The sequence below is a fragment of the Rhinolophus hipposideros genome, assembly GCF_964194185.1.
Source record: "Rhinolophus hipposideros genome assembly, chromosome: 3".
NCBI lineage: Eukaryota > Metazoa > Chordata > Mammalia > Chiroptera > Rhinolophidae > Rhinolophus > Rhinolophus hipposideros.
The window spans coordinates 507,438-795,795 of record NC_138049.1 but is presented as its reverse complement, the minus strand read 5'-3'; the positions used below and the strand labels follow the sequence as shown (position 1 = coordinate 795,795).

The window sequence follows — 288,358 nt, the reverse complement described above, 5'->3', positions numbered from 1 at the left end:
TTTTGGGCAGTCCCTTCACTTCTCAGTCCAGTTCTCGGCTTCTGTGAACGGGGACAATAGCACCCCTCACAGTGCCACGAAGAGAGCTCACTGAGACAGGATGTGAGAGGTGACAAGCATTTCTGCAGCAGCCTTGCAAATGCTTCGCAACTGGAGACTCCTTTGCGTCCCCCACCACACAACGGACAAGCCCTACTGGTAATTTTACAGATGAGGAAATTGAGGCGGACAGGTGAACTGAAAGCCAAGGCCCTGCAGCAAGTAAGGCTGACGCTGGCATTTGATGCCAGGCGTTAGGCTCCAGATTCTGTGCTGCTTCTTGGGGACCCGAGACCCAAGAAATTCCACGATGAGCTTCTTTTTCCAATTTAACGCGTGTCCCTGTTCTACATAATCACATACACATTCAAATGCTCTCAGAACCAGCTGCCTTACCCAAAGGTGAAGCTTGCCTCGCCTTCCCTCAGCAAGGACAGAGGAGCGCTGGGGGCCCAGCCCGGCCGCGGAGCCTGCGCGCTGCACCACATGGAATCTGAACCACGTGCCGGAAGTGGAGGCCACCCACGCCCCAGGGCCGGAAGTGGAGGCCGCCCACGCTCCAGGGCCGGAAGTGGAGGCCGCCCACGCTCCAGGGCCGGAAGTGGAGGCCGCCCACGCTCCAGGGCCGGAAGTGGATGGCCGCCCACGCCCCGGGGCCGGAAGTGGATGGCCGCCCTCGCCCCAGATGGTCAGAAGCACAGCCATAGAAGGTTGTAAAAAATAGGAATAGACTGTTCGTTGGGTGCCCCATAAAACATTCCAACTGACCAGAAAGCCAACAAAGCTCCTGTTTTATTATTGTTGAGTCTTAATGAGGCAAAGTGGGGACAACAAAACACCCTTGCCCACAGGTGAAAATTGACTCTCTTCCCTTAGAAATAAAGATCAGTTCTTCTGGTCTCAACGGGGCATCATAACAAGGGAGGCCTTGCCAGGAAGCTGTTTCTCATTGGAAATTTCCACAGCGTCAAGCTACGTTCAGAGTACTGTGTCGTGCCAGGGATGGAAACAGGCGGAGTCACTGGCTTCTCACCAAGCATATGTGAATAGCACTGGTATCAAACAGAAGTCGTTTCTGCACACCGCCTCTTGGGCTGATCCAACAACCGCAGATGAGTAAAGTCCACCGCTCACAGCAGGAGACACTAGTATGACCACTTCTGACGGAGAAACTGAAGTTTTCAGCTCACAATCTCACAGAAACACAGTTGTGGACAGTACTGGGCCGGCCACATCTTTCAACAAGGCAAATAGCAACAACAAAATACACCTCTACTTCTTTGAGACCCTAAAACTTCAACTTTTCAAAATGATGGGTCCACATAGAGATGGAGACAGACTTTCAGAGAAAATGTTGGGAAATTGCCACAAACCTTTTCTCAATATTCCTTAACCATTTATTAAACAGAGGTTTAAATGTCACCCTGTATTGAACTGGCATTGTGTGGGGACGCTGAGATGAGTCTGAAGGAGGCACAGTGAGTGCCCTGCAAGTAAGTACCCAGGACCCGTGCATGCAGACCCAGGCTGAAGTGAAGCCCAAGGCTGGGACTGGGTGAACAGCCAGAGCAAAGTGACTTGAAGAGCCATGTAAGTGGAACCAGGTCACAACACAGTAGCCCTCTGACCACGACATAGAGAAGAGAAATGGAGGTCAGCAGAGAACCTATGAAAGCCCTTCATCCATTTAGTCTGTCATTCAACCAAAGCTTACAGAGCTCTTCCTCTGGGTTCAGAGTAGGCCAGATGTTGGAAGAGGGCAGTGGACAGCACATGCACAGCCCCCTCTCGGGAGAGAGGTTAAACAAATGATTACCAAAAAGAAAGTAATAAAAACAGCAGTGGTGATAAATGCTAGGAAGACAACTACCAGTGGTTCTGACCCATGAAGCAGAAAATCCAGGAAGCTTCCAGAAGCAAGTAACATTTAAGTGAATGCAGCAAAGACAAGCAGAAGTCACCAGAAGTCAGAAGGACCATGTGTGCATGCCTGTCTGTTTGCGAATTTGGGGCCGGGAGGATATGTCCTTCCAGGTGGGGCAGGGTCTGAAAGTGCTCAGGGACGAGGAGTGTCTTAGAGCACCTGGAAGAAGGCCGGTGTGGTTAGCACACAGCAGCGTTTGGAGCATGGGCAGAGATGACGTTTAAGGGCACGGGCAGAGGGGAGATCGTGCCAACGGTTTGGAATTGACTGGAACAGAAATAGAGAGACACTGGACAGCTTAGTGGGACAGCATCCTGAGGGCTGTATTTTAGGACGTTCCCTCTGGTTACTTTATGTTCATTAAAATGGAATAGGATGATAACACACAAGGAAATAACTAGAATGTTGATAACATGGTAAAATCCTGATAACAAGTATCTTACAACTAATCACCATTTACCATTTTCAAAAGTTCCCTTCCAAGAGTTTGAGAGATGATCAAAGTCCAGCATCTCGTTCAGAGAAACAGTTTCTCACGGTTGGCTTCTGGAAGTTCAGTGCCTCTCTGGGATGCTGACACCTGTGTTGGAGACAGAGTGGGTGACATGGCCTAGGTCACTTCCTTGAGCCTGTTCCCTGTGGTTCTCTTTCACATGCGCACGTGCACACACACCACTGTGCTTACGCCACTGATAAACCCAAGTCCTCTAGGCTTGTCTGTGCAGGAGCAGGAGTGAGCTTCTTCACCTCCTCAAGGCCATGCCACAAAGTATTCCTGTCCCTGTCACAGCAATCACCAGACTCTCCTCTCCTCCTTTGAGACTCATAATTATTGAGTAATTACAGAGTATTGAATACTTCTATTGCAACTGAAATTCTCGTGAACAGGAAAATGTATTTTGAACCTTAACCACATATGAGAGAATCCAGTAAAGTGATTGTGGCTGGTGGGGAAGGGGCCCAGAGGCAGATTCCCCCTGAGTTAAGGGATCCAGGTGCTGGCTCCTGCCCTCACCTGCTCCTGCAAAACCTCTAGTCTGGGCATAGCCTAGATGTTTCTGGATGCCCAGGGAGCCGTCCCCAAGTGCTCCTAAACAAGTTTTGTTATCAGCTACCAAATTGGTTTCTCCTTTTCCTCTGTCCTCTGGTGCAGACGCTAGCTTTGCTGATGAGGTGACTCCCCTCCCTGGCAGGTGCATCTTCCTCAGCGCACCATGAGGTCTCGTCAGTGTTCTGAGTGAGAAGTGAGTTCTGTGCACACATGGACAAATGCTTGCAGTGTCCAAGTTGTACTTGGTATTTGTGCCACCCTAGCTTCATTTCTGAGGAAGCAGCCCTCCCTTGCTTACTTTCAGAGTCCCCACAGGAGTACATGAGGTAGAGAAGAAGCACGCCTTTCCTTCCACAACAAAGCTGTTGTGTGTTTAGATAAATCCCCTTAGGAATAGTTCCTCCATTCTCCTACCTGGTCCACACCTGCCCCACAAGAGAAGGCGGCCCCCGAACCTGGTGAGCAGGGGGCTACCTGCTCAGAATATGGAAAGGCCAGCTTTTCGCTTGCTATCCATGCCTCTGTGAGCTTTCAGGGAAATGCACCATCGAGTAACACATTTTACAGGTGCCAAGTAGCTCACTGCTACCATAAAGCCTTCCAGCTAAACGTGGACTCTGAGAAAGCTTAAAAAATGCATAGCACTTACAGGTATCCTCAACGTTTAGGATCAGTGACTGTGAAATTCCAAGGTTTGCTCATCAACACTATCAATTTGCATGCTCGCCATTTTTCTTCTTTAGTCTTAACAGTTTTCTGAAGCAAAAGTGTAAAACTTTATTTGCAAACAGTAGCAGCAGTGTTCCTCACACTAAAGTATGTCTTCTGCCTCTGATTATGCTCTTATACACTCATGTTTTCATAAGCCTTCAGGCAGAAAAGTGCCTATCACAGCCCTCTTTGGAGAACAGCATCAACTATTAAACTAATGCAAAACAATGACATAACAATGTTACATCATCTATCATTGATACCAGGTCCAAACATAATCTGTTGTGGAATAAAACCATGAAGAATTCTACCCACTACTTCTTCCTATCAACTGCAAAATGAGCCCACTTACCGTGTTTCCCCAAAAATAAGACCTAGCAGGACAATTAGCTCTAATGCATCTTTTGGAGCAAAAATTAATATAAGACCCAGCCTTATTTTACTATAAGACGGTTATAATATAATATAATATGATGCCAGGTATTACATTAATTTTTGCACCAAAAGACACATTAGAGCTGATGGTCTGGCTAGGTCTTATTTTCAGGAAAACAGGGTAGTGGTGAATCCCTCCAGCCCAGTCTCTGGAGCAGCAGCAACTTGGGGGGCAAGACCAAAGTCAGGGCCACAGTCGCTGGTGCAGATACCATGAGCCAGGTACCCAATAGACAATGCAACCCCCATTCCTTCTGTAACTATACAGTTCCCTTAAATGGAAGGGAGACATGTTTCTGCTTCATTTCTTTTCTACTGACTTCTTTACAGACACACTGTGATTTTTCAGACTTGCATCCAGCACAATACATACTTCCTGACCCTTATCTGTACCAGAGCCAGACAGCTGGCTTCTCCTGTGCATCTAACTGGCCGTGCTGTCCCCGGACTCGCTCTTACAGCCACTGCCTAATTGTGATTCTGTAACATCCAGTCCAATGGCAGACACGGATTTGCCATAAAGTTCAAGAAGTTCAAGTTTTAGGATCAGTCATCGGGTGTGTACGTGTGTGTATGTGCGCGCGCACACATTCCAGTTGCAATAGTTAGAAGTTTTCACAGCATGTGGTTAATACCACAGTGTCCCCCTCTGTGCCCGGTGAGTACTCTCAGGCATCAGTTAAATGGTTTGGAATAGGGAGCGTCCCCTTCTGCCCGAGTGCAGTGTGTTGTGTGGTCCCAGGAATTGTTGTGTGGGGGTGACCTAGTGTGAACTGTCCTCATGTAGGAGCAGCCTCCAGGAACACACCTATGTCCAGCAGCACTCACGCCAAGTAAACACGCACCCTCCTGCCTACTTTGTACTCCCAGTTGTAACCCTTCATTTCACCTAAAGAGGGCCCTTTCATCTACACAAGCTTCAGTGGCAGGGCCGCCCCTCGCTGGCCTCTCAGACAGGCCATGTCTTCCACCCTCTGCACGTGCAGAGTCACCGTTCTGAAGTGCACACCTGATCTTGCCACTTTCTGTACCCTCCCCAAATCCGTGATTTCTTCCCTGGACACACTCCTTTACCTGGTCTACAAATTCCTTCAGGGACATGTTTATACTGTGTCACCTCCTCCTCCATGTCTGCTCCGCATGCAAGTGCCCTGCAGTGAACAGCCTCGCTGCTCTTAACCCCACCGCTTGCAGCCAGCCTTGGAAATGGAAGGACAATGTGCTCTGGAAGGTCCTCACCAGACTGGAGGTCTCCCGAGTCTACAGAGCTCCTCAGGCCCTTGTTAGGTGCCAGTTCAGCATCTGTTTGCTCTGTGACCCTTTCTCCCCACTTCAGCGCCCCTGTGGATGTATTCCTGGGCACAGCCCTCCAGCACAGGACTGAATAGATGGTGAGGGAATCCCTATGGTGTTTAAGGAAGAAAACAAAAGGTAAATCCTGTGTTTCTATTTGGGTTCATTCATAGCATGACCAGCACACCTCTGTTTCCAGGACCTGTCCCAGTTCCGCGTGTGCTGCAGTGAGAACAGCAGCCTCAGTCACTCTCAGGATCCCAGTCCGATGACAAATTGTACGGTCACCCTACTTTTACATCACAACCATGGACACGCTGCTAATTCATAATGAAAGTAGAGATGCACTGATTACTTAACCGTTACAATTAGAATCATTATTGGTATTCCAAGTGTGGACACCATTTAAATAATTCTACATGTAAACAGTTCAATAAGCCACAGCACTACAAGCATGTCTAAGAACTAAGATGTGGGGGAATTAAGAATCGTGGCCATTCTGGTTCCCTAGGAGGAAGCAGTAAAGGTCATGAGCATAGACAAGTTCGGATCATCCCGTGTGAGACCAGAATTAGGACCCCTTTAAGGTCTAAGACAAAGAGCCAAAGCTTTCACTCGGACGCTGAACAAACCTATGTCTTTTTTTTTTCTTCTGCCCTCAAACTAAGAGGTAAAACCTTTCTCTGAGCTTTTTGGGAAATCGGAGACAGTCACATGAAACCATAACCACAGGACACCTGCCAGGGAGTGGAGGCTGCAACCCAGTGAGTCTTCCTGTTACAGAACATGGAGTGTTCTACCGACAGAAGCTACGGTTCATGTGGCCACGTCAGTCCTCCTGTTTGTCTTATACTTGCCACCCAGCCTGGACGCTGTCTGCATGAGCTCACCTGATGGCAGCTCATTCTCTCTCCTCCTCATGACCCCAAGGCATTCCCTGTACTCACTTCTCCAAAGATAAATAGCAAATTACCACCACACACAAAAATCAGACTCTTGTCAGATGCTTGAAAATCTTTAACCAAAGTAAAAGCATTTTTTCTTCTAAGTTTTCCAATTCTGCCATTAAATTGGGTGAGCACTGAGAAAGCATAAAGACTGAGCCCGGGGAAGGTCCCCATGCAGACAGCAGACAGGCAGTCTCCCCAGCCGGGCTATAATGACACTGTGATGGTGGAAGGCCTGCATCTCTCTTACATGCGGACGAGGCACCTGCAGCGTGAGAACCCACCTTGTGTGGTGTTTCCTGGAACATGTACGGAGTAAGCAAGACTTACTTGTTCAAGACATAATGACGAGCCTGTGCCAGGTGCTATGGGGAATAAAGAAAGTGTGCTATTCCTACTCTCCAAGGTTTGATGTCTAACTGGGTACGTTTAAACCAGCACACATGTTATTATTCTGCAAATCACAACATAAGAACCTAAAAGAAAACTAAAACACACATTTTCACACAAATTTACATTCCTCCAGGTGTCAGGGAAGACAAAGCACCCAGATATGCTTCTTGCCAACAAATCAGAGATGCAAATGGGAGTGAGTAACAAGGGGGCAGCCAGAATGACCCGGGTAGTGCGGGTCAGAGTCATGGCCATTAGGTGAGCTCGTACCAAGCTTACTTTAGAGACTGAAAGACATGCAACAAACAATGAGAGATGTGTTGTGTCTATACGATTTCTACAGCACACGAGTTAGTATTCACATACAGTTACCTCACACAAACATCTCCTTGCTCTGTCCACTCAGAGACCTAGAAGCGGCGACACCCCAGGAGCAATGAGCACACCCAGTGCCCAGATCTTGGCTGCTAAGTTTCACTCTTCACGAAAAGCAACCAGAGCTCCTTGGAGAAGTGACTGGTTTGAAGACTGGTGGGCAGGGATACGCAAGATAAGCCTGGGGCTTCTCGTAACGTCAGAGCTAACGTCAGGGCTATCAAAGGGACACAAGAGCAACTGAGCACGTTCCCAGAGCCTCAGCTGGCACAGTTTGAGCAACAGAATACAGTCTTATTGCGTTATAATCCATGAGTCTATACTGATGTAAACACACGCTCGAACAGAGAAGTGAACAGACAAGAGAGCAGACAAGTCTCCTATACACAGAATGCCAAGTAATATACGGAGACGTTCCACCATCCAGGGGCCACCACTCCACACCCCTGGGTGGATGCTGAGCTGCGTGACCCTCCAAGGAGGACAGTGGAAAGAGGACAAGAGCAGCCTTACACAGTGACACATGTTCAGTCTGAGGGTCCGCCCCCAAGCACTGTTTTCTCGTTATCTTCTCAGTGGCTCCAGAATGAAATCCACGTGATGCATTCCAGTTCCAGGGACAGGAGTAGTTAGTCACTGGTTCAGGAAATCATGTGGTGGACAGTAAAAGGCCTTGGATTTATGAAAAGATAGAAGGTGCTTACAAACACACCTTTTATTATTGACATAGGTGTTAAATTTCCTTACTACATCTCGGGCATCTACTTACATCAGCTTCTATTAAAGCTCGGCTGTGGATCATGTTCTGATTTAAATAATTATGAGGATGGGGTCCTGGATGATATTCCAGCCTGTTCCCCAGGAGAAGCAATGAGGACTGAAGAGATGCCTAGACATGAGGCCCCTGGGGCCTGCAGCTCATTACCAGTTGGCTCTGTTTGGACAACGAAGGACCAGAGACTCCAAGGGCTGTGGAATAACTGTGGTTTCTCGCTGGCACATAGTGGCATTGAGGGTTGGGTGGCGGGTGGGTGCTGCTGCCCCACGGGCCTTGCATACCAGGCCCTGTAGGAACCGCATGCCTCCCAGGGCCTCCTGGGGGGCTGGGGCATCTCCTACATGTGACCTGGGACCCCAGAATGTTGCAAACACTGCCCAACAAGGAGGCCCCCGAGAGGGAGCCCCCATGAGTCACAATAAATCGTCTGCTACAGAATGAAAAACAAGAGAACAATTTGGATTTTATCCTACGATTAATGGCAAATTATTCAGAGATTTAGAATGAGGATGTGATCAAAGCAGAGATTAACGACAGTTTATTCTAGAAGCTGTTTGCAAGAGGAAGAGTAAAACTACACCTGAGAAAATACACTAAAATCAACTACAGGTGTTTCTCAAGTATTCTGAGACAATACCTGGAAATCTACAAACCGAAACCTTCGACAACTTGAAACACTTTGAATTCACAGGACTGTGCTTTCACAGAGACTCAAAATGTCCTCAGTCAATGGCATGGCCAACAAGACACAGGGCATCCCGAGGGTAAGGGGACAGCAGGCGGTGGCTGTGAGGCCCTGGGGCCCGGCCTCCCTCTTCCCACCCTCAGAAGCAGAAGGAGGAGTGCTGTCCGGAGGGGGCTTCCATCCTCTTGTAAAAGTACCTTGTTAACAATATATTTACTTAGGACGCTAAATAAGGGTCTTCGTCATCTCATTAAAACGTGGAAATTACAGGCATTAGGTTCTTTTCAGAGGAGGTGATTCTTATTCAAGATCTCAGGGTCACCCACAATGCATAATTCCACCAGTCGCATTCACATTTTACTCTTGGATTAGGCGGAAACCTGATTCTAGATGTTACAGGAAAAAAACAAAAAAACAAAACAAAACAAAACAAAACAAAATATATATATATATATATATATATATATATATATATATATATATATATAGTTTAGGTAACTGTTCCAAAGAGCAAACACAGATTAAATTTTTTTACATAAGGAACTCAACAAATTAAAATTTTTGAAGTACATTATAAAATGTTCTCTTGCAATCAATCCTATTATTCTCTCTCTCTCCCTTCTCTCTCATTAAAGGAATGGGTAGGTAGTACTTTTGTGCATATATTTTGTAAGATAAAGTCATACCTGTGTAGGGAACCTAAGCACAAAATCGTCGGTCAGGAGTTGGCTTCTGTTCTGCCTCCTGGAGCCCTGGGTGGAGAGCAGGAGGCAGGAGGTGCTAATGGAGAGGCTGGCACACCTTCCGCCTGCGCCCAGATGGCCGCAGAGGCCAAGTTCAACATCCGCCTGCCAAGTCACACTTCATCCAAGTTGGGTCACTTATTAAAATGCTTACCTGGGGGTGAAGGTTAGTTTGGGTTGGTGTTCATTTTTATTTCCTTTGTTGTTATTTTTGGGGTGGAATTTCTTCCTGAGTTAAGGGGTGTTGGCAGTTTGGGGGAATATTGGCTAAGCTGCTTTGTTTTCCACTCACATTCGTATTAAGAAATATATTGGCTTTAGAATATTAAACTTTGACTGACTTTATTCTTCTGCTCCTTTGAGACGAGACCAGTGCACACTGTCCTCTCGACCTCACTGTTGGAATTCCTTTGTCCCCTCAGACTTACTTTCACAGACTAGTGGAGGCATGACACGGGTCACCTCCAGGTGCCAGAGCAAAGCACCCATGGGCGCAGCCTGCCCTGAGCCCATGTCCCACCCCTGGCAGCAGGATTTGCAGTGCGGGCTGTTGCTGTGGAGGCAAGATCTCAGCAAGGGCAGGCTGCTTTGTTTTCCGAGTCTGGACTCGGTTCTTCACTCAGCTGGTTGCTATTAGTGCCTTTGCAGTAGCAGCAAGAGGCTGACCACGGCCAAGTCTGAATTTTGACACAGACTCGGACAAACTCCAGTGTGCCACGTCCAAAGGCAGTGAGAAGGATGGAAGGAGATGTTTGTTACACATTCGTCATAATTCTGTAACTTCACCATTTTTGAGATAGACACAGATTCTCAAAAATCCCCAGGGTAATGTGTATTTAAGTAATGTCAGTGAATCTTAGAGCTGGTATTTCCTTTTCCAATTCATTTTCATGATGCAAAAGAGAGGAAAGAAGTCGGTTCATGGTAAATTAATGAAGGCCAGAGAGGAGAGCCCAGGGTGGAGTCTGGAGGTTCCAGCTGTGCAAAGTCCTTCTCGGGCCCAGTGTAGGAGTCAAAGCTGGGTCACTTCACGCATCGGGCTTAAAATGTATGAAGCAGTGAAATGAAAGGCTGCGCTTTTGTATCCACCGCATGTCAGGAATGCTGCTTGGCAGCTCTTCTAAAGGAACACGGTTGGCTGGTGGCGTCTGGGAACCGGGGTGCCTCCTACACACGGCAGACACTTAAAGGATTTGCTGGAAACATGTAGGGTGGGGCAGAGCCCTTCTCGGAAGCCCGGTCACACCAACTGCTGTTAATCGCCTCCCCCCTCACTCACGTGTATCTGTGGCCATATTCAATAATGCAAATGCATCACATTCTTTTAACTGTCCCACTTTGTCAGCCATTGTCATTAGGCCACTTTCTGTGGTTGGAAATGTCACAGTGGTCAGTAGTGTACAGATATCTGCCAACTTTACCATACATTTATAAAGGCAGCTTTAATTTCTGCCCTGTGACAAACTGTTTCCTGAACTTCCCTCGTGCTGAAAACAATGAATATGCTCAGTGCAAGTTTAAACTCATCTTTTTAACTGCATTGCTGAGACTTAAGTAAGTACCCAGCCCTCAGTGGCCATAAAATAAAGCCTAGGATGGACCCTGAAGAAGAGAGGCTGGCCGTGGCCTCGGGATACCTCACAGCCCTAATGAGCATGCACAGCTCCCATGCTGGCTCTCGGGCAGCTCTGAGCACCGCAGACCTTGAAGGAGGCAGCTGAGGGCAGCAGTGTCCTGCTGGTGGGGAGACAGAGGCTCTGGGCAGGGGAGCCACACCGCCGCCCAGGAGCAAGGGTCCCACACTCCAGTCCTCACTGCATTGTGTCTGCAGCTGGACCGCCCTGGGCAGGGACGCCTTTCGAGAGATGCATGGTGTTGCTCACACTTGGTCTTTACTGATTATTTATTTATACTTTCTCTAGATGTCCTATCAAGTGCCAAGAGAGGAGTTTAAATTTTTACTCGAATTATGGAATCATCTATTTCTACTTTTAATTCAATCAATTGTGCTTCACGTATTGGAGGATCTTTCCATAGGCACATGCAGCTGTGTGAGTATTCTGACTCCCTGATGAACAGAAAAGCACTTTACTATCACTATCTAATATCACAGAAAGGAAGTTAATTCAGCAATCAAAGCCTTACTGAAAGCTCACTTCAATAGACACAAAAGACAGTGAAGACATCTAAGTGGGACCCCGCAAAAATTCGGGAGAATCTTAAGAGAGCAGTAGAGGCATGAGCCTGGAGGAAGCATGTGGGATTTCAGTTCCGCCAACCTGTAAAACTTGGCACCAAAACCTGCCTTCCAGTGGTGCTAACTTTTAGATGAGCTAGTAAATCACACTGTTAGTCAATATTTTAGATAGTCTTATTAAAGTATGAATGTAGAGAGGTCCAAGATGGCACAGTAGATAAACACTATGCCTGCATTCTTCTGTGAACATATTAAAATTACAACTAAATTATAGAAAAATCAACCTGGAGAACTATCTGAAGTCTACCCAAACAGAAGCCCTATAACTACAAATATCCCCACATCCCCACACCTGTGTGTGGCGGATGAGAATAAGGTGGGTTATCTCAGCTACAGAGGTTCCCCTCCTCCAAAGGAGCAAGAGACCCCAGCCCCCAACACCAGGCTCCCCAGCCCAGAGCACTGGTGCTGGGAAGAGGAGTCCCCACAACATCTGACTGAAAAACAGTGGAAATTTTGACCATTCAGGTGGGACAGAGATGGGAGAAAACCCAGGCGTCCTCTTAAATGACCCGCGCACAGACTCTCTCACTCTCAGGCACTAACCTTGGGCTCCAGCAGAGGGATGGTGACTCAGGAGGTGTTGAAGGCATACCGGGGACAGACTGAGGTGTGTGTCCTCAGGGGGAGGCCTGGAAAACAGCCTGCATTTTTCCTGTGAGACCTCCTCCCATGCAGCCAGCAGGTGGGAGTCATCTTTCCTGTGTTGAACCTGCCCCTCCGGCCAAATCTAAATCTGATTGGCCTGGTGAGCTCTATAGCTCCACCCTGCTGACTCAGCTAGGATCCTGCCCCACCCAACTTCATATGCAGGAGGCTTTATTGGTGGCTGAACCTTACCTGGCAACCAGCAGCAGGCAGCAGCCAACCTGAGTGTGTCTGGCTTTTTTTGGAGCTACCCTAGGCCTGGTACTGGTGGCAGCCATACTCAGTTCACAGCGTGGCCTTTCTCACATGCCTTCAGGTCCAGCATAGGCATCACACAGCATAGGCAGATTGCTTTGTAGCTTCTACCAGGTAGTCCCTGACCTGTCACAGGCAGTGGATGACCTGGGCCTGTACTGCAGCCCCTCCCAAGAGGTCCCAGAACCAACATACTTAGAGGTTGACTTCAGAGCACAGTAGAACACCACCCAATTAGCCCCACAAGTGGCACACACAAAGGGTGGTCTCAACAGGTGCCAGAGCCCATTGGGGCAAATCCCCCTCCATGTGGTAAGTCCCCTGCACAGCAGCCCATAAGCTATGGATGTGATCAAACCCCACAGCCAATCAGCCTGAGGGTCATTCCCTCCCACTGATGTGCCCATAGTAATCAGGCCACTCCTGGAGCACCCAGAGCAGGTGACCAGGGAGACTGTGCCAGGGCCCCACAGGGCACTTATTACATAAGGCCACCTGGCCCAGACTGGAGGATATAGCAGATCTACCTGACACATAGAAATAAACACAGAGAGGCAGCCAAAGTGAGGAAACAAAGAAATGTGTCCCAAATGAAATGATAGAAGAAAACTCCAGAAAAAAAAATAAACAAAATGGAGGCAAGCAACCTATAAGAGACAGTTCTAAACAATGGTTATAAGGATGCTCAAGGAACTTGTCAACAAAGAGACAGCAAGCATAACAAGGGACATAGAAACCATAAAAAGAACCAGTCAGAAGTGAAGAAAACAATAACTGAAACGAATACATTAGAAGAAATCACCAGCAGACTAGATGAAGCAGAGAATTAAATCAGTGATTTGGAAAACAAGGTAGCAGAAAACACCCAATCAGAACAGTGAAAAGAAAAAAGAATTTTTAAAAATGAGTTTAAGAGGCTCTGGGACAACATCAAGTGCAACAACACTCGCATCATAGGGGCACCAGATGGAGAAAAGAGAAAGCAAGAGGTTGAGAACCTATGTGAAGAAATAATGACTGAAACTTTCCTAACCTGGCAAAGGAAATAGACATACAAGTCCAGGAAGCACAGAGAGTCTCAAACAAGATGAACCCAAAGAGGCCCACACCCAGACACATATAATTAGAATGACAAAGGTTAAAGACAAAGAGAGAATCCTAAAAGCAGCAAGAGAAAAGCAGTTAGTTACCTACAAAGGAACTCCCATAAGACTGTCAGGATTTCTCAACAGAAACTTAGCAGGCCAGGAGGGATTGGCAGGAAATATTCAACATGATGAAAAGTAAAGACTTACAACTAAGATTACTCGACCCAGCAAGGCTGTAATTTAAAATCAAAGGACAGATAAAGAGCTTCCTGGATGAGAAAAAGCTAGAGTTCATCACCACCAAACCAGTATTACAAGGAATGTTAGAGGGACTTCTTTAAGATGGAAAACAAAATCAAGATTATGAATAATAAAATGGCAAAAGCTACATATCTATCAACAGTTACTTTCAATGTGAATGGATAAAATGCTATAATCAAAAGACATAGGAGGGATGAATAAATAAGAAAACAAAACCCTTACACGTGCTACCTACACGAGACTCACTTCAGATTGAAAGACACACACAAACAGAAAATACAGGGATGAAAAAAGATATTTCATGAAAATGGAAATAAAATAAAAAATCTGGGGTAGCAATATTTATACCAGACAAAATAGACTTTCAAACAAAGGCTATAACAAGAACCAAAGAAGGACCCAGTAATCCCACTTCAGGGTATTTATCCAAAGAAACCTAAAATGCTACTTCAAGGGGACATGGGCATCCATATGTTCATTGCAGTATTATTTACAATGGAGGCAGCTGGTTGTCTGTTGATGGAAGAATGAAAAAAGAGGAGGTGGTACATATATACAATGGAATATTGCTTGGCCATGGAAGGGAATGGGTTCTTGCCATCTGTGGTGACATGGATGTACTTGGAAGGTATTGTGCTAAGTGTAGTGTCAGACAGAGGAAGACAGATGCAATGTGATTTTGCTTATATGTGGAATCTAAAGAACAAAATAAACAACAAAACAGAAACAAACTCACATATCTAGGAACCATTTTGATGGTTGTCAGATGGGAGGGAGGTTGGGGATGAGTGAAAGAAGGGGAAAGGATTAAGAAGTATAAATTGGTTGTTAAGAAGTAGTTATGGGCGGGCCAGCCCGGTGGCTCAGGCAGTTGGAACCATTTTGATGGTTGTCGGATGGGAGGGAGGTTGGGGATGAGTGAAAGAAGGGGAAAGGATTAAGAAGTATAAATTGGTTGTTAAGAAGTAGTTATGTGCGGGCCAGCCCGGTGGCTCAGGCGGTTGGAGCTCCGTGCTCCTAACTCCGAAGGCTGCCGGTTCGATTCCCACATGGGCCAGTGGGCTCTCAACCACAAGGTTGCCAGTACGATTCCTCGAGTCCCGCAAGGGATGGTGGGCTCTGCCCCCCTGCAACTAAGATTGAACACGGCACCTTGAGCTGAGCTGCCTTCCGGATGGCTCAGTTGGTTGAGCACATCCTCTCAACCACAAGGTTGTCGGTTCGACTTCTGTAAGAGATGGTGGGCTGCGCCCCCTGCAACTAGAAATGGCAACTGGACCTGGAGCTGAGCTATTCCCTCCACAACTCCTGTACACCTGAAATTAATATAAAATAATATTGAATGTGAACTGTAATTGAAAAATTAAAAATGGGGTGGGGATGTGAAGGGGAATAAGAGGTCCAAATTTACAGATACATAACAAATAAATCACGGGGATGTAACGTACAGCATGGGGAATATAGTCAATAATACTGTGATAGCACGGTACAGTGTCAGATGGTTGCTGGACTTACCATGGTGATCACTTCTTTAGGTATAAAATGTTAAATAACTATGGTGTCCCCCTGAAACTGAGATAATGTTGTATGTTAGTTATACTTTTGATAAAAATCTTTTTTAAAAAAGAAAAGAAGCCATAGGCATAAGCCATAAGCTATAGGAGCTGAGCAGGGCTGTTGAAGACAGGACGCTGTGGACGTCACTCACAGGGTTGCCAGGATGTGGAGCCAAGTCAACAGCATGTAACACACAACAAAGAGATCCTCACTTCTAGATGATGATGATGATGATGGAGAAATATGAATCTAAAATTTGCTGAAAAGGCTAATGTTCGGTTCCTAAGAGATACACCTCAACAAAGCAATTTACAAAGGCTGAAAATTTTAAGAAACACCAAATGACGCAGGCAAAAGGAAAGAGGGTGCTCCATGTTAATACTTCATGACATGTAATTCAAAGCACAATAATTACATATGCCACGTACATCGTTTCTGACACAAATAAGACAAGCTCGGGCAAACTCAAGTCTACCAACAGAGTGTACTGATGTCTGCTGCTCTCTCTTCAAACTGGTACCGAGAAACTTCCTCTCCCACCAACAACCAGAGGCATTTCCCAGCCCCTCGGTCTGGGGGGTTCAGTTTCTCCCAGCGAGACTGAGGCAGGGCCATGACCATGGTCTGTGGCCAATTCCCAAACTTGAAGCAGAACAAAAATCACTTCAAGTATCAGAGGCCATGGATAATTACAGCTTTAACAGGCATGCGTACAGCCGCTTCCGGGCCTTTGGGGCTCACTTGTCTCTTCCCCCCCAAAAAAGAAACACACACACATGTGCTCAGATGTGCTCACAAGTGCTGTGTCCACAGGGCTTTGGCCTTCTAATGGGCAGAAAGAGGGTGGCTCCTGGTGGGGTGGCATCGTGGGACAGGGTCAGGGGCGTCCTGGTCTTCTGAGAGGAGTCCGAGCTGCGGGCGGGCATCACCGGTGGGCGGGTAGGGACCAGGCCGGCTCACCCCTCCAATCAGCAGCTGCCCTTTGTTAGAAAAGAGGAAAACGCTAAGATTTTTTAAAATTTGAATCCAAACTCATCTGCCCCATTATTATGGGGAGTTGATGCCAGGATCTTGTAAAATTTTGATGGCTACTTTGTTTTACAGCAGATTTTTGAGCTTTTGGTGTTTTCTGTTTTCCTGGCTGTTTTAAAGGAATTTGGAAGTGGACCTATAAAGAAACACAGCCAGATGCAATCTTAAACCAAAAGTATAATTAGTATTTTAAGAGCACTTAAGGGTTTTACTCACTAAAATAATTTCATGACAAATTGTTTAGTAAAGCAAAGTAACCTTTGTAAAGCAAATAACCAACCCTTCATCCATCAATTCCATAAGTGTTCCTTTTCCATTTGTGAGAGCCACATTACAACTGGGATTCCAGATTCAGATTTCATGTGATTTTTAAATAACTGAGGTTTACTTTGTCCACCCACGCTGCCCCTAAGCTATGAGCTCATGTGTGATGGGTTCCATTTGAAAAACGTGGGTAGCACTGGACGACGTGGGTTGAGTTGTTATCACTGCTGAGCAGACAGCTCTGAGGAGGGTAAGACCATTACAGCTCAGGCCTAAAATGTCTCCGTGATGGTGTATTTCACCGTAAAATACTTCCTTTTAGGTAATGACTGCGTTTGTGAAATACCCTCATGAGGAATGCAGGCCAGCCGAGTTATGCCTGGAAGTGAGAGTACAGCACATGAGCTGATTACCCTACCCCTACCCCTACCCCTGCCCCTACCCCTGTCCCTACCCCTGTCCCTACCCTTACTCCTGCTCCTACCCCTACCCCTAACCCTGTCCCTACCCCTGGCCCTACCCCTACCCCTACCCCTGCCCCTACCCCTACTCCTGCTCCTACCCCTGCCCCTACCCAGGCCCTACCCTTACCCCAATGCCTTACCCGAACCCCTGCCCCTACCCCTGCCCCTACCAGTACCCCCATGTGCAGGCATCAGACCTGGCACTGCAGACTCTCACAGCCCAAGGGAAAGGACAGGGGACAAGCGAGTCCTGCACGGGAAGAGCCCTGCAGGTGTGGGCCGGAAGGAGTGGGGAAACACAGAGGTGCTGACTGATGGGACACCCAGACAGCCTGTGGCCCCTGATCCAGTAGCCAGCCATCTTCCTGTCAGACGTCATGGCCATGGTTACAGTCTTGCTTGGGTGGTGGGTCGCGGCTGGACCAGAGCCCGGCCGGTCACAATAGCAAAGCTGTTCCCTACAGGAGCCCCAAAGTGGGAGGGTGCTGAGAGCAGAGACTTCACTCCTGGGCAGCGTGAGTCCGGGTCACCTGCAGGCCATGGACTGGCTGGGCTTATGTGACCAGCAGCAATGTCATGTGCACAGAAGGTCTTGTACATTCTTATCACTCTCACCGCTTGTGTGTGATAAACTAAACACACGACCACTCAGAAGAGACCAGTGTGTCACTGCAGTTCCTGGGTCATCAGGGTCACTGCAACCAGTGGGGTCCTGACGGTGCCAGCGCCTGCACCCGAGTCTCTGCACTTCTGTCTGCACTTCAGGCTTCGGCTTGAATGCACACTTCCTCCAAGAGACCTGTTCCAGCCCCTAAGAGCGGGGTGGGGTCCCTCGTGTGCTTCCAGGAACGCGTGCTGGTGGCCGCCTCTTATCGGAGTTCGCTTCTCCTGGTTTCCCTGCTTAAAGCCATGAGCCCATGAGTTCCCTGATGGAAGGACAGTCACACCCCCTTTGGACTCCGGAAGTTGTTCAAGACCCCAGTAGGTCTGCAGGTACCTGCGGAAGGGAGGGAGGGAGGAAACCCAGCGAATTGCCGGGGAGATGCCCGTGCCGGCTCCAGGAGAGGGGACCGCCGAGCTGCACACTGAGCAGGCGCCCTCCGAGGGCACAGACGCGAGGGACACGCAGGACGGTCGCAGGGAGGGGACAGGCGTCCCCCAGGGGGAGCGGGGCTGTGCGGGCCGGGCCGCAGAGGCTGCCAGAGGACGGAGGGGGCTGTGAGCCGGAAAAAGACTGTACCTCGCTGGACAGGGGACACTTGGTGTCGTGACAGCCACAGCGCGTACGGAGGGCCGGGGAGGTGCCCGCTGCACAGCTTCTGGAGGCAGAAGCCGGTTCTCCGGGCTCCTGCAGGAGCGGGGCCCTCGGTCCGCACTGGGCCCGGCAGCAGCGAGACGCCGGGAAACACAGGCGGCCTGGGAGGACAGGCACGTGCCTCCCCCCGGGGACGCGGGGCTTGGGCACTGCGGGCGCAAAAGCTCCCGGAAGGTCCCCGAGGGGGCCTGGGGAGGCCGAGGCCGCTGCCACCCACAGGGTGTCCTTGCTCCCTCCGCGACGTCCCTGAGCGCGAGCCTCGCGCAGCTCGGGCCCCGCCTCCCCACTCACGTGTGCTCTCGGGTCTTCTACCCACTCCATCCTTTTATACACTTTTTGTTTTTGCCTTTTGGTCCCCCTCCCCCACCTACCCCGCTCTGGTGACCACCCCTCTGTTCTCTGTATCTCTGAGTCTGAGTGTGTGTGGTATTTCTTAGATCGCACATAGAAGAGATGATACAGTATTTGTCTTTCTCTGCCTGACTTATTCACTGATCATAATGTCATTGAGGTCCATCCATGTTGTCACAAATTTTATTTTATAGCCACATTGCATTAATAGATCAAAATTCACAGAAAAAACTAACCCAGAATCTAAATTCTAAAAATAACTACAAATTGTCAACATGGTTATATATTTATTTCTTCCACATTTTCCTGTGAAAGAGACGCAAACCTTTTCTATTCTGTTCACTGCTGTGCCCCAGCCTCCCCAGCGATGCCTAACACAAGCAAGTCACTCCTCAAAAGGATGACGGAATTCACGAGTGGTGCACGTGGCACACGTACACACCTAAGGTGGGTCACACATCACATTTCATCCTGCAGCCTGCCAGTCGCCGGACACAATAGAGTGAATGTCTTTTCATGTCCTAACTGGTTTCTCTGAATTTGTGACACACCGCAGCCCTCTGCCTCCTCACCCTACTGCCCACTGCCCTCATGGAGGCCTGAGAGCATCCACACCCTGTGCCACAGTGCCCTTCAGTGGGAATGGAGATGGCCACCACCCAGTTCACCTGTCCTATTCTCCCGTCACCCACTCACCTTCCTCCCAGACCACTGCAGTGGCCACGTCTTTCTGTCTTTCAGACAAGTCAATGTCTCCAACTCTGACACTTCATTCAACAAAGGCTGTCTCAAGTCCCACCTGTGCTGTTTGATTTAGACTCGAGAGACACAAGGGTCACTTACTGTTTCCCCGAAAATAAGACCTAGCCAGACCATCAGCTCTAATACATCCTTTGGAGCAAAAATTAATATAAGACCCGGTATTATATTACTATATTACTATATTACATTACATTACATTATATTATTATATTATATTATTATACCGGGTCTTATAGTAAAATAAGACCGAGTCTTATATGCTCCATAATATGCTCCAAAAATAAGACCTAAGACCGGGTATAATGCTCCAAAAGACACATTAGAGCTGATTGTCCAGCTAGGTCTTATTTTCGGGGAGACATGGTAGGTGTTATTAAGCAGGGATGCCTGCTTAATAAGAGCATAATAATAACACCTGTCATTTCAAATACAAAAATAATACGTTCAGAAATGGAAACACTAGGAAAAATACAGGGTAGAAACTGAAAGTCCTTTTTCAATTATGTGTATTTTCCTTACTCCCCACAGATGACCACATCTTAGTTTCAGATAACAAGTGTTCCTGAACACTGTTGAACTTCCCTGCACCCAACAGGCCCTCTACTTACAATAAGGCCCAGACCTTTCCTGTTGGTTATCACCGCTCTTTGCCCCATACCAGGGGTCAGGTGGGCATGACCTCACTGCTTTAGCACCGGAATGGACTGGATCCCTGTTTGGCCCCACAGAATATCCTAACCCCACACCAACTCCAACATGGACATGTGAGGTAAGTCAGAACAAGAATACTGTCTTGGGACCTTCTTTTAACCCATCAGGGAAGTGGGAACCAGGCTGCTACAGGCACTGGTGGACAGTTTTGCCCCCAATGGGAAAGAACCAGCCTGAGATTAAAATGCTGCGGAGGAGCTCAGAGCTAGAAGATGAGGACAGACAGGCCCCAGGGCCAGGATCTGAACCTGGGTCCAGCCAGACCGTTGGCGACTGTCCCTGATGTTCTTCCATATGTGAGCCAGTTTAGTCACTGTTTTGCTTAAGGCACTTTGCAATGCATTTTTGAAATGTGACAAAAAAAATAAATTACACTAATAATTGTTTTTTTTCTTTAAATATATTTTCTCTTATATCATGTAGAAAACAAAAACTATAGTTACAAACCACAGTTACAATACTGCTAGCTTTTAAAATTGCCCATGTATTTACATTTACTGAGATCTGCATGTCTCCAGCCAGTTTTGAGTGACTGTCTCGGCATCTCTCATTTCACAGAACTCCCTTGCGCTTTTCTTACAGAGCAGACCCAGTGGTCACAAACTCCCAATTTTGGTTTATCTGGAAATGTCTTAATTTCTGCCTCACTTTTGAAGGATACCTTTGCCAGGTATAGAATTCTTAGTTGACAGTTTTTTCTCTTTTGGCACTTTACAGATATCAGCCAAGTCTTCTGACCTCTAAAATTTCTTATAAGAAATCTTCCAATTACCTTATTGAGGCTCATTTGTATATGATGATTAATTTCTCTCTTGCTGCTTTCAAGATTCATTCTTTGTCATTGTCTTTTGAGTTTGATTATAATGTGTCTTGGTGTGGATCTCTGTCTCTTTGATTTGTCTTACTTGGAACTCATTGAGCTTCTTGGATACTTATATTCATATAGTTTATCAAATTTGGGGAGTTTTCAGTCATACTCAAATCTACCTTTGAATCCCTCTAACAGATTTTTTTTTAATTTCTGTTATTGTACTTTTCAGCTCCAGAATTTCATTTTTGCTTCCTATTTACGTTTTTATCTCTCCATTGATATTTCTATTTTATTCATGCATAGTTTACTGGACTTTTTCCACATTTTTATTTAGTTCTTTGAGCATCTTCCAGACAGTTGCTTTAAAGTCTTTGTCTAGTGTATCTGCCATCAGGTCCTGTACAGAGAGTTTCTGTTGAATTATTTTTTTTTTCCCTTGAATGGGCCATACTCTCCTGTTTCTTTCTATGCTTTGTGACTTTGCTGAAATTTTACATTTGAATCTAGTAATGTGGTAGTTCTGGAAATCAGATTTTCCCCCTTCTCCAGGGTTTGCTATCTTTTGTTATTTGGTTTTTATTTTTTTTAATTTTTATTGTTGTAGGCTGTCTTTGTGCCAAGGATCAGCCTGAGGTATAAACTTAAGGTCTCCTCAGATCTTTTCTGAGCCTTTTCCTGGGCATACATGGGCACTTTCTATTTTCCCCCATATATGCAGTTGTTTTTTAATGTTCTATTCTTTAATGTCTGGGTCACAAAAAGGAAAAAGAAAAATGAAGAGTTGGGGGGTAGGGGGGATAATGGGAACTGAGCCTTTAAATGTCCTGAAAGTCACGGGGGGGGGGGGCTTGCAACAATGTGCGTGGGTATTGCAACAAAAATGTCTGGCTCTTCTTTGCACCTCTGTGGTCAGAAGCAGCACTCAGTAATCAAAGCACAATCCCTGATATTTGGAGAACAGGGTGGGTTTTGCCAATGTGGAATACCACCGTCTGTGTGCAAACTGCTTCAGGAACATGCACAGCTGTGTGCCATGCAGCTGGAGCGGGGGATGGGTAGCTGCTACTCTGCTAAGGGCTGACGTTGATCAAAATTGACCACAATTTACCATAAAGTATTCCCCTGGACGTTGCTTGCCTTCAGCAGAATCCAGAGTTTCAAAATGGTTGCTTCCCACAGATTCTACCAGTGCACTTGCTGACCAGGTGGTGTTTTGGGAGAGCCAATATTCTATATTGTCAGGCCTGCCTGCAATTGGCAAATGTTGCTTCCACTCATATGCCATTGGACAAATGTGTCTCATAGCCCCTGTTTAACTGCAAGGGAGTCTGAGAAATGTGGTTTTCCTGTGTGCTCTGGAAATGGAAATGGGCTGGTAAGTACCTAGCCAGCTTCCACCAAAGTAGTTCTGCATGGTGTCAAAACTTGCCTTGCTCTCTTCTTCAACTATTTTGAGATGCTCACATATTGTGATTTAGTTAATAGTCTCCTTGATTATTACTTTATTGTTTCAATCATCGATTTCCCAAGAGTCTTCATATGACACTATGCTCAATCGGATTTACCATTGTAATGACTCCTGCTGATTTATTATGAATTCTATTAAAAGTATCAAAAATAACAGCAGCATTACCATGTTCTCATTTCACTGTGCTAAGTAATACACATGAATATTTTTTAAGCTTCATACAACCTTAGGAGTAACGTATCATTACTATTACTTCTATTTTCTAGATGAGGAAATTGAGCCTATGTGAGAGGTTATATGAGTTTGTAAGACCACTAAATTGGTTATAGACAAGCTAGAGACTTATAATTACACTTGTGGGATCCAGACTCCAATGTCTCCATTACTATTTCCAGTCAGACTCTCCAAAGTCCCTAAGTTGGGCTCATGCATTCCACTATAAAACCCTCCAAGTGAGGGGACCCTGTCAGTGAGAGGACCGCACACCAGACACCGTCTGGTGCCTGGTGTGGGGCGTGGCGCACCACTGTCTGTACCACAACGACTGAAGCCAATGGGCGCACTCAGCTCTTCACGATGGCGATGGCTTCAGCATTCAGGACCAGACTCTTTCCTCTTCTCTCTCAGCATTATGGGTGTTGTGTTTGCGTAGAAAGCCCATTATGTAAGAATGTTGTTAGAATTTGACATCTGGGTTATAGGCATGGAGTTTGGAGTATTTAACTCACAACAAGGACAGGACCTCGTGTGGCCTTTGAGGGGCTAGAAGTGTTGCTTGGTCATGCTAAGCCACAAGGAAACCAGGGGACTAGACTTACCTTGGACCTGTGACCTTCTCTACAGAGACTCCCTGGAGACCAGAGGGAGTGTCTACACTATTGCTCTATTCACTGTGTATATGATTTAATGTGCAGCATTATAAAAACAATACCATCTTTGGGGACCTAAAGAATAAATTATTACTGCTTCTGATACTAGTTGTTGAACGATTATTTCATGTTTATTAAATATAGCTCATATGTATCCACAGTTTGATTCTGACTAGAGTTAGGAGAGGCAATGAATGAATAGATTAAGGCCTTTCTTTGGCAAAGTATTTGCATTTTAAACAATATTTTCAACCAATACAACCAGGCAAATAATTAGAGCCAAAAAAAGAAAAGAAAGAATTCTGAGAAGTTATTAGACTGATATATGTGATGATCATTAAAAAAATATTGCTGATCAGAGACATCACTTGAAAATTTAGGATGCCATGGCCACCTGACATGATACCTTATAAAATAGTAAATCTCAAAAATTAGTTATAAAGTAATAATAAGATGGCCATAGTCTTATTTCATTATTGCCATAGCAAAAACACAAAGCTCAGTGCACCACACCCCTGTAACGTATTGGACCCGTAGGCACCCCTCAGTGGAGGAATAAATGAGTCCCTAAGCTTGACACGGTACTTATATTCCCAGTAATGTAACAAACACGGCTGCAGCTGGGGGAGCAAGCGTTGACTCTTGAGTCACTGTGGTCTATACAAAATAAAATTCTGAACAAGTATGCAATTTCTGCACCCACTGGAAGGAAATAAGGGTAATTAAGGTAGGAACAGAAAAACTGAGACAGTCTCAAGGACTGGCGAACAAAGGCCGAGTTTGATGATGAGTGATGTAAGCAACACGGTGATTCACAAACATACATATAATCAGAGTACTTGTTATCGGCAATTAATAATACATTCGACGGCACCGAGGATGGAATCCATTAAGCCCACTGTGGAAAGCTGCCAGGGCATCTTTCAGCCAAGTCAGTCCACATTCAGTCACATGCAGATATTTCCCTCCAGGAGGCCTCCAGCTGCTTAAATCAGCACCACTGTGGCCGAGTGCCCCACAGGTCTCGCGAGCTGCCAACCAAACTGCCAGCAAATGCCAGCTCGAGTGTAAGCGGATCTCTTTAAAATGAAAATCCATTTGCTGTAGGAAAATTGTCTTTCCAAATTATTACACTTTCTGTGGGGTTTGGACACAGTTCTGAGCTGGAAATCAAGCAGAGGGAAATACAAAAGGCCACCTCGTACCACTGGTGTCTTGCCCCCTCCCTTCTGGGCTGAGTTCCTTATAGGGTTCTGAAAATGTGAAATTCACTTGGCTATTTTTATCTACTAGGACAGGAGGAAGGGGGCTGAGAAGGAATCGGGGGTGGAGGTGGGAGTGCTGGCACGAGCTCAGTCAGAATGGATTTTCCACAGAGCAAATGTCTTTTCTGTGTGGAGGCCATAAATTCTGTACCTAACACACCATTAAGAGGACTCCAGTGTGTCCTTCCAGAGATGGCTCTGGATGCCCATAGGCCAGGCACACAAATGAATGCTGACCCAATTGTCTGCAATGGCAGGGGCTCTAATGTCATGCCACGTCACAGCACGCCACACCACATCATGTCGTGCCACATCATGTCATGTGTCACCACGTCATGTCATGGCAGGACAACGGCGTCATCCTCATTCCAGTTTGTCTGTTTGCAACGGCCTTCAGTAGTTAGAAAGATGGAGTTTCTCCACGGACATCATTTGTTGCTTTGTCTCAAGGAAACATAACTCAAGGGGAGATCTCTTGAAAAAGCCACATAATTGCCTGGAATCATTACAACCAGCACCCTTCTGGGTACAGCACAAGGGGAAACCGGTACTCTGGTTGCCTAGTAAAGGTAAACATAGAAAAAAATGCAAATGTAATCAAATCACACGGTATTTGTCACACGCTCCTTTCTGGCCTATGCCACTCGTTGCAAAGACTCGAGATGGGATCTAGAACCTGGAGGAACTGCACGTTCCAGGACCCCACTCACCATGTAACCCCACGAACTGAACCCCAGGAGAATGTGACGTCCCAAGTAAAAAAAGGTAGGGCGGTTCCTTGGGTGATTCTCCTGGGGCGTCTGGGGAATCTTCTACGCCAGCAGGCCGTCCCTCTTAGCCACTGGTTCCACTGGTGCCAAGCACTGAGTCAACCAGAGGTCATTGACACGATGCTGGCGCACAGGCCCCACTCAGACCACTGACACCAGTCGGGCGGAGGCAGCAGCAGTGGTGATGTTTGTTACCTCCCATGTCTGCCTTAACACCCGCTGTGCCTATTGTGGCCCCGCCCAGACGGTGTAGACCCTGTCCCCAGCTTCAGGCAACGGAGCAGGAACACTGCTCCAGGTCCCCAGCCCCAGCCAATGGGCCTAGGTGACAGGCACCTGCCCCCTCTGTGAAACAGGCTCCATTTCTGGCCCCAAGGGCCTCTGGTGGCCAGCAGGCCAGACTTCACTGTTGGGGTCAGAGGGGTGGACCCCTGCGGTCCAGGTCCCCAGACTCAGACTTCGTAACACATGCTCCTCTTCCCTCCATGCTGACCCCAAGGCGCAGAGCTGCCTGGTGGATGACCCAGGGTCTGTCCCGGGCAGGTGACTTTCAAGGCAGAAGGGACCATGAAGTACGTGGCTCCCAACTTGTGGGCTCAGCTCAGGCCCCGTCACGAAGAGGGGAGCTCTGAGGAGGAGGCGACGGGAGGACTCACCCCTCCTGTGTACTTAAAGACGTGTCTGCCTAAGAAGAAGAAGACGCTGAATTGAATGAAACAGGCTGAGATATGCTTCTGCAGAGGCGGTGTCCAGGCCCTCCACTTCTCATCTGGTCCCTTCCTGCCCAGGACCTCCACCTGGGGGGCTAGGTCAGCACCACTTCTCGCCCCCACTTTGCATCCTCCTTAAACCCAGCCCGTGGCCTCGCCTTCCACACCCCACCAGGCAGCTTCCTGAACACAGCCAGTCTCTTCCCCCAGGGGCAGCAGTGCCAGCTTGCCGCCAGCCCACCACACACGTTCCGCCCTCGTCAACCCAGACTTGACCTTACAAATGCTGGGAAGTTGCTTCAAAGTTTAAGCATAGCACTAGCCTAAGTGGGTTTCTGCTTTAGGAAAAGTATTCCCGGGAAAGTGAGTTGAGTTGGGAGGGCAGTGAGAGGATCAGGTTGGCCCATGTGAGCCACGGGCGTACAGGGCGGGAGGGGGGCACGGGAGGTTCCAAGCACCTGAAACCTTCAAACTGTGCTGATCAGACGAGGGGCCGTGAGGCTAGGGCTCGTCTGAGACAACTCACAGGTGCCGCCTGCATGCAGCACCTGCCCTCACTGAGGCAGAGGGCACAGAAGGGTGTCACGGGAAAAGGCTCCTCTTCAGGTCGTGGACTCAGCCATGTCTGTGGGACAGCCAAGCGAGCAGTCCAGTGGGCCTGCGAGGACCTGGGACGAGCTCTTGTGTTGAAGAGAGAAAGACGTGAAATGTTGACAAATGGGTGCTGTCAGAGCCTGGGCACAGCGGCCTCCAGCAGCCCCTGTCGTGTGAGGAGACTCACAGGTGAATGTGAAGGTGGGGCGACAGGGCCCTGCTCCGCCCACAGGAGTACAGACACTGAGAGACACTGGAGATGCTCAGAGGACCCTCTCGGCCTCAGCTCCCCAGAAGCCAGGTCTCTCCACACGTGCATGCGTGTTAGGTGGGCGGGCCTCTGGGAGCTGGGCTAGGACAGGACGAGATGGTATTTGTGTCCTGGGCAATCCATCAGGGGCGGGTCCTGCCCAGATGGAGGGACTGCATGCCCCCTCTCTGGGAGGATGTAACAGAAGAGGCAACTGGGGAGTTCTAAATTGGGACCCGAACACAGCACAGCCAGAGGCCGATGGCAAGACCTTGGGTCATGTGTCTTGGAGACCCCAAACTATAGACTTAAGTGACCAATTGTGTCCACAGGCAATGAGAGGTGCCTAGTCCTTGAGCTCCCCTGCTAAATCACGAGCTGAAAGACCCCATTCCAGGATTCCTGCCACAGGATACACTCTGGACGGGTCACTGGAATGTCCTCCAGGCACTGGGGTGGTCAGGACTCTGACCAGAGGATGTCCCACCACGACCTCCTCGGAAGTCAAGGACTGTGACAGCCAGAGCTTCACCCTGGGTTCTGGCATTGGGACAACAGGACATGGGCCAGAACTGGCACCGATTCTCTCTCCTGCCGCTGGTCCTCCCTGATGGCGTTCCTCCCACCTCTCGGATGTCTGGGCCACCACACCTGTGGTCATCACCTGCCTTCCGTAACGCCCTTGAAACTTAGAATGTTGTTCTTGGGAAATTTGATACATTTAGAAAAAATGGTCCATTTGAAGCACTCCGTGACATTGGGGCTTTTGAGTAAAAGGAGTCTATAACAGAGACTGAGAAATAAGTACAAGAAAGGCAGCAGCTGGAGGGCGCTGTTATAAGACAATGCAGAGAAATATCCAAAGGCCATGGAGAAGTAACAGGACCAGCGTTGCAGGGAGGAAGCTAAGGTCTGGAAGGATCCACCAGCACCCTCACATGCAAAGAGCACTTACAAATCACGAAAAGCAAACTCCCCAATAGAAAAATGGAGGGAAAATTAAAAAAAAAAAGGAAATCAGAATATGCACAAAGGACCACTCCATTGGCACGGTGGGTAGATACTATTATAACCAACCCCCCTTTAACCAAAGAGGAAACTGAGGCACAAAGTGGTTTAATAACTAATCCATGGTTTTTGTAGGATTAAATTCTCACGTAAACGCTGAGGATTCCGTCACCTGACCTTTCGGTGCGCACCAGAGCCACTTGTTTTCAGTCAGGAGTTCCCGCTGCACGTGCACGACGTCTGCTGTGTGTATTAACTCTGTCGCACACATTGCCGTGCTCCCTTTTGTCCCTCTGCAGATGACCACGGTTCTGCCCCCTGTCATCCTGGTCTGATGTCATAGAAAGGGCCCCTGCAGTGTGGACTCCCGCGCCTCTCCTCTCCCCCGCGTGCTGTCTGCAGGGCTCCCATGCTGTGCACACCAGTTCCCTCTGTCACAGCCAGCTTTGCAGCGCTTGGCTCCACCGCACTTCCTTCCTTCATCTGAGCTCTTGGGCTCTTCCCGGCCGGGTCCTCATGGGTCCTTATGAGTGAAGTCGCTGCACATGCTCGTGGCTGTGCCCTTCTGTGGCCCTGCCCACCCAGTTGTCACAGCCATGCCTGAGGATGCACTTGTTGGATCCGAGGGGAGGCGTACACCTGAATTTAGTAAATACGGCTGAACAGTCTTCCTAAAGGAGTTGAACTGCTTCACATGCCTCACCTTCACCAAAAATTGGTATTTTCATTCTCTTCCCTTTTAGATATTGTGCTGAGCTTCTCTTATGTTTTCTCCAGATCCCAGTATCCTGATCACCTCCTCCTCGGCTGAGTAGCTGCGGGACAGCCCGTTTATATGGCTCCTGCGCACTGACTTCCTCAGCTTTTAAATGGGGTTGGTTCTGTTTTCCTGACTGACTTGGAAGGATTCTATTTTTTTTTTCAATTTATTAGTTTCAGGTGTACAAGACAAGGTAATACTTAGACGTTCATCATTTATATCCCTCACACTGTGAACCCCCCTCCCCCATCCATTATCCCTCCGACCTCACACGGAGCCATCACATTATATATATAAAATTATAGTTGGCATTCATTAATGTTTAGCTTCTGGTGTACAATGCCATGATCAGGCATCCACAGTATCCCTGAGGTGGTCTCCCAAATAGGACGCATGTCCATCGGATACCCAACAAAATCTTTACATTATTGAATAAGTTCCCCAAATTAATTTTCAAAAAACCCTGAGGCCATCTTGTGGTTACCAGCTGCTTCCAAATCCCTTCACCTTTCCCCTTATGCCCAACCCCCTCCCACACACCCATCTAACAACTCTCGGTTTTTTCTTTGTGTCCCCAAAACTGTTTCTGATTAGTTCATTCACATATTCTTTTCTTTAGATTCCACATATAAGTGAGATCATATGGTACTTGTCTTTTTCTTTCTGACTTATTTCACTTAACATAACGTTCTCTAGGTCCATCCATGTTGTTGCAAATGATAAGATTTCTTTCTTCTTTATGGCTGCGTAATACTCCATTGTGTAAATGTACCACAGTTTCTTAATCCAGTCATCTACCGATGGGCATTTCTTTATTGTGGATACAAATCGAGTGTCCTACTTTTTCACGTTCTTAATGTTGATCGATGAATACACGTTCTTAATTTTCATGAAGTCCAGTTTAACCTTTTTTTATTATTATTTTAGTGCTTTCTGTGTCCTCTGAAGAAATATTTGCTTCCTGAAGACCATGAAGGTATTGACAAGAAGAATGTCTAGAATAAGGTGGTTAAATTTGACTCAACAAAGATGTGAGGAACCTGTGGGAGGCAAATTGAGTAAAACATATTCATTTCATTTTATTTCATTTCTCATTCTTCCAATTGATTAACCACAGGGGAAAATATTAATCTAAAAGATTACCATAAGTTGAGTTTAAAAACCACAGTGTTTAAGAAGACAGAGGGTTAGGAGCAGAGGGAATTTGTCATCTAAGAAAGAGAAGTGCCTGAGTATATAAATATTCCATGAAAAGCAGACTCTCTCCATTCCCAGTGTGACATTTTTAAAGAAATGATTTATGCAGAGCTTATTAAAAAATGTTCAATCAAAGGACATGAGTTCGAGTGACTTCGTCAGCCTGGCATAAACAGTCACGTCTCGCGCCAAGAGAGCGTGACCAGGCGAGGCCTGTGACATTCCAATGCTGATGAGTAATTATCACCCAGCTTCAGAACTTATACCAAATTTTGCCTCTGAACTTTATTTCTCTGTTCTCTCCAGAATCACGGAGAATGCACTCTACTATGATTATTTCATTGCGAAAGGAATGATTTGGATTTCTGAGGAGGAAAATTTGAACAGACAGTTAATTTTACTAAAAAGTTTCTGCTCTAATCACAGCCCACAGCCCAGTGCAGACCAAGCAAGTGATTGTTCCTTCCATTAAATCAAAATTAAATCATTCTAGTCAGATCCTTCTGCAAAAAAAAACAAAAACAAAAACAAAACAAAAAACTAAAGATAAATGTTTGATGAAATCTTGGGAATGTTTTAATATCATCTTTTTGGGAATTATTAAGCCATTTTAAATCAAAATTGCTTATTTTCACTTTTCTTATTCTGCACTAGTAGTAGCATTTATCCAAAAACACTTCAGAAAAAGAATTCCCACAATAATATTAAAATATCTCCTTAAATATTAAAAACATACTTGATCAATTCTTCCCCACATTTTAAAATTCCAAGTAGATTATTTTTTCACATTATATTAAAATTACAATAAAGACACAGTTAAAGATACAGTTTTTAATCTGTCTGTCTCCTGCAGTACTTCTAGCTGATGCCACCACTTCTGAGGAGAATTGTCCTTTCTCCCACTGAACAAGCCTGGCTTTAATGCTGACAGCCCTGCTGCCATCGCTGCTCCGTCTCAAAGTTCTGGCCCATGCAGCATTGATTTAAGATCCACAATGTCACACGTTCCACGTGGTTTCTCCTCGAGCTTCTATTTGCAGACAATTCATACTCTCCTTGTCCTTCACAAGTCACTCACATGTCACTGACCTTTAAATCCTTGTGTTATTCTCCAAAATATTCTCCTTTTCTACCAAAATGCCTCATATCCTTCCGCCTCCCTGGACGCCAATGAAAACAGGGATCCCCTGGAGCCTCAGCCTGCTGCCTTCCCTCGACCTCCAGGTGAGGTTTTCCTCACCTGCTCCTCAGGTGCTCTGCCATTGGGCTCGCTGTCTCCCTCTCAACTGTGACTTCTACCACCACAAGACACACACCCATGCCCTGTTCTTAGCTCATGCGGGCCTGCCAATCCCAGCAGCCCTCACTTTTCCCTCTTCCAGACACACCCTGGTCCTTCAGATCACCTCAGAGCTTCACCTACATGGTTGTGAGCTGAAGAACTGGCTACCTGGTCACAGCTTCCCTCCTTCCTACCTACCTGTCTGCCAACTTGGGTTCCAACGGCTCTCAGAACACTCACCATCAACCAGGTGTAAAGTCAGAGAAACACATCCAACAGGAGACCTATCTATCTATCTATCTATCTATCTATCTATCTATCTATCTATCTATCTATCTTTCTTTCTATCTATCTATCTATCTATCTATCTATCTATCTATCTATCTATCTATCTATCTTTCTATCTATTCATCCATCCATTAATCCATCCATCACCTATCTATACAGCTATCTATCATCTATCTCTCCATCTGTCCGTCCATCCATCCATCAATCCATCCATCCTTCCTTCCATTCATCTATCCATCTGTCCATCATCTAGCACCAAGTTTTACCGACCAAGCATGACAACAGGTGTGGGGCCCTTGCAGGGAGGCAGGAGGGCTACAGGGGAGCTCCAACTGAGGGATGGAAACTCTGTTCCATCTCCCCTTATATCCCATCAAGTGGCAACTTCCCACAACCCAGTTACGTGCCCAGTGAGGGACACCAGTCACATGGGACTCACTGTGTGGACCGGGGATGGAGTCAGCCAGGCTGCAGCCACATTCATGGCTTTCAAAAGCCAAAGGAGAGCAAAGTGGGGGGTGTCCGGATCCATCAGGAAAGTGTACGGATGGGACAGTGTGATTCTTGCTTCAGGAAGTGAACCCTCTTGAACAGTAAATATTTTGTAAAATACTCGCCTCATGCAACAAATATAAGTCGTGCAAACATATGGATCAAATTCTCCTTAAAATTACCATGCTTCAAAAACTAAGCAGAAAAATGTCTGGCAATGCTACTGAAATGACTTTCCCAAATGGTTTGCATTACATTAGAAATGTTTGGTGGATCCAAAAAAATCTCTGGGCATATGACCTCAACTAAAGCCTAACTGCGTGACTCACGCTGAGACCTCAGCAGTCAGCTTCCATGGCATAGTTATCAGTACCCCATGGAGTCTAAGAATTTCAAATAACTTTGTCAGAGTTTTGCCTTTTCTCTCACATTTTCATTTGCAACAACTCCAGAGATAACAACCCAATAGTCAATATTGATTTTCTACTTTTTCCCCACCTCGTTTATTACATACTTATGATCAGAAAGATAACTGAGGCTCAATTCTAGATGCAACTATGAAAACAATGACACCATTATTAAATTTTAATTGTAATATAGGATTTCTACTACAGTACGAGTGTCCTCGTGAGCAGTCACTGCCACTGCGTTCACTTCAGGTGGCTATTGCTGTCCAAGAAAGAAACTCATGCTGCATTTTGAGGATAGTTTACAACAAACAAATCAGTGTTTTATTTCACAGTCATATTTCCTTCTGGGTCAAAAACAATAATGCTAATATATATAGATATACAGCATCCATCCTCTACCTTTCATCTATCTATCTATCATCTATCTATCTATCTATCTATCTATCTATCTATCTATCTATCTATCATCATCTATCATTTATCTATGCTTTTGAAATGAATGAACCGAAGAAACACTCCGGATTTAGGAGGAGGGATCAGGGAAGGAATCTGTTATTAGGACTTATTTGTAAATTAAATTGTTAGGTTCCTTTTCAGTTCAAATTTGTACATACAACTCAACATATCTGGAGACAATCTTGGTGTATGGTAGGAATAATACTCTAACTCCATACAAACAAACTTGACTTTTTCAAACACCGTTGTTTGACACATTCACCATTTCCTACACTAGAGCAGGATGCTGGTATTACTGGGAATTAAGATTGTCTTCCCACTCACTGGTCTAAAGGTCAATCTCACCCCAGTACTCCCCCAACTCACACATTCTCACACATGCACACACGGGCACACACATTCACATGTGTGTACACATACACACACTGACACACACACGCTCACACACAGGCACGCACACTCCCCGACGTGGTCTTTCCTGGAGGAGCTGTCTCGGTGACGCTGAGGGAAGGTGGCAGGAAGAGCCCCAGCCACCTCGGAAGCTCCTGCCCTGTGCGGGTGATGCCCACTGTCGGCCAGTTATTCTCGTTTCTCAGACAGCAGACATCTGTCAAGTCCATAAACTGCTGTGTTCTAAGAAGCACAGCGCAAATAGCCAGGCTGAGCTGGACAGCCAGTCTGAAAACTGTGCGTTTCTGTCCCCAGGAGTGTCTTGGGTCCTCAGCTGTCCTACAGCCGGAGTCGGCGATGCACCCAGGTAAAAGTCATGATTCAGAGCGAGCTGGAAACGGCGTCAGGGGAGGCTGGCGAGTAGGATTAAAAAGTAATTTCAACCAGAAAAGACCATCACCAGTGTTTAGACTGAAGGTCAGGAAAATGGAGTGTTAGTCCCAGATGTGCTTTTAGTCTGTTCCGTCACTCAGGGGACTCGCTGAACCTCCTAAAGCCTCAGCTTCCTCGCCTGAAATGCAAAAGCCAAGACTTGCAGCTCCATGGGCCTCCTGCAGCTCTAAAATCTCCCTGTTAAGAGTTTTCACCAGGACAGCATTTCTCAAATGGGCAACTGCAAACAAGAGAGGTCCCGGGGGTTGACATCACAGCAGTGGGAAATGTGGGGCACTGGTCACCTCCAAAGCCTTTACGAACAATCTCTCCTTCAAACGTCCAAGAGCTTCTGACATAAAATGAGAGGAGTGATCCAGTTCATTGTTTTTCAGTTTTTGAGAGCAAGAAAGACAGGGAGACATGCCCCGAGGACCACCGTCCACCACCCCCAAATGCAGGTTAAAGACAGTCGAGGGGTCCCGTGTCACTACAGGAGGCCAGGTGACGCGCTGTGTGTACCCCTCAGGGTCCTCCCCAAAGCAGGGAGAAGACACTCAGACTGCTCATGAGACGCTGGCGGGGGTTCCAGATTTTGTCAACTGTAAACTGAGTGTGGTCCATGGGAAGTGGTCTACAAATTTCTGAGGTCCAGTATTACTGACCAGAGTAATAGGTATGCCAGGTACGACCATTTGCTCAGTCCACAGAGTAACCCACTGGACCGGTATAAAAACGGGATATTTATTATGGCAGAAGGTTGGTGACACCCGAGAGGAGTGCAGGGGCCTCTTTGCCCTCAGGGCAAGCTTTGCTGCCTGCTTCTCCCATCCAAATGGTGGACAGGTGACAGCTGCCAAATTGACTGTCAGCTCAGAGTCTCAGTCCCCAATTTCCAGGACCAATGAGCTGATAGGCTTCCTTAGGTCAGGGGCTCACAGCTCACCCAGTCGGCTGTGCCCGGGAGGGAGGCAGGTTGGGTTTCATCAGCCAGGCAACACCCCATGACTAAGGGGGGACGTTCCCAGGGCATCTTAGCTCCAGACGGCCCAGAGATGCTCCTTTAAATGGTCACCACGTGGAGCGGAGGACAGACAGCGTTTCACTCTGGAGGGGAAAAGCTGACATGTTCTTTTAAAAATATATATATATTGTCTTTTCTAAAACAGTTTTCTTTCCACCAGGAAATCAGGATGATAAGCAGGAGAAACAATTCATCTAAAAATTGTCCTGTATATGAAGCATTTTCCAGGGTGTGAAGCAACCATTCCAAAAATGTCACCTGTTGGTGACACGTATCTTGCCCTTTTGCTCTTACACCCAGAGTGTAATGATTAGATACCAAACTGCTGTGAGAAGGGACGCAGGGGTGACAGGTGGCCAGGAGGCACATGGAACCCAGTTTTCCAGAGGCCTCGGGCTGAGTGTTCAGCTGTAGCAGCCTGGATTCTAGAACACACGGGTCAGAAATCCGAAAGCGAGCAGGGAGGGAAGGAGAGCAAGCATTCTCTCCTGTGAGGGGCTCACCTGGGCTCACAGGCCATTGTGTGCTCTGGCTGCACACAGCCTGGTCCAGCCCGGTCCAGCGTCCAGGAGCTGGAGGCGATTTAGCAGGGCGCCAGGGCCCACGGACAGGAGGGGTCCTGACGGGACATCATGGCCACCGAGAAAGTCCAGTGTCGGGACAGTGGGAAAGGGCCACGTCGGAGAAGCCCTTATAGAGTCAGAAGACAGTCTGCTCTCAGGAGCCACGTCCCGGTGAGCAGAGAGAAGCATGCACCTGCAGCGTCCAGGCGCAAGACCACAAACTGGGGATACAGCTGCCTGTTTCTATTGCGCCCGGCTAGAGGACTGACCTTCGGGCCTGGCCTCTCCCTACTCTGCTGCCCTGCCCCCCAGAACGGGCTCCGAGACGCCCTCGCCAAGGTTGCTTCCTGTGGTGCCGCCAGGGACGTCCTTTGCACTCATGTGCGTCTCCAGAGCCTGTGCCTGGTTTCCCGGGCAGCCCACCAACTCCCTGGTGGCAGGACCAGGGTGCTCTCCTAATACGTCCATGTGCTTCTCCACACGAAGTGTTCATTTCATGTGTCTGCACGAAGGCGAGAGAACACACAGAATGACTCGCCCGTGGTCCCTTGTCGAGGCAGAGCAGTGCTGCCTCCGTCTGCACAGCCCTGGACCGTCTGCTGCCTTTCCTAGGTGGAGGCACCGAGCTCACTAATGAGCGAATGTTAAAACCTGACATTTCACTGACATCAAGCACTCTAAGGAGTTAACGATTTCACCAGCAAAGAGGACACCGTGCTGCCCTGGGGCCCCTCTGTCCAGTCAGCCCAGCAGGGGTACAAGGCAAGGAAGGGCGTGCTGAAGCCACTGCGTGCCAACGGCAAACCGACGCAGCACTTGACAACAGCTGTTACGTAAAACTTGAAAGCTAATGAAAAATTAAAACCATGAACGTACTAGAAAAGTAGGCTAATAGTTTTGCACAATTTTGGTGAGGAAGACTCTCCTAAACAAGCCAAGAGAAAGAGAAGATGGAAGGACTCAGTGACAGGTGACACGCATAGACCTGCCCCAGGGGGGCCTTGGTCGCAGAGCATTTGTCCTGCACCTCCCACCCCGGAGCGCCTGAGACTGCCTCCAAAACATACTCTAGCACACATTTTTAAAGATAAGAACAATTTTTTCAACATTCTGATAGAAAATAAACTAATTAAAAACAGATTACAAAAATCCAGCTGGCCTCTCTGCATCAATAAATTCTAGGAGGTAAAAGAATAACGATCAGGTCCGGCCCGGTGGCTCAGGCGGTTAGAGCTCCAAGCTCCTAACTCCGAAGGCTGCTGGTTCGATTCCCACATGGGCCAGTGGGTTCTCAACAACAAGGCTGCCAGTTCAATTCCTCGAGTCCCGCAAGGGATGGTGGGCTCCGCCTCCTGCAACTAAGATTGAACACGGCACCTTGAGCTGAGCTGCCGCTGAGCTCCCGGATGGCTCAGTTGGTTGGAGCGCATCCTCTCAACGACAAGGTTGGCGGTTTGACTCCCACAAGGGATAGTGGGTTGAACCCCCCTGCAACTAACAACAGTAACTGGACCTGGAGCTGAGCCGCGCCCTCCACAACTAAGACTGAAAGGACAACAACTTGAAGCTGAACAGCACCCTCCACACCTAAGATTAAAAGGACAACAACTTGATTTGGAAAAAAGTCCTAGAAGTACACACTGTTCCCCAATAAAGGCCTGTTCCCCTTCCCCAATAAAATCTTTTTTTTAAAAAAGAGAATAATGATCAGATATAACGAGGGGAAAGCATCTGACTGGTTGGCGGACCCCGCCGAGCTTCTCACGTATAAAGACAGCAAGTGACACTGACTCAGAAAACAAATTGCCAAAATATTCCTGAGCAAAAAATTCCTTGGCGAAATCATTTTATGTTGTCAACGATACAACTGAGAGTGAAGGCATCTGAACTGGTAAATAATTTTGACAGAGATTGTTTGACAGAATCTCCTGAGGCAACACAAGTACCTACCCAACAGCAATCTATCACTGTTTGCCTAAAAGTATGTGTGAGAGATTTTAATCATTTTCCATGGTAGGATAACCACCAGTTTTGCCCTCCTATTTTAAACAACTACAAAATACCCAAATGTTTGAATTATTAACATTGACTATCAAAAACCCTCTAAAAATAAGCCAATAACCTTGAAGAACTTGAAAGAGTTGACAAAAATAAAATAACAACAAGCAACACATTTACAGTAATAACACATCCCACGGAAATGGCATCGGACTCAGATGGCCCGGGGTTCGTGCTATCACACTATTAGAAAGTAGTCTGTATTCAGACTATTTGAGCACCCCTAGTGCTCCTAGTATGTGGAAAATGTCGAGAAATACAGCAATCTATTTTGTGAAGTGTCACCAGTTACCAAAACCCGACAACAGCGATCGCATGTAAGACTATACAGAAAAAACCTGAATGGGGTATGAATAAATAAATCCAACTTATTTTAAAACACTAATATGTAAGACAAGGCCAACTTTATGCCAGGAATAAAAGGTATTCAGTATCGGAAAATGTATTCATACAATTCACAGCCTACGGTCATCTTGACAACAACCAGAGGTACACTTACTAAAATTCAACCATAATTCATTAAAATGAAAAAGACGTTTTTCACCTTGATGGGGGTAACAATCACATTCCAGGACGTGCACTTGGGAGGACAGCAAAACTGCACTCTCGCTCTGGCCTCCATCTTATACTTCCATTTAGACCGTTGTTTTGTAATAAGCTCCAAATAAGAAACACTGCTTTCTTTCCCTCTTTATCCCATCATTAGCAAGAACACATGAGCTTCTCCTGGTCTCTCTGTCCGTTGATATTACAAAATATTTTTCCAAAATAAAAGGAAAGAAAGTAAGGTACACAGCTACCAGTCTTTGTGATTCTTTAGGATTCTCAGCTTATCTGAACACTGCAAGCAGCATCACCCAGGACACACCCAGACATTGTCCCACAATCCACTCCAGTAACTTCACCTCTCAGAATACAATGGGTCGCCACTGGATTTCCTGTAATTTCTATCAGCTTATTTCCTAATATTTTAGTAGTGTGTCCTTTTAAGAAAATCACAGAAGAAAGAGACACGGGAAGGTTGTGTGCACTTGAGAATTCTCCCTCAAAGCAGTTTCAAGGAGGGATGAGTGTGTATTACTATCTGGTATGTAACAAATTACCCTAAAACCAAGAGGCTTCAAACAAGCGACATCTATCCTCTCCCAAGTCTGTGTCAGGACTCTGTGCAGAGTTTACCTGGGGGTGTCCTTCCAAGGTATCTCGTGAGGCTGCCGTCACACTGGTAGCAGGGCTGTGGGCCGCAGAAGGCTTGCGCGGGTGGGACTCCCTGTCCAGCTCCAGCTTGTCCCCGGTGGTCAGGACGAGGGCCTGTTCCTTGCTGTGCCACGTGGGCCTCTCCCTGAGGCTGGGTCCAACATGGACACTGCCTCCCCGCACAGTGGAGAGGGAGAGGGAGGTGGGGAGAGAGAGGGAAAGATAGAGGGAGAGGAAGAGAGAGAAGGAGAGGGAAAAAGAGAGAGAGCCCCCCCGAGGGCGGAAGTCACAGTCTTTTTAACACCACTTCTTCTACCATATCCCCCCACCCCCATTACGATGAATCCCTAACACCAACCACACCAGGGAGAAGGCTGCCAGGAGGCAGGGGCCCCTGGGGTCCATCTCAGAGGCCGCCCGGCACACACAACACCCCACCTGTCCTGGTTGGTGACAGGACGAGAACTTTCTACTATTTTCCAGATACAAAAGCCAAGAAATGAAACTGAGGTTTTCCAAGAAGAAGACAAAGCCTCGGTTCCTCTCCATTTCTCCTCGCATCTATCACTGGAGGGTCTGGGTATTATGCTGTCCAGTGACCGGCATTTTTAATGCCGTGATCTCTGTATTCATTCATATTCGTGGTGAGCTTGGATACAAAGGTTGCACTGGACTGAACAGACTTTAATAGAAACAGAGGTATTTCTATTCTGAGTGCACTTTTGAACTAAATATGCTTTCTAAGAAATAAATAGAATTAGAATTACATACATAAATCATAAATGTGTTGATTCTAGGAAGAAGTCAAAGCAACGGTACAAAGTACCTACAGAATTTTAGGGGTGAGTTTTACTTCATTTATTTACATATGATCACATACTCGTACGTACAAAACTCCCAAATGTAATAAGGGCCTGTGTGACTTAGGTCAGACGACAAATGCAGCAAGTTAAGTGCCTCAGACATCCTGCTGAATAAAAGCAGAGGACGTATGTTTAAAGTTTTTATTTAGCTAAAATCTATACTGTCGTTGATATGAACATGATAAAATTATAATAATAGCATGGAACAGAGAAAACAAGTTGTTTGGAATAGTGGTAACTCCACTGCACATTCCTTAACAAAACCACATGTTTTAGCTACAAGAGGAGCTGGTGGTGACAGACCCACTGTCCCTGTTTTCTGCTTAGGCAACACCAAGTCCGTGGCATGCCAACCATTACTGTTCTTACCCTACGATGAGGGCATGGTGCTTACAGGAAGTGAAGCTCTTCTCAGGGTGGCCCGGCTGGTCAGTGGGAGAACCAGGGCTGGAGCCCCACACCTGACCCCCGAGTGTCGCTCCTGACTGTGCCGATGTGCTGTCTCCATCAGGAGCGTGTGACCTGGCCCCTGACCAGTGTCTGTCAGCCTAATGAACAAACTCATGAACATTTGAATGAACAGATGGGAAGAGATAGTTTTTATCTGAATCAAACTATGGGGTGCTACCTTTTTTCATTGGGTGGCTTTTATCCCAATAAGTGTCGCCTACAGAGAAAAGCTGCTTTACGTTATGTTTCTTAGTCAACACAAAATCATGTAAGTGCCACCAACAGGGGAAGCATGCTCACTGCTGTAAACAGCAGTCCTCGTCTGTGCAGAGGCCACCCTCAATGGCCTCGTCCTCATCCAACTTCCAATTGGCCGTGAGTGGAGTCGCTGCTCACCTCCTAAGACTTCTGGTGCTGGAAGCAAGACCCAGCTTGCTGAATCAGGGCCTGGAAAATCCTGCTCTCCTGATGCTTTTTCCATGTGATTAGCTGAGGCTCTCGGCTCCAATCCTGGCATGGCCAGCACGTCTCCCCTGGCGGTTTTAAAATTTTTATAAAGTGGAAAGTATTTTGCTTCCTTGGACTGTCAAACCAGAGAGAATGAAAGACACTGCTATTGTGTTTGGGCGCTGCGTGTACTTTTCTGCAGTTGGTAATCTTTTAAATCATTGTGAATTTAGGGGGGTTAAGGTTTGCAATTTGCCCATGTGTGTACATTTCTTTGTTAATATTTTGAGTAAAATATCTCATCGTTATTATGGTGATAACTATTTCTCTGCATTTCATTATCTTCCCCAAAATGTCACATGTTTTTTAGTAGAAGTAAAAAGTAGCAAGTAAAGTTTCTCCCTACAAACACGCGAGAACTAGGAGGAACGGCCAGCGGCTTCTGCGTCGCTATCTCAGCACGCAAAACCCACAACGCTTACAGCCAAAACTCTGTGAACACCGATCTTTGTCACTTTTATCTCAAGTAGTTCAATAGCACCTAAGAATTGTTAATAAAACAGTGGGTTAGATGATCCTGGCTAACGAGTTATGAAAACTCAGGATTGAAATACAATTTTCATCATTTTCAACTGCATTCCAATCAAAATAAAACTTGGCAGGATTACTAAAACTGTTCTTAAAGTCTTCATTTCAGCAAAGTGCTTAGTTTTGTTTAACTTACCTTTGGCCATTAAAGTATACTTTTATTTCTCTGGCGGTCACTCACTCCCATGGCTGGTTAGCCCACTTGCCTTGAGAGTTTGCAATGGTGAAACCAGAAATGAAAGATAATAAAGAGGATGCCATGTGAATGCAGCGTTTTATTCTGTTTTTACGATTACATTTTGCTTTGAGGGGTTCACGCTATTTCTAAACGTTTGATTTGAGAAACGGTTCACTGACATTGTTTGCCAGGCACCAGTCAGCAGATGGGGAACCGTGATGGCTCAGGTGGATGGGAAGCAAAATTCCACTGCATACATTTTTGCAAAAGACACGCTTCAAAACTGGAATTTATTTTCTAGGAAACTTTTGAGCTATGTTAAATAATGAGTAGTAAAGAACTTTAAAGTGTATATTTCCATCCACCTAATCTTACGACATTTTGTTCAAGTAATGTTTATTTTTATGTCCCAAATATTTTCTGGTAAGAGGAATTTTGGTCCAGGTCCATATACCTAATGTAAGTGAACACACAAGCAATTTTCTAGAAAGATGAGCACACAACACTAAAGAAACCTGGGCCCACAACATTAACTGGGGTGCACACACCAACCAGTCACTTAAGCTCCAGGGGATGCCAGCTTTTACAAGGAGCCGACATTTTGTTCAGGGACCAGGGACAGGCTTGCCATTCTCCCAGAGGAGGAAATTGGCTTTTAATAATTCACTTCTAAGTACAAAATGTGGTGTAGATTTTTAAAAAGACATTCTTTAGGAAGTTTCCTGTGTTCTTCCTTTGCTAAGTATCTTTATTGTGGCGGAGGTAGTTGGTCGTACATCAGTTAATCTAAATATAGTTGGTGAAACATCACCCAACTCGTTGGTTACAGCTGAAAGTAGTAAGAGAAATTTGTATCTGTCATACATGTACTAGGGGACAGTTGAACATGACTGTCTATGCCTCCATGTCAAGAAGCTAGGAAAGGAACAACTAATTGAACTAAAGAAAGGCAAGGAAGACAGCACAGGAAGCACAGAAGCCCGTGCACTATCAAAAGGCACTCAGTGCCCACATGTGCTGCTGGCTCTTGTCCCAGGGGCTCTCTCTGCTGCACGTGGCAGCCTGCCCGAATGCCCTTCTCATGCCCAGGCGTAGGCTGGCTGTGCCTTCTCCTTCAGATTGCAGCTGCGTAAGTGACCCAACGGCAGACTTTATGGCTCATTCCAGGACGTTTAAGCTGAAGTGTAATTTTTAAAAATGGAGGATTCTAGATACTGGGAAAGCTTGTAATTAAATGCATGTTTTAGTGACATGATAAATTATGGTACAGCAAAGCTAGTAAACAAAAGTGTTAACTCGAGGATAAAGGAGAGGCAAAATTACATTAGTAACCTTGTCATTGGAACAAGGCAAAAGTACCTCAGTAAACAGAGAAAATTGGAAATGTTGACAAAAAAGAATGACTTCTTTTTCAAAAGGGAGGTTTTCTGCTTCAGTCTAAGTGGAGCCATTAGCGTCTCTCTCGCTGTTTACACCGTTACATACCATGTGAGACAGAATTCACTCTCTCATTTTATCCTTCAATTATCCAAAAGGGCCTCTGGAAGAGTGGCTAGTTCCAAATTGTGTGCAGGAGAATGAAAGATGATGAAAAAATCAAAGAGTCATGCGCAGTTGTGGGAAAATACTATAAATAACCATCGTAACTAGATACGTGACCCCCACCAAGTCTCCAGAGGTGAATTTGTTATTTCCTTCTTTGGACCAAAGAGGAATGCCCAGGTGGAGGAGTCGTGCCTCTGTCAGGGCGGATGTAAGGGAACAGGCTTTCTGAACTGCTTGCAGCCTGAACACAGATGCGCCACTCAGTTGCCCAAAGCACTGACTCTGGGTCCTTCCTCCAGGTGAAGGTCTAGCTCTGCTAGTGCTGATGGGTTCAAGATCTAGGGGGACATCATGCTGGCAAATACCCCCATAGGCTGAAGGTCATGGTGAGGTCATTCGGATGGTGGGAGGTCAGCCATGAGTGTAAACGTACGACTTGTTGTTTGACAACCCTAGACATTTCCAGCAGTGATGCCACAGCTGGGGACTGAGGTACCCACGAAGACACACGGCCTTACATGGTGAACCCACTCTCAGAGCATTTCTCAATTCTCAGGTAAAATCAATTTGGAATTAACCCCGTTTTAGAGAGGCCACTGTGGTGCGTTCTGTTCTCATAGATCAGCAGCCCCCCTCTGTGTAAGCCTCACGCACGTCCACCTTCCACACACTCTTATACAGGGATTGACGTAAGTTAGACTAAGGCTTTCCAGGACCTAAAAGACACAGGGAGACACACTAAAGATTACCTGAGATGAAACCTCATCCAGATGAGAGGGAAATAGAGCACTTTTGTATCAGCGAATCTGAAATACAACCAGCCTCCAAGATGAGCCGGAGCCAACTACATGTCCAAGCTCAGCACGTGGGTCAGAGCAGGTAACCAGGGCAGGGCATGACGGTGCTCGATGGACTGGTCCTGATGATAGTAATAAGTTACCTGAAATAACTGGTCCCACGGCCAAAGGTGTATGGGTCATTCTGATAAACAACAAAAATGCATGAATTTATTTGTGGAAACAATTTTCAGAACTGAACCATGACAATCTCCACTAGAAGGCTCTAAAAGGATGTGTGCAGAGCATGGACGGCTTTTGCTCTTGGTGCATCTCAAGAGAATGACAGAAGCCCAGTTCCCTGCGTAGCTGGTGACTGTTCTTGAGCCCAACTAGTTTGTGGGCCTTCTCGTGATGGACCCAAAGTCTGTTTCATTAGTAGTTACTTACTCCTCGTCACATGTGGAGGAAAGGAACCAGCTAGGAGAGGCTTGATTCTGAGCAGTGGTCGTGAGGGATGATAATTTAAAATGGGTTCCCTGAGCTGCAATCCCAGGTTCCATCTACTTCTCACAAACTGTCAGATCTGGATTGCCAAAAACTAGATAATAATTGAATGCTAGTTTCGTGAGGATTCCAGCCAAGAAGGTCATGGCCCTACGTTTACCTAACTTTAAAACATGAAGTATGCAATCCTTACTGTTGAACGGTTGAGCGAGGGGCAGCTGCTATGGGCTCACATCCAAGGTAAAGGCAGGACAAGACCCAGGACTGACGGGTGTATAACCAGAAGAGCCAGGCAGAGAACCTGGCAAATGCCAGATGATGTTCTGGAAGAAGATCAAAGTCAGAACAGGGCAAATGGCACAGTACTGTGCCTTCCGTGGGGGGGTGGGGGGTGACTGATGGAGAGCAGAAGCCACAGCAATGGAGCCAAATGGGGCCAGGACCAGATGCACGAATCAGGCGGGCTGGGGTGAGGAGCGTGTCCTTGACATGGAATGCAGGCACCTGTGACGGATTTTTGCACGGTCACTCGCCAGCTTGCATGGCCGTGCCGTGCGCCTTAGAATTCCTGACACTGAGCAGAACACTGGCCATACATCCAGGAAGCCCTGGTGCAAGTATGTTTCCAGAGAAGAAGGAAATAAACAGTGCTCCACAGTCACCAATTTGAAAGAAGCTCCCTTTTCTTTTAGGAATTTTGATTTCTCCAGGTATGTGCTAGGCTGGTGCAAAGTAATTTTTAGTGGTTTTTAAAAATATGAATGGTACTGGACAAGGTTAAGTCATTAAGTCAAAAACAGACCAAATAGCATTACCCACATGAATTCCTTGTTTTAAAGCGGCTCTGGCTTTCGATTATCTACAGTGCTTTGCAAACCTGGTTGGTTTGTCTGGATATATAGTATGTAAACATTTGCAAAGCACTGTCATACGTGATTTATTTACATGCATACGGCCACCATGCAAAGAGAGAAAATAAAACATTCTGGTGTCGTGAGGTTATCACCAAGCCCAAAGAATCTAGTATGCAACAGAGTCAATATTAAAACCTAGGGCCACCCACGGCCTCTTTGTCTATCCCATAGTTGGCCTCAGGGGTTCAAAAAAAGAAATCTCCAAAACTTCTTAAAGTGGATTTTAGTATTCCTTAATTAAATGCATATGACTCAGAACTTTTAGATGTTGTTGTTGACCAGGGGTGTTGAGGAAGGGCTGTTGTTGAGGAAGACTCACATTTAAGTAAACAATGCATAAAATTTAATTAGTAACAAAGATAAAAATACATTCCTGGTGTTTATTCATTCTCTTAGCTTTACATCTTTCACTTAACATAACCTTTCTGTTATAGAAAACTGAGATAGTCTTCTCTCTTAACTGTATCTTATGGACTATATCTGGAAAATAAAATAAAATTTTGGAATTGGGACATTAATAGTTGAATCAGTTTTCTGCATGAAGCATTTTAGATCATTTTCTTCATGACAAGAAGTACTCTGAGAAGTCATGATTTTCTAAAAGAAATTCTTCCATTGCATGCCTGAGCTTAATGCAGTATGCATTGAAGCAGCCAGAAAGTTGTACTTCATAAGTTTATTCCCAGTGAAATAGCAGAACAAACAAGAGTACAGATCATGTTAAACTAATAGAGATACACAGAACATTCTACCCAACAGCAGCAGAATGCACGTTCCTCTCAAGTACACAGAGAACATTCTCCATGACAGATCACATGCCAGTCACAAAATAAGTCTTAACAGATCTAAGAAGATTAAATCATTCCAAGTATCTTTTTCAACCTAAAGAAATACCACTAACGGAAAATGGGAAAACTCAAGAATAGATGAAAATTAAACAACACAGTCCTGGACAACCATTTAATCAAAGAAGGGATCAAAGGGGAAATCAGAAAATGCCTTGGAACAAACAAAAATGGACACAAAACACACCAAAACTCATGAGATTCAGCAAAAGAAGTATTGAAAGAGAATTTTATGAAAAACACCTATGTTGAAAATAGGAAAGATCTCAAATAAATAACTTTATACCTCAAATAGCTAGAAGAACACACTAAGACCAAACTTAGCAGAGAGAAAGGAAGTATAAAGATTAGAGCAGAAATAAATAAAATAGAAAACAGAAAAACTATAGAAAGAACAATACAATTAGGAGGGTATTTTTTGAAAAGATAAATAAAATTGGCAAACCTTTAGCTAAGCTAACCAAGAAAAAAGAGGGAAGACTCAAATAAATAAATTCATAAGTGGGAGGGAGACATTACAAGTGATGCCACTGAAATAAAAATATATCACAAGGGAAATTAGGAACAATTGTAAGTCAAGATTGGAGAACTTAGAAGAAATGTATAAATTCCTGTAAACATACAACCCACCATGACTGAATCAAAAAGAAATGGAAAGCCTGGAATAAGGATACTGAATCAGTAATCAAACACCCCCAACAAGAAAAGCCCAGAACTAGATGGCTTCACAGTCATACAAATATTTAAAGAACAACGAACAGCAATTCTTCTTAAACCTTTCCAAAAAACAGATTAAGAGGAAACACTTCCAAACTCATTTTACAAGCCTAGCATTACCCTGATACAGGCTGATCCCACAAGAAAAGAAAACTACAGGTCAATATCTCTAATAAACACAAATGCAAAAATTCTCAACAGAATATTAGCAAACTAGATTCAACCGCATATTAAAAGGATCATGTACCATGACCAAGTGGGACTGATTTCTAGGCTGCAAGGAGACTTCAACATTCACAAATCCATAAATGTGATACATCATATCAACAAAATGGAAATCACATTATCATCTCAATAGATGTAGAAAATTATTTGACAAAATTCAATACTCTCTCATGATTAAAAACTATAAACAAATTAGATATAGAAAAAACTCACCTCAACAAAGTAAAGCTCATATATGAAAATCCCACAGCTAACATCAAACTCAGTGATAGACAACTAAAAGTTGTCTTTTAAGATCTGGAACAAGGCAAGAATGCCCACTCTCATCACTTCTATTTAACATAGTCTTAGAAGCCCTAGTTAGAGCAATTAGGAAGAAAGGAAGGAAGGAAGGGAGAAAGGAAGGAAAGAAAGAGCATCCAAATCAATCTGTGTTAGAAGATGACGTGATCTTATATGTACAAAATTCTAAAACACCACACACACAAAAAAAACCCTGTTATAACTAATAAATAAATTCAGGAAAGTTCAGGATACAAAATCAACATACAAAAATCAGTTACGTTTTTCCATACCAATAATGAACTATCTGAAAAGGAAATTAAGAAAATAATCCCATTAATAATAGCTTCAAAAAGAATAAAATATTTAGAATTCAACTTAACCAAGGAGATAAAAAGACTTATAGACTGAAAACTGTAAAACCCTGAAGAAAGAAATGAAAGCAGACACAAATAAATGGAAATACAGCCCATGATTATGCTTTGGAAGAATTAATATTGTAAAAATATCCAAACAACCCAAAGTGATCCACAGATTTAATATAACGTCTATCAAAATACTAATATATATTTTACAGAAATTGAAGAAGTAACCTTAAATTCATAGAGAACCACAAAAGATCTTGAATAGCTAAAGCAATATTGAGCATTAAACAAAACTGCAGGTATTAAACTTCCAGGTTTTAAAAGACATCACAAAGCTAAAGTAATCTTAACAGTATAATGCTCACATAACAATGGTCATACATACAAGAGTAACAGAATAGAGAGCCCAGAACTCAACCCATCCACATGTGGTCAACGGATGTACAATACGGTGCCAAGAATACACAACGAGGAAACACTGCCCGCAAATGATGTTCTGAAAACTGGATATCCACATGCAGAAGAATGAAATTAGACCCGTATTTCACACCATAAAAAAATTAAAGTGGATTAAAGCCCTAAATGCAAGATCTGAAACAGTAAAACTCCTAGGAGAAAACAAGGAAAAAGGAGCCAAAAACATACAATGGAGCCTCTTCAATAAATGGTGCTGGGAGAATTGGATAGCCACGTGCGAAAGAATGAAACTGGACTGTTACCAGTCACCATATATCAAAATTAACTCAAAATGGATCCAAGACCTAAACCTAAGAGCTGAAACAATAAACTAACTGCATAGAAGAAAGGATAGGTATTAAATGTATGGACCTTGGTCTTAAAGAGGATTTTATGAATCTGATCTCAAAGGCAAGGGAAGTAAAAGCTAAAATGAACGAATCAGACTGAATCCGGCCCTGCGTGCACTTCAGGCAGAGGCCCCCAGAGCTCCGCAATGAGGGCCGGGCTGGCAGGCAGGTGCTGGGGGTGGGTGGCCCCTGCACAATTCATCTGACGGGAAGGTGACTGAGTTGTTAGTTTCCTCTGGAAGAGGAACGGGCTGCTGTCGCTGTCACGTCCTCCCCAACAGTGTCACAGTGCTGTCCCCATCAGCAACCCCACTTTCCCGCAGAGACTGGCCTCAGAAAGGGCTGGAGTGGATGGGGAATGAAGCCTCAGGCTCCAGGCCCAGGCCGAGTCACTGCAGCGCAGGAGACCCAGGAAAGTCTCCAACAGGCGTTTCTCGGGCTTTCTGACAGCAGACAGGAGCCGACTACGCTTCAGTCACACGTGACAGCTCAGCAGTGAGGGGCCTGTGAAGGAGCCCGAGCCGTGTGACCAGCAGGGCCAGGGGCTCCTGCATACAGCCCGTGGCACACAGGCCCACGGAAGCTTCTGGAAAAGGAGGCTTTGGGACGCTGTGTGGGAGACGCTGCACGTTCCCTCTCCTTAGAGCTTCATGGATCCGCATGTCAGAGGAGCAGAAACTCCACAGCTTGGCAGGTTGTTTTACCGTGTAGCATGTAGTTTCCTTAATATTTTAGGCCACTCATTAGGTTTCTTCCCTGAAACGTCTGGCCCCGCCATCATGGGAAGGAGTGCGCCCACTCGGGGAAACATGGCTGTTAGGCAGGCGGCACGTGGCCACTCTTCAGACCAGTGGGCAGGTCCTGCCTTCCAAACACTTGGCTACACCTCGGAATGGCTGGGTAGCCGTGGTGGGCTCCTCGGCCTTGACCCACCAGCCCTGGGGCTGCTGCAGGGAAGTGCAGATGACAGCAGACAAGACGCAAAGTGCGGCACAAGGCAGGCCCCCACAGCCAGCAGCCCACCCGAGAGAAACATGTGGAAGCCTCGAGCTTCCCCCTCTAAATACTTAGTGAAAAGAGAACTAAGTTTGCTCAGCTCAGAAAGCTTGCTTTCTTCCCTCAGACTTTACTGAGGTGACTCACTGTCGGTCTTGTCACTGCAGAGGTTTAAGGGAGGATCAGTCACTCTCCCAGGAAAACACCTGCAGGCTGCCCAGGGGCCCACGCTTATCAGAGGCGGGGTCCTCCCCGCAGCTCAGCCCAGAGGCCCCGGGCAGGAGGTGGGATTCGGGTGGAACCAGCTCAGCTCCCAGGGAGCTCCACAGACCGGGTCGGACGGCTGCTGGTGCTGCCCACAGACAGACACAGGTGTGGACACAGCCTCCACTCTGCTGGGCTGGGGGCTGCGGCTAAAACACAGCCCTTCCGGGGAGCAGGTGGGTGCGGCCTCCCTTCTCGGACACAGCTGTCGGCCTGGTCTTGGAAACGCGCATCTTCTGCCTAAAGTGAGACCCTTAGGTTTTCCCCAGCGCAGACACGTAACAGAGGGAATTCTCCGTCCATCCTCCTCAGACGTCCAGCCCATCAAGACTGCCACACTGGAACCAGGACGGTGGTGTCACCATTGTCCCCTGGAGGCCGAGAGGGAGTGTGTGTGACAGCACAGGGTGTGGGGGAGCTTGGACGCAGTGGCCCGTCCGGAAGTCACTCAAGAGCAGCATGCACAGCGCTCGTGTCCCGCTGTTCCTGGCCGCTGAGTGTCCCTCACAGGTCCCCACACCCCTGTGCCACTGGGTGTACGCACTGCTGTTTCCCCCACTGTCCTCAGAGGTGATGGGGGCTCAGAACAGATGTGAAGAGAGGGGGCTCCGGGGAGGGGCACGGGCACCTGGGGGTACAGCTGCTCTGCCAGGCTTCAGGGGGACCCAGACACAGTCTCAGCGTTCAGACAGGGGTCCTTGGGACCGCAGCATCACCCGCATGCTGCGCTGGCCTCAGTGACTGCCTAGGTGGTGGTGGAGAGAGAGTCACTCACCCCATCTGCGTGTCCTTCACGGGCTCACTGACCCCGAGGCTGCCAAGTGATTCACTTTGGAAGATGAGCCCACCTGGCATCAGCAGAGGCCACAGTGGCCTGCCGGTCTGCCTGGCAGCTGCCGTGGGAAGCGCTGGCCCAGGAAGCTGCTGGCCTGACAATCAGGGGACGCCACCTGACTGATGCCAGTCAGCAAGACGCCAACAGGTGTGACACTGAGTGGTCTGCAGCTTTCTCTCAGCAAAGTCTCATGCGAGCACTCACTCCCTTTCCAAAGTCCTTCTTACCTTTTTCATTTCCTTATGATTCACAGCAAAAATTATGGCTCACTTCGGGTGATAAAATTAACTAGGAGCCCACGCTCTGAGCCAGCTTTGCCTACAGCTTGGGTTGCCTCCACGGGGGCATCGTTTCCCCCAGTCGCGAGGTCAGCGGTGTGTGCTGCGCACCTGAGTGGACGCTGTCGAGTGCCACGTGTGACGTCGCATAGACGGCCATCTTCGGCGTCACTGACGCCCCATGGAGTGAGAGCCGTCGTTCATATCCCGCCTTTATGGTCTCTCCTTCAAATAGCCGATTTCAAAGGATTTTCTCCAATATGAAGGGAAACAGATATAAAGATTGGGTACAAACTCCAGAAAATTCCTGAGACACCTCAGACCATTTGAATCTGCTGAAGCAGAAGGAAAACGTGCTGGTTGTCTGTGACACAGCACATGACATCACACGTGGGGGAAGCTAACGTTTACACAGTTTGGAAACACAGGGCCTCCTGTCCTATCGCAGACTGGGGGTGGGGGGCACCTAGGAGCTCAGCCTCACCTCCTGCCTGATGCCATGGGGCCAGCCCCCGGGGTCAAGGGCTGAAGAGATGAGAAAGCAGGACAGGAGATGGATGGACGCAGTTTTTCATATACAGACAGGAGAAAATGTGGACAAGATGGCAAGCGGCCCACTGAGAAGGGCACTCCAGGATGGAGGAGAAAGGAGATGGGCAAACGTGTGTATCCAGAACGGTTTTGTAAACAAACTGCAGGGCAAGACACGTAGAGGGGGAGCTGTGTGCACCAAGCAGTGACACTGGAGCAGGGGGCTGCAGGGGACAGTGCCAGGCCCAGTGTGTGCACCTGTGGCCTGCACGACGACCCAGGGGCTTCCACGTCCTGTGTGATTGTTACACTCACTTCCCTCACTCCGTCCCAGAACGCTCGCTCCTCTGCTTTACGCTTACGCCAGATGGGATTAGAGCTGTGGCCTCTGACCCTTGCTGGTCCCTGCGTGATGGGCTTCAGGGACATTCCGACATCGTTGTAAAGACCTCATGGGGCACAGTCCTAGTCACTGCTCTGCACAAATAAGCCCAGCAGTTGCTGGCTTGGAGCTCTGACACCGCCCAACCGACCCTTAGAGGTGGAGGCCACGGCCCAGGAGCCCTGGGAGAAAGCCAGCCCTCGATTTCACTCCTTTAGTCCACTGCTGTCCCCCAATAGCCGGAATGGGGTCTGGAACACAGCGGTGCCAGATAAAACACACTGAAGCAGTGAGGGAAGTGCAGTGCAGAAAGCACAGCTTTGTAATGGCCATTGCTGGTCTCCTACGTCCCATTACCTGGAAAGACGCATAGCGTTTGTTGGTCTGCTGAGAAACATTTCCTCAAGATGTTGTTTACACAGAGTGGCCTGTTGGTTCTGACAAATGCTCTACTCAGGGTACCCACAAGGATGTCAGAAGATGCGCATCACGCCAGAAGATGCCCTCGGCCCCATCCAGACAGGCCCCTGACACAGCTGGCTTCTGTGGTCACAGGTCTGCTGGAACTGGTCTAGAACTCCATGTAAGTCGAGTCACGGACGGTGTGCCCTGTTCACTCAGCACAGCAGTTTGAGAGCCAGCCACGTGGCTTCCTGGATCAGCAGTCTGTGCCTTTATGGGTGACAAGCATCGGCCGCGTCCACACGCACGGTCTGTCCCCCTTCCTGCTGGTCCCAGCCCGTGAACAGAGCTTCCGTGAGCCTCCCACAGAGGCTTTTGTGGGCCTGGATCTCCTTCCTCTTGGGTGGATGTGTACAAGGGGGTCACTGAGGTTTGTTGGACTTTTTGAGAAGCTGCCACACTTATTTCCAAACGGTGACCATTTTACAAGTGATCAGCAGGATGAAAACATCCTGCCAACACGTGCACTGTCATTCTTTCCACATCACTGACACTCCGGCGAGCGTGTAGAAATATCTCACTGGGGGTTTAATTTCCATTTCCTTAAATGATTAACGATATTGAGCAATTTTTCCTTCCATATTGTCATTCTTTCTTGAGTGCCTATTCATGGATTTTGCCCAGTTTTGGTAGTTTGTCTTTTGTATTATACAGCAATTCTTTGTACTACCTAGACAGTCTTTTTACATGTGTTGCAAATATTGTCCCCCATTCTGTGACTTGCTCATTGATTTTCCTAATGTTGTCTCTGGAGAGCAACATATTTTTTCTCCACTAAGACAGAAAAAAAGATTAACTTACTAATTCCAAAAAATTTTTAAAGTAGTGTCCTTTAAAACAACCACAGGGGCGGCTGCTTAGCTCAGTGGTTGGAGCGCGGTGCTCTCAACAAGGCCGCCAGTTCGATCCCCACACGGGCCACTGTGAGCTGCGCCCTCCACAATCATATTGAAACAACTACTGAACTTGGAGCCGATGGGGCCTGGAAAACACACGTAAATGAATCAAAGTTTAAAAGAAAAAAACAGTAGCACACTTTGTGGATTTATTCCATATCTTTGAAAAAAGACTTTCTTTGATGTATTTCACAGTAGAAGATACACCAGTATGGTTTCACTTAAGACGGTTTTTACTTTCATGTTTCCTCGTCCATCTGTAACGTATTTAAATAGCCCAGGCTCACTCAGTGCAGACGGGCTGGGTTAGACCTGCCTGGGCACTTCTGTCACTGCGTCGTGCGTGTGGGTCTCCAGGCTGGAGACTCAAGCCTCAGTGTTTACGGGGAAGATTAATGCTTTCTTGGTGGTGGGTGAATACTTGTAAAGGACAGAAAAAGGTCCTTTTTTGGACAACAGGAGACCGTTCGATGTTCTGTGAAGATCCTTATGTAAGAAAAGGCTGCAGCTAGCTTTGTTCACGGTGGCCAAGACATGGAAACAACCAAAATGTCCTTTGATAGATGAATGGATAGAGAAGTTGTGGTACATATACACAATGGAATACTATTCGGCGTTAAGGAAAGATGATATAGGAGCATTTGTGACAACATGGATGGATCTCGAGAGAATAATGCTAAGTGAAATAAGTCAGACAGAAAAAGCAGAGAACCCTATGATTTCACTGATATCTGGTATATAAACCAAAAAGAACAAGACAAACAAATGAGAAACAAAAACTCATAGACACAGACAATAGTTTAGTGGTTACCAGAGGGTAAGGGGGTGGGGGGAGGGAGATGAGGGTAAGGGGGATCAAATATATGGTGATGGAAGGAGAACTGACTCTGGGTGGTGAACGCACAATGGGATTTATAGACGATGTAATACAGAATTGTACACCTGAAATCTATGTAATTTCATTAACAATTGTCACCCCAATAAATAAATTTAAATAAATAAATAAATAGAAGAAAAGGCTGCAGCTGAGAACAGCATGACACAAGACAAATGTCAGCAGCACCTTCAGTGTCCGAGTCGAGAGGACACGTGCTCAGGAAGACGCTGGCCTACGAGATGGTGACAACTGGACAGGGTCCCACAAGAGAACAAAAGGTGAAAACTCAAAGCCTAAAGAGTGGAGTGCCACCAGCAAGTGCCGTGTCAGATGAGGGCACCATGGACGGCCAGGCAGGGCCGAGGTCCAAATGTGGAAATGATCGTTACTGCATCTTACATTTCAGAGAGAACGGCAACATGCACCCTGTCCTGTTAAATGTTTGTGATTTTCCTTTGCTTCCTGCCAATAGCTTGTTGTGTTATCCAGATAGGGAATACAATGTGAGTACAGAGTGATTCAACTTGGAGTTTCTCTCTATCTGCAGCTGCTATTGCAATTCAAGTGACAAAGGACAAGAGCCCACATGGCCCCGGGGAGGAAGGGCCATGCGGTCCCACCACAGTGCGGCCAACAGCACTGTGCCAGAGCGGCACAAGGAAGGCTCATGGATTCCATGGATTCCATGCTGGTCAGCCTGGGCTCCAGCCAACACATGGACTCAAAGTGGAAGGAAGGAGCGGACGGGCTGTAGCCCTCACAAAGATGCCGACCATTTCGGCATCGACAGGAACCACAGACCTTCCTTCAGAATGCTGCCATCAGATGGACGCAGGGCGGGACAGGGAAGTCCTGCGGGCTGTGTCCCTGGACCCATGTTCTGCAGGGCCCGCTGAGGGAATTAGGTTGACCCCAGTTTCTAGGACTCAGTGGGAATGAGAGTGTTTGTACAAAGAATAGAAATTCCTTCTGATTCAACTTCAGGAAACCAACGCCCAAATCCTCTGTTGGCCAAAAAAGAAATCTAGTTGTGTTCTCTGACCTTCTGGGCCATGTCTGCCCCCACTGCTCCACAGAAGAGACGTGCGCTCCAGGTGGACAGCCAAGCACCTCACCCTCCCCGGGACACACGTCTCTGCTGCCACCACCAGCAGTCCCCCACCCCCTGGCCTGTCCTGCTGCCCTTGTGAAGCCTTCCTTACGTAGTCATCTTTCCCACACAATCTCAATCTCCTTGCCTTTCACTTCAAAATCACAGACAGCCCCCCTGTTTCCAGTCAAAGCCTCATTCTCGTCATCAATACCAATTGCTTATTTCCATTCAGTTCTCCTTCTTCTGGAATCTTTGTCTTATGTGCCTCACATGCCAGGAAATGATAAGCACTAAATTGCATTAATTCATTTTTTAATCCTCTGTTGAAAAATTCTACCACACATAAAACACGCAGATTTATCAGACTTTGAGATCAGTAAATGTGAAATACTTTCACAGCTCGAAGTATGTCACCCCAAGTGACTCCTAACTTCATAAAAGACAGCCCCATTAATTGTCAGTCACTCCCTTGAGAAGCACCAAACAAAACTAGAATTTGGATCAGCTCTCCACAACACCCTGTACTTTTATGAACCATCACTTCTGTGTTAGCAGCTCCGAGAGCACAGCAGCCTCCTTACCCATGGGGAGACGTTCCAAGACCCCCACTGGATGCCTGAAACCACAGATAGTACCGAACCCTACATATACTGTGGTTTTTTTCTATATATACATATTTATGATAACATTAATTTATAAATGAGGCCCAGTAAGAGATTAACAATGTCTAATAATAAAATAGAAAATATAACAATATGCTATAACAAAGGTTAAGTGAATGTGACCTCCCTCTCTCTCGCTCTCTTTCCTCTCTCCAGTAATTTTTACATTTTTCAGTCCCAAACTATTCCTGAATCTGGGTAGCCATTCCTGACTCGCAGTAAAGGACTTGCTGTCACTTGTTTCAGGGGGCCCTTTGCTAAAGCCTTCCATGCTTCCTGGCACAACACATTGCTGTCAATCTGAGCACATTCCCAGTTGTCTTCCACCCACAAATTAATCCTTTCCACCCCAACTCAGCACTTACACACTGCGGCCGTAACTTTTGTAGTAGAGGTATGACAGCAAACTAGCACGAATTTCTTTCTCCTTCACAATTCCACGAACGGTAAATTCGTTCTTACTGTAGATCTCAGCAACCTCAGCATACAATTTCCTCTTTCGTTCCTTATTAAGTCGAGAACTGTCACCTTTTCATTTAAAGGAAGCACTTTCCCGCTTCTCACTGGCATCTCCAAATTGCCAGCATCACTACACTTGTGCTTGGGGGCCATGATTAAGTAAAATAAGGGTGACTTGAACACAAGCTCTGTGACACAACAGTCAATCTGATAACCCAGATGGCCCCTAAGTGACTAACGGGTGGGAGGATCAACAGAGAGGAGACACTGGACAAAGGGAAGACTCACGTCCTGGGTGGGATGGCACGGAGGACACCAGATTTCATCACACTACTCAGAATGGTGGGCAATTGAAAACTTATGAATTGTTTGCTTCTGGAATTTTCCATTTAATATTTTTGGAATGTGGTTGGCCATGGATGGGTAAGTGCAATTGCAGAAAGCAAAACAACAGATAAAAGGAGAACAACGTTACCATGCTATTAATTAGAAGCAAAATTAAGTTAAGAACATACCAAGAAACAAATGGAAAAGTTATTTCTAATCAGAGCCTGAAACAAAGTTGACACTAAATAAATTTTGTGAGGAAGAAGTAAAAGAGGAAAGGAGAGAGACAGAATTTTATATACTGTGCTTCCCCGAAAATAAGACCTAGCTAGACAATCAGCTCTAATGTGTCTTTTGGAGCAAAAATTAATATAAGACCCACTCTTATTTCACTATAAGACCGGGTCTTTTATAATGTAATATGTAATATTACATTATATAATATATATGTAATATATATAATATAATGTAATATGTATATATACAATATAATGTAATATAAGATCCGGTCTTATATTAATTTTTGCTCCAAGAGACACATTAGAGCTGATTGTCTGGCTAGGTCTTATGTTCAGGGAAACACAGTATATCTTTATATATTTTTTTAAAATCCCTCTTTTGCAAAACATATTTGGTTGAACCATATGATGTTGCATTTTTGTAGGTCAAAAACAGTTGAACGTTGGTAATTTTATATGGTTCAATCTAAAATCAACACTAGATATCCTGTCAAACGTAGAATTGTCTGCTCCCTACTTAAACCTATTCATCCAGGTTGAAGGATCTGTAGGTTTTTGCATGTTGCACAATTTTATGTTTTCTGCATGTGATAATCAATCATTTGCAAAACACTGATAATAGCACCTTTTCTACGAAAATACCCAAGCACCTTCCCCCCAAAGTCTGAAATATGAAGTCAGTTCTACTTACACTAATGAAAAGGAATGAGCTCCACATCTGAAAAGAATGCCTTTAAACAGAATGTCAAAAATGAACATCAATTATTTATTCCAGAATTTGTTTAGACCACCCCCTCGGCAGCAAGGCTTGGGCGGACCATGGTCACATTCCTTCTTTGTTGTCTGCAAAAACATGGGTGGGCCAAAAGTTCTGCAAATCCCATGACATATGCCACATGATGTGAATCATTTTATCATTCAAATACCAAAAAGGAATCTTCACAGCCATCTCAGAGCCTCGAGCAGGTTAGACAGATCCCTGTCTCATCCTCCTTTTCCATTGGACACCGGGATGCTCCTGGAGGACAGCACCCCTTCCCCACCGAGCACTCACCGCCGGTCTCCTCACCCTCTTGTCTCCACTCGTCCAACAGCTGCAGGTTGCCAACCTGAGACAGGTCCAACCCAGGAACCACACCGAGCCTCAGTCTCCCAACTTGTATGATGGAGAATACCTACCTTGTAAAATCCTTGTGAGGAACCAGGAAGATGAGCAGGTTAACCTACTTCCACAAATTATAAGATGGACTTGAAATCAGAGGTTGTCATCTACAAAAGGTCTTCCAACAGCCCTGAGCCCCACCTGGGACACTCTGTCCATATCCCTCCCCACCCCACCCCAGGCTCTCTCCCTGGCCAGGTGTCCTCAGAACCATCCTGCGGGCTCTTCTTTCTCTCGGCAAGGATGCCCTCCATCATGCTGGTGCTACATTTGGACCAGGGTATACAACATTTCTTTGTCATAGCTGGGCTCTCACCACTGCCTGCCCTCCCCAGTTCTATCTCCACCGGGAGGATACCACCAGCCTGAGGCAGCCAAGCTCACTCACCATCTCAGTGCCTCAATCCTGGCTGAAGAATCGTTAGAAAGCCTGGTGCAGCAATTTCCTCCCCATATACCCTGAAAAAAGCCAGGTCCTCTTAGCCTGATTAAGTCTGTGAATTTTGTAGGTGAAAATAATGCCTTTAAATGGGTTTTCCAAGGTGAAATTTCATCACTACACTTCCAGTACATAGGTTTTTCCAAGTAGTTGGAAAATAAATAATAATAACAATACCTGTAAATTCATAGTTACTATAAAAAATGTGATAATGACATGAAATGAAGTTAAAATTGAAAAGTACTATATACACTATTTTCATTACTGCTCTCTGACGGAGGTAGAAGAACCAATGGCTTTTACATGATAGTACACTTGCTCATTGCTTGAAAATGTGTACTGGCCTCATAATGCTAATAAAATGTGCACATTACACATCACACCTTCAGCAGACAGATTGCTGCCAACCAGTGACACCAACATTCACAGGTGTGTGCAGAACCGTCACATGGCGGGCCATCAAAACAAAGCAGGGGAGCCTGAGTCTGGGACCATCCAAACCTTAGCCCGTTAGCGGCCCCAGAGCACTGACACCTGCTAAACATGGATGAACCTCGAAGGCATTACACTCAGTGACAAAAGCCAGACACAGGACAAGTATTGTGTGATTCCACTTATATGAGGTCCCCAGAGGAGGCCAATTCATAGAGACAGAGAGTAGAACCGTGGTCGCCACGGACTGGGGGAGGGGGAGGGGAGTTAGCGTTTACTGAGCGCAGCATTTTAGTTTGGGAAGAAGAAACGGTTCTGGAGATGAATGGTGATGGCTGTACAGCAGCGTGAACGTTGCTAATATCACTCAACTGTACACTGAAAATGGTTAAGGCGATTTCTATGTTACGTGTACTCTACCACAATTCAGAATAAAATTTTAAAATAAAAAAATTAAATGATGTAACTGAAATGAAGAATATTAAATAAGATTCTATGGGCTTGCTTGTCTAAAACTGCTTTATTTACCTAGTTTTAACTCGTTTTAAATAAATTTCATTTTAACAAAGGGAAATAATTACGATAAATGGATAAAAGTATTTGGATAACTCTAAATAGAAGTAAAACAAAAATGAGTTATTATAAATTCTGCTCCTCAAAAACTTTGTAGAAAAAGTATATAGATTTATGGTCAATGTGTGAGGATTCCAATAAGAAAGCTAGGAATTCAAGCCTGTGCCACTTCCTAGGAGGAAGATGCACGCTGCATCTCTCAGGAGAAAAGGGGCGATGGGAACAGTGAGTGCCTGGGGGGGTGGACCCCCCTTCTCCTGGTTCCCCAGCTGGGGTGCGTACACTCGACCTCCCCAGGGTTTCAGGCCGGCCCTAAGAGGCCCTAAGGTGGGTGGCTTCCAGGTTGTTGGTCCTATGGGATCTGGAATGGTTCTAGAAACATCCAGACTCTTCTGGGAGCCTAGAAAGACTTGGTTCTGGGACCTTCAGAGGCAGTGACGTGCAGAGTGGATTCCCAGGACGGCTATCTGTCCCTGAGGAGGCGGCTGGACCCTACCTCGTTGTTTTGGCCATCACCGTGGGAGGAAGGGCCCAGAAGCAAACTGCACGAAGTCGGTGGCCCGGGCAGAGGCCGGCTCACCAGGTGAAGCTGGGGTGCCAGTCAGGGCTGCCCCCTCCCCCATGTGTCCACCGCCCAAAGTGAAGTCCCTTCCCCCTCAGCAAAGGCTGAGGAACAAGCACTGTGCTACTTTTTATTCAAGAACATTCTGTCTCACTTCACTGCACTCCATGCAGAGGGCTGGGTTCCATGGGGCTTTCTGAGGAGCAGGGCGGTCATGGACATGAGTGGACACGATGCAGCCGAGCGGCTTGGGGAACCAGGGGCCACAGGCAGCGGCTGAGCCACTAAACCCCGTCTGTCCTCACATCACTGGCCCTGGCAGCCTGGGCCCACCACACGTCTGCGGTCACTCGGTCACAAACAGGTGAAGCTTGCCGTCCAAGGTGGCTGTCGCGAGCTGTGAGGGAGAATAAAACACCACGTGGTTTCAATCACCTTCTGCTGGCTGAGAACCCTACAGGGGGAGGGAGCTCACGGTCCACGATTTCCTCCTATGCGAGCTTCTGGACCAGAGAACAAAGTGCATTAGAAACAGTCACTCCACATGTGCGACAGCCATTCGACCCACTGATCCAAACGACTTTCCCCAGCCATTCTTGTACTTTGAGTGCCTGGGTCAGAGCCTGTCTACACTGCAAGTGCCCATACGCACTCCTGGGGGCTAAGGGACAAACCACAGCACTGTGGTTTCCTACGTCATTTCCCATGGGGCCTCAAGTGGCAGGAGGCCCAGAACTTGCAACTTCATGGCCCCTCCCCCACTCGTGCCCCGGGTGGGGGCAGGTCTGCCAGGTGCAGTGTCAGGACCCCGCGTGAGGCACGTGGCTCCCGCCTGCCATTCTCTCTGAGGGGGCAGCTTGGCTGTTCCCGCACTGCCAGCCTCCAGGAGCTGGTGACGTGGGAAGAGTGAGTTCGGGAGCCAGCAAGCTCTGGCCACGTTTTAGTGAGCTCAGGCCACCGTAACACTGGGGTTAGGGCTTTAACGTGAGACTGGGCAGAAGCCACAGCATCCCACGGAGCAGCAGTGGTGCCCACGGCCCCCCACCTGCTGACCCCACACCAGGCTTATCAGCCTCTGCCTCGCCTGCTCTGCCCTCACCCGGAGCCCCAGAGTGCATGGACTGGCCACGGGCCCGCAGAGCAACTGTGCCCGCACGACCAGCGCCAGCACGCTCGGCGTCAGAGGGCAGCTCCCACGGGACTGCCACCCGCTGCTCATGGCAGTTCCCAGTGTTTGCCCTGACTGCATTTCTCAGCACCATCTGCACTGGGGCTAAGCAGGTGAGGCCCAGTTCACTGCAGTCTGAGCGGCGTCCCCGCTGCGTCCCTCCACTGGTGCTGATGCAGGCGGACAGCATCAGGTGTAGGCATCAGGTGAGGACGTGGGCACAGACACACGTGTCCTACACTAAAAGAGACCTGGAGAGCCATTAGAAGCAGCACAGAGCAGAACCTACAACTTTTATTATTTGGCTGAAATTTTAATTACCTCCCAGAGTTTTAAGTGTGGTGATTATGAAACAGGTATGGAGTGGAACCCTGGTTCTACCACATTTGCTGTGTGATCCAAGCAAGTCACTTGAGTTCTCTCCACCTCAGTTTTGGTAAATACCAGGTGATAATGTTGGGGAAAGTCACCGGCAGAGGAGTTGTGAGGACGGAAGCGGCTAATGCAGGTCAAGCACCTGTCAGAACCAGAGACCGAGGCGTCTGCAAGCGTCAGCAGCACTAGGGAGCCATTGCGACAGGAACGTACAGATAAGGCAGGTTGGTAACTTCACACCGAGCTACAACTTCCATAACCCTCAGAGTAACCAACTGAGGCTCACACTGCAGATTCTCCAATGTGTATTTTTGGGGGGTGTGGGGTGGGTTTTAGTTCTTATTTCAAAGAAAAGGCTAAAGCGATGCCAGATTTCATGGGGGAGCACAGCTGTGCTTATTTGTAAGTCCCCAGATAATTTTACACTTGAGGACATGTCACATTTATTGTAAACTGTTCTCCAACTGGACCATTTCAGAGACAATGATGATAAACCACATACATCCAGTCTTTTGAAAGTGAGGTTTATCTGCTCTAAACATTAGGTTGCTGCAAAAGTAATTTTAACTCGAAATTACTTTTGCACCAACCTAATAACTCAGTCTGCAAAACGGCTGCAAATCTCCCAGTAATGACATCTTAGAAAACTAATAACCCCTTTTCAAAACAGATCTTGAAACAACATAAAAATAATATTCAGACAGCTGACAGTGCTACTTCCAAGGGAAAAGCAACAATAATGAACACATCAGCTCTCATTCACCGGAATTTAGCCTGAATTTGGCCAGGAATCTGACCTTTACCATCAGACCTCCATCAACAAAAACGGAACATACGCTCTATGTTCCCAGGTGTCTGTGGAGCAGGTACCACTCGGTGGCTGAAGAGAGAAAAAGGCAGCAGGGGATAGGCTGCCTGGAGTGTCATGGAAAACAGAGCCACAGGAAGACAGTGAAAGTCAGCTTTAAGAGAGACTTTTTTTTAGGACACAGGGACATGGAACAAGTCCCTTTGGAGCCAGGTGACAAAATGCAATGCAGAACGAGGAAAGAGGAAATTCTCCCAAAGGGTCTAGAAGAGGACTGAAGAGTTGCTGTGAGAATGCAGAGGACGTGGCACTCCTGGCTGCGAAGGATAAAAGCCCAACTGAGACTCGTTTAGAGAAAGGCGTCTCACTGTGGTCATTGGAATGTCTGAGGGGCTGAAGAGCAAAAACGGGTTTTGGAGCCAGAAAAACCAAAGCCATTGACTTAACTGTCACCAGGACACTGCTGTCATTCCCTGGGCCTGCTCTGTGTTACACATTTTCCTCCTTCTTCTTTTTCTTTAGAAACCATGTATTTCTAAGTCTCTGGTCCACATGGCCAGAAAAACAAAACAAAATCAACAGCAACAAAAACCTGAGATCGCTTAAGCCACCAGGTTTTGGCATCAGTCACTGCTCCTTCTCAGTTTCATTTTCAAACTGTGGCCCAAGTGGGATCAAGTGCTCAGTTTCCTGATGCCCTTGTGATGACCGTGTGGATGAGAGTTTCCCAGGAATCAGTGAGACTGAAGGACAAAGTGTGAGGAACAGAAATGACGCCCTTCCTAAAAGGAAATTAGGATATCCCATCGGAGTGGATGTTTGATTTCAGCTAAAGCAGGATATTTAGTTTGCTGTTGCAGATTGCAAACTCCAGGGTAGTTATTATTGAAAAGACAGACAACGCTGAGGCTTTCACAGAATTCATTAATGTACATAGTTGAGCTGGTAAGAAAATAGGGCAAAAATGACAAAAAGGCTGAAAGCCAGAGAATAAGTTTATGAGGTCACACTGTCTGCCTTGAGCAAATCACTGGTTTCCAATTTGATTTGTTTGTCTTGTTTAGAAAGGTCGGAGAGGGGGCGTGGGACGTGGGCTTCAGTGGCCACAAGGACACAGAAGATGAGGACTTGGGGGTCTCATGAGGAAAGGAGTTGAGCCCGAGGAACCTGGACAAAGCCAGAAGATTCATGGGTTTGAACTTGAGGGAAGCATGGACCAGAAAGACCACCCAGGAGCCCAGGGGAGAAAAGGCCGTCCCAGCCTAAGGTAAGGAAACCCTCCAAAATCCCTTACAAGAGTCTCACTGTAACTCATGTTGTGTGATACATAAAACCAAGTCAAGGAATTAACAAAAACAAAAGATGCAGTCTCCACTGCTAATGTTCCCAGAGCACCTAGTAGAGAAAGACTATGATACCCTGGGCCACCCCTTCAACTAAAGCCACACAGGATCCTTGGGACAAACCCTGCTGAAGGGTATCCTGCGGCATTTCCCAAAGAATTGTTGTTAGTGGACAGAAGAAACAGTACTAAAAACTTTAGACAATAGAACCATCACATACTGTCTGCAAATCAGTATGTTGAAAATGACAAGAAAGATAAGAGAAAAAGGTGCTCTAATAAAGAACTGGAAAATTAAAAAGAACCAAAGTGAAACTAGAGATAAGAGTCATTAAATATAAACATTCAATTGATTGGTTAAGAGCTGATTAGAAATAGCTGAAGAGAGAGTTAGTGAACTAGAAAACAGATATGAAGAAATCACCCAGAACTCACAGAGCTGAAAGTATGGAAAATGTGAGAGTTTAGATGACAGACTAAGTCCAGTAATCATTTAATCGGAGTTCTAGAAGGGAACAACAGTGAGAATGGAAAATAGGGAGTATTTGAAGGGAAAAACACTAGAATTAAGAGTATGCAGAATTGGGGGAAAATCAAATTGTCACTGAGGGAGCAAAATTAGATCCAGGAAAGACATATAATAACAAAACTACACCTAAATTTATGGTAAGTTTCCAGAACAGCACACATAATAATCTTTCTCAATTGGTGGGCTTCATCCTGAATCTCTACCACAATGGAGTGGGTTCCCGTGCCCAGCCCCACTCACAGAGATTTGGTTTCAGTTAGGGTGGGGTGAGGCATAAACGGTGACACTGTGACACCAGCCCAAGTAACTCTGAGGTGCACAAGAATCAAGGTCTACTTTTTTATACATGACTCAATTTTCAGTTTTAAATATTACTATCAATTATTGGCCATAAACTTTGTCATGGAGTCCTTCATTGAACATAAATCTTTAACTTTGATAAAAAATAAATTCATCAAATTTTTTGTCTAATGTTTTATACTTTTCAAGTTTTGTTTAAGAAATCTTTCCCAAGCATATGTCACAAGCTATTCTCCTACAATTCAGTCTACTTACTTATAGGTTTACCTTTCACATTTACATACTTAATCATCAGAAATGTGCGTGTTTAAATTGAAATACAGGGGTTTTTTTTTTCTTTCTCAATATAGAAAGCCATGTTTTCCTAAACATTGTAGCAAATAGCCCATCTTTTCCCTATTGTTTTGTGGTGCCATATTTAATATATATTAAGTCCCCAAATATACATTGGTCATCTCTGAATTCTCTACTATGTTCCTCTAGCTTTATTTAAGTTCTTGAACCAACATCACATTGTTTTTAATTCTGTGATTCTGAAGTACTTCTTAATATCTAATAGAGAAAACATGAAGTCAACTTAGCTTTTCACAAATCTTTTACTCCAATATGTTTTTTGGAATAAGTTTATTGAACCCTACTAGAATTTTGATTGAGATTGCAATAAATTTATAAATCAGCAAAGAATCAGCATCCTTATAATAAGGTGTAACTGGAATTATGGGAGGACATGGAATACTATTCAGATCCTCTTCTACGCAGCCAATCAGAGTTTTAAAGTTTTCTCCATAGCCATTTGTTTTCCTTAGTTACTTTCAAGTGTCATTTGCTACTATGTAGGAAAATTTATTTCAAGTTTAGGTAGTTATTATTGGTGCACTGATTATTGTAGCTAGATATTACATTCCAGTTAAATGAGTCAAATCATCTTCAAATTATGAAGGTTTTGTCTCTTCTTTTTCAAGCCTTTCACTGTAATTTATTTTTCTTTCCTTTCTTTATTTTTATCAATTTGGATCTCCAGTATTATATTAGCAGGACTTGTAAGAGTAGGTCCCCTGTCACATTCCTGATCTCAAAGAGAGTACACGTAATATCCCTCCATTAAGTATTTGCGATATATTTTAGCATGTACTCTTTACCAGACAGGACCTTCTTTCTATTCCTACTTTGCTAGATTTCCTCTTTAAAAATCCTAAACAGTAATGGACTTAAATGCTTTTTCTGCTTCTACTAACAATACACAAACTATTTTTTTTTAATCAAAGTAGTACATTAAGTTATTGGATTTTTCTGATGGTGAACCAATTTGGCCTTTGGGGATAATCAACCTGTATTTTTAACTGCACAGTTGAATTCACTTGGCTCGTGTTTCATTAGAATTCACACAGGTTTCACACAAGTTCATGACTGAAATTGCCCTATAATTACTTTTTTGAACTATAGTTAGCTGGCATTAAAATAAAAAATAAAAAATATACCCTACCCTCAATGTGAAACAAGCATAATGCTCACACATTGCTGGTGGGAAGTCAAATTACATGATCATTTGGAAAATAGTTTCAGTTTCTTATAAAGTAAAACATACACTTCACATATGACCCAGAAATCCCACATGTAAGTACCGATACAAAAAAAATAAAAACATATGTTCTTACAAAGTGCTGTACGTGAATGCTTGTAGTAGCTTTGTTCATAATAGACAAAACCTGGAGACAACCAAAATGCCCAAGACTGGTGTGTGAACACACAAAAGTGTGATGTCCCTACAAGGGGACAACCTTGTGACACACGCAACAATGTGGAAAAGTCTCAAAAAGCATTATGATGAGTGAAAGAATCCATACATTAAACACATACTGTATTATTCAATGTACATGACTTCTTGAAAAGACCGCAGAGGGACAGAAATGAAACTTCCGGTGGCTGGTGGGGGGAGAGGGAGTGGACTATGAAGGGGCCCATGGGACTGGGGAGAGGGACGGCGTCCATCTTGGCTGGGGTGGCAGCTGGGTGGGGGCCAGTGTCCGTCCTGCCTGCGGGGGTGTCGTATGAGTGCATACATGTGCAAACGCTCATTAAACGTTCACCACAGGGAAGAGCTCTTCTGCATGCAAGTATCAATGAACCTTACTTATAAAAATAATAACTTCTACCACGTTGGACAAAGGGGTGCAGATACTAGGAGATGGCAAAAGATTATTCAAAATTAATCATGTCCAAAATTCCTGCTGAACAAAGAAGTGAGCCTTTGCATTCTAAGCCATTTAACTTCACTATTTAGCTGCAAGTATGATATGTGTACACCAGGTTAAGTAAGGTGTCATTGTACAGAAATGCTTCATTTGAATAATTAAGAGCCTATGTCATAAACAAGATAATATAAAATTCCAGGTGTCTGAATGCCCAAAGCATGAAAAAACCTACTTTTCAATTTCACATGCCTTATATGCACACAACGGAGCACTTCTAAAAAAACTTAACAACCAGATGTGAAAAAAAAAAATGGGTTTCCATCTCTAACAGTAATAAGGATCACAGGAAAAATGGGCCAAGTTCTAGGTCGTCCGTGCCAGGAACGCTCATACTTGTGACGCAGCTGACTTGTGAATCCAACTGTAATGACACCAGCTGCTAAACTGCTAAATGTTTCTGTCCTTTCTTCCCTCGGGGTCAGCAAACATCACACTTGTCCTGACTTCCTCCATCAGGAGACAACTTTTAACGTCTCCTTCCTGTCAGTGTCTCCACGAGCAGAGCCCGTTTCATTCCTCACCGGCAGTCATCCTCCGCCTCTCAGGGAAGGGACAGCTCTGCCCGCATCTTTTACTGTCTAAACAGTTCTGAAGTCACGCGCTTTTTGAAAACTGAAGACTCTTCAGAACCTTCCCAGTTTCCTCGCTCGGGATGCAAAACGCAGGTGGCCCACCAGACGGCCGCGGGGGTGGCGGTCCCCACACCGCTTGGGCCGGAGTCACAGCCGTGTCATCCCTGAGCTCATGCAACCTCCCACGCCTCAGTGTTTCATCTATAAAGTGGGGTACAGTCACGTAGCCGCTGCTGCCTTCTTTCCCATAAAATGGGTGAATGCAATTGAGCCCTTAGAACGGTAGCTGCAAGAGACCACTGTCACCTGTGATGTGAACATCACCGCCCTCGTGACCACGAGCACACCTATCTGCTTTGATGAGAAGGGGAGGAGACGCCCCCAGGAGCCCCAGGCCCGTCTGTGGACTCTGCACGCCGAGGGGCCAGCACAGGCCCCATGTCAAGGGAAGTCCCCTTATTAAACCCCCTCATCCAATGACGCTTCTGAATTTGGTTTGTTTGTAGATGGCACATAACCAGAAGGAGAACTCTCCAAGGCTCTCTCCCTTTTTCGCCTTGTAAAATAAATTTTGAGGCAGTAGGGTAAAAGCGAGAAGACAACCATGGATTCTGCAGCAAGGGACGCAGAAATGGCCGGACTGCCAGGCGAGTGTCCCCACTACTAGTGATGGGACCACAGGTAAGCTGCCTGGTCTGCCTGTGCCTCAGTGTCCCCGCCTGTCAAACAGGGACACAGGCATGCTTCAGCGTGGATGCTGTGTTCACGTATTTGGCACATGTATTAATAAGCGTGTGAAGGACCACGTGTAACACGCAGGACACAACAACTATGGTCGGTCACCAACGCCAGCTGTCGATGTCCACCCTGAATTCTCTCACACCCCGTCTCGCAGGAGCTCACCCCACAGGTGACCTAGTTCTGAAGCTTAAGGAAAACTACCGGCATGACACTTTAAGCTCCTGAATATAAAACATTTTACGCCCATATTCTTTTTCCTTGATCAAATCCTTCATGAATTCTCAACACATGCTTCTGCTGACATGTGACCACTGACTCAGGCTGCACGATTTCAGAGGTCAAGGCAGCCTCAGAAATCCAGCTGAGTTTCATGTCCCGGTGCTCACACTGACGCACAGACATCAAGCTGGTTTGTGAAAAGTCACAGAGCTGGACGGGCACCTGCTGGCCCGGCCTCCAGGGGACACTGCCAGCCCCTGCGTGGGCATCCGTGTTGCTTCCTTCTCATTAACACGCTGTGTGGTGTCCCCCCTGCTGTGGGAACCTCGGATGTCACCTCACATGGGGTGGCCTGGACGGAGGCAGGAAGCGCAGTTTTACAACAGGTTCATGTTTGGAAATGCCAGCTGCATGGGCCGTGGGGACAGGAAGGGAGAACGCACCAGTGTCCCTGTGTCAGCCCAGGCGGCCAGCCGTTTTGTTCACAGCTTTCAGGAGAGAAAACGCCATGACGTACGGTATCCGGCCCCAGTATTCAGGCAGCCTGTCTGCAAAGGCACGTGAAGAGCTGAGCTGAGCAGCACGCGTCAGCTTCCACCACGGTCACTCTGGCTTCACAAAGGGCAGCCAGCGACTGACCAGGGTCCTCTCCCCATCAGTCAGCCCAGGGCTTCAGTTTCTGAAATCCAGGCAGATGGCTGCACTGTGCAGCCAAGGCTGAGTGCTCCAAAGATTTAAGTTATTTTACAAATTGCAGCAAAATGTAAGAAGGTAGATATGTTAAAGAACATATTGGAAATAAAAAATGCACACTGAGTAACAAAGGCAGAACACTGCCTGCCTACACAAAAAACATTTGAAGGAAGAATGAGTTCCCTGGGATATAATATTAAAGCATCATCCCAACTTTAGATTTATTCAGAACTGTCATAGAATTCAGAACTCAGTAACAAAGGCAATTTTGAAGAAACAACATTTGAGTAGGTAAAGGATGGAAAATTCCTTATCAACAACGTTAGATACCAGAAGGCAACAAAATAATATTTTCAAACTGTTAATAATAATATATTACAATTAATATCAACACGTGTTAATATGTCAGTTTAAAAATTTATACCAAGCAAAAATATCACTTAAGTGCGAAGGTAAAACGAAGACATTTTCAAAGACCAAGAGATAGTATTACTTACTTTCAAGACCTTACTGAAAAAAGACATGAAAAGATATATTTCAGCAACAGAGGAAAACCTAGAACAAATAAGATAGAAAAAATGACACAGAAATGGGTCAAAATGCTAAAAAATCACAAAAGCTGGATGACAGTAACAGCAATGCCCATTGCACCACAGAAGCCTGGGAAGACCTGACTCTGGTCCAGGAGGAAACACATCCAGAATAACTTCAGTTTTTCCATGAAAAGTTACAGCTAAGTATGTAAGTTACAATATTGAGGGTAGTAGCTAAAACAGAACTCCAATCTTTCACTTCAAGTAGTAACACTGCATAGAACCGAGTGCACACGCACACACACACACACGCGTGTGAGCACACATGTACAAGTCAAATGGAACCGCAAACACAGCCACAGATCATATTGGTGGCTGTGTCCTGCCAGCTGTCTCCCATGAGAGGACCCCCGACGCAGGGAAACGTCCCTGTTGCTGAGTGGAAATGGAGGTCCCGTGCACAGCTCGCCCCTTTTGTTGAATGAGGGCGGTACATGGGTGGGGACTCACAGTTGGGCAGAAGCCCGGCTACGTCTCACTGCCAGGGCACGTGGGCACCTTCCCCGGGAAGTGCTGAGTGACACGCATGAGAGCTCCGTTCCGGAGAGCGCCCTTCTCCTCAGGCACTGCTCCCAGCGTGTCCCTTTACCGTCACCAGCACGTACCAGGTCAGGAGAAGGAGGTCTGCTCACACAGGGCCAGACAAGTGTGTGTGACGTGGGGAACACATGTGGCACCTGGGCCTCAGTCGGAACTGGACAGCGAGCCCAGCAGTCCCCGTGGTTCTGGGTGAGGGGTTGGGTCAAAGCTGCGGCCCGAGTGGCCTGTGCTGCATGGGTTGATGTGCCAGACACGTTCAGTCTCATCCACAAAGAACCCCCAGATGCTGCCGGTTGTGGACATACCCACATGACTGTCCCACCTAGGAAGGCCCAGACATTTTCCTTCACCGCATTCTGAGAAAGCCCGTGACAGGAGGGCACTGAGGGGCACCATGTGGGGAACCGTATGGAGCCTCTACAGCCAGCACACAGGCTCCTTGCTCCACCAACGATGTGGACGCCAAGTTCCAGGAGGCCCCGTGGCCACCTGGAGCCCAGAGACGCGAGGGTTCGGCTGCATCACAGGCAGCAGAGCAGCGGCCACCCCGGGGTCCCACCCACAGTGAGCCCCTGACCATGGAGGGTCCTGCCCCAGCCTTCACGCAGGACACACTCAGAATCTGCGCTCTGTCCCAGGGCTGGTCAGGAGGGTCAGTGATGCATGGGGACCTGCTCACTGGCTCTGGGACAGCACGCTGCTCCTAGCTCCTGGGTGCACCTGGACGCATGCTCAGCGGCAGGCAGCTTCCCGCAGTGGCCCCCGCCTGCCTGCTGCGCTCAGGGCAGAATCCAAATTCAAAAGTGAACTCACCCAGGGGACAGCAGAGAGCAGCCTCTGCAGAGACTGGGAAAAGCAAGAGGGCTTGGGTCGCTGCTGTGATCCCCGTGGCTGCATGGGACACACGCCTCCTGGAACCGATGGTGTTTTCCAGGCTCAGCAAGACGCGGATGGACACTGAACCTGCTGCTCCCCCTGAACGGCCAGGCCAGCCTGTGGCCGCCGGCTGTCAGCTATCGCGTTAGCAGAGGCTTTGTGTGCGCGCGTCCTTATCGGAGTGGCTTGTGCTCATGTGTCAGGGACAGAAGTGTGCCCTGGGGCCACACCCGCTTTCCAGCTGGCCCATCTTTCACTCTGGCACCGTCTGGAAAAGCCCCCGCTGCTCTAGACTTAAGGGCATAAAACAGTGTGGACACAGAGCAGAGGCTGTGAGCTGCATGGCCAGGGGCCACACGACGGCCAGAAGCCGGCATTCACGGCTGGTGCTCTGCGTCCAGGGCTGCGGTCAAGGAAGGTGCAGCCTCCAAAATGGAAACCTGGACAGGGCGGCGAGTATCCCCGTGGAGATGTCACTGTCACCCTCAAGCTCCCACAGGCCCCCAGTGGGACGCAGGGAGGGCGCTGCCAGAGCAGGGCATTCCCACCCAGCCCACCTGCGCTCACAGGGTGAGGTGGCTGCCACTCTGTCCTGCTTTCTGCGCCCCTGCAGCACAGGGCCTGGCTGTGTGGGGTTCGCCCTTTGCTAGACGTCCTCACGAGCAAGAAGCACCACGTGGGTTGGGCCGGCAGGGGACAGAGAAGCCGCCACGGTCTCCTGCTCCTTGGCGAGCTGGTGTGTGGCATGCAGTGACTGTGCTGTCACTCACCCTGCAGTGAAATCCCGCTTGCCCCCACTGTCCTGCAGGTCCGCTTCCCCTCCCGCCCTGCGCCCGCCCGGCAAGGCGGAGTGCCAGGCACTGCACGCCCGCGACAACACATGGCGTGTGTAACCCACGGAGTCTGGGCTGCTTTGGTCCTGCTGCTTCGTCAGCACATGCTGACTGACACCTGCTCCCGACACACCAGAGCGTCATCAGGCTCCCTCCTGTGCCAGAACTGTGCCGACAGGGATAACACACTTGTACCACAGAGCCAGCCGCCAGGCAAAATACTGGGAAACAGAGTTACTGCTTAAAGATACTTAGTAAAGATGAATTTCTCCGATGCAAGGAAACGCGGTGAACTCTGACAAGGGGCGGCCACAGCTCCTCCAGGAAGAACCAGACAAGTAGGCTCACGGGTGGGCTCTGCACCCAGAGGGTCCTTCCTGGCCAGACCCCATTCCACGATCACTGAGGCTGCACGTGAGAAGTCAGGATTATTACTGAGGCCATCTGAGGGGTCCCCACAGGAAACCTCGCTGCTGCCCTGCCTGCAGGAAACAGGCTGCAGCCGACACCGACAGCCGCCCCTGCATGCTGGCCCAGGAGCGGGTAAAGGGCTGTGCCTTCAGAGTGACACCTCCCATGGGCTTGGTGTGGGGTCCAGTTCTTCCCGATGGCTCTACTTAACTAGGCAGAGCTCAACGCCATGGACAGGACCAAACCAGCAATGCCAGGGCCAGCCGACCGGACGCTCACTCGCGTGTCACACGCCGTTTATCCCTTTGGAAGTCCTGCCACTAAACTGAAGCTCAGCACAGCACGCTGGAAGACGGCAGCGCACAACACGCCCCGGGGAAGTGCACGCACTCTGCTCAGCTTCCTGCTGCCCCACCACAAAGCCCACAACCCAGCGGCTGAGGACAACACCGATTTACCACCTTGCAGCCCTGCGCGTCCGAGTCCAAACTGCCTGTCACTGTGCTGAGACCCAGGTGTCAGCGGGGCCTCCTTCCCACCCTGGGCTGACGTCAGCCTTGGCCCACGGCCTCTTTCTCCGTCTGCACAGCCAGCCAGTGGGATCACATCTGCTTCTCTGACTTGTCTCCTACGTCTTGAGGACCTTGCGAGTGCACCGGGCCACCGACATGACAGCAGTGTCCCCCAACAAGACAAGCCCGGCGAGTCATGAACAGGGACCCACAAGTGTTGGCATTGGGTCCAACGTACTGGGCTGTCCAGTGGGTCCAACTTTTCCAGCCGTGAGATGAGAGCACGAGTTCAAAGAGTGAGGAAGCGAGGCCCCCTGGGGTTGACCAATGAACGGCTGGGGACCCCACCCGCAGGGCTGCACGCACAGCAACTCCAAGGAAAGCTCTGCGGACTGTCAGCCAGTCACCACAGTGTCACTTCACGCAAAAATACAAATTCAGATCAAGCGTCTGTACCAACGGGACGGACACTGCTGTCGGTCGGACGATCCCTGTGGATGTGACAACAGACGACCCACCCCTCGCCTCACAGGGTGTGAACGTTTCTGGGAAGAAAGACAAGTGAAGGAGCTCAGGGAACAGCATTCTCTTCCAAGGCTTCCAGACATCACAGCTTTGTTACATGCTTCTTTCTGGGAAGGAAGATGAGGGTTAGGGGAAATGCAGACTTAGACGTGTTAGCTGCATGTCTGGGGGACTTTTCAGAGCGTGTGGCTTGCTGACATTCCTCATCTCTGCTGTAAGGTCCTGGGCCTGCCCAGCATTCCCGCAGCCACGGGGGGAAGAACCAATTCTCAGTTACACTCCAGTCACTGACACATCCGTTTCCCGTTACTTTAAACCTACGGCAATGCAGCTCACCACTTATACACAATTTCAGCCAAAAGCCATAAAATTAAAAGACAGTCTTTTCTTAGTTACATCCTGGTGTACCACACTGAGCTCCTACACCATGAAAAGCAAGGTTTGAAAAGAGACAAATTTTGCTTTAAAATGTTAATGAGAGGTTCAGCTTATGGTAGACACTGCCGGACTCCTGTGTGAGATTTCACTTTAAAATGCATCAAACATTGGATGGATCATTGAGTGGACAGAGCGGGAGACAGACGGGGAATTCTGGGATGTCAGGTGGTCGAGTATTAATGGGAGGATCTCATAACGGGAATTCAACTGTTTACTGCACAACTCTTTCGACGTTGCTATATATTAGAGTATCTCCTAATACTGCGGGTGTGTTAGATGTGGCACCGTGTTACCCACTCTTTACAAGCTTTCAAAGCATTTATGAAAATCAGTCACTTTAGGCTATTTTTTCTTCTATCTTTCGTGTAAGTTGCCTCAGTCCTCATATGAGATCATCGAGAAAGCCGTAGGATTTGCCTGTCATTCTACCTGTGGGTCAGTAGGTGGCCGCAGGGCTCTGCTCCCTGTGACAACAGCCACCCTGCAGCTAAGCAGGGCTTCCTTCGGCCAAGAACACAGATCGTCTGAGACATCGTCAGCCTTCACCTGCTCATGAAGCTACTGCAGAGTTTTCATGAGACCTGGAAAGTCTGACCTTCTGTGTCACTCGCTAACGGCAAGGTCCGTTCGTAAGGTCTCTCTGGAGTGATTTCCCCGATAGGCTCACTGCCACCTGTATGAAGCCACTGGTCTAAGCCCGCTGGGCAGTGACAGAAAGCTCGTGTACACCGATGGGCACACCGATGGGCACCACAGGTCACAGAAAAGTGTCCCCGCTTCTATACGTGGGGACATAAGGTTCAGATGACCTGAGTGACGTGTCCTAAGTTAGCCTGTAGCGAGCAGAGCTGGGAATGAAACCCAACTGGACTGACAACAGCCGCCCACTCCAGAGGTCACCCGACCACTGCTAGAAATGCAGGGTCCCCGACCCACCCACACCTGTCGGGTCAGTCTTCAGAGGCTCCGGGTGCCGGGAAAGCGCTGACGGACCCCACCCCGCGCCGCTCCACCAGTGGCTCCCAGACTCCGTGTGGTCAGTCACCTGGGCGACTGATCAAAACACAGACTGCCGGGCCCCACCCAGTTCTGGACTCAGGAGTGCTGGGTGGAGGGCTGGAGAACCCGCACGCCTACCCAGCCCCAGGCGTGCACCGCTGCTGGCCCGGGACCCGCTTCCAGAGCCATATTTATCAGAGCAAGACGCTAGCTAAACCCCCAAGCTGCCAAAGCTTCCAGAAGCCAACTCCACATGTGCAGCGCGTGTGTGCAGTTTCCCATCTTCCTGCTTCCGGTAGAGTGTGATGGCTCCGCAAATATGCAGTATTTCATCTGCACAAAAACTGAAATCTGCAACTTTATAAGTTGTACTTGGAGGATATCCAAGCACCAGTTCTTCCGTGTTTTCCATCTGGACCATGTTCTCCCTTTGATGGGGGAAACTGTCACAATCACAGGCATTTGAAATGTCCAGGGAGACAATAACCAGGTTACATGTAATAACCAGGATACATGTAATAGTCAGAAAAGACTCTGCTTTACAGAACAAACATTAGCACCTGTAAATTCTAATCCATTCACATGCTCATCAAAAAGAAAAAACCCGGGGTCTTACTGGGGCCTATCTCAACAGAGTAACTTTTGCCAATGTCTGGGTTTATAATGTCTAAATCCTGCCTCCCTGTAACCACTGTCCAAAGTCCAAAGAAACCAAACATCAGAGAAAGTCTGATCAAACGAGGACAGAGACGTAGGATTCCAGCATTGAAGAAAGCGAGGAGAGAACGACAAATCCACAGAAGCAGGTTAATAGGGTAAAAATATAGCCATTAGAGGTGGAAAATGGGTAAAATAGGTAAAAATGTAGTTACTACAGGTTAGCTGGACAAGCGTCACCTTCACAAAGGGTGTGCCTCTCAGCACCCCCAGTACCGGCGTTAACAGATTGTACTTACATCCACCTGGACCCGGTGGGTTCTCTACAACATGGCAACTCAGACGGAACCAGACAACACCCATGAGGTGTCGGGCCATTTCTGTTTGTTCACCTGCCTTGGTCAGAAGTCCACTCACTAACTGGGTTACGGGAAATGTGCATCGTTTTCACGGAGGCACATACCTTACAGAAACTGATTTTTGTTGCTTCTATACAAGGATTAGAGTTGACTTCAAACAACACTGTTGACATTCTAATGCTATAAAATAACATCTGGTAGAGTATTACTTTAAATCATTTAGGATTTTTAAAATTAAAATATTGAGTTCAGAAAATACGATTCTTTCCATTTCAGATATGATTTTCCAAATTCTACTCTATGTCTCTGACTTGTTTCCTTCGCAGACTTGGTGGAATAAGATGAGCACAGTGCAGACACACGCAGACGTGTGGCTTCCAGAAGCAGCCTCTTCCCCAGCCTTCTGTCCTTTTGGACCTGACCCACCAGAAGGAGACGGGGGCAGACGCAGGGGCAGAGGGAGTGCAGGCAAGGCTCAGGGGGAGGAAGGAGTGCCAACGCCTAGTGGGCTCACAGCTGCTCTGGGCGGGCGGCAAGCAAGGCCCTCCCCAAGGTCGTCCGGGCCAGCTGCCCACACGTCCACTTCAGGAGAGCGAGGGTATGGGCGTGTGGATGACAAGCAGGTGACAGGTGGGCTCCTAGACCCTGCACCCAGGACGGGAATTGCACCCAGGATGGGAATGCCACTCTTCTCATTTGCTGACCGCTCAGGCCATCCAACATGTCCATGACATTGCTCCGGGAGCTGGCTCACCACGACCAGGAACTGCTCACTGCCGCTCTGCACAGCCAGGGAGCTGCGAGCAGCTTTCACGGTTCTCAACGGTTGAAAAAACATTCAACATGGTCTGAAGTTCAAATCCAATGTTTGTAAATGAAGTCGTAGGGTCCTTCATGACCCTGTCCATGGGTCAGTGTCCTGTCCACGTGCTTACCAGCCGGGGCTGCCTGCTGCCACAAGGCACAGCGGGGTGGCTGTGGCACGGCCCTGCGGTGGCTCCTCCCAGCTGCACACCTGTGCTAGCTGTGCTCGGACGTGCGTGTCCGTGGGCAGCGTGTGCAAGCCCTGTGCACTGCTGTGCAGGACACCTACTCCCACGGCCTTCTCACCAGGTCAGAACACGCCCAGCCCTGGGGAGCATTGGTGCCTGGGTGACTCTACAATGTCACAACACACATTTCTTGTGCTGTGACACTAGAGCTGTGCTCAAAGGAACACGAGGCTGCCACAGCCATCCACACACCAGCCTGAGCACTCAGCTCAACGCCCGGAGCAGAAATGTAACCAAATCTAAAACAGGTTGTCTCGATAGAGCAGAATTTCTTCAAAACATGAAAAATTGGGCTGCAATCGAAGTAACTTTATGAGTGGCATGTCTATTAGCCCTACAAGGAAAACCATTAACAAATGGTGGGTTGCCTGGTAAGTCACAGCTGGCTCCTGAGAAAACAAGCTCGTCCGGGCTGACACCCTGACAAATACCGTGGGGGCAGGTGGGGCCATCAGGCAACGGCCACAGCTCATGGAGAACAAGGCCGCGGTGGACAGTCTGTCGGAAAGAGAAGCTGCACGTCTGGGCCTCCAGCACATGGCAGCAGGGACGTGTCGCAGCCACTGCTGAGCTCCAGGTGGAGACCAAAGCAGGTCCAGACAAGAATGCCTTCCGCCATTTTTATCAAATACTGAATGACTACAGAAGTAGGCTGACACAGGGTCCTAATTCAACCTAAAATCACAAGGCAAAACCACACTTAATGCAAAACACTCACGGCAGTGAAGTCTCTTTGAAGACAACTCATGTTTGGATCACAAGCACTTCAGCAGCTTGATCCCCCTCCCCAGCCACGTAGGTCAAACAGGAAGCAAGTTCTCCCTCCCCACAGGGCCTGGGCGCAGAAGGGCCCCCACCCCATGCTCCACCTACAGTCGCAGGCCTCCACGCCAGGGCAAAGCAAAGCCCCACTATCTCACTATTCACTGCATTTTGGGAGCCGCCACCTGACCATCAGCTAAAAGTGATTAAGCTGAAGTGCGATGGAACCCTGACAAGCACCGAGGGGAATCCCATCGAATTCTGTCGGCGCCGGCCGTGCAACTGGCGGGCTCGATGGGAATCAAATGTGTGTGCATGGCTCTCAGCATTGGACGGGGCTTCTCTGCGTGAAAAGACATCTTCAAAGATGAAACGGGAAGAACTTCATCACAGACCAGCATTAACAGATGAACATTTGCAATCAATTTTGATGACAGAGAATACTAATTCTGAACTCCAACTAAACCAAATGTCACCCTTTCCCCAAAATATCATGTCATTCTTCTCATCCATGTTCCCCCCAAAAAGCACTAGATTTTTATTATTATATTTTGAAAGTCGCCAATGAAAAGAGTGCATACATTTGTTTCCTTTCTAATTATATAAGTATATAATATCCTCAATTTTTCCTCTTGGCCCACAAAGCTTGGAATATTTACTATCTGGCCTTTTAGCAAAGAAAGTTTTGCAACCCTTGCTCTAGATACCACTTTAGTCCCCAAGTGACACTCATCATTGTGAGCTGTTGCCTGCACTGTCTGTCATTATCTCACATGGTTTTAAGTTACAATTCACAGAAAAACGTGTGAATGGATGGATGGATGAACAGATGCATTCCTATTCTGTAACGTAAACACACCACAATCCACAGTCATCGTTCACTGCTTTTCTGAGGGAAGCGGACTCATTATAAAACACAACTGGGAAAAGCAGGGTCTCAGGCAAGATTGTCATCAACAGAGGCCACCACACTGTTGTCTGCAGGTGGCAGTTTACATTGTTTCTCTTCAAAAACAGGATTTCAATCCAAATCATATCAAAAATCGCTTTGCCTAGTTTACACAAAATATGATACATTATTTCCTTCTGAACAGAAGAGAGGTACAGAACTGACAGAATGCATATTTTTAAATTGCCCTTTGAATAGCTCGAGTTTGCCAAACTAGGGTATCTTTGTATCCAGTGTGAAATTTTTATGCCGAGGTCTTGAAAATGTAACTATTGTTAATTTGCTCCCACAAAACTGAGTCTTTTTCATTTTTTTAGTAATCTGATACTTTGATTTTTTAAAAAATAAAATGATATTTCAATTTTAAAACAAAATTCCTAAATAAATTTAACTGCTATAATTTTCCAAAAGAGTCTGTCACCTTAGGACCATCACCAGCTCAGCCGGTGTCTGTCATCCCAACACACCTCACTCAGTCAACCTCCAAGGGGCCCAGGGGACCCGCTCTTCTCACACACACTAAGCTGACAGCACAAAGGAAACCTCACAGATTCTCCACCCGTCAGTCAAGGTGCCAACAGTAAGTTTTGAGACAAGGTTCAGCAAGTCATTTCTTGTTTTACAATTTAACAATATTATTGTTAAATTAACAAAGCAAGTCATTCTGATGCTTTTGTCTTTTAAAATTATGAAATTACCCAACACTACATCTTCATTCCTCCTGGCTCATTTCCCATGAGGGAACAAAAATACCACACATCAAGTTTTAGTCCTTAGCAGTTCACACCCAATTTTAACTCTGGCTTAAAAAAGCAAGCCACTCAAACAAACAACAACAACGAAAAACTACCGGGACACTTTCTTTATAAACAAATCACAGTCTTCCTGAAACCTCCACGGGGGTCACACAGACACAGGGGGGCCTAGGACCAGTCTCACCTGAGGCTTCCTGTCCTCCAACAATTAATGTGGGAAGGGCAGAAAGTCAGAAGGTAAAGATTTCAAAGCCTACTCATAATTTGATATCCCAGATGACAAAAAATTACATTTTAGAATCTCATAAGTCAAAAAAATAGAAGTATAATCATACAACCAAAAAGGAATTTCAAATTGTTATTCCATTTTATTCTAGAGAAGATAAAATTAGTAAACCAAAGAAATGTGTAATAACAGCTAGTAAGAGACCATCATGCGGTAGTACATTGTCTCTCCAGCCTACACACAGCCAGAGTCTAACTGTGTGATTGGAAGCAAGTTTAAAAGGCTGCAAACATGGGCATTTCAACACTGGAATGCGACAAAAACACCTGTCTATTTTTTGCCTCTTTAGATATTAAAGATAATGACTTGAATCACCTCTGCTTTTATCTCAATAGAAGGTCATGTTGAATGTGTTGAAAAAGAACGTGGAAAAATATTCCCTTGCTGGTAGGCCTGATATAGTTTCTTCATCTGAAAACAAAATCTAGGAAGAGACAGGAAAGCGACAATGTAGAAAACTAAGAAAGAGTGATGCCAAAATATGGATGAAATCACCAACAATTCTACAGGAAATGGAACTAGATTAAGAAAATGTACCTTCAGGAAATAACAAATACATGAAAAACAGAAAAAGGTGTCCTGAGCATTTTTCTGTGGCATTACAAGCTACCCCAACACTTAGTAGTTTACAGTAATTTTCTTGAATTTACAATTTGTGGGTCAGAAATCAGGCAAGTCCAGCTGGGTGACTCTTCTGCTCCCTGCTGCAGTGACGGAAGTCATGTGTTGGCTCAGCTGGGCCTGGTGACGGGGACACCTGCCTGGACTCTCTGGCCTGGTGGCCTCGGCATGGCAGGGCTGTGTCCACGAGCGAATGTTTTAGCAGACAAAAAAGAAGCTGCGTGCACTTCTGTGGCTAAACCATACAGTGTCCTTTCTGTCATACTTAATTGGTCCAAATGGCCACAAGAACACCCCAAGAGGAGGGGACACAGACACTCACCTCCTGATGAAAACAGCATCAAAAAATTGGTAGCCGTGTTTGAAGATTCTAGTTTCAGAACCCAATGTCTGTCCCCACGTTCAGAATGTATCCACTTCAACATATTGCATTTATTCCGAGCTAACAGCTTCCAGAACACAACCAGGCCTCAAGAGAAGAGTCTCGGAATATAATACGGCATCCTAAGCAGTACATTACTTATTAGTAAGGTCCTGAAGGGATGTGTTTCATAGCAAATGTACTGGAAATTGTAGCCACTAATTCATTTGTGGAGCTACTTTCTAGGCACCAGGTGCCCACTGTCTGCGGGTCCTGTTCTCAGCACTCCGAGAATCAGAGTGGCCGCGAGCACAGGTAGGAACAGGTAACACTTCTGTCCAGCAGCATGCCGTGAGACACTGCACTGCACGCGGCTTCCAGCTGTTATCTCAGAGCTACATGACACACAATACACGGAAAGGGAAGGTCAACAGGCAATCCACATAATTTGACTGCTGACAAATTCCAGGTCTAGAGCAAACTCACTTTATTTCAGGATGAATAAAGAGAGAAAACAATAAAATCGACACCTTCATAATACAAACCTAGCAAGACTATTACAAAACTATATATACACATATATGTATATATGTACGTGTGTGTCTGTGTACATCCCCACTCAATCATGAACACACATTTTTAAAATGCAAAATAAAATATTATCAAACTAAAGTCCTCAAAATATTAAAAGGATATTAAGACCAAGTCGGATTTATCCTAAGAATTAAGATAGGTTAACATTTTTAAAAACATCACTAACGGGGGAAAACAAGATGATCATTCCAATAGCCACAGAAATGGCACGTGTTAACATCCACTCTTCACAAACAAGAAATAAAAGGGGACTTTTTTAGTAATTTTAGTAACAGTAATTTTAAAAACGAATGATAATTTTAAAAACTCTACAACAAACATCAAACTTGATGATGAGATGCTGAAAGCCGTCACTAGAGACTGGGAACAGGTCTCCCACTTGCCTCCAATGTCCTCCTGGAGGATTCAGCCAGTGCAGGAAAGAAACAAGCAAATGAAAAAGGTGACCGCATTGTAAAGGAAGAAATAACACTTCCCTCATTCACAGATTGTGTGTAAAAAGAAATAAAACTCTCATTACTTACAGATTATATGTTTATATAGAATAGAGTTTACTAATCTATTCTTATAATAAAAGAGTTCAGCCAGATTACTGAATATGAAATCAATATAGAAAATAGAGAAGATATTTGCAACACATATAATTGACAAGATTTATAAAAAATTATTCCCTCAAATCAACATTAACAAGAAAAGTAAACAGCTGAAATAAAATGGATGATACTGAATAGACACTTCATACTCACACGAAACATAGAGTCTAACTGGGAGCCCAGAAATACAGCCGCAGCCGATGGTGAGCTGACTTTTAACAAGGGTTCCAAGACCACTCAATGGAGGGAAAGAATCATCTTTTCAACAAATGGTATGGGATAACTGCATATCCACAGGGAAAAAAAGGCTTTGGACCCCTACCTCACATCACATGATTAATAAGATTAATGCAAAATGAATCAAAGACCTAAATGTGTGAGCTAATGCTACAAAATTCTTGAAAAGAAAACACAGGAGTAAATCTTCATAACTTTGGCTTTGGGAAATGATTCTTTGATATGACACCTAAACCACAAGCATCCAAAAGAAAAAAACAGATAAATTAAACTTCATCAAAATTAAAACTTTGTGTGTGTTAAAGAATACTATGAAGAAAGTAAAGACAGCCCATAAGATGGAGGAAATGGTTGCTAGTTATATATCTGGTAAGTGTCTGTCGCTCAGTATATATAGAGATATATTAAAACTAAACAATAAATATCAAATAACCCAATTAAAAGTGGGCAAAGGATTTGAATACAATTTCTCAAACAAAAAAAAAAGGATTTCTCCAAAGAAGACACACAGAGGCACAGTTGGCCAACAAACATAAAATAGGTTCAACATCAATGATCACCAGGGAAATGCAAATCAAAACTACAAAATACCACTTCACATCTACTAGAATAGCTATAATTTAAAAAATAGAAAATAACAAGTTTGGCAAACGTGGAGAAATCGAGACCCTCACACATTGCTACTAGGAATTTAAAATAATGCAGCCACATATAAAAGTGGCAGTTCCTCAAAGAGTTAAAAATAGAATTACCATATGACTCAGAAAGCCAGTCCTAGGTAGAAACAGAAGAGAAGAGAAAAGATGTTTAGACAAAAACTTGTAAATGAATCTTCAGAGCATCCCTACTCGGTGTAGCCAAAATGTGGGAACCAAATCCATCGGCAGCTGATGAACAGGACGCGGCCGGTCCACGCCAGGGAGCCTTCCTCGGCCATGAGGCATGACGCCTGCACTGCAACATGAATACATCGATGACAGCTGCCAGGCACAACAGGACTCGTACTGTAGGATCCCACCTACATGAAGTATTCAGAAAAGGCAAAGCCCAAAGGACAGAAGGTAGATGAGCAGTTGCCAGGAGGTTAGGAGGGAGGACCTGGACTGACGGCTCGTAGGGACGGGGTTTCTTTTGGGGGTGATGGAAATGCTTTGGAACAACAGTGGTGATGGTTGCACAATATGTAAATATGCTTAAACCAACTGCACTGCACAGTTAAAAATGGTGTATTTTAAGTCATGTATGTTGTAGCTCAATAAATATCTAATAAAAATACACCCTGAAATATTTGCAGATGAGCTGCTCTCTGTGACAGTCCTGAGGTGAGCCCATCCTGGGACAGGATGTCCGATGACCATGTAAGCTGGTGACAAACCTCCGGCTCATGAGGTGCCCTCCTTACCTTTAGATACATCTGACATTTTGTATAATAAAATTATTTTTAAAAACAACTAAGTAAAACTTTTAAAGGGCTATTGAGGAGTAATTATTATAAAGCTAGTACGTAATCACAATTGGTGGGCTGTGCTGGGATAGAAAATAAGGTTAAGACGCAGACCCAAGAATATCACACGAAGGACCTGGCAAACTAGTGAGGTAAAATGACTTCAGGACTGGGGTACCAGCTAACCCTTTGGGGGGAAAGTAAATGGGTCACAGCCTTGCCTAGTACCATACATAAAAATATAACCCTCAAGGATTACATTTTAAGTAAAATTAAAAGTACATCAGGATAAATTATGTAAATATGAAACAAAATTGGGAACACATCAGTAAATATGTGATCTTAGGTGAAAGTTCTCCTAAGTCTAATAATAAAAATAAATCTTAGATATATTTTTAAAAATCACTGCTAACATGTGAAAAGGGAATGATAACTAAATTTTAAAAAAGTATCCCAATTAAAAAAATTTAAAGGGTGGATAAATAATTCACAAAAAATGAAACGCATCTGCCCCAGACACTCAGCACAGTCCTTGTCTTGCTGTCCAGGGACTAACACTCTGCCTGCTCGGCAGATGTCCCCCCGTGAACCCCAGATGAGGGGCTTCTCCGTAAGAACTGAAACGTGAGTTACTTCTCTCCTCGCCCTTCCAGTCTGGGGAAAGGCCTGTGATTTGTGTGACAATTTAAAAATAGTAATTTGTATTGTTTCATGTAGACACACAGCTTCCTCACACTCTATTAGAAGATATATAATAGAATTGATTCAAACTTTTAGAGAAAATTTGGCAACATTTATCAAAAAACTGTTAAAAAATAAGGACGTTAACTCGCAGTTACACTCCTGAAAATTCTTACAGGGAAGCAATCGCAGACGTACAAAGAATGGATTTTCTACAATGCTCAGCACACGGACCAGCCAAACAAATGAGAAGCTGTCTGAACACCACAGGGAGCCACTGGCCCGATAAACTACGGTGCGTCGTACGACAGAGCTCGATGCGGATATCCAATCCAATCCCGCGAACATGAGGCGGAACCCAGTACGTGCAGTAGGCTCTCGTGTTCCTAGGCGGCATGTATGTGTCTGTGTGTGCACACACAGAAGCAGCCACGCACGCTCAGGAGGAAACCTGAGGGTTCGTGCAGGAATGTGTTCACAGCGGTTACATGTCGGGGTGAGACCGCTAGGAGCTGCTGTGTTCACATGTATTTCTACACATTTTCCAAATCAGTATATATTGATTGATTCTTTACAAAATGGGAAAGTATCTAGAAATATCATTTCTGAAGTTAACAAAGTAATTCCACCAACATATTATTTCTGTGCATCTGAATCTTAAATCTTAACATTTTCATAAAACGACTGCATATTTTGCAAATTGTGCTAAGAATATTTTTTCTATCAAGGCCAAACCATACTCATTAGATTAGAGGCTCTGATCCACTTCTTAATTCAACCCTAGCTTGTCCTTTATGAATAAATGAAGGAAGTAACTTTTGGACCAGGCTCATTTAAATGAGTCACCATTTTAAAAATCCCATTAGATTACCACAGGCACAAATATAGCAAAATCTGTGTGGCTTCATATGTGGGCAGTTTTGTTACTGTGTCTCCCTCCGTGGAATCATGTAGCTGTTCTCTTGAATGCTGCTTATCCTTGAATACAAAGAACAACGGTTGCCATGTTTTTATAATTCACAATCCTCATCAGCATTGTGCAATAACTATAATAATAGAATTATGTGTAAGAGGAATCCTATGTGTTGACGATAACTAAAATGCTGCAACTTATTTAAAGATGAATTTTTCAAGTTGAGCTTATAAATCATTTACAAGGAAATTGAGCAGAACTAAAATTACAGTCCAACTGTCACATTCCTGCGATGTGACCACAGCGTGCTTGGGGCTGGAGGCCACGGCAACGAGGGTTCGCAGAAACGCAAGCTCTGCCAGACCCTCAGAAACAAATAGCCTCCACCAGCCAGATGTTAGATCAACAACCATTAGCTATAATGTGAACCATCTTCCGTGGCCGAAACTCAAAAGCTACAACACAAGCAGTTACAAATGTGTCACTGGAAATGCAGGCCTCCTGTCACAGCGAGGGGTCCGCGTGCTACACGAGGCCCTCAGCTCCCACTGTGGGAACCCCGGGGGCCCCTCCACCAGCACAGCCACAGCCTGAGGGGCAGAGTTCGGACACTGCCTGCCTCTCCCTGCTGCTTTCCGAGCGCCATGTTCCCTGTCCCCAGAATTACAAACGCTTCATCTCCGTGAATGGCGCACGTCAGTCCTATGTCCGCGGCACAGCACATGCCAGTATGGGTCTGAGCAGGAGCGCACGGCCTCAGCAGTGCGGGACGGACGCAGCCAGGTTTGGGCTCGGAGTCTGTGTCTTCGGCCCGGCACATCACATCACTGGCTCCGGTATGCAAGGCGGGCGTGACACAGCGCTGTCCTGACAGCAGGTCAGCGCCAGGGCCACGCCTCCCCTCGCCCTCACTGACAAGGCACTCGACCTCTCTACGCCGTGAACGGAAGTAAAACAACACACCAATTACCAAAAGCCTGAATTATAAGGTGATCCTCAGCCAGAGGCCTAAATTCTACATTAGAGAATTGCTCTTCTGAAAAATGTCGCAAAGCCCGTCACACACACCTGATTTCTAGAGAACACAGTCCTTCTGCATTTCCAGGAGGTCGTGTTTGCTTTGACTGCACAGCCTTCCACTCGGGAACCCCCACACCAAGTGCTGTGCCGTCAGAATGCCTAACACTGCCTGTCCTGATTTTGTTTATTTTTAGCATTTACTGTCCGTGCTCTTCACTAGACAATTCCATGAGAAGGATCCTGCCAGCCTGCTCACTACTGCTTCTCATGTTCACTAAACATTTGTTGAATGAATAATGGATGGATTGCATTTTGTACATACACATATTCTTTGAACTGTAATATTTTAATAAAATGGAGTGCTATAGCTTTCTGGGGTCGGATTTTACATTCCCAAGTGCAGCTACACATTTCTGTAAAAACGAACACACTAACACTTTCTGGAACTGAAACCAACATGGACCTTTCTGTGGATCTTCCCACAGGCACTGGTCCTCACTGGATCTGTCCAGGAGCCAACGGAGAACGCTGCCCCAGCACTAACTCTCAGCATTGAACCAGGTACATACCGACATACAGCTCCACGGAAGACAGACATACCACGGTCTTACAGGAACTACCTTCCAAGCTCTCTTTTGTAGCCCAGATCTCAGAAGAAAATATCATACTCAGATACTATCATGCTGCAAGCGAGCACAAAGTTAACTCCACGAAGCTTTTACGTAGCGTTCCTCTACGGTAACCCTACTGTGTGCACTATATTTATAACCAACATGGAGCCAGTATTCTTGCCTGGCTTCGGGGAATATATGTCATGTTTTCTCCCTACCGAGCCGCTTTTACCTTTTGAAAACCCACATGTTTAGGAAGTACCCACCTTGCGAGTCGTGCCTCGCCCTACCTGTGGGGTGCAGCTGACCCAGGCTCCTCGGTTGGAAGCAAACACCTGGAGGAGACCTGTCGCGAAGTGACAATGGGAAGAAGCACCCTCCCTCACCGAGCCTGCCCTGTTTCACTGTTTTTCGTTAAATGATGGTTTAACTCTATTGTCACCAAACTGGCACAATGAGAACCGTAATGAACTATCTTTAAATCTTGTTCACCTCAGTCATACAACACTCATAGCTTTACGTGATTTTTCAGTCTCGGTGCGATAGCGGTGTGTGTGTCAGGCAGGTGGGAAAACATGTTCTTTGCACAGTTAGGTAAGAATTTTAAGCTCTGGCTTCTGACACCGCCTCACCCGAGACCCCCAGGACCGGTGAACCTGAGAAAAACGAGATGCTGAGGGTGTGTCACACCTTGAAGGGAGTCGTCCCTGGTCCTGCGTCACCCTCAGGCCATCTACCAATGCCAACTCAACATGTATTTGGAGCACCGTTAATGTTAATGTGTGCCAAAGAATGTGCTGGGCCATGGGGGCTGTAGGGTTCATAGGAAGTCAAAGTAAATTATAGAGGAGCTGGGGCAACGCCCAAGACTCACCCCAAAGAAGGGGGGTGGGGGGCGCTCCCAGAGGAGAACACACCTGGGAAGGTCAGGCCTTGACGGACAAGCAAGAACTCGCTAGAGAGACAGGAGAGGATTTTCGCAGAAGGAAAGAAAACAGCACGTGAAGGACACAGAGCCCACGTGGTTTGGAGGAAGATGGATGAGGTGAGAGGAACAGCAGCAGGTGGAACCAGTGACGCCCCAGCTCAGGACTAACTGGGAGCTTCTGACATTGTCACAGGGAATGCCTGGTGTGAGTGTGGAGGGTCCTGGAGAATCTCTGCCTCCTGAGAAAGATCCCGGACAGCCGGTGCTTGACTGGAATCTAAGCCTCTCCTTGATGGCAGGCCTGAGCTGAGGACTGTCTGAACAGGTCACATAGTCTCTGTGTCCCCAAGACAGACAAGCCAGAGGCAGAGCAGCACATCCGGGCACCACAAACTTCGGAGCCACAAGCATACAGAACGGCCCCCACACGACAGCAGACACAGCCGTGTAAGCAACCGCGGGCCCCCCGCTGGTCACGGTCCTCGAGAGGTGAGTGTGTGTGTTTCCTGCCTGACCGCCCTGACTGGAGCCTCCAGCACCATCGCGAGTGGGAGCGTGAGAGCACATGTCCTCTCTTCCTCCTCGTCCTTGGGGGAAAGTATCCAGACTCCACACTGAGAAGGCCGGCGGTGAGATTTTCAAAGACAGTTTTCACGGAGAACTTCAGTGGCTACTGTTGTTTGGATCTTTCATACATGGGTGCAAACTGCATCAAACAACTTTTCTCTGTCTATTGAGAGATCATGTTTTATTTTTATTTACTGGTATAATGCATTACATTAATTTTTGTTAAACCAATCTGCATTCCTGGGATAAATCTCACTTGGCAATGACCTATAGTCCTTTTTATATATAGCTGTATTTGATTTGCTAGTAATTTGTTCAGGGTTTTTGCATTTTTTTATAAAAGATATTGGCCTTAATTTTCTGTTCTGATTTTTTTTTTTTTATCAGAGTAAGGCTGACCTCAGTGAATGAGTTGTGATGTGTTCCCTCTAATTTCTTGGAAGAGCATGTGAAGAAGTAGCATTAATTCTTCTTTAAAGGCCTGGCAGGACTCATCTGTTACGTCATCTTGCCCTGAGATTTTCTTTGTGGAAATTTATTATTATTATCATTATTATTACTATTACAATTTAACCTCCTTACTTTTATAAAACTATTAAAATTTTCTCTTTATTCTTGAGTCAACTGCAATCACTTATGTCTTCCTAGGAATTTTTCCATCTCATTCACGCCACCTAATTTACTGGTAAGGTTGGTAGTGAGGCCCACTTCCATTTCTGATTTTAGTAATTTGAGTCTTCTCTTGTTTTCCTTGATCAGCTCAAGCTCTTATCCTTCACTCCTCTACTTGGAAATTTCATATATTCTAACATCTGGATATACAAATTTCTCACTCAGGTAAAACTTAAATTATTTGTATTTCCTACTCACCTATAAGAACACTTTAGTATGATGGATATCTATGAATGACTATCTTTCCAATTCTTCTTTGAACTACTTAAGGTATAATTTTATAAGATGACTTACCTAGAAAATAAAATAGCTAACCATTCATAACTTAGTTAAAATACTAAATTGTACTGAAAGGCTACGATGGTACAGTGGGAAAACAGCTCCAGTCCAGGACTCCGGAGACTTCTGTGATATTTGCTCTGCTATAAACTCTCTCTATAATTGTTGATAGGTCACTTATTTTCTTTAGGCTACACACGGAAGCAGATGATTTAAGTCCCAGCTAGTGCTGATATTCTGTCATTGTTCAGTATCACCAGGCAGCACAGTGAGCTCAGTCACGTCAGTGGCAGAGAACATAAGGAGCGGCACATGAAATGACTTGCAACAAAGAACGAGGACAGGTCTCGTGGCACGCCAGCGATGAGGAGTCTGCTTAGTGCCCATATTCTTGTTCCAGAATTTTCTATAAAACTCAAAGATATATTGTTAGATCTCCTTTGGTCCAACAGTTAAAAGGTATCAGAGCCATACAGGAATACCATGAAGTATTTCAATCTTAAATTCAGCAACAGGGCAAAAAAATAAACTCATCTATTAGAAATTCTTTTTTCTTTCTTTTATAACCTGACATAAATCATGGAAAGCAATAGGCAAAATTAAAAGGCAATAAAATATTTTCCAGTAGTTCACCTTCCCCTGGGAAATGAGGCTCATTAACTTGGCCCAGACGTACTTAATGTAGCTTAAATCATCTGCGCCCTGGTTTAAAATGCAGTGTAACAACTTCACAGTGTGCTATCTGCCTGCACTGAGACCACCCAAACTTGGGAACTTTCCATCTTTCTGGAAGTTGATGCAAGATAAAACTTGGTGAGGGACAAGAGGGTAAGACCGAAATTCAAGGTGAAGGTCGGAGAACGCAGTCATCTACACAGATTTGTATCAATTGTTCATGGTAAACGAGAGTGATTACTGCTTAGCTTTTGTACCCAATACACACGTGTTAGAGTGGTGCTTCCAGCAGAAGACCACAAGGCCACCCACAGTTCCGGATTTTGTCCGCATGGAACCCACCGCCTTTCCCACACACACACTTGCACTAAAGGAAGAGGACAGTAACCACACTGAAGACCCAGGGGTCACTTCACAGAAGCTGCCAGCACGCCTGTACGGCTTCATCTCTGGAAAATACTGACTATTCTTCTGTGCCAGTAACAAAAACAGGCTCAAACAGAGTAGAAATGAAGTGCTGGCTCCAGGGGGGTGAAGTCTTCTGTGGCTTCTAGCTTGAGGACCTTTCCCTTCTAAGATGGCCGTCAGGAGAAGGCAGTAAGAACGTAGTGGTACGCCTTGTGTCAGGACCACGGCCACGGTGGGTCTGGCACCCTCCACCCCTCGGCCCCGCACCAGCTCTGCATGGCCATCGGGTCTACACCTCTCTCCAACGCTTTCAGAGTCATTAAGTATTTGCAAGGAAGCATTTTCCAAACTATGTCAATTACTTTTAGGAGCTTTGATTCTAGCTACTGGCACCAGAAATCGAGGGATAGTTCTAGATATCTGAGCATGGCATTTGAGGTGTGGAACTGATAAAGCTGGCTTATTCTCACACCGATTGCTTAAAATGAAGACAAACGCTACGACAACATGGGTGTTCACTGCAGTTACCCTCTGTGTCATGTGTGTTCTATGCGGCCTGAGCCGAGCAGTGCTGCGGGCCGAGACTAGGCCAAAGGGCTCACAGCTTCGTCAAACAGGACACACACGAATCAGCGTCGAGTTTCACCACAATGTCAAGGGCACAGCGGTGGCAAGGCACAGAGGAGCAGGAAGAAGTCAGGGAGGGCCTGTGTAGCTCCCGGGCCTTCTTCCCCTCTCAGGCCTCAGAGGAGGCCGGGTGTCCGGCCCACATGGGGCGGGGGGCCTTCAGGGGAGAACATGTCCTCTTTGGGCCTCTGAGAGCTGTGTGGCTTGCACAGCGTTCTCTAGGGAGTCACAGTGCACACTTAGGTCACAGGTTTATTTTCCATGCAGGCGTAATCCGGGGACACCTGCTGAAAGCATCATCTAGAAAGGACTCACTTGCCAGCAAACAGTTGTGTCCATTTACCTGGCCAGTTATCCCCGCGTTAATGGGCAGGGTCCCTTCTTTTTCCCCCAGTGTGGCCCTCGAGGGGAACATGTCCTATAGTGGCTGAGAGAGAACAGACCACAGGCCAGCTGCCTGAAGACTCGCGTCCCGGCTTAAACAAGACAGGTGCCGTCCCTCTTGTCATGGAGCTTACGTTCTGCAGCAGGAGCAGCTGTGAGCAAGTGGACACACAGTCGACCAGATGCTGTGAGAGGATACTGTGCTGTGGAGAATATAAAACAGGAAGACGTACAGAGACTGAGGGGGGGGGGGATTGCTCCAAATTGGGTGGTCAGAAGAGGCCTCTCAAGATATGATTTGTGAACTGAGATCCAAAAGATAAGAAGCCACTCAGGAGAAAACTTCTGGAAAAACCATTCTGGTCAGGAGGAGTGGCAAGTACAAAAGTCCTAAAGTGGAAAACGTTGGTGAGAAATAGACACAGCATGGAGAGTTCTCAAGTAATTAAGAATAGAATTACCATATTACCCAGCAATCCATCTCCTGGGTATCTACCCAAAATCTGAAAACATTTATCCAAAAAGATATATGTACCCTGATGTTCATTGCAACATTATTTGTGGTGGCCAAGACATGGAAACAACCAAAGTGTCCTTCAATAGATGAATGGATAAAGAAGTTGTGGTGTATATACACCATGGAATACTATTCTACAATAAGAAAAGATGAAATAGTGCCATTTGTGACAATGTGGATGGATCTTGAGATTGTCATGCTAAAGAAATAAGTCAGAAAAAGTCGAGAACCATATGACTTCACTCATATGTGGGATATAAAACTGAAGGCAACAAACAAACAAGACAAACAAATGAAGAAACAAAAACTCACAGACACAGACACTAGTTTAGGGTTACCAGAGGGTAAGGGGGGAGGGGGTAATAGAAGACAGCAAAGGAGTCCAAATGTATGGTGATGGAAGGAGAACTGACTCTGGGTGGTGAACGCACAATGTGAGATATAGATAATGTATTACAGAATTGAACACCTGAAACCTTTACAATTGTATTAACCAGTGTCACACCAATAAATTTAATGTAAAAAAAGAAATAAAAAATATGCCTGTAAGGACAGAGCTTATTGGACAGGGAGAAGTGTGCTGGAGGCTACGGAAGTGCAGGACCAGTTGGTGTGAGGTCTCAGACCACGTAAGGAGCTTTGAACCTACTGCAGACAGTGTGAAGTAGGAGAAGAGTGACATGGCCTGATTGGTTTTGGAAACCTCATTCGGCTGCTGGGTGGAGAACCGGCAGTAGGGAAGGCAGTCCAGGTGAGAGAGAGTGGGAGCTGGACTGGGTGGCAGAAGGGACACGTGGCAAGAAATGGAAGGACTTGTCATGTATTAAACTGCAAGCCAGGAGTATCATATCTCAATAAGTTGTTTCCAAATGTAGCACCGAGGGTCCTTATCTTTGGAGGGTAACTGTGTGCAAAATATTTACAGCCACAAGATAGCGAATGTGCCAGGAGTTTTCTTCAAAATAAATAGCATATGTGTTGGGGGTCAAGTAAAACAAAATGACATGAGTTGATACCTGCTGAAACCAGGGGACAGGTTCATGCCGATCCATGATATATTGAATATATGCTGACACTTCGCCATAGTATTTGAAATTGGAAAGTATGGTGAAAGGACTCTAGGGTATCGGGCTGGGAAGCAGCCATAGGTCTCCCCCACGACATCTCCAAGTGGTTCCGTCTCAGCCTGCAGGCGGAGGACACTTCCCTGGAACAGAACCTGATCTTTTTAAGACACTTTAATTGGAGCTCCTTGTTACATGGACTAAAATCAATCTTTCTGAAGCTTCCACCCACAGACCCAGTTCAGTCACACAGAAGCCAAGGGTGACTTTGCTTTGTTTTTTAAAACTACCTAATTCTCTTTAATGCTTATTAATAAAAAAGTCATCCTATGTTGATTTTCTGTTTTCTCAGTATCGCCCTTTATTCTGGGAGCTCTCCCAGAAGCCTCCATCCACCTGTGGGAACCTGGCACACAGCGGAGGTCTGGCATTCCCTCCACGACTGCCCGGAGAGGATCAGTACGTTCTGTATCTCCTGCCTCCCACTCTGTACCAGCCTTCAGCTTAGTGGGCTGTGTGCTCAGGTCATTTCCTAGGAAAGAGAGTATCACAGTGTACTACCCATCCATGCGCTACTGAAAGCACCCCATCTAGGCTTTAGTTTCACTGTTTGCTGTCTACAATGTCTCTCTCTCTCAGAATTTAGGATAAATTACAAAGTGAGTAAAGAAGAACAGACTCAAATAAAAATGTAACTAAGAGCACTGAAGAAAGGCAAGAAAGCCACCAAAAACATGAAAATGGGATAAAAAAGTGAAAGGATTAAGAAAAGTGAAATGGAAGACAGGCAGAATAACATACATAAAGCTAGAGTCTCTGCAGAAGGAAAAGTGAACAATGGAACAGAATAAATATTTGAAACTATAATCTAAGGACACTTGTCAGATATGTAAGCAAGGACCGGAATCCTGACGCTGAGAGGGCCGCCTGACCAGGGAGAACTGCCCGACAGAGGACTCTAAAACAGCATCACAGACGATGGGAAAATTGTCAAGGCCTCCAGGCGACGTCAGGCAAGTTACACAGGAGTTAGACTGACATCAGCTTTCTAAAAACAACAGTGTACAAGACAACACAGCAGCATTTGCAACCTTCAGTCAGAATGTGCACCAAGCATTTTGTGTCCAGACAACCTGTTCTTCCAGTACCCAAGGTACAGAAAACCAGGCTAAACATGCAAGAACCGGGGCCCTGCAACTACGGGCCCTTTTTGAGGAATATAATCAAAGACAAGCTTTGTCTCACCAAGATAGGACGGGTAATTTTTCAACAGAAGGACCGATGTCCACAGTACCGCCTATGAATTGCAACCATGAGCCAATCCAGCAGAAGGAAAAGAAACGGGGACCTATGGCCTTGCTCTGTCTGGCAAGTGTGTCCTGAAGACACAAGTCAAACAAAGTATTCTGAGACTCAAAAAAATTCTAATGTAACAAATAATGATAAACCTTTAATGTCACTTAATAAAGATTATTTTTAATGAAAGACCATTTCTAGGCTTCCTCCTCTTCCAAATAAATAGGAAACAACATGATATATTAAAGAAACACTTTTATAATTCGTGAAGGTCAGCAAACTGCAACGAGGCCGAAAGGGTGAACAGGAAACCCAGTCCGGCAAACAAGACCCAGGACCGATCCTGGCCGAGCAGGTCCCCCAAAGAAGAGGCATCCCAGCTGGGGACAGGCCTCTGTGCAGGAGGAAGGCTGGCTGAGCAGGACAGACCTGGCCGGACAAGCTGCGGTGGGAGTGTCCTAGGCCAGTGGGGGCGTGGCCAGCAGTCATCACATGTTTTTCACTAAACACCTCGGGGAGATAGAACATTGTAAAGTGACAGCAAATCTGTGATGGAACTATGCAGGAGGCTGATTACAACACAGCTCAGTGACTATACTGAGGGATTCTCCAGAAAAACATGAATGAGTCTTCAATTTATAATGGAATCCTAAGACTGTCAAATATTGTAGAGATTCTATCAGGAGAGAGAAGAACCATCTTCACTAGACAATTGCAGTGACAACCATAGTGCTGTAACAAGAAACCAAATTAATAACCTTAAAATCTTTCAAAATTATGCAAAGATTAAACATTGAATGAGATTTCACCTACACTTAAGAGTTCATTGATTTTCAACAAGACACCCATGAAAGTCAATGGAAAAAGGGAAGTATTTTCTAACGAGTATTACTGGGGCAAACAGATATTCAACGGAAAATAATGGATGTGGACCTATTCCTCCCCCCACACCCCACAGTTTACTCATGACGGATATGACGGCAAGACACAGCCTGTTGGTGCCGGTGCAGCGTGACGCCTCCCGGACCCGGCGTGGGGGGCTGGGCCTGGCTCCCACCCTGCAGGATACAGCAAATGATGGGCTGTGCAAAACTACGTGGCCCTGCTTCACACCTGAGACCGTCCGACTGGCGTGTCTCCCCTTTGCTGACTCTCAGGAAGCAGGCAGCCTTGTTGAGACCCACAGTGGGGAGGAAGAGCAGTGGCTTCTCAGAGCGCAGGGCGGCCTCCGGCCCGTGGCCAGTAAGAGGCTGAAGCCCCCAGTCCTCCACCCACCAGATCTGCTCCCACCAACAGCCTGAGTGGGCCTGGAAGTGGGCTGTCCCCAGGAGAGCGCCCGGTGAGGACGCAGCAGACAAGTGGCCGTCTCGTCACAGCCCGAGACCCTGTGTGAGAACCCCGCGGGGCCATCCAGGCTCTGCACCCACAGAAGGTGGCAGATAATGAGAGTGTGCTGTTTTGAACCCTGAGTTTCTGCTGACACTGTTTCGGAGCAGCAGACAGCGACATGATGGGACACAGACACACACATCATGAAAGCGAGACACCTCCGAGAGAAGGAAACGGGCAGCAGAGCTGCGCAGCCTTTGGGTCGGCAAAGCCTTCTCCGACCACAGAGAGCAGAAAGTAAAAGTTGGATTTCAGAAAATTTAAAACTTACGCTCATTAAAGACATTAGTACAATAAAAATGGACAAGCCACAGATTAGGGGAAATATCTGAAATACATGTACCCTGTGGGGAGCAGGCTGTGAGCTGACAAGGGCCTCGCAGCTGCAAGGTCATTCCCCTGGGAAGCCTCGCCTCAGCATCTTCCCAGAAAGTACAAGGTGACACTAACGCAGCCACAGACATGCGAACTCGCCAACACACAAAACAAAATGTTCTGATAATACCTGCTTGTTCTGCTAACACTTGTTTGTACGGACAACTGTTCTAAGACTGTATATAAGCTGTGTGTGAAATAAAGACTGCGCCACTGCTCCGCCATCCGTGGACGGTGGACCTTCGGATCCCAGCTTTCCTGTCTCGATGTCTTTTCTCAATCTCCTCGTCCTTCCCCTCAGGCCGAGCCCTCCTGGCCGCAGGGGCCTCGGCAGCACCCAACACACGATAGTATCCACAATACGTTCATTTCAAGTTCTGCAACTCAGTAATAAGAAAACAATTAAAATAGACCTATAAACACGATAAAGTGTTCCATATCACTTACTGTTATAGAAATACAAATGAAAACCACAACAAAAATACCAAAGTAGCGGAAATTAACAAGACTAACAAAACCCACTGAGGCTGACCCATGCCACACTGGGCTGTCCCACAGGGACCTGCCAGCGGGGTGTGGGTGGCCCCCCCGCCTGACCTTGGGGAGCTCGTGGTCACACTGTGCTGCCCGTACAAGGCAACGCTTCACCGCTAAAGGAAGAGCTCCATACTGGCCACAGCACAGGACATTTAAAATCACTACGCTGGGCCAGTTTCCATTACAGCGACAATCTAGAAAAGCCAGGAGCCTTCCCTGTGACAGATGTCAGGACGCTTTCGTCTGTGGTGTGGACATGAGGACCGACTAGGGAGGCATGTGGGGCTCCCGGCGTGAAGAAGCCGGTCTGCATGAGGGGCGAGGCTCACAGTTGTGCCCGGGACACACTCGCCCGCCAGGCCTGAGCCTGGGGCCTGTGTGGCAGTTACCTGCACAAAAGGGGAGGGAGGCAGTCTCCTACGTATCATTTTACAACTACTGCAGGTAAACTGTCCACACTCTGACTTCTACCTTCAATCTTTCCTTTTCTATTTTTATTCAAAAATTGATTTTATGTTGATTAAAAATATCAAAGTACAGGAAAATATCTTGTTTTTCCCTTCAAGTACTTAGAAAATGGTCACGAAGGTGCGTTAAAAGAAATGAGACTGTTCTTTGTCAATTTCTACATTAGACACATTAGACAAAAAGTATGACAATAGTATAAGCACAGGTAGGTGTCTTCCCAGTGTTCACAGAAACCCTGTTGTCTAGAAACCCTTAACTCCATGCTGTGTTGATAATTGCTAAAAACTGACATTATGAAATAAAACACGCCATCATATTTCCCCCATGAGTTACAATGCTCTGGGTCAAGCGAGCATGTGTGACCCACATCCCGTCAGAAATTGGTCCAGTGCTGCCCTTGCCTCCATTCTCCCACAAGCCGTGACATGACACCCTCCTCGAGGGTGTCACTGAGTGACTTTGGAGCATCTCTGACTACGAACCTCCGCACTGTTGTCCACCGGGCCAGTCCCATGTGTGACCCAGGGGCCTCAGGCAGCTTCGATTTACTACAGCTGGGGAGGTGCCATCACGGAGGTGCAGGCAGACTTGGGGTGCCTGCCAGGCAGTGGGGACAAGAGCAGCACCGGGCTGAGGCCAGAGAAGTTCCTGCTTGGGAATGACGGGTGCAGGACACAAGTCAGCGGTGGAAACACAGTATGGATGGCCATCGCTCTCCTGGGACTGTCACCTGGGATGGCCGGCGCTCACTGGGGACTGTCCCCTGGGATGGCCAGCGCTCACCTGGGACAGACAGCACACCATTTTCCAGGGGACAACAAAGCTCCTCTAAGCATGACCTGAGACGACTGCCACAAAGTCCCGACGCTGTGGTAACCCGCTGTGCGGCCTCTCCACGGGTCCATGGACAAAGTGTCTGGGGAGGGGGCCCACATGTCTTCACCCCCCAGAAACACTCTAGCACATGTTTGCACAGGTGTATTTTTACACGAGGATGTTCCAATCCAAGTGTCTGTCATGCAGCTAAGGTAAGTCCAACACCTGTCTGTGGTCCGTGCAAAACAGACTTCATTTTGATACTGCTGACAAGAGGGAAGGCATTGCCACCTGAGTCCTGCAATGAGCTGTGCCCCCCACGGGTCAGTGGGGACCTTCCGTCCTGTGCTGGGGGACCTAACGCTCTCTGTGGGGAAGCGCCAGCCCCAACTGCCTTAGATGGTCTGCAGCTCAAAAAGACCTACCCCACTGGTCTCACAGTCCAGTCCCGTTCCCTTTCTGTTCAAGGAATTCCACCGGCAACCCCAAATCTGAAGTCAATGCCTTATTTATGTCTCATCTTCTAAATGTCTCACTTGGACAACTTGTGCCACTACAGCGAAGACAGATTTGTGGTGCCGCTTTTGGCTATGATAGAAAATTACTTGAATATTAAAATAAGTCATGTGACGTAGGCCTCCTAGTTCTCTGTCTGTATTGCATTTAAATTTATGATTTGTACGTTAACTGTACTCGAATCTGCAGAATATTTTCCAAAAGGAAAGGTACTGTCATTTTCAGGGATGAAATTAACTTTTATGGTGTGGGCACGATGAGACAGTCAGGAAATACCTGGAAATCACACACTCCTCAGAGCTAGAATGTCATATGTGAAAACACATATTTGAAAGCACTCAATGGCTAGAATAATACAAGTAGCAATGCCATATTAATAAAAATATAATTACATTCCCTTGCCTAGAACTGAAACAAGCAACTTTTTAGAAACCTTGATTTGGAATTTAGTTCTAGTCAATAAATCTAAGATGGAAAACATTCCAGTCCTAGGTCCCCACAGTGAGTAAGATATGACCTCTACTCGTGTAGCTGCCTCGGAAGGTCCCACGTGTCTCAAGTCCTCGTCTCCCAGGAGCCTCCCTGGTCCCCAGGGTGGCACTGTAACCAGTCTGCTGTTCTCACTCAGCTCCCTGGGGGTGCAGTGCTGGGGACAGTAACACCGAGTGTGGGATCCAAAATCTGTCCAGAGAGTGCTGGTCTTAGCATATCCACTTACCACTGTGCGGACTTACTCAAATATTTTCTTCTCCTCGTGCCTCAGTTTCCCTATCTGTAACTCAAAGATAATAGTGCCCATTTCTAAGGATATGATAATTCAATAAAGCACCTAGAATAGTGGCTGTTATGCAGCAAATACCTACTGAGTACAACAAAATATTTAAATCGAATTCAAACCATTCTGTCCTTGGCTACAAATAAGAAATCTGTCTTGGGCAAGCAGCAAAAAGAGAAACTCTAAGTTAGACCCGCTGTAGCCAGTGTGCGGGGAGGCTGGCACGTAGCCTGCCAGGAAGGTGAACACGGCATCAGAGGCAAAAGTCAAAGCAGAGAGTCGATGGGTGTCAATCCAAATAAAGATGGGCTCCATACTGCTCTGTCGCTTACTGGCTCTCAGACCTTGGTCAGTTTCCCCCTAGAGCCCTCAGTTACCAACCACCACGACACAAATCATTAAGATCACTTTTCTGTATATTGTATTATATATATTCACATGTGTATATTTCATAAATGCAAAATAACGTATATATAGATTTAAAAAACCCACCACACACACACGTGCACACACATACACAGTTCCACACTATAACTATCCTCTCAGTGGAGAAGAATGCTATTTGGAGAATCACAAGGATCATATAATTCAACAACCCAATTTTTGACATAAGCAAAGGGTTAGATATAAGACCAAGGCTCAAAGATTTGGTGAAGAATTACATGGCAAATACACAGGATTTTAGCATTACTATTTAAATCTCTTTAAGCGATAACTGTTTAAACAAAATTAACAATGGTTTGGAATTATAACAAATGGAAAGTAGAATACATGACAAGAGCAGCACTAAGTCCTATAGGAAAGGAGAGGTGGCAGCTGTGAGGTTCTAGACTGTAGATAAAGGGGGAACTGCCGTAAGTTAAAGACTCCACTATAAACCTTAAAACAGCCTCAAATCAACAAAACAAGGAATTACACATAAAAGCCAGGGAAGTGATAAAACACGAGTAAAAAAACATCCAATTGAGCCAAAGAAGGCAAAAGTTAAAGGAAACAACTATCAGATGGGCAAACAGAAAACAAATAAGAAAGATGCGAGTTTAGACATAACCATATCAACAATTGCAATAAATGTAAATGGTATAAACAAATCAATTCAAAGCAGAGATAGTCAAATTGGATAAAAGAGCAAGACAAACTAAATACCACCTATAAAAAATGCACTTCAGACATAAAGACCCAAACAAGTTAAGAGAAAAAGAATAAAAAAAGTCCTAACACCATTCAGAAGGAAGCAGAGTGACTGTATTACTATCAAAGTACTGTATTTCAAAACAAAGAAAGAAAGAAAGAATCAAACTTCATAAAACAAAAGGGGTCTATTCACCAACAGGACATAACAATCAGAAACCCAACAGAGTAGCTTAAAAATACAGGAAGCAATAAACTGATAGAATTACAAGGAAAAAGGGAAAGCCCACATTATGGTCAGAGATTTCAAACCCCTTCTCAATAGCTGACAGAATAAATAGACAATCGGTAAGTACTCAGATGATTTGAGAGACACAGCTAGCCTACTTGACTTAATTGCTATTTCTAGAATACTCCAGCACCACCAGCAAAATACACATTCAAGTGAACACAGAACATAGGACAAAGTTCAATAAATTTAAATCATGCCAAGTATGTCCTCTGATCACATGGAGTCGAATTAAAAAGCAATAAAAGAGCTCAGAAAAAACCCCAAGTATTGGAAGCAAAACAGCACACTTTTGGAGAACCCATGAACCAGTGAAGAAATGTAAAGGGCAATCAGAGAGAACTCGATGAACTAAATGAACACGGAAAGAGAACATATCAGAATTGGGGCAATGACGCGAAAGCAGACCCTCCGGGGCACTGACAGCACCCAACGCCTGAAAACAAAGGGGACCGGCTCCGGGCGTGGGCACACACCACACTCAGCAGCACAAACAGAAGGCATGGCACCTCACTTCCGTGCCCTGCCACGCTTAGTCTCACCGTCTGTGGGTGAGTGGCACCCACTCAAAAGCGAGTGGTGAGGGACCAGAACAGGCAGCAGATGGGAGACTGGCCGTAGGGAAGTTGGGAGATGCAGAAACCAGCATGAAATGTCTGCGCAACTGCTGGAAGTGGGATGAGGATCAGAGAGCAGAGAAGGAGGAGGAGCGATTGGGTAGTCTGCTGGCAATGAACGTGGGGGGACAGCGAGCAAGAACACAGGCTCACTGCAAGGCCCCAGGTTCGGCAGTTCGGGGACGGGGGTCAGCGACCAGCTGAGAAGGGAGCCAGCGGCAGGCCCTGGGACGAGGTCCTCTGTCCGGGTGACTGGGTGTGTGCCCTCTTTGGGGAAATGTCCACTCAGGTCCTCTGCCCATTTTCGAATTGGATTGTTCCTTAGGATGGAGTGTAGAACACAGGGCGTACAGTCTAGCTCTGCAGGTGACCACACCATAAGGTACATAAGTGCCAGACACTAGTGTACACCTGAGACTGATACAATGGTGTATGACAACTACACTTCAACAGGAGGAAAAGCCATTCTCATAGGTGCTGCATTCACTAAAGAAAAAAATCCATGGCAGTTGCTATATTTAGAGAAAATAAAGCCAGTTTGACTCAGCCCCACTGGGCTGAGGCATCATCCAACATTTTAGAAGAGTGTGTGTCTGGGAGACAGATTGTTATCCGGCTTACACAGCACCATATTGCTCCAGACGAATTTTGCCAGTCAGCAGCTAGGGGTTGGCAGAGAAACACAAATGTTTCCTTTCCAAAGAACAGAATACGAATGGTGTTTTACGTGTTTTTGCCTGGACTTTCAGGCCAATTTCTAAATGCAAAGACTATTTTTTGGTAAAATGTTATACCAGGACGAAACTTTATCCTCAATCAATCATCAGAAGACTGAGTTTTAACATTAAATTCTTCATAATATTCCAAATTGGAAACACCTAAGTAAATTGGGGCGCTATTCCAAACAAGACAAGGCACTGCCCACCCTGCTCTATTACATGTTTAGTATTTCAGGGGACCAGTAAGTCTCATTTACCATAAACACCTCTTCCAGATGTTAAAAATCTATACTATGTGTTCACCTACTTTAAACCGTGAGGACACTACTGGACTTACTGTGTGCTACGGCGTCCTTTCCTGCGGGGGGCATGGCTCCACGACAAGTACAAACCACACAACTGTGGGGCGGGAAGTGACTAAAATGGAGCAGAGTCTCTGAGAGCGTGGGGGCCTGCTTCGTGCACAACAGAAGGCTTTCTTCTTCGTGGTCATGTTGCGCAGAGACCTTGCACCCCCCTGACCATCAGGCGCGCAGCTCAGCATCAGCGCGGGGGGGACCAGCGATGCAAAGGCCCACTGAGGACACAGGGGGTGCTACCGGTGCACCAAGACGGTTTCCTGCAGAGGGAGGGATGGTGGTCCATTCGGAGGTTTTAAACCTTATCATTCAATTTACTCAAGTTCAATTTTTAAAACCTTAGTTCCTTAAGCTTTTAATTAACTTAATCTTATTTATTGTATATTTAGAAATCTAGAAAATCTTAACAATCACATGCAAAGTGGCCTTTGATTTATGTAAAATCTACTCATGGTGATTAAAATTCATCAGGTTATGAGTTAAATTTACAACTTAAATTATTTTAAAATTGTCAAGATTAATTTCAAATTTAATATATTACATTTCCTTGCGCAGTTTAAAGACAAAAAAAGCAAAGTGCTCCCAAGTTTTTAACTCTCAAAAATTTAATAAACTTATAAACATGGTGAATCTCAAGTTCTTTTAAAAATTCAAATGCTGCTAACAAACTTAGTGAAACTTTCTTATTTTTCTCAACTAAAATGTGACAAGAATTTATATGGAACCACGAAAGACCCCAAATAAGCCAAAGCGATCTTGAGAAAGAAGAACAAAACTGGAGGTATCACACTTGCTGACATCAAACTACACTACAAGGCTATAGTAATCCAAACAGCACGGTACTGGCATAAAAACAGACACATAGATCAATGGAACAGAACAGAGAACCCGGAATTAAACCCATGCCTATATGGTCATTTAATCTATGACAAAAAAAGGGCCAGAATATACATTGGGGTAAAAACAGTCTATTTAATAAATGGTGTTTAGAAAACTGGGAAGATACATTCAAAAAAATGAAACTGGATCACCTTTTTACACCATATACAAGAATAAACTCAAAATGGATTAAAGGCTTACATGTAACACCCAAAACCATAAAACTCCTAGAAGAAAACACAGGTAGTAAACTCTCTGACATTGCTCTTAATAATATTTTTTCTGATATATCCACTCAGGCAAGGGAAACAAAATAACAAATAAACAAATGGGACTACATCAAACTAAAAAGTTTTTTCACAGCAAAGGAAACCATCAACAAAATGAAAAGGCTGCCTACTGACTGGGAGAAGATATTCACCAATGGTACATCTTATAAGGGATTAATATCCAAAATTTATAAGGGACTCAAACAACTCAACACCAAACAAACAACCCAATTAAAAAATGGGCAGAGGACCTAAATATACATTTCTCCAAAGAGGACATACAGATGGCCAATAGACATATGAAAAGATAATGAAAGATAATGAAAGTGTTAATAACCTAACCTGGTAAGGAAACAACGGAAAACACTTTGAGAAGTATTTCTCTGCATCTATCAGAACCCTTTCAAAGTTTTTGCTATTTTACTCAGTAGTAGTACTTTTAATGACCTATTTTGAGAAAATAAATCTAGGTATATAGAAAACACTGTACGCTCCAAGCTGTAACCAAAACATTACTTATAATACCATGTTTCCTCCAAAATAAGACCTAATCAGCTCTAATGCATCTTTTGGAGCAAAAATTAATATAAGACCCGGTCTTACATTATATTATACCCAGGATTACATTATATTATATCATATTTATTATGTTATATTATTATATAATATTATATAGTATTATATAATATTAGATTATATTATTAGATTATATTATAAACAGTTTTACATTATATTATGTAAAACCCAGTCTTATATCATATTAAGACCAGGTCTTATATTAATTTTTGCTCCAAAAGACACACTAGAGCTGATGATCTGGCTAGGTCTTACTTTTGTGGAAACATGGTACCAAAATATCAAAAACAATCTAAATGTCCACTATAAACATCTTAAACGAAAATAAGAGGTTTTCAGATTCCTGTTTCCTTTCTCCCTATCTTTCCCCATGTCCAGGCACCCGCCAGCCTGAGGAGGGCGGGCTGCCACCCCGGGGCCCTCACACTTCCCGGACTTCCCCGTGCTTTCTCCCCTTGCCAGGACAGTGTTGCAGCCTGAGCACGGCCATGCACACTGGGCTCTGAATGCACAGATGGGCCTCCATCTGCACCTCGTCTCTTTCCATACACTGTCTGAGCTCTCCCATGTGTGCACTTTGTGTTCCAGGTAACATGGTCTAAATGCAGCCCAGGATAGCTCAGAAGGCCAGAGCACAAAGTTCCATTACAATACAGAAATGGACAATGAAAAAGAAAGCCTCAAGACTCACTATCAATAAGAAAGAGCTTTTACGTTAACTTACATTAATGCTCTTATTTCATTGATTATTTTATATGTGACACAAGATAAAACTGATGATTGTCATGTTAATGTAAGATAAATGTGACAACAGCAGATACAGCTATATTTGTGACTGTTCTATACTTGCAAAATTTTTGTCTATTTTGACCTTCCCGTGGAGCAGCTCTCCGCCAGGGCTGACCGACAATTTTCCTGAACTTGTCTCGTGACTAGTTAGACAGCCCGCCTCTCTAGACCACACTTTCAAACCCTGGGACCCCTGGTTTTGCAGCGCAGCCCACTCCCTTCTTCCACACGGCAGGTCTGAGACGTTTTGCATCTCTCTTGTTAGAAATCAGAGTTTAGCTTGGCTACCGTGTCAGCCAGGAAAATTAACTATGAGTTTCTTGACGTCATGTCCCTGTCCTACACAGTTAAGCATCTGAGCAGGTATGTCTATGGCCAGCATCCCAGTGTCCTCTGCACGCCCTGTGAGCCCTAGCTGACAACACACCCTCCCAAGCCACACTTGGCCACTCTGTGCTGCACAGCTGTGTCTCCTGGCAGCACATAGGAGTACTGGTCCAGCCTCCTGGAGCCGGGCCATTCCATGGAGCCCGTGCTCCCTCGTGAGCTTTGGGGTCCTCTGGTCATTTCCAGAGCTGTGGTGTAGTGGTCTCATATGATGTGTGAGCCCATGTTTTGTGACTGAGATGAAACTGTGTCCCCTGGGAGAGGTGCTGGATCGGAGCAGAGCTGCGTGACGGTTGGTCACAGACCCCAGGCTGTTGATGAGCGCTCAGCAGCGTGGTGCGGGTGGCCACCACTGGGGGCATCCCCACAGGCCCTGGGGAGAGGCGGCTACGGCCAGGGGACAGAGACCAAGACAATGAGACACTGTGGGCCATCCAAGAGTATGGCCTGCACGGGGCAGCCAACGCCACTGGCTCTGGACCTCGGGCCCGGGCTCCTGCCGGGAGGGCGCCTCTTTATCCATGGGCAATGGTGAAGACCGGCCAGCCCACAACAGCGACCCCTGGCCCATCCACACCGGCACTGTGCTGCAGCCACAGGGCGCTTCTTGGGTGCTGGTGGCTGGACACCACCTCAGACGAGCCAACTCTCCCAAGTTCGGCGACAACAGTGCGCCTCAGACTAAGCATGGACCTAACCCTCCACCCCTCGTGTCGGAAACAACTGTAAATGTCTTCAAACGACACCCAAAGTGGCTTCCTGGCTTCTTAAGAGACACTGACTTGTGAACTTGTAATTCCCGCGGGGAACCTGGTGACATCAGTTATTGGCACAGATGACCTCAGGCTGGGTATCCTTGGCCCGAGATAAACAGCCGCCCTCTGGCACAGGTGTTGCTGGAATAGTTTCATCAGCACGAGCACAATCTTTTCCAGAAGACTCATGAGTCTCACATCAATCACTGAGCGAGAACGGTGAGGAAAACGCTACTTTTTGATCCCACCCAGGAACATTCTGATGGCTCAAAACTTGAATTTCTGGAGGGGTATCTCTCACAACTGAAACTTATCTTACAAATAACTAGTCATGGAATTTGCCCCCTGCCTTTCTGCAAGTCGCACCAGGTCCCCGGGATAAAGGCAGCGATCGCCTCGTGTGCTCCACGCCAGCCATCGGCTCGGAGTCCTGAAGCAGGTTGTGGGAGCCCCGTGTCAGCCTCCCAGCTGTGAAACAGAGACAAATGCCCACTTTGTCGGATTTCATGAGCCCGCCGTAGATGAGGTCACAGATGAGACAGCATGGCACATGTGGGTTTCCTCATGGCCCTGGGCAGCGACCCCGCACAGCCAGCCACACACAGGGGCCAGGGTTGACACACAACCAGGAAAAGGGGGCTCCAATGATAGTAGCTCATCTTTGCAAGCACATATCAAACCCATGGAAGTCACCTAAAATTTATGAGATCAAGGAAAATAATAATGAATTGGGGGGAGGGTGGAGGCAGGGAGGCAGCCATTTTAACTGAAGAATTAAATCTGCTAGATTTGGCAAAATGAGACCCACCGCACCTATCCCACCTCTCATAAGGGTAACACTCATCCTTGGCAATACACCTAGGGTATCACCTGTTTTGTCCCCTCTGTGGAGAAAACAGCATTTCCAAGGTACCTACGACACCCCCAGCCCTCTGCACACCTTTCATCCTGCTGCCCACTGGGAGGAAAGTGTCTCCATTCCAGATCACAGAGCCCCATGGAACGGGGCCATCAGCACCCCTGTCTGTCGAGGGACGGCCCCACGCCTATGGCTCTAATCGCCCGTTCTGCCAGTGAACACAAAGCCATCCCCGCCCGACACCCCAACACACATTTTAATGTTAACATGTCTAAACTGGAAATCAGAGGGTCTTTTTCTACAAGTAAAAAGTTCAAATTATTGTTTCAATGTATCATTCCACAGAATTTTTTAACACAGAAGCTGGAGTTGGGTATTTTGTGCTATGGACACAATTTTAAACAACATTAGGTATAAGGTGTAACATGAGCTAATAAAACAGAAGAAAACACACTATTTGAAACAGGAAGCATGAGGATTCTAAGGTTTACTCCAATATCAGAAATGTTAGTGAAGGGATAACATGTATCTTAAAATCAAATAAATATGGTACCAAAAAACAAAGATGTTTAAACATATCAGGGATCCATTACTGAGGAGGTATGCTATTTCACAGAGATCTTTTGATAACCATGACCAGACAAAATGCAAAACTTTTGGACAATTAGCACTGGATTATTTTAGCATCATTCCTAGAATTCAGTAACGATCTTACACACATGAAGTGCAGCAGACTGTACTAATGTTTGAAAATATCCACTCATGTTCTGTGTGGCTTCTTGGTTTTCGGAGACGATCAACCACAAAACTGACTTCTCAAACTGTCCATTTTTTAATGGCATCCCATCAACAGTCAATGTCCATGAGACACACAACTGCTCTTTTTCCTCCCTTTCTTTCTCATAACTACATTTAGCCCACGTTTGTTTCTTTTAGTCATTAAAATAATCTCCGTGGCAATAGAGACCTACACAACATTTTCTAATTGAAAATTTTCAAGTATTCAAAATAGTTCTCAGTTCAATTATGCTAAGACATTTTGACACCAGTATTGAATTTTCAAAAACTTACATCAATATTTCATTTAAAAAGTCACTACCTTAAAGAACGACTGGGTCAAAGAAGAAATTAGAGGAGAGCTCAAAAGATACATAGAAACAAATGACAATGAAAATACATCCTACCAAAATTTTTGGGATGCCAGCGAAAGCAGTTATAGGAGGGAAATTTATATCATTACAGGCCTATCTCAAGAAACAAGAAAAATCCCAAATAAATAACCTCATGTTACACCTTAAAAAACTAGAAAAAGAAGAACAAGCGAAACCCAAGATCAGCAGAAGAAAGGAAATAACAAAAATCAGAGCAGAACTAAATGAAATAGAGAACAAAAAGACAATAGAAAAAATTAATGTGACAAAAAGCTGGTTCTTTGAAAAGATTAACAAAATCGACAAACCCTTGGCTAGACTCACTAAGATAAAAAGAGAGAAGACACTAATTAACAAAATCAGAAATGAAAAAGGGGAAGTTATCACGGACACCACAGAAATACAAAGGATTATCCAAGAATACTATGAAGGACTATATGCCACCAAATTTAATAACTTAGAAGAAATGGACAAGTTCTTAGAAACATATAGCCTTCCAAGGCTGAATCATGAAGAACTGGAAAATCTTAACAGGCCGATCACCAGTAAGGAAATTGAATCAGTCATCAAAAACCTTCCCAAAATCAAAAGTCCTGGACCAGATGGCTTCACCAGTGAATTCTACCAAACCTTCAAAGAGGATCTAATACCAATCCTGCTCAAACTCTTCCAAAAAATTGAAGAAGAGTCAGTACTCCCTAACTCATTTTATGAGGCCAACATTACCCTGATACCAAAATCTGGTAAGGACAACACAAAAAAAGAAAACTACAGACCTATATCTCTGATGAATACAGATGCTAAAATCCTAAACAAAATTCTAGCAAATCGAATACAACAATGCATTAAAAAGATTATTCATCACGACCAAGTGGGGTTCATCCCCGGGGCACAAGGATGGTTCAACATTCGCAAATCCATCAATGTGATACATCACATAAACAAAATAAAGGACAAAAATCATATGATTCTATCAATTGATGCAGAAAAAGCATTTGATAAGATACAACATCCATTTATGATTAAAACACTTACTAAAATTGGTATAGAAGGAAAATACCTCAACATAATAAAGGCCATATACGACAAGCCCTCAGCTAATCTCATAATTAATGGTGAAAAGCTGAAGCCCTTTGCTCTACGTTCAGGAACACGACAAGGTTGTCCCCTATCACCTCTGCTTTTCAACATAGTGTTGGAAGTCCTCGCCAGAGCTATCAGGCAAGAGAAAGGAATAAAAGGCATCCAAATTGGGAATGAAGAAGTTAAATTGTCACTCTTTGCAGATGACATGATGCTATATATAGAAAACCCTAAAGACTCCACCAAAAAGCTATTAGAAACAATCAATGAATACAGTAAAGTTGCTGGCTACAAAATCAACGTACAAAAGTCCATTGCTTTCTTATATACCAACAATGAAATCTCAGAAAAAGAGATAGAAAAAACAATTCCTTTTGCAATTGCAGCAAAAAGAATAAAATACCTAGGAATAAACTTAACCAAGGATGTGAAGGATTTATATGCTGAAAACTATAAGACATTTTTGAAAGAAATTGAAGAAGACACAAAGAAATGGAAAGACATTCCGTGCTCATGGATTGGAAGAATCAACATAGTTAAAATGGCCATATTACCCAAAGCCATATACAGATTTAATGCAATCCCCATTAAAATCCCAATGGCATTTTTTAAAGAAATAGAACAAAAAATCATCAGATTTGTTTGGAACCACAAAAGACCCCGAATAGCCAAAGCAATATTAAAAAAAAAGAACAATACTGGAGGTATCACACTCCCTGATTTTTCCTTGTACTACAGGGCTACAATAATCAAAACAGCTTGGTATTGGCGGAAAAACAGACACATAGACCAATGGAATAGAATTGAGAACCCAGAAATAAAACCACATAAATATGGACAGATAATTTTTGACAAAGAAGCTAAAAACATACAATGGAGAAAAGACAGCCTCTTCAATAAGTGGTGCTGGCAGAATTGGATAGCTACGTGCAAAAGAATGAAACTGGACTGCTATCTGTCACCATGTACCAAAATTAATTCAAAATGGATCAAAGACTTAAGCATAAGACCTGACACAATAAACTGCATAGAAGAAAACATAGGTACTAAACTTATGGACCTTGGGTTCAAAGAGCATTTTATGAATTTGACTCCAAAGGCAACGGAAGTAAAAACTAAAATAAACAAATGGGATTATATGAAACTGAAAAGCTTCTGCACAGCAAAAGAAACTATCGACAAAATAATGAGGCAACCAACTGAATGGGAGAAGATTTTCGCAAACAGTTCCTCTGATAAGGGGCTAATATCCAAAATATACAAGGAACTCATGAAACTCAACAACAAGAAAACAAACAACCCAATTGAAAAATGGACAGAGGACCTGAAGAGACATTTCTCCAAGGAGGACATACAAATGGCAAATAGACATATGAAAAAATGCTCAACATCGCTAATCATCAGAGAAATGCAAATGAAAACCACAATGAGATATCACCTCACCCCAGTCAGAATGGCTATCATCAACGAGACAAATAGTAACAAATGTTGGAGAGGCTGTGGAGAAAAAGGAACCCTCATCCACTGTTGGTGGGAATGCAGACTGGTGCAGCCGCTATGGAAGGCAGTGTGGAGGTTTCTCTAGAAATTACGAATAGAGTTACCATATGACCCAGCAATCGCTCTCCTGGGTATCTACCCCAAAAATATAAAAGCATTTCTCTATAGAGACACGTGTACTCCAATGTTCATTGCAGCTTTGTTTACGGTGGCCAAGACATGGAAACAACCAAAATGTCCTTCGATAGATGAATGGATAAAGAAGTTGTGGTACATATACACAATGGAATACTATTCGGCGTTAAGGAAAGATGATATAGGAGCATTTGTGACAACATGGATGGATCTCGAGAGAATAATGCTAAGTGAAATAAGTCAGACAGAAAAAGCAGAGAACCCTATGATTTCACTGATATGTGGTATATAAACCAAAAAGAACAAGACAAACAAATGAGAAACAAAAACTCATAGACACAGACAATAATTTAGTGGTTACCAGAGGGTAAGGGGGTGGGGGGTGGGTGATGAGGGTAAAGGGGATCAAATATATGGTGATGGAAGGAGAACTGACTCTGGGTGGTGAACACGCAATGGGATTTATAGACGATGTAATACAGAATTGTACACCTGAAATCTATGTAAATTTACTAACAATTGTCACCCCAATAAAATTAATTTAAAAAAAAAAAAGAAGTCACTACCTAGTTCACCACCATACACCTCACTGGCCGCTTAGCTTTGCTCTCCTCTTCTGACCCTCATTGCTGACCACCCCTCAGCCTCACTGGCAGAGTGTTATTCAAAGGATTAAACAAGGAGTCACCTAAATCAGTAGTGGACTGACAAGCTAAATTAGGGTCAATGATGGAATGGGGTGTGATGCCCTCAAGTGACACCGATGGGGGCTCCACAGTCAATGACGTGACATGCGTCATCCAGTTTTCAACATTCAATACAAACGGAAGGCAAACTGTGTCCCACGCCCTGTCACATGCCCTGGATTGCAACAATCCATCTTAGAGAAATAGAGGCAGTTAACAAAATAGCATCTACAGATGGTCCCACTTCGTTTACACACATGCGTTGGGCAGCTGCACATAACAACACAGTAATGTAATTCTCCAATCACAGCTTCAAACGTAAAGGGACAAAAATGAAATCTATATTCCCAAATACTTGAATTATTTAATACTTAATATTTTTACATCTTCTATAAAAAAACTTCCTCTGCATTTTAATACAGGTACGTTCACATTTCTATATGATTGATTTGCAACTGGTACTATTTTCTCTTAAATTTTTCTCTGAAAAAAGTAACTTTCTTTAAATTTGTGGTCTTTTCTCTCCATCCAAATTCTTTTCATGAGAATTTTCCAAATGCTTTCCTTACTTTCTCTGTACTTGTTGACTTGCTTCCTTCAATTTTAACTATGTTCATATTAGTGCTCCATGTCACCATATTGGTCCCTGGAAAGTTCCAGGATTTTCTGTATTTCACTTAGAGCAAATACACATCAGCCCTGAATGACAAATACTTTCACTGTAAAAGAAAATGCTCGATAATATGCTTTTCCCCAAAAATGGACTGCTTCCTAGGTTTGTCTCCCTGTAATCAATGAAAACTGCCACGTAATCTTAAATATTATGAAACTTCCCCAAAATAAAGTCTGACAGATACAAAAGCTCAGAGGTGAGACTTGCGAGGAGCAGTGGTACCCCCACTCACACAGGAGGACTGTACCTGGGAGGCTGAGGGGCTGAAGGCCACTCCAGTGACCGTGTCCGTGTGTCCTGACAGCCTGTGACAAAAAGTGCTCGAGCCCATTTCATACACATATGCCTAAAAGACAAAGCAAACAGGTATTCTCTGTTGAAAAAGACAATAATCAAAGATATATTATGCAAAGCTGGAGTATATTCAATGGCTAATCAAGTGTCATGGCAGCAATTCCCATAATGGACAAAATGTCACGTAAGTCACAGAACTAAATTTATGAAATACGCATATCTTCTCTTTTCCCTTTTAGAATTTTTAAATTAATGAATTGATATCATCTTGTCTAGCCCATCATCAGACTCCACTATACCGTGAACAGTTTTAAATATATGCTCCTATTTGATGAGTAATTTCAAGGAGGGAGTACAGAGTTTGTATTCCAACCTGTCAACCGATGGTCGTTGTCACCAATTCAATGCCAACCCCAATTTGGGGTGTGGTGAAGAAGGAAACCATTCAATGCAAAGAGCTCAGTTGCAACGCATGGCTGTGTGTAACATGGCTGTGAGCAGCCCTGAGCACGAGACCAGGTGGCCCAGTGTTACAGCCCAGCCCTTCCCTGGCTAGACAGCTCCGCTCTGGCACCCTACATTCTGCGCCGACGGCTCTGCTCCCCTCAGCTTTGGTGTTTCAGCTCCAACAGGGGTTACGCAGTCTTCAATGGAAAGTTCACTCCTAATCTCACGGGGATTTCAAAACGACCTTTGCCATCACTATTTTATCTTCAAGACGGACTTACTGAGGGATCTTCTAACTAATTCTGGAGATTTCTCAGGATTGAAGGCTCTCCTGTTGTCTGCTATTTAGATTGAGCAGATGAGGGAAACTCTAACGACCACAGCTCTTTTGCACCCATTGTTTCTGATTATAAAATACGAAGGTTACTATAAACAGCAAACATTTATCGAACACTAACTTCTATCTGAATCACCTCATCTAATCCTCTGCAGATACATGAAGATATTATAACTGTCCCAATTCTACCTCAAGGAAACAGGGTTTGGGGTCGCCAGTCTTCTCAGGCCACACAGCTGTGGGAGTTGGAAACTGGCTCGAACCCACAGCGGCCGTATTTCAGAGTCTGAGGCCCTCACCTACTGGTTGGAGCCTAGGCCCACTCAGTGTCTCCTAGCACGGGTCAGCCTTGTCACCCACTCATCACTCTAACTAGAGTTCCATGGGTCACATTTCCACACGTGCACGCCGGTGCTCAGTGGTCCCACTGGAACAGACGCTTTGGAAACCGGTTTGGAAGTTTCCGATAATGTGAAACATACAGCAACCCTTCAGAGCCAGCATCTCAGTCCCCTGCCTAGCCCAGGGAAATGAAAACAGACGTCAACGAAGACCTGCACAAAACTACTCATAGCACCAGAGCACAGACAAGTGAAACCCACAACTCCTGTATGGCCTGTAAATAAATTCTATGTTGGGATTGTATTACAAGTTATCACACACACACACACACACACACACACACACGCACACACGCATCTTCCCTCTAGTTCCCAGCTACGGAAACAAACAAGATTTTGAATCAGGGTGACATCTCCACAACACATTTAGATGCACTGAAAACCAGCAGGTCCTACTGGAAAGTGCCGCTGTGCTCTGAGAAGCAGATGCCGTGGGGACATCATTCATTTGGTTCTGCACACTCTGAGTCTAGGTGACAGCCAGGTCTGCACATGGCCCGCAGCTGTGACATGTTCAGGAAGCAGAAAACCAGGTCAGATTACTGGATATCTGTGTGAGTCGTGAAGTCGAGGAGAGCTCAGACCGTGGGTGTGGGTTGAGCTCACAGCGGAAGATGTGAGAAGAGGAGGAAGCGTCACAGAAGTCACATGCATCCAGAGAACCAGGAGTAAGAAAAGAGATGAGAGCAAAAGCTGTAAAGACACAAGGAGTGGAATGTGGGGACACCGTCCAGGAGGTTAGGCAATTGGGTAGGCACCATAACCGCCCACATCAAATGCGACAGAAATCCAACCACTAAGGAAGGTGAATGCCAGGGGACAGTTTAAGCTAGTATTTCTAGGCTCCGGGGAACTTGCTTAGAAGCTGCTGGAAAATGGACTGAGAATGAAGGAGCAGAGAGAGTGTGTTCTTCTGTGGCGGGATCCTGGGCCAGTGGAGACAGGGTGAGCAGAGGTGCAGGTGAAGACAGAGCTGCTCCTTTGTCCCCTGAAAGAGGAGGAACACGGTGGGTGAGTGCAGACAGTTACCTAATGCGGCTGCAAAAATCAGAAGGCGGTGTTGGAAGTTTCCTTCTCAAATCAGCTTCTGCTACCTAACTATCTCTTGTTGAAAGCCCTCCCTGAGACTCGCTATGTTTTTACCTAATTCTAAATCGGAATTAGCACTGGCTTTTATTTGCATGAAACCTCAAAATGCACATAAGATGGCCCATAATAGTCCAAGAAGAAGAAGAAGTCCAAGAGTTATTTAAGAAACAGGCTTTTATTTTCTATATGAAAATATTAGGTTGGTGCAAAAGTAATTGCAGCTTAAAAGGAAAAAATAAATGCAAAAACCGCAATAACTTTTGCACCAACCTAACTATTAAATGGAACACATCTTTTCGCACAGAAGTTTCTTGAGTCAAATGACCCTTTCTGCTCATGACAAACTTGAAACTTGAAAACAGCAGTTGGAGGCCCCAAATGTCAGAAATTTCTTTTTAGATATATGCTTGTCATGGGCCACACTTCCACACAGTGGCAACGCCTGTCCAAAAAAAACAAGATTTACCATGCAGAATATGGTGGAAAACTGAGGAATAGCTTTCAAATGATCCAATGCCATTGCAGTCCACGTGGAGAACAAATGTTTCAACTACAAAAAGTTACTTGATTCAAGAAGCACCTTTCCCCATCAAAGAGGAATAAGCTGTAGCTAAAATGTACTAAGAAACAAATGAGACTGGAAATAGAACTGTACGCAGTAAATCTTACTCCAGAACTGACTTAATAGGCCCTGAGAAAAGGGGCAGGGAAAAAGGAAGCATATTTTTTTAGGCAAAAGATGAGAATATGGCACAAAGCGCTCGGGCTGGAATAACACTTTGCTGTTCGAAAATATTTTCACAGAAATTGTAAGGGACTGAACGTACTACCGAGAGAGACGAATGTTTCTTTCGTCTCAGAGTTCACGTGCCATTCATCTCCCTGGACCCAAATTATTCCCATAGAGGAAATGGGAAAAAGAATTGCAAACAGAAGTTAGTTCTACATTTCTGAAACTTCATAATCGCAGTGCTGTCGCCCACAGGGAGTCGACTGTCGCATTTACTTTGCATTTTAAAAATATTTCCAGAAATGACGTTTGTCAGAGCTGTGCACGTTTCTTCAGGTCACTGGATTTTAAGTCCATGAGAAAAATAACAAATTTTGCTCAGAAGACCAAAGTGTTCAAGATGTAATTCAGAGCCCTATTTAAAACCCCACTAACACAGAAGTGTTGCCAGCTTCCAGCAGGAAGCAAAGAATGGGTTAGAAAACCATGATTTGGGCACACGACATTTGGTGCCCACCAAGTGGGCCACTGGTGCTTGATGACACTGCTCTGGGTTCTCCCATCAGGCTTTGAGGCAGACATACAATACTCTCTCCTGGGCCTCCATCAAGGTCTGGTAACAGGAAATGTGACAACCGCAATGGGAAGCTCCACCCCTCTCCCTGCCCATCCCTACCCCCCAGCCCCCACCTTCGCCACTGACTCTTGAAACACACAGCAGTGGTCACTGGTGTGGCGCTGACACTAGTCACACACCTGGGTGTCACACACCTGGGATAGCAGCAGCTTTAATGGCCCTGAAATAAATCTTCATCAACTTTCTTCCTAATAACAATCTAGTCATTTTCAGCATCTTGGGACCTGCCATCAATTATATAACTAGTATCTTTAAGGATCCATTAGTTCATTCCTGTTGATTTCTTTCAAAATGTGGTCCTATAGTGAAACACCAGGGCAGAGGGATCTGGCAGAGGAGCAGCTCACATCGGCTCACAAGCTGTCACATCACAGTATGGCAGCTTTCTAAGTGCTAATTTCTAAGCAGTATTTACTAAGTGCAACCCCACACACACTTCACGTAACCCCACTGCAGACGTCACTGCTCGTTGCTGCAAATGAAACCCTCACAGGTTGGAGAGAAGTGAGTCCCAGACCCCTGGCCAAACGCAGCTTCTCCAGCCACTGTCCCTTGTCACAGAGCGGCTGTGTTCAAGGGGACACGCCGGCCCACGCTGGGCTTGCACAAAGGTAACTCAAACCACGTGTGTCCAGTTCTGTTCCCAACACCTGTGCTTGGCCTCTAATCTGGAAATTTGTCAAACAGACACAAAAGTGGAGCATTACACAGTGAGCCCCGTGTACACGTAGCCCAAGTAGAACACGACCAAGAATGTGCTCCATTTGCTTCAACTGCCATACTCTTTTCCCGGTATGTAGTTTTTTGTGGTCGAAGTATTAATCGTGTGAAGTATTTTGAAGCAAACTACAAAGGTGACGCCACATGTGTTTTGTAAGCACCTCTAAAAGTAGGGACATTTTACACACAACCGTGCTGCCATTTTAACACCTAACTAAAATAAAAATAATTCCTTGCTATTTAACACCCAGTCACAATAATTTCCCAGTGTTCTCAAGTGTCCTTTTACAGTTATTTGGGGAAAATCAGGAATCAGGACCCATACATTGTTTCTATGTCCCTCTCACTTTTGGTTTGGAGCAATCCTTTCTCTCCCTGCCTGTTTGTTTGGTTGGTTGTTTTGGGGGGGGTTTCATGCCATAAACCTGAAGGCACTGTCTCCTGAAGAATGTTCCATATTCATGATTTGTCTGTTTGCCTCCTTGTGACGTCTTTAAACTTATTCCATTGTCCTGGGTACTTGCTGTAAGCCAGAAATTACCCATAAAGACTCGGTTGGGCTCAGGTCCAACTCTTTTTTACCGGAATACCCCTGGTGAACGCCCCGCGGGGTGGGCCTCAAAATGGCCTCAGGAACGTGGACCCAGTCTAAGCTCAGAGACGCTGTCACTGGCCGAGGCCTAGGAGGTGGCAGCAAGTGTTTACCAAGAGGTCGCCCCTCCGAACAAGGGTCTGCTGTCACCTACCAGCGTGGTGCCGCGGGGCAGGCGCTAGCCTGGGTCCCTGCGACACTGACCCGTGACCTTTAACCAATGTCCCCACCCCCTGCCGGACAACCCGTCCTACTCTGAGTTTGAGCCGAAACACTTCATTTACATGGACTCATGCAGTGTCTGTCCTGGGACCGCCTCCTTTCACGTAGCACGTCCTCAAGGCCCATCTCTGCTGTCCCACATTGTAGGGTTTTCTTCTGTTTTATGACCGCATAGCACTCCATTGTGTGTATATACCAGATCCACCAATGAACATTTGAGTAGTTTGCACATGTTGGCTCTTGTTGCAGTGACATGGAAGTGCAGATGTCTCTTTACAACCCCGATCTCATTGCCTTTGGATAAATAACTAGAAGTGGAATTACTGGGTCAAAGGTTGTTCTATTTTTAATTTTTTGAAGAACCTCCACACTGCCTTCCATAGCGGCTGCACCAATCTGCAATCCCACCAACAGTGCACGAGGGTTCCCTTTTCTCCACATCCGCGCCACACTGATTGTTTGTTGATTTATTGATGATAGCCATTCTGACAGAAGTGAGGAGGTATCTCATTGTGGCTTTAATTTGCATTTCTCTGATGATCAGTGATCTTGAGCATCTTCTCATGTGTCTATTAGCCATCCGCATGTCCTTTTTGGAAAAATGTCTATTCAAGCGTCTGGGGAACCATCGATCTTTATCTGATAGTCTCATCTCCTGATGACATTTGCCAAAATCAGTTACTTTTAGATTCCAAGACGGTAAGTTTCTAATTCTGTCATTCAAACCAATTGAATTCTTCTCTAAAAAATAACATTTCCTCTTCTGTCGCGTCCAGTGCAACACGGGCAGTGAGGGTGTGAGAAGGGGCGGTTTGGGTTAAGTTTTTAAGAAAGAAACAAACAGAGACTTAATGCAGTTAAATCTCTCCGAAGGCCAGGGGTCTCTCAGCCTCAGAGGACTGGAGCCCCGAACAAAGCCGACTGGAGGCTTTTATTGACCAGTATGCAAGGGAGTCACAGTGTTTTATGGCACGGTCTGTGAGACTCATTTATTATATAAACATCCCAAGCCAATTTATCTTAGTCTTTAAACAGCCGAAGTACAAGGTCCCACTATATCTTACTTAAGGTAAATATCTTCTCAGTGTTAAGTCTCTCAGATATAACAGATAACTGGTCTTCGTTCTCCTCATTACTTTTCTAACTGACAGCTGTGAGGGAAAAGCCAGAGCCGGCAGCAGACTTTCCCAGGCAGGGGGAAGGGGAGGCAAGGCCCTTTCCCATATTTGTTTAAGGCAGCTTATTGGGGATCCCCACTCGGTTCCGCCTGGCTTAGGTTGTATCTCCTGTGAGATATCTTTCTTACCCATCTTTGGCTGCAAACCATCTTTTGGGGACCAGACAGAGAGACATAAGGTGTAAACAAAAGGATGGAACAGAATCCCAGAAAGGCACAATCTCACAGACTCTTCTTTCCTTAAGGAAAGACATGGAGGGACAGTTGGCTAGGCTGTTGTGCGACTACACTCTTCAAATAGGACATTAGTTAACTTGAAACGTAGTCCAAACAGGAAAGGCAAGACAAATGCTCAATTCTTTCCCATAAGAAGGCATCTTCTGAGTAAAGAACTAGTGCCTTAGTTACCTCCCAATGGAGACTAATAAGGTTGGGGTTTGCTTTGGTTTGTTTTTAGTTACCTCTTTTTTGAAATGTCATTGGAAAACCATGAGATTTTAAATATATAATGTTTTAAAGTCAATTATAATCACTATGCTTTTCATGCCCAGCTATGCCTCTTTGGCCTTTGGTGCGATGTTGTTTCCCGTGGCCTTTTCATGTGATGCCCTTGCTCTTCCGTTTCTTTCTCTCTTATTGGCACAAGATGCTGTGACCAATCTTGTCCTAGTAGCTATCTTTTATTAAAAACTGTATATAAAACTCTTAGCCCACCCCTTGTAAGACACTGTATGTCCATTTCCTCCTATGCCCAACATTGAAATTGTCTAGCAATCATTTTTCATCTCTCTATTCCCTCTCCTATACTATCCAATTGTAGTTATTTGAATTACCTTAGTATTTATATTCTCAAATAAATCTAAGAGTGTATATTCTGTTGTCAGCTTCAAGTGATAGCCTGTTCCTAATTATTCTCTATGAGAAAAATCAAAGGACTTATCCTACTCTCTAGAATACTCTCACTCCTCCCATTTTTGTATTATATTTAAAGTGTAATCGATATAACATTTACAAAGTATTTTGGTGCCTTCATTCTCATCTTCCAATTTTAGTTATATTGTTGAACATATTCATTGTTCACCTTGAACCATGTTGAAGTTTCTTCAATCTCACCTTGGTTTTGTAAAGCTTCTTTCTTCAAGAATAAATCAAGGTAACACTGCTCATTCAGTTTGGGCATGTTCATAACAGTGTGTCTGGTTTCATACTTAAAGGATAATTTATGTGGGTATAAAACTTCTGAGGAAGATTTTCTCTGTTAGCTTATGTTAAATGTTCCTCCCAGTGTTTTCTAATCTAAAATAATGGTTTAGAGAAGTCTAATAATGCTCACTGATATTCTTCCTTTTATAAGTTTTAGAAGACTTTTTAGAAGAAAAATATGTTTTGTTACTGTTAGTGTTGTTGTTAATGATTACTCAAATTGATTACTAAGCCATATTTCAGTGCTGACAAGTCTGGTTCAATTTTCACAGGTGTCCTTTCAATATACAGATTTAATTTCTGAAAAACTATTTTTGAAGTACAATTTTACATATTAGTTTTCTTGATTCAAAACAAAATCTTCAGGGACTCCAATTATATGGAACTGAATCTCTTTTGCCAAACTTCTGTATCTGCCCTTACATTTTCTTCATTCATATATGAATTTATTTCTCTTCTCCCTCATACACTCTTTTTCCCTTATTGTGCTCTCTGTAGTTACCTACTCTCTACAGTATTCATTCAAATTTGGTCTTTATTTCTGAAAATTGTTTTCTAATGCTTTCCTAAATTCATCAGTTTTCACGTTACATACTCCTATTGTCTAGCAATATCATTTCTGAACTCTTCTGTTTCTGCTTTAGCTGCTCTGTTAAAATTTATGTATATTCTTAATGTCATTCAGCTCATTTGTAAATATATTGTTAGTTGTCATCTACCTAGAAAACACGTTTTTCTGGTGTGATATTATCGTCTGTGCCAATGGTTTTGGCTCATCCTCATCTTTTTGTGGTATAAAAGACTGTCAGATCCAAAGTTTGTATCACACAGTAAATAGAAAATAGGACATATAGGAGAAATAGAGACAAAGTCAGATAGTCAAGTTGAGACATATTGTGAAGCTTCTCATATACCACACAAAAATATGTGGTTTGTATTCTACATAATATTCGAGAACCAGCAAAATATTTTAAGCAGATAAGAACCTGCTTGTTTTCCACCCATTAAAAGAAGTTTGTTAAAGTCTTCCATTATGACTAAGGATGTTTCTTTTCATGTTAGAGTTATATTACTTTTGCTTTAGATATTTTGAAACTATGTTTTGGGGTTCAAACAGATTTAGAATTATAATTTCTATATAAACTGGCATTGTTGTCGTTATTAAATGGCCCTCATTATCTCTAGCAATGCTTTAAGCCTTGAAGTCTACTTTACACTTAAGTATTTTCACAGCAGCATCATTTCCCATCAATGTTCTCTCTTTATACTTTAATTTCAGTTATTATCTTTTCAAGTTGTGCTAACATATATGTTGAATAAAAATAAAATGATCAAAAATTTCAAGAAAATATAATGTACAGAGTTGACATACATTTGGCTTCTGAAAGAACAGATCCATACTTAAAATCTCTCCTGAATTTCTTAAATAATATACAAATACTGTTAAAGCCTTTGAAGCAAATAAGGATTTTATATTCTACCTGAAAACCAAGAATTTATTATACATAATAAGATGTTCCATAAGACAATTTAATTGGGTAGATGGATGGATTTGAATTGGTAAGAGTTTTAAGTACTTGACTGAATACAGATAAACAATTTAGAGGAAAACCCAAAAGTTCCATTATTTTGTCATTGTTTGTGGTGGTGATGGTGCTAACAAGGATTTTGTTCAGAATTGAAAAAAAAAAAAGACAATTTGAAAATGTGGGTCATCAAAATGGTGGCGTGAGGTGAGCCTCTGTAAATCTCTCCTGGAATTTACAACGAATCGAACAACCATAACTCCACAAAGGACTCCCTGCACAGCACACAGGCAAGACGAAGAGGCCCACTACTGAATTCACCTAAAGGTGGGAGAATCACGCGAGCGGGGGAGGAGGGAAAGGAGAAGTGCGGAGACGGAGCCGCGCGGGCGCAGGACACAGACCTAGCTCAGTGCTCGGAGCCCGCTGCATCCCGGATCTTCCGCAGCTGCGGGAGGGAAGGACTCGGACTGCTAGGGCTCCGCTTATGACCCACAGGGCTGAGGGGGCAGCATATAACACGGCTGAACTCAAGGCTCACGGCAGAGACCTCGGAGCAAAGACTGAGGGAAGAAGGCTGAAAACGGTGGTTTAAGCCCTCACTGCCAGCAGAGAACAAAAGCCTTAGGCACTGAGACTAGCCGCCCCCTCTCTGCCCTCCCAGAGCTTGCCCAGCCCCCACCTGCCCGTTGCTAGAAGCGATAAAGTAGCAGTCAGATCAAAAGGACAGGATATTTGCTGTTCTGAACTGTGGAACGCAGACACAGATTCCCAGCCCAACTAGTTCCGGCAAAGGGGAGGGAGCTGTGGAAGCAGGACTGGCTGTGGTGGTGGTCGCCGCCATTGCTCTGGGCCACCTCTCACAACTCACCCCGCCCCTGGCCCCACCTATCTGGGTGGATCCCTGCAAGAGTAAACAGAACTGCTGAAAGATACGGGCTCTGAATGTGGTGCAGAAAGAGCTTTGGAACTTCAAAAGCTCTCCGCATATCCACACGGACACTGTGCCCTGTGATGCAGGCGAATGATTAACAGAGGAGAAGCCCGTCTCCCAGGGAATCCCCCCATTGTGTGAGAAGCTAGAATAGGGCAGAGAAAACATAGCACTACCGTGTGAGAGAGAAAAAAAGGCTGCAGTCAGAGAGAAAATAAAACATTCTACCAACACCTACTGGAAAACAAAAGAAAGACCTCTTCCTAGCAACCTGTTGCAGAACCCACTCCTGTACATGTCTAGAAAGAGAAATAATAAATCAGTAATTGCCATGAATAACCAAGGCAACAAGACAGCTCAGAAAGAAAGTGAAAAGTCTCCAGAAAAGGAACTTAAAGATATGGAAATATGTGACTTAAATGATAGAGAATTCAAGATTGCAGTTCTGAAAAAACTCAAGGAGATGCAAGAAAACACAGAAAGGCAGTTTAATGAACTCAGAAACACAATCAAAGAACAACATGAGCATTTTATGAAAGAGACTGAAATTTTAAAAAGGAACCAAATAGAATTTCTGGAGATTAATAACTCAATAGAAGAAATTAAGAATGAAATAGCCAGCTTAGGTAGTAGAGTTGACCAGATGGAGGAAAGAATCAGCAACAATGAAGATAGAAACCTGGAAATTACACAGATGGAAGAAGAAAGAGACTTGAGACTTAAAAGAAATGAAAGAACTCTACAAGAACTTTCTGACTCCATCAGAAAGAGCAATATAAGAATAATGGGCATACCAGAAGCAGAAAAAAGAGTGAAGGGAACAGACAATATAGTCAAACAAATCGTCGATGAGAACTTCCCAAACTTGTGGACAGAACTGGATCCTCGAATCCAAGAAGCAAATAGAACACCTAATTACCTCAATCCCAAAAGGCCTTCACCAAGGCACATTGTATTGAAGCTGTCTAAAATCAACGCCAAAGAAAGAATCCTCAAGGCAGCCAGGGAAAAGAAGACGGTAACCTACAAAGGAAAGCCCACTAGATTATCATCAGATTTTTCAGCAGAAACTCTACAAGCCGGGAGGGAGTAGAACCAAATATTCAAACTATTGAAAGAGAGAAATTATGAGCCAAGAATAATATATCCAGCAAAGATATCCTTTAGATACGAAGGAGGAATAAAGACCTTTCCAGACATACAGAAGCTGAGGGAATTTCTAATACATGACCCGCACTACAAAAAATACTAAAGGAGGCTATTCGACCACCATCAACAGGGACAATTTGTGGCAACATGAAAAGGGAGAGAGTAAAGGCCTGACCTGAATATGGGAATGGAGAAAATAAGCGTGCTGAAGAGACTAGAATACTCTAAATATCAAACTTGCTTTTACATAAACCTAAGGGTAATCACTCAAAAAAAAAATCCAGAGCTGAAATATATACTGTAATAAAAGAAGAAACAGAGAGAAACATAGACTACCACTACACAGAAATAATAGACAACAACAAAAAGACAAAGAAACAATGGAGACACAGCCTTACCAGAAAACTAAAGATAGAATGACAGGAAACCCTCACATATCAATAATCACCCTAAATGTAAATGGACTGAACTCACCGATAAAAAGGCACACAGTAGCAGACTGGATCAACTAAACCCGACCATATGCTGTCTCCAAGAGACACATCTCAGCTACAAGGACCAACACTAATTAACAAAATCACAAATGAAATAGGGGAAGTTATCATGGACACCACAGAAATACAAAGGATCATCCAAGAATACTATGAAGGACTATATGCCACCAAATTCAATAACCTAGAAGAAATGGACAAGTTCTTAGAAACACATAGCCTTCCTAGGCTGAACCATGAAGAACTGGAAAATCTAAACAGACCAATCACCAGTAACGAAATTGAATCAGTCATCCAAAACCTTCCCAAAAGCAAAAGTCCGGGACCAGATGGCTTCACTAGTGAATTCTACCAAACCTTCAAAGAGGGTCTAATACCAATCCTGCTCAAACTCTTCCAAAAAATTGAAGAAGAGTCAGTACTCCCTAACTCATTTTATGAGGCCAACATTACCCTGATACCAAAACCTGGTAAGGACAACACAAAAAAAGAAAACTACAGACCTATATCTCTGATGAATACAGATGCAAAAATCCTAAACAAAATTCTAGCAAATCAAATACAACAATGCATTAAAAAGATTATTCATCACGACCAACTTGGGTTCATCCCCGGGGCACAAGGATGGTTCAACATCTGCAAATCCATCAATGTGATACATCACATACACAAAATAAAGGACAAAAATCATATGATTATATCAATTGATGCAGAAAAAGCATTTGACAAGATACAACATCCATTTATGATTAAAACACTTAATAAAATAGGTATAGAAGGAAAATACCTTAACATAATAAAGGCCATCTATGACAAGCCCTCAGCTAATCTCATAATTAATGGTGAAAAACTGAAGCCCTTTGCTCTGTGTTCAGGAACACGACAGGGCTGTCCCCTATCACGTGTTCTTTTCCACATAGTGTTGGAAGTCCTTGCCAGAGCCATCAGGCAAGAGAAAGAAATAAAAGGCATCCAAATTGGGAATGAAGAAGTTAAATTATCACTCTTTGCAAATGACATGATGCTATATATAGAAAACCCTAAAGATTCCACCAAAAAGCTATTAGAAACAATAAACGAGTATAGTAAAGTTGCTGGCTACAAAATCAATGTACAAAAGTCCATTGCATTCCTATATACTAACAATGAAATCTCAGAAAAAGAAATACGAAAAACAATTCCTTTTGCAATTGCAGCAAAAAGAATAAAATACCTAGGAATAAACTTAACCAAGGATGTGAAGGATTTATATGCTGAAAACTATAAGACATTTTTGAAAGAAATTGAAGAAGACACAAAGAAATGGAAAGACATTCCGTGCTCATGGATTGGAAGAATCAACATAGTTAAAATGGCCAAATTACTCAAAGCAATATACAGATTTAATGCAATCCCCATCAAAATCCCAATGGCATTTTTTAAAGAAATAGAACAAAAAACCATCAGATTTGTTTGGAACCACAAAAGACCCCGAATAGCCAAAGCACTCTTAAGAAAAAAGAACAATGTTGGAGGTCTCACACTCCCTGACTTTAGCTTGTACTACAGGGCTACAATAATCAAAACAGCATGGTATTGGCAGAAAAACAGACACATAGACCAATGGAATAAAATTGAGAACCCAGAAATAAAACCACATAAATATGGACAGATAATTTTTGACAAAGAAACTAAAAACATACAATGGAGGAAACACAGCCTCTTCAATAAATGGAGCTGGGAGAATTGGATAGCTACGTGCAAAAGACTGAAACTGGAATGCTATTTGTCACCATGTACCAAAATTAATTCAAAATGGATCAAAGACTTAAACATAAGACCTGACACAATAACTGCATAGAAGAAAACATAGGTACTAAACTTATAGACCTTGGGTTCAAAGAGCATTTTATGAATTTGACTCCAAAGGCAAGGGAAATAAAAGCTAAAATAAACGAATGGGACTATATGAAACTTAAAAGCTTCTGCACAGCAAAAGAAACCATCGACAAAATAAAGAGGCAAACAACTGAGTGGGAGAAGATTTTTGCAAACAGTGCCTCCAATAAGGGGCTAATATCCAAAATATACAAGGAACTCACGAAACTCAATAACAAAAAAACAAACAACCCAATTGTAAAATGGGCAGAAGACCTGAAGAGACATTTCTTCAAAGAGGACATACAAATGGCAAATACACATATGAAAAAATGCTGAACATCACTAATCATCAGAGAAATGCAAATAAAAACCACAATGAGATATCACCTCACTCCAGTGTGAATGGCTATCATCAACAAGACAAATAGTAACAAGTGTTGGAGAGGCTGTGGAGAAAAAGGAACCCTCATACACTGTTGGTGGGAATGCAGACTGGTGCAGCCGCTATGGAAGGCAGTGTGGAGGTTCCTCAAAAAATTACGAATAGAATTACCATATGGCCCAGCAATCTCTCTCCTGGGTATCTACCAAAAAATCTGAAAACATTTATACATAAAGACACGTATGCTCCAATGTTCATTGCAGCTTTGTTTATGGTGGCCAAGACATGGAAACAACCAAAATGTCCTTCGATAGATGAATGGATAAAGAAGTTGTGGTACATATACACAATGGAATACTATTCGGCGTTAAGGAAAGATGATATAGGAACATTTGTGACAACATGGATGGATCTTGAGAGTATAATGCTAAGCGAAATAAGTCAGACAGAAAAAGCAGAGAACCCTATGATTTCACTGATATGTGGTATATAAACCAAAAACAAGACAAACAAATGAGAAACAAAAACTCATAGACACAGACAATAGTTTAGTGGTTACCATTGGGTAAGGGGGTGGGGGGTGGGTGATGAGGGTAAAGGGCATCAAATATATGGTGATGGAAGGAGAACTGACTCTGGGTGGTGAACACGCAATGGGATTTATAGATGATGTAATACAGAATTGTACACCTGAAATCTATGTAATTTTACTAACAATTGTCACTCCAATAAATTTTAAAAAATGAAAAAAGTGTATCCAAAATGGTGGCAAATAGTTCATATTTTCAAATAAATGTTCCTTATTTTAATATTTTTTAATATTTAATTAAAATTGTTTTAATAAATTTGCAATTTATTAGCTGCACAGTAATCAAGTTTCAGAATATATTTTCTTTGAAAAAACCTAAGACATTCATTTCTACTCAATTTTCAAATAATCAAGCTAGCTTATTTAGAGACAAATCCAAGTACCTGTCATATAGCAGATGACAAAGATGTCGACAAAGCACGCTTAGTTATAAGCCAGTAAAATTTCAGGGTAACTTTTCCTATTGAAAAGTTTCATAGAGTTTTCAATATTCTTAAATTCTGTTCTCACCAGTTAAACTGAATACAAGTTTAGAAAATAAATCTGATTCTCAGTTAAATTGTAAACTGGTTATTTACAAATAAACTCTATGATTTCCTGGAACTTCTGGAAATTTCGCCAGGACTTTTTTGTTTAGACAACCCTTACAAGCTGGTTGTGAGCTGACTGGTACCTGGCAAACCGATACGTCCAAGTCCTAACACCCCCAAGACTGTAATCTTACTTGGAAATAGGATCTCTGCAGATGTAATTAAGTTGAGAATCATAAGATTATCATGCATTTAGTGCGTCTGGTGACCAGGGTCCTCATAAGGAAAGAGAGAAATTTGACACTCACAAGGCAGAAGGCCATGTGAAGATGGAGGCAGAGGTGGGAGTGATGAGCCCCAAGTCAAAGAACGCCAAGGACTGACGGCCACCACCAGGCAATGAAGAGGCATGGATCAGATCCTCCCTCGGAGGCTTCAGAAGGAACAGACCGTGCCCACACCCTAATTTTAGACTTTCGGCTCCATAACTGTGAGAATATATTTCTGTTGTTTTAAGCTTCCAAGTTTGATAATTCATTACAGCAGCCCTAGGAAACTAATACAAGACCTTTTTAAACACATTAAGGACAAATGGCTATACCAGGGGTACCAAAACAGTGCACACATTTTAAGAGATGTTTTCTATGTATTACTTTTTGAAGTTGAACTGAATTACGGTAGCAATGTGTAGTATGACATTTGTTCAAAAGATGGCATTCATCAAATGAGTGCTAGCGTCACCATGTGACAGGCAGGACAAAGAAAATGGAGGAAGCACGGTTGTCATTTGAGGAGCACAGGACCATTTGGAAGTGGTGTTTGAAAATCGAGAACGTTCTCCTGACTTAACACCCCTTGACTTCTATCTACGGGGGACCTTAAAGGATGTGGCGTACCATAGAAAAGTGGCTACACTGGCGGTACTTTGCGAAGAAACTGAAACAGCACGTGCAGCAATACAAGTGGTCACTTTGATCAGCGCTGCTCAAGCAGTAGTTTGCCATAATCAGAAGAGTCTGGATGCTGATGGGAACCACTCTGAGCACCTCTTGTCATGGCAGAAGTCAGACGTGACCTGTATTCATCTTTTGTTATCGGTATGTATTGAGTATCACAATTAATACAGTTTTTTCCTTTCTTAAAATGTGTCTACATTTTTTTGGCACCCTCTGTATATTAGTATCTGTTCCAAATCCATCATAAGAAATGTGTTATTTATTTATGAACATTAATTCCTGGTAAGTCAAAGAAAATACAGAATGGAACACAATGTCTTTCACGGAGTAAGCAATTTGTGCAACTATTAATAAATGAATGCGGAAATGAATTAATTAATGATTGATATTTAAAATATACTTCACTTGAAAAAAAAACCACCCATGATGGCCTTTCATACCTAGCATGGTACTGTTATTAAAATACTATTGATGAGACAAATAAAGAGTTAACAGGAGTGAGCTTGTGAGCTGGCAGGAACAAACTTAAACATTAAACGCTTGGCTCTGACTCCTCTGGTTGGCACTGCACTGCAGGCTGACAAGCACCTTCCATCCATCATAGATGGGAGCAGAACGGTTCCCAGAAGACAATTGTAATGGCAGCCCCCTGCAAGCTGACAAGCACCCTACATCCTGCATGGAAAAATATAAAACCCCAGCACTCTTTCTCATCGGCGCAGCTGTTCCCATTGGACTCTGCCCTGGCACAACTCCCTTTGCCAGAAATCCAACGCAGCTCTTTCTCTCAGATTTCCCTGGCAAAACTCTTTTTGCTAGTTTCAAACAGGACTCTCTCTCTTTCTGACTTTCAATAAACCTTTCTTACTCTTGCAGAGTCTCCTGAATGCTTTCACGTTCTGCGAGCGACCAGGTAGGCTATTCTGACACCAAGACAACTATTACTGTGTAAAAGTCTCAAAACACTGGCCAGTTGTGCAGCTTGAAATCACTTTTCATCCTTCTGTGCAACACTATGAAACAGTCTCCACAAGAACGACTTTAGGTTCCCCATGGCTAACAACCCCAACACGCCTGGCAGCACATACATGTCTGTCCTCAGCACCACAGGCCACGTATTGTCCACAAGGGCTGAAGGCAATTCCACACGGGTAGCAGCGGTTCGAATGACCCTCGAAACGACGCTCACACCTACGAGGAAGAAAAGGACATGCCAGGCGCAGAAAATGATTTTTAATTTTTCACACAAATTAGGATAAAGATACTGACCTGTTGCTCTTCTTCACAAAAATAACTATTAATAACAGTGAACAAACTATCAGTGAAAGAACATTTTCTATGTAAAGATTATTAAACAGTAAGCAGGTCATTCTAGAGATCTTCCAAAATAATTAAAACACTTCAAAATCAAAACTTCACAGAGATGACCGAACTAACATCAGACAGACTTTTTACATATGAAAACTACCAAATGGTAAACATATTCTGGAGATCTTTAAAATGATAGAAACAACTTTTAAAATCATAAATTATTTAAATCAACAAGTCAAGACTTTTGGGAGGTGCCATGTAAGGCTGGTTAAGTCTTACCACCAACCATTCATAAAGTATAAAATTTGTGCACTGTAAAAAACATCATGGAATTGATGCTAGTTTTATCAAGAAAAACCTCCCACACCTTTCGGAACACAAAGCGCCATCCTAAGAAGCCTCGGTCAGCATTTACCTACATGGGCTAGGCTCCACGGGCACGACAGCCCCCTGCCTGAGATGTCCCAGGGATGAGCACATCCCCTCCACACAGCACAATGGTGACCATGGGAGTATGTGATTAAAGAGGCGAGCAGATACTGGTTTTGTTCTTGTGGATATATACACATGTGCGCACACACAAATATTTATTGTATTTGGTTATATAATTATGTATTGTGATTGTTGGGTAGAATATAATTATCAGAATAGATATTTTCAGAAGAACAAGATAATATGTATCACACACACTCAACACATATAACATATGCAATAGATTACATGTGTATGTACCACTGCAGTTTAAGAGCTTCCCATGGACTCCCTGGGCACCTCGGGCACTCAGGGGCCACATGCCACACACGTAACAAAGACCAGCACCTGTTATTTTACAATCCCAATGTATGTGACCTTTTCTGTGTATAAATCAGACTTTTCTTAGATTGGTCAGTGTGAACAGATTCACCACAACCTTGTCATGTTTGGGGAGAAAAAAGAGACCAAATTGAGTTCACAGACATTTAAAGCCAAGTGCTTTGGGAGCTTTAATAGAAATATGTTGATATGGTCCCTCTGGCTTCACTCCAGCTGAGATCTACAAAACAAGGTGGGCCTTACCTCAGGGTTCTCAAGTCCCATAGTCGTATCCCGTCACCAACGGCTGTGGTCGCGAAAAGATTATAAAGCTGAGATGGTTGGGCCATAAATGACGACCCCTGTAATTGTAAGCAGAAAAAAGAAGGTGTATTATTTAAAGGCTGAATTATACACACGACACTACTGATATCTAACAACATTGAATCTAAGAAATTAATACAAACTTTCTCTTTATTTATAACAATTTCAGAATTAGAGTCTAAAAATTTCCATATGAATAATTACTAATCATACATTTTGACCTCATGACTTACTGATGTATATGTAATGCCACTGAAAGTTACAGAACTACAAATGGTAAAAGATTAAAAGATATTAGCTCTCTAAAATCTATTTTTAAAGTGTAGATCATAATCCATATTGGATAAATTACCTGGAAGATGACCTTAATAAGGCATTTAAAGTGGGAGGTCAGTTATTAACCCACTGATAATCAAAATCTAAGACACTGCTGAGGTGATGCAGGTGAGATCCAGCATTGTCACTTCAAATGCTGATCCCCTGAGGACGTGTCTCTGCCCTGATCTTCAAGGCATGGTGGCATGCCCACCTCCCCGACGATGCTGCCGTAAGATTTGAAATGTGACCTCAAGTGTCCCATAAAATAGAACAGAACTGTAATCCATCTATACAACCACTTGGCTGCAAACATTACTGAAATATGTTATGGTTCCTAATGATTTCCATCTTCCCTCTAAGTCAAGAATATGCAAAACATGAAGACAAATGTAATGAAATGTATCCATAGGCTCTTACGCTTAAAACGTGCACATACCTACAAGTGATTCTTCTTCACAAATAGGAAATAAGAGCTTACAATAAATTCACTAACAAATGTGTATGTAAGTATACTGAGTCTTAACTCTGTACCAGATGACACTCTAAACACTTACATCTCATCCTCTTAACAAACTTGTGAAGCATGAACTATCTTTTGCCCATTTCCAGGTGAGGGGTCTACCCATTGCCACACAGCTCCCGAGACCAACGTGGCTTAGCACTCCACAGACTGGTACCACGTTAGGGTAGCTTGGTAACTCAAAATACAACATGCGAACAATTCAATAGACACTCAACAGAGGTTTGGAAGTCACTACCAGATGCTGGGCATTTGTAAGGCACTGAGAACAGAAAGAATGAAAAACGGGGCTAGTTTGACAGAAAGACACACAGAGAGCGGTAGCAGAGTTACACCTTACGACACTGCTGGTTTCTTGAAGCCGAACAGTGAAAAACTGGAAAGAACGGTCAAAGCTTTCACAGGGGAAAAAAGGGAATTTAAAAAAAAATAATCAGTCCAAGAGAGGCTGAGGAAGAAGAAATGAAGTAGCAAAGACAATTCATAATAAAGAGAAAGTGCAGAAGCTTTTTGAGAAAAAAGGCAGAAGAGAAAGAACAAAGACCAAATATAGGAGTAATAATAATAATTGCAAACTGACCAAACTCAATGATAAAAGAAGAGGAGCGACGCTTAGCTTGGGTTTCAAGAAATACACTTCAAACATATTACTTTGTAGAAGTTGGATATGAAGGATGGGGATAGAAACAGCACATCCTCTGTAAAAGGGGGCAGGACTGACTGCGTAAGAACTAGAAAAGTAGAAGGGAGGCAAAGAACACCTAATTAGAAATAATTTCTAAGGAAGATAAAGGAGCAATTGCACATGAAAATATACCTCATAACATGGCCTGCAAACATATAAAGCAACAAATAATATAATTGTAAGGAGAAATTAACAAGATTACAATCATAGAAGATGTTAATACCTTTCTCTCATTAATTAAAAAAATCAAGCATACAAAATTAGGAAAACTTGAATAATTTGAACACAATTAATAAGGTTGGGCCCACAGACCTCTACGCAGACCCACTGTTAGCAAGAACACGTTCTTTTCATACACACGTGTGACACCTATAAAACTGAGCCAGGGCCAAGTTTCTCAGTGAGTACAAAAGCTCACAGATACCAGTTAGTGTCACACAGAGCATGTAGTGACAAGGCACCATGAAAGTGGAAACCAGTAACTCGAGGGTTACCAAAACTGAGCTCACACACGTGGGAACTTGAAAGCATGGATCTAAACAGAGCCTGGTTTAAAAAGCTCATGATGAAAATGAGAACATTTTAGTATAAATAATGAACTACCGCACACTACAACTGGTAAAGGACAAGAACGGCACCGTTCCAAGGGCCTCAGGGCCCACCCAGAAATGCACAAACAGGGACAAAACTCAAGCACACAGTAGGGTGAAAACTGGGCAGCCCGAGATCTGCGCACACTGGCCTCACCATGCAAGAGGGCAGCACACTCACCTGTGCTGTTCCACACACGGCCCTGGGAAGGCGCGTCCCGGGGCAGGGACACGGAGAGCTCAAGCTGTGTCTGTATCAGTGATCGTCTTACTTCTCTAAGAAAACCAGCGTGCTCTAAAGCTAGGAAAGTCATATATTTTAAAGTAATCATATCAACTTAAATGACTTTATTTCTGAAAATCTAAAGTTTTGTGTGATACAACTGTTTCATTTAAAAACTGTTTAAACCTTTAGGTATTTTCTAATTTTTTCAATTCAAATTTGCTGCCTAGTATTATATACTTACATCACAAAAATGAAAATATCTTATTCAGACAGGAAAAAAGAGCTAAGAACCAGTCAAATTTTTAAAATATAGGAAGAAAAGAAAGATGCCCGCTATAGTTTTTAAAGATATCAATAAATCATAAAAGATTTATGCATTTTTATGCTACAAATAAGCCATTTAATGACATGACATAATTTTTAAATAGGCAAATCTGGCCCTCGCTGTTTGATGGACATGGTACTACTGTCAGTAGTTGAGTTCTACGTGTGCGACGTAACTGAGACAACGGGGCCCGATCCCGAAAAGAGGCCGTTAGTGACACACGTGCCAAAGGGGCTCACTGACGTGTGACGAGCGTGGCTCTGCCTGCTGGTCAGCCTGAAAACCACTGGAAAGGGCCTATTTGTGTGTCTGCTGGAAATACGACATTTGGGCCAGCTACGGCTGGCGCCTGTCCTGTGTGGACACGCCAGGGACAGCGCGTGAGTGATGAAGTGACAGCACGTGAGTGGCTGCGCCCATTGGCTGAGGGTGGCTGGGACACCGGTGTGCACCATGTCACTGAGCATGAAACCTGCTCCTGAAACACAGTGGCCCCGCGGCCCAGCACACATCCTTCACTCATCGCATGCTGCTCACACATTTACTTTCAGGAAGTAAAACCAGATCTTCCCATGAGAAACCTCTGGACTACTTTTCCTCATTTAACACGGCTCATTCAAGGGCCACCACAGGATTCCTGAAATATCCATCATCAGGAAGGGACCACAGGGCGGGAGGCTGATGTAGGCTCCTGCTGTCACTGTCAGCACAGAAGCTGCCACAAAACAGGTGGGGAACACATTCCCAGCAGTCCCTACAGTAAGTGCACTGAAGCTCCCAACAAAAAGACGCAGGTTTAGAGAGAGTGGAGCTTGCCTTGAATCGGTGCCAGATGGTCACTGTCCCCGAGGAGGGAAGGCCACATCCACGCCACACAGTCTCGCAGGCCCCAGGCAGCTTCAGAGCCTGCGGGGGTGTCTGCGATCACATCCCACTCCCCGGGCACCCACACCCACGCCCATGGCCACCAGGAGGCAAGCCCCTCAGGGTAGGTCAGCCGCCGGGACTCCTGGGCGGCCTGGCTCCTGCCTGCGTCTCATCCCCAGTCTTGTCCCCAATCTGCTCTCTACACAGTGGCCCAGAGCCAGGTCCAGGTGGGGACCAGCCCAGAGCCAGGCCAGTGCTCAGGGGACACAGGGGACCTCAGAAGCTGGTGAGGGGCTCAGGGCGGGGCGCAGAGCCCTGGAGGCACAGGCTGGAACTGGACCATGGGATTTGTGGGCTGCTTATCTGGAGGCCCCGCAGGGCAGCCATCTTCCTTCCAGCGCACCTGCTGCCGGAGCCACAGGGCAGGCAGTCCCGCAGGCAGGGACCAGGTGGCAGTCCTGTTGTCCCCAGTGTCTGCATGAACACACATGCCCACATCACTCACACCCCCTCAAGCACTGTGAGGTCACTCACCTGCTGCTCAAACCTTCGCCACCACTGCCCTGCACACAGAACAAGACTCAGTGTATGACCAGGGCCCACAGCCTGGAGGACTGTCCCCTGTCCCAGTCAGGGCTTCTGCCACCTGCCATGGGTCCCAAGTACAGTGGCTCCTCGCCTAGTCCTGTTCCCAGCGCACACCTGGCTCCCTTTCTACTTCACATCCTTCCACTCACATCACCTCGGGGCCCTCCCCCAGGAGCCTGGGCACAGGACATGTGACACTGTGTGAACCCCCAGCTTCTTTCTCTGCAAGAGCACAAACTCCTCAGGGAAAGGACCTTTGTCTGTACCAGGGCTTGGAACAAGGCCAGGCGAGCAGTGGTGGCCAACAGACATGTTTAAAGGAACGCGCTAATGTGTAGGTTAATACACACGTGTGCACACGTGTGTGCATGCACACACGTGTGCACACGCATGCTCACACACGTGTGCGTGCTCACAACAAATGTGCCTATGCACACACATGATCTCAGTGATGAGTTACACACATGCATACACACATACACACGTGCGTGCACGTGCACACATATCATCTCAGTGATGAGTTAAACCCATGTGCACACACACACATACAAACACAGACATGCACGCACACACACTAGCACACACGCTCTTCGTGATGAGTTATACACACGCACACACGTACACACATACAGATGCACACACATGATCGCAGTGATGTTACACACATGCACACGTGCACACACACGATCTCAGTGATGAGTTAATGGGGGGTCGCTGACCAGGACACGCCCTGCGACGCTCGCTGAGGTTCTACATTCTTGCTGTCACCCCACCTTCATGCTTCTCAACACGAGCCGTGGGGGGGGGGGCGCAGACAGGGACGTGGGAGACCAGCAGACCCCCTGGCTTTCAGTCCAAACCGATCAAGTGCGCAGGAAGCTGAACGAGTTAAGCCACCGAATCCTCTATTTCATGTTCCTTCAAACTCCTCCTAAACTCCAGTTCTAACAACATGCCAGAATGTACAATTGCAGAGAAATCCAGTCTCCTCGAATCCGTCCTTGGGAGGGGCTCTGTAAGGAATAGAATATATGAAGGTCTGCCTGGGAACATTTGGGGATGTAAACTCTCACAGTGGCTGGGATATGTGCTTCGCCTTGGAAGGATTGGCTACCCTCCCAAGGACCAAGAAAATATTTACAGGATGTGGAGCCTGGCCTTCGCCTTGCCGCAGGTGGGCCGAGCTCTGATACATCTAATCTCGTACCAAGGACTGGCCCCGGCTCCTAGCCAGATCCGAGACCAGTTCCTTGTGTTGTTAACACGTATGCTTATTGGCTCCTTGCTGCTGTTGTTAGTGAAGTCCTCAAAACCCCAGAAAGCGGAGGAGCAACAGCAGCAGTTCCCCGGCCGCCTGGGCTGCTGTAAGGTGTTTCGCTTGTGCTGATGAAGGGCCGGTGCTGTTTCTGCGCATGATGTTTTGCCCTTGTTGATTTTTTACCGGTGCTGTTTCTGCACATGATGTTTTGCCCGTGCTGATAACTTTACTTGATTGGGATTTTGCCCTGCTGATGAAAGGCCGTTGCTGTTTCTACGACTCTAATTGACCGGGCCCTGGTGGTATGATGAATTGCCTCCTTGCTTGTTAGTGGTATGATAATATATTCCTCTAATCTCTGTCTTGTCTTATTTACTTTCACTTTGTAATAAAACTCTTTAACCCCTTCATCCCGGCTTGTGGTGGTGTGTCTTGCGTATCGGGCCTTGAAAATAAGTCTGTGCACAGCAATCGACATGCTCTAGGGCACTTGTCCACACCTGACCTGGTGCTCAGAACAGTCACCTGGGCACGTTACCTCATCCACGCCCAGTACCGCCAGGGCACGGTTTCTTTGGAAGAGAAAATCGTAGCTAATTCAGAGTCTGCTCCTCTACTGCAACTTCTGTGCACTCACCTAACGCTCGTGGGAACAACAGACTGTATGAAATTAGGTGCGTATGACAATTCGGAGTTTTCTAAGGCGAGGGCCACCTGTCCTCATACATTTATATATAAAAAATAGGAATAATAATTTCCATTTATGAACTTTGCATATACTCAGAGATTTGCATGCATGACTTTATTTAATCCTTATAACAGAGAAAAGTATTACCATATTTTGTCACGTATAACACATTCCTGTGTATAATGCACACCCACATTTTTGGCCCAAACTTTCAGGGAAAAACTCTTTGTACTACCCATTAGTACTACCCATGTATAATACGCATCCTTATTTTCCCCTCACAAATTTGGGCAAAAAAGTGTGCATTATACATGGCAAAATATGGCATATGTAAAACACTAAAAAAATGTAAAACCTTCTATTATGAAATAGGAACACAAAGGGGAGGAAACAGGAAAATTCCAACATGTCAGACAAAATAGCAACACATCATTTTTCAAAATAAAATAACTTTTCTAAAAATATGAGAAAAACTGGTTCGTGGAAGTCAAAAGAACCATCTTTCCCATTACTTTAAAGCCAAGGCTTTACTTCTTATATTACAAGTTAAAAAAAAAAAAAAAGAAGCATTGAAAACTCCAAAATTATATTTGATTATATTTGCATTTCCAACTTAAACAGCTGAAACATTTTAAAACAAATTTGGGAAACAAACTGAAAAAAAATGTCAGACTGAACTCCAGTAAGTTTCAATCTACACCAATTTTTATGGGTCTGTGATAAACCCCAGAAATAAATAAAGAACAAAACCAGAAAAAGGAAATCGGTATTTATATGGAAATGCTGACAGACCGTTTCCACACGCAAAAAACTGGTAATGGTGACTGGCTATGAAATGACCACCTTTAATAAGAGCCATGTGTCATAAACTCAAAAACTAAATGAACAAAGAAATCGTTTGCTAACAACTCATAATACTTTGGAGACAAGAAGTAGCAAGTGTCAAAAACATGGTAAGAAATTTGTTTTAAACGTAACATTTATAACAGGAATATCACACATGAGATTCACATTTATCTTCATGACTGAAATATTTTAACTCAATGACATATTGGGTAAATTTAATTATTTCTCGCTGAATTGTACTAACTACCGTGTTTCCCCGAAAATAAAACCGGGTCTTATATTAAGATTTGCTCCAAAAGATGCATTAGGGCTTATGTTCAGGGCACGTCGCCCTGAAAACTCACACTAGGGCTTATTTTCTGGTTAGGTCTTATTTTCAGGGAAACATAGTAGACTCAAAAAAACTAGAAAAACTGATCAGATGCAGAGTACATAATATTTCAAGAGAGATGCTTGAATGTTGAAATCTTCAGATCTTTAGATAAATTTTATATATCACATTTTGAGAATGTAATATTTAACTGCTTTCAAATGCTATTTGTCAAACTTTAACCCTTAAAATCTATGTGTGGACCCATCATTTCAAGAAGCCATCGCCCTCTGCACTTACATCCTGTTTAAACTCTTGGACCCTTTTCTCTCTGTGGGTAACGGTCAGCTGTGACTCGCATCAGCAAACGTTCATTGAGCAGATTCCAGGGACACACGACTGCTACTCGTGCCACAAAGGGGACTGAGACACCAACAGGCATTAAAATGTCTGAAAGCCAAACGCCTTTGCCTAAAAGTTTCAGTAAACCAATTTGGCAAGTCAGACTTACCCTGTAATACTCTACATCAAAATAACACCTACCAATATCTCAGTGAGTTGTACTTGAATTTAAAAGAAATCATAATAGCGAAAAAATAAGATGGGTAGTAGGCTAGCAGTCATTTTAAATGTATGACTCAGTCACCAAATTCATTTAAGAGCCCGGGAATCTGTGAGGTCCAATGATGAGTCTTACCCCCGGCCCTGACGTCTCTTCCTGTGAGACCAGCAGCATGAGACACGGGTCTCCATGCAGAGCGTCTGCCCATTCCCGCCCCCCCCCCAAGCCCCGGCTTTTCCTCCACCACCTCCAGAGCAGGGTGCTAAAGCCCAGGACGTCACCACACTCAGAGTGGATCATATTCCACTTCTGACGTTTGCAATTTTGGAGCCTCATAAACAAGTTACAAAATGCTTCAAAGGGATTCCTTCATTATCTGGGGACCTACTGCACAGTGTTTCAAGTGTTTCTGTTGTTTTTATGCAACAAGGTTCTGCACAAAAACAATCTTCTCTTCATCAAGTCTCTCCAAGCTGGTATTTTCCATAGTCATGTAAACCAGGAACACTTTCCCCTATCATAATTAATTAACGTCCTAATTAATTAACCTCCGAGGGTATAATGTTGGAACAAACAGTCCAGACAGAAGCCTGCTTGAGCCTTCAAAGGCCTCCCATCAAGACCAAGGTCGCCCCACCCAGGTGGTAATGACCCTGCGCGCTGCACGTGCTCCCGCATCCCAGAGCACTCCCTGACTCTGACCTGGGCTGACCTACCCCAGACAGCCAAGTGTGTACGGCCGTCCAGACGGACAGCTCCCAGACACCTGGACACAGAGCACCAGGCCACTCCCATGCGGCCTCTGGGGCCCCGCCCACTGCAGCCCCAGGAAAGTCTCACTCTGGACCAACCCCTCTCGTCCACTTATCCAGAAGGACACTGGGACAGCATGTGCTTCGACAGAGTGCAACTGCGTGCAGCAGAAACGCGCCTTGGTTCCCACTCCCAGCAGTAACCAACTCCACAGACCAACCGCCTGGCCAACTGAGAGGAAGTCGGGAATGAGGGACTGACGCGGTGGGTGACGGAGCCTTGGCTCCAAATCCTAAGGCTTCACGTAAACAGAACACAGATCTCAGGTATTACAAATTAAATCCTGAACGGGGAAATCCATTCCAAATACATCAAAAAACAAAAATGCGGTTGATGTTCTGACAACAAAGTCTCCTGAATGCTCTTTTGGGTGACAAAGTGTCTTAGGAACGAAACTGTGACAATCACTTCATCACGATGGCATCCCCCATAACCGGAGGCCTTAACCTCAGCTGTGGACATTTTAAAACCATTTCTCCATCAGAGTGGACAAACTGCATTCTGACAGGACAGCCGCTGAGGCTGCAGGGCTGTCATTCAGCCCAATGAGCGTGTGACACGCCCAAACCCGCATGGGGCTTTACGTGAGAAGGCATCACTAGAAAGTCCAAGAATGGACCCATGAAATTATCAGACAAAAGTACAAAAATTAACATTCAATGTGCTGTTAAAATATCTTCTAATGTCAAACATCAGGCTCGAAACAATTTAGTGATCATCAACAACACAGAATTTGGCAGTAAGCATCACGTAATAACACTGCATCACACATATTTACGTGCTAAACACTTTAAACATAAAACTACAAATGATGTAGAGCATCAAACACTCACTCACTGTATTTTGACAAATTTGGTGGACAGGTCGCGAATGGGCTTCTGTGATCACGGCTACACTGCGCCCCACGTTGAGGTCAAAAGCTTCCAAAGTCCGGTTCCGGCCGGCGGTCAGCACAAGGTCTGTGTGGTTGTTAGGAAAGGCGTGTCTGAACCCACTAGGGGAATGAGCATGCCATGTGTCCCATTAGAAAATGCGGGAACACTAGGCGACCACAAATGGCAAGTCACAACCCACGGCCACAGTGGCCCCACGTCTGGGGAGAGCTGGCGGCAGGTGGGGCGGCTGCCAAGGACACGGCGAGACCCCTGGCAGGGCAGGTTTCAAGGTGGGAGACCAAGAGTTCTACTTGAAGGTAAGTGCAGTTTGGGACGCCTGGGGACACCCAAGTCAGGAAACGGACTAGCCGACACACGTGAGGGAACTGGGCTCGGGAGACGGGCCTGAGACAGAGATGGGACAGCAGAGCCCAGCCAGCGGTCGGTGTCCTGGGAGCAGGCTGAGGAGTGGGACACATTCTCAGGGAAGGGTAACGACCTTCACGAATTTGGTGCATGAGGGGCAATTTAAGACCTTAGCTCATGTGACCGCAGAACCACCCACCTGTCAATATTTGCCCAGAACACTGAAAAGTATGCACAGTAGAAAAAACACACTAAAATGTTTACAAACACTAAAAGTGTACCTAGTAGAAAAGTACACACAGCAGAAAGGCACTGGATTCAGTAATAAACCAACACCAGTGCCCACACCAGTGCCCACACCAAACACCAAAAACCATGGTTCGAGGCGACAATAATCACACTTTTCTGCCGGCTGGCTTTGGTTTGTTTTGCATTGGTTTTAGCAAAACGTTCTAAAACATAAAATAACACATTTCTAACTAAAATATACTAGAACCTTCTAACACCATGGGTCAGTCCTTCTGAAACTTTAACTATAAAACCTTTCAAAAGAATTCAGTTTAGACTTCTGAACAAACTAAAACTTTATAAAACGAATTCCTGAAAATTATGATTTTCTTCTAAATAAATTTAAACCAGTGCTTTTTAATTAAAAAGGATGACGTAAGCCACAAAAACTCAAAAACTAAAGTTTTGGACTCAATTTCCCACTCTGTAGAAAGGCGCCTGCTCTGAGCTCTGCCCGCCGCCACGTGTGAGGAGATCAGCTGCTCTGCTAGCCACAGGCCCACGGAGATGCCCGCGGCGTGCAGAAATGTGCTGTCACTGGGTGTCACACAGGAAGACACAGGCCACAGGTGGCAGGTACATTGCCCCATGGGGCAGCGGTGCCCCACTGCACTCAGTTCCCTCCTGTCCTGTGAGGCCCTTCCAACTATTGGGACGAAACTCACACGGGGCATGAGTTAACCCAGCTGAGCGCCCTGTGCCCAGCTCTGCACCTGAGCTCAGCCCCTCGGCAGGCGCTTTGGCAGGAAGGCTGATGGTCAGGGTGGGAGAAAGGATACAGGAATAAAAATCGTTCACCGCAGACAGACTGGTGACCTCGACTGCACCCGTCATAGGGAGTCTGACAACAGCTCTGCCTCTGCTCTTCGGCTTGTATCTGGAAAAGACAGAGAGGGTTGGCAGTTTGGTCTCCTCCCACTACAACCAAGCATTCTGCCCAGAAAAAAACTGAAACGAAAACCAATTTTCACCTCACCAATAATCACATTTTATAACACTGAGAGAGTAAGTGCGTCAACTACCTTAATTTCCCTTCACAAAAACTTCATTGAAAATATTACATACAACCAAAAATAATTCATTCCCATCTATAAGAAAGTAAGCAAGCCTTTGTTCTAATTCTAAAACCATTATGTGTACTCACAGAGCCACCCAAGCAGTTATAAATTATTTGCATTTCCATTCAAACATAATTTTTAAATATTCCCTACTGGGTACCAGAAGCAGGGAGTGGTGGCTGAATAACATTGGTGTTGACCCCTAACAGTGATTTCACAGAGCGAACCTGCCAGTGACTCCAGTGATCTCGGGCCAGGAGTGTGTGGCTGGGTCAGAACCAAGCGGCCAGAGGGAGCAGGGGAGAGCCAGGGGCTGGCGGGGACAGGACAGCGCACCACAGGTACAGGGAGGTGAGGGGGCACGCTGTGGGAGACGGGCTCAGGGAGGAGGACACAGGCCACCAGCCCGTGCCCTCCACAGGCAGGCACATGCTGGGTGAGGTCCGGGGCCATGACACACAGAGTCAGGCACGGAGGTTGGCACTCAGGGGTGGCACGCGTGCAGGCCAGGACTCGGTCCAGAGGGCCACGGGGGCAGCTCAGTGCCAGCAGAGGTGACACACAGCCCTGTGCCCAGTGCTGGAAACTGTCCCAGCCCTACAGCAGGGGGTTCAGGGAGCAGGAAGCAGTTATGTGACTGGAGATAGTACAGATGAGGAAAGGCATTTCAGAAAGAACAAGTCACAAGAGAAGGGGACAGGGTATGTGAGGACACAGGGCTGGAAACACAGGGCCGTGGGGCAGGACGAGCAATGGGTGGTGCTGTGGTGAAGATAAGACAGCTCTGGCAGCTGGGGGAGGGTCCAGGAGGGGACACCCCTGTTTAAGGCATTCGCGTCTTCAGTCAGTTGCAGCTAAACTCTTGTCAACCCGACACCAAATCTGGGGCCAGGGCACAGGGGCCAAGAGCGTCTGGCCTGGAAGGAGGGCTGCCTGCTGTGCGCACCCAGGGTCAGGACCAGCTCAGGCTCAGAAGAGACAGGAATGGTGCAGACGCTGAGCGGTGTGTTGGTGACACCAGGTGTTTTCAATAAATGCTACAAGAGGGGCACGTGCGGATGGAGGGAGCCAGGCCTGACTGCAGCTGGGGGAACAGACTGCTCTGGTGACAGGGATGCAGCCTATGGCCTCATGTCACCTGTGAGAGTCCCAGGATTTGGAGCCTTAGGGTCTGAAATGTTAGGGGGAGAAATCAGCTGCAGCCTGAGCGAGACTCAGGCCTGGGACGGCCCGCCCAGCATTCCCTGGGGGACCCTGGCGGCCCAGCCACGCAGGACAGAGAAACGCCGAGTCCCAGGACGCTCACTCAGCTCTCACCAGATCTTTGGTAACATGCGGTCCTGTTAACCGTTAAATTTTGGAATACGTCTTTAAATGTAAAGACCGGTTTTACACACAACCCAGCAACGAAACATGGCTTCCTCCAAACACAGAGAGGGAAGACCCCGAAGAGGAGGGCCCTACCTTCGTATCTCGTCTTTGCAAGTGTCGATGTGATAGGTGAGCAGCTGGACCTCAGGGCCCGACGACAATAATATGAAGGTATCGATGTAATAAAACTGTGCGGATTGAACAGGCTTACGAAGCAGGTCTTTGCCCTGTAATGCAAATCATTTCATTATCACAGAATAATTATTATCAATGTAAGAAAAAACACTGTCGCTCTAGTAGGAAATACTTTAACACCAACCATCTATTTGTTCTCAATGTGTAAATATTCTTTGTTCAACCAACTTACAATTTTTGTTTCTTCCTCCTGAATACTTCTAAATGAGGTCACAGAAAATAAATGCTAACAACCTCTTTGAAAATCTGCAATTCACCAGCTCATAATGTGATTGACTGAAGCCGCGAGTCCTGTCATCGCCCTCCTTCTCCCGCCATCTCTCTGTGTCTCCTTTCCCATCCTATTTCCAAATCATCTCCTAGAAGTTCAGGGAAACGGGTTACTTTTCTCCCCAAAAGGTATGCCCTTGGCCGTTATTATTACCTCTACTATAAAATCACATATTAAAATGAATATTTAGAATTATTCCAATACTTTAGTATTAATAAGTTTGCCATGTTAGACCCCGACAAAAATAAGATATATTTAAGTGCACATATGTGTACTGTGTATGTGTGCATGGGGGTGTATGGTATGTGTTATGCATGTGTGCCCATCATGTATGTGTATATATACACACGACATTTCAGAGAATCCTCATCGATGATATTCAGTGCATTGGAGCAAACTCCCGGTTTGCCTCGTTTCCTAGCCTCCTGGCCTTGAAGCCAGTTCCACCTGGGCAGCTGTGACCGCCTGACAGTCCCGAGATCACTAGGCTGGCCACTTTGAAATCAACAGGAATCACCCATTACCAGGCACAACGCCAGTTCCGTCCTGCGAGCCGACCACACCCTCAGGGTCCCATCCTGGGAGACCGACAGCAGCCACCTCCCGTCATGGCTCCAGCACACAGTGTTCACTGCCCCGTCGTGACCTAATAGGAGACAGACGGGAGGGAGTGACCAGGGAGTGACCAGTGAGCCACAGTCCGAGGACGTGACATACTTCATTTAAAGGCTTACTATGGTTCTGAAGGAAGTGTTTCCAAAATCCATACTTTTTAAAATATGAAGTCCAAAGTTTTGTGTGCATTTGAGAGTATGTTTTAAAAGAAGAACCTTATAAAATGTGAAAAATTATAAAATGTATCGAAATCTGTGGGTCTCACGAGGACGCTCTTTGAAGAACTGTATTCTTTTAACATTGAAGGAAAAAGTCAGAAGGATTTACTGAACATATTCACGTGTAATCTGATTCTTTGTGGTGAGGGGCTAGACAAGTTTTCACTGAAGTGGAAATGGCTGGTTTCCAGGGGCGCTGCCAGGCCGGTCTCAGCCCCCCAGTGCCGGCAGGCACAGCAGCCTGGTGTTAAGCAACCTGTGGCTGGCTCTCATGGTAACAACCAGTCTACTTAACATGCCCTTAAGAGCCATTCAAACTCCCAGGAACATAAATGGAGGAGTCGGGAGAGGAAGAACAGAAAGTAAGGTTGCTCTCCCATCACTGGGTCCAGGAAATACAGGCCACTTGCTTCTCATTTCTCACAACCTCGGAAAAGAAGTTCTACAATGACAACTGTACTCTGTCCTTTGGGCCATTAAGACCCGGGTGACGTCTTCTGTCACCCCACCATCAGCGGCTTTGGTAGACAGCCAAAACGTATCTCATGATGTAACCCCATCTTCGTGTCAGAACAATTAAATGTACAGCTAATGGACCCAGTTACCACTAATGGGTCCCCTCCTTCCACAGAAATTAAATCGATGCTCGGAAAGGGGGGGAAGACAAGCGTGCGCTGGGTGGGCAGACACGGCCCACGTGGCTCGGGCCGTCCCGGTGTCCCTGTGTGCCCCCGCTCTGCGCTGCCCGGGCTGCACCGCGTCGCGGGGCCGTGGCAGGGCACGCGTGGGCCCCGCCCTGCCCCTCCAGGCTGGGCGTCCCGGTCCAGCATCACGGGACCGCGGGGCGTCCGGGGCAGGCGGTGCGGGAATCCGGCCGGTCCACGCCGCTGCCGCCCGCTGCCCTCACCCACGGCTTCCGGGAGTCGTGGCAGTGCCGTGGGCCGTACGCAGCCGTGGGCACGAGGAGGGCAAAGCTGGGCGCCCGCGTGGGCGGAGGGACCCGCGCCCCTCGGCGTGGGGCGCGCAGGGCGCCCGTGGGGCCGCTGCACCCGGAGGGCAGGCGCGCGGACGCCCCGTGGGACTCCAATGCAGGGCCCTCGTGGCGCCCACACGCGACGCCGGGGTCTGAGCCACAGCCTCGGACACCGCAGAGGGCGCGCGGCTGTGGGCGCTGCGGGCGCCGGGCCCCGTGGCCGGCGGCCCCTCCGCGGTTGTCCGCGAGTGGGTCGCGCAGTCGAGGTTCCGTAGCTTTCACAGGGACGCGCATGTCCCCAGCCCACGCGGTCGGAAGGCCCACAGGAAACAACGGGAACCAGGAGAGACCGGGAGCAGCGTCGCCGCGCGGCAAGAAAACCCGCGGAAAGCAGCCGCGAGTGGCCGCCCCTGCTGCCCCCTGGTGCCCGTGTCGCGCGCTTCCACAGAGCCGCGGAGCGGCTCGGCCCGGCCTCCCCGACCTTCTGCTGAGGACCAGGGCGGACGCTGGGTCCGACACTGTCCAGCCCCCGCCGCACCCACCCGGGGCCCCGTCCCGCGCGTCACAGGCCGCACTCCACCCTCCCCCGCACACCAGGCGGGCACGCCCGGGGGTCCCCAGCGCGGGCCGGGCGCCGTCCTCCCGAGCCGCAGCGCGGCCTTCGGCCCCCGCATTACAACTAGCGCTGCGCGGCGGGGACAGCCCCGCACGGGGACCGCCGCCTCCGCCCTCCCTGCCCAGGGCCAGGCTCCCACCGAGGGGCGCACACGAATGGCCCCCAGAAGAGGAACTCTGCGAAGGGGGCGACGTGGCAAGACTGCAAACGGAAGATCAGCCAGCGAGAGGTCCTGAGTGGGCTTCACCCGGTCGTAAGAGTTAGTTTTCATACAAGTCCCTAATCTTCAATGAAGTCTTTACTGAATCTTCTGGAGTGACCGGCCAGAACGGGACTGTCACACGCCTCGCCCTGGTGTGGGGAGCCCCACAGTCGGGCAAGTGCTGGGTGGAAAATGCTCTCAACTCTAAGCATAAGCACAAATCGCCTGCATTAAATGAAACGCAGTTACCATCAGTGGTTTTCAAACTGCGAGGCACAACCGGGCCCCTCAGGGGCCTCCGCTCTCCGGGAGGGAACTTTAATTAAGCAGCCAACTTGTACCACAGTCAGAATATCCAAATATACTGATTTGTCTTCACTTATGATGGAAATAAAAACACCCATTTTTCTGCTTTCTGGGTTAAATGGTGAGACATCAGTCATATTTCAAACTTGAATTACATGAATGTGATTTGCTAAAACAGGTAGAAAGGGTAATAATGGCTCTTTTCCCCAAAACAGAAATGGAGCACGTTTTTTAAAGCCTAGTTTGAATATATCCGCTGCCTTTTCTTAATCCAGCAGAAGCCTTTCTTCCAACAATAAAATACATCGGGACTTGACCACAACCAACATAATTACTATTTATGTCATCAGAAAGACCGGGCACGGAGTTCCTGACCTGGAGGCGCCTACCAAGGGCACGCAGAGCAAAGGCTCAGAGCCTGCAGGAGCCACAGAAAGTCCTGGAACCCTGTGGGCTGGAGGAAGAAAGTGCTGCTGAGAAACAGGCTTGCAGGCTCAATGTGGGGGCGGGACCTTGCCCTTGGCTGGGAGGAGACCAGGAGCTGCTGAACCCATGACCCTCCATTCCTGTTCCCCAGCTCTCTAATTCACAAAAGCAGGGACTAGTGAAAGATTTGGGGCATTCTCTGTGGGGCTTTGTTGCTGTTGTTAGAGTATCTACTAATGTAAGTTTGAGCAAGTAGCATCAGGAACCTAATGGAGAGGCAGGACGGCAAGGCTTTAGGATGGGAACCTGTATGTCCACGTTGAAGTTGAAACAGCCATGCTTTAAACACAGTCACTCTCATCTCAAATCTTCTTGCTTAAAAAAAACGATTTGCAAAATTTAGTAGGGTATCCGATGGACACTTGTCTCACTAGGGAGACCACCTCAGGGATGATGTAGATGCCTGATCACTGCACTGTACTCCTGAAGCTGAACAATAATGAATGTCAACTATAAGTTTACATATATATGTACATATATATGTATATATATATATATTCACACACAGTTACAAGAAGCGGAGTACAGCATTAGGAATAGAGACAGTAGAAATGTAACGGCTGTGTGCGATGTCAGAGGGATAGTGGATGGGGGAGGGGGTGGTCACTATCTGAGGGATATGAATGATAAATGTCTATTACATTGTTTTGTGCACCTGAAACTAATAAAAAAAGTTAAAAAAATGATTTGCTTTGTCACATGATATAAATGTCTATGTACCAATCCTACCAGCTTTCTCGACGTATTTCGATCATGTGTCTGTAAACTCCACGGCACCTCTCCCTGGACTCTGCAAATCCTTTAGGCCTGACCCGGGGCACCTGCCCTGCGTGCCTGCACTGCCAGTGTCACCAGCGAGTCAGTCTGGCTGAACAGGAGCTCAGTGGAGTCTAGTTTATTAAATCACACTGTCTCACCCCCAGTTCAAGCCCTGCCTCTATTCTGTGCTTGTCTGGAAGGAAACAAAAGGTCCTTAACCATTAATAACCAGGACTAATAGGGGACCCACCCATGAATTCACAGTAACTAAAATTTTGACACATTTTACCTGGAAAAACAGCGGGTGTCCCAGTAAGATCAGCATCAAAGACCAGTGCCAAGTGGTTGGCTGAGCCACAGGCTAGCCGCCGTCCATCTCCTGCTTGAGGAAAATGAGAGATACCCCTTAAAAAAACCACAACTCACAGGAGTGACATTTGCAACAGCTGATATGGAGAATTGTTAGTTAACCTGAAGTTCATTTTCCGTTAGTGAGAAAACCTGAAGCAAGCAGGTGACAGCGTTGGCTCACCTGCTAACACCTGGACTAATGCACGCAGCCTCGTTCACAGAAGGGCCAAGATTAGCAGATGAGGTCTCGCTGAAGCCCAGGGCGCCTGCTCCAAGCCTTGGGTTTCCAGCCTCCCACCCACAGATTTTTAACTGGCGTATTTGACGAGGGAGAAATGAATTACAGACTTCCCCCACAGTACTCACGTGGGAGGGTACCACTTTTATAGTCACATGCTAAGTGACACGCATGTCGAATATCACAAAGGTATTTAACTTCCTGATAATGCTACACATCTAATTGCACAAAATTATTTTCAAATTTCTTTGGCTAGAATTTTATGAAAAACAAAGGCAATTTAGCATGGTTGTAAAGAATTATGACCTTCAGGAATGCATCTACAATATTCGGGCCCATGGCTGGTCACACACTCGTGGAGGTGGGTGGCTCGGGTACCACACAGCAGAGGACAGGGGACTAGAAACCAGTCCCTCAAGAAAAAGCTCAGGTCATGGAGCTGCCTGGATGAAGCTGCCTCCTAATGTCTCCAAACTTTACTTAGAAAAATGCTGAGGGCCCAGGAAAGACTCCCAGTAACGGCGTTTCAATGCCTTTGAGAACCGAGTGCTGGCCCGTGGGGAAGGCTCCATCCAAGGGACGGACGGCACTCAGGTGACATGTCCACCTATGTGCTTTCCTTCAGCCCATCAAGGGACCAGATGACCGGTCTCCAGGGGCAGTTGGTGACGTTTTGTTAGCTTCTCTTCCTGCCATGAATGACCTTCCACAAGCAGCCTTCCTGCCAGGCCTTAGACTGGAGGGGACGCGGGAAGGGGGGACATAGGGATGTGGTGAAATGGGGACACGGGGAGGAAGGCTTGGGTGAACTCATGGTTTCAGCCCGGTGCTGCTGCACGATGAGTGCTCTGCACGATGAGTGCTCTGCACAATGAGTGCTCTGCACGAGCTCCGCTCACACTCTGGGAAAGTGAGTCTGACTCACCCAGACCCGAGCACTGCCACGTAACTGCCAGTAACCACGATTTCCGGAAACCTACTCGCAACGCACCTGAGAACTGGACGCAGCGCACGCCCGCCCGGCCCTCGGCCACAGCAAGCTGCCTGCTGAGTCTGGTCGGCGGGGAATTCTGCACAGCGCTCTCCTTCCTTGAGGGAAGATCGGAGAAAACAACCATCAAGAGGGATAAAAGTGAGATTAGAAATAAAAGTGACTGGAAATAAAATGGGTTTATTTACCCGCAGGAGTCATAATCTTATTCCATCAGACTTGAATATGTACATAGATAAACTCTTACATTCAAAACCATGAAATAACTCTTAAAAACACACTTACATTCCATAGTGCCAAAAAATGCATGTGTTTTAAATACAAAATATCAAGAATTATGTTTAATATAAACTGCCACATATACTGTGATGATTTGGGGCAGGGTTCTCAGAGAAAATGTGTTTTACCGTCTTTGTGGGTGGCCATCATAATACTAATTAAATAATCAACAAATGGCTTCCATTTACCTTGAAAATAATCATTCGCAGTTTTTAAAAGAAACTAAAGGAAGGTTTGGGAGGAGGGGCTGGTACCGAAATCCAGAGCAGTGGCAGGAAGGCCGGAGAGAGGCCAATGGGACCTGCGAGCAGGCAGTGTGTCCATCCAAAGGGTGTTGGGGTTCAGGCAAACCCCCCACTTTACAAGGTGGTGGCAAGGCCAAGCCTGGGGACCAGCCAGGGCTTGGAGGCCTCGCAGCCCTCCTCCTCCTCGGGGTCCCAGAAGCCACCATGTAGACTCAGCAAGACACTCCACGTCATGCAGCAGCGTTGCTACTCCATGCATGCAGAAATGAGGCAGCAGGAGGCAAAAAGCTGTGACCTGGAATCTCACACGCTCGCTCACATGTTCGCACACTTACAAGCTCACGTGCTCACTCAGACATGCTTACATGCTCACTCAGTCACACACACTCACCTGCACATTCACTCATGCTCACACACTCACGCTCACACACATTCACGTGCTCACATACACGCTTACACACTCACTCACAATGTACATTCACCTGCACATTCACTCGCACTCACTCACACATGCTCACTCAGTCACACACTGTCACACACTCACACTCAGAAATGCTGGTGGGACCTGCCTTGCACGCCCCCCTCACAGCAGCCCAGTGCCATCCTCTCAGTGTCACACGTGGCAGGTGTTCAGATGCCTGGACCCAGAACAGGTGTTGGGTCCCCCACTTCACTGCCACCTGCACCCGAACAGAATGGCCCAAGAGCCACAGGCACACTGAAGAAGGCTGGCTCGGTCCGGACAGCCACACTCCTCGAACAAAAACCCACCCAAAAAAGCAGAGCTCAGGTAACTCTGTGGTGCTGCCCTTCATGGGACCACGGACGTGGTCACGGGTCGAGCACATCCTGCTCCAGGCACCCAATGACACTGCGAATCGTGGATGGTGGGCAGGGTGGGAAGGGCTACGGCGGCAGCGGACACAGGAAAGCCAGGTGTGGTACACATTTCTGCACGTGGAATGGCCTTTCAGGCATCGACGTGATACACACAGAATGAGCACCATTTTCAATGCTGTCGCTCCAAACCCTTGTTTAGAGGATGTCATCTCACAGTGCAGGTCCCCCACATGCCCCCTTGTCTAGACAAATGGGTTGGGGATCTGCAGGGCTAGAGCACAGTCCCTCGGAGGAGTGCGGGGACAACCCAGGCCAGCCCGGGGCCGCGGGACCAAAGGGCGATTTCCCAGTCAGCGAGCGCGTGCGCGTGGCTGTTCTCTCCAAATAGTGCTGAACGCGGTCAAGCTCGAGTTTCTCCACCCAATTCCCACCTCAAGAGGCGTACCTAGAATAACCATCAGCTATAAATCTTCCAAAACTCAATTTTAACAAAAATATTCCAAAGTCGTTAGGTAGTCGAACAGCAGCATGTGTGAAATGTGACGGATTCGATAAACGATACAGACAGGCATCTGTCCACACTGTGTACCCAGGAGCGTGTATGTAAACATAGATGAGGCCTCATGCCGGTCTGAAAAACTTCAATTACATATCGAGGGGCTTTCTCCAAATCTCTCAAATTGACTTTGGGGGCACACACTGGAGTACATACCACGTATAACTGTTTTTGCGTTCTGAGGGTGGTTTACAATCATTCTTGGTGTTGGTCTTTGGTGAAAACATAGTTGCACTGTGGAAAGAAAACTCACGTCACGCAAATATTCTGAGCTCTACAGGCCCTAAGAGTTCTACCCTGTGCCGCTGTATGCACAGGAATGTAACTCGGACAATACTGGGCACCAACTACAGCTAAAGACAAAACGGAAAACAACACATACTCGTACGTGAATACGTAATTGCTTTCAGTGTCCCAAGTTAGTAATCAACTGAAGAATTACTTTAATTCCGAGTTTAATAGTTATTTTTCCATTTATGTAGCTATTTTGGCTATTTCAATATTAAAGTGGACTTGGGTATAGAAATTCTGGAGAATACTGTGCTATTTACTTACAGGTGGTGGCTTACTAGAGAAAAACTAAGAATCATTTTTTGCAAAAATCACATAGTAAATTATCTATTGATCAAATTTTGAGATTTGTGTGAAAGATTTGTAAATCAGTAAACTGCTTACGTCAGAATGTCCCTTAAATTGAAAACAAAATATGACTCTTAGGATATTGTTTCCTTTTTGAAGAATAGTTTATATAATGATAATAGAAGTCAAATTCTATTTATGGACCCTGTTTCACAAATCTACTCAGAAACAGAGGTGAAGCATGCTGGGCAGTCATTGAACTTTCCCTTTAATAAAGTGCAAACACTAAATATTGACATCAGCTCAACAATCACCTTCCAGGGCCCGCTTCGCGTATGAACAAACCTGGCCCTGGAGAGCTAACCGCCCTGTCTCAGATGGAAGCCGCCAGGCCGTGCCCTGGACACATGGTGCTGAGCATGGGTTGGGCCTGGGACAGCAGGTCCCGCCCTGCACCTGCACCCGGGCCACGCAGAGCAGAGCGACACCACGCTCGGCTTCAGCAGTGCCCAGAGCAGCTGGACAAGCCGGGCCAGGGAACAGTCTGGTCCTGGGCCTCCGCCGGGGGGTCTGTGTTTGCTGCAGGATCTGAAAGCCCCCAAGGAGCTGACACGTGCTAGGACCCAGAGGAGCGAGGACACCAGCCCAGCGAGGATCAGGGGAAAGTGTCCCACACGGCGGACCAAAGGTAAGGCCGCTGAGCAGGGACCCGCTGGGAGCGTCTGAGCAGGAACTTGGCCGCAGGCACAGCAGGGCCACCCTACCTCCTGTCCGTCCACCGCACATGCTTCAAAGATGCCATGTGCAGCCTGTCCTGACCCCGTGACCCCACGTAAGGTGCTGGGGCTTCACCATGTACTTCAGCTCCCAGGTGGAGCTCAGGGCCGTCCGTGACCTGGCCCCTTCTGCCCGTGGGCTCCCACACAGGGCCTCACTCGTGACACACCTTAACACAGGGGACCCTGGGAGTCCACACCTAACACAGCAGATGGCCACACCGCCCACCATCCCACAGGCTCGGGCATGGGTTAGGGTGCAATTCTGTGAGGCGCAAATCCAGAACGCATCCATCCATCCTTCCTTCCTTCCATCAATCCACCATCCATGCATCGTAAGTATTTTGTGAGAGGGTCGGGGGTCTACACAGCAGGTAATAAGTACATCGCCACACCGGCCAGTGGTCACGCCAAAGAGAAAGAGTAAAGCCGGAGAGGGCTGGGGGTGGCAGAGGCTGTAACCTTACATGAGCAGCCAGGAATGGCCATGGGACAAGCACCACCCAGGTGGGTCGCTGGGAGGAGTGCGAGCCCAGGGCAGAGCCATGGAGCAGGAGGGACGACCAACCAGGGAGGGCCCTGCACAGCCGCCAGGACCCCAACTTGCACCCTAAGTGTGGGGCCCGAAGAGGCTTCCAGGTACCAGGGCCATCGTGTCACTGTGTTAGGAACCTAAAGGTCAAGACGTGGGTGTGAGGAGGGTGGCGGTGTGTTATGCACTTCATACAGAAAAGCCAGTTAGCTTCTGAAAATGGGCCTGAACCTTCCCCAGCAGCACGCAGCTCCCAGCTGGCCTGGGACCCGCCCCAGCCCACCCGTGCTAAGGACACTGCATTTCAACGGTCCTACATCAGAACAGGCTGTGCTCCGAGAGGGCAGTGAGGCCAGGCCTCTGCTGCCATGTCCCTGGAGAGGACAGATGACCCCCGTGAGATCATCTGTCATCCCCATGCCAGTCATGGAGCAGGCCGGCGCCCAGGACGCACTCAGTAAGCGCTAACCGCTGCAGCCGCTCCACCTGTGACCATGACCTGCTGGGCCAGACCTCGGCGTCTGTCTCCCGCCGTGAGTTCACCCTCAGGACTTAGCTCGCTCTGCACCTGAGCCCACACAAGCGGCATGGACCCGTGTACTCACTGCGGTGCGGACGTGTACCCAGACGACCTGACTTTACTGTGGAAAACCAGCGGCTGGTCCCTTACGGCGCTCCGTGCAGCTGTGTGAAAGGAGGTTAAAGAAGCTATTTCACATCGCCATTTCGGCAGACATGACAGGTTCGCACAGTGCAATGCGTTTACAACCTGCAGATTCCCCTGAATACCTGATGCCAAACCAACCAATACCAGCAAAGAAGGTTAAATCTGGGCCATGAAAGCGTAAGAAAATAACAAAATGCTTTCCGCTTTGCGTGAATGCTGCAGAATTGCAGTACGTTCAAAGCTGCGGGTTTCCCACACTCGTGGATGGAGACCTCAGCTCATTCCCACAGAGCTGGCGGAGGGGCAGCACCTGGGAAACACTGCCCAGCACGCACAGACTCGGCCTCCGTGATATCCCGTCCGTGGGACACTAAAACTGGCCAGCAGGGAGCGATTCACATTACAAATCAGGGACAAAGACAACGTCTCTACTAAAAAGAACAGGAATTATTGGCAACCAATTCAAATTTCTCTTTGATGCTTTTATCACATGACGGAATAATCAGTAAGATAAGCCACTAAGACATAATTATACCAGTGCATTTTAATGGTAATGAAACTTCTTACTCTCTTTTTAATACATTATATATAAGTTTTATACAACACCGCTGATGGATAAAAATTCTGAACATCATATGAATTTACCACAAATATTTACAAATATCAAAAATGCTTCCAGACAAAATTCTTCCAGAATTATTTTACATACATTTAATACTTAGTATTTAACTTGAATATTCTGTACATTATATAATGACTTTACAAAAAAATGGATAATTGCATAATTTTGAGTAATTCTAAAAATAGTTCTTTAAAAACAAAATAAACAAATTTAGTTGTTTCTGGTACTACTTCAAACCTGATACCTTGAATCATATTCCCACCAAAAACCAAGTGAACCTAACGAGCAGAACATTAAAATATTATTTATGTGACGCACACGGTTGTGCCAGCCTGGGGGAGGCGACTCAGCGGAGCTGGGCCCCCAAAGGCCCTCAGAGCAGGAGAATTAGAGATAAAGCTGCTCGCAGAGGCACCTCAGTGTCAGATGAAGGAGAAAAACCTTCTCCCATAAAAGCTTTGTGGACGAAAAAGGGGTCACACACTAAACCTGACGAGCTCAGGGGAGCCGCATGGCAGGCCCTTCAAACTCAGAGACTGGAAGTAACCACACAGGGTGGTCTGAACATGAAAAGTCCTAACTAAAAGTGGGTCACGGCTGGTAGTCATATCTTTGGGCTGTAGCTTCCTTGACAAAGGTCAGTCTTTACCTTAAGTGAGCCTGTCTATTGTCTCTGCATCTAAGATAACATGTCCTTGGAATGTCAGTAATCCCTTTTTCCAGACCCCCAGGGCACAATGGGCCACACCAGAGCAGGAAACTACAGAACCCCTTGTTGTTATTCTTGTCCCCAATTACCATCTCTTTGTGCTTTAAAATGCTATTAACTATCCTGTACTCATCTATGTGAAAGAAGTACCTGTCTCTCCAATTTACTTTTTCTCCAATCCCAGAGATTTCCCTGCTTTGCTTTCTCCCAGCCCCTTACTCTGATTTCATGTAACCCTTCTCCTTTGAGTCAATGTATAAAACAAGCTGCAAACTGTCATTTTGTGGAGCATTTTCTCAATTCATTGGGATTTTGCTTCCTGGCAATAGTCATCAGTTTGATACAAATAAACTCTTATAAGCTTTCTCTTGGGCTGGATGTTTTTAGTGGACATTACTTGGTGTAGTCACCAGGATTCCAAAGACGCCCACCCAGGACCAACCTGCGGACCCGGATTCGCTGCTATGTACCAGCAGGGGCCCACTGTGCCCCACCGGCTCCCTGATTCACAGCGGGTGAACTTGGATGAGTTTTTCTTGGAATTCCAGACCTCCCTGCTTTAAGGTAGGAGGCCCTGACTTTACCTGAACTGGTTTTCTGTTTTGTTTTTAAATCCTTGAGGTGGCATTAATGGTTAAGGATTGAGATAACCCAAGCTAAGGACCAGAGTTAAGATAACTCAGGGACAGGACCGAAAAAAAATGGGTGGCGGTTTTAATTTTGGCTTTTCAATTGGAATTGCTTACTGCAAATCTGAACAAAACTTTTTACTGGATAAGTGAGTCTGAACTCATTCAACTCCAAAGATAAGGGGCATTTACTCCCTCCAGCTCAAATTTCGGGTATTCTTAGGTGACTAAGAATCTTTGAAGAGGTGTTTGAGGGGACTCCTCAAAACATGCAGTGGCCTCGTAGGGATTTCCAACACAAGTGTAGTTAAACAATTGACTCGTCCAGGAACATGCACATAAAGGCTGGTTACCTAGTGCTCCGAGTCCTCATGGTTGTACCAGACAGCTGGGCAGAGAAACTGAGGCACGTCAGAGGGTTGAAGCGACTCGAGAGGTGACAGCCCCTTGGACCTCAACCCATAAGCAGCACACTTCAACCCACTACATAATATCACTAGAAATTTGTTCCGACTCTGCAGATCTCAAAAGAAAACTAAAAATTAACATGGGAAATCATGCCTTAAAGGGCGACAAGCTCCCAGACCCCAACTCCACTAATTCTCTTGCAGATGTGCAGTTCCTAGAGTCTTTACTTGCAAATACTTACAGACATGGAAAGATTTAAGTAGAAGTGATATCAACTATTCACGGCCAAAATGGAGCTCTTTTGATATCTAAATTGTTGTGTGCACAATTAGAAAAAGCCGGCTTTAAAAAATCAAACTGAATAGGAGGCTTACCCCATTCGGCAGATAGAAAGAAGCCTCTGACACGGTACAGAGAGAACTTCTCTCCAGGAAGTTAGTAAGAACATTTTAGAGCCTGTCTCTGAACTACGGAAGGTTTCCGAAGCTGCTCACTACCAACACCCCACTTTGCCCTCTTCTCCGCTGTGCGCTTTACTTCGTTGTGTGGACTTCTCTCTTTTCCACCTTCTCTCTCTCTCTCCTACACCTCTATGCAGCTTCCTACTGACCCTAGGGGACATGCAATAGAAAACCAGACCAGGATAGTCTAGGAAACCCCCAGAAATCCTGGCAGCTGCCTTTAGAGAAAAGCTGGTTTCAGGCAGAGGGGAACCAGCAGTTGTGTACAAACAGAACCAAGGAATCTACTAAAGATTCCCCCGACCCTCTCCAGGACCCTGATGAGTTCACAGAGGAATTTGGATTAACTGTTAGAACGAAAATATGATCCTGGCTTTCCTGATTTATTCCAATTAATGCACCTACTGTTTTCTGAGAGCAAAGCAACAGAATTATTAAAGGTTTGCTAGGGAAACTCCTGCAGAGGAGTCTGCTTGTATTGTAAAATGTCAGGTCACCTTAAGGATTGTAGAAAACTGAAAAGGGATTTAGAAAAAGAAAGGAAACAGAAGCAAGCATAGGGCTGCTCCAAGGACTCTGAGGGCATTTCCCCTTCTTACTAACACTGGGGCTACTTTATCTGTTAACACCACCAGGCTAAGCTGCCCTCTCCCTTGCAGTAAAGCTTCTGTACAAATGGTAGGGACATCTAATCAACGAACGTCTGTTTAAATCAGAACATTTAAATCAGAAATATTAAGAGGCAACATATATTTTTACTACTCAAATTTGCCCACGTAACCTGATAGCGTGAGACTTTCTAACCAATGATGCTCACATATCCACCCAGCAGGAGGAAATGTATTTAGGACTAAATGCATCAGATTGGGAAAAATAACGATTTTAAAAGAAAGTACGTGAGAGGAAACTAGTCTTGAGACTGACTGACTGTTACAGGATATTCCAATACAACTTGAAGCTTTTTCCAGTACAGATACTGACAAGAGTAAGTCAGCAACTCCTATTAAAATAACTACTGATCATACTTTGCCTCTACCTAATACTTGCCAATATCTTTTAAGTCCTGATACACCAGCTGGAATTAGCTCAACATTACCTTTCAAGGGGGCTTCTAATTCCATGTATGAGCACCTGTAATTCTCCTATCCTTCCAATAAAAACACCCCAATGGGAAAGGATGGAGATTTGCACCAGATCTCAGAGCTATAAAGGTATCCTGTGGTTCCAAATCCACATACCTGATTAGCAGCTACTCCTGTAAAAAAGAAAAGGCAAGACAGAAAATACCGCTTTGCTTTTCCACCTGGGAAGATCAGCAATGCCCCACGGGTACACAGAATCCCACCTATTTCTCTCAGATACTAAAAGCTGATTTGAATAATGTTGAATTTCCCAGAAATTCTACTCTAATCCAACATGTGGATGATTTACTCTTATGCTGTAGGATATATTAGAATTCTAAGAGGACACAACCTACATATTACAATAGCTCGTCATAAAGGACATAGGGACTCAAAGGACAAACTTTGATTCTGTTTACACCCAGTAAACTACCTTGGTTATCTCATATCTAAAGATAGGCTCCTAATTAACCTAGATTTAAAGAAATAATGTCCTTTCCTCTTCAAAGAACAAAAGCAGAAACTACTTAGAGGATTCCTGCATCTGACCAGATACTGCCACAATTAGGTTCCAAATTTTTCATTAAGGCTCAGTCTCTATATCTTATTAAAATCAGGTCAATCTGATCCAGCTCAATGGAACCCTGAACGGGAACAAACTGAAGAAGCTCTAGACAACTAAACTCAGTAGTTAAAGGGCTCTCTCCCTGCATGACGGCCATCTCTGCTCCACTCACGCTTTGCAAACAGAAGAGATAGTTATAGGTGCTCCTTTACTATGTTACTCATTCTGTTAAATCCTTACTATATTCAACACTTCTATCAGCCGACTGGCTTCTTATAAAGCACGCCCGCTTTCTGCTCCTAATACTACTTGAAGTCAATGTAACAGTCTGGCCCAGCAACTTCATTACCCTCTCTACAGGAAGAAGACATCCACAACTGGGTTTTGCTCACTGACCACGTCCTTGTTCCTAGAAATGGTTTACAGGAAACCCTTATGATAATCTGACTCTTATCTGAAAGATAAACAGGGACGTTACCAAGCTGGATACGCAATAACTTTCATGGTGAACATAAATTTACGCTTCTTATTTACCTGAATAAGATCTGCCCAACAAAGTGAATTAACTGATCTAACAGGAGCTTGTCAATGAGCCAAAGATCAAATAGCCGATATGTACAGACAGTTACTATACCTCTGGTGTAGCTCACAACTTCGAAATGTTATGGAAGCAGCAAAGCTTCTTAATGTCGGAAGCCATAGAAATCCCCAGGCCTTGCCTAGGCAGAACTTCCTGGTCACAAAACCCAGAGCCCGCGCGCGCCAAACCCAGAGCCCGCGCGCGCCAAACCCAGAGCCTGCCCATTTCCTTGTACCTCATATGGCATCGCCCTGTCCTAGCCTATCAGCCCGCGACAAGTACCTCGCCACCCTATGACATAGCATATCCCACCCCCATCTGACATAGCTATATATATAACCCGCCATCGTAATAAAATTTTGAGGCTTGATCAGATCCCTGTCTTGCCTCCATTCTTCGCGTCTCCTGTGTCTCCCCTTTTTTTTCATCCTCAACAGGTTTCTTCCCCTCGTCCCACGTTGCATTGTCCTGCCGGTCGGGACATTTTGGCGCCCAACGTGGGGCCCGAGGTACGAAGATTCTATGAGGACACCTACTCTGGAAACCGCCGCGGCCCCCCCCCCCTCCCTGAGCCTCCACGGGCTGGCTTCTTTCGAGCCCACGCAGTTTTCACTCGTGGGACAAGACTCGAGGGCCTCCCCGGCGCGAGTGTGGCTTGTTTCGAGCCCGTAAGGGACAAGACTCGACAGCCCCCTCGGCAGTAAAAAGGCTCGTTTGGAGTTCACGAGGTATTCACCCGTAAGAAAAGACTCCAAGTTTGCCCGACGTTGGAGTAGCCGCCCAGCGAAGGACGAGAGATTGGTGAGTAGGTGATTGACATGGGACAGGAGTTGAGTTCACATGAACTCTTCCTTAAGGGTATTAAGGAATCTCTCAAGATGCGGAGAGTTAAGGCTAGAAAAAAAGATTTACGTGAGTTTTTCAGTTTTGTCTCTGATATCTGCCCCTGGTTCCCCCAAGAAGGAACGATTGATCAAAAATATTGGAAGAGAGTTGGAGACTGTTTTAATGATTACTATCGGGTTTTTGGACCCAACAAGGTCCCTGTATCGGCATTCTCATATTGGAATCTGATTAATGATATCCTAAAAATACATTCCTCAGACCCAGATGTTAGAGAGATCTTACAGACAGGGGAAACAGTCCTAAAAGAGAGTTCCCGCCCCCCTTCTGTCTGCCAATCTGTTTCAATAGACATGCCAGAGGAACCTAAAAAACAAGCTGATAATCAGGAAGCCTCTGCCTTAGAGAATCACCCATTAAAAGACCCCCCTAAAATCTACCCTTCCCTTTTGGCCTTTAATAATCAGGACCAGCTCTCCCCAAGAGACCAGATAGATTTAGAGGAACAAGCTGCCCGCTATAATAAAAAAGAAGATCCCTGGGGCCTCGCCGCGCCAACCTTGCGCGCCCCTTCACAAAAAATACATACCCCTCCCCCTTATGTCCCCCCTCAGGAACTCCCAACATTCTATAACCCAGTCTTAAACCCAAACCCACCCCTATTCCCTCAAGACACCCTAGTTCAAAACACCCCATCCTTAACCGATCCCATTAGGCAGGCAAAAATATCTTTAACCCAAGAAATTTCTTCTCTTAGAGAGACACTCCAACAAAAACGCGAACATATGCAACTCCTAAAGGAGCTGCATGCCCTTGAAAAAGAACTTAAAACCTTAATGCCTAACCAAAACCCTGAAAAACCTCAAAAAGGCCCAATACTTAATAAAAAGACCCTAATGACCTTTCCAGTTACCCGCAGCCAAAACCGTGGCCCACCCTCTCAAGAGGATACAATGGAAGAGACTGACAATGAACCCCCCGACTCTCATAATCCCCCCTCGGCCGATGAGGCCTCTGACACAGAAGACCCAGAAGATAACACTCCCAACTCCAATGATCCCACTGGCCAAAAATATCACCGGCTAGGCATCAAACATATTAAAGATTTAAAAGGTGCAGTAAGCTCTTATGGCCCGACAGCGCCCTACACCTTGGCAATTCTTGAAGGTCTCAGTGACCGTTGGCTCACACCCAATGATTGGTTTAAATTAGCTCGTGCCACCCTTTCTGGGGGGGACCACGTCCTCTGGCACACAGAGTTTAAAGAAAACTGCCGAGAGATAGCACAGCGCAATAGTGAAAATAGAACAACAAGATCATGGACTCGGGATAAATTACTAGGAGAAAAACCCTATCATACCAATGAAATCCAGGCAACTTTTCCCCCGGGGCTGTTAGCTCAAATTCAGAACGCTGGTCTCAAGGCGTGGCGCCGCCTACCTCCAAGAGGCTCCGCTACCACCTCCCTGGCAAAGATTCGTCAGGGCCCCGAGGAGCCATATTGTGAGTTTATCAGCAGACTCACCGACGCCGCCGAACGGTTGGTCGGAGAAGGCGAGAACGACAGCGCCTTTGTTAAACATTTAGCCTATGAAAATGCTAACCCCACAAGGACAGGTAGATTTAGCATACTTAGCATCCACTGATTGCGGTAATAAAGTAGCCTACCTCGCCTATAATCCTAATATAAAGGGGGGATTCGGACTAGGAATAGATGAAACACAATGGACCTGTACCAATAAGCCCCGCATTATTCCCCCCATTGCAGGACTACCACCGCCCTGCCCCAGCGAATGCATCTATTTTGATCAAATGCATTCTTCCTGCTACACAACCACCCAAATTTGTACTGGCTCAGACAACCAAACTTATCTCACAGCCATGTTATTGAGACGTAGGTCCGCCACATTCGGAGGCGATTGGGACTCCACCTCCCTCTCTGACAATAACAAATATAGTCAGGCGGGCTGCAGTGGTACAATTGGAAATAAAGTCTGTTGGCCAACTAAAATGCCTGTCCACATTTCAGATGGCGGAGGGCCAAATGACATATTAAAAGAGACTCTTGTCACTGAGCACATTCAAAAAATACTCCACCACCTATTCCCCCCTTTAACTTACCACCCCTTGGCTCTCCCAAAATCCCGGGATATGGATTTAGACACACAAACCAACAACATTCTCGAATCCACCTTCTGGGCCTTAAATCATTCCAACCCTTCTCTTGCCCAGGACTGCTGGCTTTGCATGACTATGGGAACTCCCATACCTACTGCAATCCCCTCCAATATCACAGTAAACACACAAATCTCTAACTGTTCCCGTCTCTCCCTTCCTCTTAGAGTTCAACCTGTAGGATTTAATACCTCCCCCTGCTATCAGGGACGATTTCAAAACAACACTTTTGATGTAGATCTAGGGTTTGTCACTTTTACTAACTGTTCTGACATCATTCAAGTTAACGGAACCTTGTGTTCTAGCCCTGGACAAGTTTTCATATGTGGGAACAGCCTCGCTTACACCACGTTACCCACCAACTGGACTGGACTTTGTGTCTCAGCTAGTCTCCTCCCTGATATCTCTATTATCCCAGGAGACACACCTGTCCCTCTCCCCAGCCTAGAATTTGCCACCGGGCGCCACAAGCGTGCTATTACAGCCATTCCCTTACTCGTAGGGCTAGGAATTACTGCTGGAATAGCCTCGGGTACCGCGGGAGTAGGTGTTGCAGTCCAGTCCTACAATAAACTATCACGCCAGCTGATAGATGATGTCCAAACACTTTCTGGGACCATCAATGATCTCCAAGATCAGATTGACTCTTTAGCTGAAGTAGTCTTACAAAACCGTCGAGGCCTAGATCTTCTCACTGCAGAACAGGGAGGTATCTGCTTAGCTTTACAGGAACGCTGCTGCTTCTATGCTAACAAGTCTGGGATCGTCCGAGACAAGATCAAAAAACTACAAGAGGACCTAGTAAAAAGACGCAAAGAACTCTTCGAAAACCCACTCTGGACGGGTCTCAACGGACTTCTCCCCTACCTGCTCCCCACCCTTGGCCCCCTCCTATGCATCCTTCTCTTAATAGCCTTCGGGCCATGGGCTTTTAGGCGCATTACTGACCTCATTAAAAACCAAATCGATGCTGTTTTGGCCAAACCAATCCAAATCCATTATCAGCGGCTAGCAACAGGGGACGGCCTCGAAGAAGGCTATCTTGGCTTCCTCCCCACGGGGACGACATAATACTAAGGGTATGTCTACTCCCCCCCACGAGTTGGGGAGGGGTATGGGCACCGAGGTGAGTGCAAAGCAAAGCATTTGCAAGGAAAGGGCTCGACTCACAACGGTCGGCTCCCTTTAACTTTCCTGAGAACATACCTGGTTTGCATAGAGGTTGGTATCAAAAAATCTCTACCTCTCCTCCACAAAAGATACCCAAAACCATCCAATAACGAGCTCCGCTCGTTGGAGGAACCAGGCCTCTGTTCCCTCACTCGGTCAAGGCCCACCTCCTTAAAACAAACAAAAAGGGAGGAGATGTCGGAAGCCATAGAAATCCCCAGGCCTTGCCTAGGCAGAACTTCCTGGTCACAAAACCCAGAGCCCGCGCGCGCCAAACCCAGAGCCCGCGCGCGCCAAACCCAGAGCCTGCCCATTTCCTTGTACCTCATATGGCATCGCCCTGTCCTAGCCTATCAGCCCGCGACAAGTACCTCGCCACCCTATGACATAGCATATCCCACCCCCATCTGACATAGCTATATATATAACCCGCCATCGTAATAAAATTTTGAGGCTTGATCAGATCCCTGTCTTGCCTCCATTCTTCGCGTCTCCTGTGTCTCCCCTTTTTTTTCATCCTCAACAGGTTTCTTCCCCTCGTCCCACGTTGCATTGTCCTGCCGGTCGGGACATCTTAACTTCCTCAGGGCAGCCCATAAGAACAGAAAACAGGTTACAGAATTTAAATTAGATGCCATACAGTAATCGAAACAACTGGCAATTATCAAAATTCCAGGTCATTCTAAGGCTGCCACCATGGAAGCAAAAGAAAATAATTTAGTTGATACTGCAACTAGCCCAGCAGCAGTAAACAGCCAAATTATCCAGACTTGAGAATGTTTCTTCTCCCTATTAAATCAATAAGACTCTCTTTTACAGTTCCAATGGACAGCTGCAGAAGAAGAAAATATGGCAACAAAAGGGGGAACCTTTAACCCAAACAGATACGGCTTGGACCCAATCAGAAACCAGTCTTACTAGAGGCTCAATTATCTATACTTCAACACGTACATGAGCTAATGCATTGGGAGTTTGAAAGATGATTTCATGAAGTAAAGAATATTATTGGAAACCACCTACTGTAGTTCATAAAGTATATAACAGATGTTCTATCTGTCCAAAATATAACCCTGAAAAATCACTCCATGGGTCCCAAGGACATTTCTAATTTCCTTTAGGTGCATTTGAGGCGTGATAGTTGGATTTTATCCAAATGCCACCATCTCAAGGATACAAATATGTTTAGTCATGATTTGTATGGTGTCTCACTGGGTTGAGAGCAACAGCCTTAACAGTAGGTAAGTTATTTATAATAATAATAATCCTCAACTGGGGAATTCCCTGTGTGTTACATAGTATCCGAGGGATTCATTTCACTGAGCCAATAATACAATCTAGTTGTAATATTTGGCTTATCTTACAGCATTTTCATTTGCTTATCAACCCAGTCCTCTGGACTGGTAGAGTGGACAAACGGTAAATTAAAACTCAACTAGGTAAATTTTCAGAAGGTTTTAATCTCCCTTGGCTGAAAGCTCTCCTTACAGTGCTTCTCACCCTGAGATACTCTCCTTTTGGTAACCACAGCCTTTCGCCTCGTTAGTCATTGCTCACCCTATGCAAAGGGGCATAGGAACCAATCTTACTAATAGGAGACGTTCTACTTATTATCAAGGACTTACCAATTATCTTAAAGAAATTAATAAATCAGTCAATGGTTCACTTCAGCGTGCTCCTGGGAGACGAAGACTTCAAAGACCATGACTCACAACCAGGAAATTTGTCCATTGGACAAGATGTCAGTTAAAGACTCTAACCTTGTCAGAAGGGACCTATCAGTGGATATCAAAGACTCCTCAAGGACGAGAAGCCGCCCACATCAGGGATAGACAGCTATCCCAGGACATCGAGAAGGCCTGGATACGTACATAATCGATATTGAACTTAAAATAACCATTTGTTTGATTTTCTTTATCTGTCTGCTAATAATATTAGTAATAATGACAATCATACCTGTTCTTTAGGCTTTCCTCAAACCCTGTACTTATATAGCCCAAGTTAATAATTGCTGAAGGTATGTAACTTCTATATTATCAATAATAATATTTATGACTTTAAAATTTAAAAGGAATGTTATTATAGAAGGAAGAAAAGGGATGTATGTGTATTTTTGAGGGAACTTAAAAGATAATAGTTTGTCCTAGTAAGTTGATTATTTCTGAATGAGGAAAACAACACAAACTGAGAAGGACGAGTGAAGTTGTAGAGGGTGAGTGGGAAAGAAATACTGAGAAAGGAACTTTATGTATAAATGGTAGAACCTAATTATGTTTACTCCCTAACTCAACACAGACTACTAACTATATTAATAAGGATAGAAGCTGAAGTGGATGTAGGTATGTGTAGTATAGATATACAATGACCCTCTAGAATGGCTGCAGAGACACAGGAAATTTACTTCTGACACTCTCACTGTCCTCCTGGCCTCTGGAAATTTTTAGATGGTAATTGTAATCTACACCATTGTATGCCTTGGTGCCCATTAAACCTTAAAGGTACAGTTCTCAATTGCACAAATAGCAGGACTCAGATTAATAAGTGCTACCAATGGGAACTAGATGGGCCAAATTCAAACACCACCACCATACCAGTAAATGGGAACCCATCTCAAAGTCAGATTGTGAAAACTGGACAGGTGTACGAGGTCGGACAATTAAGTTTGCGAACTCATCCTAGAAGAAGTGCTACGTACCTCATTGCTGAATATCTCTATGGTCACCTTCGAAGCACTCCCCTTGGGAAGCTATACACTGACGCCAGCGCCTAGTCCACCCTTCAAAGCAATTTGGGAACTCTTTTTCTGGAACGGCCCTCAGAGCTGTCATCGTACTGCCCTTGATGTCCTGAATGTCATCAAAATGTCTTCCTTTCAGTATTTCCTTTATCCTCAGATAAAGAAAGAAGTCATTGGGAGCCAGATCAGGTGAGTAGGGAGGGTGTTCCAATACAGTTATTTGTTTACTGGCTAAAAACTCCCCCACAGGCAGTGCCGTGTGAGCTGGTGCATTGTCGTGATGCAAGAGCCATGAATGGTTGGCGAAAAGCTCAGGTCGTCTAATTTTTTCATGCAGCCTTTTCAGCACTTCCAAATAGTCAACTTGATTACCTGTTTGTCCAGTTGGTACAAATTCATAATGAATAATCCGTCTGATATCAAAACAGGTTAGCAACATTACCGCAACAAGTTCACGAACTTAATTGTCCAACCTTGTATGGTGTGCCCTCAAACTATAAGTAAATGTTATGTTGGATGCAAAATACAGAAAAGTGAGACAGACAGCAAAACTTGGATCATGATAGCTTACAGGTTAGAAATGATTCAGTGTGTGTTTTACTTAGTAAGGACCTGTAAGACCTGACTGCCTCTCATTTACCTGCCTTACCTTTCGGAAAAAAAAAATTTGGCCTTGACTGCCATCCAAGTTTATGGTCTTGCCCCATCCCCAATGGTCCACCATTTCAGAAAGACAAAGGGCGACACTAGGAATGAGCCTTCCTAGCCCCATGGGACCATATTATCCAACCCAAAGGTTAGTCATCAATGCATCCTTCAGATTGATTTATGACCAAAAGTGGGAAGTGTGAACAAAAAAGGGGCCACATACAAAACCTGACAAGCTCAGGGAAGGCCAGCATGGCCAGCCCTACAAACTCAGAGACAGAAATTAACCACACAGGATGGTCTGAGCATGAAAATTCCAATCTACAAGTGGGTCATGGCCAGTAGTCACATCCTTGACAGGTAGCTTCCTCGACAAAGGTCAGGATTTACTTTAAGTGAGTCTGTCTGTTGTCTTTTTTGCATCTAAGATAACAAACCCTTAGAATGTCAGAGTAATCCCTTTTTCTGGATGCCCCAGGGCACACCCCCCCCACACCAAAGCAGGAAACAGCAGAATCTCTCATTGTTGTTCTTGTCCCAATTACCATCTCTATGTGCTGTAAAATGCTAACTATTAACTCTCCTGTACCCACCAATGTGAAAGAAGTACCTGTCTCTCCAATTTACTTTTATCCCAGACATTTCTCCCACTTTGCTTTCTCCCACCCCATTAATCTACCACCAGTTGACTTCATGTAACCCTCCTCCTTTGATTCTACGTATAAAATAAGCTGCAAACCACCATTTTGCAGAGCATTTTCTCAATCCGTTGAGATTTTGCTTCCCAGCAAATGTCGTCAGTTTGGCTCAAATAAACTCTAATAAGCTTTCTCTTAGGCTGTATTTTTTTTTTTTGTCAACACCATCTAAATACTGGAGGAGACCATATTAAACACCTAGTAAAGACTTCCAATCCTTCATTAACAGAAGGAGACACAGAAACTGAAAATTCTGTGAGGAGCTGCTCTTAAAAAGTGGAACCTGACTTGCATGCCCTATGCACTATGCTGAGCTCAGCATTCAGACTGACCCCCCCACAGAAAAAAAAAGGAAATGTTACATAACTTAGATTCTTTAATCTCCTGCAAAGGAACAGGGCAATGACAGCAAGGGAGCAAAGACTGAAGTGAAGAGCAGACTGGGCTCCCCTCCCCCAACCCCCGTCCCCAACCCGGGCTCCCTCCCCTTCTTGCCCCCACCTGTCAGCTCAGCTCTCCAGAGCTTTGTCTTCCTAGAACCCATTAGGTCTCCCTGTTATGGCCTCTGCTAAGTCCTGGGAGGGAGGCCCCACAGAGCTGCCATCACTGTGATGACAAATCTCTGTGCACAGGCAATCTGCACACTGCCCCCCCCAATAGTGTGAGCTCTGGAGTGAGGATAGTCTCTCCATCCTGCTTTACATCCTACTCTCAGCTCCAGAACAATAACCAGCTCCTAGAAAAAGCACTGCGTGCTTTGCTTAGTAAACATGTACGATGTGCATGAGACATTTCACATGTGCTGTGACATGACATGCACATGTGAAATATGATGACGTGATGTTTCCTGGGTGTGGCGTGCTGTGACATGGCCTGGCATGATGTAGTGATGTCACGTGTGTGACATGTGACGCGACGTGTGGTGTGTTACAATGCCATGTGTGTGACACGTGACGTGGTGTGATGTGGTGTGATGTGACACGATATGGTGTGACGTGATGAGCGAGGCTGAGGGGTCGGGTAAGGAAAGGGAGACAGAGACTGAGCCCCTCACCGTTCGTTCTGGAATGAGGTCAACAGCGGGTCAGCGGGACTGGGATTCAGGGTTGGTCGCTGACGAGAATAAAAGAAGTCATGACCAAGGATTCTTTGAAATAATGGAATAGAAGACAAACTAATTTTAAAGTATTTCTTTGTTAAAAGCAACATGTGAATTTGTTCAGATGCTGCTTAGAAGAAAACAGTAAGAAAACATTTTGGAGAAGACTAATTTCTTGTGAACTAGTTAATACAAGATAGCAAAGAACTACTGTTGGTTTTGACACAATGACATTGTGGTTAGGAAGAAAATGAACGTCTGTTTAGAAGTGCATCCAGATATGTGGGGTGAAGTAACATTATGTTTGTGACTTGCTTTAAATTCTTCAGCACAGAAAGAAGAAAAGCTGTTCTCATGATAGTTACTTCATGTCCACCACGTGCTACCACTGTGCTGGCCACTGGAGAAACAGCCACCAGTGTTTTTAAATGTTACTGAATTCCTAGGTGTCATGCAGGGTCTCAGCTCCTGACAGGTGAATGCAGAGTATGGTGAGGCCAAAAAGGCACACCCACGGAGCCGTGGATAGGGGGTCCGTACCACTATATTCTCGCTGGCGGCTGGTCAAGACAAGAAGCAAACATCCGCCAGTCCCCCAACGAGGGTCTTCCTGCACCACAGTCTCCCTGGCGGCGGCTGAGACACAGGAAGTAGGATCCACACGATCAGCACCATCCACAATCGTCACTCTCTGCACTGGCCAGCACAGCCATGGCGGTTAAATACAAAACAAGAGTGGCTGATGGCCAACTAATGGCCAAGTGACAGCTGATGGCCAACTGGTGACAGCTGACGGCCATCTGATCACAGCGGATGGCCATCTACTACCCGAGCCAGCACCTTTCCACGTGAGGCCGAGAGCCTGGAAACTGCTCTCCTGGCCCTTTCCCAACACTAGGAATGTCACCCAATTCAGGAAAAGAACCATGCAGCACATCCCACACCACAGAAACCCATGAGAGGCCGAGCATCCGAGGGGCAATGGGAGGCAGGCGGTGCTGCCGCTGCCAGTGGCAGCGTGGACTCAGCCACAAGGCCACTCCCCACGCAGTAACGAGCGCACAGACAGCTTCCCTGTCTCTGTATTTCAGGGGATGTCATACTGACCAGGCTGTCTGTGACGCGCCGGCTGGGCACTGCTTTCAGCAACTCCGAAATGCAGTGGAGAGGTGGGTAACACACGGGAGCTAAAACACAAACAGGAAATTGGACTATACGAGCAAGCTCACAGGACGGGTGGTGCCAACAAAGCATACACTTTAAGGACAGTTCATGCCGATATGCAGGTGAGGACAACCATCAACCACATCCTTATCCTCCTAAGGAATAAGTTTGTCTTTTTAACGGAAGTGCTGCTTTTTAATCTACATTCCATCCTGAAGTAGAATGGTGTCTCACACCGAAATGCACGGTGAGCCGCTGAGTTTTAAACAAGATGGATGCCACGGTCTGGGCAGTAACTCCTACCAAGCGAGGCTGGTGGAGTTGAGAGTTCACTAAACTTCACTTTTATTTCTCAAGATCAAAAGGAATCTATTTCTACCAGCTGACGAATGGGCACGTGACCCAGGAGGAGGCTCACCTGGGCAGCACTGAGAGCCGCGTCCCCCGGGTGGGGCGCTGCTGACACCTCAGCAGAGCAGTGGGGTCAACCTTCAGCCCGGCGATCCCGTTCCCAAACATGGAGGTGAGCACGCAAAAGGCCTGCAGGACGGGAGCGATAGGCTGACCACGCCGCTAGACACAGTGACAACCCTTCCCTAAGCACACTCACACACGCCCTTGGGGGGGGGGGGTAGTCACAGTGACAGCCGCACTGGGCTGGCAGGAGTGGCCACACGGCACTGCGGTTCCAGAGGACAGAAACCCCTACCCGCCCCACGTCCCCACGCCTCCCTCTCCCCCAAGTACAGATGCTCACGACTAACCTTCCCATCACTGGTTTTGCTCATCATGGCACACGATCCAGCGACCTGAATGCTGAGGTTCCTGAAATCTTAACAAGCGACAAAGAGAATAAACAGCCATGTTTAGGGGCAAGAAAGGGGGCTAAATCCTCCTTTATTCACCAAGCTCTCAACTCCCCCCTGCTTCTCACAGGCCCATCCATCACTGGTGCCACTCAGCACAGAGACATGTGACTGCACAGACCCGATCTAAGTGACATTTCGGTTGAATCTTATAGGACAAGCAGAAACGGCCCACTGAGGCAGGAGGAGAGATAAGCAGGGCTCAGACAGATGCTGAGGCCAGCAGACATCTGGAGAGTTCAAAGGAAAGTCATGCTAAAAATTCCGACTCCATCACCAAAGCAACAGGCCTCTCTCTGGAGAGCTTGAGGGAGAAGTGGGAACCGCACTTAAAAGTGATGCTGGCGGCTGAGCCTGGGGGCTAGGGGGAGGAAGCCAGGGGCAGGAGCAGAAGAGGAGAGTCCCTTCCGGGGGAGGAGGGGTACTGAAGCCACTGGCAGTGGGGCTGACTGAGAGGGAGGGAAAGCCTGTGACTCTCTGACGACAGGGCCAGGGTTGGAAAGGAAAGTGAGTAGGCCAGCTCAGTTCACACGGGGTATGTCCGACATGCTGTGAGCTTGTCCAGGCACAGTACCCAGTCTTCAGGGGCACTGACAGCTGACTGAGGGGCCCCTGTCAGGAGCCTCGGGACAGACTGTGGCACATGGAGGGGCAGGGGCATCCAGGGAGCCCTGACACACCGGGAGATGGGCCAGGACAATGGTGGGATGGACACCAGCCCCAGCAGCCGGGTGAGCTGGGACGACCACCGAGAGCTCGGAGAAGAAACAGATGCAGGCCCCGGGACTCAGCCAGACAGAGGTGCCCCGGGACCCTGAGCACGGCAGGCTGTCACCAGTGACGAATGGATCTGGTCCTCAGATTCAAATGACAGGCTTTCTACCTGAAAACTGTCAGTCGCCCATGGCAGTTAAAGAAAAATGTTGAAGATACATGAAATGTATACAAAGGTTACTTGAACTTCGACCTTACCTTTGTAACGTAAGACAGCTTCCAATTCAAAGTTTGCCAAGTTAAATATGAGTAAACCAGCTGAGCTTCCAATCCACAAGCAGCTGGTATTCTCAGAAGAAAGACTGTTTCAAAAGGAAAGGGAAAACACTGTAGTGATCATTTGTGATCGTCACTGCCACAGGGTGTCACTGAGCATCACACTGGCTCTCGAGCGAGTGGAGCTCAGCATCACAGACCCATGGATAACGCGCAAGGGCTCTCAGGTGGCTGCTCCCTGTCACCCAGAATCGTCCATTAGTCCCAACCAGGCTGGACCCCGGTTGTTTGTGCTTTCCCAGCACCCACTCTCTAGTGAAGACAAAAGGCCATTACCTGGTCCCAACCAACACTGATCCATGATGTTTTATTTTTTCTGAGGGCACAAAAGTGGTTGGTGCCACGTCCTCCGCAAACACAGCACAGGTGGCTGTCCCTGTGAGCAGGGCTTGGGGCCACCACAACCATGGCACCAAAAGGTGCTGCCAGGCAGCGTCTGCCATGGGCAGTGCCCCAAACAGCAGCGCTCACAGGAAGACACACACAGGCCCATGGTCACCTCTCCTCTTTGTTTTCCAATTTGCAAACGAGGTAAGTCTCGCAACTGAGTAGTAAGCGTCACTGGTTATGCCAGACAGGGACTCAGGAAGGCTGTGCCAATGCGCCCACGTCCCCCTGGGCCACAGGACAGCCATCCGCACGGCAGTCCTGTCCCCGGGCCTGCAGCAGCCCCACTCAGCTCCACAGCACAGGCCGGCCAGGCGCAGTGCTCTGGGCAGGAATCAGGTGCCACAGGGCTTGTGTGCACCCTTCCTGTGCCCTCACTGCTCTAGGAGATGCGGGGACCCATGCCTCACGCCCCCCACTGGCTCCAGGACCATCCACGTGACTATCCCACCCCAGAGTCCGCAGTGGGGACCAGGTGGAGACTCAGCCACACCAGGCCATCACGGAGGACTCCTCAGCATCCGCTCCCCAACACTTGCCAGAGTCTTTCGTCATCTCTAGAACCTTCCACACTCTGTGTGGGACAGAGGTGAACACAATCATAATACATCCTTTTAATCACAGTTAAACCGTGGGTTCCTTACATTGCTAAATACCTGTAACATTTCTATCCAACACAGATAAATAGAATTCACGTGGGGTCACTGGCAAATGTATAATATACAGCAGCGATGGGGGAAGGTTTGGAATGACTTACGGTTACGTTTCCCCTTTGCCCCATTCCAGAAGTCAGGATCTGCCTCCACTTTGGGGAGCAAAATGAAAATCATCTCATCTTTTATTAAATAGATTTTAAAAGAACTGACTGGGTTTACCAACGTCAAGACTTAAAACATGAAATCCTCAGAACACCTACAGTTGTTATTACGCAAACAGCCTAAAAACACCGGCTGCACTTTCATCCCTCTAGAACGAGCCTAATGTAAGGTTCCCCCAGTGGTGTCGGCCAAGTTTATCACACTCACAGTCCACACTCGGAAGCGAGGCCGAGTGAGAGGTCGCAGGGTGCCAGGCCCAGGACAGGCAGCGTCACCTCAACGTCGTCCCCTTTTGCCAGTTCATGTGCAGACGGAAGCCGACTCTCTTCTAGGAACAGAATTATTGATCACCTGAGATGTGGAGTTAGAAGTGATCGATGAAGTGAAAGGCAGCCAGGTGACACCCTGGGAGGCTGCAGGAAACACGTGCTGCGGGAAACTCAGATCGTGAGTCAAGGACATGAAAGTCACACATTATAAAGAACACGCCAGAAATAAAAGCAGATGCGTTGCAAGACTGGCAGGCAGGGAGCCACAAAGGGGCAGAGGCAACGGTCAGGTCAGCTTAATTCAGCATTCCTCAGGCGGGTTTGGGGGCTACTTCATAATAAGTGGGGGTTCATCCAAGAACAATGAAAGACACGACTTAGAGCACTGGGGAAATGGATATATTGGATGAAGGTAATTTCTGACCTACGTTAAAAAGAAATGGCTTAAAGCCACCTGTGAAAACAGAGAAACACAAAGTAAACCAAAAGGACGACGACGATAAACTTGAAGGACAGCAGAGTGGACACATTGGCTGAGACAGGAGAATAATGGCTGCATACGCGTATGAGAGCATCCTCAGCTGGATTAAGGGGAAACAGCCGGTTGCCCGGCACTGCCAGCTCCGCCTGTAACACGTGGCACGTCCCAGAGCACACGCTGAGTCAGCATGCACAGCAGGGACAGGTGACAAGCAGTAGAATGGGGAGGGATGGTCAGGTGGGTGCGTGGGGCGCAGCGAGTGCAGGGTCTGCTGGGTGGGGACGACCCCTGGGAGGTGTTGGCCCTGGACCCGCCCCGCCCCACGACAATGCCCAGCAGCAGCCCCACCCTCACCGCTCACAAGTGCTGCCTGGGGCCAGCAGGGGTCGAGGGTCCCCTCCCTCCTGTCGTCCCCCACACCACGTGGCACCGGGACAGGCTGCCTAGGGAGCGCTGTGGGCTGAGCAGGTGGGAGGTCTGCGTGGGCTCACCTGGCAGGCTGCCGGGGTTGGACTCAAGCCTCCTGGTGGAGAAATTCTCTCTCTTTTTCCTGAGGTCAACACGTGCCACACACCGATAATGATGTCTGTCAACCAAACTGAAGATCCAGAGCTGGAAAGCAAACGTACAGACGTTAACTCTCCCAAAACAGCCCAGACGACCAGGCGGTAAAAGGCAAATGAGGAAAACGAGCTGGGAGCCGACAGGAGCAGGAGACCAGAACCGCACGGCCTTCACAGACCCCCTGGACCTTCTCTGGTCCCCCCAATTCCCTCACACCCCAAAACCTTGGAGCACTCCCTCTGTTGGCATCAGGCTCAGAGCACCAACTTTGGGTGCAGACGACCATGTTTCACGGTCCCTACAGTACAATCCACGTGGGGGGGGGGGGCTGTGCTCTTATCTCCACCCAGGGATACACCTCACACGTCACTGGGTGATGACACTAGCCATCAGCATTGTCAAAAGAAAAAAATTGTCTTTGTTTACCAAAACTATCTGTGAAATGCTGATTTATAATAAGAAATATATACTTGGTTCCTGGCACAGAGCTCCTAAAACCCTTGGGATGTCTGTGACAAGGCTACAAAGGTGTCTTCTGTTATTCTAACGAGGTGCTTTTGGAAAGCCCTTCGGTCCCTTATGATGAGGACCACAGCCTACCTTGCAATTAGGGGATTTGAACTTTCCTCCCACCGGACCTCCTGGGAGGGGAGAGGGTTTGGGAAGGGAGCTAACGGTGAATGCCGCTTAATGAAGGGGCCTCCGTGAAACCCCAGGGCATGGGGTCCGAGAGCTCCCAGGTGGCAGACACAGCCACGTGCCGGGAGGGTGACACCCCCTCCAGGGACAGAGGTGCCCGCTCTCAGGACCCCCGACCTCACCCTGTGCGCGTCTGCACCTGGCCGTAGGGCCCACCCTTCAGCACACGCTTTAGGATGTGACACACTGCTACCGTGTCTCCGAGTCCTGGGAGCTGCTCTAGCAAGGTCATCGAGCCCAAGGAGGCGCCCTGGGGACCTCCAAGCTGCAGCCACAGAGGGCAGAAGCTGTGAGCACCCTGGGCCCCCACGAGGGGCGACTGGCGCCTGCAGTGGGCGCAGTCTCATGGGCCTGAGCCCCAGCCTGCGGGATCTGACGCTCTCTCTAGGATTGAGTTAAGTAGTGGGACACGCAGCAGGTGTCACAGGGAATTACTTCCTGTGGGAATCCCCGACATTTAGTGCCCAGTGTCAGAAGTGAAGTGAAGAGACTCACAGGCGGGAGGAACTTGGTTGTTCTGATGCAATGTCTTTCCCGATTATATCAACAGCAGCTTTTATAAAAGAACAGCATCCATACTTTGTGAGTAAACCTAAACTGCTCACCTACAAATCTAAGTTTTGAACAAGATCAAATACCAAAATTTTCAAAGCGGAACAGGGCTGTGTGAGTGGCTGCCAGCCGGAGCTTTCAGGCGGGGAGGAAAGGTCGGATGTGGGGCCAGGGAGGCGGGTCTCAGCAGCTGGGGCCGCTGGTCGTCACGTCACAGAGAACGCAGAGCAGCATTGAAAGAGACTCGTGCAGAGGTACACTTAGTCAGACAACGTGGGAATCAAGTGCCCGCACCTGGCCCTCCGCACAGCCGGTGACCAGCTGCTTACTTCCTTCAACGACGAGAAGACTGAGCAGAGGGGACGCTGTTGGATGGAACAGACCAAGGTTAGCTTTAAGAGCACCTGGCAGAGTAACTGAGAATTATCAGTTCTCCTTATAATATTTCTTTCAGTCAAGTTTAAACAGTTCCAGAATGATTTGTTCCCAGGAAGTGGAAACTCAGCGAGTGCCACTGTGGAGAACGCTGTGACTGTGGGCGACGGGGTATCACCGCACCTGAAAGCCCAGGATGGCTGACGCACCGCACCCCGTGTCCCCTGCACCCCGTGTCCCCTGCATGCATTCCAACCACCAACCGCATCACTGATTCCTGAGCTTTAGAACCAGAGTGACAACAGCACCACGTCCGTAGCACTGAACTTCAACAGGACGATTCTTAAGCCAGAAATCATGAAATTGTTTCGAGCAACGAAACATGTCATTTCATTTAAAACGTCTTCTGAAGCTAAATGTCGAGAACTTAGGAGAATTAAAGTAAACGGGTATTAAAAACAATGCAAAACTATTCATATAATGACATCAAAATCAAGTTTGTAATTGTTTTGTTGACAGATAACAATTCCACATAATTAATTTCAGGAAAAGAATTTGCACATAATTCCAAGAAATGCGCTTTATCCCTGAGACTGGCGTGTGGAAACATCACATTCTACACATGGGTACACGATGTCAGGAGGACACTGACTCTGGGGAGGTGACCACCCTTCCCGGTCACAGGGTCTCGATTCCACGTTCCTCGTCCCGTGGAGGAAACCACCTTGTATAACTTTCTATTCCTCTCCCCTGCGTCAGCTACGAGGTGCACACAAGAGGTGCTCACGGGACGCTGCAAACCAGTCACGGGAGGAGTGGGGGCCCTGCATGAGCGGTCACAGGGTGACAGACGCTGGGGAATGTGACCTCAGTGTCACAGGCTCCGGGGGGCCTCCATCTGCACCGCCCGGCTCACCCTCTCAAGCCCGCGTATGACCAGGCCTCGGTGTCATTCGCACCACCGAGACCAAAGAGGAAAGTACACAATTACCCTGGAATGCCCTGGACAAGGGAGTCAGGTCTGCCTATCCCAACACAGCCCGGCCCATGGGGCACTGGCCCCGGGCAGGTGCCGCACTTCCCTGCCTCGTCCCTGAGGACAGCACTGTCCGGGGAGCCCACCACAGCTCCCTGAGTCTCCCACATGGAAAGGCTCACACACCAAGCATATGCTTACGTGTTAAGTGAAAACTTCAGGAAAACTGTCTGTTAAGTGACAGTTTTATCACTTAAATCCTTTCAGTGTGTAGGTGGGAATGCAAGAGCTGTCCCTGAGTGATGCTCGGATCCCCTTAAATGTCACAGCTCCAACTAGGGACTAACACACACACCAGGAGAAAACGTTGACTCGTAGCCTCTTGGCAGAAAACACGGAAGAGTCCAAGTTACCTGCTAACACTGGCGAGTTGTAGATCAATGATCCCATACGATGGTCCCACACCTTTGGACAGACACACGTCATTAGAAGAGAGAAAAATTTTGCCATTATTGCTATTGAACTAATACTTCTACCCAATTACCAACGAATCTATGAAAATGGTGTTTGGAAAGATAAAAGGGATCAAATATATGGTGATGTAAGGAGAGCTGACTCTGGGTTGGGAACACACAATATGATATATAGATGATGTAATACAGAATTGCACACCTGAAACTGATAAACTTCAAAAAAAAAACTACCTTTAAAAAAAGAAAATAAGTACATATAGTAAAACTGTACAAACACAACAAAAGATGTCAGAATCATACAGAAAAAAGACTAACAACAACCTGTGGGTTTGGAAGACCCCAGATGAGAAGGCTGCAGACGTCCCTGCACCTAACCCATATCTCCAAGACAGGTGTGACGCGCCCTCCGTAAGGCACATAGCGAATGGCGTCACGTGCTCGGTTTCCTGTGTGACAGGGACACTTCAATGCCTTCCTTCATAAAGTCCTTTCATGGGCACAGCAGCCATGAGCCGATGGGCACCACTGTCCACGTATGTCCGCTGTTTCCAGATAAGAAGGCGAGGCCCAGCCCAGCTCTCAGCAGCAGCAGCAGCTGTGAGCGGCGAGCGACACCTTCCAGTCGGGTCTCACCAGGCAGGAATTTCAAGATGACAACGGCGGCGTGTGCTCAGCCTCTCCCGGGGCCCCCTGCAGACGTGCAGTAATGACCCTCAACCTTCCTTTCACTTACAACATCCAACGTCCTCCCTTTGCCGGCAGGGTACTAATCACAACATTAGTGAACTTGGAGTTGGACGGAAACTGAGGTTGCATTTTAACTCATTTTCTTCTTAAGCCCAATTTCGTTCTGATTGAATCCTCTGATACTGGAAAATGCTCACCCCCTCACCTTGAAGCTTCTGTCCTCAGACACTGAGATGACGACATGAGCCCGCCAAGCACAGAACTCGGCTGCAGTCACGGGGCCCTGGTGCCCCTCCAGCTCCGCGAGTGTAGACCGGCTCTGGGGGAGTTTGGGAAGGAAGGTCAGAAACTGAGTGTTCTGGGAACTAGTGTTACTAAGAAGTTCTACGAATCTCACGGAGAACATCTACGCTACATAATCCCTTTCCCAACTTGAGACTGTGCGTACACAAACCAGGAAGTAAAACCCAGAGGGCTGGGCGAAGGGGAGCATCAGCTGTTGGGGGCCTCAGGAGCAGTAAAAGGGACATGACAGCAATACATGACACCGACCTCTCCACGTGAGCCAAAAAGGGTCCAAGGACAGAAACGTGCACTCCGTGCCCCAATCTGCCCGGCACAAGCCAGGCCCGCCGCCATTTAACCATCAGGAAGATTCCGTTCCAAACATCCCTCTTAACCTGAAGGTGTTGATGTGGAGACGGCAAGGAAACGCTTTGCAGGCCCACAGCTGTCAGCTGCGCTCAGGACAGCAGGCCTCGGCCAGTCTGTGCCCTCAGCACGGCTCCCACAGACCCCAGCCCCAAGGAAACACAAGGCCCACGCCTACTGCCTGACTGGGCACTACTCCTTTTCCAAGTGCAAGTCAAGTGCGAGCTTTAAAACTCACAGAACCTGGAAGTGGCGACACATTTACTTCAACTAGTCCCAAATAAGAAATAAGCGAGAAAAGTCTAATTCTTGGAGGGAAGCAAATGATGGTAAAAGAGATAAACAAAAGGGCCACAGTCCGAGGGTCTCACTGGGATAGGAGCACGTCGGGAAATAAAGGTCTCACTGCACGTGTCTGTTTAAATTCTTCCCTGACGTCCAGGTTTCAAGTAAAGGTTTCACAATTCACATAAAATGGCAGTGCCTGATTCCAATTGCAAGATAAAGGAGTGTAGTCATTAATTTCCCCTAACACCTTTACAAAAAGTCGCCCAATGCCAAGTACTGCTGAGAATAGAGGTGGGTGGGAGCTGCGCAGCCGCGAGGCCCATCAGCTGTGCGCCCCTGAGCTTCTGCCACACGGGGCCGCCTTACCTCAGTGTCCAGCATGAGTATCTTATTTCCAGCGCACACGGCGATGACACGGTCGTCTGGGCTGAACCTTAAATACAGCACCTTTCCCAGCAGGGTGCCCAAGACGGTCCCGCGAGGAATTAACCCTGGGGGGAGTTCCGGCCATTAGTGTGGGTTTATCAGAGGCACTCAGCAAGTCAGCATAAGTGCTGTGACATAAGGGGGGCACTGACGATGGGAGTCCCCATTCCAGAATGACATGCAGAATGACATTGGGCTTTGATGCCACTGTGGCCCTTTCAGAGTATTAAAAACACAGAATCTGAAGGTTCTCCAGGAAAAACGTGGAGCACAGGACCTGCAGCAGTGCGAGGACTTGGGTCGCCGAGTGCAGCCGGCCATCTTGGGGGGCCACACGTGCACATACTGGGGGAGTTGTGCCGGTTGGCCTGGGGTGCCAATGCTTCCTCCTCCCTGCGCCCAGCATGACCTGTTTTGGCCCATGTCAGGCAGGCAGAAGGGCCAGCGGGCCCATCCAAGCATCAGCCTCCCAGGCCTCCCTACCTCCAGGATGACGTCTCCAGGCTGTCCTGCAGGTCCCAGGGTAATGTCGTAAGCTGGGTGATGACACAACCCACCCACCACGTGGAGCAGACCCGTGCCCGCTGCAGTCTGACCCCCCCTCCCCCACGAAGCGGCTTGTTGTATAGCAAGGCCACATCCACTGTGGGAGCAAAACCTACAGAGAGGAAAACGATCATCACCCTGAAGTCCTGTTCTGGCGGGGCTGCCTGAGCACACGCCTTTGTCCCACTCACACTGAACAGGCTGCTGTACCACCGCAGGCATGTAGCCAGGAACCCAACAGGCAGAAACGCGGGCCTTCGCGGAACTGTCCAGGGGCAGCCACGTGAGGCCGAGGCCGAGAGAGAGCTCAGCAAGAAAACAGGTGACAGTTATGGGCACAGAAGCACTTCTAACAGCCAAAGGCAGGTACAGCCAGCAAGGGAGTGAATTTGGAAGGAGGAGGCAAGCCCACACTGCGACGTGAAGAGGTGGGAGAGAGCAGGAACCAGCAAAGCAGCCTGGGTACGAGGACCAGCAGGCCTGCAGGGCTGGACTGACCGATGACCCAGTAATCTGAGTACCTGGCCACACACCGTTTTCTCAGTCCGACTGCAAACACACCAGCCCTGGGCCACAACGGTGCTGCAACTCAGCGCCCCCCAAGCACCCCTAAAGCAAACCAGGCAGTGTGGCATCCTGGCCCACAGGGCCACAGCAGATGGCCGGTGGGTATGAAAAGGCTACCCCACCAGCCCCATGCAGATGGAAAAGAAGCGCGTTCTGACCCACTGCCAAGCACACACAAACCATGCGAACACCACGCGAGCACCAGGGCCAGGCCTCGGGGCTCAGTGTCTAGCTGTGGTCCTGGGGGCAGATCACCACACAGCCCCACGCAAGGTGCCGCAGAGCAGCTGAAAAGTAAGTCTGGGGGGACAGCCGCTTCCCACAGGAGGGCTGCTGACTTGTAAATACCTCTGTGGGGATCACCGTGCATGTGCAGGCATGTGCATGTACTACATGCGTGTGTGCACTGTGTGCACTTGTCATGTGTGCATGCATTGTGTACACGTGTTTGTGTGTGTGTGCATGTGTGTACTATATGCACGTGTGTGGTGTGTGTACTACTTATGTGTGGATGCACCATAAATGATTGTGTGGATACACTGTACGCGTGTGTACTATATACACACATACAAGTGCATGCAGTATGTGCTGTTCGTGCATTTCCATGTGTGCACATGTGTACATGTGTGTGTTGTGTGTGCACGTGTGTACTGCATATGTGTGGTGTGTACGTGTGTGCGTGTGTGGGTGTGTGTTTGCATGTTTGTATGCGCACGTGTTTATATGTGTCTGTGTTGTGTGCTGTATATGTACACGTGTCTGCATGTCTTGTGTGTGCATGCTACATGTGTGCACGTGTGTACTGCATGTGTGTGGTGTACATGTGTGCGTGTGTGGGTGTGTGTTTGCATGTTTGTATGCACACGTGTTTATATGTGAGTCTGTTGTGTGCTGTATATGTACACGTGTCTGCATGTCTTGTGTGTGCATGCTACACGTGTGCACGTGTGTCATGTGGACTACATGTGCATGTGTGTATGTGTGCATCATACATACATACGTCCTTGTGTGCACACATTGCTGATACTAGAGTGATCATACCACAGATTAAAGAAGATGGGACATATCTATTATACAGGCTGCTGCCTAAAATTAACTGACGCTTGACTTTTACAGCAATCCTGTGACTTCTCAATTTAACTCCCTACTGTGCTCCCCACCTAACTTGTCAATGTCACCTCATAAAACTCTCCTGACACCATGCTCCCACCTCATGGGTTTATTCTCGCCTCCTCAAACAGGTCAAGCTCTCGACTTGCAGGCCCGAACCCGCGTGGCCCCTTGGCCTGGATGCCGTTCCCAGCACTGCTGCGCCCACGCCAGCCGGCCAGCTCAAGTGCCGCCCTCAGCACCCGCCTCATGGGGCCGCGCCCTCCACCTCCCCCGGGCGCTTTCTCCACCTCGCCTTCCACAGCCCATCAGCATCTGCCCGGCTGTCCACTTGTTTCTCATGTGTCCCTCTGCGCTGCAAACCCACCACGGTCTCCGTAAGGAAAGGATATTTCACCTTGCCTACATGTCTTCAGAGTTCCACCAAAGTCAGATTTCAAAATAAGAAAAGTGGTAATATTAGAACCACTGAGCCCTTGGTACCAGCTCCACACACAGGCAAGGTCAGTAGGTCCACGTGGCCCGGTGTGCATCTCACACAAGAGACCCACTCAGCACCTGGCTTCAGGGTTAAAGGGGTCAAACAGCATCCCACACTCCTCATGCTACCAAGTATATGTAAGGACAAGTGGCTCCTTCTGTATATTTTGTAAAATACGTTTTAGATTTCCATTTACCTTCAAGAACTTTCTCTCTGCACTCATCCAGGCTCCACATTATAACACGATCCCGTGACGCAGAACAGATCAGAAGCGGAGTCGCTGTGTTTCCGAATGCCACAGCAGAAATGGGCTGATGGTGTCCTCTTAGGGTCAGAAGCTAAAAAATTAACAAAATACAAAAAGAAACCACAGAGTAAAGATAACCTTTACAAAAGAATGTAACATAACCTCAAACCCAAGAAACTACGTGGACTGAATTTTTCAGATATGCTTACTTCATGTGTTCATTTCTAATTCCTGTACTAACATTCCTGTCTCGGAACTAACATACCCTCTCCAGTTAACCACTGCACTGTTCTCAGTGTTACAAACAAGACACACTTGTTGGGCGATGCAGGTCACTCTCCTAGTTCCTCAACAGGTAACTTTTAAACACATGCCAGCTGCAGCCCACCACACGCCAGCACAGGTGACAGCTGTGCTGTGCCCTGATGGATGAGTAAAGTGACAGCAGGAAAACTGCACTCGGGCGGACGAGGACACAAACATGGTTAAGAAACTCCTGGTCTGAGCCAAGCAGAGACATGAGGCTGAAAACGTGGGCCGGCGCAGGAGGCACCCTGGCAACTCCACAGGGGGTTTTCACACAGCTCTAGGAAACTGGAAGCCAGCAAAAAATGGACAAGTGGAGGAATGCAATGGCCAGGTTCATCATTCAGTAACAGAACCTGCTGCACGTACAGAAGACAGACTGGAGTGGGGGTACAGGTGAGACCAGCGTTCTCCAGGAGAGATACAACGGAGGCTTAACTAAGCGGCCGCGACAGAGATGGGCATGGGCTGATGAAGGGCAGCCAGACCAATGCACGTGGAGGGAGGAAAGGACACCAGCAAAGAGAATCCGTGTGACAGGCTGAAGTCCTGGGTGGATAAGGCATAAGGAAGAATGGAAACACAACAGGTAGGTGGGAGGAAGCTGGGGCACATCCCGGGTTGTGTGCTGCATAGAAAGCTGAGGCACTCACAAGTGGACGTTAGGGAAACAGCAGGCAGCTGATATGAGGGCTCCCATCAAACATGAGGACCAAGGGAGCTCCACTGTGGTCACATTCTGCTAGTTCTCGGGACCAAAGTCCTGGTGAGATTTACAAGAAAAACTGGACAGAATCTGCACATGAATAATTACAATACCAGAGAAGGAAACTGAGAGGAGGGATTCAGCACCAAGGGCCACTTCTCCCATGAAGACATCCATCAAAAGGCAACTGTCAGACAATTCCAGTAAAGGCCGTTAAAAAGCTGAGACAGTTATGAGGCAAGGGGCACAACAATGGTGTAATTAAATAAATGCATCATTTTTAGGGGCGTATACAGAAGCATCTTATTGGGGGAAGGGCAAAGAATTCCTCCTTACAAGGGAGTTTGGAGAACACGGTCCATAACCTCATGGCTGAGGACTCTGTATGATGATTCTTTAAAACACCATGGATGGACTTTATGAAATTCTGCTTTAAAAAAAAGCATACAGGCCGGCCCGGTGGCTCCGAAGGCTGCCGGTTCGATTCCCAAATGGGCCAGTGGGCTCTCAGCCACAAGGTTGCCGGTTCAATTCCTCGAGTCCCACGAGGGATGGTGGACTCCGCCCCCTGCAACTAAGATTGAACATGGCACCTTGAGCTGAGCTGCCTCCTGGACGGCTCAGTTGGTTGGAGCGTGTCCTCTCAACAACAAGGTTGCCAGTTCGACTCCCACAAGGATGGTGGGCTGTGCCCCCTGCAACTAGCAATGGCAATTGGACCTGGAACTGAGCTGCGCCCCCACAACTAAGATTGAAAGGACGACAACTTGACTTGGAAAAAAGTCCTGGAAGTACACACTGTTCCCCAATAAAAGTCCAGTTCCCCTTCCCCAATAAAAAAAAAAAAAAAAAAAAAAAGCACATAGCCTGCTAACATGGAGAGAAGGGGCGTGCTGCTAAATGCCCCAGGCTCAGAGTAGGAACCCAAAGGACCAGACCCAAGGAGTGAAGGCAGCCTGGACACAGAAGGGCCTCCCCAGCACTGATACCACCTCCAAACTGTCCTCATCCCTGACCGGGTTCGGGTGATCTGGGGTTGCCAGTGCCCTCAGCTAGCCAGCTGTCAGAAGCAAACACAGATTTTCTCTGGAAGAAGCAAAGATCATCCAGACCTTCAAGTTAGCTGGGCAATTTTTTTCATATATAATATAATGTCCAGCAACCAATCAAAAATAATCAGTTATTCAAAGAAAGAAGATCATCTAGCCAAAAACCAACAGAAATAAGAAACCATGAGAAACACCCACAGGCCACCCACATGTTAGAAAACAAACCAGAACTGATCCAGATGTTAGAATTCCTAACTAAGAACATGAAAACAGTCATTATAACTTTATTCCACATGTTCAAAAGCGAAATAGGGCACTAAATATATTTTTAAGGGCCATAAATTTAACTTCAAGAGACGACAACTAGAGCAACAGGTGAAAAATACAATGCGTGTGACGAGCAGCAGATTAGACACAGTGTAGAAAAGGAAACAGATGATCTGAATAGGCCTGTCTACTAAAGACAATACATCAGTAATTAATCACCTTCCCAAACGGAAAGCCCGAGGCCCAGATGGGTTCACTGGTGAATTCTATCAAACATCTAAGGAAGAAAGTATACATTTAAAACACAATTCTCTACAGTCTCACTCGTAGACAGAAACAGAGGAAATACTTCCTTTACTCATTCCCCGAGGCCAGCACTCCCCTAATACCCAAACCAGACAAAGACATTGCAAGAAAACTACACACCAATATCTCTCGTGAACATAGATGCAAAAATGCTCAACAAAATACTGAAAATATTAGCAAATCAAAACCAAAACTGTATAAAAGGAATTATACACTATGACCAACTGGAAATTACTCTAGGTATGCAAGACTGGTTCAACATTTGAAAATCAATGAGTGGAATTCATCATAACAGGCAAAAGAAGAATCACATGATCTTATCAGTAGAAGCAGAAAAAGCATCTGACCAAATCCAACACTGATTCATGATCAAAACTCTCAGTGTAGTAAGGATAGAGGGGAACTTCCTCAACTTGTAAAGAATATCTATAAAATACTAACAGCTTACATCATATTTAATGGTGAGAAACTAGAACTTTTCCCACTAAGATCAGAAACAAGGCAAAGATATCCCATCTCACAACTCCTTTTCAATTATCAGACAGAAGTTTTAGCTAACGCAGTAAGACAAGAAAAAAAAAGAAAACGGTATAGTGACTGGGAAGAAGAAATAAAACCGTCTTTGTTCACAGATAACATGATGGTCCAAAAGCATTGACAAAAAAACCCTGAATCTAAGCAGTTATTATAAGGTTACAGGATACAAAATTAACATACAAGTCCACTGCTTTCCTGTATATCAGCAACAAACAAGTGGAATTTGACATTTAAAACACAAGAAGTACCACTTATATTAATACCCCCAAAATAAAATACTTGGGTCCAAGTCTAAGAAAATGTGTACAAGATCTCTATATGGAAAGCTATAAAACTCCGCTGAAAGAAATGAAAGGAGAACTAAGTAAATGGAGGGCTATTCCATGCTCACGGACAGGGCGACTTAATATTGCCAAGGTGTCAGTTCTTCCCAATTCGACCTATAGATTCAGTGTAATCCCAGTGAATACCAACAGGTTAATTCTAAAGTTTATACGGAGGCAAAAGACCCAGAATAGCCACACACTATTGAAGAGGAACAAGACTGTTCCTAACTGACTTTAAGCCTTACTAAAGCTACACTCATCAGGACAGTGTGGTATTGGTGAAAGAAAAGGCAAACAGATCCGTGGGAGAGAACACAGAGCCAGAAACAGACCCTCATAAACAGTCCACTGATCTTTAACAGAGGAGCAAAGGCAACACAGTGGAGAAAACCATAAACTCCTAGAAGATAACACAAGAGGAAATCTAGATGACTGGGGTTTGGCGATAAATTTTTAGACTCATGAAAGGCAAGACCCACCAAAGAAAGACTTGATACGCTGGGCTTGATTAAAACTAAAGTCTCTGCTCTGTGAGAGACGCTATCCAGAGGGTGAAAAGACAAACCAGACTGGGAGATAATATTTGAAAAAGATGTAGCTGGTAAAGAACTATTACCCAAAAATATACTAAGAACTCTTAACAAGAAAACAAACAGCCTGATTTAAAAATGAGTCAAAGACCGTAACAGACACCACACCAAAGGAAATATACAGATGGCAAGTAAGCACACGAAAAGAAACTCCGCATCATAAGTCATCAGGGAAATGCAAATTAAAACAGCACCGAGATCCCACCACACACCTATGAGAATGGCCGAAATCCAGAACACTGACACCACCACAAGCGGGTGAGGACATGGAGCAGCAGAAACTCTCATCGACTGCTGCCGGCAACACAAAATGGTGCAGCCACTGGAAGACTGGTGGTTTCCTATCAAAATAACTATACCCTTACCATTCGATCCAGCAGCTGTGCTCATTGGTATTTACATAAAGGAGCTGAAAACTTAACATCCACACATAAACCTGCATGTGGATGTTTACAGCAACTTTAGTCATAATCGCCCAACCTTAAAAGCAACACGACAGTGGGTGATAAACTGTGGTGCACCCAGACAATAGAATATTATTCAGCACTGAAAAGAATGAGCTCTCAAGCCATAAAAATATATGGAGGAACCTTAAATGTATATGACTAAGTGAAAGAAACCAATTGGCAAAGGCTGCATGCTGTATGATTCCAGCTCTATGACATTCTGGAAAAGGCACAGTTATGGAGACAGTCCAAAGGTCAGTGGTTGCCAGGGGTTGGGAGTGTGGGGAGGCAAGAACAGGTGGAGCCTGGAGGAGTTTAAGAGCCGTGGAAATACTCTGTGTGACACTATTATGGTGGATACATGTCATCACACATTTCTCCAAACCACAGAACGTCCAACACCAACAGGGAACTAAGATAACCTATGAAATGTGGGCAATGATGTTGTGTTGGTGCAGATTCATCTCTGTAACTACTGCATTCTCTGGGGGCAGGGGGGCTGTGCCTGTGATAATGGGGGGGCTGTGCTTGTGCGGGGGCAGGGTTTGTGGGAAATCTCTGTACCTTCCTCTCAATTTTGCTGTGAAACTGAAACTGCTCCTAAGAAAAATACTAAAGCCTCACAGTACAAAAACAAGATTAAAAGTTGTGTTCCCCCCCCCCAAAAAAAGAGCCAAAATTTCAAAGCAAGGAATATTATCAGGGATAAAGAATATCACTTTGTAACATTAGTGGAGTTAATTTATCAAGAGGACATAAAAATACAAAACATTTACATACTTAATGACAGAGCTTCAAAATACCTGGAACACACTGATGGCAGAGCAACAGACAAACGCACATTTAGTGACAGACTTCAATATGCCTCTCTCAATAACTGATAGAACCAGTAGACATCAAATCAGCAAGACTGTAGAAGACTTGAAGAACAGCATAAACCAATCTGACCTAACTGACATTTATAAAACAAAGGATGTGGACGTGCAAATATTCATAGCAGCTTTACTTATAATAGTTAAATAAAAATACAAAAATAAGCTAAATGTCTTCCAACAGAAAGACGATTAAACAAGCTGTAGTATATTCATACAATGGAATATTACTCAATGATAAAAACAATGAACAATAGTTCATTCATGCAACAATATAGATAACTCTCAAAATAATTATTCTGATTAAAGAAGCCAGACAAAGAGTAAATACTGTCTGATTTCATTTACATAAAACTCTAGAAAACGCAAACTAATCTAAAAGCTTATACTTAGAAGACATAAAGAATTTCAAATCAATAGGAAAAAGACAGATAATACACTATAAAAATGGCAAGACACTGAGCACATACATCATTCAATCTTTACAAAGACTGAGAAAGAGAAAATGTCCAAATGACCAACAAATGTACAAAAATGTGTTAAACATTAATCAGCAGGGAATTGCAAATTACAATTAAGTACCAGTCCACCCACCAAAAGGGCTAAAATTATAGCAACAGGACCAAGTGTGGGTGAGGCTGGGGATACCCTGGTGAGCTCTTACACAGCAGGTGAAGTACGGACTGGCCACTTTGGGAGTCTTCTTATGCTTAGCATTATCTACAAAACTAAATGTGTGAATTCCCTATGACTCGGCAGCTGTACACACGTGCACCAAGACATAGTAAAGACTGTTTGTAGCAGGCAAAATGTGGAATCAAAACAAATGCCAGCAGCAGTAGAATGGGTAAAGTGTGTCTATACATATGCTGAAATTCTATGCAGAGGTGAAAATCAACATCGATGAACCTCACAGACAAAACGGTGCATGAAAGAGCGGGTGAGGACGTGGAGCACAAAAGATCGCATCACACACGAGCCCACGTGTGCAAAGTGCAAACATGAGCACAACCAACCCACGGTGCCGCACGTCACATGACGTGCTCTTCAGGGAGGCGAGAAGGGAGCACCAAGCAAGAGGGGGCGTCACCCAGACGTGTTCCCCTTGTCATAATCACCACAATGCGTGCTTAACGTCTGGGACGCATTTTTCTAGATGTTTTATCATGCACTGAAAATGTGAGAGATCAAGCTGGAGATCTGAACGTACATCTCTTAATTCAGAGGGAATCAAAATGTAGATTTACCTTCATTAGTGATGAACAGCTTCTATTAGCAAAGTGATTGCCAGTAAGATTGAAAGTTACAGAAAATGTCCAAAGTAAATATAGTTTTGATTCCTATGTGCTGTAGTCAGTATCCTCAAACTCCTGAAGCCCAAAATGAAGACAAAAATCATCCAAATGCCAAAACAGGTTGATAGAATTTACTTTCTCATTTATACAATGAAACCTGTTTTTATTAAGAGTATTCACATAATATTAGTCATGAAATAAGCTTTAGAGTGAAAACTAATGATGTCTTTAAAACTATCAGATTCTGCAATAAACGTAATAAACTTATTTAAGTGTGTTGATATAAAAAATCTAGAAAATTTCAACTTGTCTTGATTGTGTTAAAATGAACCTATTCTTGTTCGTCTTCTTACTAAAGAAATGTTTTAATTAAGTGATTCCAGACAGTTTATTTTACAAAAATCAAATTTAACATAATGCTTCATTCCAGAAATGTGCTAACATTTCCTCCCATAGTTGCTAGCTGAGTCCCCAGAGGGTAATGTTACCCAAACAGCATCAGAGAAATGGAGAGGTGACAGAGAGCAAGGCGCTTTGTACCATCTGACTTCACAAGAAACACATACAACTTCTAAACACCTGCTGAAAAGGGTCCTCAGTGTTCCAGACGCAAAGTTCATTTCCATCTAAGGGGAAAGCAGAGTGCTGCATGCTGCAAGCAAGCTGCACGTGGGGTGTGGACTTCTTGGACTTTATCAGGAATTTTTCTATGACAATATCACCTACACAGCCATCATCGGTGGAGGAAATCTCCTGTGGTTCTTCCATCTGCAATCTGAAAACACAAGAACAGATGATGGCTACAGGTGTGATGTTTCATATAGCCACTAGCCTGTTACTGATCGTAATTACTAATATGATCTCACACACATACCCCAGATGCACCCACTCGCCGCCGTGCCCTGTTCCCAAGAAAAAGGAAAAGAAGTCACTGAAAATCCTGGAGGTCCTGGATGCCAGATGGCCCTACTCTGCCCACAGGCTTCCAGACTCGACAGACCTGATCCAAGGCCCGCTCCTCCCACTTAACAGCCTTGCTTAGCCTCGCAGAGTCCCCTTCCACCACTAGAAGGAGGAAACAAGCAGCTCTCAGAGCGTCGTGAAGAACAAACACCCACCTGCGGCGTGAGGGCTACTTCTATGTTCCATAAACACGGGCACGTTACATGCATGTGCCCACAGCCCAGGACTCACCCTTGACTCTGCTCTGCTTCACACTACATTCCAGGCACTAGAAATATCTCAGAGCTCGGACACGGGATTTGAAGACTAAGTGGTGAGCAATGGGTCTGGTCACCATGCTGGGTGGAGAAAAACACAATAAAAACATGTTGAATATTTTGAAGCACCTTCTTCTTTAGTGCACACACTTGCTTCAGTTATATACTTTATTTGCCAAGACACAGCAGTGAGCTACTATAAAAGCATAGCTAATGTTATACCCACTCTCTTGTATTCCACTCCGATATGCTTTCTGCACAGGAAATAAAATGGGTAGTCACACTGCAGAACGCCCCAGGTTCGGGGGGCAGCACACATGACGCCAGATACATCTTTCGGGAGAAGCTGTTGAGATGCACTAGTGTCATCTCCACTGTCGTGCGGGGTCCCGCTCCCCAGACAAGAACGCGGGACACGGTGACGCCTAAAAGGAGCAGCCAGGAGCCATAGGCAGGGGAGTCACCCCACTGTCGTCTCGCTGGCGGCTGGGCTGGGGACACGGGAGGCAGGAGCCACACGAGCCACACCTGCCGTCCCCCCCTGCCAACCGCAGACCCCGCCTGCCAGCTCAGCCCCGCAGCCCAGCAGTGGCCAAGGGCTCACCGGTGACAGCTGACGGCCACGTACTCCCGAGCCAGCACCTGTCCGAGAGGCCGGGAGCCCGGAATCCGCTCTCCTGGCTCCGTCCGCACATCCACCATCGGCCCAAAGCCCAGTGCGCCCCGCCCCTAACGGGTACGACTCCTCCCGACTTCAGGCAAATGAACGCCACGCAAACAGCCGCCGGCGCCGGCGCGTGGGCCCGAGAGCCAGCGCTCAGGTGCCAGGCGCGCCTCCGGCCCACGCGGGCCCCCTCCGAGCCCCAGGCCCGGGTCCGGCGGCGCAGCTCGGCCCGCGGGGGCACGGCGCTCGGCGCGTTCAGTGTCCCGCTCCCCTGGTTCCGCCACGTGACCGCGCAGGTCCTGAGACGACGCGCAGCGCCGGGGACGGACGCACCCGTCGCTCCGGGGGATGTCAGCGGCCGGGGCGTCCCGGAAGCGCGGATCCCGCGGAATCCCGGAAACACACGCAAGCCCGTGCTGCGGGCACCTGCAGGCGCGTTTCACACAGTGTCACGCCGTGTGGACCAACGGACACAGGCAACAGGTGCGGGGCCACGGCCCCCGGCGCGGCTGTCCGTCCCCGCGGGACCCGCCGGACCTGGCGCGGAGCCGCGAGCGGACGCTCAGGCCAGGCGGGCACAGCACCGCCGACAGGCGTCCGGACAAGGGCTCCGCGGCGCGGCCGTGTGTCACTCGGGGACCCGCGAGGAGGGCGCGCAGGCCGAGGAAGCCGCCGGGCGCGTGCGGCCCGCGCCCCGCCCCCGTCGCCCCGCCCCCGTCGCCCTGGTGACGAGCCAGCCGCCGAGCCCCGGCCCCTGTCAGCATTCTCGCGAGAGCGCGGAGCTCGTCACTTCCGGAGGACGCCTCACTTCCGGACGCCCCTCCGAGACACCACCCACTTCCGGGCCTTGCCTCACTTCCGGCTTTCCGGCGCGGCCGCCCGGGCCTGGCCCTGGTGCTCCTGGCGCCGCGCCCGCGGGGAGCGGTGGTGAGTCCGGGCCCGGTGACCGGCCCTGTCGCCTGGCGGCCGCCCTCGCGCGCCTTCCCCGCCCCGTGTCCGGCCCCCGGCGGAGGCCCTGCGCCCCAGCCGCCCCTGGGCACCCGCAGCCCGTGCAGCCTGCCCGGGGCCCCGGCCCCGGAGGTCCGCCCCCCGCGAGGCCGCCTCCGCCCCGGCCCGGCCCCGCGCCGCCCTCGGTCCGGTCCTCGCGTCGCCCCCGCGGACCGCGCCCTGCCGTCTCTCCGCAGAAGATGCGGGCGGAGCCGGGCCCGCGCTAGGCGTCCCGGCATGGCGGCGCCCCGGGCCGGCGCGCTGCTGCTGCTGCTGCTCGTCTGCGCGCAGGCCGCCGCCTGGGGGGCCCCCGAGGACGAGGTGCCGGCCGAGTGGGCGCTGCTGCACGTCGTGCAGGGCCACGTGGGCGCCGGCAACTACAGCTACCTGCGGCTGAGCCACGAGGGCAGGGTCGTGCTGCGGCTGCGCAGCCTGCGCGGCGACGCCGACCTGTACGTGTCCGCCAGCACCGCGCACCCGAGCTTCGACGACTACGAGCTCCAGTCCGCCACCTGCGGCCAGGACCAAGTGGTGGTCCCGGCGCGCCTGCCGCGGCCCGTGGGCATCGGCGTGTACGGACACCCGTCGCACCGCGAGAGCCAGTTTGCCCTGCACGTGTTCCACGACGCGGCGGCCGCGCGCTGCCCCTCCGCCCCGGCCGCGGCCCCGGAGGGCGCGGGCCCCGCCCCGGAGGACGCCGCGCAGGACGCCGAGTCCCTGCTCTGGACCGTGCTGATCGGCGTCCTCAAGCTGGTGCTGGAGATCCTGTTCTGATCGCTCCGCCGCCGGCGTGCACGCCGAGCCCCAGTGGGCCGCGGGCGGCTGCTGCGCTGAAAGCCTGCTCACCGCCTCCGGCCGGGGTGCAAGAGGGAAGCCCCGAAAGGAGGAAAGGCCGCAAGCACGGTACTGCTGTTCTGTTCGAGATCCAGACTCCTGGAAAAGGAGTGTGCACAATAAAATCTTTAAACTCCGTTTTGACAAGCTTGTCAGGTGATTAAAAACAGAGATGGCAGCAACTTAGTTTTATAGAAATCAAAATAGAGCAAGCTTTCGTGCAAGTACACAGATCGAAAGATTGGTGCCTTTATAATGTCACTCCTTAGACATTTTAAATGAAGTGAAAATGTGTGAACTTCGAAGAGTTAAAAGCAAGTCTGAAATGTAGTATTTCCTTCATACTTGGTGAGAGCGTGGACTAAAACCCCACGCCTACCCCCAAGTAGGGGTGATAGCTCCTAGCCAAACAGGATTTCCGGGCAGCAGGTAGTCCTGGGCCACTTCATGACAATTCTAAACCCAGCTGCACCATATCCCATCAGGTCATTTGTAACTTCTATCATCTTGGGCTACTTATTAAAATTCTTCCATTACTAAATAATTTTGTCATGGTACTTAAGGTAGGCCAGAAACAATATAGATTAGGAAAAGGTCATAATAACTTGCAGGCTACTAGAAATTCAAATATAGTTACGTATTTCAAATTAAGTTGCCTAATATATTTCCATTCAATTTCTCAAGAGAGCCAAAGTACTACCGTGTTTCCCAAAAAATAAGACCTAGCTGGACAGTCAGCTGTAATGCGTCTTTTGGAGCAAAAATTAATATAAGACCCAGTCTTATTTTACTGTAAGACCCGGCCTTACATAAGACCGGGTCTTATATTAATTTTTGCTCCAAAAGACACATTAGAGCTTACTGTCCGGCTAGGTCTTATTTAGGGGGAAACAGTAAAATAAAAACTTTTTGAGAGATGGACTTTCTCTACCAGAAATTGGTTCCAAGGGTGAGAGTAATTTATAACAAATGAATCAACTTGCAGATTTTAACCACATAGTTAATTTTCAAAAAACAAATATTTTATTGGCATGAAAATGAAATGTAAAATTGGCACCAAATAATTCATTTAAATGCATATTACAATACTGAGATCAAAAACTATCCCTCTTTGCTGTTTTTCCCCCTTCTGCCCACTTTCCTGGGTGTTGGGGGGGCTCGCTGACAACAGTCACAAATCCAGCGACCTAGGAGAAAAATTGTTAGTTAATAACAATGGAATTTAATTTACAACTGACTTTTAAACCCATTTAACTCTCCTTTAGCTGTCACTAATGATATTCCTGTGGGTTTGTGGTGCAAGAGCACAAATGAGTTTTTAATTTAAGGACAAAAATGTAAACTTCCCTTAAGGTAATCAGTGTACTCGATGCCATGGGAAACAGGTGGGGGGGCATAGCGGAAGAGCAAAGCTACATAATGATAAGGACCTTTAAAAACTTGCAATCCTTTCTGAAAACACTACCATTCTTAAAAACTTCAATAATACAAATCCTAATTTAAAACCTATTGCTGAGTTTGGCTTCTTTTCCATCCTTTTCTCTGCTGCTCACTGGTGGCTGTGGGTCTTAACAGTGTACTCTCAAATCCCGGTATACTATGCTGACACAGCACTTTAAAACTTACCAAGTATTTGACAGCACAGTGATAAACTACTACATACTTGGTCTGAGTTACACACAACTTGAATGATTTAAGTTGCTTCTGATTCCCAGGAAACTTAGTTCTAGGAGTATATTTTACAAAGTGTTAGACAGTGTTAACTATGCAAAAAAGTTCTAAAATGACACAATTATGTGTGTAATATTTGAGTCCACTTACTGTGATTTTTACCCTTCAATTCTGTGTTCATTCTAAAGTTACCTGAATTGTTATGCTGACTCAATTTACAGATCTGGCTTAGTATGTGCAAGAGCGAAGCACTCATTTTAAGTTTTTAAATAGATGACATAAACTCCAGACTTTGAAGTAAACTGATGCTGTTGCTTCAGCTGCTTCAGTAGAAAAACAGTGGCTCATCGTACACATGGAGCTCTGCTCCCAAAACTCAGACCAAGCACTGTGACACCTCATTTGTCCTTCATGGGCTAGCTAGGGATAAAAATTAGGAGGTGGACGTGATCTGTGTGATCACAGCTTGGGTCATTTGCTGTGAACAGAAGGGTCTACAGGCCCTTCGTGGCATTATGGTGTTTTACGCAGCGTTTTAAAAAATGCTGGGAGAGTCCCTTCACTCAAAGACAATGTTTCTTCTTTTTGTAATCTTTACCTGATGGAATAGCACCAAGGCCCACACAAAAAGTATGATAACCTCTGTCACACACATCACAGAACATCATTTCTTCTTCATGGTGGGGTTGTCCACATATAATGCAAGTTTTACATTCCATACATTGCCATGGGTAGGTCTTAATCATAGAAACAAGCTCCATGGTCATATCCAGGCAAGAAGGATGGCCTAAACCAAAACCAGTATTAGTAGTATTTCACACAAGAATTTTTAACGTAATATAGCATAAAATGCTAGTTTGTGCTTCTCAAGAATGGTTACAATGTTTAATTGCCAAAGAAAGAGAAATGAAAATACAGAGAAGAAAAAGCCTTACAAATCTTAATCTACACCTTACAAATTACCCTTTAATATCAGGTAATTCCTTGGTTCAAATCTAGATGACAACTAAAAAATCGTAGTTTTTGAAGCAACAAAGAGGGTGGTTAAAATTTTAAGAAGACATGTCGCTACTTACCACTGTTATCACACTGGGAGCAGTGTATAAGTGATTCAGCCTTGCCTTTCTTGTTGGACTCCTTACCCTTGAGACAAATTCCACATAGAGCATTTGGAATGACCTTTGGCTGGAAGGGTAGAAGAGGGCTATAAATTCATGCCAGAAGAACTTACTGTGGGTTCAAAAGGAATTCTGTTACTGTACTGCCTTATCTTTAGTTTTGGTAACTTCCTAATGAGGACCTTTTTGAAAGATGACATGAGTCTGCTTTCAACATTCGATGGCCTACTGATTAAAGCCTTCGATTTCATTTTAAAACTTTGTCACTGGCGTGATCTCATGTTAGGCACCATGTAGCATCCTACACTCCCTGCATGCACAGTAAAATCTGTACAGTCGACTAGAAGGGCAGACTAAAAACAATGTCAAATTGCACCATTAATCGGAAGAGGAAGTCCAGTTTCCAAATGACCATTATTAGTACAAGTTAGGTTTTTTCTAAAAAAGACTGTTTTAAGCAGTTTATATACTGATTTTGTTGAAACACAGTTGTAAAAGTTGTAAAACTAGATCTATAAAATCAAAGTTACAAAATCAATACTTCAACGTTTTTAATTGAAAGACCGCTCACGCAGACATTGCCATTCATGTGCATAAATGTTTGTGGAAAACCAAGTTGTGTGATTATTCCCTTTGCACATCTTATCAATTAATAAGAGTCCATGCTTAGGGAAAAAGCATACAGTATGAGATACAAAACATAAAAGTAAGTTTTCAGACAAGAATTAAATCACTTAAAAAAATACACATACATATTTTGAGTATCATTCATTTTTCATATTAAAAAATAAGCTCAATCTAATGAAAGTACTTGGGCTTTAAAAAACACATGGCAACACATGGAAAAGAACAAAGAAAAGGTTTACTGCACCTAAAATTACCAGCAAAGGGAGAACATTTGAACATCACAACCTTGGCCGAAATAAAATGATGCTCACTCAGGCGGTATGAATACCTCAGTAACAGCGGCAGAAAAGAAGAGCAAGCATGGGCCAATTATGAAATGGGGGGCCAGGGGCAAAATAGATACATGAGTATACTGGGAGTAAAACTATTTAAACAGAATATTATATTTCTGTTTCATTCCAACCTAGCCAAATGCATCTTCTATTTCCCTTTCCTAAGTTACTGAACCAAAGAGGAGCCTAAATGAACTCCAACTTGGTATTTCGTATTCCAGTTTTGAAATGTCTCACTGCCACCTTCAACACCTGTTAGGCCTAAACAATTTGTTCTTAATTCTTTAAGCTTTTTATTTTTTTAATTATCTTCCTTTGCAAAAGATGACAGAGGCATTCAAAAATAATTTTTGACTTATTTATTTAAAAAGTCAACCTTATACATAAATATAATAAAAACAGTAATTCTAAACAATCACAAATATCTCTACAAAATAATAAATATGGAAGTTAAAACATACATATAAAACTTTGCAGTTAACTATTCTACATCTCCTGTATTGTATATCTTTATACCCTGCTCCCCCAACAAAAGGATAGTGTCACGTGCTCAAACCTTTTAAGTCTTGCAGTGTAATTACCCTCCGTTGTTACTGCTACATTCTAAGCTTAAGGTTCTCATTGTCTTTTTCCTATACCTCAATAAAAAATAGCTAGGAAGTGCACTTCTATGGTCCAAATTCTAGTTCAGTTACGATCAACTCTTTAGCTGCCATAATATGCAGCAGATAGCTACCCCTCAGCTCACCAAAATAAGAAATATCTTTTGGTTATGGTACCTGTACTAAATGTAGAAGATATACTTATTTAATATTTGTAGTTTAAGTTAGATACTGGCATACTAAGTACTCTAATATTTTTCACGGAAGTCAAGAAATTAACCACACAATAAATTCTAAGAAAAGAACTCGTAGAAGATCCTTTACAAAAGTCAAAGGAATAAAACACAAGGCTAGTCATTCACATTCTAGAGCAATTCAAGTTCTACAATCATTAAAATACACATTAAACACCTACGATAAAAGGGACACCAAGAAAGGTTTACTTCTAAGCTTAAAATCATGTTTTGTTAAACCACTTAAAAATTTTTCTTACCCAACGGTCTTCATCTTGATGAAAAGAGGGAGCGATGGGTGGAGAAGAAGGGGGGGGAGGGAGAGAAGAAAAGAAAAGGAGAGGGAGGGAGAGGGAGAGAAAAAGGGGCGGGGGGGGGGGGGGGAGCGCGCCAGCACTCTATAGCATGTTCTGTGATGGTGCCACGGCTCAGTATAAAACACACTTTTTCACTCAAGTACTTTGAGCACTCTAAGAAGCCACACTGTTCACAGCCAGGACTTTCCACAGTGGGCGCCCATTGCTGGCTGGGACGCTAGTCTCTCAGTGCACTGTGGGGTTGCTGGAGGAGGAAGGGCAATGTCCAGCACCCCTGAAGATGAATGGGACAGAACCCCATGGATGTCTGATGGAGAGAGTCAATTCTACTTCTAATAACTGCAACAACATCAAAGTGCCATTACTATTAAAATCCTCATCCTAATAGTTCTCAGCATCGCAAATAAAACGCTCACAACATGTATTTTCTTGCTTGAAAAATAACCCAAGTGAGACTTTCCCAGCAGCACTAATATAGTATAGATTCTTGTTACATACTTGTACCATAGACCTGAACCCTAACAAATCCGTTCTAACTCCAGGTTAATGTAACCTAAACAATCCTGTCCTACAGATTGCGGGCAAGCACTAGTGAACCTTACAAAGCAAGACATCAGACACATTATCCCTTTTCTCAACTCCCTTATTTTAAAACATTTACATATACGACCTTCAGCATGAAGTATCCTTAGTTAGGCACATCTTGGCTTATTAATACTTTTCATGGAGAGGTTAACTTCTAATAAACAGGTTCACATTAATGCAATAAATCTAAATACTGGCTGTTCCAAACTATGAAATAGCTGAAACATTTTCAGTCCCTGAAGCACTAAACATGTTTAGGACAGGACGTTATAACCTGTGTGCTCTGCATACTGGACCCCGGGAGTGCCACCGACTCAGGTTCATGTGTAGGACTCCTCCACACTGAATCGATGGCAGCACGGAACCGTTTGTTTCCAGCCTCTGTTAAGACATCTGTTCCAACATTCTCTTTTAAGCCATGATTATTAGCGCGGCCTTCTCGTCTGAAAGTCTGAACTCCCAGTGTGCTATGAGCTGCCACTCCCATCAGAAGCTCTTATCAGACCGGCAGCACATAGTGTAGCACACACACCAGCTAACTTCCCAAAATTTCACCTTTGGAGTTAATTTGCTTTTAATCATTAAACATTCGTTTCAATCTTTAGTTTGAAAATACTAAATAAGCTACATATGTGAAAACCAGTACGGAAACGCCACGCCATGCCATCTGCTTACACACCCCGGCAGGACACCCCACCCTCGCTGAATGAAACTGAGGAATTTCCTGCACTAGGCTGAAAAACAGTCCTTGTTAGGTTGATTTTATGTAAAGGCATTTTCTAATTAAATATGGAATCGCGAATTGAAGCCACGCTTTTACTTCAAGAAAAGAAAGGTGAACAAAGTGGTAGATGCACTCTGGCCGGCTGAAGGGAAGTCCGCCAGCCGCTGACTTGCACCTGCCCTTCGGGACCATCCCCCACACCCCAATTCTGCCACACAGTGACGTGCTTACAACTCTACTCCGCAAAACTGTGTGACCAGCTTCCTCTTACACATTCTTTCAAAACACCTTCCTGGCCACAACAGAAAGCATATTCTGATACATTCCAGACGCAAAACACTGTACATTTTACAATTACCATCCAAGCATCAAACTGTGCACTAATTCCACTCCTTTTATGATATTCCTAAATCCCCATGTACAAATCGCCTAACCCTCTGAAGGGAAATGGGCAGACATCAGGAGGAAATAATAGAAATAACAATATTGCTGATAGCCTACTACCTTACTCTGAGAACATCCAGATTAAGAAATAAACAAGTATATCTGAGCCAGATTACCTAATGAAATAATTTAAGTCCTTCTCATAGAATTATGTATGCTATTTCCCAAGGTTAGACTAAAAATCACCACAATGTAAATAAAAGGTTTTACTATTTTCTACCACAGATTAGCTGAATTTGGCAAATGAACAATAATCCGGAGATTAAACCCAGGTCTCTCTTAATGAAAGGCACTGCAACAGTACAACCGAGCCTACAGCACACCCAGCCTGCTTCACAGCTCAGCCTGTTCAGCTCTACTAAACGCCAGGATATTTCAAATGTCAGGGAAGCATGAACATTACTCAAGGAAACGAAGTATAAAGTTCCACCTATAAATTAATTTTTTTAAAACCCATACTTGCCTGGTTATTCTTTAAAAGAAAAAAAAAAGATTTTCTCGTAAATTGTAAATATATGGAAAACAGAAGCTAAACCATAGCTGAGAGGGACAGAAAAGCTACCGGGAGAATAAAGCACAACAGAAGGAAGCTGACAGGGCACACACCACGGGAGAACAGCTAACGAGATGCAGCAGCAGGAGCTCCACAACTTTGAAACTCAAAGTGAAAATATTTCAGGGAGAGAGGCTGCTCAGGAGGGAAGCTGAGTCAGGGGCTTTTTTCTTCTACCTTGTACCCAGGAACTGACTTGGACAGTACAGAGCGTTTCGGCGCATCTTTTCTTGGAGTAGCAGCTTTGTCCCTGGATCTCTGTCTTCCCTGGAAAGACTCATCCTGGCTGTCGGGAAGGCCTTCCCCCTCGGACACGTTGCCAGAGGAGCTGTCCTGGAGGTCAAATGCACAAACAGATTCCTTGGAACTCACACAGATCTGAGTCTGAATTCAGAAAACTACAGAAAATATTCCAAAAGAGCTTTCAAGTTTCAGCAACTTAAGATCATTCTAAATAGAAGAAAACTTTTCCAGGGGCGACTGGTGTGAGTCGTGTCTGACTCACGCCCCGTCTGTCAGTATCAGCTCCTGGCCCTGTGCCTCGGCATTCTGCCGTGCCACAGGGTGCTGATTTGTCTAAGAAATCGACTGTTTTAAATAAGCGAGGGTGTTGGGATCGAAGAACAGTCATTAGAGATGTTCAGCTGCACAGGGACTGAGAGCCCCAAGTTCTTACAATGGCGTCTGACGTATTTAGGTGTTCGAAGCTTAGCTAATGCGCTAAACACACATAAGGTTGTGTTTATATTTACCAATGTTTACCAGCCTTGCCTAAGCTGCTTGTAATAAGTACAAAGGGGCAACCTGACACATAAACGTACTAAAGGCTGTGTACAGTTTGTCTGTCAATGCACAAAAGAAATAACTTTTCTTGACAAAAGTTTTCGGGAAATTATATGCAACTGTCCTTTTTCAAAAAGAGGGTGGTGACACAAGTTCAGTTTAACATCCCAGGAAAGCAATTAGCACAAAAGAAAAGGAGACGCCTCCTATTGAAGAGCAAGGTCCTTACCGAAGTGCCTTTGTTTCTCCTTCTCTCATCACCTCGACCGTCGTCGGCATCGTCGGAGTCACCGTCACTGTCGAGCGCAGGGAGCTCGGGGTCAAGAGGGGGCTCGTAAAGTGCTGTGTTCAGTGGCAAATACCGCAGCTCATCCGGTGAGTACCTGAAGTGCAGAAAGACAATATACAGTTTCCCATTATTATTTTATATGAGTGGACTAATCTTGGAGCTACAAAGATAGCCTTAATCTTTTCAATTAACCCCAAATACTTTTGAAAAGTGATTAGAGGTAATAAGCAACTTTTCATTCAGGGATCAAGCAGAGAGAAGTAATAAATAAAAAGTCCAAATATTTTTTCACCAGACTAAGAGTGTAAAATATGCATTTGATTCTTATTATCAAAAGATAGTATCTCGGGCCGGCCCGGTGGCTCAGGCGGTTAGAGCTCCATGCTACTAATTCCGAAGGCTGCCGGTTTGATTCCCACATGGGCCAGTGGGCTCTCAACCACAAGGTTGCCAGTTCAATTCCTCGAGTCCCACAAGGGACTGAACTAAGATTGAGCTGCCACTGAGCTCCGGGATGGCTCAGTTGGTTGGAGCGCGTCCTCTCAACCACAGGGTTGCTGGTTCAACTTCCGCAAGGGATGGTGGGCTGCGCCCCCTGCAACTAGCAACGGCAACTGAACCTGGAGCTGAACTGCGCCCTCCACAACTAAGATTGAAAGGACAACAACTTCACTTGGAAAATTCCTGGAAATACACACTGTTCCCCAATAAGGTCCTGTTCCCCTTCCCTAATAAAACAATCTTTAAAAAAAAAAAAAAAAAAAAGACAGTATCTCTTCTTTACCCTCAACCCCCAAAATAAAACAAAATAAAAATGTCAGCAGACCAGGGAGGACTGTGGCAATAGAGAATCCTGCACAAAACCCAAGCACAAAACCCAAGCTGGCTGGTCACCCCTCTCCTCCACTTTCCTAAGTCGCCACTGCTCGTGTGCGCTATTACTGCTTCCCATGGAAGACAGGTACGATGATAAGAGGCTACCTCACAGAATGGACAGGAGGAGTAACTAAACTGACGTACATAAGTCACAGCAGTGCCTGGTCCATATTATTTAAGAAACAAAATTTTCAGTAACACATTATTTTAAACTCATTTGTGAAGCACGTATTCTAACAAATTTAATCATCTCATCTGAAACTAGGACTTGGCACCCACTCCCGGGTCTGACGGTGCACAGCTGCTTACAGTGCCTTTGCCGCGGTCATCGCAGGGCGCCTTTCTTCACACACAGCCATCGCTCGTGCACTTCACCCAGGAGCGCACGCTGGGTCAGCAGCTCCCTCAACGGAGACAGCAGACCAAAGCACAGGGGTCGGTACACTGGCATATTGCTTCTAATAATTTGCTGACCCCAAAATAACCAAATTACAATTTGCTGGCCTGTAGATTAAACTGGACTTTCAAGCAGTATCATCCTCGAGTCTATTTTAAACACTACTCTCTAAAGAATATTTGCCAGCTGCAAACAATGCAGGTTTAAAGCTGAGACTCTGAAACCAAGTGATGCCTTCAGTGCTGTTTCCAGTCCCCCCAGGCTAGACGTAAGACACACACAGCACAGCCAGGCCAGGGTGCTGACGTGCCTGCAGTAACCAGGTGCCCATGCCGGCGCTGGCAGCCACAGGCTCCGCCAGTGGTTCTTAGATTGGACTGGCATCTGTGACAATGCAGACCCAAGTCAGCAGGTCTGGGGCTGTGCCTGAGAGTCTGCATTTCCAATGAGCTTTCAACTGACACCAGCGCCACTGGGCCATGGCCCAGGAGGGAGGTGCCTCTGACGCGTGTCCACAGAAGCACAGAGCAGGGCGGGGAGAGGGTCAGCCCAGGCTCTGCCAGCAGGTGTCCACATCCCAGCTGAAGGGAGCTCTTCACCACAGACCCGTGGAAGACAGCGCGTGGACACAAGTCTCAGGCAACACTGACAGTGAAACTGGCAGAGTGACAGGCGCTCAGGTGCCACCCAAGGCTCTGCAGTCCCTCCCCAAAGCCAGTGCCAGTGGTGAGTGAAGGCCCTTGAATACCTTTTGTAATATTCCTGGAACTGTCCGGGGATGAGGGCCACCGGGTAGGAACTGACCTTGGTCCGCTCTGTCGGTAGCACTTTGTACTTCCCTTGAGGCACCTGGATAACCTGGGTGAACATGAAGAAAAACACAAAACTGATTCCATGCTAGGAAACAGTCCCACCGCACTCCTCCCCAAAAAGCTGAGCTAGAAGAGACGTTAGGAGCCGCAACCTAAGAGACAGGGGGTGTTTCTTGTTCTACAGGTTGAGGTTTGACCGGCTCTTCCCCAAGGTCACCACTGAGGAGAGACAGTTTGTCTCTCAGCAACGTGACCTGGGCAAATTCTAAAACCTCTGTAGATCAACATCCTTATCTATAAAATGGAAATAACACGTTTTAAGTTCACATGGTAACTGCGAGAAGTGAATACGGAAATCTCTTAAAACAACCACAGCAAGTACAACACGTAGCTATCGGTCCCATGCAGAACGCACGCCACAAAGCAAAGGACACGTACACACACACCACACATATACACACCACACATACCACATACCACACACACACACACGACACACACACACGCGACACACACACACACACATGACACACAAACAATACACACGTACACTCACACAACACACACACCGCACACACACACCACATACCCCCCCACACCACACACGTATCATACCACATACACACACCGCACATACACTACACATCACACACACACCCCACACACACACATACGAACTGAGTATCATCAGGCCATCATTAAAAATAGTATCCTGAGTTCTGGGGAAGAAAAAGACACGTGGCCTGTACAGAAAGTGACAATGATAAAGGACTCTGCACCAACAAGCCATGAGTGGGGTTCGGACAAAGTGTTCCTACATGTGTCTGTAAGTCAAAGTAAGCTCTTCTTTCTTCCATACGTTCCCGGTTTAAGTTGCTGTTAAATTCAGCTGCTTTTTTGGCAGCTTTCTTAATGTACTCAGGCACTTTGCTGGCTTCAACTTTCTGTGTATTCTGTTGTTGCATTTGCTGAAATAAAAATATTACAGATGGAAGTCACATATAACTTTACAAAATGTCATTCTCCCCAAACCAAATAAAAGATGTTAGTTATCTCAATACTTACAGAATACTCTTTATAATGATCTGTAATTCGTTGACGTTCTTTTTCTTGTAGAATAACAGAATATTCCGCATGTTTGGCTGGATATTCTTTAATCATTAAATCAATCACTTCATCACTACGCAAGGCTGTTAAACCTATTTTGGACAAAAAAGGTAAAGAAAATCAATTAAGGCTAAGTGAACAAAACTGCTTTTCAAAATGTGCTTTTCCTTCAGACTACGCTACATTTAAAAGGTTTTCCAATAGTCAAAGCAAAATATTTAAAACATTTGAAAATAAAAACATATTCATAATACAGTCAAACAATTAAAAAGAATAGATTACCGAAGTCACAAAGGCAAAGAAATCAATTTCTCAACCAAATGTTTAAGAGTCTATGTACTATAAACATAAATCCTTTTATTAGAAACACTTGCTAACTAATGATATATACTAAGTAGTGACAATAACAGAGAATATTAGATAAGAAAAACGAAGAACTTTTCAATATATTACAGTTCTTAATCTTCAAATTCGATAAACTAGAACTATTATAAACAGTCAATTCAAATGTCACCAAAAGCATCAGTACACACATACAAGTCACTCAGGCAATTTTCAAAACTCATAGCAACAGATATAACAACTACTGAGAGGAATTCCCATGCTTTTATGTTAAAAAGTAGCCATATTGAAATAAAATGTTAGAAAAGGAAAATTACAAATAAAGCATGGAAATAATTATACAGAATTAAAAATTGAGCAAAATTTGCCTTTTAAGAGATAAGGACTGTCAACTGATGGTCGTTGGCGCCAGTTCAATACCAAGAGGAATCCCCCAATTTGGGGTGCAGTAAAGAGGGAAACTACTCAGTGCAAACATTTCAGTTGTGACACAGCATAGCTGTGGAACAGCTCAATCGTGTTCCAGCTCAACTATGAAGCAGCACAGCCGTGAGGTGGCCCTGGGGCCAGATCCCTCTCTGGCTAGACAGCCCTGCTCTGCTCTGTTACACTTGCTCCATTCAGTGAGCAGCCGGGGAAACAGTCTTCAGTGTTTGGTATTAAAGGAAAGTGCACTCTCCCAAGGAGTGGGGAGCTGACTTATACAGACCGAAGTCCCACCCCTGGTCCCTGACTGGTCTGTCCTCATACAAATGAGGACTCCAAATCCTCATTGTTTGACTGGTCCAAAAGTCACTGTCCTGATTAGCCAGAATGGAGCAGCTCTGATTGGTCGGTTAAGATACTGATGGGGAATATAACTGTGCAGATCCAACTGGACAGAGAAAGCCTCAGTTCTACTGGATGAAATACTAGCCCAGGAGCTCCTTTATGAGGGATGGTTCAGGGAGCAGAAGCACAGTTCAGTTGTGGGGGGGTGGGGGGGGACAACTCAACAGCAGCCTTCTCCCTGAAGTGCAGTTTGCAGGAGCAAGAAAAGCCCGTTGAGAAACAGGTGCTAGGCTCTGTTGTTAAATTTGAGTCCAGTTAGCCACCAGGAGTGCTTCTCAGTAGGTATCTTCTTTCTCAGGGTCCACAGGGTCCACAACCAATAGTTTTAAAAAGTACTATACAAATTTAGCGCACAAAACACACACACTTTGACACTTCTCTCAAAGGTATTAGAAAACAGTATTATTATAAAATATATCATTCTCCTTTGTATTTTAACAATAGTCAAAAATGAGGTAAACAATTTAGCATTTAAATAATTCAATCTACTGTATTAATTTTGTAAAATATTTTAGGAAAGGAGATAAATGCTCATCCAATATCATCTTATAAATGTTAACTTTGAAAATTCACATTAAAAGCTTTCATTACCTAGAGTGCACTGAGTTTCTGTAATTACATTTAGCTCTCTCAGGTAGAGTTTCTCCTTATGAGACAAATCTCGTCGCTCTAAATCTCCAAAAATAAAAAAAAAAGGACTATTAAAAATAGTCTTTTGCATCTGTAACATTATGCATTTGTAAAACCTTTAAAAAAATTGTTTTAATTATTAAAAAATTAAAAGAGGCTACACAAAAATTCTCAAATTCAAGAAATAAATTTAAAATAAAATTGAAAAGAGAATAATCCAAAGCAAGAAGTTAACATAATTAACTATATTAAAATTGCTGATGAAGTATAATTCAAACACGGCTTAAATAGCTATCTCCATTCCTCAGGTCAAGGAGAAATAGTACAGAACCAAAACTGTTGGTTCATAGAGCTACCGAATGATTTTTTCCTAAAATTTCTCCCAGGAACTCTATCTTCCTCATGTTCTTTTCAAATCGATTTATAAGACAAAAGAGCAAATTAATGGTAAAGAGAGATGTTGGATGATAGGAGTAAACGAAAATCAAGCGGCAGAAGAATGTAAAATATAAATAATCCATACTCAAATATTCATTGGTTGACAACCTATGAAAAAGAATCACTTAGTTAAAAAGTTAGATTTAATCTGTTACACAAACTAAGACTTAATACCTGGATATTTCCGTTTAAAGGATGTCACGCCCAGATATTCACTGACTTGTTCTTGCAGCATATAGTATTCTCCTGTTTCATCGGGTGGCCATTTGTACTCTATCAAATTTTCTGCTGGATAGTAGCTAAAGCTAAGCACAGAAATATATATTATGCCTTTTATGCAGCTTCTATTAAATTTTAATCATTTCTATTTTTGAGAATATTTATTTTTAAGGATATTTAAGGATTTTAAAAAACTATTTTAACTACTTAAATTCTCAGTCTTCTATGACTTTGCAATACAAAAAACTTCCCACGATTTCATGTGTTATCAAAGGAAGTTACAAAACAGGTAGAAGGAAAGGAAACCATCTAGAAACAAACCATCTGCCAAAACAGAAAAGTACAATGGAAATAACATTTTCTATATACCACAAAGAACCAACACTCACAACTGTTAGGAACAAAGACATTTTTTAGCTTAAGAGACCTTTAAGGCCCAAACAGGGTGGTGACACCAGTTCTGCATTCTTTCTTTTTGGTGTAACACCCCATAGCCCCTAGTTCATCCAACCAAGGTTTAAAGTAACTTGTTTTCCATCTGCTGTTCAGTGAATCACACAAAGCTGAGAAAGCAGAACTCTAGAAACCTATTTCTCAATGAATTGAACTATAAACCATAATTATTTGTTCTGACAGACTCCATTAACCCAGAAGCAAAGAATGGACCCAGATGGTGCCAGTGCATTCCAGATCAATCCCAATCCTGAACAGCGAAGATTCCAGATTCCTGGACCTGGACCAATCCAACCTCTAAATTTCATCAATGAATAATAGAGGCAGGAATGTGACACTATTTCACACATCTAACCAATTTAAAGTAACGAACGAAAAGAACAGTTTTCTCAAAAATGGCGCTGGGAAACTGGATATTCAAATGCAAAAGTATGAAACTGGACCCTTAACTCCTATCATACACACACACACACACACACACACACACACAAACCCAGAAAAGAACAAATTGCTAAGAATGGAGATAAACTGGAAACTTTGTGCACTGCTGGTAGGAATATAAAATAGCGCAATGACTATAGAAAACATAAAATTACCATATAATCCAGCTATTCCACTCTCAGGTGTAAACCCAAAGGAATAGAAAACGGGGATTCTGAACAGATATGTATACACCAATATTCACAGCAGCATGATTCACAATGTCCAAAAGGTGGAAACAACCCAATTTGTCCATCAACAGACAAATGGATAAACAAATGTACATCCATACAATGGAGTATAATTCAGCCTTAAAGAGGAAGAAAATTCTAACACATGCTACAACATGGATGAGCTTTGAAGGAATTATGCTAACTGAAGTAAGCCAGACACAAAATGACAAATGTTGTATGACTCTACTTATACGAGGTACCTAGGATAGGCAAATACATAATGACAAACAGTAAAGTGGTGATTGCCAGGGCTGAGGGAAGAGGGAAACGGGAATTTTTAGTGCTTAATGGTTGTGGAGTTTCTGTTTTCAGTAGCAACAAAGTTTTGGAAATGGATGGTGGTCATGGTTACACAACGTTACGAATGAATTAAAGCCACCGAACCACACACTTAAAAATAGTTAAAATAGTGAATTTTATGCAAAACTGAAAAAAAAACAACACTCAATTGCACAGAAAGCAAAACAAACTTTGGTGTCATACTGTAAAATATGAGAAAAAATATTCTACAATTTTTGATAACTGCTTTTACTAAGGCGAGGGGGAGGTGAGTGGAGAGCTAATGCAGAGAAGAGAAACATACCGTGAAAAATGTTATTAAGCAATAAAATGACAGTACCCCAGATCTTGACTTGAAGTTTCACAACTCCTAGAGCTATCTCCTGAGCCCATTCGTCTCCTTTTGGATGGTTGGGTCCCATCATTTGAATTATCTTCGTTATCATCCTATACATTAAAAGGATTCAAAAAATAATAAGAGAAAGATTAAGTAAAGAATGTATCTTCTCAGACGTGCTAAAAGGCTCACTTACAGACTTTCTAAGCACAACTGGTTATATAAATGTTAACTTTCCATTATAATTAAAAGGAGGCCAAGAATGTGGCATGGGCAAAAGCTGGAAAAAACTAAAAACTGGTCTTCAATACAAGTAAAAAAACTCAATTAACCTGTAAATCTACATCTACTTTTGCTTTCTCACTTAAGGTTAAAATGCCTTCTAGTTTAAACAAATATAAAATTGCGGCAACTCTAAAATTAGAGCAAACCCTCTTACCTCAGGTAAGAAAAAAATATATGGACGGATCATTTCCTGTTTCACTCAACTCATACCTGGTTTATACTAACTGGCTATTTTAGGTACTTATATCCCTGTGAAAAGACATACAAGGACTAAAAACAGATTACCAGTCTTGTTCCATTTTTTTCTTACATTTTAAACATTTAGCAATAATAAACCCTAACAAGAGTCATCAATCTATATAGTCATCAAGCAAAACCCTCTCCCCCAGAAAAGGAGAGGCTTGAAATTTTTTAAGTGAAGTTATCCATTATGTGATAATAATATGAAGGCTGTACGTTGGATCATTGTATTAAGGAAATGAGTGAAGTATGAAATGTTAGGAAATTGATATATTTACATATTAGTTAAGGCTTAATGACTAGAAGGCTGACAATGTTTTAAATCAAAGTAATGTAGCTCCTAAGATCAATACAATTTCGTTCAATACCACGGTCCTCTTGCTACGTATTAAAAGCAAAGCAATCCCGCAGAAGATAAAGAGGCAGTAAGTGAGGCACGTGGGTCGGGCACGCCAAAGGGGGCCTGCCCGGGTCTCACCGGGCCCTGCCCTCCATCAGCTGAGCGGCTATGCTCTGCGGGCCGCTCCTTAGCTGCGGGATTGAGAGAACAGTGCCCGCGTGGCTTGGCTAACACAAGGATTACATTAGCTACTGGATGGGAAGCACTTAGGAGCAAGATCCAGACAAAAACTAAGAGCCCAATAAGAGTTAGTTAGTCCGAGGACGACGATGATGACAATTTAGAAGTCTCCAATGGCCCGCTGTTAGGAATTTACTCAGACCCTGTCCCCAGAAGTAAAAGATGCAGAATATCCTCCTTCCCGATTCCTATAAAATGAGCACGCCGTGAGGAGCTCCGCGTCTTCCTACGGCGAGCAGGCGGCTGGGACGTGCACAACTGTGAACGCCCCCAAGTGCACGCGCAACCGTCCCCGTTGAACCGCTTCCCGTCCGAGGCTCCCGGCACCGCGCCCCGCACGCCTCCGCCTCCGGGGGTCGCGCGCTGCCGCTCTACCCGCTCCCGGCGCTGGCGGGACGTTCGCGTCCACGTGCTGGCGGCGCTAAGAAGCGGGGACACTGCGGTCCCCATGGAGGGCGGGCCCCATGGAGGGCGGCCCTGACCAGGTCAGGCGTCGGCGGCCGAGGCCCAGGCGGTTCCGCCGCGTCTGCGCACCCGCGTCGGGCCGAGCCCCGCAGAGGCGGCGCCGCTCCGGAGGCCGCCAGGCTGCACCGGGGGCAGGGCGACGCGCTCCTCCAGGAGGGGAGGATCCGTGGGGCACGTCCCCTCCCACGACCTAATTTCAACTTCCCAGCAACTTAAGGCTTCAGGTTCTTAAAATCACGCCTCCGTCGCGACCTGTGTCACAAACTACAAACTTGATCCGCGTGGTCTCGTCCCCGGGCGTCGCCTGCGGGTCACCGCCGAGCGCCGTCTTCTCGGGCCGCCCAGCGTCCCGCGCCGCGCTTCCCCGCCGCTCGCTGCTCACGACGCCCGGGGCCCGGACTTCCGTGTCCGCCGCGGCCGCTCGGCGGTTACTCCCGGAGGACGCGGCAGCCGAACGGGCCCCGCCGCCCGGCCGCGCACCGGCCCCGGCCGCTGTCCGAGGCTGCGGCCTCCGCGCCCCCGCCCCGCCCCGGCCCGGCCCGGCCCGCCCGCCCAGCGGCCGCCTGCTCACCTTCGGGGACTGCGCTCCCGGGGTGGCCGGGTCGCTGTCGCACGGCCGCGGGGACAGCGCCGTCCCGGGGCCGGCCGCCGCCGCCATCAGCCCGAGCGCCCCGCGCCGCCGCCTCCGCCGTCGCCGCCGCCTCGTCCCGGCCGCCGCCGCCGCTGCCGCCGCCGCCGCGCGGGCCGCCCGCCGCCCGGGCCCCGCCCCCTCCGCCCGCCCGCCGCCCGGGGGCCGGCCCCTGCCGCCGCGCGCCCCGCGGCCCGCCAGCGCCGCCGCCACCGCCATGGCCGCCGCCAGCGCCGCGCGCCGCCCGCCCGCCCGCCCGCCCGGCCGCCCTCGGCCCCGGCTGAGGCCCCGGCCGAGGCCCCGCGCCCGCCGCCCTCAGCCGCCCCGCGGCCCTCCCGCCGCGCCCTCGGCCCTCAGCCCGCAGCCGCCGCCGCGCCGCGCCCTCCGCCCCGCGCGCCCCGGGCCGCGGCCGCCAGGCCCGCCCGCCGCAGCCCCGCGCGCCGCCGCCCCACCTCCCGCCGCGCCCCCGGCCCGGCCCCGCCCCCCGCGCCCGGCCCCGCCCCCGGCCCGGCCCCGCCCCCCGCGCCCCCGGCCCCGCCCCCCGCGCCCCCGGCCCGGCCCCTCACGTCAGCCCTCTCCTCCCACCGCGCCCGCCGCGCGCCGCGCCCCGCCTCCCTCCCGGGCTCGGTGGTCCCTCCCCCTGCCCCGGGCCCCGCGCCGCGACCCCCGCTCCACGCTGCGTCGCGGGCCGCTGCCTCCCGCGGCCGAGAGGTCCCTGCCCCGCGGCCGCCCCGCCTGCCTTTGTCCTCCGCCTCAGCCGGCTGGGCGGCTCTGCACCACCTGCCGGGCATGTGCACGCCCGTGACGTCCGCAGCCGGGTCCATTTGAAAAGGTGATCACGTCCACGTCGGTGCGGCCGAAGCCACTAACCGCAGAAGCTGCTGGCATTCAGCTTGCATGCGTGTGACCGCGCTCCCATGACAGACAACACGACGGCCTGCCGCCGAGCACCGAGGACCCACCGTGGCTCCGAGGGGGCCGCAGGGGGCTTCCCAAGGCCACCGGCCAGGGGACACTGCTGCAGAGGCCACAGGGCGTTTGGGGACCACACTGATGTTTGCTTTCTGGCACCGGTGCTTTTCCAGCCTTGGCAACTCATTTAACCTCTTTTCCCACCTGTTAAGGGGGGAGAAACCCGAGTCTCCGGATTATTGTAAGGGGCATAGTACGTGATAGGCCCATGAAAGACACCAAGGAAATTGGAGCTGTTGTATTGGAACTGAATTTACCACTAATCCTACTTCTTAGGCTTCACCCCGTCAGGTCGAGGACTTCACCAGAATTTTTTTAAAACTCAGGAACTGAGCCTCAACACATGGCAGACAGCTGTGATAAGATGACAAGGGTGCCAGGAATTTGTTAAAGTTCATCCCTTAGCAGACACTTTATTATCTTAGAAAGTACAAGACTTGTTTCGGGGCAATACAGAATGTTCTTGGATTTAGAGCTCAATATGGCTTCCTTTTCCTTCATTATTTTTGCTTACACTCAGCGGACAAGTTTGGAAACATAAGACAAAGGGATTACTTGTAGCCCATGACATAACATAAACAGCCTACTTTGACTTTCTGAGCCCACCCTTTCCCGACCCCACTTGCACCCGGTCACAAATGGCATCGACAACAACTTCAGTCTCACAGACTGCTCCTAATTTAGACTTTGCTGTCTCAATTCTCCATTTCACTACCAAGAGTCCACTACAGAAAATGACCCTTCAATGTCTGAATCGGCCAAGAATCAGCATCTTTCTCCAAATTCTCTTAACTGATGAAAGCTCTCAGTCAGACTCTGGAGAATTTAATATATATATATACATATATATATATATTGTTTTTTGGTTCTACTCTTCTCCCTTGGGAATTCTGTCTCTAGCTTAAATAAAATGTAAAACTCTTCATTCCAAATGAACAATTACGAATCTGGCCTTTCAACCAAGGCAAGGCAGAACATTAAGGAGTCACTATGTGGATTACAATCGCTGCCTGTAGGTATTTCAATGCTGGAAGAATAGGATACAAATACACAAAAGGAACTTTAGGTGGGAGAAAATTTACTTGCAACTAGAAAAATTAAGATGTCAGGGTTGACTTGGAATTTGAAAAGTATCCCAAGAGATTGGTTGGACAGCTACAGGAAAATGTACAATTGGAAGTGGAAGTAGGGTCTCAAGCCCCAAAAGACTGAGAGCTGGGAAAATAGGACACATGCCTTATTCAGGTACATCAGTCATTGAATTTGGCGTGAGAATAGGGTAAATGAAGGCAGAGTCTAGGAGTGAGGGATAAATACGCAGGGAGGCAATATGATGTAACGAGGAGAACAAAGATCTGAAAATAAGACGTTAGGTGGAATGGCAGCTGTGCCACTGATTAGCTGTGATCATGGATAAATGATTTATGCTCTGACCCTCCGTTTCCTCATCTGTAGGACTGGAATAATGTCCACTTAATTATTTCACAAATATTTAATGGAAACCAACTATGAACTAAGAACTACCGTGTGTTTGGTGATAGAAATACAAAGAATCATGTATTCACTCATTTGTTTATCAAATACTACCTTACTATTTATTGAGTTAGGCCCTGAGTTAGGCACTAGCAATACAGTGGTAAAGAGAAAAAGGCATAAAACTGTATGAAACCACTTAGAATATGTAGATACAGGTGAGAAAAAGGCCGGAGACCAAGAAATCCAGAGACACACATGGAAATAGAGGAGAAGGAAGAAAACTAGGAGTTGAGTACCGTAAGCTGAGAGGCTAATGTTTCAAAAAGAGGGACTGGTCAACTATGTCAATTGAGAAGTTGAGTTAGGGTACAGAGAAATGCCCACTGTGTTTAGCAATTTGGGATAAGGAGCAACCTTAATTCCTTCAAGGTTATTTCAGTGGAATGGCAGTTTTGAAACTAGACTGAAGTCAATTAAGGAAGTAATGGGAGGCTAGGCATTGGAGCCAGAGTATAGGAAGCAGTATGATTGCAAAGAGTAATGGCAGAGAAAGAGGGTAGAGGGGTGGGTCGTTGTTTTGAAGATGGGAGGCACCGTGCTGATAAGAATGACTCAGTAAAAGGGCAAGTCATGACTACTGGAGAGAGAGGACACAGCTGCTGGGAGCTGGCTGGGTCCGTCCCTCGTCACAGAAGGGACACATAATGCGGCTGCAGATGGAAGTAGGGTTAGAGATTTGCTGGTGGAAAACCTGAAGGATTTTCCTCTGATACATTTTCTTTCCTTAATAAAGTATAAGGTGAGATTATCAGCTGAAAATGAGTGGGAAAGAGGGATACAGTGAGTTGGAGGAGAAAGAAGGTGTAGACAGTAGAAGAGCAGTTTCCAGGATGCCAAGTGGTTTGCCCACTGGAGGTTTGGGGTCATGAGTTAAAAGTGCAACCAGTCAGTCTAGTTTTCCAATGTTCTCAGTCAAGTTTAGCTACTTGAATTCAGGCTAGTCAAGTGGGTAATGGGGTTCATTCAGGAAGGGGTTTTCCCAGGTGAAGGAAAGAGGCAAAGTGACCTGGAGTGTGTTTGTAAGGCAGTGATTATACTGATGGGCCGTGACAGCTGAGATGACCAAGGACAAGAAGAGGACTATTAATAGTGGGGGAAGGTAATGAATTAGAGATTTCAATAAGATTGAAGAGTGGCTGTCTTCATGTAATACAGGTGGTGAGCTGGAAGGACAGGAAATAATTGCATGAGAATAACCTGCTTGGAATTGCAAGTTCAGAGGTCAAATCAACTTTGGTGATCACAAGGTCTACAGGGTGAACCCAGGTGAACTAAAGGTCAAGGTCACTGAGTGTGAGTTAGTCAAGGAACTGAGAAGCTAGAGTCCCAGTTTTGCGGATGGCACAGGACGATAAGAATGACCACAGAACCCACAATCGTGCAAAGCGAGTTTAAGAATCAAAGAGAAAAATTGCAATTGTTCTATGACTTTAAAAAAACTTTTGTTAAAACATCAAACTCCCTTACTGCCAATTATAAATGTATATGGAATGTTTTTTATTGTGAAACTTACATTTACTTAGCACACTGCAATTTTAAACATGAGAAACGCTGAGAATTAGTATTTTCTTTGTAGACAGTTTACCAAGAGTAGTTTTAAGTGTGCTAGCCTTCTGTCCATCCTATGACTTATATTTTCTATATCTTGATAAGTTGTCATACTTTTTCTGAGTTTGGGTAGTTTCCAACATTTTATGTTTTGCATTTTCAATGCTGTAAATTGTCTCCAAGAGTTTCTTTAAAGTGAAGTGAAGATGTCTCTTCCTCTGGACATCTTTATCCTTACGCCACAACTGCTTGCTGTCACTAATCTGACCCTGACTGGGGCTAGCAGCTTCCCAGGTAGCTCAACATAAATCAATTCACGTCAACTTATAAAGTGACAGAACCAGCTTTACTGGCAGGAAAAGGTGGTTTTTCAGTCCCTTTGTAATGAGTTTTCTTTCAACATGGCAACTACAGCACTTGGCTCCTGTGTGCTCGCTAGCCAGACTGGGAATTTTATTTTATTCCAGTTTTCTATCCAAAGAGGAACGTCTTTCTCCACATACATGGGTTTCTGTTCTGAGAGCAATTTAAACTAAAAGATGTTGACACGACTTGACCTTGTTTTTTCTCCTCACTGGCTTTTCTCCCTGTGGTTCCTACAGTACCATCAGCCAGGCATAGCGGTCATCCTTTCTAGGCTTTGCTGTTGTCATTTGCAAATGTCCTAATCACATTCAACTTCATTTCCAGCATCGTCACTTATTTCTTTGATGCACTTTTGTCTTTTCTGGCCAATTCCCTTTTATTGGCCCATTTCTGTAAATATCACACGTCACTGGGAGGCAAGGAGACAACACAACCACAAGCTGTGCTGTGTCGTGAACTGAGCTGAGTACCAGGTGTGCCATGACCAATGACTGACAGACTTGGAAAAAGGATCATGAAGCCATCGTTATTTACATAAGGATGTGTGGACTAGAGAGTTAGCTGTAGAGTTTGGACCTTCCTAAATCACTCACAGGTAATACACCATGGTGACTGGAAGTCGAAGCACGGCGTTGGGGAACTGGTGTTTTACTAATGGACTGTGGTACTAGATGTGTGCATTATCAGAGCGCATGAAGCGAGGACTGCCTTGTTGGTGATTATCTGCATGGAAATTGAAGTGACAAAGAATGATGGCAAGAGCCGAGTAGAGATGAAGCTTGTGATCTGGTAGATCAAGTCTCCAGGTGATGAGAAGGAACAAGCCAAGGGACTAGAGGCAGGCTGACACACAGAGGTGAAGGGCTGAATATCCGGATATTTAAATTGCCAGCTGCTAGATGCTCTAAGGTCAGAAGGGCCACCTACCTACCTCCTGGCCCTGAGAGACAAAGCAGCTTTCAGTGGGACTGTCCTCAGAGAAAAGTCAGGCAGGTGGAGAGGTAAGAAACAAAGGCATCTGGGCCTATGGAAGGATTCTAGAAGCACGTAAAGAAAGGGAGTCCAGTAGCCTGCAGTAAAAGGCTTTGAGAAGCAGTGGGTCAGATTAGGGGATGTTCGAATTTCTACAGTGACGGAAATTCATTTGGAAGCACTTCAAAAAAATTAGAGTCTACAAATGTCACAGCTAAATATGTATGGGGTTGGGATGTGGGCAAGAGAGAGAGCAAAACTAAGGTATTTCTGAGTTGTCAAAGAGAATAATCATAGGTAACATTTTAGCACTTAATGCTCCGGGCTACGGTAGGGGTGGGCATAAGTGCTTGATTATATTACCTAACAACTCACACAGGTGCCTCACCTGCGAAGGAAGGTGTAGTTCTCCTTTACACACAGCCCCATCTGCAAGGCCGTCAGTTCAGATAGGAAGCAGTATACTTTACAACTAATGAATCCCAACAAGTTCATCAGGAAGGGACAGTGCTTAACAGGAAATATGTCACAGGTTGGTTATTACTGACTCTTTTCCATGGCCAAGGTGACAACTGACAACTCCTGCTGAGAAGATTTCAGGGCTGCAACTGCCATGTCTGTGCTGTGTAGCATGGCAGTGTTAGTGCTGGATTATGAGTCATTATAACACATTAAGCAGAGAGAAAGCTTTCCTCTCCCTTCTACCTTCCTGTTTACAGATCACTCAGCTCACGGGTACTGTTACTGCCTGTTCGATCAGACAAGGTGTTTCAAGTTCTGATATAGGTACGGCTCGTTTCTTGCAATTTTTTCATTGCGTTTCGTAGATACTGCGTTTTCATCAACATCGAGGCTGACCATCCACCAGCAAAAAGATTGGGACTTGCTGAAGGCTCAGATGATGGTCAGCATTTTTAGCAATAAAGGATTTTGTAATGAAGGTAAGTACATTGGGTTTTGGGGACATAACGCAATTGCACACTTAAGGCACTACAGTATAGAGTAAATGTAACTAATATACACACTGGGAAACCAAAAGTGTATGTGGCTCGCTTTATTGCAGTGGCCTGGAACTGAATCCAGAACATCTCTGAGGTCCACCTGTACAGTCATGCTGCTCCAGGAAGGGGACACGTTCTGAGAAATGCGTCATGGCCAATTTCATTGTTGTGCAAACACCAGAGAGCACTTCTACACACCTGGACGGTACAGCCTGCCACACGCCCACGCTGTGTGGTTCAGCTGATTTCCTGAGCTACAAGCCTGCACAGCCTGTCACCCTACTGAACACTGTGGCCAGCTGTAATGTGTCATGCCACAACATGACGACGGCCATGTGTCACTGCGTGACAGGAATCTTTCCGTTCCATTATGTCCTTATGGGACCACCATCGTATAAGCATCCCGTCGCTGACTAAAACGGCACCATACGGCACATGACCGCGTAACTATGAAAATCGCAAGGATTGTCACACACATTATTGGTTGCCTCCCCCAAACCCGCCCCCCACTTCCTTGAAGAGCTCCAATTTATAGCTGTACCCACTCTTTTCACATGTCTGTGCACTTCAGGCAAGTCAGGCTCCAACCCCAACCCCAGGGAGTGAATTATGACCACCAGTCTAGTCATGGGGACATGATTCAATTCCATCAAATTAAACAACCGTACATAGAGGTCTGTGGGGAGAGGACGAAGACAGAAAGTACTGGATCCTCAATCAAATGCCTGGAAAATACAATTTTCCTCTTTTTAAAAAACAATTGTATTAGGTTTTTTGGTTCTTGCAAACAGAAAGACCACACATTTAGCTGCATTTTGCTTAGGGACGGAGGTATCAGTTAGGGAAGTATTAAATATCTTAACATTTTTCTTTCAAACTTGGTAATTCCTTTCAAAAGAATGCATACAATGTATTAACATACCATTCAAAATACATCTGCCTTTAGGAGTTTTCCAAAATCTATCTTAACATTTGCTTAATTTGATACTTTACAAGGTTGTATCATAATTTCCTACAGTAAATTATAATTTCCTTAAGTCTAAGAAGTATAAATCACTTTCTCATATTATAATCTATTAAAGCATCCATATTTTCATATATATGGGGTAACAGTTTTAATAAATATGATACCTAGTAAGATAAAGATCCAGCTTTTATTTGTTGTTAAAAAATACAATTAAGCTTCAATTGAGATAAAAATATAGCTAATCAAAACTACTGTGCAGTTCACAAACCGATGAATTTCAAGCATTTTTTTAAAGTTGAGAAGTAAACATTCCTTAGCACACGAACAAGCTATTCACAGTACAGAGCAAATACCAAGGCCAAGGCCACGTAAGTTTCTGTTTCATGTTGAGCTGCAACCCAGCTGTCCCATGTAACATCCCAGATCCATCGGCTGGCAACCTACGAGAAATGTTTACAAGATCAGCTTCAGATTGAACATGCTAAGAATTTTTAAATCTGCAGAAGTTTGATTCTTTCAAAGAAGCCTCAGTATCTTAGAAAGCTGCATTTAAAAAGGACTTTGTCCATTTTTCCCTTTCCTGAAAAGCCTTTATGATGCTGCTGCGTCTGGCTTCTCTTTTACGGCACCAGGAGTTATCTACCAAGCCTACATTCCAGTGTCCGGGAAGGACTGGGGGCTCCTCTCCAACTTGGGTCTTGTCATTCTGCACACAGTGTCGCTCTGCTGGGTTACAGTCCTTCACGGGAACCACTCTGCCCACCTTCAAAGGTTTCCAGCCGGAACTTTGTTAGGACTTTGTATTGAAATGAAGAAATGGCTGTTAGAGAAAGTCCTGAGTCCTGTGCCTCGCTTACGAAGCCATACATGATCTGACTACAGTCTGTTTTTCTGTGGTGCATCTAAAATGGCCACACGCCACTTGTGGTCTTTCTCATCAAGAGGCTGAATCTATTTTCCACCCCTTGAATATTAGCTGGCACTGGGACTTGCTTCAAGCAAAAGAATGTGACACTGTGTGACTTCCAAGCCAGGCCTTAAGAGGTCTTCTGCTCTCACCTTCTTGGTGTGCTGTGAGGAGACCCCCATGCGAGGAAGCCCCTCGAGTCCACTGGATGGCGATGGCTCATGTGCAGGCAAACCCAAGTACCCCAGCCAATGGCCAGCATCGACTGTCAGATATGTGAGCGAGGCCCGTCTTGGACCTCCAGGCTCACCCGAGTCACCAAACGGCCAAGAGCACATCAGTGGGTCCAGCAGAAAAAGCAAATGGTGGGTCCAGGCCGCGCTGCGCCACAGAATGACAAGCAAACTGTTTTCAGCTGCTAAACTCTGGGGTGGCTGCAATGCAGAATATTCTCGATGCACATCATACCACTCTCCGCTGCCTCAATATCCCCCCAGCACCCTGGACATCACCAGCACACCAGGTCCGTCCCTGCCTCCACATCTGTGCACTCCACGTTTTCTCTGTTTGGGAGTTCTTGTTCCTGATCTTTGGCACAGCTGGTTTCTTCTTGTCATCCAGACAGGGCCTCCCTGTCTCCAGGGAGGAGTAATCCCATTTAGTTACACTGTTAGTTACACTGTTAGTTACACTGTCACCCTATCACATCATCCTGCCTTAATTTTCTCTAGAGAAGCAGCACTGATTACCATGGAGAAGCTTCGCATTACTCCCGTGTGTATGTAGTATGTGGTGGTAATTCTCTTCTCCTGGGAGCCCTTCTGTCTTGCCATGTGGCCAGCAACCCTCTGCCCATTCCATCTCCTGTCCACCCTTCCATATGCACTTCCCTCCTCCCTGAAGCCTCTGAGACTGTGCCCAAGTCCGCATACGCACTCTTAACTCACTAGAAACTTACACTGCCTCGTGGTATTGCATTTTTACCTGTAACGATAACAATAATCTTTATTGAGGGCTCTGTGCTGGAGACTATGTTAAGGATTTTAATACTGACGACTTCACTGAGCCCTCACAACAACTCCAACAAGAAGGTTTTATCATCCCCATTTTACAGATGCAAAAAGAGGCCCAGGCACAGCAGTAAGGGCTGCTGCCAGGGCTGACAACTAGGCCGATCGGTGCCAAAGCCAGGCTGTTATACCATCCACAGCGTTTTGTTTTTAACTCGTAAACTGGGTTGCTTTATTTCCTTGACTAGAATAAATATCTCTTTGAGACCCATGGTCCACGTCTTAGAATTCTCTGTAATTTCCTCAGTACCTACCACCCATTAGTGACTAAAATAAATTTACTAGTTATTAAATGCCATTAAATTGTCAAAACTGGCATGCTCAAGGAACAGGCTATCTATACAATTTAATAAATTATTACTAGGAAAATGTCATTTCTAGGTGAGTACATATGTTTAACAAAATTATCCTTTCACTCTAGAGGTACCACAGGGTTTTGAAACACTTTGGAGACATCACAATAAATGGTAAGTCCTAAGAGAGGTGAGACCTTACAGCTCTAATCGATAGAAAGATGCTAAAGCAGTGCAGTACTTACGTGTATTGCCTGACCAGTCTTTTGAATAAATAATACTTTTATAATGAACTTATAACGGTAGTACCCAAATTCTTTGACTGCTAACAATATGCGGTCTGCTAATTCAAGTGACAAATGAGAGAAGACTTTATCATCATATTTGACATCTTTCAGAATTTCCTTTAAAAAATTAAGAAAAATATTTTAATTTTCAAACCAAATATTTTCTAAATAAAAATTCAAGTTGAAAGCATGTCTAAATACATATAACTTTTTAAAAAAATACACATATTCCTAACCAAATAATATTAAATGAATGTTATGCTTACCAATTTATTTCAATAACAATTTTGAAGAAAATTTATTTCGGTTTTTAGATTATGTTCAACTACTCTTTGTTACCAACCCTTAAACTATAAGTTTCCCTTTTTCAGATTACTTTATCAACCGGTTATTAGGAAGACACAAGGGGAATTTTAAAAAAAAGCTTCTGAGAATCCTGAGGTAGAAGAAATCAATCTTTTTAAAACATGTATATTCTAAGATTCTGATGTGCGTTTCCCTGAAGTCAGGGTTCCGCGGGCCCAGGGCGTGCATTCTGTGGTTCCTCTCCTCAGCCTCCTTGAATCAAAGCTTCTTTCTACACTATCCCTATGGCTTCCCACTGGAGTGCTTTTTTCTGTAGCCTCCAGGAGAATGCCAAGGAAATCAGAAGTTTCTCATCATGGCTGTTAATGAGCCAATGTACACGTGGGGGCAGTTAGGGGTGGACGTTCAGCACTATTGTCCTACAAATCAGCAGACCTGGGCTGCCTAGTGAGCAGACAGCTCATGCCTTTGAGTAATTGACGTGGGCCCATGATAAATTAACCAATGTCTGGGCTGTAGTGACAGTAAATGGACTCCCACCAGCTATTTTATAGGCAAGTAAAAGCAAAGGAATTGCCATCTTTGGTTTTTGGTTCCCTTCTAGAATGTTTCTAAAACTGGGCCTGGAATCATTTACTCCCCTCAGGCATTTGGCTGTGGCCTTATCTTTTGGACACTTAGCAATATCCATTCTCCTCTGAATCTGCCTAACATATCAGGCTTTATCTACCTAAGCACTCTTTTTTAATGAATGATGAGAACTTCCTAGAGGGAGATCCCCAAAAGCGCCATCAATATACACTATTTCTGTGTCTAGAGCTCTGTTCAGGGTTCCCTGAACCCATGGGAAACCTCCAGCCTCTGTGTGAGGCTTAGCCATCTGCCTCCGTGTCCAGTAAGCTGCCCCAGGCTCCATCGCGCCCAGTGAAACTCTACGTAAACACGACGTGCAGTCGCACTATAGTCAATACATCTGAACTCAGTCTGTGTGGCTGGACTGAGGGAGACACATCAAACACAGCAAAACGCATCCTCTCACATCAGGCTGGGTGCAGTACCACAAAAGGAATCTGTTGTCAGAAATCAGCTGGGTACCTTGTGCCCAGAACTAAAGATGAAAAGGGGATTCAGAAAACGTGGTCCCTCAAACAAACTTTCCATAATAAAATGAAAATCACAATTTGGTCTTTATCAGAATGGATGGTGAAGGGAATTCTTTCCCTATGAACAATACAGCCTTCCCCAAACTAGACTAGATACCAAAACTAGTATAAATAATATTGGTGTTAATATTAGTATTGCAGCATTAGTTTTGTTAAATTGAACAAACTTTTTTAAAACTAGCCTGGAAACATGTGTCTGAGTTTCAAACAACTGTCTTAAGTGAACTTTACATTCCATTCTGTTTAAAGAAGAAAACCACCTACGTCTAGACTGGGAATTGCCTATCCTTAGCTGTTTTAGCATAGTCAGAAACCAATTTTCACACATACATACATAGTCAGTATGTTCTTTTTTATTCATTCCTCCAATTGTGGGAGAAACATGAAACCTGAGGGATAAATAATTTATGGACAATTAAGAGCTCAATGAGGAGCCGGCCCGGTGGCTCAGGTGGTTGGAGCTCCGTGCTCCTAACGCCAAAGGCTGCCGGTTCAATTCCCACATGGGTCAGTGGGCTCTCAATCACAAGGTGCTGGTTCAAATCCTCGAGTCCCCCAAGGGATGGTGGGCAGAGCCCCCTGCAACTAAGATTGAACACGGCACCTTGAGCTGAGCTGTGGTGAGCTCCTGGATGGCTCAGTTGAAGTGCGTCCTCTCAACCACAAGGTTGCCGGTTCGATTCCTCGACTCCCGCAAGGGATGGTGGGCTGCGCCCCCTGCAACTATCAATGGCAACTGGACCTGGAGCTGAGCTGCGCCCTCCACAACTAAGACTGAAAGGACAACTTGAAGCTGAATGGCACCCTCCACAACTAAGATTGAAAGGACAACAACTTGACTTGGGAAAAAGTCCTGGAAGTACACACGGTTCCCCAATAAAGTCCTGTTCCCCTTCCCCAATAAAAAAATCTTTTAAAAAAAGAGCTGAATGAAATAAAAGAAGGTTCCCTTTAATTCAGCTTATAGCATCAATATGAAGATTAAGTATGACTATAAAGTACTTTCACATTTTCTGAGGTAAATGCAATAAAAAATCAACCAGGGTAATTACACTGCCATAAATCTGCATATAGATTTTCAAACCCCTGAAGTTAAAATATTGCTGTCATACATATCTATCCACCTACCGTTAGTATCTGCTGGACTTTAGTCTGTACTGAATAAGCTTGGAATTTTTTCAGTGGCTCCATTCTGTATGAATTCGCAAACCGTAATTTCGCTAGGGCATTCTTCCATTCTTTCCCTATATCAGCAACCGAATCATCAAATGGAGGCTCTACATACTGAACATCATGAAATGATTCCTTCAGTCTGTCTCTTAAAATCTGTGTATACTGAAAGACAGACATGAGAAGACATGACTTTTTAAATTGTAAAATGACATTTCAGATCTCAGAACCCTGGCACGACAGGACTGGGATAACACACAAAACTTTGAGGTTCAACACAACACACTTCTTTGACAATGCAGTTGGTGAATCCTGGACTCACTGCCCAGCCCTTGCTATCGATTTGGTAAAAGAAGAAAAAAAAAACAGCTGGCAAGCTAGAATCTTTTTGCTATCTAGAAACACAAATACACAAATTTGCATGCATATATTTAGAATGTCCATGGAAGATGCAAAAGAACTAGAAACAAGTGTGGCCTCCAGACTGGGCAACTGAGTGGTTAGGAGACAGGTGTGTAAGGAAAATCTCTTATGTTAAGGTTACAAAAATAATATTCTTCATTATTTTATTTTTATCTTCTAATAAATAATACAATATTCAGGTAAGACATTCCTAAGTCTTAAGATGAAAAGATAACAAAAGTGTATTGATTTGGCATATACATCATTCGATGCTTTTGACAGTCAACATTTGCTGTGTGACATTCAGCAGTCTTGAAGGAAATGTTTAGTTAGTACCTCGCATGGTCCAGAGCAATGCTCCAGGTGCTGGATTACAGTAGTGAGTTTCATTATAATAACGAGAAATCAATTGTTTTACCTGTATTAACTTATAATCAAGGACTGCATTCATGGAGTTATCATTCTACATAGTGGGCACTGAGACAACAAAGTACATAGGGAAATTAATAAACTCATGGCTATCAAAATAAGATCACATGACTTGATAGAAACTCATTGAGAGGGACTAATTTAAAATGAACCATCAGAGAAAGCCCCTTTGAAGTAAGGTTTGGGAGGAATTCTAAAAGGAACAGGAAATAGGAGGGGCAAAGAGCTCAAAGCAAGAATTCAATGTGTTCTAAAATCAGACATGAGGCCCGCTTGTCTGAAATATTTTATCGTAAATGGATATTAAGCTTTTATCAAATGCTTTTACTGCATCTATTGAGATACTCAAATGATTTTTATCCTTCATTTTGTTAAGGTGGTATATCCAAACGATGGATTTGGGATGCTGAACCATCCTTGCATACCTGGAAATCAAGTAAATCCTACTTGATCATGATATATGATTTTTCTAAAGATGAATTGTTGAATTTAGTTTACTAATATTTTTTGAGGATTTTTTTCATCTACATTCATCAGAGATATCAGCCTTTAATTCTCTCTTCTTGTGGTGTCTTTGTCTAGTTTTGGTATCAGGGTCATATTGGCCTCGTAAAATGAGTTTGGAAGTGTTCCTTTCTCTTCTGATTTTTGGATAGGTATCAATTCTTCTTTAAATGTTTGGTAGAATTCACCTGTGAAGCCATCTGGTCACGAACTTTTGTTTGTTGGGAGGTTTTTGATTACTATTCAATCTCCCTACCAGTAGTTGGTCTTATCAGATAGTTTTTATTTCTTCACGATTCAGTCTTAAAAAGTTGTATGCCTCTAGGAATTTATTCATTTCTTCCAGGTTGTCCAAACTGTTGGTGTGTGATTGTTCACAGTAATCTTTTATGATCCTTTTTATTTCTGTGTCATCAGTTATAATGTCTCCTCTTTCATTTCTGATTTTATTTGAGCGCTCTCTTTTCTTGGTGAGTCTAGGTAAATAGTCAATTTTGTGTATCTTTCAAAAGAACAAGTTCTTAGTTTCATTGATATTTTCTATTGTCTTTTTAGTCTATTTCATTCATTTCCACTCAGATCTTTGTTATTTTCTTTCTTCTACAAACTTTGGGCTTCATTTGTTGTTGTTCTTCTAGTTCCTTATGGTATAAAGTTGGGTTGAGATTTTCTCCTTTCTAACCCTTTTGCCACAACAGTCAGATATATCCAAATGAGTATTTCCATCTGCTGACTGTGGATGGAAACTTCCAGAAAGGAAGTTTAGGAAAGCAGATGTACATTTTTCTATATTTTTGTGTTTTTCAAGAATGAATAACAATGGAAATATTTTATACATAAAAATAATGTCATTTACATACAAAGCAGCTCAAATTGTTATTAAATGCATGAAATAGTCAAAATATCAACTTTTTGTTTTTTGTGGATTTCTGACACATTTTGAAAAAAAAACTTGAAATCAGTTAATGCAGTGCAAGAGTTAAAGTAGGCATTTATCACTTTGAACTTCCCTCTCAGACTGCTTTTGCTGCATCCCTTAAATTTTGGTATGTTGTATTTCCATTTTCATTTGTGTCAAAGCGTTTTTTAATTTCCTCATTCACCTATTGGTTGTTCACTAGCATGTTCTTGAATCTCTACATATTTATGAATTTTTGTTTTTTGTAAGAGATTTCTAGTTTCGTAACAATGTAGTATGAAAAGTGCTTTATATTATTTCAATTTTCTTAAATTTATTGAGACTTGTTTTGTGGTTTAATATAGGATCCATCCTGGAGAATGTTCCAGGTGCACTTGAATGTATATTCTACTGTTTCTGGATGGAATGTTCTTTATATATGTTAAGTCCATCTAATCTAACGTGTCATTAGAGACCAATGTTTCCTTATTGTCTGGATGATCTATCTATCCATCAATATAAGTTCAGGTATTGACATCCCCCACTATTATTGTATTGCTAATTATTCCTCCCTTTAGGTCTGTTGATACTTGGTTTAAATATTTAGATGTGCCTATGTTGGGTGCAATATATATATATATATATATATATACATATATATATATATATATATATATGTATATGTATATATATATGTTTCTTATACATTGTTGGATCTGCTTTAAGAATTTTTGCATTTATGTTCATGAGGAATATTGATGTTTTCTTGTTATTATGTTGGTGCAAAAGTAATTGTGGTTTAAAATAATTGCAAAAACCGCAATCACTTTTGCACCAACCTAATATTACTCCAGGTTTGATAGCAGGGTAATGCTGGCCTCATAGGATGAATTGGGATGAATTCTTTCCTTTTCAATTTTGAGAACACATTTGGTAGAAACTCACCAGAAAAGCCATCTAGGCTTGATTTCTTGACGGGACAGTTTTAAGCTATGGATTCATTTTCTTTGATGGGGCTATACAGGGTATCTATTATTTCTATGTTAATTTGTGTCTATATATTAGTTTGCTAGAGCTGTCAAAATACCACACACCAGATGCCTTAAACCACAGAAATTTATTTGCTCACAATCTTGGAGGCAGGAAGTCTAAGATCAAGATGCTAATAGGATTGGTTTCTCCTAAGGCCCCTCTCTTCCAGTTGGTCACTCTCTGCCTCTTTACATAAAACTTGAGGAAAATCATCTTGCTGTGCATGCTTGGCCCTGGTGTGTCTATGATTTGAAATCTTCCTGATATTTAGGGCTATAAATTACCCTACATATTGCTTTAGCTACATTCTAAAATTTTTGAACTTTTCGTTTTCATTCAGTTTAAAATACTGTTTTCTTCTTTTACCAATGGGTTATTTAGAAGTGTCATATAGTTATCAATCTGCAATTTTCCATATATTTTTCTGATAGTGATTTCTAATTTATTCCACTGTGACAAAAGCACATACTTTGTACGATCTAAATGTCTGTCATTGGAAGTTGGTCTTATATCCCTAGATGTTGTGTCTTAGCAATGTTTCATATGCACTTCTAAAGAACATTTATTTGGCTATGGTCGCACGGAGTATTCTATAGAAGGCCATCAATTCAAGATGGATTATAGTATTGTTTGTGTTTTATATCCTAGCTTTTTGTCTGCTTGTTCTGTTAATTATTGTGAGACAGAGATAGACGTGTTGAAATTTACAACTGTAATTATAGGTGTCTATTTCAGCAAGAAATATAAGGTGTGATCAAACTATACAATGTTTAAATTTAAAAAATTTATTATAGTAAAAGACACATTGACATTAATCCCCCTCAAAATACTCTTCCTCACTTTGAACACACTCATCCCATGGTTCTTGCCACTTTGTGAAGCAGTTCTGGAAGTCCTCTTTTTTGAGTGTCTTTAGTTGCACTGTCGTGGCTGCCTCGATGTCCTGAATCAATTCAAAATGTTTTCCTTTCATGGTCATTTTGTCTTTGGGGAAGAGCCAGAAGTCACACGGTGCCAAATCCAGTGAATAAGGTGAATGAGGACACACCATAATGTTTTCAGTTGACAGAAATTACCGTATACTGGAAGCGATGTGTGACATGGAGCATTGTCATGATAAAGGACGAAGTAAAGACACTCACGAAAGAGGACTTCCAAAAATGCTTCAAAAAGTGGCAAGAACGATGGGATAAGTGTGTTCAAAGTGAAGGGGAGTATTTTGAGGAGGATTAATGGCAATGTGTCTTTTACTGTTAACAAATTTTTAAAATTTAAACACCGTGTCTTTTGATCACACCTCACATATGAACTTTTGCTTTCTGTATTTCAAAGCTCTGATTTTACGTGCATAAACATTTAGGATTGTTATGGCTTTCTGATGAATTGATCTATTAACACTATAAAATGACCCTCTTTTTATCTCTCAGAGTATTAGAAATATTAATACAGGCACTCCAGCTTTCTTATGATTAGTGTTCACATAGTATATCTTTTTTCATCCTTTTCATTTTTACCTACTTGTGCCTTTAAAGTGTGTTTCTTATAAACAATACATAGTTTCATCTTGCTTTTATAACCAATCCAATAATCTCTGAATTTTAACTGGGATATTTATAACATTTGCATTTAATGTGGTTGACATTACTTTTTTAAAATCTTTTTTTGTTTCCTATTTGTGCCATCTGTTCTTTATTCCGTGTACGTTTTATGCTTTCTTTTGAATTAAGTATTTTTAATGATTCCATTTTATGTCATTTGTTAACCGATGAGCTTTATTCATTTCCTGTGGTGGCTTTAGGGCTTATACTGTGTTTCCCCGAAAATGAAACCTAGCTGGACAATCAGCCCCAATGTGTCTTTTAGAGCAAAAATTAATATAAGTCTGGGTATAATATAATATACAATATAATATAATATAATACAGGGTCTTATATTAATTTTTGCTCCAAAAGACGCAGTAGAGCTGACTGTATGGCAAGGTCTTACGTTCAGGGAAACACAATAGTATATACCTTTAACTTACCACAGTCTACCTTCAAATCATATTATACCACTTCACATATAGCATAAGAGCTTTACAACAATATACTTCCTCCCCTTCTTCTCCCACTTCTCTGGCTTTTGTGCTATAAACCCAACAATATGCCATTACTTTGGATTTAATCAACTATCTTTAAATAAATTAAAAAATAAGGAGAATCCATACATTTATCAACATACTTATCAGTCGTAGTGCTTTCTATTCCTTTGTCTAGATTTATATCTTATGTCATATTCCGTTTGTTTGAAGGACATTTCTCATAGGTCTGCTGAATTCTTTTAGATGTCATGTGTGAAAAACTCATTCGTTTGTCTTTGTTTTTGAAAGGTATTTTCACTGGGTGTAGAATTCTAGGCTGGTAGTTTTTTCACCTCTAAATATACTTTAAATTATCTTCCAGAAATGTAAATATGATGCCTCAATTTTCTGGCTTGCATTTTTTTCTGATGTGAAGTCTGCTGTCATTTCATCTTTGTTCCTCTGTACTTAAAAGCTTTTCTTCTAGTTTTAATTTTTTTTTTTTAGTTTTAATTTTTAATCACTGATTTTAAGTAAGTTTATTAAATGCCTCAGCATAATTTTCTTTTGCTTGAAGTTCATTGGGCTTCTTGAATTTATAGTAGGTTTATAGTTTTCATCAAATTTGGAAATTTATTATCCATTAATTCTTCAAATATTTTTTGTCTTTCCCCTCTCCTCTCTTCACTTGGGTACTCAAAATATTTTTTTTCCTCCCCTTCTTCCATCTTTCCTCCGCCCCACTCCAGTTCAAGCCATTGTTTCTTAGTCTAGTTGTGTAGGACACAGCTCCCTGGCCCATGCTGGTATTATGAGTTTGTGTGAATCAAGGGTTTTCTTTTTTTGCTCCTTTGGGGTAATTCTTTTTGTGGCCACAGGTGGTTTCCTTGCCAGATGCACTGCTGTAGTATGCAGGAAATGAGGCAAATCCTCTGCAGACATCTGGAACTATTTGTACAGCTGTCTCTGAATACTGTGCTCTGCAGACTCATGCCACCTTGACTTACCCTGGCTCTCTAATGCTTCTCCACTAAGGGAGACCTCTCCATAAGATGTGGGCTGGGATCCCTCGGTAAGTTAGAGGGAATCTTGGGGTTCACATTTGCCATTTTTTTCCCTCAGAGATCACTCTCCTGTCTTGCCTTTCATCCAACCAATGGAAATGACTGCTTCATACATTTTATGTTATTTTCCATAGTTTCTCATAGGAGTTTGTTATTCCATGTTGGCTTCTAGTAGAAGTCCTTCATCAGAAACAAATCTCTTATTTCAACCATCTGTCAGACTGCTTTGTTTTAGCTGGGGAAGAGAGGCATTATTAGCTCCCTAAACCACTTAAAAACAAAACCGTTATTATTTTTTTAATTATTGAGAACGCTTCTCTCTAGGGTAACTGCCATCTTCTTTTCCCCTACAACATACTTAAGGGATAAAACTACACTGTATCATTAACAGCGGCTCCCAATTGGAACGATTCCCTTGGGGATAGGGCATGCATGCATGGTTTTAAAATTGCTAACAACTCACACCTCTACCATTGTCTTCCTCATAGAAAATGTTGGCCTAATTTAGTATTCTCTTTAAGGAAGAATCTTTGTAATCACTTCTAAAACTTAGGAATAGATTTTAAATATGATCCAACTTTTTTGCTTCTTCTACAGTCTGAGTTTAATTATTTAACCCATTGATATGGCATTTCCTTCCATTGAGCCTAATTACAAACTTGAACAAACTGAGCTTGGTCATGAGATGTCACTACATTAATGTATTTCTAAATGCCACTTGGTAGTATTTATGATTTTCAAATGAATGTATACAAGTGAAACTAATCAAGTTTTGGTAATCTCATTTAGGTTTTGGGATCATTGGTTGAAAGCAATAGAAACTGACTTCTTGTTAAACAAAAATGTAATTAACTGGAAAGATATTCCACAGAATGGAAGAGAAGGCTAAAGGACTAGACACACGAGGCTCTTCAGTACACTATCCTCATTTGGAATTAACCTCAACCATTTTCTTGCATTATTCCAGGAATAATTACTCTAGTTTTGGTCTCATCTTCACCACAAAGAGAAGTGACTGACAGTAGAGGATCAGTGACTCTATCCAGGAGAGGATTAGTTAATTCTACAAAGGAAAACTGAGGTGCTACTACTAGAAAAAAATAGATGCAAGAGATAAAAATCAAAAGATGCTTCTGTTAAGTTGTGTGTCCTAATTTTTCCTATGCTCAGGAACAAGGGAATTATCAGCTCACCAAACGTTAGAAATGACTCATCAGTGCACTCATTGTCCTCAGGAACATTTATTGAGCATTTGTGGTATCTCCTCAGTCTCTTCCCAATTATTTATTGGTCTATTCAAAGTTCTTTCTTCTAGGATCTAGATTTTAAAAACAGCTATGATCGATCACGTCCATTTCAAATAAGCAAGAACTGCCTTGATCCATAGTCCCGTCTTCCCAGATTTTTGGCTACGTACATACCAAGTGCAGGTATGCATGTCCTCCTTTTGAATTCAGCTGTACTCCTTTTCCAAGACCACTTCAGATCTTTAGTAGGCAGTAAGTTTATAAAAGGCACCTCTGTCTGCCTCCAAGTACAGACATTTTTTTTTTTTACTGCAGGTGAGCTATCTGTTACTCAGACTTATTGCCAGACAATACAACAGCTTCTGGCAGCAAGAAATTTAAAGTCCCACAGAGTCAAGTTTCTAGCCTTGCTCTGCCTTTTCTTTCCTCTGTAAAACATAAGACACCACAGGGCTATCACTGGAGCCTGAAATATTGCCATGACTATTCTGAGGATTCTTTTTGTATGAAATGTTTCGGGATTTTCAAAGTTAGTGTTTTGCTTGCTATGTCTTCTTCATTCTATCAAGTATGGGTTCCATGAAGTAGGTACGAATAAAAACCATTACAAGCAAGTGGACCAGAACACCGTTTCTAGTCTCAGCTCTTTCATTAGTTTTGCATCCTTGGAAAAATTATTTTTTTTTCTGTTAAAGTGTCAGTAATAAAGATGGAGTCTGGATTACAATAGTGGTTTTCAGACTAGTCATACAGAAATCCCGGTGTTACACCTCCAGTACAATTGAATGACCTTTGCCATTAATTTCAGACAGTAAGTTAATGGACATATTGTAACTTCACTTTTTTCTCCTATATTCTTCAAATACTGCGTGTGCTGCCGTTTTTAAAAACTGAAAACGTCTTTGTTCTGCGTGGCATATCAGATACCCACTCTCATCTGTGGCTGGAAGAAGTGCCCCTGGTTTGCATGACGGTATCTAATACACTACAATTACGTGCGTCTGTGGAGAGCCATGCTCCTCTTCCGTTACTCTTAGGGCACCTGCAAGCTGAGGACGTGCAGAGAGGCCCGAGGATGATCTCGTAAGAGCTCTTTCTACCGGCTAGCGTGGGAGAGCTCCACCGCCCCAACGACCAAAACGGCGGCGGCCCGGGGCCCAGGCGCCGCGCACCCAGCCGAGGCCTCGGAGTCGCAGGACACACGCCCCGCCTCCCCGCCAGGGGGAGGGGCTTGGCAAGGAGAGCCCCGCCCCCGCACTCACTGCCTCCTTCTCGAACATGCTAGGCCTCCTCTCCTTGCGAGGCGTCACGGGGGCCACCTGGAGGGTCTGGTTCACGGGCAGGTTCCCGCCTCGGCCCCGCTTCTCCATGCCGCCCTCTTTCCGAGAGGCCGAGCGCCCCGCCTCCCTGAGCCCCAAACGCCTGTGCCGCCTCCCGCGAGAGCGCAAGTCTCGCGCCTGCGCAGCGCCAGTCGTGAGCACTGCCGGGGCGGGGCCGGACGGGGGCGGGGTCGGGAGCCGGGGGCGGGGCCCGGAGGGGCGGGGCGCGCGTCATCGCGCGGCGCCGGCGCCGGGAGCCGCGGTCATGCAGGTAGAGCGCCCGGGGCCGGGTCGCCCGTGTGCCCCTCTGCGCGTCCGGGCGCTCCGTTCTGGCGGGTGGGCCAGGCGGGTGGGCCTGGCGGGCTCGCGGGAGGCCAGCGCCCGACCCCAGCCGGGTGCGACGCCTTCCGCGAGCCCGGAGTCGCGGCGCGGGCTCCCGCGTGAGGGTGGGCGCCTGGCCCCGCCGCCCGCCAGCCCCCGCTGCAGCGCTGCAGGGCCCAGTTCCCCGTGGCCCGGGTCCACGCGGCAGTTGGCGAATAAGAGGAAGGATGAGTGCGGTGACGCCGCGCGGGGCCCGGGCTCTGGCGCCGGAGCAGCCGGGTCTCTTGGAAGCTACGCTGTTAACGCGGGGCCCGGGCGGCGAGCGACGGCCGGTCGCTGGTGGCGTTTGTCCGCGCGGCCTTGGTCCCGTGGGGAAGTGTTCCCTGCGTAGTCCACCAGGCCACGTGGCCCACCTCGGTAGCAGCTACCTCTGCAGCTCACACTTGCAAATTCAAATTATAGTCCACCTGTTTAGGCCATTTTGGCAAAAACTAAATCACAAGGGCCTCATTGACTGGCTGCAGCTTGCATTCTCCCGGGTTGCCTCGCAGTAAGCGTTTTATTTTCCTTTTTCAGACAATTACCAAGTATCTAGCGTCATGTTTAGCAATGTCTGCTGAGTACTGTGTGCTGGATGCTTTTCAGGTGTTACCTCCAGTGACCGCGATCCTAGGTTATAATAGTTTGCAATTTAACAGTGGAAACTGAGGCTCAGACATAAGCATCTTTTTCAAGGCAAGAGATGGATTCTGAGGATGAATTCAAATTTAAGTCTTTCCGCTCCAAAACAGTTTGCATCGCCCCATGCTTCTCTGGGCAGGACACCCAAGTGCCAAAGAATAGTGGTGTGCGTAGGTGACACACGTACACACAATGTGCAAACGCGCAGCGTCTGGCTTCTAGTGAGAAGTCAGGAGTGTGTGACTGTAACACACTCGATAAGGTATTTAATTGTCATGAGGGACAATTGAAGTACGCAGCACCTAATATTTGTTGATTTGAGGTTGGATTTATTTTTAATAGTGGGTCTTTTCTTATGCAAAAGCCAACTTCTAGAATTATGTATCTGTGGGTAGGGGACAAGATATAGTCACCCCAAAGCCAAAGGCTGTGGACTGCATTTCAGCTGGGAGGAGGACGAGCCAGTCATTCAGGTACTGCCTCTTACTGTTCATTTGCTGTGTGCCAGCGGCTGTGCTAGTGCTGCGGGTCCAGGTTGTGTAAGACCTGGTCTCTGCTCCCGAGCCTCACAGTTTGCTTGAGGCTGAAGGGCAATTATGTTGTTAGGGCATCTACAATTAAAAAAGAAGATTCCTTACAACTTACGTTGCCATGTCTAGGGCCCGACTTAGTACTGGAGTCCATGGGCTTTTGTGTAAAACTACCAGTTTTCTCTGCCACCTGTCACTCTGGAACTACCATCTTTCCTTGAGTTTGAATGCTTTTTCAAAATGCAGAAACCTTTTTGATGTGAAAGTAACCCTTCAGAATATTACATTTCTGTGTCAGTCAGGAGACAAAACACACTAGTGTTTGAACTAAGAATTTAAAGAGTTGACGAGGTGTCTGAAAGGATAAAAAGCCATCTCTAGTTGCAGGAAGCAGTCACAACCTGTAGGACTGAGGGAACAAAGGGCAGTGGGTGGAATTTTAAAAGTTAGACCATTACAGGAGGGTCCCTCATAGCTGAAACCGATCTCTAAGGAGGGGAGGTGCTGCCCGGCCACCTGGACGTGGCCTTTGAAAGGCAGGCACTGGACACATGGTGGTGTGTCCCTGGTGGGGCCGTTGGCAAAGCTGGGCCGACGTATTGGGAGCACTGCAGACTGCATTCGTGGCTGCAGTGGGAGGCAGTGCTCCAAGGAGCAGAAGGTGGACAGGAAGTCACCTGGCTGCACGCAGCGGGAGCAAGTCCCCTCTTCCCCTGCCTCTTGCCCTGTCCCTCTCCAGTGCCCTGACAGGCTGAGCAAGGTGTGGTCTGCAGAGTCACAGAGAACCTCTGAATGTGTCACACAGGTGTCTTGGACAGTACCGTAATTGCTGGGGCTGGTGAGGAGTGGCTGACAAGCAGCTGGGGATGGGAAGAGTGGAGGGGAACTTAAAGTGGCCTGCTGCCCAATTAGGGATTGGCCAAGTCTTAGGGATCGGCCAACTTTAGAACACTGACATGGGTTAATGTGACACATCAGGGAAAGACCCTAGATCAGCTTTAGGCCTAGATTATGACTGTGCAGGTTTATAAGATGATCTTAGCGTAATGTGAGGATAATTAGGGGGATTTGGATTTTAACCTTTCATGGAAAAGCAGTGTGGTTTGCTACTTTTTCCGTTTTAGTTCATTATGCTTGATTTTCTGCTTTCTAACTCCCCATTAAAAAATTGCTTATTTTGATAACTTTGGGATAGGAAAGGAATCCTAAAGGAATAATGAAGTATTCATAAAAACACAGAGCCTCTGTAATCTTACATCTTAACAAATATTATGGTTAAGAAAATTATTTTAAATCTTTAAACATTTATTTGAAAACCATTTACATAAACTGTCTTAATATTTAATCAGTGTTAATCATGATATCCACAAAGTGTATTAACAGTGATATACCTGAGTATATTCTTTACTTAGAATTTTCTTGTGAGTTAAATGTATAATTAATACTTCTCTGTTTTTACTTCTTGTTAAATGGTATCTTTTATGTTTTCTATTTCAGATGTTATTGGAGGATCCTATTACCACATGTCTTTCTCCTTCTGTGTATGATATGATATGTAAACTCGGGTTTGAAGTCAGAGAAAGTCGTGACATCAATAGTATTGTAACTCAGAATGGTGAAGTGTGCTGGAAGGCTATCACAGACTGTGTGATTTATACACAATCAGGTTTGCACTCACTCTGTGCCCTAAACATTTTGTCAGTACTGTTCAATTAAAATGTCTTGACCTGCAAAGTTCCCCTGACCGTTGCTGCTTTTGGTCAGAGGATGTTATAACACAGACCTAACCTAACCCAAGAGAGAAGGGGGGTTAGTGTGAAAGGAGAAGGAACGAGGCCAGAGAAGCATAAAAGAGTTAACGAGAGCTGGGATAAAAAAAGCAGGGGTGAGAATTGGGGGTCGGAGCAGTGAGGGTGGAAGGGGCTGTGGGTGACATGGCTCTGAGCACCAGGCAGCAGTCCATGTGGAAGATAGCTGAAAAACAAGCCATGAACCGAGGGCATGACACCACCGGTGACAGACTACACAATTGTGTTCAGTATCTTCCAGCCATTCTTGCACGTTTTGGAGCAGGGATTGGGTTGAGAAGTCTAACGACAGTTATAAAAATGACAAACGAGTGTGCCCTGGCCCAGCAGGCCCATTCCAGGTACACTTACAGGTAGGAAAGTGTGTGCACAGGGTCTGTCCTCACAGTGTCATTTGTGATAGCAGAGAGGAAAAAGGCACCGGGACAGCCAGATGTCAAGCAGTATGGGATTGCTCAGTAAATTATGAAAAATGCGTGTAGTGGAATATGCAGTGGTGGAGAAGAATGAGGAGGCCGTCCTCCTGATACAGAGATCTGCTAAGTGAGATAATGAGGAGCATATATTTGTGTTTGCTTGTATGTGTATAAATATTTCCAAATATATGCAAGGAATGAATGATAGTACCTACTCTAGGGAGGAGACTTCTGTGTCCAGAAGGACATGTGAGTGTTCAGCTCCAAATGTGAAAACATATTGTAAATAATGTTCTAAAATAATTAAGGTCGTTGGAAATCTCACAGTCTAATATTGTGAAGTAAAAAAAAAAAATCAGGTTAAAATACATAAAGTATGAACCTGATTTTGTATACACTTATATAGAGGTAAAGAAATTGAAGAAAATATTTTTTATCTTGTGTGAGCCTTTCTGTATTTTCCAAACTCTCTACTAATAGCATATTTTTCTCTTATACTCAGATAAGCACTATGTAATTTATTTCCAAAAACATCTGAGTCTCTTTTGTGTAAGTTGAAGTATAAACTGGGTTGTTGACTTTGTGGGGATTTTGTAATTAGAGCGCGTTTTCCTTGATGATTCAGACTTTGTTAACATGGTGTGGAGCTGTCTGTGGTGCTGACTTGTCTTCTTATCCTTCAAGCCCAGGCTCTGGATTACCAGGGAAGCGTGAGGCTGCTGGGCCCTGTGTGTGAGGTCATCCATTTGCATTTGTTGTCTCTCACCAAGGGACAGTTTGAAATTCAGTATGCGCCTTGGCTCCAGTGGACAAGTTCTCCAGAGGTTTGGCCTTTGTTCAACCTTAGAAATAAAAGACTTTGCACATTGCACACAGAGACCCTTCTACTTGCTAATTTTAAAGGGGTCTCCTTTATGCCCTCCTCCAGCTGTGAAGAAGGCTTGAGGGTCGTGAGGGAAACTTGGAACTCTTAGGCAAAGTCTCTAACGCCTGAGCTGAGAGGCACGTCCTTGGCACAAAGGAAATTTTGGGATGCAGTATGAGGATGAGGGTTTGCAGAGGTAGCGTACTTGGCACACAGGTGCTGGTCCTGGGACAGAAGCAAAGTGGATTCTTCCAGGAAAAAAAAGACCTTCTGGACAGATAGTAGTGTATTCCTGAGACAGTGGGACCCGGAGACTGGAGATAGGGATGCTTGGCTTGTTCAGGGTGAATTAAAAGGAGGAGGGTAGTCTGGGGCCATTGAATGACCACAATAGAGCAGTAACTCTAACAGCCAAATTCTCAAATACTTTGTATTTCCTAATTTAGAGTAGAAAGGTCGGTGTGTCCCCCTTTGTAATAGCTCTCTGCATTGGCAGGACGAGCTGCCTTAGGTTTATTTTTAAGAACTAATCAAAATGGGAAATAAGAATTAGGTCAAAATATGTGACCTATCAGCTGACAGGCCACATTTACTGCTTTCATTAAACATTTCAAGAAAGAACTTTGAAAGACCTTAGGTATTGATTTTTTTTTGATTCTTTAGATATTGTTATATTTATATAGGAAATGTTTACGTCTACCAGAAGTCATTAAAATATGACAAAATCTTTAGAGGTTTGAATTTTATGAATTGTATTGTTACTTTGTGAAACACTTCTTATTGAGCACAAATTATAACTTGTATCTTATTCTGAGCAGTTATTTGCTGAAATATTTGATGCCTTGGAAAGTCTTCAGTCTCCTGCTGTTTCTCTTAGCTTAATGAAGCTGACAGCATGTCTAGAACGAGCCCTGGGTGATGTAAGTGTGAGAACTCTTTCATAGTTGGACCATTAAGATATCTGAATGGATGTGAAACTATTCTGGAGTCGCCCTTAGATTTCTTGATTTTGATTATAATTTTCCTATAAAATGCAATTATTTGCTACAGATTTTTAAATATCTTTTGCACGATTATGAAATTAAAATGCTGGTGTCTTCAGTGTCTGTCTCCCCTCATTTGTACGAACAATAGCTTTATGGGTGATGCTTTTTCTGAACCTCACTTGGCTCATTGTTATGCAATTGTGACATGATTTCTGTTTCAATTTTAGGTGTTTTTGCTGATTGGAAAAGAATGCCCCTTTCTTCTAAGAGATCTGCTCGCATCTGAGGAGCTTGCTCAAGTCTTTGGGCTATCTGTGGTGAGCTTATTTACCACACTAATAGCGTAGGCACAACACAAAACAGTTAACGTGAGCTGTACTTTTGTTCCTCAAAAATCAATGCTGTAATAGGAAAAATTAATTATGTCTAATTCAAGCATATTCTTATTTCCCATCTCCCCTTTCAAAATTGCCACTCTTCCAACCAAGACACACATCTCTCCTATCCTGAGTCTTAATGTAGTTATAATAGCCCCTGGTGTTATGGCTCCTGTTGCGATGGCCCCTGGTATGATGGCCTCTGGTGTGATGGCCGTTGTGATGGCTTCTGGTGCGATGGCCCCTGGTGCAATGGCCCCTGGTGTGATGGCCCCAGTCCGATGGCCATTGGTGTGATGGCCGTGGTGTGATGACTCTGGTGTGATGGCCTCTGGTGCGATGGCCTCTGGTGCGATGGCCATTGGTGTGATGGCCCTGGTGTGATGGCTCTGGTGTGATGGCCTCTGGTACAATGGCCCCCTATTGTGATGGCCTCTGGTGCGATGGCCCCTGGTGTGATGGCTTCTGGTGTGATGGCCTGGGTGTGATGGCCCCTGGTGTGATGGCTCTGGTGTGATGGCCTCTGGTGTGATGGCCTCTGGTACGATGGCCCCCTATTGTGATGGCCTCTGGTGCAATGGCCCCTAGTGTGATGGCTCTGGTGTGATGGTTCTGGTGCAATGGCCTCTGGTGTGATGGCCTCTGATGTGATGGCCCCTGTTGTGATGGGTCTGGTGTGATGGCTCTGGTGTGATGGCTCTAGTGTGATGGCCTCTGGTGCGATGGCCCCCTATTGTGATGGGCTCTGGTGCGATGGCCTCTGTTGTGATACTCTCTGATGTGATAACTTCTAGTCTAATTATCTCTGGCACAATGACACCCTCCAGAATAGCCTTTGGTATAATAACCTCTGAGGAGTCAGCCATATGAACAATTTGAAGTCTATTGCTTTAATTAGTTATGTATTAATAATTATAATACTAACTTATTCTAAAATAAAATTTTAACTCTTTAAAGAGTGACATAATTTTATTCTAAAATACAGTATTTCTAATGTGGGAAATTATGCCCTTTGCAACTGTTCAAATTTATGATGAAAAAAATAATTTAGGTGTCAGTTAGAAAACATGCAGAACTATGTACTTTTTCAAAATCTTCTAGAGGGCATATGACCAAGACTGTTTAAGACTAACCTTTAGGAAACTGCAAGGGGCAGGGTCAAAGTGAAGCAGAAAGCCATGAACTGTCATGGAAAGGGCGCCTGCTGGGCCAAAGGCATTTCAGATAATGGTGGAGTGTGTTACAGGCTCAGCACACTGTCTGTGGACGGAAAGTCTCCTCTCCGTCTTCATGGTGCTTCCTTATTCCTTGTCGTTTTAAACATTGTTTCCTGTCAGCCGAGTATGGAATGAAGACAAAGTCTAAGTGTCTTGTTGTCACGCTGACTTCTTTGTTTTTTATTTTCACGCTGACTTCTTCAACAGAGTCTGTTGTTTGGACCTGGTCTTTGTCTGCTGTGTACTCTCAGCCTTTTGCCTACTTGCAGCCACTCTTACCCCCAGGTGATTTTACTAGTTCACGGGCACATGTGTTTCTGATCTCCCAGATGGTACGTTAATTAAAATTTAATAGTAAATTAATAGGGAATAGCATGAAATACTGTAATGACCAGTCACTAACAGTGAAGTATTAATATTAAAATCACCGTGAGAGAGAAGACCTGCAGCAGCATGAATGTTGCCTGGTGAGCTCTGGGACCAGGTGGGACATCTTTATGACGCCGCCCCTGGCTTCGCCCCGCCCTCTCAGGAGGGCAAAGGGCTGTTGTGTGGTTCTCAGCCTCTGGTTCAGGTGCTTGAAGACAGCCTGCCTTCCTCTGAGTCTCTGTAGGCTCAGCTGTTCCTTCTCAAGTGGTGTGCTGTTCAGTTCTGAGTGTGAATATCTTTCATCTTTTCTGAATCTCTTCTAACATGCACGCTGCATACCAGAGGTCACACGCAGACACATGGACCCCTGTGATGGCTGTGTCTGCACTTTACAGATGGAGGGACTTGGAGTTGGGGTGGCCGGCCGGGCCTCCGCACTGCCCTGTGTGTTTGAGCAGGGCCCACGCCGCTCACCGCCTTTCCATGCTGTGCGCTTCCTGTCTGATTTTACCCAGACGTTAGGCACCTTGGATGCACAGTGTGAAAGCACCCGGCACACTGCTCTCTGCGTGGGGCGCACAGCAGTGCCTCCACACAGGCTGTTCTGAGGCTGACCGAGAGGCACGTGCACCACACACGTGTGAAGCCTCAGTAAATGTTGGTTGCTTATGGTTGTTACTGTTGCTCCTACTCCTACTCCTACTTGGTTATTTTTATGGTTATTATCACTGTTGTCACTACAACAATGACGACTAGGGAGCAAACCAGCCGCTGCTGGTTGTCACTTCTAAGGAAGAACGTGCGCACCATCCCTGTGTTACTTGTCTTTCCTGTCGTCCTCTTATGTACTGTTCCACACTCCGCGGCCCTGCCTGAGCAGATGAACGTGCTAAGAGTCTTCCTCGGCTCTCCGTGTGGCCTCAACCTGCGCAACGTCTTATGGCACGGCTTCGCCTCCCCTCACGAAATCCCGCCCATGTAAGTTCTTTTGGGATGTGCTCAAGAGTTTGTTTCCCTTTTAGTTTCACAACAAGGAAACATGTATCTTGAGAAAGATGAGAGAGTTTGGGGACAGGATTTTGACGATAAAACTGACTGTTAGTAGCAGAGTAACTGGAGGTGATGGGTGCTGATGTCCCTGACTTGCACGCCGGAGGCAGTTCAGAGGTTAAACTAGAAGCGGGTGGTGATGGCGCGGCTTCTGGTCGGGGGAAGCCCCTGAGGTGGTCTGTGCCCCCCATTCAGCAAGGCAGTGCTTCATTCCTACAGCTGGGGTGGGGCTTCCTGCGATGTAATAGTGTTTTGCTTCCTTGATTTTAAGCTTTTTCTGTTGAAAGTACAGCTTTTCTAGGGATGAGTGAGTTTGTTTTCTAACAGAGCTCTGTGGCATTTTCCACTAGGTACTGTTCAACCATGGTGGTGTTGACGGCAGGAATGGGGCAACTACTAAAGAGTTACCTTCAGCAAAGCGAGCTCACCTGGGCACCTCGACCGCTCGTCACTCTTCCAGACTTGGAGGATGGGGCCGTTTTCCCAGGCAAGTACCACACGTCACCTTTGCCCCACATGCAGCTCTGCAAACGTACTTGCAGAGTCCTCAAGGAGCGTCCAGACTTGAGCTCTTTAGATGGAATAGTCCCCTCTCTAGTGGCGAGACACCTGTGCAAGTTACATGAAGAACCTCGTAACTGCCGTGCAGAACCTCTGTCTTGCCCCGTGCCTCCAGGTATGGGGAGTCCTTGGTAGTCATGCTCCATGAATCACATTCGTGAGCGAGTTGGTTTATCCTGCAGATGTGGTGACACAGTGGTCCAGGACCATTCATAGTGGGCCCTCCCTTCTGCTTTTACTCTGTGCTGTCGTGCTCACAATCATTGCGCCAAAAGTGCCAATAGTGTAACGGTCTCGTATCTTCTTTTCTTTCCATGACAAAGCCATTCGCCCAATTCTGGGAGTGGGGGAACACAGAGCTTTGAAAGAGCAATGAAAGCATGTGTTTGTTCCACGCTCGTTCCTTTTCCACATCGGCAGTCGGGGTGCCAGGTCTGTATTTGCCACCGTGAGTTGTGGAGGACAGAGCACGGACAGCCTTCCCCAAGTCCACCTTTTGGCAGCATGGACCCTTTTGGTAGTCTGGTGACTACCAGAAAGTATTTAAGACTTTCTTAGAGCAGTCTTAAGCTTGTAACAAAATTGAGAGGCAGATCAGAGCTTTCCCTCACTCCCTGCCTCACACATGTAGCGTCTTCCCATTACCAACAGCCCCACCAGGTGGGACATTTGTTACCAAGGTTGAACCTGCTGTGACACGTCATCATCACCCAAGCCCACTGTTGACCTTAGGGTTCACTCTTGGTTGCTGTGTCTTCTTAAAATACATTTTCTTGGTCAGTGCGGTCAACTGGTCAACCCGGAGCTCCTCTACTCAAAGCTGTTAATAATCACGAAACAGATGCAGTGTCCACGCCCGCTTTTTCCCCAAGGATACCTGCGGTCACCTGCACCGCTGGCTCTGACTCAGGTGGTCTTCCTTACTCAGACACATGCACTGCCCAGGGCCGCGTTTCCTACACAAAGAGTCACTCGTTGGCAGCACTCCCTAAGTGTGTGCACGTCTTTTCAGTTGGTTAGTGTGATTGTGCTTCAAATTCTCGCTCTTTTGCAGAAGTTACTCAGGAGGTACTTTCAGTACTAGAGGAAGTGATGAAGAAATCCACTTTTATATTAAGAACCATGTTGCCATATTGGGAAGTCGCATTAATCAAGTTCAAGTCACACAGGTAACGGAAGGGGTATTGCAAGGTGGTTCTTAAATTGTGGAGGCCAGCCCTTCCTGAAGTCCCCTGCCTTCCAGGCCTGTGTGCTTTTGGTGTCTGGTTAACAGAACTGGGCCGACTCAGGTGGGGACAAACCTGAAGGCCCCCGTGGGACCTATAAGCAGGCTCTTGAAATTGTGTGTTAAATATCCCGTATCATCCTTTTGGCACTGTTGCTAAAGACTATTATTTTTTTAGGATCAAAAATTTTTTTAAAAAACTTTTTCTGTTCTTACTGTGAGTGAAACATTGTGTCCAGTGTCAGAGAATCACTGGAAGTAAGGTTCGGAACAGGAAGTAAGTTTTGGCCTTTTAGTCCCCTGGGGGTAGGGCATTTGCACCTAGACGGCTTAATTCCTTCCCAGTTACATTCTCCTGCTACATTCATTTGGGGACCTGACACCCCCTGAAATACTGGTGTTTGAGTATGCTTTATAAGTGATGAAACAAATTAGGCAGACTTTGATGACATTTTATTCTACTGAGGGACTAAAAATGTCTCATCAAATGTTAAAACACTGGGAAATAGGTTTAAAATCCCTAGTCTAATGAGGCTTAGATCCTGTATTGTGTCGCATCTTAGCGAGTGCAGTGTCCGCTCCTTGCTTCGCGCTCCAGTGGTCAGGGTAGGAACACTGCATCGTGACACCGGGCTGGTGCCACTGCTTACTTTCCAGCGGGCACTTTTTCTTATTTCCCTTCAATTTCACAGGTTTGCCGACTGTGCCATGTTGTTACTGACGCAGCTAGAGACCGGACTGAGGCACCTGTTTGCCACTATTAACAAGTGTCCCCAAAGACTTCTGACGGCTGAGGTACACATGCTCCAGTGTTGGGTGTGACTGTGGTTGTTGCTGAGGCGACAGTCTTCTGTGCCTAATTACAACTTCTTCATGTCTTACTTTCGTTTACCATTAAATGAACTTTTTAGCAAAAGCTTTCCTCGGAAGTCTTGACTGTTTAGCATAGTGATTTTATAGCATTTATGTTTATTTTACTTATGATTGTGTTTGGTCGTTCTGCAGTATTTCCAAGCCAGCTTCTAAACTTAGTGATGGCATGAAGATAGCAAGCACTCCCTTACCCTCTGTGGCCGTAATGACTGGCGCGCCCCTGGAACCCCACAGTGGGCGGGGCTCTGCAGCATGCCCCCTCATAACACTTAGCACAGCCAGCTGTGGGGGGACTGGGAGATGTTTCTGGGTGGCCAGGTAGCTCTCGGAGGGCGCCGGTAAGGAAGGGGCCATGTGTCCTAGGTTGGACAGCAGCATGTGCCAGGCCTGGCCTGGCCTCTCACGTCTCCGCCCTTCCTGTAGCACCCCTGAGTTCTGTTCTCTGCCCTGTCCTTTCTACACCTGTTCCTCGGGAGAGCTCACACATTCCCAGCCATAGGGCTGTCCCCTGTGTGGGAGCAACAGTTAGGAGGTACTTGGAACCGAGTGGAAAGGGAAGCCTGCCGGGTCGCAGGCTGCCATGCAGCGGAAGGGGCTCGGCGAGCGGTTCCCAGCGAGTGAGCGCCCAGGGCTCGCAGTTGTGCGTCTCACGCTCGTCTTCCCTCTCCTGAGTGACGTAGCTGGGTATCTTCCTGTGCATTTCCCCAGTGTCCCAGTTTGCTTTATTTCGAAGAAGATGTTTTGCTCTCCAACTAGACCTCCCTGTCCATGTCTTCATGCTCCCTCTGGCCCCAAACTGAAGCAGCAGTCTGTGCTTTGGCTGGGCTCCTCCACATCTCGCCGTCTGCACTGCTGCCCCTCAGCTCTGCCCGCGATTTACCTAGTGCCCCTTCTTTTCCAGGCCGAGGCGCCACCTGGCTCCTGCAGATAATAAATGTCCCTGTGTCTTCTGTGGTCTCCTCTGCTTGACCACCTTTGGTGGTGTCCTGGAGCCTTCCACACAAGGGCCCTACTTTCTGTGGGGGCACGCAAGGACCTCAGGGCTTCCCTTTCCACTCGGTTCCAAGTACCAGCCCATCCTTTGTCCCACGTGTTTCCTGTCTGCTTTCTTCATGTATCTCAGGCTTCTCACCAGTTCCTGACGTGGGTTTCTTTCCTCATTTGCCCACTCTCCCTGCCCAACCACTGCAGGCATGGCCTTGACCTCCCTCAGCCTCGTCTGCTCAAATTCCTGGTTGTTGTTATCTGTGTCTCCTGTGGAACCTGGACGCAGTTCTCTGCTACACGCACATTTTGGGACAGGTCTCTGGTACAGGCTGCTTCAGAATGTGACATTCACATTTGTGTTCGCTGGTGCCCACGCCCAGCACCCTTCACATAGACTTTGCCCAGTCAGTGTTGTGAAGTGAAGCATCAGTCTTCCAGCAGAAAGAGCTAGAACCCTTGTTACCACTGTCACTCGGGTGCCCTTGGAAGTGATGTCATGGCAGCAGGGTCAGCTGCTGCGTCACTATGAGATACAGATAATTTGGCTATACTTGTCATTTGACTGCAGAAAATAGTGTGATATTCCATGGAGGGTATAACTTATCAAGGAATATCTTAGGTTTTAGCCTAGCTTTTATCTAGAATGAGCTTAGCATTAGTTTATTAGTAAGATAATACATACTAAGAAAATACTTTATAAAACTATGAAGTGCTATGCGGACGCTATTTTTACTGAATGCCTCTTATGGGTCTGAGGTCTCCTCGAAGGAATGGACGATGAGAAGATGAGAAGCGTACGTGTTAGGTATGCGAGAGAAGGCATTTCTACCTCTTCCATGAAACCAGGTAGAGGGAAGTGCATATAGTTTGTGGAGATAAATGGAAAATTAGCCTTTGCAGAAGTGCTGGGATGTTTAGTAGCAATGGGATAGTCAGAACAGAGCTCAGGGAAAATTCTAGGGTCGGCAATTCGGGTTAGGGAGCTGCAGATACTTGAGAGTCATCTGCGTGGTAACAAATGTTGAGTGGAAAGTGCATTAATAAGCATTCATAGATAAGACAGCACTTCCTGGGAGCTGGCTCCCACAAAATGTGATTTTCCCACATTTGTGTAAAATCTTACTGAACCCCCCCGCGGCCTTTGGAGAGGTCGTTGGTCACGCCGGGTTTGCCAGCAGACCTGTGTGTGCGGATGGAGGTGCCTCCTAGGAAGCGCTGATGTTGGGATAAGAGTGCTGAGGCGTCCTGGCCCCAGAGCCTGTCTCCAACGGTGCCCACCACACCAAGATGTGGGTGGGGGACAGCAGCAGTTTGTCAGGCGGGATATTTGCTTGTTGGCACTTGCACGGGAATACCAGCCATCAGCAGAACTGTTGGTGGTGGTGTCCGAACTCTGGGAGCACTCATGTGAGAGCAGTGCTGACATGCAGCCATTTCCACATCTTCGTGACATGTGTGTCCTGTGTTCTTCCCAGTGCTGTGCGACATGGAGATTTGTTTCAAAAGAAGGCTTCATATTTGTTGCCATGTGCTAGGAATTTTTCCTGCTTTGAATAATGTCACTCTACTTGTATTTTGCTTTAATTATTTCTTTTCTTTCCTTTTCTGAAGTCAACAGCTCTCTATACCACCTTCGATGAAGTAAGTAAACTTATAAAGTCTCTTGAAACAAAACATTGTATTCTTTTAAAGTGCAAATTAAAATGCAAAATTAAAGATCAGCCATAAATCACATGCTTACAGGAAAATGTTGATAGTCCTATAAGCCCAAAACCCCTTATTATAGAATTAAATGTGGGTTTCAGGCTAAATGAGACGCAGTATTATTAACTGAGTTTCTAAGTCACAGAGATGGCAAAGTCAGAAATGACAGGAGGGACAACATTCTGTATTGTGACAATTTGGAGGCTGACATGTTAATTTTAAGGTTAACACACGAAACACATCAGCTCATGTTATGAGCACATAGTGTACACTGAAGCCTTTACTCTGCATATTTTCAGGGTGGAGTCCTGAAGGTGAAAATCTGGAATAGTCAAAATGAACCTTGACAATCTCTGATCACTCGCAGAGTATAGAGGCCCTTATATTTGTGTGTCATTCTGGGCCATAATTCTTGTGTACCCTAAAGGAAGACACCATGGAGGTGGTGTCAGAAGGAAACAGAGGCAGTGTCTCGGGTGGGATTTGGGCATCCCGACCATTCTGCCTTCAGACAGCTGTCAGATTCCTACATGAATGGGTGGTGGGTGGATTAAGAAAGGTGCTTGCTCACCTACAGCTTATTCCTTCAGGTAAATAACTGGCTGTTGTTAAATGATGTATTTGCTACTGTGAGGATTAGAGCAGACCATGAGTTACCTGTATGGTATCAGGCCTGGAGGACTGGAGCGGGTAGCAGGGTCCACAGTCCTTGGTGTGAGTTAGGGAGTGTCATTAAGTGACTGGTGGGTTCTTATACAGCACACACACGTGCACGTGTAAACACGCAAATATACACGCACACGTAAACACGTGTACATACACGTGCACACATACATATACTCACATGCGCCCACATGTGAACACAGATATACACATAACTGTACATAAACACACACACCACACAATTACAAAGATACAGAAAGTCATACAGGTTAAAAAAGTTTTCCTGAACTGGGGGTTGGGGTTGCTGCTTTTTCATTCAAGGTGGCTTGGGGCTTGTTTACCGTGTCATACCAAAGGTACTGCATCCTTTGACTGAAACTTGGTGTGTGTGTGTGCGTGTGCGCATATGTTTGTTTTACCAGTTAATCAGCTTGTTTATTTTTGGTGTTTCAGATACTGGCGAAACACTTGAATGATGGTGAAATCAACCAGCTTCCTCTTTTCCTTGGAGAGCCTGCAATGGTAAAATAGGTCTTTTCCAGCCTCAGAGTCTTGTATTTAGGGATGTGATCAGCACTTCTCCCAAGTGGGGTGAATGGTGGCCTGTGAAATGTGCAGACAGAGCTCTGAGCCACTCGCGTGTCAAGCTCACCGTCTCCACAGCAGCGTCTGCTGAGCTCTGACTGCTCGGCCTCTGGGTGTCGTTAGTTCCTCAGTTGTCCTTTTTCTAAGGCCTCTTCCCAAACAGCATTTGAGTGTGTTGGTTACATGCATCATGCTGGTAAAAGGGGCTGTATTTGCTGTGGGAACTGCAACAACAGTCAAATGAGACTTGGGAAGATTGAGTGTTGGATGAAAAGAGAATTATGAATCGTTTAGAGCTATTTTCTCTTTGCGTGTTTTGTGAAGATATTACCATGACTACTTTGGGCTATAGATACAAGTTTTACTTTTATTTTTTCTAACTGGGAGTTGGCAGACCGAGATTCTAATTCCTGTTATGTGACTTAGTCAGATTCCGCATGCGGGGTGGGTGTCTATTTCTGCCATCAGGAAAGTAGGATGATGACCTGGTTTGTCTAATACTCTCCTCCATCTTGGATCGGTGACTCTTCCGTGCATCGCGGTTTGCAGGCCCTTTTCCCTCCACCCTGCGGGAGAGGCCATGAGCTGGTGCCATTAGGAGAAGCAGCTGTGCTAATCAGCTGCAAAGGTGCGAGAAGGGCACGAGGAGACAGGACGAGGAGCTGTGTTCATGCAGGAGCACGGTGGGGCTGCTTTGACCTCCATGGGTCTTAGCTCCCAGATGTGGGCACATGGCTCCCTTCCTGCAGGAGCTGAGAGAAAGGTGGGGTGTTTCACTGAGCATGGACCCTCCACACAGCCATCGTGGAGCTTAGATGCACACTCCTCTGTCCTTTCATCAGTCTGGCCTCAGGCAGTGGGGTGCGGTTAGAGAGAACGGGTTCCCTGGAGAGCCCTGCCTCAGGCAGTGGGGTGCGGTTAGAGAGAACAGGGGTTCCCGGGAGAATACCAGCTTGCTTCTTTGAGGCTGTGTGACCTTGCACCAGTCTCTGTGAGGCTCACCTCCCTGGTCTGTAAATGATCATGGTGCTTCTTGAAAGTGTCAGGCCTGGACCTTGGCACTTTCCTTCCTCTGCTGAGAAGACTAACGAAATTTTTCTGTGTTTATTTTCTGAAAGGAGTTTCTCTGGGATTTCCTGAACCATCAGCAGGGTCCTCGTGTAAGAGATCATTTAAGCCATGGGGAAATCAAATTATCTGAATTTCCGAAAGGAATAACAGACCAGCTGCTTGCGTTTTCCACTGTACTTTTGCTGCGATTCGTTGAGCAAGAGCTAGCGTCAGTGTTCAAGGTCAGATGTAGGAAAGGAGACAATTAGTGAGAGCACTGTCATTCAGCTGTGTGAAAGAATAGCGTTCATTTTTAAATATACTTAACTCTTAATCATCGTTTGGTTAATTTATCTGAGTTACAGTGTGCCTCTATCAGAACAAATAATTGTGACTTGATTATATGCATGTATTCTCTATAATAAGTAACTCAATAGTACTTAATCTAACTGTTATGTGGGATGTCATGTGGGGTCTCTGGTCCCACTCCCCACCCAAGAACGCAGGATATGGTGAGGCCAAAAAGGAACACCCACGGAGCCATAGATAGGGGAGTCATACCTCTATAGTCTTGCTGGCAGCTGGGTTGGAGACACAGGAAGCAGGAGCCACACGATCTGCAACCTGCCATCCGCTTCTCTGCCAACCAACCTCACTTGCTAACTGCAATTCCCGGTGTTAGCTTAGCCACGGCAGTTATATCAGTGGCTAATGGCTAACTGGTAACATCTGACGGGCATCCACTACCCAAGCCAGAACCTTTCTACGTGAGGCCTAGAGCCTGGAACCTGCTCTCAGGGACTCTGTCCCCACACTAACCTAAAATAATTTAGCCTACTTCTTAAAAACACATTTGCCTTTGTTTTTAACATCCACAGGAAATTGCAAACCAAAGAGTATTAAACAGGATTAACTCAATACAGTGGACATTTTTACAGATGTCTTTTAAATTGGTGGGGTGCAATATTTGCACTTGTGAATAAATTAATTTTTTTATTAAAGTAAATAATTTAAGCTAGAATATTTGTTATTGACATGTTACTCTTTTTTCAGGATATATATACATCTGTAACAGTTGTTTAAAAGTTCAAACAAGGTAGAATTAGAAAAATTAATGTAGAAACTGAAAGTCCTCAGTTTCAGACATACAGGAATGAGCTCTGATGCATGAATCTGGGGACAGTGGCATTTTTCACATTGCCGACCGTCACTCCCTAACCCGGCCCTCATTTCCTAGGCCTCCCGTCTGAGTACAGTGCCTTCCTTCCAGGAGGCTGCTGAGGCCCGGAGGCCGCCGTCCTCTCCTCGCTCCTCCACAGTCCGCCTTCATTCAGTCCTCTTCTGTGAAAATATGCCCCAAATCTGTGTCTCCCCATCACTGCCATGCCTCTACCTGGGCAACCCCAGAGCCTTTCCCCTGGCATGTCGCCAGCTCTGACAGGTGTCCCGTGGGGCTTCACTCTCAACACAGCAGGCAGAGGGGGCCTCTCCTAGTTCCTCCTCGCTGGGAGCCTCCTGTGGAGTCACGTCCGCACAGAGCCCCTCTGGGCGCTCAGACCCCAAGTTCTCCAGTCATCACTGACCTTCACCACCTGGGACTCAGCTGCCCCAACCTGAATGTGGAGCCCGAGGCTGCATTTTTGTCCATTTTGTGTATGTGGCCCAAGACCCTCCCTGCTGCACAATAGGCGTCCTTAGGCATCCGAGTGAATGGAAGGTTACACACATTTCCTCTTCAATCCACATCTCGCTATTTTAATTATTCATTTTGCTCTACTGAGAATTCTGGGTAGTTACTGATTACATGTATGTAGGAAAGCTCTTGAAAGCTGTCAACTCACTGACTATTTCTAATAATTTTTAGTCAGCTGATTTGGATTTTCCGGTTACACAGTTACATCAGTATAATTCAATAATGATATTTTTACTCTTTTTCTCCATATTTATGTATTTAGCAATTATGTGTTTAGAGCTACGTCATTCTGTTTTATTTGTATTGATTTTAATGTTTAAATTTCTACTGTTTTAGCTTTTAGGTGACTCTCTTAAATTTTCCAATTGTTCAGAATCGTTTTCTTATTTATTTCTAATTTTGTTGCATTGTGGAAGAGAGTGGATGTGGCCTTTTTTTCATTGTTATGGCTTCATTTAAAATGACTTTGTTGGTTATTTGAATATTATCTCAAACCAACTTTAAAGAAGAGTTTTGATTTGTTATAGCTGAATATAGTCATGTGAAGGGGAATGATGAGAAATCGGGACTGCTGTGTGACTTAAAATTCAATAGGAGAAAATCAGAAGCCTAACCAAAGTTGCAGTAATTTACTGTCTTTTTTCTAAACTAGGAAAAAGCAGCCATACAATCACTGGTGCATCTCGCAGAAGGCTACAGTGCTCGCTTCCACCCCATGTCTCTGCTGAGAAAACAGGTAAGCTGCGTCTAGGCCGTTCGGGATGGGGCCGTGTTCGGGATGGGGCCGTGTGTGTCCTGTGTGCACAGATGCCCGAGGGCTCCAGGCCAGCCTGGTCAAGGCGGCCTTCAGGGTCCGCAGATCTGGCTTTCTAACCATAGTGTGCCACTCAGGTGCGCGGCCTCGCGTGACGGCGGCTCAGGGGTGCGGCCGGCCTTGGCCAACTTGCTCGTCTTTCCAAGCCCCAGGTTCTGGACCAGCAGTTGAAAAATGGTCCTGTGTAGGGTATTTTTAGTACAAAACTGTGACTGTTGGAAAGTGCCATAGCAAGCTATTATCATCATCATTGACCCAGGACTAGTCACAGTTCTTGTCAGTGATGAAAAATGTCAGCTTTCCTTTTGACAGCTTTTGTTAACTTATAAATTGAACAAGCAGACTTTTAAGCATTCCTGCCAGGAAGTTCCAATTTGGAAATTAGCTGAGGTACTTTATTCAACATATTGTAGGATACGAAGGTGATGCTAGGGATCATCTCCTCGGACAGGGACAGCATGGTCACAATAGTCACTGACTTAGAAATTCATCGGGGATCCTGCCGCCTGGAGAGTCAGAACATAAGTCGGTTGCGAAGGTAACTGAGGAAAACGGTGCCTTGAAAGACCAAGTCTGGTGATCGCGTAAGGAAAGTGACATCTCTTAGAAGGGGTTTTCAGCACGGAAAAGAGAATCCTGGAGGCGTTGGAGTCTAGTGCTTTTTGGGAGAAGGATTCAAGCTGAGTGTGTGAGTCAGATTGTTTTAGGGCCACGGTGCACGGCTCTACGTCTGGTCCCATTAACCATGCCCAGCACACCAGTTGGGCCTGTGTGGTTCTGCGCTTTGCAAGGACAGAAGTCACTGGAAGGGAAAACACCAGAACCTGCCTGCTGGGCACCCAAGTTCCAAGAAACTGCAAGGGGGGGCAGGAGGGAGCAAGCACTGTTTCAAAGGAGGAAGGTTCTGGAAGGAAGAGTTGTTTCGGAAGCAGGCTTTGCCCCAAGCCTGGCCCTGCTGCTGCCTGGATGCCCTTTCTTTCCCAACAGTCGGCATTCTGGGTCATCGCCTTCTCCAGTGGCCTCTACCCCTGCCCTACCCCTGCCGTCTGATAGTTGCTCACTTTTTTATTTAGCAGATGGTCCTACAGCCTGTCCTCTTTCAGGCCATGCTCTGGTTATTACTGTTGGTGATGACAACAGCCACTGACTTTGCTTACACTTTTGTGGGTGGGAAATTTGGGACAGGCTCTGCTGGGCTGGTGTCCCCTCGAGAAGGTCAGAAGCTGGTACTGGGTACTAGCTGGGACTGCTGGCCGAGGCCTCAGGCAGCGTCACCCAGAGCGCGTGGCCTGGAGAACCAGGGGAAGGCACCGCCCTTTCTGACCTGGCTTCAGAAGTCACCCAGCAGCCTCACTTCCTCTGCTGTCTTGGTGACAGGACACTCACTAAAACTAGTCCCAGTTTAGGGGAGGGACATGGTCCTAGCTTCCAATGGGGGAGGTATTGGAAGAATTTGCAGATGTGCTTTACAGCCACGTGGACAGGAACTACCCACGGACCCCAGAAGTTTCTCCATCCCCGCCTTAGCTGATTGTAAGGAATAGCTAACGCCACCACATAGTTCTCAAGTGTACCATCTGTACCACCTTTAGAAACACATTTTCTAGCAGTGATTACAACATCTATAGCAATTTAAATGCATATTTACTGGAACCTCATTGTGAGATCTTTAAAAGCAGTTAGACCTTTTCCTCTCAGGTGCTGAGCTGTGAGGACAGTATCAGGGCTTGGCCTCTGCTGCCTTTGCCGAGAGAAGCCGAAGAGGCCAGGTGAGCTCCATGTCAGGTGCAGACCTTATGGTTGTGAGTGAGCAGTGGCTCCTGGGAGCTCCGGGCGGAGGGGCTTCCAAGGCCATTGGAAGAGGAAATGCCAAGTTGGGATCACTGGGCCATGGTGAGCAATGGAGTGGGGATGGAGGTGAAGAGCACGGGCGATCGCCCATCTCAGGGTTTGGTCGCGGGGTGGGGCTGTTGGCGGAGGCCGAGAACATCCAGAAGTCTTCAGCAACAATTGGAAGTAGGGGTCTGACGCTCAGGAGAGAATCGGGAGAGAGAGAAATTCCAAGTCATGCATTCAACAGACCTGCGTGTGGGGGAATGGTACTGGTCTTTGTCAACAGAGTACCTAGCTTTTAGCATATCGTATCGTCTGTTTTTACCACTGCCTCTGATGGTGGCCTTAGCATTTTATTTTGGGGGAAACTAAGTTGCAGGTTAAATGCTTTGCTCAGTGAACCATGAACATAAATATTATTTTGCAGTCTTAACTATTGTCATATATATTTAATTTTCTATTTTTCAGATTAGAAGGTAGTTCTGAAATAAATGCCTGCAACTCTTTGATTATAAAAATCACTTATGAGCTCTATCACCACATACCGGAAAATCACGGTGTGTTGACTGACTTGGACAATCTTCCCATTGAGAAGTAAGTTTCAGGACATCCTGAAAATGGTTAAAACACTGCTGAAGCGAATGGGGATGGCAGGCTCAGCTATTTTCGGTTTGAAACTTTACGAGAGTCCCTCTTATTGTTCCCCAAGAGGGACTCCTTGGTAAGCCCCGGGAGCCTTCGTGAACGTGTTGAGTGCCCATGGCAGTTCATCACGATTAAGCCTGCATGGGTGAGCCCCGCCATGCGTCCCCGCTGTATCCGGCTATAAAGACTTTATAGACCAGTAGGTCCATGTGGTGGTGACAGGAAAGCCCACTGGAGTCATGCTCTGACCCGCAGGTGTCCCCAGCTGCTCCGCGAACTCTGTGGCATTCGCGTCACAACTTTGTTCTGTCCCAGAGCCGTTCTGGAAGTGCTCACTGTGCTTCAAAACATCGTCAGGCACTGCACCCACGTGTCCCACCAGGTCGTGGCCTCCTGGGTGCGGAGATGCCAGCAGTGGGCGGAGAAGACGCTGCGCTCCCGTCAGAGGCAGAACTTTGTGCGCATGTCCCGTAGGTGCGAGAAGCTCGAAGGTGGGGGCAGGGATTCTGGCTGCGGTGCGAGGCTTACCTTCAGAGAAATACTTAGTTTTAGAGAAAGTGATGGCACCTGTTATTTTAAAATACTGTTTGTAATTTTGGCACGTGGGATTCCGGGTTCTCCGGACCCAAACAAATGTCTGGATCTCACCTACAACAGGAGATAAACTGGGAATGCCAGCACCAGCCATGTGCTTTCTTCCTATAGCATTGGTTTGAGCATATGCTTTGTCCTTAAGACGTTACCATTTTGGACAAATGCCTAGCACTTTGAGTTGAGTAGTATGTATAAAGATTTTAATTCCTGGGTTACTTCCGAAAGGTTACACACAGTTTACACTCGTAGCAGTAGTTTCTGGGATATGGCTGCCACGTTCCGTCCTTCCCCAAACAGGATATTTTAAAAATCTCTCTACCAGTTTCATGGGAAAGCTATAGCTTACTTTAATTGGAATTTCTTTGAGTCCCGGAGACAACACATTTCACGTCAGGCCGTTTGTATCGCTCTTTGTGAGAGTCCTGTACTGACTGTCAGATTGTAGGAAAGGCGCGGGCACGCGGGCCAGGAGGCACAGTGAAAGGACTGGAATGCCACTGGAAATGTCACCGCCATCCTGAGAGGCAGTGTCCGCGCCGGCAGGCAGGCCCTCAACTCAGAATTAGACGAAGGTGCTGGTTCCCTGAGAGGGACGCCAGGGAGGCAGGGCCTGGCCTGGTGACCGGGCTTCTCCCGGGGCTTCTGGGCGCAGCCGGTGGCCAGGGCTGCAGAGCGTTCTCTGGAGCAGCTTATACCTCAGGACTCCGGAAAACAGGGCAAGTTAGGCGAAATTCTTCCTTGTGAGGTTGAAGAATATTGTCTTGAAGAAATTTTCATGTATCTCATCTGTTTGTAGTATTAAGCTCCTGTCTCCTGTGCTTCTCCTGATTTTATTGCTGATTGCGCTGGAGTTGGTCAACATTCCTGTGGTTTATGGGAAAAATACTTACGAATATCAGCAGTATCTCAAGTAAGTGTAGCACACCTAGAAGAAATGAAACTGTTCTGGTCACTTTAAATAATTTTCACTCCTGTTGGGTGTTTTCCTTGGTGATTTTTAAAAACCCCACAGTCTGCTTGGCCCTTCACTGTCCCTCATGGATTTCAACAGAAGTCTGGGAACCTTTGAGGCGGTCTTCTGTTACGTTTCAGAAATTTAAATGTGATTTACGTGTGGATTCTGTCAGAATTCCTCCCTCTGAGTAGCAATGGCAGCAGCCAGAGCGTAATTCTGTAGAGGGAGTCTGCAGGCATCCCCATTCGGGGTCATGGCCCAAAACCAAATTTGTTTTTTGTAACTAATTTTCCCAGCTTGGGAAGTCCACTTTTCAGGAGCCCAGATCTAGGGGTCTGACAAGAGGATAACACTGCTGTGACCCACTTTCCATGCAGAGATCCCAGCCCTGAGGTGATCCCACTAGAAGTGGCAGTGACTCGGTGTCCAAGGGCATCTCACGACCTGCTCCCATGAACTCCCTCATGTTCCCTTGGCTTTAAGCTAAACTTGCAGGTAGCAGGCACCTCAGTACCTGTTAAAATGAACATGAAACGTGACTCTGGCATTTTATTAAAAGATGAAATCCAGGTGACAACAAGGTAGCAAATGTTAACTGTTGGTAATTGTTTCTAGTCTCTTAGTCAGGGCTTCTTAGCCTCCAAACTTCTGGCATTCTGAGCTGGATGGTTCTCTGGTGGGGCCATCTTGTGCATAGTGGGGGCTTATAGTGGGGCCAATCTGTGCATAGTGGGGGCTTGTAATGGGACCATCCTGCGCATGATGGGGCTTGTGGTGGGGCCATCCTCTGCAGGGTGGGGCTTGTGGTGGGGCCGTCCTCTGCAGGGTGGGGCCGTCCTGTGCAGGGTGGGGCTTGTGGTGGGGCCGTCCTGTGCATTATAGAATGGAGCATCCCTGGCTTTTACCCACTAGATACCAGTAACACTCCCCGTGTGACAACTAGAAATGGTTTAGACATCTCCAAATATCTCCTGGAGTACAGAATCACTCTCAGTTAAGAACCATTCTCTTCACAAAGGATCTGTGAATTGTCATTGTATTATTCTTTTAACATTCCTCTAAATTTGGAAATTTTCAAAAATTAAAAGTTGGAGAAAATTTTAGACTACTTGGGAAAGTTTGAGGAGAACTTGGAAAATGTAAAAATGACATCCCCATCAGTCAGACAGAACCCTCTGTGGACACTGTGATAATTTTCTTTAAGAAAAAACTTTTTAACACCAATCTATCTCAAAGTGGTGTGTGTTCCCTGTGAAGGAGTGGACCCTCCATCCTGGAGGACCGAAGCTGATGCCAGGGTGGAAATGGAAGGCAAGCTTACCTGCAGGGTTCCTGAGCAGGTGGAAGGCCGGCCTATTCGTGATTCTGCACGTAACATGTTTATTATGGTCGGCTTAATCCAGACAGCCTTAGGATCCTTTCTGGAATTAAGTGCCATCACATAAAAACATCCTGTCTTGATTTGAGAGTAAGTATAAAAAGGCACTTAAGTGTGTAAAATGGGAAGTCCATCCACCTCTCCAGTAACGGACATTCAGCATTTTTCTCCACCACCTAATTTGTATTCTGTTTCTATTTTGTATGTGCTGCTTTTTCTTGAATTCACAGATAAAAATCAAATGCAGTACTTTAGTTGTAACGTTAAAATGAAAAGACAACATTTAAATCATCATTGCATTTATAACAGCCTAGATAAAGAAGTTAATTTTTTAACAGGTTCTTAAAGTCCATTCTGCAGTACACGGAGAACCTGGAGGCTCACACCAGCCCCGAAAAGAACAAGTGGATTGAAACAATCAGGCTCACACACACAGCTCTGTTGAGAATGTGGACTTTCAGTGAGAAGAAACAAATGTTAATACATTTAGCCAAGAAACCCACAAGTACAGCAGTCCTATGAAAACACAAGTCAAGAAAAGCCATCTTGCATAGACTTTACAGCGTGTAAATTGGGCATCCAGAGCCGAGGCAGGTCCCAGGTGTTTGATCAGGGTTCCAGTCCCAATTCTCTGCAGGCTGCTGACTTGCTCTTCCTGAATCATCAGTGTGACCTCACGTGGTCCCCTTGTGGTGACCAAAGTGCTGCAGCAGCTTTGGCACTCTCCCTATAGCACACTGTCCAGAGCAGGTGTCCCCTTTGGTACATCACACCAGGGGACAGCTTTTGTTAACCTCTTCCCTTTCTGGTGATGTGTGAAGCTTGATCCCTTGGCTAACGAGGTGAATAGCACCAGATTTCTTCATCATAAGGACATTTATTTGTAATCAATAACTGATATGTGGGAAGTTACTTTGAACTCTTGTGAATACTTTTTCCGAGTAGCCTTTCTTCCATGTTTTAGCGTCCATTGGGAAATCTCACCTGAACTAGTGCTGTGGATATAAAGTGATGATGTCCTTCTTGCCGTGTCTTCTGCGTTTATCATTTGTCATTTTTCTTGAAAGAAGAGATGTCCTTCCTGGCTGTACTGAGCACATTAGATGGTGAATTTCAGGCCAATAAAAAAATCTTTATTCAGCCCATCTAATAAACAGGAGGTGTGTGGGTGAGACCAGGTGTTACAAGGTTATGGACCCTGACTTGCTTTGTGCTGGTCATTCCCCAATGGGGAACCATCTGAATGAGGCATGTCCAAGTGCATTTCAGCCTAACAGTGTTTGCTGAGCATGCCACATGGCAGGTACGCTGCCATAGCTGCATGTACAAAGATAAGTAGGGCCTCCCTCCAACCCTCCGGCCTCTAGACAAAGCCACGCACCACGGTCATGAGCAGGGTCTGGTCCGTTCTACAAAAGACAGTCATTAGGAAAAGAACAAGATGGGACCACACACGTACGGTGCTGCTTTAATTGGACTGTTCTGAAAAAGCACACATTTACTATCCTGAGAGCCCACGTCAGTGTGTGGATCAGTCCTAAATGTGGCGGCCTGCCTCGTCCGTAGCCCTGTCAGTTCTCTCCAGCCCAGCGGACAATGAGGCCTTGGATCCCACCACGTCCCTCTGCCCTCTGGCCGTGGCTGCTGGACCAGCGGTGCACACCTGCTGGGGGAGCCTAGCCAGAGGCTGGCCAGCCTTGGGAGACTTCTAGAAAACATGAGCTGGCCAATGTGGCTCCTCTTTGGCCTTTGGAATTGAGATTCTAAGAAGCAGAACCTGCTATAGCTAGAAGATGAAGACCCAGGGCAGGGAGGCCGTTTTGGGTGAGATAGGTACAGAGTGTGGAGAGAATGAAGCCCATGAAAGGAGAAGGAGATACATCACGTGTCCCCCTTGGGAAGGAGGCCAGCTCCTGACACAGCCTCAGTGAGTGTTCCAGACCTTTGTGTTCTGCTGGAGGAAAGAGAATTTGGATTCCTCTGTCTACAAGTGACACTGTTCTTGTCCAAAGTGAGCGGCCCAGGAACTATCTGCTCATCCCCTCTCCCTCATCCCCTACGCGAGTTTCAGGTAAAGGAGCTGCCGCTCAAGTCCTCTTCCCCCTGTCACAGCTGTCAGTAGCCCTGGTTCCATCTGAGGTGCCCTTTGACCTAATTTGGGACGTTTATGATGGGCAGCATGTGGTCTGTGCCATGCCCCTCACGGTTGGCATTCTGTCTGCCGCCACGCCGGGGAGAGGGTTGTCAGTGGAAATGCAGGAGGTCAGGTCACGAGTTCCCTACGGTTTCTGGTAGGACAGCAGCGGGGACTCGTGTTAGGGAGCTGCCCTGGGGAATACACCTGGGGTGCAGGGCCGCGCGCTGTTGGGCCTGCCAGCCCGTTGCTTCCCGGTGGCTGCACTTGCCCTGGAGGGCCGCGTGGTGGCGCTCGGTGGTAACGCTCGGCGCGGGCAGGCCGCGGCGGGTTCCGGTGGCCGGAGCTGAGCTCGGAGCCCGGGAGGGGCGCCCCGCGCTCACCCGCTCGGGGGCGCGCGTCCTCTTCCCCGCCGACGGGCGGGGAGGGTTCCCCGGCGCTGGAGAGGGCCCCGGGACCAGACGCCACGGCGGGGCTGAGACCTGCACCCGGGAAGGAGACGGCGCCCTCCCAGTCGGCGCGGGCGTCCCCGCGAGACACGGCGGGGCGGGGCGGGGGCGGCAGGCGAGCAGGCGTCTGTCCCGCGCACAGGCCCTCCGAGGCGCTCAGGACGGGCTGCGCGGGGCTTCCTGCGTGCGACAGTGACCGGGCGCGGACCGGCCGCGGACGCGGGCCTCCCAGCTCGCGGTGCAGGAGCTGCAGACGCCGCCCTGCCGGGTGGCTCTGCGCCCGCGCCGGGCCGTGGTGCTGCGTGTGGCCCCTGAAGGCTGCAGCGGGCGTCCCGGGCGGCCAGCCGCGCCGGGGACGCTGGCGATGTGTCCCTGCCACTTACTCTGGGCTGTTGACACTCGACCTAAGACCAGGCCCTAGGTTACCCCAGTAAGAGCCACGACGAGGGCCGGGTCCTTCTGCCACGTCCTTTGCCTAGCGCCACGTGCGAGTACTTTGTGTCTGAGGCCAACACGCCGGTCACCACGTCCCCACGTCCCAGGGACTGCAGGTGGTGAAGCCGGCGGGCACAGCCGTGGTGTAAAGGCTACGCACCTTCCTGTCCAGGCACGTGGCGACGTGACTGTCCCCGTCTGCGCTGACCAGTGACGAGTGAGGAGCAGAAGTGCTGCTCGCCCTCACAGGGCGGAGGCGGGAGGGGTGTCACCTGCTGCTTCCTGAGTCCTCGGCGGGCCGTGCGCTGGGCGGGGCCGTGCTCTTGGGGGCGGGGCGTCCGCTGGGGGCGGGGCCGTGCGCTGGGCGGGGCGTCTGCTGGGCGGGGCCGTGCGCTGGGCGGGGCGTCTGCTGGGCGGGGCCTGCGCTGGGGGTGGGGCGTCCGCTGGGCGGGGCCGTACGCTGGGGGCGGAGCCGTGCGCTGGGCGGGGCGTCTGCTGGGCGGGGCCTGCGCTGGGGGGGGCCGTGCGCTGGGCGGGGCTGTGCGCTGGGCGGGGGCGTCCGCTGGGGGCGGGGCCGTGCGCTGGGGGGGCGTGCGCTGGGCGGGGGCCGTGCGCTGGGCGGGGCTGTGCGCTGGGCGGGGGCGTCCGCTGGGCGGGGCCGTGCGCTGGGGGTGGGGCGTCCGCTGGGCGGGGCCGTGCGCTGGGCGGGGCTGTGCGCTGGGGGTGGGGCGTCCGCTGGGCGGGGCCGTGCGCTGGGCGGGGCTGTGCGCTGGGTGGGGGCGTCCGCTGGGCGGGGGCGTGCGCTGGGGGGGGCGTGCGCTGGGGGCGGGGCGGGGCCCCACAATGAGAGCTGGCCGAGAGCCAGGCTTCCCGTGCCAGGTGTGTTTTCTGCCAGCCTCTTAGTGACCCACTGGCGTTACCCTTTGCCTGTTGGTCACCTGCTCTATGCTGCCTCAAGTACTAGTCCTCAGCGACCCTGCGAAGGAGGCCGTCGTGACCGAGGACAGTGGGACGAGGCGGCTCCCCGGTGGCACACGCGGTGGGAGGCCCTGCCTGCAGACCTGCGCTCAGGCAGTGGTTCCAACAGGATGAACGGGTGTGGAGCCCGTCAGGGGCCCCGCGGGGCCTGGGCGCTTCTTTCAAGCCACCTGAGTGTGCGCTGTGTAACTAATACCCGAGAGCCCCCAAGGGTGGCTGGTAGCCCCGCGCTCCCCGCCTGCAGCCGAGGGTAACGTGGCAGCGCCAGCCCCTGAACAGCCTGTCCAGAGAACCTGTCCCTGAGCTCACCTGTCTCTAGGACGCGGCCGGCCTGAAAGGGCCAGCCAGGAGGAGCTTGCAGGAGCCCCCTCTGCATGAACGTGCCACCCAGCGTGCTCAGCGCCCTGGAGAGGCCGTGTCTTGCTGGGTCCCAGTCCTGTATCTCCAGCCTCATTTGTTTTGCTTCCCTATAATAGTTGATAATTCTGATTTCTCTGGCTTGGACGGAAGTCACATAATAAACAGACATAATGAATTAGAAAATAAATATTTTGTTTCATGCCATTGAAAACATTCTGCCTGGGAGGCTGAAGGATCCCAAAGTGTTTGAACGAAAGGTTCCTGGGAGGACAGAAGCTGCAGAGGTAGCCAGGCAGGGACCGTGGAGTGAGGTCCGAGGGCTCCTTGGGTACCAGCTGGGAAGGCCGGCGGAGGTCTCCCCTTGGTTCCCTTTTCCTCCCTCGTGGTCTGAACCACGAGTCTGTTACTGGATTATACTGGAGGGAGGGGTTGTCTGTGATGTGAGAAGAGAGAGGACCGAACCCTTGGGAAAAACATTTAGCAGCCTGACCACTGAAAAAATAACATAGGACAACAAAGAAGGTTGGGAAGGATGTAGCCAGAGTGAGACGGAGGCCCAGGGGGACTGAAGAAAGACATGAGCCCAGAAACGTGGTGCGATGAGGCTCTGGTTATAGGAGGGTCACGCTGAGCCATTTCAGGGTCTCAGGGGGCGGAGGAGGGAGGAGAGAGGGGAACGCAGACTGTGCCGATTTGGAGTCACAGGGGCTCCTGCCCAGGAGAGCTGAGTGCATGTCTGGGCCTCAGGAAGGCGTCTGAGGGGGCAGGACCTACAGACTGAAGATGAGCGTCCTGGAGCCAGGAGCAAGGGGACAGGCAGGTGTGTGCAGCCCCCGTGGGGCCTGCTTACCTAAGAGGACAGGACTGGAGAGCATGGTGCAGACTCAGATGCAGTGGAGAGGAAGGGATTTGAAGAAAGGTACATGAAATAGCTCAGCTGACAAAATAGGAAGACAGTTGGTTTTCAAGGATGAAGAGGTTTGAGGGGGCTGGAGGCTGGGTGAAGTTGGGGTTCAGTCACCCCAGCCGGCCTGGGAGGGTGTGGCCCATCCTTTTCTGCACAGAGTCCTGTGTCAGGAAAGCGGATGTTGGCTTTTGCTCAGGCCCACCGTCTCCAGGAGCGGGAACGAGGGTGGGGGAGGTTGGTACCAGTTTGCGGGGACCTGCAGCTGTGTGTTCCCCATCCTGGGAGCAAATAGGAAGGTGTGAGGCTGTGACTTGAGATGAGCCTGGAGGTGTGATGTCCAACAGGCAAAGACAAATGGTGACAGTGCTGCTTCCTTTAAAGTGTCCTGTCCAGATGGTGGCTGAGACGTCCAGCCATGCTGCTGTCTCTTATTCACACGACCTCCACCACCGCGCCCCCCCAGGCCTGCCCCGAGGGCCAGTGTGTCAGCTCTGCTTGGCAGGGTCCCCAGTGGCTCTCCCCTCCTCCCCACCCCCCGCCCACAATGATCAAGGCAAATACTCCAGCATCAAAGAACCCCAGACCTGGAATTTTGAGCACCTACAAGAAATGTTTTGTTAGTTTTGTTTTGTTTTGTTTTCACATTGAGGTGAAAAGCTACATTCTCAATATAGTAGGTTTCTCCCTGACTTAAATGGATTTGGTGTGACTCACTTGATATTGCTATTTTGTTTGCTGGGGGTGTCGTTCTTTGCCACCCCTAAGAGACCATGTCCGTGGAGCGTCAAATCCTCATTCGAGAAAAACAGCCCTTCAGGAGTGTCCTCCTGGTTTCATGGGTTTGCCACCGCCAAGGGTTCCCGTCTGTCCTGTGGGTGGTGTGACCACCGGAGCCTGTGAAGCAGTTGCCCCCTCAGCTCACGGAACACTCCCCTCTCCCTCCCCTTGTGTGATCTAGAACACACACAATCTCTGGTTTCTTCAGGGTGGAGCAGAAGGAGTGTCTTCACATCGATTTTGCCGTGTGTTGCCGTGATCTTGCTGTGCGCTGAGGACGCGTGTCATCACCCATGAACACACCTCCAAAGCACTAAGCCCTTTCTCCACGCAGGCATGGCTCCGTCATTTCTCACAATTTCCCCAGGATCTCCCAGTGCACGCTGAAGCGGGTGAGCGGACCATTCAGTGTGCGTTGCTCCCTCATGTCAGGGCAGAGACCACAGGGCACCCGCAGAGGCGTCCAGGTGACCAGAGGCAGAGCCGGAGTGACGAATGGGCACAAGTGCACACACAGGCAGGGCACCCAGAGCCAGGCTGCCTTCCAAAGTAAGGGACAAGGACAGCAGCTATTACAGGTGCCAGAGGGACCCAGCCAGGCTGACGGAAAGAGATGGAAGTAGAGCCCGAGGGGACGAAGGGGCAGCGTTGTCACTGTGTCCGTGGTCACCAGACCGGGCGGTTCCTGTGTGGAGCACCTGTGCTTTATATACGTCACGTGACTTCATCACAACCAATCCTCCAGCCCCACAGCCGGGCCTCACTCACAGGACTTAGTCACGGCCACAGAGCTAAAGTGCGAGGTCTCCAGCAGGGACAAAGCTCCAGTCTGGGAGGCCAAGTGGTCAAGCTGGCTGTGCCCTCGGCAAGGCCCTTGAACTGGACGCTGAGGCCTGGGGGTCCACGTGAGGATGGAGAAATTCGAATGACGAGCACAAGCAGAGCACGGCAAGCCCAGTGGCGCTGGTCAGCAGGGTTTCGGGCTTCAGCTTTCACCAATTAACACAAATTTCCAAAACCTGCTGGGTGTCATGGGTAACTCTGTCTGTCTAGCTGGCCACATATGGGCCCCAGGAAAGGCCGGAGCTGGCTGCAGGTGTCTGGGTTATGCAGCTCCTGGGGCTGACGGCACAGAGGATGGAGCTGTACCACCCAGCACCTGCTGCCCCAGGCCCAGACTCCACGTGCTCAGGAGTCACTCCCCTCCATCTCAGTGAGCCACACCTGGGCCAGCACCTTGGAGAGAATGACCAGAAGTGCCCAGCTACCTGTCTCCTACAGAACCCAGCCTTTGTTGTCTTGGAGACGATTGATAATGTTGCTTTAGTTTCCACAGGTACTGACCAAGCATGGGTTCCAAGGAACTAGCTGGTAAAGTGGTTTTGCTGAGTCCGTAATCAGTAAGGTTGAGAGAAAAAGAGAACACAGTAAATCACGTGGTAAGGAAATCACATTGTAGTGCTGAAAAGACTGTTTCTGTTGATTCTACCTACTAGCAAGTGCAAACTACATAATATATTAACTTTGTTGCTGTCTGTAGTGCTGAAATAACTGGTCTCTGAAGTCAATGGCAGCCTGTTTAGTTGGAAAATAGTAATACTGATTATTTGAGGCCCAATTATAAAAGAAAGTGTTGTTTAAATAAAAAAAGATAATTTTACCCTCTAAAACTTAATTTTTACATTTAAATTGTTGAATGGGTAATAATTCACATGAATTAGAAATAAAAAACCTGAAAAGGTTTTCACTTAGAAGTCTGTTTTCCATCCCTCTCCTTCTCTACATTTCTCTGTGTAAGAAATTCTTTTCTTACTAATTTCTTGGAGTTCTTTATATATTAAGGATATGAGCTATGACTAGTTTCTTGTGTACCCTGAGAGTTTCCTAATGCATATATGAACAAATACACATATGTATGGTACTTGCACTTTCCCTGTTTTTCAGACATATAGTGGCATAGTACCGTGTTTCCCTGAAAATAAGACCTAGCTGGACTATCAGCTGTAATGCGTCTTTTGGAGCAAAAATTAATATAAGACCCGGTATTACATGACATTACATTATATTATATTATATTATATTAGACTGGGTATTATATTATACCTGGTATTTTATATTATATGATATCATATTATACCCAGTATCATATCATATATCATATCATATTATTATATTATACAGGGTATTGTATTATAATATACCCGTATTATTATATTATATTATATTATATTACATTATATTATGTATTATTATATTATATTATGTTACATTATAGTATATTATATAAGACCCGGTCTTATTGTGCTATAAGACCGGGTCTCATATGAATTTTTGTTCCAAAAGACGCCTTAGAGCTGATGGTTCAGCGAGGTCTTATTTTTGGGGAAACACGGCGTACATACTATCCTCCACCTGACTCTTCTACTTAACGGTGTGGACTGGCGATCCCCGTGTTAGTCCATGGAGAGCTTCTCCATTTTTAAAGCTGCATCGTATTCCATTGTCTGGGTGTCTCCTATTGATGGACACTTCAGTTGTTTCAATTATTTTGTTATAACAAATAATGCTGCACCAAAAGCCTTGCATGTATGTCATTTTGCACATATCTTTAGAATCAGCTCCTAGGAATAAAATTACTCAAAGGATATATGTCTTTGTAATTTTATAGCTGTTTACAAGTTATTCTCCAAATGGGTTATAAAATTTACTTCCCTAATGTTTAAAAATGCCTCTGTATCCACAGTTGATTATAAAAACATGTTGACTTTTACCAATCTAGTAGGTTTTCTATTGTGAACAAGGTTGGACATCTCTGTATTTTCTTTTCAGTGGATTATCTAGTTGAAGTGTTTATTCACTTATCTATTGGATTGAAGATTTTGTCTTTTTTATTGATTTCTAGGAATTCTTTATATAGTAAGCCTACAGGTTGTGACAGGAGGTAAAATACACAATTTTTTCTCATTGTCTATCTTGATTTATGAATATGCTGATGGCAGTTTTTTCATGCAGAAGTTTTACTTTTGTGTAGTTTAATCTATAAATCCTTCTTACAGTACATTTGGGTTTTCAGTTTTAATTAGAAGAATCTTTCCTTTATGACAGTTGTAAAGGAATTTGCTCATGATTTCTGTTAGTACTTTTATGATTTTGTTGGTAACATTAAAATAATTGACATGTTTGGAATTTGTTTTGATGTACAGTGTGAGATATGGGGGCAACTTTTGTCTTTCACTATTTATTTTGCTAGATAGCCGGTGAATTGTCCTAATGCCATTTCTCACATAATCCTTTTTTTTTCTGCTATTTATTTGAGATGTCATCTTAATGATATAATATTTCTCACATATTTGGTGTCTACCTGTTCTGTGTTTTTCTGTTGTTCTGTATGTCTGTGCATGAGCCAGTACAATAATGTTTTAATTGTTAAAACTGTTATATGATTTAGGAACTTATCACACTTTATCTCCCTCTCTTAACTCTTCCTTTACAGGATTTTCTGTCTATTCTTGTTTGTTTCTTTTCCTGTTTGAACTTTAGAATGAGATTGTCTAGTCCTCATCCCACAATAAAACACAAAGATCCAGAAAAACCTGGGTTTTTATTGCTTTTATTGAAGTTGCATTGATTTATAAAATAAGTTGGGGAGATTGACATTCTGGACGTTGAATCTTCATGTTAAATAACATCATAAGTCTTTCTTTCTCCTATCGATTTTAACTTCAGTTTATTCCCACACACTCATCTTGGCTTTTCGCTAATTAAACGGGGCCATTTTTTCCATTATATCTTCTAAAGCTATTGGTTTCTGTATATTAACTTTGTACCCTGGTACCTTACTGTCTTTATCGTTTGTAGAAGGTTTTCCGTTGTTATTGCGTTTCGGGCTGAGATAGATGTATCTTACTGTGTTAACATATTTATCTAACCCTATTTTATTAAAGTTTGTAATGTTGAATTTTATCGCTTTTTCAGCTTCCATAAAGATGATCCTATTTTTTTATCCTTGGATCTGTTGAAAGATAAAGCAGGTTACCTATAAGCAGCTTTTGCACAGCCTTTTAACCGTGTTTGTGCTGTATTTTGGCAGGTGACTGTGCAGTCACACTTACAGCTGTCTTTCAGAACCTGGCTCTCTGTGAACCTGTCCTGCTTTCTAAAACACTCGGAGCTCAACAGCACGTTGGATTCATTTAACAAAATACTGCAGCAGAAAAACTGAGGGCTAGTGCAGCCATGCCATTATTTAAAAGCTTACATTTTTCTTTGAATTTGAAAAATAATTATGCATATTTTGAATGAAGAAAGCAATGTACAGTATGCCATCTTAAATCCTTTCCTGAACAAAGCTGGCATGTATGGATGGCTGGGCAGGGGTTGGTGTTAGGTAATTAGGTAGATTAGATGAAAATTAAGTTGGTAAATTTAAATTCACATGCTGCACACTTTGTAAGCCCCTTTTGAAATAAAAGAAAAAAGAAGGAAAAAAGCAGGTGGAAAACCCATGCCCACAGATGCCCGCTGTTAAGATGGCCCTGCCCTGCACTGGTCTCCGTGGCAACGGCAGAGTGAGGGGAAGGGGGACTGAGGACATGCTACCTCGCCCATTTATCCTTGAAACACTGTCATCTCCTGAGCTTATTTACTGCCTTTCTGTCACATTACGGAGTCACATTATGGGTCTGTGCTGCTGGGAACCACGGGTAGAAAAGCATTTCTCCCTCTTAGGCACCGAGCAGGCACTGACCATTAACAGGAAGTTCTCTGCAGGCTCTTACAAAATATTTCTCTCCTGGGACTTCCCTGGGGCACGGGGAGACCTGTCACTGCCTGGCCTTCTGAAGCTCTAGCATCACGTCCGAGATCCCGTTTTCAATATTCCATGTGTTGTGGACATGCCTTTAAATGGTCTACAGACACTGACACCTGGTTATTTATTGTCTCCTCTGCAAAGAAGCAGCAATAAACACATCACCTCCAAGGTGGGGAGGCAGGAAGGGGTCAGCACAGTGGGTTCCCAGATCGATGGCACTTTCCCTCCCCTGAGCCATCCACCTTCCATAAACCAACTGATGGCCCCCGTCGGTGCTGTCAATGGGGGTGATGGATAGATGGCCACGGAGCTCCCTGCACCTAGTTTTGCAGGGACTCCTGAAGCACAGGCAGCACACAGCTCACTTCAGAGTTCGTTTTTGTTCAAACCAGTCAACGAGGTCTTGTGATGCTGCAAGTTTTAAAGCTTTGCCTTTCAGGAAGGGAAGAGTCTCGCCAACCACAGAAACAAAGCCAGAGCCACAGAAGTGGGGCCGAGCCCGTTTTCAGGTCTTGGATGGTCCCCACCTCAGTCAGTCCGACGTGTCTAAGGGTCACCGGAGATGCAGGCTAAACGGCGGCCCAGCAGAACAGCCAGAAGCCACATGCTGAAGAGGCTGGGTCGTTGGCCGTGGACAAGGGGACCAACCCAGAACCCAGTGAGACCTGGGCTCGGCCCCTGAGGTCTCGTGTCCGGGAACCGGAAGGGGGACCCACATGAGGACCTCCAAACACACGGGGGAGGGGGTGTCCCCTGGGCGGGCAGGGATGCAGGTGGCCTTCCTGACCTCTCTGAAGGCTCGCCAGACACACGAGCAGCTGCAAGGACGAAGACATGTGCAGGCCGCTTGTCTGGACCGAGCAGCACTGCATTCTGCCGTCGCACCTGCAGGGAGCACGACGGCCCTGCGCCCGCTGGCGGCTGCGTGTCGCGTGCCCATGCGGAAGTGCAGGCCCGCGGCCCTGTGCACCCTGCAGGGTGTGTGTGCGGTCGCCTTGTCCCCTCAGCTTCCGCCGGCGGGAAGCACAGGTGTTAATATGCTCAGCGTGGGACAGGCGTTAGCTGGAAGGGCAGGGCCGTCCTCCGCCTGTCCAGCGAACTCGGCTTCTGTGGGTGCAAGAAACTTCAGTCTGAAAGCCAAGCCTTTCCTTGCCTTTGGCCTGGATTTCCATGAAGCTGCTGCGACTAGAACACCTGAGGCCGCACGGGAGCCCCTGTGTGGCTCAGAGGTGCGCCCCCGCCAGGAGCAGCACCCCTCCTGTGGGCCAGGGGACAGTAAGGTGAGCGTCAGTTATTTACCATTGCAGAAAACTCAGGACACGCACCTGCCATCAGGTTGGCAGATGCCAAGATGAGGTGGTGACACGTTCGTGTGTAAAGTGGAACTAATCTCCCTGACGGATCTGTGCCCAACAAAAGGTCACCACCGCCCGAGTCAGCTGGGGGTCCTGGAACCGCCAGAGGGAAGCACACAGGGCAGCCACGCATAGCACCCCCAGTCCAGGCCGGCCCCACGGTTTCCAGACTTGAGGGACGGCCCCCCCGCAGCTTCTTCTGGAATGTGTGCGCAAGATAACAGCCCCAGTGATGCTTTAGAGGAACAGGTGGCCTGTTTGAAAGGTAACCTATTCCTGAAGCAACAATAAGACGAATGACGGACTCCTGTCACCTGGTTAATGTTTCTCCCTCCGCTTGCCGTGTGCAGAGTCCCCCTGCTCCGCAGCTGCGTCTTTCACGGGGTGTCGCTGCCACCCAGCCTTTAATCATCGCACATCATTCATCTGTGCTGGACTGTGTATCTCCCTCCTTCCTGCCAGCCGTCTCCCCAACTGCCACCACGCCATCTGTCTGGGCTGGCCCTCCCCGTGGCTCCTCCATGGGGCCTGGATTCCATGAGGTCTGCAGTTCATGCATGGCGCAGCCCTGCGTGTGACGGGGACACTTTTCTCTCTCTCTGGCACCTTTCTTTCCCTCTGGCATCTGCTTTTGTCCCCCAGCTCTTGGGGACACTGTTCCTGCAGGAGCCCCAAGTCGTCAGCCTCTGACCGATGGCCTGAGGGACCCGCTGCCTGGGGACAATGGGATTGAGCAGCTGTTCCCGAAAGTCACGGCTGTCAGAGCTTAAGATGTACTTTGAGGCCATCGTGTCCTTTGCCAAAATTCTAAATTCTGGGCAGTCCACGGGCACCTGTAGGTTATGACCTTCAGTTCCACCCCATTCATTCTCCCAAGTAACTGAGCAAACCCGTCCCCTGGGTTACAGCCATGCCACTGCCTGCTCACGGTTTCCTCTCAGGTGTGTGCTGTCATTGGGACGTGGCCCCGATGATGACATCCGTAATGTTCTCCATTGTCTTCCTGGAGCAGCTGGTCCCTTCTTGGCTGCCACCGTCATTTCTCTCAAACGAGCACTGCCCTTTGGCTTGGACGCAAGCCCAGAGGCACCATGAGGATTCCAGGCTCAGAAACGTCACCTCCAGGGAAGGGTCGGATTTGAACCCAGGTCTGTCTGTGTTTTTTCCACGGAATCCAAGTTCTAGTCCTGCCACCTATGAACTGTATGACCCTTGGCAAGGTGCCGTCTGTGGGTGTAGTTTCCGTGTCTGGACACACAGATCCCGTGTGATCTTTCTTCTGATGCTGAAGAATCAGAGACTGCCTGGCGGGAATGCAGACATGGAGTCAGTCACTCTTCTCTGGGTCACGTGTGAGGGCGTCACACACTGCCGAGGGCGGCGTGGGACGTGGTGCCTGTATCCCCAGTGACAAGCTGCTCGTCTCTGACCCCAGGCGCCTTATCTATGTGGGGATGGAAATGGTTGATGGCCTTTCGTGTCACTCTAATGCTCAGACCACGGTGATGAGGCCACACGGTATGTGGCCCGACCCCCAACCTGGCCTCCTCAGGGGCCTGTCACTTGGCTCGTCAGTCAGCACCCGCCTGCTGTGGGTTCTGCCGCCTGCATGGGTTCCTGGGCCAGCCCTGCGGGGCCCGCCAACCTTGCCCACCTGCATCCCAGCCCCTCCAACAGGCCGCAGTGGGCGGGCCTCAGGGTGGACGGGTTGTTTCCATGGTGGACCCAGAAATATGGGGGATCGTTAGAGCTCACAGGCTGCAGACCGGAACTTGTACTGCAAGTGAATGACATCAGGGGAGCCGAAGCCAAGAGCCATGGTGGAGGGGGCTGGGCATAGAGCTGCACAGCAGCCAGGACCCAGGTGAGGGGTGCGGCAAGGCGGGAAGGAGGCACACGGGCATCTCCGGAACAACAGCTCTGAGCTCCATTCTGTGGCCCAAGTGCGCGGTGAACCGGGAGGCCTTCCTTCAGGGCCCCTGACCTGCAACCAGCCACGTCCGCGTGTCCAGCAGTCGCTCAGCAAGCCCTGGCCCCGGGGCTTTTGTCCAGAGCGGAATGTTGTCCTCTGTCTCCTGAGGGCTGTGTGCCTGTCAGGACGCCGAGGCCGGCCAGCGTCACCCCAGGTCAGCAGGTCAACTGTGTGCACCCTGAGATCGTTGCACGTGCTCCTTCTGAGCCTCCCTTTCACGGAACAGCAGCCACGGGCTCCAGGCTGCCGGCTCCAAGGGAAGGGAGGGGCGTGTTCGGTAAGCAGAGGCCTTGGTCATTAGGGGACCAGGAGAGAGTTTCCTGCCAGGAATTAATCCGGGGCCGCAGGTCCTGGTCCGATTTACTCGCTGGGGAGTTGAAAGGCCCAGATTCAAAGGCGCAGCCCCAACCTTTGCCCCCAGGAACAAAGGCAAGAGATTAGCTCCGTGTTATCAATCAACGTGGTTGGGGGAATGGGAGGGCTTCACCTGTTAGCGCCTCCGAAGGGAATCAAAGGTCAGTCCTGAAAGGTTTTGTGTCCCAGGTCCCCAAATGGGTAGCACGGAATTACCTTTAAAAATGGCCTCAAAGGGCCGGAGATGAAGCATGGATTAGCGTCTTAATCTTAATAGCAGAGGGCTGCAGTTAGGGTTGGGGACAGAGGGAGTAGGTGGTGTTGTCCTGGGCTGTCCAGGGCGTGCGGCTGGGGTGAGGGTGGGCTTTGTGCCTCTGGACAGCAGTCCTTTGACGGCTCTGGGGGCGTTCTCACACAGCTTTGCTGGCTGACTTAGTGGGACAATGGGATTTGTCAGGAGCCAAATAAAGGAAATCATGGGCTCAGCCGGGAGGAGGGGGGGCCCTGAAATGTTAGCTGGTGTCTCCACTCCCTCTCGCCTGTGTTCAGAGCCACCCACGGGGCCACTAAGTCAGATCGAAACTGCCTTTTCTCTGGCTGCCTCCTGAAAGAAGGACACGAAGACAGGGCGAGGGGGACGTCCACCAGGTCGCCAGGTGCTGGTCCCAATGTCCATGTTACCTGAGCACATCCCCCGGCCTGTGGGCGCAGAGCCCCCCCTCTGCCAGGTGGGGGCCTCAGTGGCTGCTCCCCAGCCTTCGGGAGGGTTCATGCACTTGGTGCCATCTGTCACGTCTTGAACATGGTGGTTGGGAGCCCCATGTTCTAACAGGACCAGAGGCAGCTCCCGGCCTGTCAGGAGGTGGGGGTTCTAGCGCCTCCAGAGCTGAGAGAAGGTGGTGCCTGGTGCACGCACCTGGTACGCTGACTCAGCTGTTTTGTCCAGACCAATGTAAATATGCAAGTGCTTAGCCTTGTTTCCCGAGGGCCTTTAAATGTTGGGGCTCCCCCTTGGAGGAATCTGAGTTGCTCGTTGTCTGATATCACTCAGGTCCAATAAATCTGTTGTGACTTTCGCAAACACCTCTCGGCGGTCTGCGACCCACTGACCAGTCTGCATTCCAGCACATCCAGCGGTTCAAGCTCCAACATCTGTAACCGCCCCAACCCAGCATGGGCTGTACCACCCCTTTTTGGCATCTGCCACCAGAGGTTGCTAGCCAGAGTGCTGCAGTCATTCACACGACCTTTGTGAGGAGCATGCATCCAATGAGAAAGCGCTCACTGGTCACCGAAGCCACGAGAAAGTCTACGACACGATGGGACAGTGTTGTATGGGGAGCACAGGTGGGAAACTTGACACTGTCTCAGGCAGGAGTGGCTTCTCCACTGAGTCTGTTGGCTAACTGCACAGCTGGCCTCACACGCGTTAGGATCGTGCGTTGTGTTTTGGGTCAGTTGCCATGGAGATGATTAGGTCAAAGATCTGGATTTTGTCTTCAATCTGCAGCTATTTGAGGTGCCGGGCCCCTCTCTGAGACCATTATTTCTGCTCCAAGAAATAATGATGAAGGTGAGTCAGACTCGGCACCTAGACTCGGGCCACCCCGTCATTCTGGAAATGGCCACATTTACTGGATTTTCATAATTAGTTTATGGGGAGTGCGAACTTTTGAACCCTCGTTTCTGGTTGCTCATACTATCTCTTTATTTACCTCAGATTTCCCATTTTTATCACAAAGGAGATAAAGGTGCCCCTCTTGGTTTCCCTATTGTGAAAACAAAGTAAATAGGGTTAAAATGTTTTAGCTTTTAGGAAGAAAGGCATTTTCAAAATCTGTAAATAATTACTCTTAGGATGAAATTTTTGGAACTTCTCCTTAGATTTATTGGTTACCACTAAGTTAACAACTTATTTCCTCAGAAACTCTACCCAGTTTCTTGAATTCAGAGCGGATCTCAAAAGCCAGAAATCTACATTTTGTACCAATTTTGTACCAAGGGTTTTATGTAAACACCTAAAGAAATTTGACTAATTTTTTTAGAATGAAACAAATATATTATTGTTGTTATTTTGCCAAAAGCAAGAGCAAACAAGGTCAGGTTTGTTCAGAAAACATGCACACTGCTCTGCTGGCTTCTGTCATGACCTCTGTGTCTGCTCCCTCTGTCCTCAGATGGCATCAGGGCCTCCCGCACCCCTCGGGGTGGCTCAGGTCGTCTGTACTGTGGTGCTGTCCTGCATGATTGGGAAGAGTCCCCGTTAAGCACGTAAACGGCATAGATAGCAGACTTACACTCCTAAGGAAGCTTATCGGGCCTTCAAGGTCAGAAATTGTAAGGAGCAAGTAGACTCTCATCTCTCCTGATGGAGCAGCTGCACCCACCACCGAGGACGGTGACAGGTCACAGCGTCTTTGGTTCATCAGCTTTGCTTTGTGATGTCACCAGGCCATCATCCTTATTCCAACCATGTTGTGATGCCACTCGTGGTCCTCAGAGGAAGAGTGAGGTGGCCTTACTGGGAGAAGGGGTCCATCACGTGTTTAAGGAGTGCTGTTCTGTACATTTCGTTTCCCATCACACCAGGCGTTTTACTGGAGCGACCTTGCCTTGCCCGCCTCACACCCCGTCACCTCCTGCCTCCTCCGGCTGGCTGGCTTTGGGCACGTGGGGCCACTGTGTGTCACTGAGACGCTCTCTGAGTAACACCCTGCACGCTCTTTGAGAAATCCCCATCTTTTCAGTTAAGTCTTTAGTTTTGTTGTCTAAATTTGGCCTAAATGACAAGTACTGAGGGGTGTAAATCTTAATTACACATTGAAATTCGGAAACTGTTTTACTTGGAGCTTGTTAGTTCATTAATGCCCGTAACACGAGGGGGGAGGTATGGGAGCCTGTGACCAGGGTCAGGAACTCATGCCGTCCTGTCTACCCCGCCGCCATTTACTTTGCAAACATAAGCCTGTGAAACACGTGTGTGTGGCCTCCGGTGCCCCATGGTGCTTGCTGTCGCTCGGCCGGCTTGTATTACACTGGCTTCCTTCCTGTGCACTGGCCACCATGGTGGAGTGTCAGGCGACGGTCACAGCTCGTGTGGGCAGGAGAGAGGGACGGCCACGGAGGCTGTGTTCCGCTGAGCTGCAGCCACGGCCCTGGAGAAGAAGACCAGAATGTACTCCCTTTTCCTGGCCATCTTCCATTGCCCTTTTCCTGCAGGGAACATGGTCCCCACTGGTCTGTGTGAATTATCTCCTGATGGCCAGTGATGGCCGAGCAAGCCTGGGACATGGTCCAGTCTAAGTTGGACCAGGATTGTGGTTGCCACGTGAGGAAAGAGGGTCATGTGCTGGGAGAGGGCTGCTCCTCATTTTCCATCCATGGCCCTTTCCATGCTCTGAGCAAAGACAACAAACCACCTTTGACTTTCTCCTTGGCCCACTCATAGACTAGCCTGCACCTGACTATCACGTCACCAAGCAGGTCAGTAGGCGAACGGGACAGACACACTGCCAGGTGTGCACCTTCAGATACCTTCAGCACCCTCCCTGCTCTCTCTGCTGCTGTGGGCATTGGGGGAGGGCGGGGGAGGACCCAGGGAGGACTCCACGGGCATGTGTCACATTCTAGAATTAAAGCTGGTGGCGCTGGTCAAATCAGGATAAGGAAAATGGGGGAATTGAGATAAAAAACGGGGGGTTTGGAGCCATTTACACAACCAATCAGGGTAGCAGGAGGCAGGGGCCCTCACTCTCAGTGTGGAGCTCACACTCAGCTGCGTGTCTGTTCACACTCACGTGGCAGTGGGAGCAGGACGCCTGGGGCAGGACAGGGCTGTGGATGAGCACGTGAGGCAGGAATCACGGTCTCTACACGGAGAGACTGAAGGGGACCGGCCACTGGACTGTGTAAAGTGAAGTGGCCTCTGGTTTTGTCAGCTGAGTGTCTCTGGAGATCTTCGTGTCCTCAGGGGTCCTCTTTGGCAGGGCCAGATGTGGACCTTCCAGGCCTTACACCAAAGAGATCTCATGGCACTAATTCAAATACAGATTTTTTTTGGAATAAGATGAACTTTAAACTATGATGAAATTTTAAGAAATCCCCCTAGATTTTGATTACAACATTCTTGTACGTTGATCCAAACTGAACTTTTCCTCATCTTCTTTTGTTGCTGATATGCTCACTTTGCTGGTATCTGACACATACTCAGCGTTCTTACGGAAGTAGGTTTTGGAACTGCTAGTTGGTCCCCTTGGCTGGACTGCTGCCTCCCCAAGTGGCCAGTAGAGTGATTGTGTTAAAACAAACACAGGCAGCAGCCCACCCTCTCAAGTGCTGCAGAGAGTTTCTCAGGCCCGGAGATTTCAGGCCTGATGGTGCCGAGGCCTGTGGGGTCGCCCTGAGCTTCGTCCTCCAGCCGGAGGGCACGGCCCCTCAGCAGCATCTGTGTTCTCTTGGTTGGTGCCACCTAGAACATTCCATTCTCCAGCTATGGAGATCCTCCCTCCATCCAGCAAGAGCTGTGATGATGGTACAGGCATACCTCATTTTATTGAGCTTCACTTTATTGCTTTTTTTTTTTTTTTTTTACAAATTGAAGCTTGTGGCAAAACTGCATCCAGCAAGTCTATCGGCCATTTTTCCAAAAACATTGGCTCACTTCGTGTGTCTGTGTTGCATTTTGGTGATCCTCACAATATTTCAAACTCTTCCATTATTATGACGTTTGTATGGCGATCTGTGCTCAGTACTCTTTGATGTTACTATGGTAATAATCGTACCCACAGAAGAAGGCAAACTTAATGATAAATGCTGTGTGTGTTCTGACTGCTCCAATGACCGGCCATGTCCCATCTCTGCCCCTGTCCTCAGGCGTCCCGTTCCCTGAGTCACAACAATATTGAAATCAGGACAGTTAATAACCCTGCAGTGGCCTCTAAATGTTCAAGTGAAAGGAAGAGTCACACGTCTCCCACGTTAAATCAAAAGCTAGAAAGGATTAAGCTGAGAGAGGAAGGCATGCCGACAGCTGAGGTAAGCCGAAAGCTAGGCCTCTTGTGCCAAACAATGAGCCAAGTTGTGAATGAAAGGAAAGTTCTGGAAGAAAATTAAAAATGCTACTGCAGTGAACACACAGATGAGAAGAAAGAGGAACAGCCTTATTGCTACATGGAGAAAGTTTTAGTGGTCTGGATAGAAGATCAAAGCAGCCACCACGTCCCCTTAAGCCAAAGCCTCATCCAGAGCAAGGCCCCACTCTCTTCAGTTCCATGAAGTCTGAGAGGGGAGGAAGCTGCAGAGGAAAGTGTGAAGCTCGCAGAGGTTGGGTGATGAGGCTTAAGAACCGTAACATAAAAGTGTGAAGCAAAGCAGCCAGTTATCCAGAAGGTGCAGCTAAGATAATTCACGAAGGGGCTGCACTAAACCACACATTTTCAATGCAGACAAAACAGCCTCATATTGGAAGAAGGTGCCATCTAAGACCTTCACAGCTAGAGAGGAGAGTCAGTGCCTGGCTTCAACGCGTCAGAGGACAGGCTGGCTCTCCGGTGAGGGGCTCATGCAGCTGGAGACTTTACGTTGAAGCCAAGGCTCGATCACCATTCCGAAAATCCTAGGCCCTTAAGAGTTCTGTGAAATCTACTCTGCCTGTGCACTGCGAATAGAAACACAAAGCCTGGATGACAGCACATCGGTTTATAACACAGTTTACTGCTATTTTAAGCCCACTGCTGAGACCTGCTGCTCAGAAGAAAAGATTCCTTTAACCACATGACTGCTCAGTGACAATGCACCTGGTCACCCAAGCTCTGATGGAGACGGACAACGATATTGATGTTTTCATGCCGCTAACACAGCATCCCTTCTGCAGCTCATGGGTCAGGGAGCCATTTTGACTTTCAAGTGTTATTATTTACGAAACACTTTTCATAAGGCTCTAGCTGCCATAGACAGTGATTCCCCTGATGGATCTGGCCAGAGTGAATTGAGAACCTCCCCCACCATGCATCATCAACCATCGTGCACCGCCCACTGTGCACCGCCCACCGTGCACCGCCCCTGCATGTTATTTGAACAACACAGCTGCAGCATTTCCTTCCTACAGCAGTTCCTTCACCCCGTTTGTGCATGCGCCACCCCTCTGGACCCTCACAGCAGCTGGCGCCCCCTCTCCAGGCTCATGGACCCTTCCTCATATGTCTAAGTTAGAACTACTCCATCCTTTTCCATTTGCTCCTGCTATTTTCTATTAAGGAGTTAACAACCTTCTGTCTAACAGTTCTTCTTACTAGCAGCTCTTTATATTAAATTCTTCTGCTCAAACAGCTGGTGTGGATTCTTTCTCCTGCCGGGTCTTCAATGAAACCCTTGTAAGGCGAGCTGAACTGACCAGCCCTCAAGCGCATAGTTGTGTTAGGACATCACGGAAATGGTAGCTTTTCTTTTTACCTCCCAAATGTCAAAGATGGCATCCCCAGGCACAGAGTGGAAAGAAACCTCTCCCCGCTTGCCCTCCATTCTTCTGGGATAACTCACATTGCTGGGACCTCAGCCTGGCTGAAAGGTGAATGGTTTTGCTTCAATAATTCAAGGTCACTGACCTGGGAAAGGCCATGAAACCACACCTCTCAAAGTGTGCCTGGCTGCAAAGAAATTTCCAGTTAGGGGACAGACTGGGTTTGGTGAGGACCAGCGTCCTGCCAGCCTTTGCAGGAGGCCAAGTGGACCGCAGGGCCCCGGTTTCCAGGCTGCGTTGTCTCAGTGTTACAACAGGTGGGGCTGTTACTGTGTGAGAGGGTTTTCCTGAGTGAGCAGAAAGCAGTTCACTCCCCAGGACCCAGCGTTTCACGGCGTGATTTGCTGCTTTGAAAAAGGAGAGAGAAAGTTGGTAATAGTAGAAGTCAGGCAAAAGGATGAGTATCTTTAGGGAAAGCGTGTGGGGAAATGAGAGAGAAGGGCCTGATTTCAAATTAACCAACGCCTGAGGAATGGCAGAAATCAGGGAGCCCACAAAAGAGGTGCGAATGGGCCAGGATGCCAGTTTACAGACATGAAGAGTCTGAACAGTGTCAGCGGCTGCCTTGATGTGAAAGAGCCCAAAAACACCCGTGGATTTGGAGACTGAGGGCTGTGTTAGAGCCGCTCACTTCAGCAGAACAATTAGTGCAGAAAGTATCCCTCTCTCCTGCTCTCTCTCTATCTCTGTCTGTGCATATATGTTATATATGCTGTTTTCTATTTTTCAAATTTAACTTTTTATTTTTATACTTTAAAAGTACATGCAAATATAGAAAGAAGTGTATAATGAACTCCCAGATACCCACCTGCCTTCAACAATTATTAACTCATAATGGATCTTGGTTCATAGCTCTCTTCATTATGTTTCTTTTATTTATCTATCATCATCTATCATCTATTATCTATCTATATATCTATGCACTATGATCAAAAAATACAGTGAATGTTTAAATTTTTAAAACTTATTAATTGCAGTAAAAGACACGTTGCCATTAATCCCCCTCAAAATCCTCCCCCTCACTGCAAACACTCTTACCCCATCCTTCCTGCCACTTTCTGAAGCAGCTCTGGAAGTCCTCTTAGGTGAGTGTCTACTTTATCTTCCATGACAATCCTCATGTCACACATCATTTCTGGTACAACAGTTTCTGTCAAAAACATTACAGTGTGTTCTCATCCACTTTATTCACCAGATCTGGCACCATGTGACTTCTGGCCCTTCCCCGAAGTCAAAATGACCATGAAAGATAAACGTTTTGAATTGATTCAGGTCATCGAGGCAGGCACAACAGAGCAACTAAAGACACTCATGAAAGAGGACTTCCAGAACTGCTTCAGAAGGTGGTAAGAGCAATGGGATGAGGGTGTACAAAGTGAGGGGGAGTGTTTTGAGGGGGATTCATGGCAATGTGTCTTTTACTATAATGTATTTTTTTAATTTAAACATTCACAATATTTTTTTTATCACACTGCATACCTACCTACCTACACATCTTCCTATCCGTCTGGACTGGAGTAGTTTAAAGCTTTCCCAAACATCACATTATTTTATGTAAATACCTTGGTATGTATCTCTAACAGATGGAGAGTTCTTTTTAAAGAAGCAGCTAGGATATATTGATTGCATATTGAATGCCTTTTGGTAGTTCTGGACCTTGAAGGAAGGAGGTTTGGGACAGAGGGTCCCGGGAGAGAGCTGTGTTTGAGAGCACAGAATCAGAGCACCAGCTTTGTTTGTTCACATTGCTTTTACAAACATGATTAAATATGTGAAAAAAAATAAGCAATGTCTACTCTTCCAAAGTGTGTCTGTTGAGGTAGATTGGTTTAAACCAAGCCTCTTTTTTGTTCCCCGAGTGAAAAGAAAAACACACTGAGACAAGGGAATGCACCCTCCAAAGTTAGTGTCTGGTTTAAGTGAAATAATGTATTTGACATGCTCAGCACGGTGCTTTCTCAGAACGTAATAGGACTACCTTGGAGTTGAAGATGGGACTTCCTAGATTTATCAGTTGTGTGTCCCAGGGCAAGTTCCTATGCCTCCATTTCCTCGCCTGCCAATTAGGCCTGTGACACTCACCTCAGTGTGGTTACAAGGCTTCTCTGAGAGAACATGCAATGGGTTCATGCCGTGCTTCCTACAAAATCATGCTCAGCAAACATCAGCTGATATTGTGACTGGGAGACACACAAGCAGCTCGCTGCCTGCATCCCTGAGCTTTCAGAGTGTCTTGCACTTACTGTCACAGGTCCTGGCTCTGTGGTCAGCTCTTTGCAGAACTTAAAAGTAAGATCCAGGAAGACCCAAGGTCAAACTTAGATGTAGTCTTCTCTACTCTGAAAGGATAAACAGCAACATTTCTTCCTTTTTTATTTCTAATGGGCCTACATATGAGCCAGTATAGAGACATTTGATCATTCTTGCCAGCCACTGATAGAGTTTTTCCTTTGCAATTTTACAAGCTTTCACTTTCAAATATACTTAGAGTGTGTGGTGGGAAGAATAATGGCCCCAGAAATGTTCATGTTTTAACTCCCAGATCCTGTGAACGTGTTACTTGGCCAAGGAGACTTAAGGCAGATGGAATCAACTCTGCCAGTCGGCTGACCTTGAACTAGGGAGCTGATCCTGGATGATGGGGGTGGCCCAGTGTAATCACAGGGTCCTCAAACGGGCAGCAGGTGACCGAAGGGGTGGTCAGAGGGACCGGACAGGAGAAAGACTGGACCAGCCACGGCTGGCTTTAGAGGTGGCGCAGGGGCGGAATGCCCAGGACTGTGGGCAGTGCCTAGGAGCTGGAAAGACAGAAAAAAGGTGTCAGCCCTGACACTTCCAGGGACACAGCAGTGCCAACACCTGGATTTTATTTAGTTCAGCAGGACCCATTTAGGACTTGTGACCAGGGGAGGAGTAAGACAAGCAGTTGGCATTGTTTTAAGCCACTAGATTATTGTTACTGTCACAGCAGGAAGACGTGAACAGTGGCTGTCGGGCAGGGCTTCTCCCTGCGCAGTGGTCTCCAGCGGAGGCTGAGAGCCCCTCACTTGTGAGGGAACCACAGAGCCCTGGGCCCCGCCCTGCAGACTTTACTGCCCAGAGACTGGATTGTCACTCCCCAGCCATCAGGAGGGAGGTTTCTGCCACACTCCTGCAGTCTGTGGCCCCACTGCCCCCCAGGGGGTGGGGAGGACGCTGGTGGCAGGGAGCTGAAACACAACCTAGGGCCGTTTTTTGTTTCCTCCTGATGATGAGAAAACCAGCCTCTGGGGCCAGGTCACAGGCATAATCATCCTGCCTCGCCACACCCAAGTCATTACACAGCTTATCTGCCTAAAAGGAGAGGTTTCTCTGCTGATAATTACATCCTGGTGTGTCCTCTAGGACAGCTCACAGCCGCTGAGTGCTAATCACATCCAAGGCCATCCCGGTCCCACCTGGGTCCCTTAGCCCCTCTTCTGCCCTCCTGCTCTGAGCCTCAGACCTGAGCTTTGGGAAGGGTTCACAGCCACCCTGGCAGATGGGAGGGCCAATTACCACTCCGCCCCTCGGGAGAGCCTATCAGATGTTCCAGGGGCTCATAATAAGTGACTTGAAAGGAGAAGATTGCACTCTGAACAAGCCATTCTGTGTGTGCATGGCAGCAGGTTGCAATGAGTCCATTAGATGCCTGGCTGACAGAATGGCCCCCCGGGGTTGCCACCACGCAGACGCTCCCGCCCGAAACCTGAGCAGGAAACGTGTGGAACCTGTGCGCAGCGGGCAGACAACCCCTCCCACTCAACAGGCCACTTTTCCTGGAGGCTTGGGAGCAGTACCTGGGGGGGTTAGGCATCCAAGTCACTGAAATGAAAAGGAAGCACAGAGGCACATGCGGTGGCCATAGCCCTGCGACAGGAGTGGACAGGAGTGGACAGGGACAGAGAAGCAGAAACTGGTGGCCCCACAGCTGGAGGAAGAAGAGCAAGGGCAGGATGGCGGGGACAGAGGCTGGCGGTGGCCACAGCAGCCGGCGTGACTCAAGCCCGCTGCGCACACACGGCTCTGTGCTGTGACAGTGACCGCGTGGCTATACCTCCAGCTGACGGTCTGAGGCTGCAGTCGTGTAGTGAGCCCCCAGAAGGGTGCGTCCATGGTGCTCACCCCGGCCAAAGGAAGAGGGCCGGACAAGAGGAGGGGGCGCTCCCACCGCCAAACCGCCCTCCCTCAGGGCTCCCCATGCTGGCCCCTCCCGGTGCTTTAGAGCAGATGTCCCCTGGATGCTGGGCTTACATAGCGGGTCCCACTATCTCATTAGGGACTCTGGAAATGGGGTCCCCTAGCTGTTGCCTATGTTCCTTCTGTCCTGTCCTCTCCCATCCGATCCTACTGCCCCCCAAGTGCATCCCAACTCTGCCCTCACCCCCCAACCCCTCACTCTCTACTGGGCCATAGAGTGACTTCTCACCGGTCTTTATGCCACATTTCGATCCATTCTCCACACACTAGTCAAAAGGGTCTTTTGGAATTTGGGGATCAGTCTTTGATATTCTCCTGCTTATGCCATACCAAGTCCCTGCTGGTCGCCAGAAAAGCCCCGCTCTTCTCAGCCCTGGAAGCTCCCCGCACACGGCTCTGGTCATCCCCTGGAGGGCCTGGCCCTGCGGGGGCCTCCCCAGCTGGTCTTCACGGCCGACTCTGTTTATGAACTTGTATGTAGTCCCTTTCCTGCATTCTTCTGTTATAAACGACAGGATCGTTTCCAGCCGATCCTATCATGTCATCTGCAAACAATAATAATCTTCTTTGCCTTTTCCCAATTTTTATGTTATTTCTTTCTCTTGTCTGTGGATTAGCTAGTTCTTAGAATATTTTATCTTTAACTGGGGCATGAACCGATTCCTGTTTTGTTAGTGTGGCATACTTCTGTGTCAAACTCACACAATTTCCTGGGTGACTTCCTGGTTCTCGAAGAAAGGTATGCCACCTATTCTGTCACCTCAAACATTTTAATATCTCTTTATTATAATTTGCTTCTCCTGAAACCCATCTGATGGCTGATAATTTCAGCAGTGACAGCCAGCTCACTGAATTTGACTCTTCACATCTTGTTTCCATCATGACACAATGTCCTAAGTTTGAAGTGTGAGATCTGATATGAAGGTATTCAATGGTTACCATCCTTCCTCTACTTGGAATATCGTCTTTCTATGACTGTGACATATCAGGGCACCTCTAGAAATCACTGCTGTTTTAGGGTCTGAGGGTCTGTGGTACAGCTGGGCATGACTTCGGAGCTGCAGAAAACACCACAGTCTCCTTAAAATCTACCAGCCACTAATTTTGCCTGAATGTTTGACTTTCTCTTCTTTTTTTGGATAAGGCAATGCCCCTCTCAGCGGGTACATCTGGCTGTCTACCCAGCACGATTCTCGACCTTCCTGTCATTGTGGTGCTAGGACTCAGCTTAGGGAAGGTGTCCATCCTTGGTGTTATCCGTGTGACATGGTGGGTGTGACACACCCAGCGGAGGTGATGCCAGGACGCCCTCCCCTGACTGGTCAGCTCAACGTGGCCACACAGGAACCAGCCCAGAAACAGGCCATGCGTCCTCATGCCCACTGCCTGGTGGTTCTGTCCTCGCGGAGAAGATGTGCCTCATCATCACAGCTTGTCCAGAGCCCAATCACCCACAGGCCCAGAAATAAGAAGGGTACTTGACTCGCTCGGGGGGGCGGGGGTTCTGCACGCTCTGGGACATCATGCTCGTGTGACATGAAGGGGGCAGTCTTTTCTCTGTGCCAGCCACTTGCCCTCTTGTTTGTTCTGGGACTCACAACAGCATCTAAGCGGGGTAAGCTCAGCACAGCCACACAAAGCCAGGTATGTCAGGTGGGACTGCTGTGCGCTGGGCTTGGTGTCAGCCCATGGGTCATTTCTGGGATGTTCCGGTTTTGCTGCAGGGTCTCTTTTGAACATGACCTACCTACATTTATCAGTCTGCCCGCCTGTATTCACACCACACTCCCAGATTCACCACCTCCTGCTTTGCTGCGGCTGAATCCCAAGCTGCTGCACGGCCTCGGGTTTAAGCGCGAGGACCACGTCTTGACGCTTTCCCTGCCCCACATTCCATCCGTTTGCCTGCAGCTGTCACCTGAGCTGCCAGCTCACAATGTGTTCCCTTTTCGATGGCCAGTAAAGAATTTGAAGGGGCAAAACCTGAACCCAGCGAGGGCTTGTCTCTGTGGAGACCTGATCCTTCTGCGGACAGAGCCCCATGGGTTCCTGAGGAAGGGCAATGCCCTGGGGATTCGGGAGTCCCGCCCACGGGGACGCAGACGTGGGAGATGTGGGCTCAAGTCCGCCCGGATCCCGACTGGATTCTACCACAGCCCCTTCACATCAGAGGCCAGTCTTTGGTGAGACCACCTTTATTTCAAGCATCCCCTGGTCGTTTGGAACTTTGGAAGAAAAGTGTCCGTCAGAGATGCTGATGAGGCCATGTCAGGCACTCACTGGGCAGTTACACACCGCACTGTATTTGGAGTGGCATCAATGAACCAATCGGGTTTTCTGGGCCCTCACAGTGAGTAGCAGATGGTCATTGGTGAGAAGCCTTCCTGGCCCCCGGGGATCTGTGAGTCCCCTGGAGGACTGGCTGACCTTGAGGACAGGCCGTTATTCCCACATCGTTGGCTGCATCCTAAGCCAGTCCTCAGGAGGCTACGTCGTCAGGGCTCAGGACACCAGACAGGCCTGATTCCGCCGCACTGGAGACTCACCAGTCCAGTGGAAGCAGGTGGCCACTGATTCTCATAGACGTTGGTTGAATTGTGCTGGATGACATCCCGGGGTGATTACTCTGAGCTCCGATGGATGAGACACACATACTTCGGGGGAGGAGCTTTGCTTCCCAGCTGCTCCCGTGGCTACTCCCGTGGGCTGGTCTCCTTGGCTTCGCTCTGGACACTTCCAGCTGCTCGTTGGTGCCCATGCCTCCTTTTCTTTATGTGGACTCTGTGTGTCGGTGCCCAGTGCTGCACCGTCTCTCTGTCTGTTATCTCCTGTGAATACTGTTGACCGTGGGAGCCTAGCATGATTTTCCTCTCATTTGGACGGTTACAGCAATTACTGTTTAAACCACTAATTTGGAACTTAAATGCTACACTAAATTACAGAGTGTATTTTTTATATTTATCTCTCCCGTTTACACCTACGATGCTCAAGGATACTTCCTGAGAACAGGGACGAGTCGGATATTTTGCTGAATTATCTATAGCTTTTCCCATCATAGAATCTCTGTAAATATTTGAAAATTTACTGTGGTATTAATTTCATGGTTATCTTGTGACCTCACTACCCATTCTTCTTCTTCTACTCTCAGTTATCTCATTTTTATCTTTTTAATTTATTTGTGTCTAGAATACTTTCTGATCCTTCCGAATGAGATTTTGAGCCAAGAAAGTGAACTTGCCGGGGATACTCTGAGGAAAGGAGTGAAGGAGTCCTGTGTTGTAGTGCTATCTATCACCACCTACCCTAACTGTACCTGCATCCTTGCACTTGACTTTCTCCCAGGGTAGCTGAGCAGCCTCTCCCTCTTTCCGAAAAAGAGGTCTGCGATGCATGTCCCTCCCACCAGAGGTCATTACCCCACAGCTGTGTTCCCGCCCCCTCATGGAAGGAAAGGGAAGCACAGGTTAGCAGGCAATGGCTGAGGGCTGACCGGGAGCTTTTCCAGCTAAACTGACCCTTGGGCCCCTCACATCTCTTAAGGAAGTGTCTGGGTTCCCATCCTACTCATACGCCGCAGTGGGTTTTCGAGTCACGTTACTCAAAGGTTACTTTTGGGGAGACTCCTGGGCTCCTTCCTGATTATTCTTTTGGCAAACCAGGAATGTGAGGCATTCCAGGATCTCCCCATCTTTTGCATAGAAAATGGGAATCTCCCAAGAGTTTTGATTTGGGTTGCATGTGATTGGCTGTCCGTGGACTGGAAAGCAGCAAGACTTGGTTATTTTCACTCAGACATGGGGATATACGGTCAGGCTCTTTATATCATCATACCCAACAAAGTGACTATTTCCATAGCTATACATTAACAGTAATGACTACCAGGTTTCTGACTTTTTTTCCAAGTCTGGAGAAGACAGGATGTGAAAGAAGTCTAGCTTTCAGCCCAGTGAATTGCTGTACATAGAGCAGGCGGTCAACAAACACAAACACAGAAATTATGTCCTAGGATCTGTTGTATACAATCTCAGTTTCTGGATAGAGAGCTGACGTTATTTAGTGGAGGGTTTCATTCCAGCTGAACAGTCACAAGACTATAGCAACGCTCATTACTATTACTATCTTGACTTCGAATGTTAATGAAAGGTTCAGTTGTGTGATTAGATGATAAAAACATGTACATATGGTGATTTTTTTCCTCTGAGTTATCGATCTAATATTCACTAATTCAGAAGCCCCTGAATTACTCTGTGGATGGATGTGTAGTTCTGAAAAAGTTGAGTGTAATTGGCTTCTTATAAATGCAAGTATTTAAAATATATAATTATTTAAATATACAATTATTTAAAATAAAATTATTTAGGAGACCTTTGGTGGATTAGAGAAGCTGTGGTGAGGCTCACACCTGTGTCATGCTTTCCTCCCCAATTGTTATGCCCTGTCATCCCTTTCCCTCACGTGACCACGGTCATTCAGAGTGCCGTCAGCTGCAGCCAGAAAAACCCACTGTTGTGAAAAGTGAAACGTTCTGTGGTTTGGCTTCCACTTTGGGCTAAAGTTTTCTACCAAGAGGAGACAGTTTTATTCTTTAATGATTGTATCAAGCAGGATTAAAATGACATCTGTATTTGCTACTAGGAAGTCAGCTGAAACAAAACATAATGAAAGCAAGAGAAGACAAGTGTAAATGAGATCACATGTTTTTGGTACAAAATAGGCAGAGGCAACTGTAAGTTTAAAAAAACAAGAAATATCACATGATGCGAATATAAGTTTTGGAACTTATTGGAGACAAAACACAAAGAGAATATGTATTAATACGTAAATAAATATTATAATTATAGGCAAATTATAGACCACATTTGCACATGTGTTAAAAAGCCTGCAGATGTATGGTGTGGCAACGTCGAAATGGAACCAATAAACTCTTGCGTGTGCCCCAGCAAACTCTGATTAAGGGTTCCTTGCAGGTGGCCATGGGGACTGCATGGCATGTCCACTCACAGTGAGGTCGCACTCTGCAGATCAGTCTCCCTTTGTGCAACGTCATTAAGTGTGTGGCAGATGGGAGCCTGAAACAGGAGCTGTGCCGCAGGCAGGCGTCACCCCAGGGCAGCAGACTGACTTACATGGTAGCACAGAGGGGACCGAGGCCTCGGACTGGCTCGAGCAAGGTCAGTAAATGGCAGGGCGTGTCTGAGTGTCTGTGGAGGTGAACGCTGTCGGAAGGCCTCCTTTCCTTTGGCCGGTCCTCATGCTGGCTCTTCAACCCTCCTAGGCCTGCCCTCTTCTAGGGCTGCTTCACTGATAATGTGAAATCAACCTATCGTTGTGGCCCAAGGAAGCCCCATTAGTCTGGGGGCCAGAGGATCAGGGTGGATATTCCTGGGAGAAAATGGAGACAATGGCTGTTGGTCGGGACCGGAACTGAGGACTGTGCCAGAGGTAGCTTTAGTGGCTCCAACAAGCCCGATGGGCGCCGGTAGAAAGAGGGGGCACTTAGCTAGGTAGACAGCCAGATGTGCTTGAACTAGGACCACTCCAGCCACGACATGGTCGCTGGAGACGAGTCAGCATGGGTGTTCAGGCAAAGCTGGGTGTGGATCCACGTTGTGCCACTTACTGCTGAGGAGACTTGAAACCCCTCGGCTCGTGAAGCCTGTTTTCTCATCTTAAATGGGGATGGTGAATCTCCACACTCACAGACTCCTTACGTGGCCACGTAAAGATCAGATCAGATCGTGAGGGCGCAGGATCAGCGCACAGCTGGAGCGCAGGGAGTGGCCCCTGGTGTTATCTCCCCCTGGTGGTTCTGTGGAAGGCACTAACCACAAATTATCTTTGCGTTAATGTATGTAATCTCTTCCCTAGGGCAGCATTTCTCAAACGTTAATGGGCAACTAATCACCTGGGGATCTTGTCAAAATAAAGGTGGATTCCATGTGCCTGAAGTGACACCAAGACTGTGCATTTACCCAGAATTCCCAGGTGATGCCAGATGAGGGACACTCTCTGAATAGGACACTCCAGGACCCACACGGGGGCCTCATGCACATGCTGGCAGCTGGCAGCGCAATGTCTGCACTGAGGAGACACCCATGGAAAACGGTTTCTGAAGGATTGCATGGCTGGTGAGCGGCACAGCTAAAAGGCAGCAATTAACTTTAGGAAATGGTCCTGAATCCTATGGCATAATTTGGTGACAAACACAGGTTCTAAGAATATGTGGTAACAAACGATAACAGGTATTGATTAAGGGTGTTCAGAGCATCCCAAAACTTTAGAGTCTGTGTAAAGAGCAATGTGTTGTTTCCCATGACATCTTCCTGGTTCTCCTCTGCACAGAATACAGGGTTGGGGGATAATTGCTGTGACTGATCAACCCCATTAGAAACGTCTTTGTTGAGCACCTGGCTCTACACACAGCCTTCTGCCCCTCCTGCGCAGCTGCAGACAGCGAGCTCCATGTCCTACTGTGTGCTTAGCACACAGTGGGGCTCAACAAATGTAATGTGAATGAAGAAATGGGTAAATTCAGAAAAGAATGAAGCAGCAGGTGAGAGACATGCAAGGTATGTGAGTACACAGATAAAAGAAGACTGGGCTCAGGCTGGGGGTCGGGCAGGAGGGGGGTAGCACAGCTGCCCCATGGGTCCTTCTTCATTTGCTGGCACAAGGGGCATAGAAAACTGAATAGGTCAGTCTCAAGTGACTTTTGCCACTGGACAGCCTAGCGATGGCACCTGGACGTCGGGTACCAGGTGACTAGCCATCCGTACACCCCAGCGTAGACCACGAACAGTGAGTGGCTTAATAAATCTATGGGTGGTGAGGCTGAAAACCTTATTTTTGTTTCTTCCATTACTATAGCTCTGTAAGCTCTGGCTCTCGGGCCGATGACTCCTGATTTAAAAGGCTGATGACCTGGAAGTTGGAAGGACTCAGCGGCAGTCACTGAAGGAGGGTCGGGCTGTCATTTTCAGGATGTGGGGCAGTTAGCAGGAGATGACAGGCTCCCTGTGTGAGGGAGAAGCGGGCCATCTTCTGACTTATTGGCCACGAAACCCATGACTCAGAGAAGGCACTCGGTCAAGGTTCAAAGCAGTGAATGAGAATAATCAGCCGGCACTTCTAGCACTGCAAAGACTGCAAACATGCTGGAAACCCCGTAGCAGAAGGGTGGCCGACTCCCCTGGAGGGAGAGCAAACAGACAAAGCTGGATTGCAGAAATCTGCGGGAGTGGACCCCACTCAGTCCTGGGAGGGAGAGGACACAGGGCTGAGGCCCACTGAGCAGAGGCAGTGCCAGGCAGGGATTCCCAGCCATGCAGGTCAGCAGATCAGATGAAAGAAAGGGGGTGCGACTGGGGGGCTGTGTTCCCCTCAAATAAAGGAAAATTCCAAACAGGGCTCTCATCTCTCTTGAAGGTGCACTTTGGCCCTGAGCTGCTGGTCTATGACTGTGGATGTCTTTAGAGTGTAGAGTTTATTCTGCATAAAGAGAGGCGGTAGGCAAGTAGCAAAACTGGGGAAGATAAGGAAATGCGGAGGCGAGAGCTCAAGAAGGGGAAAGTATGTCGCACACCTGGCGGGTCCCACGCGGAAGCCCATTCATGGCGCTCT

At 46.4% G+C, this 288,358-nt stretch overlaps 5 protein-coding genes across 59 annotated transcripts; 2 read left to right on the top strand and 3 right to left on the bottom strand.

Moving 5' to 3' along the window:
- Positions 1-58,647: 58,647 nt before the first annotated feature.
- WDR27 (WD repeat domain 27) lies at positions 58,648-190,759 on the bottom strand. 23 transcript variants are annotated; one of them, XR_013993086.1, is made up of 27 exons: positions 189,987-190,336; positions 189,357-189,463; positions 188,742-188,937; positions 181,412-181,553; positions 178,452-178,576; positions 177,352-177,465; positions 176,400-176,451; positions 174,930-175,000; positions 173,312-173,432; positions 172,278-172,398; positions 170,788-170,891; positions 169,714-169,781; positions 169,368-169,489; positions 168,893-168,972; positions 153,262-153,340; positions 150,926-151,003; positions 148,850-148,947; positions 147,559-147,648; positions 143,619-143,740; positions 142,722-142,855; positions 140,865-141,076; positions 139,504-139,629; positions 130,015-130,112; positions 128,736-128,838; positions 111,629-111,727; positions 101,618-101,899; positions 58,980-60,007 (listed from the first exon to the last, which is right to left on the bottom strand). XR_013993086.1 is itself a non-coding variant. In XM_081044430.1 (26 exons), the coding sequence occupies exons 3-26, from the start codon at positions 188,928-188,930 to the stop codon at positions 59,957-59,959; spliced, it is 2,334 nt and encodes a 777-aa protein (XP_080900556.1). In that variant the 5' UTR covers positions 188,931-188,937; positions 189,357-189,463; positions 190,380-190,759; the 3' UTR covers positions 58,648-59,956. The 23 variants fall into 23 exon arrangements, 17 of the variants coding, with proteins under 17 accessions (XP_080900556.1, XP_080900559.1, XP_080900550.1 ...); XR_013993087.1 differs by having other exon boundaries at positions 139,508-139,629; XM_081044430.1 differs by lacking the exons at positions 101,618-101,899; positions 189,987-190,336 and adding an exon at positions 190,380-190,759 and having other exon boundaries at positions 58,648-60,007; positions 139,508-139,629; positions 140,979-141,076; positions 188,889-188,937.
- Positions 190,760-191,270: 511 nt separating this feature from the next.
- On the top strand, positions 191,271-191,938 carry LOC308495938 (UPF0669 protein C6orf120; the record flags this gene model as incomplete). Its single annotated transcript, XM_081044447.1, has 1 exon — positions 191,271-191,938. The coding sequence occupies one exon, from the start codon at positions 191,271-191,273 to the stop codon at positions 191,805-191,807; it is 537 nt and encodes a 178-aa protein (XP_080900573.1). The 3' UTR covers positions 191,808-191,938.
- Positions 191,939-192,821: 883 nt separating this feature from the next.
- On the bottom strand, positions 192,822-209,879 carry PHF10 (PHD finger protein 10). 6 transcript variants are annotated; one of them, XM_081044441.1, is made up of 12 exons: positions 209,721-209,879; positions 207,583-207,689; positions 205,753-205,883; positions 205,102-205,185; positions 203,296-203,429; positions 203,049-203,198; positions 202,167-202,276; positions 200,086-200,239; positions 199,251-199,406; positions 194,615-194,723; positions 194,137-194,325; positions 192,822-193,054 (listed from the first exon to the last, which is right to left on the bottom strand). In XM_081044441.1, the coding sequence occupies exons 1-12, from the start codon at positions 209,805-209,807 to the stop codon at positions 192,969-192,971; spliced, it is 1,497 nt and encodes a 498-aa protein (XP_080900567.1). In that variant the 5' UTR covers positions 209,808-209,879; the 3' UTR covers positions 192,822-192,968. The 6 variants fall into 6 exon arrangements, with proteins under 6 accessions (XP_080900567.1, XP_080900568.1, XP_080900569.1 ...); XM_081044442.1 differs by having other exon boundaries at positions 205,102-205,179; positions 209,721-209,874; XM_081044443.1 differs by lacking the exon at positions 205,102-205,185 and having other exon boundaries at positions 209,721-209,874.
- A 6,331-nt stretch (positions 209,880-216,210) lies between these two features.
- On the bottom strand, positions 216,211-231,423 carry DYNLT2 (dynein light chain Tctex-type 2). Of its 2 annotated transcripts, XM_081044423.1 has the most exons (4): positions 231,233-231,392; positions 222,294-222,500; positions 219,655-219,813; positions 216,218-217,579 (listed from the first exon to the last, which is right to left on the bottom strand). In XM_081044423.1, the coding sequence occupies exons 1-4, from the start codon at positions 231,338-231,340 to the stop codon at positions 217,469-217,471; spliced, it is 585 nt and encodes a 194-aa protein (XP_080900549.1). In that variant the 5' UTR covers positions 231,341-231,392; the 3' UTR covers positions 216,218-217,468. The 2 variants fall into 2 exon arrangements, with proteins under 2 accessions (XP_080900548.1, XP_080900549.1); XM_081044422.1 differs by lacking the exon at positions 219,655-219,813 and having other exon boundaries at positions 216,211-217,579; positions 231,233-231,423.
- Positions 231,424-231,496: 73 nt separating this feature from the next.
- ERMARD (ER membrane associated RNA degradation) lies at positions 231,497-256,500 on the top strand. Of its 27 annotated transcripts, none has more exons than XM_081044613.1 (18): positions 231,497-231,560; positions 234,319-234,487; positions 235,730-235,869; positions 236,729-236,830; positions 237,124-237,213; positions 239,740-239,837; positions 240,260-240,396; positions 241,525-241,639; positions 242,388-242,490; positions 245,167-245,196; positions 246,376-246,444; positions 247,626-247,799; positions 249,903-249,986; positions 251,748-251,833; positions 252,366-252,491; positions 252,798-253,016; positions 253,933-254,046; positions 255,808-256,500. In XM_081044613.1, the coding sequence occupies exons 1-18, from the start codon at positions 231,555-231,557 to the stop codon at positions 255,989-255,991; spliced, it is 2,046 nt and encodes a 681-aa protein (XP_080900739.1). In that variant the 5' UTR covers positions 231,497-231,554; the 3' UTR covers positions 255,992-256,500. The 27 variants fall into 27 exon arrangements, 24 of the variants coding, with proteins under 24 accessions (XP_080900739.1, XP_080900761.1, XP_080900760.1 ...); XR_013993097.1 differs by having other exon boundaries at positions 231,498-231,560; positions 251,763-251,833; positions 252,798-253,012; XR_013993098.1 differs by having other exon boundaries at positions 231,498-231,560; positions 252,798-253,012.
- The last annotated feature ends 31,858 nt before the right edge of the window (positions 256,501-288,358 follow it).

What these genes read in the sequence shown, in the direction of transcription:
- DYNLT2 (XM_081044423.1), bottom strand. Translation starts at nt 231,340, where the DNA reads ATGGAGAAGCGGGGCCGAGGCGGGAACCTGCCCGTGAACCAGACCCTC. An exon ending in GCATGTTCGAGAAGGAGGCA is followed by an intron (nt 222,501 to 231,232) that starts GTGAGTGCGGGG and finishes TCTGTCTTTCAG; the next exon opens with TATACACAGATTTTAAGAGA. An exon ending in AAGTCCAGCAGATACTAACG is followed by an intron (nt 219,814 to 222,293) that starts GTAGGTGGATAG and finishes AATTTTTTAAAG; the next exon opens with GAAATTCTGAAAGATGTCAA.
- WDR27 (XM_081044433.1), bottom strand. Translation starts at nt 188,930, where the DNA reads ATGGAAGAACCACAGGAGATTTCCTCCACCGATGATGGCTGTGTAGGT. An exon ending in CCGGCTGTGCGGAGGGCCAG is followed by an intron (nt 173,433 to 174,929) that starts GTGCGGGCACTT and finishes TTTGCTTTCCAG; the next exon opens with CTCTGGATCTTCAGTTTGGT. An exon ending in GGGTACACGTCCGCACCGCA is followed by an intron (nt 151,004 to 153,261) that starts GTGAGTACACGG and finishes TTCTTTCCACAG; the next exon opens with TGCAACTATGTTTTCACCAA.
- PHF10 (XM_081044441.1), bottom strand. Translation starts at nt 209,807, where the DNA reads ATGGCGGCGGCGGCCGGCCCCGGGACGGCGCTGTCCCCGCGGCCGTGC. An exon ending in CGGGAGCGCAGTCCCCGAAG is followed by an intron (nt 207,690 to 209,720) that starts GTGAGCAGGCGG and finishes TTTAATGTATAG; the next exon opens with GATGATAACGAAGATAATTC. An exon ending in AGTCAGTTCCTGGGTACAAG is followed by an intron (nt 194,724 to 199,250) that starts GTAGAAGAAAAA and finishes CTACCCTTCCAG; the next exon opens with CCAAAGGTCATTCCAAATGC.
- ERMARD (XM_081044613.1), top strand. An exon ending in TCTATACCACCTTCGATGAA is followed by an intron (nt 245,197 to 246,375) that starts GTAAGTAAACTT and finishes TTGGTGTTTCAG; the next exon opens with ATACTGGCGAAACACTTGAA. An exon ending in GACAATCTTCCCATTGAGAA is followed by an intron (nt 252,492 to 252,797) that starts GTAAGTTTCAGG and finishes TCTGACCCGCAG; the next exon opens with GTGTCCCCAGCTGCTCCGCG.